We start from the raw sequence: 209,172 nt of genomic DNA on the forward strand, positions 1-209,172 counted from the left end.
AGCCTACCGGTTGTGTAGCTCGTCACTTTGCCCCTTGAGGCAAGAGTTTTATGGCTTGTCGCACAACTGTGCGGAGGAATGTCAAAAAGCTGCCTTGACACTGGGCAATTTCACAACCTCAGAGCTGAATTTGAAGTCGCATGTGTGCGTGGCCATGTTCTTCATGGAGCAAGAGGTAACAAGAACAGAACTGTAAGTGCCAGTGAATCCAGGGTTTGTGACTGGCCAATAACTTGCAAACGACTAGGTAAGCCAGATCTCCTGGAAGTTACACATTTCGCTGGATGTCGACAGGATGTTCTAGTGTGGTTGAAATGATAACACTTGTAGCAACGCATCGGGTTCAGAATTTCATAGTCTGCTTTGATCTTGGACAGAAGCACCAATCTATCAAAGGTGAGAAAAAGAGTGCAGGTGGGCAGTAAGGAGGCAATCTACCTTTTTCAACACCCGATGGATGGAAATGACACCCTGATCAGAGATTAAGACTGGATTTCGGCCTCAGTCAGACCATCTATCAGTCTAGTGTACATAACACCACGGGAAGAATTCAGAGCTATATGGGCCTCGACACGAATAGGATATCTGTGGAGAAGTGAAGCGCAAGCAGTTGTTGTCTTGAGAATCAGGAGAAATCTCCAAAAGCAAAGTGCCATTCTGTAAACGAGAGCAGGATTTCGCAGGGCTGGCAATACCATCAACACCTTTCTGAATGATAAACAGATTTACCGTTGTGAAGGACTGACTGTCTTCAGTATGTGATACCATGAGGAACCATGTTGCAGCTGGAGAAGGGTATTTGAATCGTTAGCCTGATTCTGTTTACATTTCGTAGACATTGATTGTGAAGATGATTGGCTCATTGCAAGAAAATCACCCCTGATTGCCAGTGTCTCCTATGGCATGCTCCTTCCAACTGGGGGCCCCCTTCAGAAGGAGACCAATATGACAGCTGCCTAACCTCCCACTCCAAAAAATCCCTCCCGTACAGCCTGGCCATCTGTGGGAGATGCATCTGCAGTCACGAGGACTCCCTCGCCCAGTATGCTGAAGGTCTCAAAACGCCTTCACAGACAGGCAATACCCCCCAGACCTAATACACAGATCTCCCATGCCATATCCCAACACACACCTGATTCTCACCTCCACCCCAAGAACCAACCACAAAGAAGCAACTCCCTTGCCACTCAGTACCATATGGGACTGGAATGACTGAACCAAATCCTTCATCAGGGCTTTGATTATTTATCATCATGCCCTGATATGAGGGACATACTACCAAAGATACTTCCATCCCCTTCCATCACACCAGCTAGAAATTTATAAGATGTTGCAGTACTTGTGTTAATCCAAATGTCAGTGCAAAATTCCTTCAGACGTGCATGTGCAACAGGCACTGTGGTGACTACAGCCATTATGAAGCACATGAAATGTATTTGCAGTTGTGAATGTAGACCACCATCAGCTATGTAAAGGATTGATGACAATGAAAATTTGTGCCGGACCCAAACTCCAATATGTCATCAGCCACATGTCTAAAACTTGTGTTTGTACATCCATTATGTGTATTCCTATACAAGGGAGGCATTTTACTCGAAAGCTGCTTCCCCAGTGTTGGCACGCATGTCTGAAGGAACTTTACATCGTCATTGAGATTAAGACACGCACTGCAATATCATATTAATCTACCAACATCAGGCAAGCAACTTTCAAGTAAAATGTCTCCTCTGTATGGGAATATACGTAATAGATCTATGATTACAGGTTGTACATACATGGTTTATGCGAAATGCAGGAAACCCAAGTTCAAGTCCCAGTCTGGCACAAATTTTTACTGTCATCATTCATTCCACTATATAGCTGTTGGTAGTCCATATTTGCAACTGTGAATACATTTGATGTAACTAGAAATTTTGTGGAAGTCATCATGTATCTTACTACAGTCACTCAACGATATACCTTCCAGTACACCACAGCATCATCAGCAAACTGCTGCAGATTGATGCGCCCCCAGGGGCTCAGCATTCGTTTGCTGGGTACGGGCTTGGCGACCCCGGGGTTCCTGAGCTGGGGACTGGTAAGCGCCGCCAGTCCCCTGTCACCGTAACCTCTAAGCATACTTCAACGACCACCGTGCGGCGCGGCGGTGGAATGTTGTGTGTCTCAGGGAATGGGGATCTTGGCTTGACCGCCCGGATCGCGAGGATGGAATAAACCTCTATAAAAAAACCCTCAATCTCAAGGTGTGCTGCGCGCTGATGAGATGCATGGCTGTTGAGGTGGAACAGTCGATAGCGGGCAACCTCTGGGGAACCTGCCGCACCTCAGTTGTATAAGGCTTACCTAGGCACGCGGGGCTCTGTCTAGGTGGACTTCTAGTTCCCTAGCTGCTCGTGGGACCGAGATGGATCCTTCGAAATTCTCTTTTCTTCCTCCCAGCGGAAAGGGTGGGCCGCTGGAAGGTTCTAACACCCAGTCTCTTAAGAGGGCCCGTGCAGTCAGTCCCCCTGACTCCGGCACTTCTTTGAAAAGTCCAGTCTTAGGTAACAGAATGCATTCTGGTAATCCGAATGTGTTTCTCATTGTGAAACGGAAGGAGGGTAGTTTCGAGAAGGTTTCGCCCTTCTATATACAAAAGGGATTGGAGGGAATCTGTGGCTCCTTAAAATCGGTGAAGCGCTTACGTAATGGGACCTTGCTAGTGGAAACTTCCACTTCCGAGCAAGCAACTAACCTCCAATCTGCTAAATGCCTTGGAGAGTATGCCATAGACACCGAACTGCACAGCACCTTGAACTATAGCAAAGGTGTTGTGACATGCCGGGATCTAGCTGATATTCCCAAGGAAGAACTGCAACGTGAGTGGGCTCCGGAAGGTATCGTTGATGTCCAACACATCATGAAGAGGGTTGATGGCACTCTTGTCAAATCCGACTCCTTTATTCTGACCTTCAGTAGCACAACACTTCCTGAACATGTTAAAGCTGGCTTCCTTCGCCTTAGTGTGAGGCCTTATTTCCCGGCCCCAATGCGCTGTTTCAAATGCCAGCGTTTTGGGCATACCACCTTAGGCTGTAAAGGCGAAGCGACTTGTGGAAACTGTGGTCAGGCTGCTCATGAAGGAGTTGGTTGCTCGTCTCCGGCTAAATGTATTAATTGCTCTGGGAACCACCCTGTTTGGAGTAGGGACTGCCGCATATTTTTAGAGGAACGCAAGGTCCAGGAAATAAAAACAACCAAGCGTATCCCCTATGGTGAGGCCAAGAAGATTTATAAGTCGATGCAACCTCCCACATTTGCTACATCTTTTGCTTCCCTGGTACAGAAGCCTACTCCAAAAGTCGATGCCTCAACGCAGACTGAGGTGGTGAGTGTTGCCACTAACACCTGCAGCTGTCAGTGCACTTGCAACGCCGCCAGTGTTTCAGAGCCAGTAGCCCCTACTCGACTGGCAGACAAAGGTACAGTGGCGAACTTGGGCCAGCCCCTGGCACCTCCAACAGCTGCGGCTGTTCCCAAGCCCAGTGCGCCAATTACCACTCCCACATCCGCTCCCCCAAAGCCCACCAAACCACAGAAAGCTCCTGTACAGCAGCACCAGCGGGTCAAATCCCGTGGTAAACCATCTGACCATGCGGATGTTGTTTTACGTGAGGCTTCCTCTGACTCTTCCCCAGAGTTGATGGAGTACGATGTATGTGTGGGGCAATCATCTCGTCCCACGCCTGCCCCTCCACCTGCTGCGGTCTCCCCACCCCTTCGGAGAGACAGGATGAAGGTGCTACCCCCAACATAGATGGCTCCCATACTCCAGTGGAACTTGCAAGGGTTCAGGACGCATGTGGAGGAACTTCGTCTACTTTCTCAGGGTCGACCATTGTGTCTCTGTCTCCAGGAGACGTATTTCCATCCATCATACTCCCCTGAGATACGAGGCTATACACTCCACAAAAAGGACGACCTGCGTGGAGAGAGAGCTAGAGGAGGCGTAGGTATTTTCGTCAGGACGGACTACCATTCCTCGCCTCTCTCACTTACGACGACTCTACAGGCCGTCGCTGTGTCCGTGCACGTGCGTCATCCATTGACTGTATGTTCACTTTACTTGCCCCCACATGATGCTCTTGATGAAGCGGCCCTCACCGACCTTCTTACACAGCTCCCCCAGCCATTCATTATTTGTGGTGATTTTAATGCCCACAATGTGCTTTGGGGCTCTGCAATTACCTGCCCCAGGGGTAGAGCAATTGAGAGGCTTCTCCTGTCATCCTGTGCCTACTTGCTCAATGGAGGACAGAGTACTCATTTCTGCACGGCGACTGGGTCGTTCTCTGCCATTGATCTCTCGCTTTGCTCTCCAGCTCTTGCCGCTAGTGCTCACTGGGAAGTGGTCGCTGACTTGCACGGCAGTGATCATTTCCCAATCTGGATTCACCTGCCAGATGGCGTGGGCCCCGACAGGCGACCACCACGATGGGTGCTCAGTGGAGCTGACTGGACACTTTATAGCCAGTTGGCCCAATTCGAACACTGTGCGAATGTTGAGGTGTGGGTGGATCATATTACCAAAACGGTCCACCATGCCGCTGCGGCATCCATTCCACAGTCCACAGGTCACCGGAAAAGGCCACCTGTGCCTTGGTGGAGTGACGAATGCCGCTCTGCAATCAGGACCAGGCGTGCGGCTCTGCGGCGGTTCAAGTGTCGGCCGACTGCTGAGAATCTTGCAGCCTTTCGGGTGGCGAGGGCGAGATGTCGCCGCATTATTCGTGAGAGCAAGAAGAGGTCGTGGCAAAAGTTCCTGAACACCGTTAATCGTTCCACCAAAAGCTCCATTGTGTGGGAGACCATTAGGAGAATTTCTGGCAGAGGAGGGAGGTGCCCCATAGCTGCTGTACTGAATAACGGCACTCTCCACACAGATCCGCGAGACATTGCCCAGACTATGGCAGCATATTTTGCGACAGTTACTGCCACAACCAGTCAGGATCCAGGTTTCCAGCGCCATAGAGCGGTTGCTGAGAGGTGTAGTCTGAACTTCCAGCCCACCTCTCATGAAATTTACAACTGCCCTTTTTCTATGTGGGAGCTGGATTCTGCATTGTCTGGAGCTCGTGACACTTCCCCTGGTCACGACAGGATCCATTACAGTATGCTATGGCACCTCACAATGCGCAACAAAGAAATCCTCCTCGCACTTTTTAATGCCATTTGGGCGTCGGGTCACTTTCCTGATGCGTGGCGTGAGGCAGTTTTAATCCCTTTTTTAAAACCTGGGAAAGACCGCTCGAGCCCAAGTAGCTACCGTAGTATCGCCCTCACTAGTTGCATAGGGAAGACCTTGGAGCGGATGGTCAACCGCCGCCTTGTCTGGATGTTAGAATCCCGGCAACTACTTAGTCGCTATCAGTGTGGTTTCAGGAGGTTTCGTTCTACCTTCGATAACCTTGCCCTCCTGGAGGCGGCTATCCAGCAAGCTTTCCTACGCCGTCATCACCTTATAGGTGTATTTTTCGACATCGAGAAGGCCTACGATACCACTTGGCGGCGTCTCATCCTGGAGCAGCTTCACGAATGGGGTTTTCGTGGTTGTCTTCCTCTTTTTATTCAGTCTTTCCTCTCGCCACGATATTTTAGATACCGAATTGGTGACGTCCTGTCTGATCGCTTTGAGCAGGAGAATGGTGTCCCTCAGGGTAGCGTTTTAAGTGTGACTCTGTTTGCCATCGCTATTAATAGCATTACGTCCATGGTGAAAAGTCCTGTCCAGTGTTCTTTGTTTGTGGATGATTTCTCTTTGTTCTGCTCTTCTTCAAGCCTTGCAACGACAACTCGTCAGTTGCAACTTACGATTAGGCGTTTGGATGACTGGGCGCTGAAGAGTGGATTTAAGTTTTCCACCGAGAAGTCTGTATGTGTTCTTTTTAACCGTTCTCGTTCGATTTTCACCTTTCCTGAGTTGCGCTTGAGGGACACTATTCTTTCTTTTAAAGACACGGTGAGATTTCTGGGTCTCATTTTTGACTCGAGGCTCACGTGGTTACCTCATCTTAAAGACCTGAAACGGCGGTCGCTTCAGGCCTTAAGCATTTTAAAATGTCTTAGCCACAGTACATGGGGAGCTGACAGGACTTGTCTGCTCCAGTTTTACAGGGCGTTTGTGCGATCTCGGCTCGATTATGGGTGCACGGTGTATGGGTCTGCGAGGCCTTCGTACTTAAAGATTTTGGACGTTGTCCACCATGAAGGGCTGCGGTTGGCCACTGGGGCATTCCGAACTAGCCCCATACCAAGCCTCTGTGCAGAGGCTGGTGAACCGCCACTTCATATGCGGCGACGGCTACTTACGGTACGCCAGGCGTATAAAACTTTGTCCACACCGTACACACCTGCATACCATACCGTTGCTCAGCCTCCTCTGGCACGGTTATTTCATAACCGGCAACGTGCGACGCAGCCCTATGGGATTCGCGCACAGGATTGCCTCGCTGCAATGTCTATGGCTGGTCTTCGTGTTTTACGTCGCGGTTGGAGCAGATCTCCACCTTGGCTCCTCCGGAGACCCAAACTTATTTTAGATTTGACTCGTTTTAAGAAGGATGGCACGCCAGATTTTACATTCCAGTCACTTTTTTTTAACATTTTAGATGTGCATCCCGGTTTCACTGTCGTTTACACTGATGGCTCCAAACAGGAGAATTTCCTTGGCTGTTCTGTGGTGTTCCCTGACCATGTTACCCGGATTCGCCTCCCTGCTGAATATACCGTTTTCGCAGCGGAGCTCCACGCGATCCTGACGGCACTGGAGCAGATGCATCGAGTTCGGGGCGATCGCTTCCTTCTCTGCTCCGATTCTCTTAGTGCCTTACAATTGCTGCAGAACCTGTACCCGACTGAAGAGATGGTCCAGCTGATACATAGCCAACTGTACTTGCTCCAACAGCGGGGTCAAGAGGTATCCTTCTGCTGGGTGCCTGGTCATGTCGGCATCTGGGGCAATGAACAGGCTGATCGGGCTGCCAAGGAGGCCTGCAGAGAGCAGGCTGTGGTCCAGTGTCCTATCCCCTTGCAGTCAGTCATCGCTGCACTCCACAGGAAGTGCATGGAGTTGTGGGAGGACGAATGGCTGGCGGTGACGGCCAATAAACTGCGGTCGGTAAAGTCAACCACTCGGCCGTGGCGTTCCTCCTGTCGGTTGCTCAGGCGGGAAGAGGTGGCCCTCACACGTCTTCGGATCGGGCACTGTCCCCTGACGCATAGCTATTTATTACGGCGGGAGGATCCTCCGTTTTGTGATGCTTGTGGTGTGCACATCTCTGTCCGCCACATTTTAACAGACTGCATTTTATACCGTGATGCAAGGGCAGAAGCACAAGTTGATGGTGATCTGCCCTGTGTTTTAGCTAATGATGAGACGTGTGTGTCTAGGGTTTTTAAGTTTTGTGATGTGTCTGGACTCTGGCCTAAACTTTTAGGCTGGAGGTTTTAGTGTATTGCAGAGTGGCTGACACCTCCCTTTTTTTTCCTTGCGGTCAGCCGGCCACTTCCATCTGCTACATTGTTTTAGCCCCCTCTCTCGTTTTCTTCCTGTGTTGTCCATGTTTTACTGCTGACGCCCTGCTTCATCCCACGCTTCGGTGTGGGTGAGCACATCTTTTCCGATGATTGTTTCCCGTGTTTTGTGTTCCGTTTTATGTAAATATTCTGAGGTGTTTTTTTTTTTTTTTTTTTTTGATAACCGTCTCACTATGATACTGAACGGGCGCTGAAGACCTTGTTGTCGTGCACCCACAAAACCCCTCTACTACTACTACTACTGCAGATTGATGCCTACACTGTCCGTCAGATCATTTCTGTATATAGAAAATTATAGCAATCCTATCACACTTCCCTGGCGCACTCCTGATAATTCCCTTGTCTCTGATGAACACTTGCCATTGAGGACAATGTACTGGATTCTATTAATTAAGAAGTCTTCGAGCCACTCACATACCTGTGAATCTATTCCACATGCTCGTAACATTGTTAATAGTCTGTATTGGTGCACTGTGTTGAATGTCATTCAGAAATCTAAAAACACAGTATCTTCCTGTTGCCCTTCATTCACAGTTCACAGTATATCACATGAGAAACAGAGAAGTTAAGCTTTGTACGAGTGATACTTTCTAAAACTATGCAGATTCATGGACAGAAACTTTTCTGTCTAAAGCAAATTTATTATATTCAAATTGAGGATATGTTCCAGAATTCTGCAGCAAGAACATTGGTTTGTAATTCTGTGAGTCAGTTCTCTTACCCTTCTTATATACATAAGTCAACTGCACTTTTATCCAGTCACTTGAGACTTCGTGCTGGCCAAGAGATATGTGAAATGCAAGCTAGGTAGGGGATCAATGGCGTAGAGTACTCTTTGTAAAATCAAACTGGGATTCAATCCAGACCTGGCGACTTATTTACTTTCAACTCTTTCAGTTGTTTCCCTACATCAGGGATGCCTATTACCATGTTTCCTGTGAGGGAACCTGTTCAATGGTCAGATGATGGTCTATGTGTATGATTTCTTGAATGTGAAATTTAAAAAATTACCTTTCCTTTTGCTATCATCTACTGCCACACTATACTGGTCAACGAGTGACTGTATAGAAGCCTCTGACAGATCTTTTCACAGATGCAAGAATCTCTACTAGCCTTTGCCTGTCATCATATGCACATTCTCTTTTGAACCAAGGGTACAACAGCATTCGCTTCCTCACAAGTTTCCAAATTTAGCTGTTAAACCATGGTGGGTACTTCTCCAAAGCACAATTTACAATCTGTTTAAACTTTGCCCATAATTCCTCTATGTCCATCATAGTGGAACTAAATGATGCCAATTCATTGTCTATGTGGGATGCTAACAATTTATTATCTCCTCTTTCCAACGTAAATACTCTCCTAGCCTTCTTGGCTGATTTTAGTCGCTGTAATGACAGCATGATCACTAATCCCCAACTCTACACTGACACCATCAATAAGGTCAGGTGTATCTGTAGCTACAAGGTCTAAAATATTTCCATTGCATGTGGACTGTTAAACTTACATGCTCAAGACAGTTTTTGGAAAATGTGTTCAAAAATACTTCACAAGACTGACTGCCTGTACCCCCTGCAATAAATTCACAGATGATACAGTCAATACTCTGTAGGTTCAAGCAGCCTCCAAGTATTACATGATTTGGGTATTTATGTGGTAGTGACCTTAGACTTTATTTGAATGACTGTAAAACTGTCACAGCAGAATCGAGCAGCCAATAAAAACATTTAACAATTTACTTGATTTCACTTAGACCTGTTATACATGACCAGATAACTTCACTGTCACACTCAAATTAAATCACAGGAGATACACTATTTTTGTCAATGCAATCGACACTCCGCCTCCTATGTCATCTGATCTGATTTTCTGATATAAATTTCATGACTTTCTAAACATCTCAGAGCTTTCTATTGAAAGTTGCTGCCAGATCTCAGAGTGTAGAATAATTTGAGTTTGAGAACTCTCCTGGAGAACAGTAAATTTGGGAACTTTGTTACAAATACTTCGACAATTTACTATTAAAATTTTGACAAAGTGTCTTTACTCTGAAAGCATTAATTAGGGACCTGTTAACAAATACATATTCATTTCAGGACTATGCAGATCAACTAGCACTCAATGTCTTCTGTACGGAGGTTCCTGTCATTCGTGGAGTTAAGCTTAGGTCCAATACAAAGTTCTATCACTGAATTGCACTTGCAAATAGTTGCTGGTCCATAGCTAAATCTTGCAGTAATCAATAAAAGATTGTAGTCTGATTTTATTATCTTTCATATTTGTGTTTAAAAAACGAGTTCTAAATTTCTCACAATTGTCTGAATAATGAATGTATTTGACTCGGTTTTACTACATGAAGTAATATCAAAATTGTTTACACATATTTCCATTGAAGTTCTTTTCTTTCTCAAACCTCAATCTATGAGTGAAAATAGCTAAGTACCATTCTCTTTCCTTTGACGACATTTTGACAAGGACAGATTGCTACTCACCGTATAGTGGAAATGCTGAGTTGCAGACAGACACAATGAAAAGATTGCTAACAAGTAAGCTTTTGGCCAAAAGGCCTTCTTCTGAAAGTCTGACCTCAGCAACCAGAGACAGTGGTCATGTGTTAGTGAATTGTGTTTATGTGAAAGTGTGAGTGTATGTTGTCTAATTCAGATGAAGGCCTTTTGGTCAAAAGCTCCCTTGTTTAGCACTGTCTTTGTTGTGCCTGTGTGTGACTCAACATTTTCACTACAAGGTGAGTAACAATCTTTCCTTTTCGCGATGCTGTCATTAGTCCACCATGGATACTCCTTTGTTTGATTTTTCCTTATCTTTGATACATTTTATTTGGTTCCAAACAGAATATTAGCACAGTTGAACAATGCTTTATGATACTGTACAAATAGCATGTTGTTGCCAGTCTCCAGTCTATGCTTACAGTGACAACATGTACTGGAACTTACAAAGCAGAAGGCATTGACTCGAAATATCCTGGGATTATGTTGAAGATCCTTTTCTGCTGTGTTTTTATCGCCTTTATCCTTGATTATCCATTTGACTGACATAGACACAATCTTAATCCTCGCATTTCATTGGGAACAAAGGTCAAAATTGAAACTTGACAGAAAGAATTCTAAATACTGGAGGAACTGTAAAGTTTAGATTCCTTCACTGCTTGTACAGTTTCTTCTGATCCGATGTTTGTAATTTCTGTTTAGTTTTAGCTACTTGGTTCAACTGAGTGCCTACAGTTCACTTGTGGTTACTGCAGAGAAACGTATTCCTACCTCTATTTAAATTATTGTTCTTCCTTTTTCCAATCATTTTCATTGTACTTATTTTCTTGACCACTTGTGGAATCTGTTGCAACTTTCTACTCCTATTTGCGTTTTTGTTCTTCTCTAGTCTAGTACCGATTAATTCCTCTAGAGTGTAAATTTCTTTCTTACGCTACTATACCCGGCTCAGAATAATAAAGTGACTGACAGCTAGTTGATTTTAGGACTGCTATCATGACAATAACCGACCAGAGCATGAGTTAGGTTGCACCGTCTGTTCAGTGCAAAGTTGTCACACTGCTCTGCTACCTCAGCTGCTGGATGGCAGCCAAGCTGCGGACGATAATTGCTGTCTATAACATAATGATGTGCTCCTTTTCTACATGCTTTCTTTCTCTGTGTGATATGTTTCAGTTACTGAATGTGCGAAACTGACTGTATAATTGTTAGGAAAGTGGTAAAAGACTATTAAGATCCTGCAATGTTAACTCAGTACTGTACATTAATGGGGGACATATGAACACACTCACTAGAGAACCATGCAATTGTTGCTACCAGAGCTATGTTGCAGTTCCATATAACAGCAAACCGACTACATCCCACCTTTCATGCTCAACTGTCAATCACTTTATTATTCTGATCCACATTTAAACTCTGCCACTGCAGGGAAATAATGAAATACCTGCTGTTAATACACATTACATCACCAGTTACATATAATACCAAACTTTAATATTTGGTGAGTTTCAGTGTGTCTTTCTTGCACTCTGCTGTATCCTTTGAGACACACACATCATTGGTTGTACACAGCCCTCCAGGATGTGCAACTACTTAAACAAAACATTCTTTACACCTTCTGATAGAAGGTCTAATTATGAGTAAGAAAATAGAATATGAGTAAGTTACCATACACAGCATAGTGCACACATTATGATAGCCATGGTAGACAGAAAGCCACCATTCAATACAGCAGTTCATGCAAGTTTGTGTGTCTAATAGTTAATGCAGATGATGAAGACATTGAAAGGATGTATGATGAGATAAAACAAATTATTCATATAATTACAGGAGACAAAGATTTTATTGTGATGGTGGACTGGAAGGCAATAGTAGGAGAGGAACATGGACTGAGTGAGAGGAATAAAAGGTGAAGCTCCAGAAAGAATCTTGTACAAATCATAATTTAGTCATCACTGACACTCGGTTCGAGGGTCATGCAAGAGAAGACCTGGGAACACAGGAAGCTTGGTCGTTTGATAGTAAGAGACGTATTTTGAAACAGATTTTAAACTGTAAGACATTTCCAATGGCAAATATGAAGTTTGAACACAATTTATTAGCTAGGAATTGCAGATTAAAACTAAGTCAGTTGCTGAAAGCAAGAAAATTAAGGTTATGGTAGCTGGATAAGTTGAAAGAACCAGTGGTTATTGTGAAATTCAGAGAGAGCATTAAGCAGCATTTGACTGATCAGGGGACAGGAACACAACAGAAAATGAATGGGTAGCTTTGAGAGATGAAAGGCACCAGAAAATGAAATAGCTAAAAAGACACAGTCTAGCAGAAATTCTTGGATAACAAGATATACTGAATTCAATTGAAAAAAAGAAGATAATGAAATGAAGCAGGAAAAGAGGAGTGCATAATCTAAAACATGAGAGACTGACAGAAAGAGGAAAATGGCTGAGCAGGAATGGCTAGAGGACAAATGCAAAGCAGTAAAAGTATGCTTGAGTATGGGAATGACAGATGCTAACTACAGGAAAATTTAAGTGGCCTTTGGAATGAGAGATGGAGCTGTATTAATACCAAGACCTACGGTGGCAAGCCAGTAACAAGCAATAAAGGGAAAACTGAACAGTGGAAGGAATATATAGAAGGGCTGTACAAGGGAAATGAAGTTTAAGAAAGTATTATAAAAAAAGAAGAGAAAGTAGTTGAAGATGGGATGGGAGATATGATAGTACAAGATGAGCTTGAGAGAGCACTGAAAGACCTAAATCAAAACAAGACACCAAGAGTAGACAACATTCCCTAAGTTTTCTCATGGCTCATCCTCACATGGACCTAAAAATTCTATTTCACCATGTATGTGAGACATATGGGACATGAAAGATAACCTCCCCCCCCCCCCCCCCCCAGCTTCAAGAAGTATGTAATCAGTTTAATAACTCATGGCTGCAAAACACTGACATGAATTATTTACAGGATAATGGAAGAACTGGTAGATGCTGCAGTTTGACGGGGGAGATCAGTTGGTTGACAAAGGCCATTGGCCGAAAGCTTTAAGTGTGAAAATCTTTTTGTTGTGCCTATCTGCGGCTCAGCATCTCGGCTATACAGTGATTGGCAACTTTCCTACTCATAGTATTGAAAGGCCAACATACATTTATAACTATTGTAAATATAAAGTAGGCTTTTGATAATGTTGACTGGAACACACTCTTTGAAATCTGGAGAGTACCAGGATAAAATACAGGGACCAAAAACTTTTCTTCAAATTTTACAGAAAGATCTTCAAATTTTACAGAAAGCAGATTGCAGTTATAAGTTGCAAGTCATGAAAAAGAAGTAATTATTGAGAAGTGAGACAGATAGGGTTTTAGTGCCTCCCTTATGTTTTTCCATCCTCATGCTGAGCAAGCAGTAAAAGAAACTATGGAGAAATTTGGAAAAGGAATTAGAATTCAGGGAGAAAAGTAACCTTTGCAGTTTGTTGACTGCATGGCAATTCTGTCAGAGATGTCACAGTACCTGGAAGAGCAGTTAAACGGAATGCGTAGCGTCTTAAAAAGAGTTTATATGATGTACAACATATAAGAAAAACATGGATAATAGAATGTAGCTGACTTAAATCAGGTAATGCTGAAGGAATCAGATTAGGAAATGATACACAGACTGTACATCAGTTTCGCTACTTGGGTAACAAAATAACTAATGGTATCCACTGTAGAGAGGATATAAAATACAGTGTGGCAAAAGAGCAAAATCATTCTGGAGAAGAGAACTTGGTTAATATCAACCATAAATTACGTAAATTCTTCAGTCTTCTTTGTCTGTAATGTAGCCTTGTACATAAATCAAATGCAATTTTACAATGTGGTATTATAGAAGAATGTTGAAGAACAGACGGATGGACCATGTAACTAATGAGCAGGTACTGAATGAAACAAGAGTATTAATCAGGGACCTGTCGATAGGACACATCCTGAAACAGCAACATATTGTCCATTTTGTAAAGAAGGAAAGCATGGGATTAAAAATTGTACAGGGAGAGCAAGATAAGTTGCAGTATTTATGCAGAGATGAAGAGGCTTTCACAGGATAGAGTAGTATAGAGGGCTGCATCAAATGTCTTCCGACTGAAGACTAATAGAAGGCATAATTAGAGTTTGAAGTAAGGAATATTGTTATATTTAGTAAAGAATGTTGGCCAAATTTAGCAATTTAGTGATCTGTTTAGAAGTGCTCGGTTTAATAAGGGGTGAAATTTTGCCATTAACTGTTTGTCAATAAAATAAAATCTCCACCTGCGAATCCAAATTTTGTTACCATTCTTATTTACATCTACATCTGCATGGATGCTCTGCAAATCACATTTAGGTGCCTAGCAGAGGGTTCATCTAACCACTTTCACAATTCTCTATTATTCCAATCTCGCATAGCGTGCGGAAAGAACGGACACCTATATCTATCCGTACGAGCTCTGATTTCCCTTATTTTATCGTGGTGATCATTTCTCCCTATGTAGGTTGGCGTCAACAAAATATTTTCGCATTTGGAGGAGAAAGTTGGTGACTGGAATTTCATGGGAAGATTCTGTCACAACGAAAAACACCTTTCTTTTAATGATGTCCAGCCCAAATCCTGTATCATTTCAGTGACATTCTCTCCCATATTTCGCGATAATACAAAACGTGCTGCCCTTCTTTGAACTTTTTTCGATGTACTCCGTCAGTCCTATCTGGTAAGTATCCCACACTGTGCAGCAGTATTCTAAAAGAGGACAGACAAGCATAGAGTAGGCAGTCTCCTTAGTAGATCTGTTACATTTTCTAAGTGTCCTGCCAATAAAACGCAGCCTTTCGTTAGCCTACCCCACAACATTTCCAGTGTGTTCTTTCCAATTTAAATACCTAGGTATTTAGTTGAATTTACGGCCTTTATATTTGACTGATTTATCATGTAACTGAAGTTTAACAGATTCCTTTTAGCATTCATGTGGATGACCTCACACTTTTTGTTATTTAGGGTCAACTACCAATTTTCGCACCATTCATATATCTTTTCTAAATCATTTAGCAATTTGTTTTGATCTTCTGATGACTTTATTAGTCGATAAACAACAATGTCACCAGCAAAAACAACCTAATACAGCTGCTCAGATTGTCTCCCAAATCGTTTATACAGATAAGGAACAGCAAAGGGCCTATAACACTACCTTGGGGAACACCAGAAATCAATTCCGTTTTACTTGATGACTTTCCATCAATTACTACAAACTGTGACCTCTCTGACAGGAAGTCCCAAATCCAGTCACATAACTGAGACGATATGCCATAAGCACGCTATTTCATTATAAGCCGTTGTGTGATACAGAGTCAAAAACCTTCTGAAAATCGAGAAATACAAAATCGATCTGAAATCCCTTGTCAATAGCACTCAGCACTTCACGCAAGTAAAGAGCTAGTTGTGTTTCACAAGAATGATTTTTTCTAAACCCATGTTGACTGTGTGTCAATAGACCATTTTCTTCGAGGTAATTCATACTGTTCAAACACAATATATTTATATGTTCCAGAATCCTGCTGCTTATCGACAATAATGATATGGGCCTGTAATTAAGTGGATTACCCCTACTACCTTTCTTGAATATTGGTGTGACTTTCCAGTCTTTGGGTACGCATCTTTCATCGAGCGAACCGTTGGATACGATTGTCAAGTACGGAGCTAATGCATCAGCATAATCTGAAAGGAACCTAATTGTTGTAAGTCTGGACCAGAAACATTGCTTGTATTATGCGATTTAAGATGCTTCACTACTCCCGAGGATATTTACTTCTACGTTACTCATGTTGGCAGCTGTTATTGATTCAAATTCTGGAATATTTACTTCATCTTCTTTTAAGGCATTTTGGATGGCTGTGTTTAGAAATTCTGCTTTGGCAGCACTGTCTTCGATAGTATCTCCATTGCTATCACACAGATAAGGCATTGATTGTTTCTTGCTGCTAGCATACTTCACATACTACCAGAATCTCTTTGGATTTCCTGCCAGATTTCGAGACAAAGTTTCGTTGTGGACCTGTTATAAGCATCTCACGTTGAAGTCCGTACTAAATTTCAGCTTCTGTAAAAGATCGCCAATCTTGCGGATTTTGCATCTGTTTAAATTTGGCATGTCTGTTTCGTTGTTTCCGCAACAGTGTTCTAACCCGTTTTGTGTACCAATGAGGCTCAGCTCCATCGTTTGTTAACTTATTTGGTATAAATCTCTCAATTGCTGCTGATACAATTTCTCTGAATTCAAGCCGCATCTGGTCTACACTTATATCATTAATTTGGAAGGAATGGAGATTGTCTCTCAACTGAATTTTTATCTGGTTTTTTTTTAATAGGTATATTTTGGGAGGATTTGGAGGTTACAATATTCAATCTCTCTACAACAACCCTGTGTTCACTAATACCTGTATCCATTTTGATGCTTGTTATTAACTCAGGATTATTTGTTGTTAAGATGTCAAGCGTGTTTTCAGGAACCGTTTACTATTCATGTAGGCTCATGAACTAACTGCTCGAAATAATTTTCAGAGAATGCATTTAGCACAATTTCAGATGATGTTTTATGTGTACCTCTGGAATTAAACATGTATTTTCACCACCATATCAAGGGTAAATTTAAGTTACGACCAACTATAATAGTATGAGTCTGGTACGTGTTTGAAATCAAACCCAAATTTTCTTTGAACCTTTAGCAACTGTATCATTTGAATTTTGAGGTCAGTAAAAGGATCCAATTCTCAATTTTTTCTGGTTGCCAAGAATGACCTCTGCCAATACCTACTTACAGGAACTATCTACTTCAATTTCGCGACACGATAAACTACTTCTAACAGTAAAACACACACTACCACCAACCGTGTTTAGCCTGTCCTTTCTAAACACCATTAGGTTCTTCACAAATATTTTGGCTGAGCTTATCTCCGGCTTTAGCCAGCGTTTAGTGCCTATAACGATTTGAGCATCGGTGCTTTCTATTAGCGCTTGGAGCTCTGGTACTTTCCCAACACAGCTACGACAATTTACAACTGTTATACCGATGGTTCCTGTATCTATGTTCTTGCTGTGTTTGCCCTGCACCCCTTGTGGCTGAAGCCCTTCTCGTGTTTTCCAGAGACCCTCTAACATAAAAAACCGCCCAGTCCATGCCACAGAGCCCCTGCTACTCGTGTAGTCGCCTCCTGCATATAGTGGACACCTGATCTATTCAGTGGAACCCGAAACCCAGCCACCCTTTGGCAAAAGTTGAGGAATTTGCAGCCTACACGGTCGCAGATCCATCTGAGCAACATTACTGAAGTTGGTGATTTCTCTCCCTCGTACATGTTATTGATAAATTACTACAAATACTTTGGCACTGCACCAAGGTGTGTTATTGTAAAATAAATATTGTTGGTGAAGAATATTTCTTCATGTTTTTCAAGTGCATCCTTAGCAAATTTATTACAGGGTCATTCCATGTCTAGTCACCCAGGCCTTGACACCAACCATGTCAGATTTTGATGAAACTTGGTACAATTACTTCTTTTATCATCCTGAAAGCACTTGTAAAATTTTTTTGCTCTATCTCTTATAGTTTTTTTTAAATAAATTTTTAAAGTTTTTCGATTTGGCGTTGTTTCAGCAGTCGGCAATCGTAACTTAAACGTGTCCTCACAACTAAAAAAAATTGTATATTAAAGAATACTCAAGATATCAGTATGAAATTTTGGAATAAGTTTGTGTATTATATCTAAATGTTAAAAAAATTACCATAAAGATATATTAAAATCTTCCAAATGAAAAAAAATTTACAAGGTTTTTTTTTTTTTTTTAGCTAACGGATGTTTAGTTTTACAAATACTGCAATATCTAGAGTCTCAGACCTGATAGAAAGCTCAAATTTGTTTTAAAATACTCTTAATTGTATAGACTATTAGATAAAAGAAAAATTATGTTGGCTTTTTAACCTGTTTAATAGTTATCTAATTTTTAAAATAATATTAATTGTATTTTAAAAATAAAAAGTACCAAGTGACTTAGACACCGAAAATAAGTTTTTGTCTTCTTGGAGTAACAATGTACGCTTGGATTTTGTGTTGTTACTCCTGTGTTTTGAAGTAAAAAATTATTACAGTGTTAAATAGTGCTTGGATAGTATTTTATTAAGTTTATTTGAACTTTCAGTAAATACTGTTACTTTGTTTTCAGAGGTTCTTTTCCAATATCCTATAAAAGTAACCAGAACAGTAATCAGACCAAAAGTGAAATCAGTATGTCAGATAGTCAAACCTGTAGCATAGGGTTATTTAAAAAATCTGACTGTTTCCAAACAACCTACACACCTTCAAAAAAGCTACAACCGGTATCTGAATTGAGTGAGGAAGAAAAAGATCTGATCCACTTAAGATCTGGAATTAATCTGTGTGAATTTAAGAATATATGTTCACACCACAGCTACTACTTTTCAAATGTTTTTGAAAAGTATCAAACAACATGTGTAGACCCACTAAAAAAAACACAAAAAGCCCATCAAAAAATTGTTCAGAAGTGTAGGTTTGGATCTTTCTAAACAATTACTGACAAAAAATATTAGCATAAAACCTGGACAAAAGTTTTGCTCAACATGCCGTAACTTTTGTGAAGAAGAATTAAGAGTTGAAGTCAATGAAAGTGAAACAGATGATGAAGTCATGGTTGAATTAGAATCATTGGAATCCAGCAATGAATTCCTCACACAAACACACATTGCTCTTGATAGTTTAGATGTAACACTGATAAAGCTTCATGGCTTGTCAGAACAAAGTAAATGGTCTTATTTTAAAAGGAAGGTTAGCAGTATTGAAAAGACTGGAAAAAAGGCGGTTTCAAAAGCATTAAAATATGATGCATCAAGTTCTGATGATGACGAAGAAGATACAAGCGTGGTTGAGAAAGCAAATGATTTTGATATAATGATTTCTCTTATGAAAGAGAAGATTTCATCTGTTGGGAGGTCTAAAAAAATCCATATTCTGACCTTGGCTGCAGATTCTTGGAGTCAAAATAAAGTGATGAAAGAATTTAATGTAAGTGAGTACATGGTGCGGCAAGCTAGAAAGCTAAAATCTGAAAAGGGTATTTTGGAAACTCCTGGTCCAAAAGAAGGTAAAACTCTTCCTGAAAATACAGTAAGACTTGTAACAGATTTTTATGAAAAGGATGAAAGTTCCAGAGTGCTACCTGGAACAAAAGACAAAGTAAGTGTTCAAAAAAATGTGTACATGCAAAAGAGACTCATTTTGTTTAACTTGAGAGAACTCTATTATTCTTTCAAATGGGAGAATCTCGAGGTAGAAGCAGGATTTTCAAAATTTTGTTTCTTGAGACCTAAATGGTGTATCCTTGCTGGTGCTGCAGGCACACACACTGTATGTGTATGCAGTATTCACCAGAATGTTAAACTATTACTGGACGCTGTGAAAATTGAAGAATCTTATAAAGACCTAATTAAGATGCTTATGTGCAACACGGAAAACCAAAACTACATGCTACATCATTGCGACAGCTGTCCTGCAAATACTGCACTAACTGAGTACTTAACTGAAAAACTAAGTGAAGATTATGATTTAGAAGAAGAAATTGTAATCAGTCAGTGGATTAACACAGACAGGGCAGAAATGATCAAACAGTCTATCAGTGTTGAAGACTACATTTCTTTATTGGTTAGGTCATTGGAAAAGCCAGTCTACAGCTTTCAGACGAAGAACAAATAATGACAGCAATCGATGTGTACAAGTTTTGTGAAAAAATATTGAAAACATTCATTTTCACTTTATTGACAAAAAAAGAAGCTGATTTGCTACAGATAAAACTAGAAAAACGTTTTTCAGCCACCCGAACCATTCCTGGAACAAGAAGTTTTCATAACTTCAAACCACTTCCAACAAACAACCTTGAAATTAGAAGGATTACAGATAGTGTAAAATCCTCCTTAGTCTTTTCTTTCCATTCTTCTTCTGATTGGGTTCGTGTTGAACCATCCATAAATAGCTATGTGGCTGCAAATTATGATGGTAACTGGTACTGTGGGCTGGTAAAAACAATATTCAATGATGAAGAAGATGCAGAAATTCTATTTCTACATCCTTCAGGACCAGCTGCATCATTTTATTGGCCTGAAAGAGAAGATTCTTGCATAGTGCCTTTGGAGCACATAGTCTGTGTAGTAGACGCACCTCACTTAAGCGGCACTGGAAGAATGTATTACTTCAAAAAAGACTGTATCAAAAGAACTGAAAGCTCTTGGATGAAGTGGAAAAACAGTTTGAATCAGCATTAATGTTTATTAAAAAGACAAAATTACTCAAAAAATTCAATGTTTCAAGCAATCAGTTGGGTTATACATAAGTGTCATAAGTACACTATCTTTGTACATAATTCTAATGTAATCTACTATAATTAATAAACATGTTAAAAAGCCATCATTATTTTTGTTTTATCAAGTAGCCTATATGTTTAAGAGTAAATTAAAACAAATCTGAGGATTCTATCAGGTCTGAGACTCTAGATATTGCAATTCTTATAAAACAAAACATCCGTAAAAAAAAAAAAAAAAACATATATATTTTTTTTTCATAGAAAATATTAATATATTTTAATAGTATCATTTTTATCTTCAAATATGTGTAATAAATAAACTTGCTGCAAAAATTCATGATGTTATCGAAAAGAGTTTTTAAGATAAGCAATTTTAAAGTTTTGAATACAAATTAAATTTACTATTTCCGAAGGTTCGGAAAGCGCAAAACATAAAAACTTTAAAAATTTATAAAAAAAAAAACTATAAGATATACAGTAAAAAAAATTGCTGGTGTTGTCAGAATGGTATTAGAACCATTTGAGCCAAATTTCATGAAAATCTAAGGAGGTGTGTGTAAAATTTATTTTTTATTGGGTGATTTGATATGGAATGGCCCTACAGTCATAGTTTTGTAACAAGGGTAGTAAATTCTCAGCAGCTTCATTTTTTGCTGTCCACCACCTCGTAATTTGCAGTGCTTGGCATTTGACTCCAATGCTTGTACATTGCAGTTGCGTCTAAAATGGGATACATTGTGTAATTTAAATGCTCAATACTCTATATATAATTTAATGAGAAAATATACTTCAGCAGTTAAAGAGGTATTTTCAGCTTTGTGTCACAACTGCCATCTTGACCACTGCCCTTGTAAAAGAGGCAGAAAATTTAGTTAAGTCTCTTAATATGGTGATCATAATTCAGACTTATCATATTTTAAGAGTCACTAGCTGTTACAGCCTATATGTCTGTACTTCATAGAGTTATTGTAACTGTGTTGGCAAATTTGACACACAAATGCAACAGTAATTTAAGTGAATAATTATTTCATAAGTGGCATACTGGAGTACACTGATCTAGAAAAGACACAGAATTCTGTAAGTGCTGTGCAGTCTTATTTCTGAATGCTTTGAGAATTATATTAAAATGAATTTTTCCTGTAAGAAATTACCTCTCAGTTCTGTAGCATTATTGTTTCTGTTGATAAGGAGGATGATGGAATAGAATATCAGATATGTATCTAAAAATAAAGGTACTTTATTTTGTAAACTAATCGGATAGTACACAAACCATATATGGAACATTTAACGTACTGACACATAAAAAAGTCTTTTTGTTTCTCATTATTGTTCAGACATTTGCACATATATAAAAACACTGATCAGAGTCCATTAGTACCTAATTTAAAAAAGGAGTTTTCTCTCAAAGCTTGCGGAGGTCCAGCACAAACACCTGAAAGGAACCAAAAAGATCTGTTAGCTTTTTTCTTGACAGCAAAGAAAAAACATTTATGTTACTAACTATGCTATTTCATAGCACAATTTATGTATAGAATTTTCATCAGGTTAGCATTTGCTGTATTTCATTTACTACGTCACCAAATTAAATGAATTTTAAATCCTTGAATCTCATCTCGAAAGAGATTTCACCTCTAGAAAATATTAAATATTTCCGAGAAGGCCTGCAATTATCCAATAAAGTGTCCCTTGCAAACCACAATGTATTTCAGAGCATAATTTGGTAGAAAGCAGTAGTAAATGTATCACAAATTCAATATGCATTGATCAAAACTGCAATATTATTTAATCATCTGACACTAGAAAAAGTAACTAACTCTTAAAAACTTAACCAAACTTTCATATTATTCCTCTGAAAATCAGACATTCATTAACTGATGAGGAGCTGCTAAAGAATACTTCTGGTAGTTCTGATGTTTGTTGCCAAAAATTCACAAACCTCTATGAAGTACACGGCAGGGATTACTTAGCAATGTACTGAGTATTAGAGATTTCGCCCATTCCAAGTGCCTATGGTGTGAGAAGAGTGGCTACTTTTGTGTGTGTGTATGTGTGTGTGTGTGTGTGTGTGTGTGTGTGTGTGCGCGCGCACGCGGGCATGCACCATAATTAGCCTACTTTTGGCTTTGCAGTCCTTATGGGAATGATTTGTACGGAGCTGTAGTACATTCTTACACTGTTTCCTTCAACTCCAGTTCCAATAACTTTAGAAGGATGCTTTCAAAAGATAGCTGACACCTGTCTTCAAAATTCCGCCACTTTAAGGTTTTTCAGCATTACTGTGATGCTCTCCCGAGTCAAACACATGACCTGATCTCTCATGTTGTCTCGTTGTGATTGATTAATGGTGTGCTTCCAGATGGCTCCACCAGGTTGGCGTCCAGGCAGTGAGCTCACATAATAGCAAAACTTGCAGCACATGGTGAAGTCAGCTTGGTCAAATGTCAAAATACTGTGCAGAAACCATAAATGACAACTCGGCAGAACATCTGAAACCACAGCATTAACCATGTGACCATTCATGGTACTCTTCTTTAGACATGTTCCATGTTAGTCATATTTGGTACCTGATTCTACATACCTGAGCAGTATCCTTTGTAGACTGGCTACATTTGCACATTATCCTGCCAATAAACCAAAGTCTGCTACCTGAATTATGGATGACTAACTTTATGTAATCATTCCACTCCATAGCCCCACAAATTATTACGCACAGATATTTGTATGAATCGTCTGATTCCAATTGCAACTCACTAATGGTGTAGTCATATGATACTGCTTTTCTGCATTTTGTGAAGTGCACAATCATATATTTCAGACTATTTAAAGCAAGTTTGATTGGATATTTGTGCAGCTTTTTCACATAGTAGTTCACTGTATGAAAAATGTCTGAGGATATTGCTTCTTGTGTAAACAATCCTCCAGCCAAGACAATACGATGTGTCCTGCTCTATAAGAAATACTCAATCCAGTCACAAAATTTTTTTTTATACCCACATACTTGTATTAATAATAAATGTTAGTGCAGTACTGCAAGTCAAGAAGTACTGCATCCATCTTATTTCTTGATCCATTGTTCTCAGGATTTTAGGATGTGATGTGAGAAAAGTTCAAGTTCAGTTTCGCCATTCTTCTGTGGCGCCACATCTCAAATGCTTTGATTGTCTTCTGTTCAGGTTTTCCCACAGTCTATGATTCACTACCATACAATTCTATGCTCCAAACGTACATTCTCAGACATTTATTTCTCAAATTAAGGTCTATGTGTGATACTAGTAGACTTCTTTTAGCCAGGAATGCTCTTTGCCTGTGCTCATCTGCTTTTTATGTTGTCCTTGCTTCACCAATCATGGGTTATTTGCTTCCAAGGTAACAGAATTCCTCGGTTTACTACATGATCACCAATTTTGATGTTAAATTTCACACTACTTTCATTTCTGCTACTTCCCATTACCTTCATCTTTCTTCACTGTACCCTTAATCCATATTCTGTACCCATTAGGACACCATTGCATTCAACAGATCCTGTAATTCTTCCCTCCACTAAGGATAGCAATGTCGTCAGTGAATCTTATCACTGATATCCTTTAACCTTGAATTTTAATACCGCTCTTGAATCTTTCTTTTATTGTCATCATGTCTTCTTCAAGGTATAGATTGAAATAAGGTATTTAAGACTTGCTCAATTTTTTTAATAGAGCCACAATGTATTTCACTATTTACTTACAAGACTCTGCAGCTTTACCACAATTACTCAGTGAACACAGCACTTTAAAACTTAATCAAAATTTCTGAAACATTATCACTGCAATTGGTTATCCTTCCCTGAAAACGCTGCTCCAACTCCAACATAGCAAAATTTGTGGGTTAGAAATTTTTATCTTCCCCTTTCATAGTTTAGCGAATTGCACACAAAATATGAATAAAATCTGAGATCACTGATTATACTTGTAGACCGCATAATACACAATCATCCTACTCTGTTTTCTATGCACATTTGACCACCAATATACTAACATATAGAAATTATTCAGCAATTATATGATTAGGTTATAAGAAAAATGGTACCCAGAAAACTCTAGCAACTTGAGTGGTAAATCCTAGGTGGAATACTGTTTTAACCCACAATAAATATTCACCATGGAAAATAATGTGCCTTGAGTGTAACAAATTCCAGTTTTGAAACACTCTTCAAACTGGCCAATTTTTCCTCTTAGAGTGCTTCTACAGTTCAGTTAGCAGAAAAAAACTCTACAAAAATTTGAAATTAAGGAGAGAGGAAGCAGTCCGTAAAACAGATGAATCATATTTTAAGAGTCCCTGGCTGCTACAGGCTATATCTGGTTAGTTTAGACCTGTATTTGCAAACTTGACACACAAATACCCCAACAATATGCCATTTAAATTAACAAATACTAATCTAATGAAAGAATATCAGGAGCATTATTAAAAACACTGAAACGCTGAGTTACTAATACTTTCATAGGCATTGTACTAAGGAACACTGTGCACTGTAAGATTCAGAATTATGTAAGTGCAATGCAGTCTACTTTCTGAATGCTATGAGAACTATGCAGCAGACTGATACATACCTCCTGGATTTAGAGAAGACAGCTGCACAAAAACTACAAGACATATTGAAAAATGGCACTTATTGGTGGATAGAGCTCAGTGTTTTGATTCCCAATATATTCTACGGCATTGATCCATGGTGCACCACCAGGGGGCTGGGATTCCAGAATGTGGTACACAACAGATCAATGAACGTGTTGTGTCCCAGAAATTGTTAAATATAAGTCAATTGTGACATTTCAGCAATAATTTCCTATCAAAAATCAGGTAAAAGGTTCAACATACAAAACAATCAATGAGTGGAACAATGCATCCCAAGAGACTACTGCTTATGTGATATGAACAAACAGTCTAGCTGGGACTGTCAGCAGAGAAGGTGAAGCATGCATGGAAAACACTCGTTAGGAGCACAAAGACATTGAAGACACGTGAGCAGTGGCAGATGCTATGTATGGTGACTACTCAAGACAATGAGCTTTGTTTCGACTTTTGCAATGGCGTGATGCGGCGACTTGAGGAATACGGTTTTTCACAAAGCAGGTTTTCAGTGACAAAGCCACATTTCATGTGTCTAGAAATGTGAATCATCGTAAGATTAGGTTAGATTAGGTGTTTGGTGCACAGAACATCCATAATATATTTTGGAACTCATGTGTCATTGACAAAGTCAATGTCTTTTGTGCCATGTCCTCTTCAAAAGGTTATGAATCATTTTTCTTTGTGGGGAAAAATGTGACACGTTTCGTGTACCTGGACATGCTCTAGCAATGCTTGTACCACAATTACAGCAACACAGTGGAGATTTCATTTTGCATCAAGATAGTGCTCCACCACACTCTTTTTCAGAAGTTCATAGTTACCTCAATGCTAAACTCATCATGACTCACCTATTCTTCAGTGGCCCCCACAGTCAACTGACTTAACTCCGTGTGATTTATTCTTATGGGCTTATGTCAAAGATCATGTTTTCCTGCCTTAATTTGGAAGAGCTGCAAGAATGAATAATTACTGGGGCTGCTGCTATCAACCAAGGGTGGTTGGGACATGTGCAACGAGAGTTTGACTACCGTATTGTTGTTTGCCATGTCACAAATGGTGCCCATATTGAGCACCTGTAATGTGAGTCAAAAACCTAGAGAAATGCTCTGCCCACTGACGTGTGTCCATTTCCTCTGTGTCTTATAGTTGTCATACAGTCAACTTCTGAAACACAGGAGGTGCTTATGAATAAGCATATGTTGCACTTGTTAGAAAATTATAATCTTCCAAACACTGCACGCCAAAACTCATGAATATGATTCAATCCAGACCAAATACTTCCTGCAAACAAGGTTAATGCCCATCACTCTCCCCTCTCAGGTATTTTGTTATCTCTCCATTTTCCCTCAGATATAACTTTACTATCTTAAGAGATTCTTTCACCTGCAAGTTGAGTTACATAAATTTATTTTCAGCTGGCTAATGAAGTTTCCTCTCAGCAGACAAGTTATGTATGTTGTGTCTTATAGTTGTCATACAGTCAACTTCTGAAACACATGAGGTGCTTATGAATAAGCACCCAAGAAATTGTTTCTGATGACAAAAGTGCTAGTAACAAGCTGGGGAACTAAATTACATCTTGCTGTTTCTTTTCTTTTTTTCATAATCTCACAGGTGTAGCTATTGTGATTTTTCTTACCCTTATATGTACTATAGTATCAACCAAAAACTATTAACTTCAATACTTACACTTCCATCAGAAGCACTGGCTCCTACTTTATCACCCCTTGAATTCCAGCATACTTCAAATATCCCTCCTGTCCCCTTGTAACTGTGGACAAGCTGACCGGTCTGCAAAACAAAAGCAGCAAGTTAATTACTTTTCTAACAACCAGTAAGATGTAACGGGCAGAATACCAACAGTATCAACTGTACAAGAAATATTTGGAAAGCTTTACACTAGCAGCCTAAACATAAAAAATTAAGTGCGTGAATACACACACACACACACACACACACACACACACACACACACACACACACACAAACACACGCGCACTAGTGTTTCTGCAACATTAACACAAACTTTAGAGATGATGGCTAATATCTATCTCCAGAGATCTCTGGTAATAGATAAAAGAAGACAAAGCATCATTATAGACTACAAAGTCTGCCCAAAAATTATACCTACAAGGCAAATGCTGCAAGTGGTCTCCATTGTGTTTTGAGAATATTAGGGCAGCATCAGGCAGTGGTCAAGGTTTTATAGGCTACAAAATTATGAAAAAGAAAAACACTGTATGGGCACCTCATCATAAAACGAAGTGCAGTTTACAGCCATGGAACATATAGGAAGAATGTCTGACAAAACAATACACACATTTCAAAAAAATAATATTAAAATTACCTACCTAAAGACAAATAACATCAAAACACAAATATGACATAAATTACAAAATAACAAGAACAAGTAAAAATGCTCAGGAGTTTATAAGGTTTTATGTTACAACTGTGATATGAAATATATGGGCCTGACAGATTTATACACAATTAAAAAAGAAAATGCTTCAGGCTACTACTCTGGCTGTCTCCCTTGTTAACTACTGCTTCCCTTTAATGTCCTCCGACTTTTATATCTGTAGTCTGGTTTCTGTAACAGTTGTGAATAGGTTTCAATACCTGTATTTTATACCTTCTACCTTCAGAATTTCAAAGAGTGCATTCCCATCAAGATTGTTCAAACTTTCTCTAAAACTACAAATGCTATAAAAATAGGTTTGACTTTCTTCAGCCTATTATGTAAGATAAGTCACAGAGTCGTACTGCCTTGTGCGTTCATATATTTCTCTCAAATCAAAACTGATCCTCCCTGAAGTCAGTGACTACCAGTACTTCCATTCTTGCATAAATAATTCATGTTTATGTTCTTCATCTATGACTCATTAAGCTGAAGGTTCAGTTATGTCCATATTTGTCAGCACTCCAACTTATTTTTGAAGTCTGGGGTCATTTCCCCTGTCTCATATGTCTTGCAGAGGTCATTTCACCTGTCTCATATGCCCTTGCATACCAGGTGGGGTAATTTTGTCATGGCCAATCCTCCCATGGATCTCAATGATACTGAGGGCACATAATCTACTCTTGGGGCCTTATTTTGTGCTTGAGTCTTTACAAGGTACACTTGAGCCTGTCAGTGTCCCCACAGAAAGAAAAAAAAAAATCACAAGGTGATAAATTGGGTGACCCTGGGGGCCAGGGAATGTCTCCTCATGAAGAGAGAACATATATAGGAAACAACACATTCTAAACTTCTAGCTAATGCCGAGAAGTGTTAGTGGTGGCACCATCTTACAGGAACCAGGCTTCTCCCTCTTCACAGCCCCCAAAACAAATCTGGTTTAACTTAGGTCAGAGGAAGATCTCTTATCATGTGACAGTGATATTTTGAATTACCCCTTACTGTTACACAATCATCTTCGAAAAAATTCAGACACCATGCCTGAGGGTTTTCTACTGCCCAGTAGTGCAAATCTTGTTTATTTACGGTACTTGACAAGTGAAAGCGGGCCTCATCAGAAGAAATCAAAATAGTGCCATGAGAAATGTTCTGAAGAATTTCCTCACCAAGAGCTCAGTGAGTTTCAAAATCTCTCTCACTTAATTCTTGGGTAACCATCATTTTGTATGGCATTTGAAGATATCAGTGCTGTATTCTTCTTACATCTCTATTGGACAATCCCAGGGCAGGTGCATGTTTAGGTGCTGAGTACTTTGGTGATTGCAGGATGGATGCTTCACATGGACCACATATTCTGGTGTTGTTACACTCCAATGTCAGCCAGATTTTCTTTTCAGTCCAGAACCTGATATTCTAAAGTTTGAAACCCAATCTCTAACGGTTTTTCTATAAGGAACAGAATCATGTCGGCCAAGTCCACACCAAATGCAAAGTGCCCACTGAATAGCAATCACAGAACCACCATTACAAATATACTCCTTCCAAAAAAAACACAAGGTGCTCGTATAGCCAAGCAATGGCACGTACTGAAAATGGCACATACCCCCTTCACATGAGTATCCCCATCACAGCTCAAAAAGCAGCCTCTCCAGAAACAGGTGGTCTTCCTGCCAGACCCTGTATATGTTTGTAATTTGTCTTGTGTACATTAGGAAATCAAATGGTGTCTATTCAAACTACTCGTAAACTAAAAGCAACCGGGAGCAGGTGAAAGATGTAGCTCTTTCCAACATACCATAGAAGGGTACTAACAACACCATTGGCAGGAATGCTGAAATGTGGACAATAGCAACTCATCATTCTATTGTGCACATTTACCTGCTGTTGTGCCCAAGCATACAGGAATACCCTACCCTTAGCTGTCAGTTCTTTCTGCCTGCTGAGCGTATATGAATGCCTGTAGCCATCTGGGTGCTCTACCTGCCTGCATACATGTATGCCCATAGCCACGAAAGACTTAATATCGAAGCATATAAAGCTCAACAGTGAATAAGAGAGAAATTTTCTGTCAAACAGATGCAATACTTTGTCAGCACAAAAACAGTACTGCTAATGTATGACACAGCTGTGGTCAACACTCACAGCACTCTATAAATCCTGTAGCATGAAACAAGCCAGCTACTGTCATATGAAGCTATTCATCTCACACTTTACAACTTTCAGTATAATAAGCCCAATTTGCCCACAGATTTCTCTGGAAAAGTTTCTTACTTGTGGCTTTTGACTACTTTTCCTATTCAAACAATTTTCACTTTGGAAATGCCAAGGCTTATAAACCATGTGATGCATGTCACTGCAGCTGGGCTGCATCAAACATGTTAACAGACTTTTGTAATTTTGATATCAGACCATAATAATAAAGCTGGCGGCAGCAGGGAACTTGCTCATCTGTGCAACAAGTGAGCAGTAGCCTCAGATCCATAATGCATGGGATTCTGAAACAGTTCACTTAGCTTCTGTTTGAGAAGTATAATCAAAAACTCCTTCATCATTTGAAATAGCTTCTCCTGCATTGCAAGCTTTTGAGAAAGGCAATGCAAAAACTGCTATATGAAGTAGTTGATATTGTAATCAACAGTCAACAAGTTAACAAACTGCACCTTCCTTTCCCCAAAGCCCACTTCTGCACAGTATTATGGTGACATGTGGTAGATTAAGACATAGTGTAGTCCCATTTCCACAGCAACTGTGGAAAAAACAGGATTCCAATCACTTCTCCCTTGGTGGAGACTGCATTAGACACGCATATTGTTCTGCAACTCAAAGAGCACATTTGGATCACAGAGCACATTTGGATAACAAGTCTTCTAAGTGCACATTAGACTCAAACTGTCCCTGCAGTTACCCACTGCCCAGGTGCCCACAGTATGGTAAACAAAAGCATCAAGTGCATAGCACATGTCTGGCACTTAACACTTGACATTAATACTATTTTGAAGTGTGCCACAGTAATTTACTTACAATTTGTGTTCTGCTTGCAGTTCAACAACATGTACATCATCCTGGAAACCCATATGGACCACAACAAAATAAACTGGAACTTACTGCAGGAGCAGATGACATGCTGCTGTCCAAAACATCTACATAATTTAAAATATTAGCTATCTTAAGATGGGCATCATAGCCCAAAACATTTTAAAAGTACTTGTGGCCAGTTGCATTGATCATTATTTATCATTAACATCCATGGAGTTCACAAGATCTGACATGGGTAAAACAATGTAAAATTAAATGTTTTAGAAGAATGTATAGATCCAGATAAAAAAGCTGACTAAGGTTCCACTTTCACATTATTGGAAAAACGTATGAATGATTTTAATGAAGAAAAAGTTCTGCAAACAATACAGCACTACACAATGCTGATATTGTGAAGACACTGATATCCCAAATCACGGTAGGGAATAATTTTTTTTCTTCACAGGATTATTTTAATATTTTCTGAAAAACTGACATTACATTAATGTGAAGGACACAAAACAACATACATGACCATTAAGACAGTATTTATGATGTGCTAGCATGATATGGCTTTCTGCCCGCAATACTATAGGAGTATGTAAAAGACTGGTTTAAGGTAGGAGTTTTCTTTCTGTTACGGATTGGTTAGGAGAAGAGTTATTGTTGGTTATGAACAAAGGAGAGCACCCACATATAAGTACTATGGTATGATAAAAGGGAGAAAGGGTAAGGGGTACCAAAAGGGCAGATTACATCTGTATCTTGGGGGATAGGTTTGAGGGTGTCGTGCAAAAGGATACCATCTCTGAAGGGGAAAGAAGACCAGTATACATCAAATGTGAACAACGTATGACTGAGGAATGTGGTGAAAATAATATATAATGCTTGAAATAGTAATTACATGTTTAATCTGTGTGGTTTACTGTACTGTTGCAAAATTAATGTAGCCTCAGTTGTAAAATAACTGGAAATTTAAAAATGAAGATAATAAAGCTACTGCTTGAAATGTTTGAAATAGTACAGCAGAGATAATATAGATCAAAAAGGTGATTTGAATGGTAATAAAGTAATACAGAAGTTATGAGACAATTTTAAGATATCCATGTCCTCAAAATATAATTTCACCAAATTAGCTTAAAGTCAAAATAAAATCTTTCATGGAACCACATGGCAGCCAGAGCATGATGGGCCTCATTACTCCTGTAAGCAGGGTTTATTTTGATTACTGAAGTTCACATTAGAAGGCATGTGACTGTTAAGTTAAAAAAGATTGGCGATCTTTTACAGAAGCCAAAAATTTAGCGCAGACTCAAGAACAGCTATCAACATGAGTAACTTAGAACTAGATATCCTCGGAGTAGTGAAGCAACTTAAATCACTTAATAAAAGCAAGTCTGCAAGTCTTCCAGTCCTGATTGTCTACCAATTAGGTTCCTTTCAGAGTATGATGACACAATAGCTCCATTCTTAACAATCATATATAACTGCTCGCTCAATGAAAGACCAATCCCCAAAAACAGGAAAGTTGCACAGGCCACACCAGTATTCAAGAAAGGCAATACAGAACATACACTGTGATCAATCACTATGAATTACCTCAAACAGAATGGTCTATTGACATACAGCCAACACCGATTTAGAAAGCATCATTCCTGTGAAGCACTAGTTCTTTACTCTCATGAAGTGTTGAGTGCTATTGACAAAGGATTTCAAACTGATTCTGTATTTCTAGATATCCAGAAGGCTTTTGACACCATACCTCACAAGCAGCTTGTAATCAAATTGCATTCTTATGAAATATTGTCTCAGTTATGCAACTGGATTCATGATTTCGTGTCAGAACCGTCAGTCTGTAGCAACTGACAGATAGTAATCAAGTAAAACAAAAGTCATTTCTGGCATTCCCCAAGATAGTGTTATAGGCTCTCTGTTGTTCCTTATCTATATAAACAATTTAGGAGACAATCTGAGCAGCTGTCTTAGGTTGTTTGCAGATGTGCTGTCATTTATTGTCTAGTAAAGTCATCAGAAGATCAAAACAAATTGAAAACAATTTAGAAGAGACATCTGTATGGTGTTAAAATTGGCAATTGACCGGACCGTAAATAATGAAAAGTATGAGGTCATCCACATGAGTGCTAAAAGGAATCAGTTAAATTATAAACAATTTAAATTGGAAAGAACGCACAGAAGATGCAACAGGTCTACTAAGGAGACTACCTACACTACACTTGCCAGTCCTCTTTCGGAGTACTACTGCGTGGTGTGTGGTCCTTACCGTACAGGATTGACAGAGTATATCGAACAAGTTTAAAGAAGGGCAGCATGTTCTGTATTATCAAGAAATAGGGGAGATAGTGTCAAGGACGATACAGGATTTGGGGTGGACATCATTAGAATGAAGGTGTTTCTCATTGGGGCGGGATCTTCTCACAAAATTTAAATCACCAACTTTCTCGTCCGAATGCGAAAATATTTTTATGACACTGACCTACATAGAGAGAAATGATCATCATAACAAAATACAGGAAATCAGAGCTCACGCAGAAAGAGATGAGCATTCATTTTCCCTGCATGCTGTTAGAGAGAATTACTGTGAAGGTACATTAAATGAATTCGCAATTATGAATAAGGACAACCATCGGCTGTAGAATGGAATGATGACAATGAAAATTTGTGCCAGACCAGGACACGAACCCAGATTTCCTGCATACTGCAAGCGGTCACCATAACATTTAGATACCCGTGCAAGACTCATGGCCAGACCCAAACTTCCACACGTCATCAACCATGTGCCTACAAGCTGTACTCATATATCCATTATGTATATTCCCGAACAGGTCAGACAATTGTACTTGAAAGTCTCTTGCCCAGTATTGGCAAGAAATATGATGGACATGCATGCATGTCCAACGGAACAGGCAATACAGCAGCTATAGATATTGTGAAATACATTAAACGAATTCACAAGGACAACCATCAGCCATAGAATGGAATGAAGTCAATGGAGTGGGAAATCCAGGTTTGTGTCCCAGTCCAGCACAAATTTTCATTTTCGTCATTCCAGTCTACACATCTGATGGCCGTCCTTATTCACAATTGCGAATTCATTTAATGTATTTCACAATGGCTATAGCCACCGCAGTGCCTGTTCCTGTGGACAAGCATGCATGTATTTGTTACAGTCAAAAAATGCAATGTTGATGCGTAAAGTATGTTATTCTGTACTCAATATACTTGTCATTAATTTGCTAAAATTTCTAATGAACACTAGGAAACTATAGTAAGGAAAATAATATTGTTTGTAGACTTGGATCCCTCTCCCAAAAGTAAAATCAGCAATCAATATATAAGATAATGATCATGAAGAGAATCACTATCATACTGTCTATGTTCTGTCTAATTCTCTACAGAAAGATGTTTAAAAGAGTTATCACTCTCATATGAAGTATTTAATGGTAGAAAATTTCATATTCAGAGCATGTACTAACACCTTATAATGAGCTCATATGTCTAGGTGGGGGAGTGAAGCATATCCTTTCAGCTTCTTACAACTCCAGGGGAGTGAAGCACATCCTTTCATCGTCTTACAGATGAGTGACAATCCAACACCAGTAATTTATATATTATGAAGTGCTGTTCTACTTTACTGTGCATAAGCAGGACCATATCGAGGGACAGTGGTCGTGGTGACTTGCCAAAACGAAATACCTGTTAAGATGCAGCAGCAAGTGTTCCTCAGATCAACAAGCTGCCCTGGTCATGCACAACATTTACAGAAAAATAGTAAAATATATAGTAATAACAACACAGGGGAGAAAGCAGTTACTAAATTGCAAAGTAGTGACATCTTTGATTTGTACAAGCTGTTTATGTACATGAAGTACAGGCAAATTAATTCATGTTAGACATCACTTAGTGCACAATGTTTACTTTCAAAATATACTGCAGAAGAAATAACATGTTCCAGATTTAAAAGCATAGACACAGCTTTGGTGTTAGAGCCCAGAAGATCCCCTTGGGAAGCTCACCATCAAATTGCTATTATGTATAACTAACAATCATCCATATTACATGAGCAACAACACCACACTGTTTATATAATATCTGAAAGAATAGGGCTGGTGGTCTAACAGTAAGCCAAGTGCCTGGGAACTGAAAGGTCATGGAATAGAATCAGATCTTGGAATATTTCAGTCACTTTTAACCCAGCCCTCACCTCTGAATGATATAAGGATTTGCCAGGATCAACACATGGTTCCAATTCCACGTAAAATTTTAGGTCACCATTGATGGGGTAGGTTAGCGACACGCAAGGTGCTTTCAACAAAGATCTGCACCAAGCTGTTAAGCAAAACGGAATTATTGTGTTATTGTTATTTGGTTCATAGTTTTGATTAAAATAATACAATTTCAAGTCTCTCTAAGTCCATCTTTTCAGAGATGGTTGTAGGACTCTGCTGTTTGCTACAGGGTGTCAAATCAGACACCTTTCAGCCATCTAGTTTCCAAACTTATTTTATTAGGGTACCAGTTTCGGCAATTTACTATGCCATCTTCGGGTCCCTGAACAGTAGGCAAATAAAAAAAGTTTGGAAATTACATGGCTGGGAGGTGTTTGATATGACATCCAATACAATTTTATGTTTACAGTGTAGGAAGTTCTTCCAAATTGCTGAACTGTGCAGTAGTTCTAAACAAAAAGATGTGTATCTAATTAACTCTCAGGTTGACTGAGGCACACATTTGTTTTCTAACTGACTGGAGCAAGACTACGATCTCGAAAATGAAAATGTTTGGGTGATAAAAAAGTACTGAAATGTACTATAAAATGTACCTACATCTGAAGTTTCACATTCTTGTGTGATTAAAATGAGTTCTTGTTTTGTAATTAACATTAAAATGATTTTAAAAAACAAGATCTCTCTTATAAACAATTCAGAAGTCACAGTATTTTTGTGGTATGAGAACAAGAAAATAAATTTTGATGATGAGCCAGTGCACTGACAAAAAAAAGAGGAAATTTCCTGCAGTTAACATTGTATGGATTTTGAATCTTCAACCTTCTTCCAAGCCAATGCCTGCATTCTCAGATACAGAGTGAAATAACAGAATTTTCATTATACATAATAATAAAGTTTTTGTTTACCTGAGTTGACCAGATGTGTACACATTTGTCAAAACTTCCAGATGCTAAAAATTTACCATCAGGTGAGAAAGCCACACTGTAAACAGGTTCTGTGTGTTTTGTAAGAGTATGTATGCAAGCACCTCTTTCTACATCCCAGAGTCTCACAGTCGAATCAAATGAAGCACTGGAAAAGAATAATAAATTAATTGTAGCTATTATAATGTGATTCTCAAAATAACTATAAATAATAGGTGCATGCAATGGCCATGCAATCCACATTGAAATAAATATGTGGGGATGGGAGGTGGGACAACATCCACATTGAAATAAATATGTGGTGATGCGAGGTGGGAGAGCAGGCTGTCCTTTATTAAGAAATTATTTAACAAGAAGTTATGTAGACAACACAAAAGTATCTCTGCATGTTAATTTGTTAGAACAAAGAAAATAAGGGAAGAATATAATTCAAAAAGAAAAACATGGGGAAGAAGTGCCTTGAGGTGAGACATATAACAAACCAGTTTTTTTATTTGGTGATGATATAATAATAATAATAATAACAATTATAATGACAACAATAATAATATTTATCTTTTTTTGCAGATATCACCACTACTGGTGCCATATGTTTACAGAAGTTTCTTGTACCACACAGACTTCATTCAATCTTATCAGTTTAGAAATCTACTTACCTTTCAAATTCTACTGATGGCTATGTACACATTTTTCAGATGCTAGTCTTTGGTGCACACAAAAATATCTAAAATTTTCGCTTTGTAAAACACACTGATAAGTTTAATGCATATTTCTGAAACACACCGACAGATTTTGGAACTATAAATATTAATAACACACACATTTATAACCAGGTAATTCCTTTTTCTGTCTAACTGCTTTCTATTGGAACAAACTGAACAAATTTTCCACTAGTGGTAAGAATTTAAAGAGATTTACTCTGCAACTTTGAAAGCTGCTGATGGTTCAAAGTTTTGGTTGTTTACATAACAAACTGAATTTCTGTTTTTCAGAAGTTGGTTACTTGCTGCCTTTGTATCTGGTACCAGCGAATTTTCGTTAATGAATTGTTCTTATTTTTCTTGAAATCATGGAGTTATGGAAGATCTCAACACAAGTTTACTCTATTTCATTTTACTCGTTGCTTTAACATCATTCAACATTGTTGTGTACAAGTGTCAGCTGACACTTCCCATGCCTGCTGTGTCACGTGGCAATGAAGCCACACTGACACCAAATGCATATGATACTATTCAGGCTCCATTTTGGGCTCACTGCTTTTCCTCATATTTATTAATGACCTTCCTCTTTGTTCTGAGACAAACAGCAAATTTACCCTGTTTGCCGATGATACAACAATTCTAATTGACGATTTGATTGAACATGATCTTGAACAAACTACAAATACTCTTTTTAATGACATCTTAAATTGGTTCTCCTCAAATGGTCTCTCACTCAATGCAGATAAAACTCATTATATGAGGTTCCATACATCACAAAATAATCTCGATGAAATTAATATAAAATGTAGAGATCAACAAATACAGAAAGTTGAAGATACAAAATTCCTGGATGCTTACATAGACAGTAAATGTAATTGGTCAGTTCACATTCTTCATCTATGTAAAAAACTTAGCTCGGCAACAATTGCATTACGGGTAATTTCTTCAGTGGATGAAGTTGACACCATTAAGGTTGCCTACTTTGGCTACTTCCACTCATTGATGTCATATGCTATCATATTCTGGGGGAACTAACCACTTGCAAAAAAAGTTTTCACCATCCAAAAAAAAGCAATCAGAATAATGTGTGGGGTCCATCAAAGACACTCTTGCAGGCACTTGTTTCGGAAGATAGGTATCCTAACAACTGCCTCACAATATATTTTTTCCTTGCTGACCTTTGTGTGCAAAAATTATTCTATCTACCAAGACAACAGTAAATTCCATGGCTATAACACCAGAAACAAAAACAATCTACATTTCGAAATGAAACGTCTCACTCTGGTACAAAAAGGAGTTTACTACTCCAGCATTAAGATGTTCAATACTCTACCACTACATATCAAATGTGTTCATTCAGAACTGCCAAAATTTAAACAAGTTCTCAAAGATTACCTGACAGAGAAATCTTTTTATACTGTGGATGAATATCTGAAAGAAAATGTATACCATCACTAAACTTATTGTGTCTAGAAGTAGTTCAATTGATTTTATCGTGCATTGAGCATTAGCACACTTTTTGTAACAACAAATTAGCTGTACCTGTATTTACTCTTGTAGGCATAATATCTGATTTAACTTTGTGCTCGTACCTTTAACCTTTATTTGAAACTCCTTTTTCTGTTAAATGGTTGTTATGTTATCTAGCTGACATTGTATCTATTACTGTATTTATAGTATGTCTTACTTAAACTATGTACAATTTGGCATTGAAATGCCCTTTGTATTTACTGTAAGTTTAAATTGAAACCTGTACAATTTGACACGTTCCGTATCCTTGTGATTGACTCACTAACTGGATCTAAGGAACAAGAAATAAAAAAATAAATAAAATAAATATTTTTTGTTGAAGTCCCTAGTTGAAGCATTTGCTTACAGGACTTTAAACAACAAGGTAATGTTATGATAAAAAAGTGAGTCCTTAAGGACATTACAGTGGAGACCATTGTTACACAACGAATCAAAAACCCAGGAGTAAGGCAGCTCAGTTAACTGTCCTACTTCTGTGAAGTATTGGGTTTCCACAGAACTGGTCACCATAGATGAGGCTACCTAAGTGTGCTATATTCTTTGTTCAATGCATTGAACATCACTTCTACAAGTTTGATAAATACATAAATATTATTTTCATTTGTCTTCATCTAAGTTGCAAATAAGCTTCAATAAATGTTCTGGGCCTCATTCACAGCAATCACACATAAGGGATATGGAGCAGGGAGTACAAGTTTGTTAAATACATGAATATTATTTTTATTTGTATGGGTACAAGTTTGTTAAATACATGAATATTATTTTTATTTTTATTCATCTAAGTTGCAAATAAAATTCAGTAAGTGCTCTGGGCCTCATTCACAAAATCACACATAAGGGATATGGAGCAGAGGTCTGCCAAGGTGCTAAACATCCTCAAGGTACACTGATCAGCCAGAACATTATGACCTTTGACCTATAGTCAATATAAACCCATCCATGCAATAGCAGCGTCACCTGGTGAAGAATGACTGCTGGTCAGATGCTTACATGGTGCATATAGTATCAGTGAGCATGCTGTTCATATGTAGAATGGGGAATGCGCGCGATCTATCTGAGTTTGACTGAGGGCAGATTGTGATGGCCCGGACATTTGGCATAAGCATCTCGGAAACTGCACGACTTGTCTGGTGTTCAGGGAGTGCTGTAATGAGTGTCTTTAACATGTAGCAAAACCAAGGTGAAACCACATCCATATGTTGTTGGGTTGGGTGGCCACCACTCATTACAGATGGACATCGCAGGCTGGGCAAACTGGTAAAACAAAAACAGCAGTGATCCGTGGCAGAACTAACATCAGACTTTAACTCTGGGCAGAATATACCAGTGTGTCTGAACACACAGAGCACCGAACACTCCTAATAATGGGCCTCCGCAAATGATGACCCATGTGCGTGCCAATGTTAACACCACCACATCATCAGCACCTACAACTGACGTAGACACATGACCATCAGCACTGGACGTTGGCACAGAGGCAGAATGTTGCATGGTTCGATGAATCCCGACACCTGCATCATCATGTTGACAGGAGGACGCAAATCCGTCCTCTTTCAGGGAAGCAGCTCTGACACCGATACTGCGGAACGGAGACAAGCTGGCAGTGGCTCCACTATGGGATAGGGAACATTCACATGGGCATTTATGAGTCAGTGGAGTTCGTGCAAGGCACCATGACGGCCAAGAAGTATTACACAGGTTGCAGACTACATACACCCCTTCACAATGATCATGTTTCCTGATGGCAGTGGCATTTTTGAACAAAATTATGTGCCCTGTCAAGGAGTTTGATGGAGTGGTTTGAGGAACACAGTGGCAAGTTTCAATTGATATGCTGGCCCTCCAACTTGCCAGATTTGAACCTCAAACACATCTGGGATATGACTGAACCTGGTGTCAGAGTTCATCACCGCCCCTCCCCAGAATTTACAAGAATTACATGACTTGTGTGTGCAGATGTGTTGCCAACTCCCTCAAATGACCTACCAAGGCCTCATTGATCCCATGCCACGATCTGCTGCTGCTGTTATCCATGCCAAAGGTGGACATATCGGCAATTAGGTAGGTGGTCATAATGTTTTGGCTTATCGGTGTAATTTGTCTTAAGTTTCGGAAAGCAGCCTTTGGGCATTTCTAATTTTTGTGTAACCCCAGCGTGCTGTATGGATCAGAAAGATCAATCAACTACTGATGATGTCTATCATGAAGAGATCAGATTAATCAGAAGTGCCTACTAGACTACCGTATTTACTCGAATCTAAGCCGCACCAGAAAAATGAGACTTGAAATTAAGGAAAAAAAAATTTCCCGAATCTAAGCCAATCTAAGCCGCACCTGAAATTTTGAGACTCGAAATTCAAGGGGAGAGAAAAGTTTTAGACCGCACCTCCAAATCGAAACAAAGTTGGTCCATTGTAACATGAGACACAATTTAGGTCAAATGGATGAAGATAACAGCTACAGTAGTTTGGTTCGAGTCATAACTTAGCAGTTAAGCTTTAAGAGGTAGCCATTGCTATGTGTCGGGCGCTCCGTCCGTATTTACACAGGCACCCTTCCTTTTTCACGTACTTCGTCTGGTTTCAATTGATTGTTTATTTTGCTTTGATCTGGTAAGTGCTGTTCTCTTTGTTATAGGTGTTTACGTCACCCTGAGATGAAAATGCATTATTGTACTGTGTCATGCATTGTTTGTCGCATTCTGATAATGAGTGTTTACGACCTGTCACTGCTCGCAGCACGGCTTGCTTTTGTGTGCGCTACCGCCGCTTACAATAAAAAAAAGAGAGGAATTGTCTCATTAGTGAATGGCAAGAGACTGCTATTTGTTGTTACTTACACTGATGCTTCCTTTGATAATAATCAACAAGAACCAAATAATATACTGCGTATGATAGATGTTCTGAGCGAGAGTTTAGTGAAAATTTTTCTCCGTTTGAAAATCTTTGCAGACGCCTCTTTAGTACATTACATTTTGCACAGAAATTAGTCATCTTAGATTTAAAAATCTAGTTAGTTACTGTGCTTAATTTCTGACAGTATTACTAATCAGCATAAGAATAATACAAATATAAACATGACATGATATGTATATTCTTCCGCGTTTGCTGTTGTCTCACTCTAGTTTCGTAGTTTATTAGGCAGACAGGATTTAAATCAGATAGCAACAAACACGAAGGAATACATGGCATAATGTTTACATTCGTATCATTCTTATGGTGAAGAGAAAACTGCATGTGATTCACGATTCATAAAAGTTCCTATTAGCAACCATCTCTTGCCACAGGTAGGAAAAAATTCAGAATGTAGAGTTGGCCATATTGACATACATTCCAAACAGTCTTGCCAGTCGTAGATTTTCGTAGTAGATTTTTAGTGATGTCTTCAAATGCAGTGTGTGTTGTTGTTGTTGTCCTCAGTCCATAGACTGGTTTGATGCAGCTCTCCACACATTTCTATACTGTGCAATGCAGAGTAGCAACACTTGTAAAATAAGAATGAAAATAAATTAGAAATTAAATGCTGAAATTTAAAACAAAATTTTATTAGATTTGTAATACATCTTATAAGTAATGTTTAAAATATCAGTCATGATTCTGAATCAGTATCACTCGATTCTTTGTTGCTCATTTCTTAATGCAGAGCACCGTCCTCCGTACCATCTAGTGCATTGCATATCGAGCATTTTTTAAATGCTTGTTGCACAATCTGATTTGAAAAACACTTCCATGCATCATAAATCCATTGGCACATTTGTGACAAACTTGAGCATTTTACACGTCTTGTTGGTGTCAGTTGTCTGTCACTTTTCAAAAGCCAGTCTGTGTACATGCATTTAAGCATGTCCTTAAATGGTTTATTCAAACAGACGTCAAGTGGTTGCAGAATTGACGTCATCCCACCTGGAATTACTGCCAAGTCCGTTTTGCTTTCCACTAATTCTCGTTTTACTGCAGGTGTTGTATGGCCTGCGTACGCCGCAAACCAGAGATTACTTGCGTAAACCAAGCAGTGCGCCAGGACGACGATTCCACACACGCCTAATCCATTCCAGCACCATGTCCTCCGAAAACCAACCAGTTACGTTTGCTCGCACAATTACAGTTTTTGGAAACACGATTTCAGTCAAGTCTTTCGCTTGAAAACTGTGAATGGGGGTAATTTATGTCCATCTGCTGTGCAAGCAAGCATGACGGGCATGGTGTTTTTCACCCCCCAATGTAAGAACACCTATGTCTTTCTTTACTTTGGCGTCAACCTTATAATTTGACGGCATGTCAAAATATACGGGACCTATTGCATGTCAAAAGACACTTGAACCTTTCTAGAACTGCTCAGGTATCGTTTTTTGGTGGTGTGACACTGAAGTGAAAACAAGAAGGAACAACGATAGCTAAACCTTACCCAGGCAGATCTCATTTACTGATGGACACGGACCGTTGTGCTTTCAGGAAGATGACCATAAAAAATTGCACGAAATAAGGAGAAAGAATCACTTGTGGCTTCCAATGTGCTACAACCAGATCAGCTAGCACAATGACTGTGGATACAGGGTTGCACACAATGAGAAATAACGGTCGAGCAGCTACTCACAGCCACATATTTTTGTAGTCAATGCGAAGTAACACATGGGACAGCATGAAGAGTGATCCCACCGGACAGTGGATGATAGAAAATGAGTGATTTGGAGTGACGACTCATCCTATATCCTGAGGTAATCCAGAGGAAGAGTTTGGGTTTGGCAAATGCCTTGAGAATGTTACCTGTCATAACATGTAATGCCAACAATGAAGTACGGAGGAGGTAGTGATGGCGTATAGAGGTGTTTTTTGTGGTAGGGTGTGGACCCCTTACTGAACTCAAGAAAAAGCTAAATGTGGAAGACGGAACACATTTTACGGTATTGTGCACTGCTTACAGTACAAGAACAGTTTTAGACACGATGATTTATTGTATCAGCAACATAATACACACTGTCAAAAAGCAGCATATATGGGGGCAATGGTTTGTGGACAGTAACATTTCTGAAATGGGTTGGCATGCCTGGAGGAGTCTTGACCTGAACCGAATGGAACACCTTTGGAGTGGGTTAAAAATCTAAATTTGTTTTAGTCTTAGGCATCCAACATCAGTACCTTCTTCGGTTTCAATTCTTGAAGAAGAATGGACTGGAAAGCCTTCACAGACATTCAGATACCTCACTGAAAGTGTCCTCAGCAGAGTTCAAGCCGTCGTAAATGTGCAGTGTGGAACCCCCCCCTATAATATTAATGTCTAATAGGTGTACGGATGGTTTTGATCAGATAGTTTACAATCAATCTGAAATCTTCCAATGTGCCTCAGGTCTTTATCTGATTAATTCCTTTTATTTTATCCACACATTCTCTCAGTCTCTTCCACATCTGTGGACCTAGTTGGCACATAAACTTGTGCTACTGTGCTGGGTGTTGGCTTCTTGGCTATCTTGGCTATGATATTACATTCAACGTGCTGTTCATAGTAGCCCACCTGCACCCCTATTTTCTCACTCATTATTAGATGTTCTCCCATACAACCCTTGTCTGATTTTGTATTTACAAGCCTGTACTCATGTCTCCTCTTCCTGCCACCATGCGTCATGCACTATCATTATATGTAACTTCGACCCATCCATTTAAATTTGTCAATTCCCTAGCAAATCTATAAGATTAAAGGATCAAACATTCTACACTCTTGACACTCAAGAGTGCTAGTTTTGTCCCTCCTGATGACGATATCCACTTGAGTAATCCCTGCCCAGATACCAAATAAGTGCCAATATACAGGGTGATTCAAAAAGAATACCACAACTTTAAAAATGTGTATTTAATGAAAGAAACATAATATAACCTTCTGTTATACATCATTACAAAGAGTATTTAAAAAGGTTTTTTTTTCACTCAAAAACAAGTTCAGAGACGTTCAATATGGCCCCCTCCAGACACTCGAGCAATATCAACCCGATACTCCAACTCGTTCCACACTCTCTGTAGCATATGAGGCGTAACAGTTTGGATAGCTGCTGTTATTTCTCGTTTCAAATCATCAATGGTGGCTGGGAGAGGTGGCCGAAACACCATATCCTTAACATACCCCCATAAGAAAAAATCGCAGGGGGTAAGATCAGGGCTTCTTGGAGGCCAGTGGTGAAGTGCTCTGTCACGGGCTGCCTGGCGGCCGATCCATCGCCTCGGGTAGTTGACGTTCGAGCTGAGGGAACAGCCAATTCTCTAACATCTCCAGATACTGTAGTCCAGTTACAGTAGCACCTTCGAAGAAAAAGGGACCAAAAACTTTATTGGCTGAAATGGCACAGAAAACGTTCACCTTAGGCGAGTCACGTTCATACTGAGTTGTTTCCCGCAGATTCTCAGTGCCCCATATACAGACATTGTGACGGTTGGCTTTCCCGTTAGTGTGGAAAGTTGCTTCATCACTAAACGCAATCTTTGAAACGAAAGATTCATCTGTTTCCATTTGAGCAAGGATAAAATCACAGAAATCGATTCTTTTAATCTTATTAGCTGCAGACAGTGCTTGGACCAATTTCAGACGATAAGGTTTCATAACTAACCTTTTTCGTAGGACTCTCCATACAGTTGATTGTGGAATTTGCAGCTCTCTGCTAGCTCTGCGAGTCGATTTTCCTGGGCTGCGAACAAATGCTTGCTGGATGCGTGCTACATTTTCATCACTCGTTCTCGGCCGTCCAGAACTTTTCCCTTTGCACAAACACCCATTCTCTGTAAACTGTTTATACCAACGTTTAATACACCACCTATCAGGAGGTTTAACACCATACGTCGTTCGAAATGCACGCTGAACAACTGTCGTCAATTCACTTCTGCCGTACTCAATAACACAAAAAGCTTTCTGTTGAGCGGTCGCCATCTTAGCATTAACTGACGCCGACGCCTAGTCAACAGCGCCTCAAGCGAACAAATGTACAACTAAATGAAACTTTATAGCTCCCTTAATTCGCCGACAGATAGTGCTTAGCTCTGCCTTTTGTCGTTGCAGAGTTTTAAATTCCTAAAGTTGTGGTACTCTTTTTGAATCACCCTGTATTTTACCCATCATTAAACCACACAGTAGAGTTGTATGTTCTTGGGAAAAATAATAGCTCTGGTTTATGCTGTCAGTACCAACACAGCAGGGTGTTAGCTAATGTTAAGGGAGCGTTTCAGTCAATCATGCAGACTGCTGACCCTGCAACTATTGAAAAGGCTATTGTCATTCATTGGGAATCACAGGTTTGGCTGATATCTACAGGGATAAGTGCCTCTGTTGTGGTTGCTCCCTACAGTATGGCTGTCTGTATCACTTAAGCATACAAGCTACCTTTTGGTAGAATGGACTGCATTGCTGTCTCATCTATAGTGAAAAAGTCTCACACTGCTTGGTGTGAATAACAGTTTCTATAGCATCTGCTTTAATCTATTTCATGGAAGCTCATTTTTTCAAAAATAAACATTTCTATTGCACACTGGAAAGTTACATTTTCATCTCCTTCTAGAACAACTATCTGGTGCATTCAAACAGTGCTGGGCTCTGCTTCCTAAGTAGCACACCACTCTCTGGCAGCCTCTTGATTCCAAGAATTCCTTTACTGCTTCCCCAGAGTTGTGCTGTAACTCTCATAACTGTGCATGCTTTTGCAGAATTCCTCCATACTCTTGAGATATGAACATGCAACACACACACACAATAATCTAACACACAGTTATTTGTGTAACATGTCATGTTACCTCTATTAAGAGTCACCACAGGAAATGGTGTGCAATGCGCAGTAACCAATTTCTGTCCGAAGCATTGGACGAGTTCATTGATTTGTTCGTGAGGGGAGGGCCACATTGTTTGCTCCCTTTCGGCTGGTCGGTGATGACAGAATTGAGGTGCAAGCCCTGCCCTTTCAAATGATTTTACAGAAACCATTTGGTAAAAAAAAATTCATTTTTGTGTTACTTATAGCTTTATACGTGTCCTTCATGGTGACGTGCCGATCATTTCATTAATGTTCATAGCTACAGTGATATTCTCATGAAAGACAAATACTGCAAAATTCAAAAAAGTTTGCAATGAAAAGTAGGGGTCGCTATGATTTTGCATTTGATTTATATTACATAATATGTTGCTGCTTATGAAATAACTAACATATTGAGTTTTTCTTTAGACTTGGCTGGATCTCTCTATCTGTCACCAATCTCAAGAAAATTGATCTGATGTATCACACTCATTTGTGACCATGCACACAAGCAATAAAGCCAGAGTGAAATATCCACAACATTCCTCATGTTTCATGAAAGGTTTGAGATATCGAAATGAGATTTTTGGCAATTTATATCATGCAAAGAGAAGAGTCTTTTGCCGCGTGGTTACTATGCAAAACTTCATTATCCACTGTGTTATTTCACTAACTTTTTCTTCTGACTTTTTTTTCTACTGACTTTTCCGATCAAAGAATGTAATTTTACAGGGCCATCAATAGCTGGTGAAACAAGAAATGCTAGGGATTTTGGAACAACATAAGTGTAGACATTAAACCTTTATTTTCGTTCTGATGATGTGCTTTTTCATAAGCTACTGAGCCTACTTTCCCTCACTAAATAAAAGTAATTCTCTCACATTTGGATTTGCACAACATGTTAGTTAGTTAGGTTAGGTTAGGTTAGTGTTTAACGTCCCGTCAACAACAAGATCATTAGAGACGGAGCGCAAGCTCGGGTTAGGGAAGGATTGGGAAGGAAATCGGCCGTGCCCTTTCAAAGGAACCATCCCGGCATTTGCCTGAAACGATTTAGGGAAATCACGGAAAACCTAAATCAGGATGGCTGGAGACAGGATTGAACCGTCGTCCTCCCGAATGCGAGTCCAGTGTGCTACCACTGCACCACCTCGCTTGGTACAACATGTTAGTGAGGTGACACTGCTAAACTCCACTATGATTTCGCAGAAGCAGCAAATTTTAAAATGGTAACAAGAGAAATGTGTACGTTTTACTAAAAATTCGCCATTCACTACACTCCTCTGAAAGTTATACATAGTTAACAAATCAGGTGAAATAGATCACTGCTTTTGTTACATTTTCAGTGGAATTCTTTTCAGATACTTACCCAAGCAGATGTGACAGATCTTTCTGAATGGTCACCATGGAATTATGGGCATGGAGGGGCTCCACTTAATACTTACAAAAAAATGTGAGCATAGGATTCAGTTTAAAATGACACTTCCCCTCCAGCAATTAGCATTTTCCCTGCAGCGCCCGCCCTTAAGCCCCACCACTACCGCTCCCCCACGTGTCCTGCTGACCATGCATCTACTGGCCACTTTATTCTACGCAGACTCTACTAGCAACATGCTACAGCTGAGTCCTCCTAAACACATCAATATATTTTACAAGCACAGCTCTTCCTTCCTCTTCAGTTAGTCCCCACTGATAGATAGCAATTGTATAGTCAGTCCCACTTTTGCTCACCAACTGTTGAAAATAAACAGAATATTATTAGTAGCTGCTGCCAGACTAATGGTGGTGTGGAACACTGCTCTTCCTACACTTCGTACTGTTGTGACCAAGCCTTAATGTGTGCACATACTTTTGCTTTCTTCTTGAATTAGACTAAGTTAGGGATCTGCTATAGCAGTGAAGGGTGATCAACTGAACTACATATGTCTAGATTACTCAGTTTGAGATGGTGCCAAAAATGGTGAACTCAGGTTAACGACAGCAGAAAACTTATTTCCAAAAAGTGATGTTACAGATATCTACAAACAAAAGACAACATTTTCACGTTTACACCCTCACTTGTGACATCACAAAATTATCTCCAACGCACCTATGCACAGCAGTGAAAGGATCAGGTTCAGCCAGTATGATGGTAACTACCGAAAACTGTGGAAAACTATGACAGAGATTCCATCTCAGAGTGAAACATGATTGCACACTATATTTCCTCACCTCACAGCACAAGGATTAATCATACTGTCTTTAAATGGCATGCGAGACTTCTGTTTACAATGCTCAACTTACAAACCATGTATGAAAAGGGGAGGTTGAGGAAGCACATGTAAGGATGTGAGACATGCAATGACATAGACAAAATGTCAGCAATATAGACTAACATGCTAACTATAGAGGAAGACAGAGATTGGAATACGTCAAGCAAATAATTGAGGACATAGGTTGCAAGGGCTACTCTGAGATGTAGAGGTTAGCACAGGAAAGGAACTCGTGGCAGGCCACATCAAACCAGTCAGTAGACTGATGGAAAATACAAACTTGTCATGCTTAAGTTTTGAGTAAAGTAAAGATAAAATTCTTTCAGTTATAAATGAAATCAGTAAGTTATAAATTCTTACAAAAAAGTGCTTATGTGGCTCAGTGCCGATGGAGTAGGGTTCTATAAAATTACTGAATGACAATATAGAGTGACCACACCCTACCTTTGGCTTTTACAGATCATTTGTTAAGACAAAGGTATAAACAAAGTATCTTAATAAATTTAAATGTGTGTATTATGCTATTAGAATATTTAAGTATTTAATTTGTAACTAAAAGATTCCTGTTTCTTTCTCAGAACCACACCTGAAAAGTTTAATTTATTTGTGAAGTTTTGATAGGTAATGGCAGGAAAGTAGGCCAAATTTACTTCTTCTGCTTTTCTGAAACTTAACAATTTCCTTGTCTAGACAAAGTGGCAACCATAGACAAACCACTTAATGAACTTGAACTTTGTACAGAAAGGTCCTACATTCAGTATTATTCCATTTTTACTAGTTTTTTTTCTAACAACCAGAAAATTCTTAGGAAAAGAACTAATAGTCTGATTTCCATAGCCATTAGTCATACATCATAATCAAATCCTGTAAAAGGTGTAACTTTATATGAAAATTGTGGACAGTAGGCATGTTTATGACGTGTACACTACATGCGCAATTCCCTATATATTAGCATTGTACATGGCTTTTCCAGCGACAGGACTATTTGTTCTGTTGGTATAGTGTTATAAGCACCATGTGCAACAGTATATTCCAATTTACTCCATTATCAGTGCGTGAGACAGTATGTGCCAAGAACAGTTCCTTAATACATTTTAATCGGTTCTAATGTGGTTCGTAGGAAAACCATCCTATTTACATAGTTTGGATGTTTTTGTTTAATACTATCCACAAAATAATCTGAACCATCTTTACATCATTCTAGTCATCAACCTTTGCTGCACAAATCGTATCCCTGCGATTGACCGAAGTATGAAAAATACTTAGTGATTCCAACTATAATCCGTTCATCATAAGAATAAACCTGCATTTGCTGGAACCTCATTGGATTTCCATTTCACATGGGACTGCAGCCAAGCTGCCTCGAATACTATCAAGTACGATAATAAGGGTACGTTTTGTGCTGTGCATACGTGCACATCGACTTGGCGATAATACGGGACAACAGCTTTACCGGCACATTTAACTTGGACAGCACTGGCTGGTCAGCTGGTACAGCTAGCCTGCAGTGATGTGGCCAGCTGCAGTTCACATGTAAAAAGAGATGAGCAAAGGAGCTATACAGCTTTGAATGGCATTTAATTTTTAAGCAGAATGAAATAATACACTTAGAATATCCCACAATATGCTCCTTAGATGACTAGACGAAAACTGCAGCACGTTATCATTTTTATCTAACGTGCTACTGTAATTAAAAACAGCGATGATGAAAATGCCTGACTTAACCACACAGTAAATTTTCTGCATAAGCTGTGTGTAGCTCAAGAGAAAATTGAAGGATTTCATCGTGTAGTTAAATACTGAAGCCACTGAAGGTATTACTTACAAGTCAGTCATCTGGTAATCTCTTAGCTCCTTTCTTATCCGAATCTGTGAAATACATTTCAGTTCTGGAAGTGTTACCTGCTACATTGATAACAAGCCTATCAACAACAGAATCCACGAAGCCAATCAGGCACAGCATTTTTTCTTTTTTTATGATGAGCTGTTCTATATCCCACCAGCATTCGCCAGTGATGTGTGAAAAAGCTGTGTGCGTTAGTTCCAGCATGTGTGGCAGCTTAACAGTCTTATTACTTCTCGAGTCAAATCCCGTAGCTTGGCTCCAAGTCAGTTCTGTTGGGTTCATATTGTAACGGTAAAGTAGCAAATGTAAAAATGCAGCATTTGTACGATGTGCTCGATGCTGTGAAAATGATTGTTTTTCATGTTTCTACAATACTTATCTACCTCTGCAGTATAAAAACGGTGGGTTTCCCATTTTTGCCTTAAAGAATTAATTGTTATGTTTTCTTAATTTAAACAACTTTTATGAACAAAATTTCATAAAATGTTGATGATTAAGAATTTGTATCTGAAATGGACATGAGGGACATGAAAGGGAAGCAGTGGTTGGGAAGGAAGTGGTTGGTTGGTTGGTTGTTTTTGGGGAAGGAGACCAGACAGCGTGGTCATCAGTCTCATCGGATGAGGGAAGGATGGGGAGGGAAGTCGGTCGTGCCCTTTCAGGGGAACCATCCCGGCATTTGCCTGGAGTGATTTAGGGAAATCACGGAAAACCTAAATCAGGATGGCCGGACGCGGGATTGAACCGTCGTCCTCCCGAATGCGAGTCCAGTGTCTAACCACTGCGCCACCTCGCTCGGTGGTGGGAAGGAAGTGAGACAGGGTTTTAGCCCCTCCCCAATGTTATTCAATCTGTATATTGAGCAAGCAGTAAAGGAAACAAAAGAACAATTTGGAGTAGGAATTAAAATCCACGGAGAAGAAATAAAAACTTTGAGGTTCACTGATGACATTCTAATTCTGTCAGAGACAGCAAAGGACCTGGAAAAGCAGCTGAACGGAATGGACATGGTCTTGAAAGGAGGATATAAGATGAACATCAACAAAAGCAAAACAAGGATAATGGAATGTAGTCAAATTAAATTGGGTGATGTTGTGGGAATTAGATTAGGAGATGAGACACTTACAGTAGTAAATGAGTATTGCTATTTGGTGAGCAAAATAACTGATGATTGTCGAAGTAGAGAGGATATAAAATGTAGACTGGCAATGGAAGGAAAGCATTTCTGAAGAAGAGACATTTGTTAACATCGAGTATAGATGTAAGTGTCGAAGTCATTTCTGAAAGTATTTGTATGGAGAGTAGCCATGTATGGAAGTGAAACATGGACAATAAATAGTTTAGACAAGAAGAGAATAGAAGCTTTTGAAATGTGGTGGCTACAGAAGAATGCTGAAGATTAGATCAAATGGATCGGTTGGTAGGGCATATTCTGAATCATCAACAGATCACCAATTTAGTATTGGAGGGCAGCGTGGAGGGTAAAAATCACAGAGGGAGACCAAGAGATTAATACACTAAACAAATTCAGAAGGATGCAGGTTGCAGTAGGTACTGGGAGATGAAGAACCTTGCAAAGGATAGAGTAGAATGGAGAGCTGCATCAAACCAGTCTCTGGACTGAAGACCACAACAACAACATCTGAAATGGAAACAAGAATTTAGTATCCAATATGTAATTAGAAACAAGAAGACGTGCATTATTCATAAAAAATTGCAATGAATTTTATAATTACAAGACGTAGGCATTTCAAATTGAATGAGAAATAAAAAGTGACACCAGGGGGATTTGAACCCATACACGAAAGAACCGCAGTTGGCTTACATTCCATTATGCTAATGACTGCACTACATTTTCAATATGAATAATTCATCAACTGCATTGTATACAACGCTCGGAAAACTTCAAAACCGAATATCTCCATAAATTTATGAAATACATTAAGAACAGCCTATTTCTCGGCACTTTTTAACCATGTTCCATGCGTGCGTCTCACTACGGAACAGAAAGAAGCCTCAGCCATTTTCATACTGCGCATTAACAGCATGAAAATCAGATTACAACCACGCAGAGGCTATGACTGTACACGATTTTTGAAATAAAAACAATGTAGCTAAAGTGTGATTAAGAAAAATGCTGATGGCTGTTAATACATTTGAATATCTTAAAGTTTCATTTAACATAACTTAGTAATAAGATGCCTCTTACATAAGTAGGACCTACTTCCAAGAGCGTAACAAGACCAGTGTACCTGCACTACAGCTTCTAACCAATCATCGCATTTGTGTTTAGTTTCATCAGGTTTATTCTTATGATGAATGGATTGTAGTACATCCTACATTATTCTTGTTGTGTATATCTTATCCCGAATAATGTGGATAACAGCCATATTTTGTACTGCTTTGCTGCAGCCAATACGACTTTTTCATGTGAGTTCCATCATCCACTAATCACTCTACATGACTGGCCACTGCTGAAGAGAATGGGTAGAATATTCTACCAAACAGAACTGATTTGAACTGCCTTCTCATCAGAAAATATAAAACTTTTAGCTGAAACAATGTACAAAATGTCCTGTTTTTTATTACATTCTGATATCTTTAAATTCATTTAGCTGAGAAAGGAATAATCAAACAATGGAAAATCCAGGATGGAATGTAACAATATTGTGAAAAGGAAAGTTGCTACTCACCATACATTTCAGAGATGCTGAGTCGCAGACAGGCATAACAAAAAGAATGTCAGAAATATAGCTTTCTGCCAGCAAGGCCTTCATCAAAAATAGATGACAAACACACACATATACACTCACGCAAACGCAACTCACACACAAGACTGCAGTCTCAGGCAACTGAGGCCACACTACTAGTAGCCGAACCAGTGCATGATGAGAGTGGCAACTGGATGGTGGGTAAGGAGGAGGCGGATGGTGATAGCTGAAAAGGAGAGAAGTAAAAAGACTGGATGTGATTGAGGAATGAGAGCTGTGTAGTGCTGGAATGGAAACAGAGAAGGGGCTGGATGGGAGAGGACAATGACTAATGAAGGTTGAGGCCAGGAGGGTCTCGGGAACGTAAGGATATACTGCAGGAAAAGTTCCCACCTGTGCAATTCAGAAAAGCTGGTGATAGCGGGAAGGGTCCATATGGCACAGCCACTGAAATGAAGGATGTGTGTTTGGCAGTGTGCTTAGCAACAGGGTGGTCTATTTGTTTCTTGGCTACAATGTGTCGGTGGCCATTACGCAGGCAGGCAGCTTGTTGGTTGTCATGCCCACACAGAATAGACCACAGTAGTTGCAGCTTAGCTTTTAGATCACATGACTGGTTTCACAAGTAGTCCTGCCTTGGATGGGATAGGTGATGTTTGTGAGCAGACTGGAGTAGGTGGTGGTGGGAGGATGTACGGGACAGATCTTGCATCTAGCTCTACTACAGGGGTATGAGCCATGAGGTAAGGGGTTGGGAGCAGGGGTTGTGTAGGGATGGACGAGTATATTGTGTAGGTTCGGTGGACGGCAGAATACCACTGTGGGAAGGGCGCGAAGGGTAGTGGTCAGGACATTTCTCATTCCAGGGCACGACGAGAGGTAGTTGAAACCCTGGCGGAAAAAGTAATTCAACTGCTCCAGTCCTGGGTGGTACTGAGTTACGAGGGGAATGCTGCTCTGTGGCCGGACGGAGGGACTTCGTGAAGTGTTGGCAGACTGGAAAGATAAGGCACAGGAGATTTGGTTTGGTACAGGGTTGGGAGGATAATTACGGTTTGTGAAGGCTTCAGTGACACCCTCAAAATATTTCTACATCTACATCTACATCCATACTCCGCAAGCCACCGGACGGTGTGTGGCGGAGGGACCGGTCATCACTGCTGACGCAACGACCGTGGGAGGTTAGGCCGTATGGAAGGGACTTCTTGGTATGGCAGCTGTCAAAGCAAAGGTACTGCTGGTGGTTGTGGGTCTGACATGGACAGAGGTTGTGAAGTAGCCATCTTTGAGGTGGAGGTCGACATCTAGGCAGGTGGCCTGTTGGGTTGAGTAGGACCAGGTGAATGAAATGGGGGAGAAGTTGTTAAAGTTCTGGAGGATTGTGGATAGGGTGTCCTCACCCTCAAACCAAATCACAAAGGTGTCATCAATGAATCTGAACCAGGGTGTGTGTGTGTGTGTGTGTGTGTGTGTGTGTGTGTGTGTGTGTTTTAGGATTCTGTATGTTTAGGAAGGATTCCTCTAGATGGCCCATGAATAGGTTGGCACAGAATGGTGCCATATGGGTCCCCAAAACCATATCCCGGATTTGTTTGTAGGTAATGCCTTCAAAGCAAAAGTAACTGAGGGTGACGATATAATTGGTTCGGAACCCACTGGGCACTGGGAAAGGTAGTGTTCAATAGCGGTAAGGCCATGGGCATTAGGGAGGTTAGTGTAAAGAGAAGTGGCATCAATAATGACGAGCTGGACACCATGTTGCACAGGGACAGGAACTGTGGAGAGTTGGTAAGGGAAATGGAGGAGGAGGAGGAGGAGGAGGAGATTAGTGTTTAACGTCCCGTCGACAACGAGGTCATTTGAGACGGAGCGCAAGCTCGGGTTAGGGAAGGACGGGGAAGGAAATCGGCCGTGCCCTTTCAAAGGAACCATCCCGGCATTTGCCTGAAAGGATTTAGGGAAATCACGGAGAACCTAAATCAGGATGGCCGGAGACGGGATTGAACCGTTAGAGGAAATGGTCGGTACCTTTTATACAGGAGGGTAGATTCCGGGTAATAGGTTAAAGGTGTTGGTCTAAGAGACAGATTCTCTCAATGGGGGTAGAGTAACTGGCCACAATGGGGCATCCTGGGTGGTTGGGTTTATGGACTTTTACGAGAGCGCAGAGAGATGGACTCCAGGGAGAGGTTCTGGGATGGGCCTCAGGATTTGAAGAGTGACTGGAGTTCCTACTGGATTTCTGGAATGAGGTCACTGTGGCAAGGTTTGTAGGTGGATGTATCTGACAGCTGGCAGAGAGCTTCTGCCAGATAATCCTTGCAGTTCAAAAAACCAGTGGTGGAGCCTTTATGGGACTCAGCATCTCCACTATATGGTGGGTGGCAACTTTCCTTTTCACAATACTGAGAAAGGAATAACTATGGTTAAGGTGACATAAGCTGAAAACTGGCCACTTCCGACATTTTACCAAAGGTTTCCATTTACCGCATTTACAAGTTAGTGAAATGAACAAATGAAATGTGCCACCTTACTGTGAAGTTTGATTTACAACTGACCATCACATGTACTGAATCTCCATGAGATTTTTCTGTATCCCCTATGTGAAAAATGATTAAATTTTTCCTAAATGTAGTTTTTCTTGTTTACTACACATGTATGAATCTTTGTATGGTAGAATACAGTGATTTTAACGGAGTAGCACATAAATTGTGAGACTTAATTTTTATGCAACAGCTTTGCTTACCCTGTAAATCATTGTAATCAGAGTTTCTTTTCAAACACACTGTTAAAACAAATAATATAACAAAAAGTCCTACAAGATACTGAGGAACTTGGCACACAGTGCTGCATTTATTATTAAAAGAAAGCAATTACCTTGCAAGAATAAGGTTCATATTGGGATTAGATGTCCCTGGACCTGTGGGGCTCCATTTGATTGTGTAGATTTCTTTACTATGTGCCTGCAGGTCATGGACACAAGTGTCCTGTTTCATGGACCATATCTTCAGTGTCATATCATCTGAGCAAGATGCCAGCAAGTTTCCTTGAGGATCCCATTTAATAGCATTAACTTCATTCTGAAATCAGAAAATATGGCACAGACACGACATCATACACTTTTTGGTAACAGTAAATATTTATGACTATAGTTTACATATCTAATGCAAATAAATAATGAACATTTCATATAGGTCCAAAACTGACCAGTAGTAGTTTAAATCAACTTATTTTTCTTATATTTCCCAACAAAGTATTTGGCAATTATCCTATAGGCTGGGTGCTTCAATACTCTTCATTTCAGGCACACTACTTATAGACACATAACAGTACTTCAAAACACCAAAATGAACATTTAATTGATGCTATGGGATAAGTCACAACCGGAAACTTTAGAAAATTTTCAGAGGTGCGTACTACAATTTTGAAAAGCAGAAATGATTAGAAATTTAGAAAGAAAACCAACAGAGTAAATTTATCTATTAAGATGTCACAGAGGAGGTCATATTCCCCGATCCTGATGTACAGATTCTATTACAGATTTTCACAGATGAAAATAACATCCACATATCAAAAGCAAAGATAAAATTGTACGCTTTTACCTGAAAATATACTACACAACGCTGAATAACGCTTTCTTGATATTACTGAGAACTAACCCACCTCCACAGTCAAGAGTGCTAACAAACGATCAGGGAGATGGTGCTCAGCACAGAGGCAGTCAGCTTGTCAACAAACTTTGTGTCAAAGTCCAAGATTAAATTCCCAGCCTCTCGACAGTGTTACGTTTAGTGAACACGTGATATTGTCAACAGTGATTGGTGCCTCAGGTGCATTGGCTCAACTAAACCCTGAAGAGGAGCAAGTCATGTGCCGATATTGGTACTTGTCCTCTCCCTTCTCCTTCGCTCCAGGCTTCTATTTAACAACACAAACAAAACACTAACTTCCACAAACTCTAGTTAGTTCATTCATTGCAGCTGTATGTACTGTATGTAACTGGAAATTCAGTTCAGTTCACGAACTCTCATTTGTCCTGAAATCTGTCCATTGGTACTGCGAGACATAATTTTCTGCCCACTCACCAATTTCCTCTCCACACTCACAATAGTTCTTAGCTAAGCTCATGTCACTGTTCCCCCTACAAGCCTTCTGCAGTGCTGTGCTTTGGCAACAGTGAAAAACAGACAGCTGTATCTTCTAGAGTGCAGGTCATATGTAACAACAGTAACTAATACTTAAATTAAAGATTGCAGTAATGATTCAGTTCAGTTCTCGAACTCCCATTTGTCCTGAAATCTGTCCATTGGTACTGTCTCCGCAATGGGTCTTTCCACTATAATTTCTTTTTGCCATAACAACTGCAGTCAGCCTAATGTGATTTGTTTTGTTTGTTAGACATTTAATTCTGCATTAATTTTTTTTCTCGTTTCCTACGCTGATTAAAAGCTGGTAGTGTTACCCCCAGTATTCCGATATGTGTACACCTACTGAATTTTCATTTGAAACGCGCTTCATAAATCATTAATTTCTTATAGCCAAACAAAACAGTGACTTGGATTCAGAATCATGTAATGGTTTCTGAAGGACAAGAATTTCACTTCTGAATGGACAAGAGTTTCACTTCTGAATTTTACCTTTACTTAAAAAGCAGCATAAATACGATATCCACAATTGCATGAGAACTTTTCAAAAGTTTGTGAGTTAATTTAATGCTATTTTCTCCTGTATTTCACAATTTTCAATTTTTTAAGCACAGCATTAGATTGTTGTAGTGCCTAGTTTATAGTTTCTCACATATCCATCAGTTGCACATGTGCCACGAGTCAAATGTCATGTGACTGATCAAATGAGATCGATACTGTATCGAGCACTTCTGTGTATCGGGAAATCTCAAGCCTATAAGCCTCCACTGGGCATGTGGTGTCGTTTTAGACCCCATACCACTTACACTTCTTGCACTTCATTATTTACTGGATCTACAACACTCATCGTCCCTGAATCTCTCTCATAGTTATGGCTACTATGCTTAAATACCATTAATTAAATATTTCTTTAATTTATGATGTCTTAATTTAGGAATCAACAAAAATAGGCACTTGGGGTCTTCAAAGAGCCCAGCTGGTTTAACTGACTTTGTGTTGCCAGAAAATTGCTGAAGTTGGCAGAACTTATTAATAATGAAGGTTACTCAGTTGTTAAGCTTCAGGTAGCATTGTTGATGCGAGGGAAGTGGATGATGGCTGGCTTTATTACGTAAGTACAGTATTTGTTTTCAAATCTTACAGTTTTTCATACATGTATGGTAGTATTCATATAAAGAAAGAAATGTCTGTTCATTATAATGCAAATCAATCAAAATTATGAAAACTGTGGAAACTGAAGGAAAAACTATTTTCATATAACTTACGTTAAAATTTAAATATAGGATTAATTTTTTGTTTAGGGTTGATGGAAAACTTGTTCGGACTGAAGAAGCTGATAAGATCTTCTTGAGATGTGGGATGATGATGATGTAGATAATGAAAGTATTTATGACCTGAATGATGATAAATACTTGCCCTCAGATAGTGAAGAGGAAGAAAGCAGTGATATAATGGAAGGGGAAGAGGAAGATACTGAAGATGACGTCATTCACAGTGGCAATGATATAACTGTAAGTAATGACAACACTATGAAAGGTTATTTCAGTGGAAAAAATGGAATGATTTGGTACAAAGAGCTTCAAACTAAGTGCCAAACTCCATCTCATAATATAATTCATGATAAACCTGGTCCTAAAGTCGTACCCCCTAATTCAATAAAAGGAGCCCTAAAGCTCCTAATTACCCCAGAAATAATGTCCGTTGTGGTAAGGGAAACTAACGGAGAGGTTAGGCGAGTGTACTAAAGTGGAATGAAGATTATCCTAGTAGTACACCTAAGGTATGGAAGGAACTAGATGCAGAAGAATTAGAGGCGATCATTGGTTTGCTTGTATCTTCTGGAGCCTACAGATCAGTGGAACGAAGAACATGGCAGACCTAATTTCAGAGCAACAATGCACCTAAAAAGGTTTCAAGCTATCACAAGTTTTCTCAGGTTTGACAGTGGGGAAACAAGGGAAGCTTGTAGGGCTCATAGTAAATTAGCTGCATTTAGAGACATCTGGGAAATGCTCACTACACAGCTTTCTTCCATATACAGTTCAGGCTTTGACATAACTGTTGATGAACAGTTTAGAGGGAAATGTCCATTTCGACAATATGTGAAAAGCAAGCCTGCCAAATATGGTATAAAAATATGGTGGGCTTGCGATTCTAAAAATGCATTTCTGCTGAATGGATAAATTTACTTGGGAAAACAACACAGCCAAAAGAGAAAAGTAAATCAGGTTTCCAGAGTCATAAGAGATCTAACTGCAAAATGGTTCACTGAGGGCCACAACATTGCAGCTTACAATTTTTTCAGTAGCATACCTTTAGTGAGAGAATTTCTGGCGATGAACACCACCTATGTCAGAGCTCTAAGGAAAACAAGATCAAAATTCCGAAGGAGAGGCAGCCACATCATTAGAGAGAAGTAAATCCCTCTGTGTTTGGATTCTCTTATTCCGTATCACTAGTATCATATGTACCAAAGAAGTCATTAGCAGTTACACTTGTCTCCTCTCTTCACTCATCATGAACTGTAGTTGGTCACAAAAAGAAGCCAAAAGTAATAGAGCATTACAACAAACATAGGGGGGGGGGGGGGGTTGACACCTTGTGTCAACTTTTGGGCACCTATAGCATGAAACAACACCAAACACTGGCCTCTTTGTACTCTTCTATAATATGATCAACATTGCTGGAATTGCTGCAATGATTATATGGTTGCATCTTCACCCACAACGTCTGACTTCAAATCAGAAGAGGTGGCAGTTCCTGCTGCAGTTAGGATGACAGCTTGTACATCCTTACATCAACATAAGACTACCGTGTCGTGGTGAGAAGGCCATTTCTATCACAGTAAAATTAGAATAGGTTATCTGATTGAACTGAAGTTTTCATTTTCTTTTATTTGTGTTATGATCTCTATTGATATAGCAAAAACTGATAAATAAGAAAATAGATCAGTTGTCTTCAAAAAGATAAAATAAAACTGTATGTCCTGATGATGTTTAATATGTAAGGATGTAAATTGTAAAAAATAAAAGATGTTATTGTAACAAAAAGCAATGTAAAACAAAATATGTGCAAATTATATAATAATGAATTTTCTGCCATACAATATAAAAAACAAATTTTCATTTCATATACATGATCCACTAATAATAAAAACAGTGTGGAATATAACAATTTGATGTTACAACAAGGAAATAATGGCAAAACCCAACAATAAATAAAGTGCTCCAGTCAAATGAACTGGGGTCTTGAAAGACCCCGTCATGTAACTTTTCTAACATGCCCAGCAGATGGTTAAAACGAAAGTGTTTGCTAAGCTCTACCCTTCATTTCTCTTCAAAAGAAACTTGTACAAAACCTCAACAGCCAAAGCTTCATCTGTAAAATTGTTTACCTCAGCAGCAATAATTTAATCTGCAAGTATAAGACGTATTTTTTGAAAGACAAATTTAGGAAAAACTTCATCTTATAAATATGGTAAAAATACAGGCAGTGAAGACATGTTACTTGTAAACATCTATAATTTCATATGTTGCTCTGCCTTTGATGTTGAAGTATTTAGATGGTGGGACTGTAACAGCACTTGAGAGCAAGGGGGCAGAATTTACAGTAGCAATGATTGCAGGGATGGGATAATTATCTGAGAATGTCATGTTCTACGAGGATATTACAAAGATTTGGTGGGTGACAGAATGCTGCTGTGAGTCGCCAATGTTTTGGTGAAGATGTCAAGGGAGAGATGATCTCATCCCAGAAGTTCGCTTTAAAGTCACAGTCTTCCACTATCCAATCTCACTGACATTTATCTGTTGTAGAATCCTAGAACATACTCTGAGCGCAAATTCAATGACATGTCTCGAACAGAATGCCAACCAGTACGAATTCAAAAACATCAGTTCTGTGAAAACTATTTCATGGTTTTCTCACGACTTTCTGCAAGCCATATATAAGGCAGTCACATGACGCAGTATTTCTTGACTTCTGAAAAGCATTTGACTCAGTACCACACATATGCTTGTTACCAAAACTACAACTCTATGTGGTATCAAGTGACTAGACTGAGGATTTCTTTGTAGGGAGGGCAAAGCTTGTCATATTCGGTAGTGCGTTAGCAGTTTTAGAACGTCACATGTACTCAAGTAAGTGTGATGGTACCCCTGCTGTTCATGTTGTATATTAATGACCTTCAAGACAATATTAATGGTAACTACAGACTTATCACACATGCTGTAATTCTCTATAATGAGGTACTATCTGAAAGATGCACAAATACTTCGCCGGATCTTGATAAAGATTCCAGGTGGTACAAAGATTGACAACTTGCTTTAAATGTTCATTAATTTAAAATTTTGCAATTCACAAAATGAAAAAAAGTTTCAAAAAGTCACAGTTCGAATCAGTCAACTCAAACAGTTTCTTGGGTGTAATGAATTGTAGGGATATCAATGTAACAATCACATAGGCTCAGTCGTGGGTAAAACAGACTTCAGTTCAATGGTAGAATACTTGGAAAAGAAAGTCAGTCTCTAAAGGAGATTGCTTAGAAATACAACATATCTTAGAACAATTCTCAGGTGTGTGCGAGGCGTACCAAACAGGTCTAATGGAAAACAGTGCAAGAATGAAGTGCTGCAGAGATTGCTCATTACTGGTTACTTCACTTTGGCAGCCACGAAGCTTCTTTACTGAGACTTGCAGCATTCTCACGATCGAGACAAATACTGTGGAATGGTGGCGACTAGGACACACACACATGTTGTGTGAAATGAGGACTCAGTTTGGTCAGCCAGAAGCTAAGGAATTTCAGTGTCACTGATGTCTAACTGTAGGCAGAATTAATTAGCATTAATTGTTACCTTGTCAATCATGTATAAATTGTAACAAATAGCAAGGGAAGTTTATACTTCATTCGTCAACTGTGCTACACACACTGATGTCAGCATACCATCTTGCAATAATATTTCACTGAAATCACAGAAAGTACTGAAGCAGAAATGAGACAACACAATCACAAATCTTTATGGTTAATATTGTGTCACCTAAGTGTGATGAGATTTTGTATCAATACTTAAGGGGAGACAGGGGCAGAAATAATGAAAAATTTACAAATTATTTTTATTTGCTTATTTGATAGTAAATATAATTGAGATTATTATCCCAAATTTTTTCCTTGAAATTTGAACTACAAATGGCATAAAAAAATTAAAACCCTAAGCAGTGTAATGCGCCAAGCCCACTTTTCAATGTACCAAATGGAGGAAAAATTTTATTGCAGAGTTTGGCCTGTGAACTTAGAAAATATAGCTTTAAAAGGCTGTGATTTTTTGTGTACATAACAGAAGGTTGTGGAGCCATTTTCTGGTTCAATCAGTGTGGTATAGAAGGTTGTGGAGTGTTGTAAACAAGTTTTGTGCTGTTCAGTGGAATTCGAGTGACGCTTGATTTATTGTGCCATTCTTTGTGCAAGGTTGAATCTGTTGATCCCTTTTTACAATGCCAAGACCTGGTAAAGTATTTAAAAAATATAATAAGTCCCATATTTCCAATATATAGCGAAAAACTGACATTAAGGTTAGGGTCGGACCTGCAGATGCGAACATTAGCTTGTCTCAAAGTGCATCTAAAATAAAACTTGGGAAAGGGATTGTGTCAGAAAAAAACAAATCAAGACAGAAATACAGGTTTCAGAATTGTGGATCTGGAAATGGTGGCAGAAGCACTTAGAAAAGCCTGCAAGTGCTCTGTTTGTGGAGGAAATGTGGATTTGGTTGATGATGGAAAGAGAGGTGGTTTGGTTTGCACATTGCACATTTTGTGTCAAAACTGTGATGCTGACAGACCATTCAAGACATCAAAGGTCAGTAATAGAATCTATGAAGCCAATATGAGATTTGATTATGGACTAAGATGTACAGTGATTGGAAGAGATGGTGGAAACCTTTTATGTGGTATTATGAACATGCCTGGTCCTCCCCTAAAATTTTCTGCAATGAATACTGCTCTCCTCAATGCAGTTGCAGAAGTAAGTGAAGAGAGCATGCAAATGGCAGTCCTGGGGGCAATTCAAGAAAATTGTGAAGCAACTAATAGCAACAATATAGCAGTTTCCTGTGACAGTTCCTGGATGAAGAGGGGGCATAATTCACTGCATGGAGTTTCAACAATCATTAGTGTCGACACTGGAAAAGTATTGGACTTAGAGGTGATGTCTAAATATTGTTCTGCATGTTCCTTGCACAAGAAATAGATTGATGTAGGTAAAGAAACAGAAAGGCAAGAAGCCCATAAAGTTGTTTGTAGCAGAAATTATGCAGGCTCCAGTGGTGGGATGGAAGCTGCAGGTATGAAGTTCATTTTCCATAGATCTTTGCAAAAGTATGGAGTAAGATACATACAGTATTTAGCAGATGGAGACTCTAGTGTTTTCAAGAATGTAGTTGAAAGTCAGCCTTAAGGAAAAGATTGCACTATTGAGAAGCTGGAGTGCTTAGGCCATATTCAGAAGAGGATGGGGGGGACGACTCCAAAGACTTGTTGCAGACAATAAAGGCAATCTACTAGAGGATGGGAAGCCACTGGGAGGTAAAAACAGACTAACAAAGAAGAGATTTCACAGCCTACAAGTCTATTATGGTGCTGCAATTAGAAGTAACCTCACAAGCTTGGACAGTATGAGGAAAGCAGTATGGGCCATTTGGTTTCATTACTTGTCGACAGACACTACACCTCAACATGGCCTCTGTTCCAATGAATGGTGCAAATTTTTGAAACTTAAGGAAAGTGGGGAAGCTTATACCCATAAAAATAACCTTCCTTATGAGGTTTCATTGGCCATTAAACCAACTTTTTAGAGTACTGGCTTCACCAGAACTGCTAGAAAAATGTCTGCATGGGAAAACACAGAACCCAAATGAAAGTTTCAATGCTCTTATTTGGAAAAGATGTCCAAAGACTGTGTTTGTTTCCAATTTGGTGGTGAAGATTTCTGCTTTGGAAGCTGCAGCAGTGTTTAATGATGGGAATGTGGCAAGACTTCACATCCTCAGCAAGTTGGGCTTTACACCTGGAGTCTTCAATGATCAGATACTGCAGATCATCGATAAGCAAAGAATCGCGAAGGCGGAGAATTCAGTCCAAAACATACAAAAAAATTGCTAGGCAAAGAAGCAGAGAAGCTAAAAGAGCTGTAGAGGATGATGAGGAAGAAATGGAACATGGATATGACCCGTTTTAGCTAAGGTATGATAGATTTTTTTTTTCCATTTCATCCACACTTTAAAATGATTTTTCTGCAACTTAAGGTTTTCTGCTTTCAGGAACACATATATCAGAAACTACTGGAAGGATTGCAATGAAATTTGGCACACCTATTCTTTTACTTTGAAGCAATATTTAAGTGGAACAAAATTTTATTTGATATATTATACACAGTTTTGTGGTTGATAATATATTGAAAAGTTTGCTTGTAATAAATGTTCGAATCGAAAATATCACAGAAAATAATAGCATTAATTTACCAAAAAGTTACTGCACTTAATTGTACACCTATTAGTGTACATTATTTTATCATTAAAAAATTTGCCAAATTTGCCTCAAAATTATGAAAAAGTGTACCTTAAAATAATAATGCAATAAAAAATTCAAAATTATCTCACAGCATTAGATTGTTATTAAAAATTCTGAATTTTTAAAAAAATCATATTAGATCTCTGTACATAAGTGTGCAAAATTTCAATGAGATTGAACAAAAAATGGCAAAGATATGGATTTACAAAAATATCAGTGCAAGACTGCCACCGTCTCCCCTTAAAACCAGCAACTGAGGATATCCAAGCCATCTTACACAGAGGTGTCCTTGATGATACCATAGTACAGAACTACAAAAACACAGATAATCATATGGAACTAGCCCTGAACAATACTTACAATAGAAGTTTGCTATACTGTATATTATTTCCAAGATATAAAGGCATAAAATGATGGATAAATTGATGAAAATCTTACCAATAAATGTATCAATGATTCATTTAAAACCATACAGACATTCTGCTACACTCCTTTTGTACATGCACAATGATAAAAAATTTGTATCGTAAGACTTACAGTGTGTCCCTGAAAAGATTTAATAGGTTTATCCACATTCAGTTTGCACACATGTATACACTGATCTGTACTACATGATGCAAAACTTGTGTTTGTTTGCCAATCCACATCGAGGGCTGGAGCTGAGTGGAAAGAAAACTGCTGAGTGCATTGTCCTGATGCTGCATCCCAAATGATTGTTGTCTGTGGAGCAAACACATTAACAGCCACTTAAATACAGAGCTTAACTGAGGAACTGAATAACACATGTTGCGAAGTGCAGTTTACACCTAACACAATATGGAATTAATTACATGGTGCAACAGCAAACACAAACTCCAAATTAATGCAAATCCACCACATCACATGTAATGTGTAACATAACATACCACCCAAAGAAACACAAACTGGCATTCTTAAAATCAACATTCAAACATATAAACAAAATTCAAGGTTAACCCACTACAAAGTCTAAAGAACTAAATATTTTAAAAATAATAGCCAGCAACAATTCTTATGATCCATCCATAGCTGACAAATTAGTTATAAAAATTTGAGCCAAACAGCACCAGCAAACCAGTCCTCAGTAGCAGAAGAAACTAAATATGTCTCTATGCCTTTCCACGGTAATATTGTTGCAGAAGGAGCTGAGGAGCACAGTAACTGCGGTGTAGAGGTTATGATACTAGACTGTTGCATGGAGAGTCGTGAGTTCAAAACTCACCTGAGCTGTAAAATTTTAATTTCTATATTCGGTTCTAGTACATTCTAGAAGTATCCACAAATGTCAAGAATCACCGAACTGGAATGTTCTGAAACTGTGTATATGCTGTATGTGTTCTGGCCGGAGGCAGTTTGCTCCATGCTCTTATATGTGCAAGTGCTGAATAAACCTTTGTTAAGTGAAGTTAGTGTTCATCATTCATCTAATTACACCTTCTTCTTCATCTAATTACACCTTCTTCTATGTGACATCATTCGGGTGGAGACGCTGGGTATTGGAACTTGTGATAGCGCACATTATCGATGACACAGTGGCTCCCATCACGCCACAACAGAGCCGCCGTTTACGTGGCCATATTCAACAGATCACAATCTATTGGAGACAGAAGAAGAAGAGGACGTTACAATGACAGCAATTGTGTGTCACCACATGAGACATCCTTCCAGGTTGTCTGGTGATGATGGCCAAGACCCAAACAAGTGGCTCAAGGTATGCGAGTGTATAGCCAAATTTAACAAATAGGATGACACCGTGTGTTTGGATAATTTATTTTTCTACTTGGAGGGCACTGCCAAGCAATGGTATGAGAACAAGGAGAAGTTCACAAGCTGGGAAGTATTCCAGGTGGAACTGCGCAAGTATTTCGGCGACACACAACGACAGAAGTGCAAGGCTGAAAATAAATTAAAGTGCAGGGCGCAGCACCCAGGAGAAACGACAGTACCCTACATTCAAGACATCTTGGAGCTATGTAAAATAGTGGATCCTAGAATGAAGGAGGAAGATAAGGCTGCACATCTCATGAAGGGTGTTGCTGAGGACACGGATCAAGTCCTACTCCTGAAGGAGGTTTCGACAGCAGATGACTTCATAAAATGGTGCCTGTATATCGAGACACTGCATCAAAAAAGAATTACACGCAAGAAGTTTGAACAGCTTCCAAATGTTGTATCAATGTCTGTGATGGAGGAAGGAACTGATTTCACTAGTGTTCTTTGTCAGATAGTGAGAAAGGAAGTTCAGGAGGCACTTGGATTGCACAGCGAGCAAAAAACAGAGATGCTTTAAGAGGTCATAAGGGAGGAAGTGGAACAGACATTGAACCCAATCTCTCATCCTTCATTTCCCTTCAAAACGGTGAAAAAGCTGAGACCCAGGGAAAGCTACATTTCTACAATGTGGCATGAGGAACCTGTTCGGGCACCAAGGAAGACTGTTGTCTGGAGGACCCAGGATAACGAACCAGTATGCTTCCACTGCAGATGACAGGGACATGCGGTGAGCTATTGTTGAGAAAGGCAGTGGATATTTGATGGCACCTGTGCCAGAAGACAGCAGACCGATCTTAGCCAATGCCAACTCTGGGATGATGATGATGATGAACAAGAAGATGTGGGTGCAGGACGACGTAGGTCATGATTGCCGCAAGCTAGCTGCTGGAGAGGACGCTCCCCAACACACCGATCAATGTCTCCATCGCCGTTTAGAAGCTCCAGCCGACCACCTAGCCGCTGTAACCTGGAAAACTAAAGAGTGAAACCTTCCTTGGAGGTGAGGTTGCCGAAGAAAAAAATCCTCCGACGATCACAACAAAAATTGTGGACTCTGGAGCATCATATTCAATCATTTCGGAGAAGTACCATCGCCAGTTGCAGAAACCCGTATTCAAAACATCTCTGCTGAAGGTGGCTAATGGGAAATAGATAAAACCTACAGGAAGATGTGTCATTCGTGTGGGTATTAGTGGCCATACACAGCCCTTAGAATTCATTGTCTTACAAGAGTGTAGTCATAATGTCATTCTCTGATGGGAATTTTTAAAAGTTTCTCAGGCAATTATAGATTGTGGTCGTTCGAAGATTATGCTAGACGAGATGAGATACTGTGGACAGGAAGGTGCGCATCCAAGTGTGTAGACAATGTGTGCTGGATGAAGTGATCATTCCTGCAGTCAGCGCTAGAAAAGTAACTGTCATGTGTCATGCCATGCATCAACCAATGGATCTTGTAGTGGAATGTAAGAGAAGCATATCACTGAAGAATAACTTGGTCATCCCAACCTCTATCAGCTCATTTAAAAACGGATTCGGTAAATTGTGGATAGTTAACTGTTGTAGAGAACCGCAGATCCTTCCAATACGCATGTGTGTAGCAAATGCTGAGCCATTAATTGCCGAGCTGAGCGTCATAGAAACCTCCCATACTGTGTCTGTGGGCAAAATTAGCACTACAACTACAAGACAATATCTTCTAGCTCAACTATCACCAGAATTCACGAAGGAACAACAGAAGAAGCTACTTGCCATTCTCCAAGAATGGTGTAGTGGTTATGATACTAGACTGTTGCATGGAAGGTCGTGAGTTCAAAACTCATGTGAACCGTAAAATTTTAATTTCTATATTCGGTTCAAGTACATTCTAGAAGTATCCACAAATGTTAAGAATCATTGTACTGGAATGTTCCGTACCTGCATATATATCGCATGTGTTCTGGCCGGAGGCAGTTCGCTCCGTGCTCTTGGATGCACAAGTGCTGAATAAACCTTCATTAAGTGAAGTTAGTGTTCATCATTCATCTAATTACACCTTCTTCTAAGTGACAATATCACATATGAACTCAGAAAGCCATTTAAATTACACGAAGTCAAAGTAAGTTTTCACAAAACAAACAGCAAATACGATGCTTGTACAGTCCCTGGGCATACTACCAGTCCACAGTGTCTAACAATCATAATATTTCAGTTATCAGACACATCGCCATCATCAGGTGGGCTAATGAACAGAGATCTTGAGCCTGTGCATCCGACCTACATCCCCTCCCACTATAAGCCGTTCCCTCCGAGGATCACATACAAGTGTGCACATCGGCAGTCAGGGAGAGCCTTGTATCGGAGTCTTTGGTAGCATCGATATAGTTGCTCTGAGTAACCTGGTCATCGGATCATTGTTAGCTAAGGGTCATCTAAATTAGACACAGTGCCAATTCCCGAGCATTGCTGCGATTATAGCCGCAGTCCCAACTGATAAGATTACCCCTGGTACCAATTCCAATGGCTTCTCTAAAAACATTGTCCCAGCGTTTGGAAATCTGCACTAAAATCCTGGTACATTCACATTCCATTGCACTATTCTCGGATAAATAGTGTTCGGTGACCACTGACTTGTTGGGGTACATTAGTCAAATGTGCCGCTGGTGTTCTCGGCATCAACCTTCGACAGTGTGCACTGTTTGTGCAACAAATGTGCTGCCACATTGGCAAGGAATCTGATACACCCTGGTCTTCCACAAACTGAAGTAATCTTTGACACTTCCCAATAATGCCCATGTTTTATTGGGTGGGAAAAAGACAGTTCTTATGCAGTGCTTTTTCAGTATGCATCGACATTCTCAATATCATGCAGGTGTACAGTATAAAGGCTGTGGCTCTCTCTTCGTCTGTGTTTCCCCTCGCACAGCATCGTAACAGCTACATACATGCAAATAGAGATCAGTGTGCGTTTTCTTCTAATACATACCATGGCCCAGGGTTCTATTAGCTCTTCCCTTGACCATGACATCCAGGAATGGTAGTCTTCCAACTTCTTCCGTCTCCTTAGTGAATCTGATGTTGTGATATATCGATTCAAATGTATGAAAATGTTAAGGAGTTTGTCCCTTCCATGGGGTGATGATGAATAAGTCATTCACATAATGGAAGAAGCAGGTGGTATTCCATTTGGATGATGTCATGGCCTCTTCCTTGAAGTACTCCACATGCAAATTCACAACAACAGGCGAGAGTGAGCCACCCACTGCAACTCCCTGAGTTTGCTCACAGTATAATCCATTAAACAGAAAATATATAGAGGATAGGACATGCTTGAAAAGGTTGGTAGTCTTCTCATCAAATGTCTGACCGTGAGGAAATGACTTACGGTGGGAGGGAACATAGGTCGGCCATGCACCCTCAGGAGCTCAGTTCACCAGCGCATCTGATGACGGCAACATGTCTGATCGCCGAAATACAGCGCCCATTAGACATTATGAGCAGCAGTACCCCCATGGGCTGTTCGATCAACAAATATGCTGGGAGAAACTGAAGAATCACAACAAAATACACCTACAGATACTTCATATCATAGACAAGGGAGTGGATATTTTCACCCAACTGTAAATTCAACTAAATACCTAGGTATTACAATTACGAACAACTTAAATTGGAAAGAACACATAGAAAATGTTGTGGGGAAGGCTAACCAAAGACTGCGTTTTATTGACAGGACACTTAGAAAATATAACAGACCTACTAAGGAGACTGCCTACATTACACTGTCTGTTCTCTTTTAGAATAATGCTGCATGGTGTGGGATCCATACCAGGTAGGACTGACAGAGTACATCGAAAAAGTTCAAAGAAAGGCAGCATGTTTTGTATTACCCCGAAATATGTGAGAGAGTGTCACAGAAGCTGGAAATCATTACAAGAAAGGCGTTTTTTGTTGCGAGGAATCTTCTCACGAAATTCGAATCACCAACTTTCTGCTCCGAATGCAAAATATTTTGTTGACACCAACCTACTAGGGCGGAACGATCACCACGATAAAATAAGGGAATTCAGAGGTCGTACGGAAAGATACAGGTGTTCATTCTTTCCGCGTGCTATACGAGATTGGAATAATAAAGAATTGTGAAGGTGGTTCGATGAACCCACTGCCAGGCACTTAAATGTGATTTGCAGAGTATCCATGTAGATGTAGATGTAGACCCATAATTATAAAATACCACACACCATCTTAAATGAACAAGGTGACTTAGAAAACCAATCTTTTCACAATTATAAAGAATTTTTAACCTTGAAAAAACTAAGCAGTTACTCTGAAGCTAACTAACTCAGCACCCACACACACACACACACACACACACACACACACACAAAAATCTCCATCCCCTATACCAGCACCCCCAAACGCCCATATATCTTAACATTTATCATTAAATGAAGTGACCAACACACTAATAACTGATGTCTAGTTCATAACCAAAATATAGTAAGCAAGAATTAACATGTTTAATGTAATTTCGGTACCAAAAATTGTAGAAGAAATATCATCTTGAATGTTAGTTTTATTGATTTTGAAAAAAGAGAATGTTAATTTTATAATACTGAATACATGTTACTGTTGTAATAGTGAATGTAATTTAACCACTATTTATATTTTCTGCCATCAATGCGACTACAAAAAAGACTACACAAATTTTACTAAAGACAACTCCCATATGCTTTACAAGATATAAACAAATCGGAGAGTATGACAAAGACTAGTCTTCAACAAATTGCATTGGAGCAAATTTTTAAAAAATGTGAGTGTCGACCAAAGACAACTTGCTCCAATGCAATTCTTTGAACACCATCTTTGTCATACTCTCCAATTTGTCTACATCTTGCAAAGCACGTGGGAGCTGTTGTCTCATAAAAATCTATAAGATCAACTGTCAAAGTAAAAAAAGTTTTTCAAAAAAATTTTTTGTTGGTCTGTGATATTAAAATTGGATAACATCCAATGATGAGTCGCTGGGTGACCTGTAACCGGTCCAGGTGTAATAAAAACTGAACCTTCACAAAAGGTGACTGGTTGCAGCTATTTCTGAAAATCTTTTAGAGTAAACTTAGAATCATCATGTTGCATATGGTTTCCTGCATAACCAAATACATTAATATGTAACAAACAAAATTCATATTTAAAAAAGGGAACATTACAAAGAGATTAAACATATAACAGCATTACAGATTAATGTGACTGGTTGATCACTTGATAAACAATGGATACACCACTCACTCCACTGTAAATTAATATTAGTTCAAACAACATGAGGGGGACTGCTGACACAAAACAACATTTTAAACTTTTGCAGCATTTGCATTGCACTCAGAAAAAATTGATGGCAAGTGTTGGGAAATCTCTCATTTGAAATAACACACATATAGCTAAAATACAGTTTACAGACAGGAATTATATTGCATGCATTATGTATTGGTGAGTCGTCCTGTCTGCAAAGGTAATCGTGGAACATGTCTCACCACCCAATGCAAAGGCTTGTTCTGAATGTCCTACAGTATTTTCATTGTTCTGAGTCATTCTATCTGTTGGGTATATTTCCACTATTGACTCAACATCAGTGTATAAAACATTAAAGCTACTAAGTTCCTTTAAAAACAGTTAAAAACATTTAAGGATGTTATCAGAGGTACATTGTTTCTTATATTTTGTCATTTTGGGCATTATTTTAACAAGTGTGACGACCTGTTACAACACCTATTCTTAACATTCAAAGCTTCTAACCCCACTAATCATTCTTGGGCTAGGATTCCCAATGACTTTGTTGTATGCTGCTACCTCCTTCTAAACTGCTCCTCAAAGTTGGACCACTGTCTATAATGTATGTTAACAGTTGCGACAAAGACAAGACCTGTAAAACAGATCTCACCTTGACAAGATACTACCTTGCTGGGAGGAATGGCTCACCGTCCTATATATGGATCAGAACAACAAAGTAGCTACCATAGCAAGAAAAAATCAGAGAATGAATTTGGTCACACCTCATGTCCTCAGTGTGGTATGTTTATTTTACAGAATGTGGGAGGCAAAATGTGAAATTACTTAGGAAAATGATACTACTATTATGATCCTGAAAAATGAACTCAATACTATAAGTTAATGGGAAAGGTATGTGCTTATTTTGTACGGAACAGCACAGCTGCTGCTACTGGAGTCATGTAATGGCACACTGACACCATCTCTTCCCTTCCGTGCTCAACAGTCAATCACTTTGTTATTCTGATCCACGTGCCCCACTTGCTGACAGTGCCCAACCGTGCTTGCAGAACCATACCCATCTTGGACATCTACATTTAAGTTTCCTACAATTCCCCTGAATCACTTACATCTATTCCCCTGAATCACTTACATCAATTGTCAGGATTAATATATAAACAAACTCATGGCCAATTTCCTTCTCAACTTTTGTCAAGCCCAAACTGACTCTCCATCATCAATTGAATGTTAAGTGTCTTTCTCTCTTCCCAACCTTCTCACAGGGAATTTAAAGACAATGCATAGATGTAGATAAGCACTCATTCTTTCACTATTTCACCAGTCTTTGCTGTAGAACGATACCTCATACAATGCACATTGTAATGTATGTTTTGTCAAGCACACAAGGCTGCTTCATACAGCTTACATGTCACCGTAGACAACGTGCATTCTAGCTATCCATGGAAGATGCTGGTGACGGTGGAATTATCAATTATAGATCAAACTGCAAAAAAGGAAAAGGGAGGGGAGGACAGAAGTTACATACAACAATGTTTTACTGTTACCTTGTCAACTCCTGCACTTAGTATGTAGTTTCCACGCTTATTCCATTTCAGGGCAAAAATGGGCCCCTTGTGCTGCCCCAGTGTACTAGCTAGGTGGCCTTCTGTAGTCCAGATACGGGCATAACCGTCATATGATCCTGTTGCTAACAATTTCCCATCACACTGAAAATTGAAAGGATGTGATCAGAAGCAAATACTCATCACTTGAAAAAAAATGTCAAATGTTATGTGGTAGATGTAGCCAACATATATTACAGAATACTAGAAATATTTCAGCTTTCTTCTACAGTACTATTTTTCATTATGGTTGCCTCTTCCATGTGGTAAGTAGTAATGTAACCTTTCCATACCATTTTTGGTCTATCCTCGACTTTATATTGTATGATTTTGCGCAACATATGTAAAAGTTTTGTAATGACACATGACATTTGAAATGGTTCACAGTGAACCAACTGTATTGACAGTGAGACTCAATAAAATGGCTATGGTGTGAACAAAGGAATTTGTTCAGATCTGCATCACCCCAGTCTCTCATACCCCAACTCTCCAATGTATGATATAATATGAGGTGCTTATATAAGGTGAACAATTCAAATACTCACTTGTCATAGATTTGTGCAGTATTAAGATGACATGTAGAAGACCAAAAGAAATCAACCTAAGACACTTATACCATGAAACACTCCCCCCACCCCACCCCCTCCATCAACGGGGTATTTGTACTCTCTCTCTCTCTCTCTCTCTCTCTCTCTCTCTCTCTCTCTCTCTTTTTTTAATCCAATCATTGCATTCAACTGCCCTAAATACAAAAAAGCATAAACTAGCTAAATGACCAGATTCTTAATCTGTATAACTTTCTTTTCAGTGTGTTGCTTATTTGTTACTTCAGCCTTCCTATAAATAATTTGCTTGATTTGAATCTTGGTCTACCAAGTGCTTTGATCTGTTGTTTTGATTTTATTTGCACTACTGACAAACAAAGGTGAGGGTAGGTAATTTAGAGAACTTAAAAAGAGAAATTGATTGGTCTAGGTTGGGTTGTTGGTTGGTTGATTCAGGGGAGGGGACCAAACAGTGAAGTCATCGGTGCCATCACATTAGGAAAGGATGAGGAAGGAAGTCTGCCATGCTCTTTCAAAGGAACCATCCCGGCATTTGCCCGAAGCGATTTAAGCAAATCAAGGAAAACCTAAATCAGAATGGCCGGACGCAGGTTAGAATTGTCGTCCTCCTGAATGCGAATCCAGTGTGGATTGGTTTAAGTTAGATACAGCAGGAATTAGAAAAGGAAGGCTTCTGGTAAGGTGAGTACAGTCTTATCAATACAAAATCAAATGGTTGTGATGCATGAATAGGTTTAATAATGAATTAAGAACATAGGAATGCCGATGAGCTGCTATGAATAGCATAGTGAACATGGTACTGGGCCAAGACAGGCACGAGGCCAACATCCAACACAGCAACACAACATAATATGACTCTTACACTCAATACAAAATGATAAGAGTGAAAAAATGTATAAGACAAAAGCAACTGCTCTTTTAGTTAGTGGATACTAGGAAAAAGAAGTGAAACAAAACCAGTAGGAGAACTGAAACTGAGGCAAAGGAATGTTACAGGAAGATACCTATTAGAACTTTGCACAAAGTAAAATTTAAACATTTAACACTTTATTAAGGACCATGAAAGAATCTTGGTTGTATATGTGGACTACATGGAGACACTGGAAAGTTTCAGAAGGATAGCCAATATTCAGGTATATGACAGGAACGATCATTCGATGCAAAAGGAAACATGGCCTCTGCAATGAACATCTTAAAAGCTATAAGCACTTGTCCAGTAGAAGAGATGTGCTTGACAGTAGCAAAGATAAGCAAGAAGTATGAAACAGCCAAAATACCATCTTGGTTAAAGACAGCCTTCTAGTGTTGCAACTTTCCTACAGACAACAGCACCATTTGTCGACAGTTTCATGGGGCTTCAGACACTTCAAATATACGATATTTCATTCTTCTGCAATTACTTGAAATTTGACCGTTTTCTATCGTGTTCAGTTTCACAATATTAGTTCAACTTTATTTTCATCTAAAGAAATGAAAAGTTGTCATTCCAGAGGTAACAGTAGTAAGACAAATACGGCAATGGACCCAATTCTGGAAAATTGGATACATCTGTTATGGATTATTACTTATTCAATTATTATCTATCAAAACCCACAAATTTCAATTAAAATGCATTAAAATACGCCCCCCCCTACACACACACACACACACACACACACACACACACACACACACACACACACACACACACACACTTCTGGCATGTTGACAACAAGAGTAGAGTTAGTTTGATAGTGAATTGAAGCCGTGATGTTACAGTTGTGTTTTGAAATATTCAAGAACACATTAAATATGCTTTTAAAAGGACAGCAGACTGACTTCATTCTCCCACTGAATAATGCCAACAAAAAGAGTCAACAATTGTAGTGTGGTTTGAAACTCAGTGGTTTACTATCCACATTCCCATTAGAGATGGTAGTCCTGACCTTTCTATCAATACGAAAAATAATCATTTAAGGAGTAACAGTACAGCAGTGGATGTGCTGAGGCAATGAAAGGCACATAAACAATACTGAGAACTTTGACAGATTTCGCGCAAATCCTTTTTTGGAGCTGCAGAGTGCACAACAACCCCTCCTGCCAATGCTGCCCATCCCCACACAAACCTGCACAGTTACATTGTGCTTCTATTATTCAGTGAGCTGCAACCTTTACTCTTTTAACTGTTTACTTTCCCTAACTCTCTCCATTACCATTGCAGTGCAGCCCACTACATACAAAAACCTATTATACTTTAGCCATCCAGTACTTAAGAACAGATGGACATAAGAGATCTGTAACAAACTTTACACATCATTTAAAATCTTTAAGAAACTTTTACTCACTGACGACAAACTATTGCTAACTACACTTCCGCTCTTCGTGCAGTAAAACTGCCACATGAAGCATGATTACTATACTTGTAAATCTATTCACAACACACTTTGCAGACAGTAGCCAACAATGGATGTACTTGCAAATTTATATCTTCATATAGCACGTAGTTCAGAAGATACGACGCCATAAATATCAAGCTGCCTGGAAATTAAACTGCAGGGTGAAATTCACTAGACATACAGCTGAAATATTTGGAAAAATTCATGTGTAGTGTGTTAAAGATATACCGAATACACTTTACGTGCATGTATGCAGGCAAAGCCATGGGTAAAGCTAATCCTTAACCTCTAGAACAATTTCAAGTAAATTTGGTACACGTATTAGTTACAACTTTGAAAGAAACACTGTTGGGGTAAGAACCGGCAGGCTCCTACTGGGATGAATGTGATACTGTGGGGGGATGGAGGGAGGGAGGGAGGGGGGGGAGAAAGAGAGAGAAGGGGGAAGGAGAAGATGGACACAGACGTTGAAAGGGAAGAAGGAGACAGGCACAGACAAGAGGAGGAGGAGATTGGGTGAGAAGGTGATGAACAGACAGAGGAGAGAGGAAGAGGAGGAGGAGGAGACAGACACAGAGAGAGAGAGAGAGAGAGAGAGAGAGAGAGAGAGGGAAGAGGAGAGTGAGGAGATGGACAGAGAGGGAGGACGGGAGAGGAGGAGGTGGACAGAGAGAGGGGTGAAGAGGAGATGGACACAGGAAGGAAAGGGGAGGAGATGAACAGGGCAAGGGGGAAGGAGGTGATGGGTTGGGTTGGGTTAATTTGGGGGAAGAGACCAAACTGTGAGGTCATCGGTCTCATCAGATTAGGGAAGGGCAGGGAAGGAAGTCAGCCATGCCCTGTAAAAGGAGCCATCCTGGCGTTTCCCTGGAGCGATTTAGGGAAATCACGGAATACGTAAATCAGGATGGCCAGATACGGGATTGAACCGTCGTCCTCCCAAATGCGAGTCCAGTGTGCTAACCACTGCATCACCTCGCTCAGTAGAGGAGGTGATGGATCTGGTGGGGAGAGAAGGAGATGGATGGAGGGGCGAGGGAGAGACAGACAGAGAGATGGGGGAGGTGGAGATGGACAGAGAGAGGAGGGAGGGAAGTGACAAAGAGAAGGGGAAGTAGAATTAGAGGGGAGAGGAAGAGGTGGACAGAGGGGGGAAGATCAGAAGGACAGAGGAGGGAGGAGCAGATTTATAGAATTAATTGGGAGGAGGAAATGGACAGAGAGAGGGGCACAAAGAGATGGAAATAGAGTGGGAGATGGAGGAGATGAGCAGAAAGGATTATGATATCATCAACAAAACTTTAGTTTCAAACAAGAAAATAGTCCAAAAATTGTTCTGAACGATGTCAAAAGCATCTCGTAGAAGAGCACAGTAAACAGCAGCTCAATACAGGTAACAACAGAAAAATTTTCCATTACTTAAAAGTAAGAAATACACACTTTATGTATGAGTGAGCATGCGTCTTACATACATTCCAATCAAGTGATGTGACATCCTTATTGCTTGGTACTTCTGTTCCTCCCTTCTGAATACAATGTCTCAGAACAAGCTGATTTGGAGATGATGAGTTGTCACTCATATCCCATATCCTAGCTGTGCTGTCACCTGACCTGAAAGGGTACAAAATGATTAATGACAAATTTGAAATTACTGATTTCCATAATGACAGAAAAGTTATTACCAAAAATTGTAACCCATTGAAAACACTAACCCAGAAGCCAAAAGATCAGTTGTAGGGTTCCAAGCACAGATGAACACTTCAGACTCATGGCCTCTCAATACAGTTGCTTTGCTTGGTGGAATTTCAATGCTCCCATCAACTTCCATGTTTTCAGCAACGTTTGATGTTACAGCTGTGAATCAAAAATTAGACAAGTGTGACAACTAACAAGACTGAAAAACCACATCTCAGACAGTACAATGTTTGCACAATAGGATCCATTCCTAAATTCTGAAAATGAAAATAATCTCTGGAAATATAAAAGAGTGCACTGAGACCTGAATACAACTGACATGTCCTGTTACATATAGACTACACAAAACATTCGGGAGATTTGGTATATTAGTTAACAACAGCTGTTTCAGAAAAAGTGACTGTTCTGTGAACTTTACATTAATGTATTGTGAAGAAAGAGACAAGTAAATGGAAGTTATTGGAACACTTGTGCCGAAAAGTACATTAAAAATGAGCTGGTGGAATCATGCTACAAAATGAACAAATGCCCAAAAAATAAATGAATATATGCATTTTTATTAACGCAGTTACAGCTGGTGGAATCATGCTACAAAATGAACAAATGCCCAAAAAATAAATGAATATATGCATTTTTATTAACGCAGTTATAGTTGATGTAGTGTTTCCTGTGTTTAGCAGAAAGATTTTTTACAGGATAGCTCTTTGTGGCCCACAGCTTACCCATAACTATCAATTACACCAACTGTATGTTGTTTTGGTAATTGTTATGATGCAGTTGTCACTTCAGAGAGTTCTTCTTTACATCAGCAAAACTGCTCTGTTTTACACCATCAACAATCTGCCTTATATGTTCATCTTTAGATTTTAAACCATCGTTCTTTGCTTTCTCCATATGTCCCACTGTAGTTTTCCACAGCAAGTTGAGTCAACATGTCCAAACTTTACTTCTCTTCAGCTCTTAGCTTTTTTATTACATAATTTTTTGAGCTGATTTCTTTCATCATTTCATTTTTTACTCATTCAGTCCTCCTGACTTGCAATAGTATCATGCAATATCACATAATTCAAATTATTCTAATTTCTTTATTTCTGTTTCCCCGTAATCTGTGTTTCACACCCACACAAGCTACGCTCCAAACATAGTTTTCTAAGGTCGATGTCTTCACAGCAGTAACAGATGTAGTAGTAACTGTTATTCATGCTGTTTTCATCACTACCATCACTAATTTTCACCAACAACAACATACAAATATATCTGCACCAAACAGTATTTTACAGTTCATTTGTCTCAATCCTGACAGGGGCAGGCAGAAACCAGAAACTCAATTTTAGTGGGTTTGATAGCTACATAAGAATTTTTTTCTATTGAACAAATGAGATGGTACAACTGAAATAAAATGTACGAGTACAATTTTAAAATAAACTACATGTCAAAAGTTAACATGAGCTTTGAAGCACATGTAACAACCTTCCCACTGACATAAGAGCAACCTGTCAGGAATCTAGACTTTTTCCCACATCAGAGATAAGTGCTTAACATCCTGTCAAATAAAAAGTCATTTGACAATAATTTGTGTTATTGTGCATTATCCGCACATCTTGATCCATATCAAAAACATTTCTTTACAGCAAAGAACACTATGGTAGGGAGGGGTGGCAGTCTCCTATGCCAACCTGTTAACAGGTCATCGAGAGGAAACCTTCATAGCCTCCCAAAACTCGCAATTCCTAGTCTGGTTCAGGTTCACTGGGATATCTTTGTGATCTGGACTTAGGACCAAGACACCCTGTCCACTTCCCTTCACAATCTCAACAGTATCTCTCAACTGCTTCATCTGGTCCTCCTCTACCCACAGTGCCAACTTTTCCAGATGCAGACAATCCACTTCCCCAACAACTCCATCCCCACTTCCATCCACATTAAAACCACCAACCACCAAAGGTACCTGCATGTCAACATTTGCCATACCTTCCACACCAAAAAATTCCTCTCATGCACAGCGTAGCCACCCTTAGATGATACATCTGCAGTGATGAGAACTTCCTTGCCCAGTATGCTGAAGGCTTCATGAACATAGCCTACAAACAGATTTCTTGTGCCATACAGCCTACAAACAGATTTCTTGTGCCATACCCTCACACACCCTCAAATACTCCCATCACTATCACCAAGACTCAGCTACAAAGGAGTACTCCCCTCATCACCCAGTATCACACTGGACTGAAAACTGGACTGGAACAACTGAAACATATCCTTCATCAGAGCTTTGATTATCACTCATTATGCTCTGAAATGAGGAACATTGTACCCAAGATCCTTCCCACCCCTCCTAAAATGGTGTTCTGTCACCTGCCCAACCAAACAGGGTCCTAGTTCATCCCTATGCCACTCAAATTCCCAATCCCTTGCCACCGAATCATACTCCTGTGGCAGAGCAAGGTACAAGACACGCCAAATCCACCCACTCAACACTTCCTACTCAAGTTCTATAGAGGCTTATCCTATCCCATCAGTGGCCAGACCACCTATAACACCAGCCATGTCATATACCAACACTGCACTGCTTTTTATGTCAGTACAAGTAGCAACTGGCTGACCCCAGGATGAATGGACACAGGCAGACAGTGTTTGTTGGTAATGAAGATCACTCTGTGGCCAAACATGCCTTGGTGCACGGCCAGCACATCTTGGCACAGTGTTACACCGTCCGGATTATCTGGATACTTCCCACCAACACCAACCTATCCGAACTCCGGAGATGGGAACTTGCTCTTCAATATATCCTCTCTTCCCGATACCCACCAGGCCTCAATCTCCGCTAATTTCAAGTTGCCGCCACTCATACCTCACCTGTCATTCAACATCATCTTTGCCTCTGCACTTCCGCCTCGACTGACATCTCTGCCCAAACTCTTTGTCTTTAAATATGTCTGCTTGTGTCTGTACATGTGTGGATGGATGTGTGTGTGTGTGTGCGAGTGTATACCCGTCCTTTTTTCCCCCTAAGGTAAGTCTTTCCCCTCCCGGGATTGGAATGACTCCTTATCCTCGTCCCTTAAAACCCACATCCTTTCGTCTTTCCCTCTCCTTCCCTCTTTCCTGATGAGGCAACAGTTTGTTGCGAAAGCTTGAATTTTGTGTGTATGTATGTGTCTGTCTGTGTTTCTACCGACCTGCCAGCGCTTTCGTATGGTAAGTCACATCATCTTTGTTTTTAAATATATTTTTCCCGCGTGGAATGTTTCCCTCTATATAAACAAAGATGATGTGACTTACCAAACGAAAGCGCTTGCACGTCGATAGACACACAAACAAACACAAACATACACACAAAAAAAGTACATGGTAGCACGAAATTTTTAAGAGTTGGCAGAGGTAAAATCACATTGCGTGGACTTTCCGTTTAGGTCATTTTAGGCCATACATTACTGCTTATGAAATGTAACCAATATATCTAAATTGTATTTAAAGTTGAAAGCAAAATGATATCTCTTTTTGTTACACAATGAGGTATTTTTCAAATTTTCATAGTCAAACAAAGAGAGATAAATGGGTTATCAAAGTGACCAGTGTGCGGTCTTGTTTTGCATGAAAATATTTAATTGCTTGAAAGTAATCAGGGTAATTAAGAAAAACTTAATTAATAAGTTGAGGAAAAAATTGAAATATTTCAGGAAAAGCTGCTGCAAGCTATGTAAATGAAGTGTCAAAAAGTTCATCTGTTCAAGGCCTAGCTATTTTGCACATAAAAGGATACATTGGTGTGATATTTAAATGTCAAAAAGGTTTCCTTCGAATCAAGTACCAAAGTTAGGATTTTTGAGAACAGAAGACATTAGGAAGTCAAATGAGGCCTCAATAAGAGTATGTTTTATGAATAAAACTTGAAAATAAAAAATGAAATAAATCGGTCAAATATTTTGTGAAATGATTTGTGTAAAAGAAATAAATATATGAGAGAAATATTCAACGTGCCTTTCAATGATGCTCGAAATAATGAACAGAAAACAAGGTGCATAAAATGTTTCTCTAAGATTCTTTATTTCAAACTTTTAGACAAATCATTTCACAAAACATTTGACTTTCTTTTCAAAAATTTTGTACTCTTATACAGACTACTTAGATCAGCTGAAACACTTGGCTGATGAATTATTTTCGTACTTTGGCAAGACCTTAAAAATTTACTTAGCAATGCAATGCAAATGAGTACCCATAAAACTTTGTATGAATAATTGTAGCTGAGTCAGTTAAAACATAAGAAGGAGACAGGACTGAATTCAGGTCCCTATGTCAACCACAATTGCAAACCGAGCACGCTACCATTACACAACAGCTAGCTCTCGGATACCATGTTCATTCCTTTGTATTTACAGTAGTCAGTCATTCTTCCACATTTATCTGCTGTTGATAGTTCTTGATCATGTAGAAAACATTTGTCTTTAATTTGTTGATGAGACAGTCAAAAGCTACTCTGCTCATTCACATGTATTCGAAGAATTTGTCTGGTGATATTCGTAGTTGATGATATAAAGTATGAAATTCTCCATGAAGATTCCTCCCTTTTTAAATTTCATGCAGAGCATTCCTTTTTGCTTTATTTTCCTAACTGAAGCTAATCATGTATCACATAGTCTTCATGCGAGTTTTCTATTGATGGTTTCATTTGGCATCTGTCATATGTGTCCATAGCACACAAAAAACATTTATATGGTTCACCATCATCTGTGAGGGCAGACAATGTTCAGTGTAAAGTGGCTTGTGGAGTAGATGCAGATGTACAGAATGTCTTTCATAATTTGAACTAGCGTGAGGACAATATGTTTCGAAATATGTACCATAAATTAGAAACAAATATTGGTTTCCCTTTTTCACCAAAACCAAGCAGCGATATTCCTCTTTAGTGAATGCTACCATAAGATAGCTGCACTTCCTGACCATGTGCACAACACTCACCATACCAACAGCTCGTGATTTCCAGGGGTGATCAGCCTTCACTGCAAGCAGTAAGCAAGAAAAACAACTATTTTCATGATTTTGTTTAAGTGACTTCTAGTTCGTGTCAGTGGCTACAATTCTGTGTTTCAATTAACCAACAGTGGCAAAAAAAAATCAATACATGTTTCAGCATGACAAGTCTCACCATTCCCTGCTAATTGGATATGGCTGAACAACTTGACTGGTGTAGTGGTACTGTTGTTTACAGGCCACATAGCAGAAATTCTGTTTACAGGCCACTTTGTTGAGTTATGATTGAAATTCAGAGAATAACATTAAGAAACCGAGTAAGGCGTCCACAGAGTCATTTTAAGCAATCATTCTTCCTGTACTCCATATATAATTTGGAATAGAAAGAAACCCAAACATGTGACACCATGTTAAACTGTGATCTGCCAAGCACTTCACAGTGGTTTTCAGAATATCTATGTAGAAGTCAATAACTGAACTCATCATCTATTTCTAAGACTTCATTTTTAAAGAAATATCCTTTTTATGTATTGACTGTACATTTTTGTTTTAATAAAAGGATTTTCAGATCTATTCTCAAATTTTAACCCTATTTAGTACGAGCACATACACAAAAAATTATCTAAACTATATGCTGTATCAGGACCTCAGAGGATTAATACACTGTAGGCGAGAAATGGATATCATATTATGTGCTTAATATTACAAAATTCGGTTTCAAAATGCAAGAGGAGCAGAAGGGAAAAAACAGTAAATGGAAAGCAGAATTTAAGGGATGGGTAGGGGGGAGAGTGTTAGCATTTAATAAGAGGAATAATTTTATGCATCAACAGTTTTCTTGAACTCCGCTTCCTAGTACTGCCTTTCAACAGGTCTCTCCTTCCTACAACACTCTTCTCTGCTCACTCCGTGACATTCCTACCACCACAATCAAGGCCTTAGATATTTTTCAGACCACATGAAGGGACAGTTCTAAATTTACAAGGAATTTATCTTCACAATGGATTCAGTGAATTAACTGATCCCTTTCCCCACTGTGTATTGCTCAATGATCATATTAACTGAAGGAGGGAGGTTATGTAATATACAGAAGAAAACAAGCAGGAAGAAGGATAAATGAGACTGTTAACAAACCATAGACATTTTTCTTTGTTCCCTGGGCTCTAAAGGTACAAGGTCTCCAATACTCACATCTTATCTGTTGCCAGCGCAGTTTTACTTGGCCCCTTCCTCCACTGTCTTCATGCCTCGTTCATACTCCAATCTCATCTTGATGTACTCACCATCAACTCAAGGCAACCCCTTTATCTATCCTTCAATCTAGTTACCCATCCTCTTTTGCCTCACATTAACTATTTTTGTGACTAAACCCAACAGCAGTCAAACTATTTTCTGTGTTACTGATGTGCTTGGTATCCTAAACATTACACTTCCTCCTGTATTTGTTTTTACCTTCCTTCTTTTGGAGAAATTTTTACTCATTACAAAAGTTAACACATTTTCAATTTCTGTGTGTATTGCACCTAGTCAACATGCCCCTTTTCTCAAAATGACTGCATAGCCCATTCTGATGCTATAGTGTCCCTTATTTATAACCACACACCTATGCATGAGCAGGTTTATTTAACTGGCGTTACTCTCTCCTATACTAGACACGAGCAGATCATCACTGATGGCTGAGCTTCCTACAGTGCACACCATTTAACAATGTAATTCACATTATACATTATAGTTATTGCTGCACATAACCAAGTCATATTTTATCTTAAATTTGGGGATAGTTTCTTGTTTACTCGCATATTAAGCTTAAAATAACAGAGTTTCTCAGTATTTTTACCAAAATAAATCATTATTTTCCTGAATCACATATTAATGCAAAATTTATACACTTAAAAATTTAGCAATGAAACAGCCAAAAATCCCTCTACAGGATGGTCATACATTTTTGAAGTGATGTCGGTCCATGCATCTCCAATAACATCAATTTCCATCTTAATATTAAACTTTCGCCAGAAAATCTTGATGGTATGTTCATCAGCTACATTCTTCCATGAAATTGGAGAAAGTTTTATGCCTATATTATTCCTTAAATACTCGTTGAGAAACCGAGTATTCTTTAACAGATGACAGCACTGCACTCAAAACTAAAATCACATATGTATAAAAACGCAGGTAATGAATCCATGTGTAACAAGCCTGTATACTGTGTATTGCCACACAAGCCCACCAATTTTTCTAGAGGCCAAGCAAGTATAGTACAAATAAATGACCTCTTGTTTTCCTCTTTCTTCTTGGGTCTCTATCATTTTCACAGGCACAATCAGTTCTGACTGCAGTTCATCCTAAATTATTAATTCGAGTGTCAGATTCCTTTCAAAATGTACTCACGTCACAGTACTTTGGCGAAGTCCTCTTGTGTCTGATGGTTGAAGAGCTCTATGGACTGTGGTTCACAGCATAAATTTCTTTTGTGACAGATAATACTGGCTCAAGATGTCAGAAATATTGGTAGATTCCCATGGCACCCATGGTGCCTCCTAACAAAAAATATAAAAGGTCGCCTTCATAAAATTGAATACAACTAAGACCTCTATAAATCAGAGGTTTCCCACATTACTGTTCTTGCTTTCAGACCGAAGATTGGTTTGATGCAGTTCTCCATAATCTTCCATCCCGTGAAAGCCTCATCATCTCTACCTGACTGTTGATACCTATGGCCACTCTAACCTGCTTACTGTAGTCACACCTTGGTCTGTCTATAAATGTTTATGCCCTCTTGTCCCCCATCTCTCTCAATAAAAAATTAACTATTTTGATGTCCTGTCAACTGATCACTTCTCTTAGTGAAGTTGTGCAATAAATTTATTATCTCCCAAATCTAATTCAGTAGCTCTTCTTCAGTTGTAGGATCTACCCATTGAATCTTTATCATTCTTTTGTAACATCACATTTCGAAACTTCTGTTCTCGTCTGTACTGTTTACTGTCTTCACTTCGCTACAACCTTCAGAAAAGACTTTTTTTTTTACACTTTACATTTTATATTAACAAACTTCTTTTTCAGGAATATTTTTCTTGCTCTTGCCACTGGGCATTTTATATCCTCTCTACTTCAGTTAATGTCAGTTATTTTGCTGTCCAAATAGTAAAACTCACCTATGACCCTGCATCACATGATTTAATTCAACTACATTCCATTAACCTTAATTTACTTTTCTTGAAATTCAGCTTATAATCCGTTTTCAAGTCAGAATCCATTATGTTGAATTGATCTTTTAGGTTCTTTGCCATGTTTGCAAACCTCAACATACATCAAAGCTCTTATTTCACTTTCCTGAACACAAACTGCTTGAGTTTCTGGATGCTTGCTGAATGTATAGACTGTAAGAGTAGAAAAGAGATGCAACAAATACTAAATGAGATGTATGTGCTGCCTGGATGCCAGAGTAAAAAATGAATGTGTCAGACTCTACAACACACTTAACTCTCCGTGTCATTTAATATTGAGGGCAGATCTCCTGATAAGTTTACAGTTGCCCTCTTACTAAAATAAGAAAATACACTACAAAAATGTGGGGCTATACTGCAAGTTTCAGCTGGTCCTAACAGGCTCAACTGTGTTCATGTGAGCAGATCCTGCAAGCCATTGCCTCACAGAAATGTGTGTATACCAGGTGGACCCAACGTGATCATGCATCATCATTTTGAATGGTGAGCCCTTGTCAAATGTTGAATACTGGGCTGGACAACAGGTTGGAGGGTGCTGCACTGACAATACACTGCTATCAAATTACTTCAATAATGATGAAAGATGCCCGACATCCTTACACGATATCAGTCCATGACTAAACACTCCTCCCTGCTACACCTGTGGACCTACGTGGCTGCTGAGGGTTGTACTGGTACCTGGCCATCTCCACACTTCTATGATAGCATCAGGTACCAGACAAATCTTGCACTCACAGTCAATGACAATATGATATCACTGATCCACGTTCCATTCAAGATGTTCTCTGCCCAATGTCTTTCACACATCATAGTCACAGAGAGTTTCGTAGTGGATGCCTAGGCTCTATACTGATCATGTCGATAAAGTTGGGCGTTTCCAGTTTCCCCAAAAAATGCTGCCTGCAGTTCTGCTGCATATCCTTGGGACACCTTAGGACTCATAATTTAAAAACTGTGGGCGTCATCTGGTGCTGTCAACTGCAGGCAACCGCTCCAATGCCTCGTGTCTCACAACAGTGACCAAATGTTCGAATGATGCACCATCATTTATGCAAACCTAATGGGCAACATCCCATTCCGGCAACCATCTAGCCATAAAGTGACAACATGTGCACTGTGTAAGCTCAAAATGACCTTTTGCAGCATGGGTAGAATGAACTAAGTACACAAGCTGCTTTGTCCTGTTCACAGCACTAAGAATTGAGGATTACTTTTCCCCTACACACGTGGCTGTAAGTGGTTATTTCCTGTGGTCAGAAAAGTACTGAGAAAACAGAGACACAAACTATGCAAGTCTTGAGTGTATTGCAAAATACTTTTGAGCAGCTTATAGGTGACCAGATTCTTCACTTTCTCCCTGTCCGCAATATTAAATCTTCCAGTTCACTGGTCGTGATAATGTCCAAATTGCTCATAAGATACGTAGTTTGTATACTTACCCTCTTCACCATTCATGTCAGGCATCTCAGTTTTAACAATCTGTTGCTTCTGCTGATTCTGTTGATTTTGGCGGGTAGCAACAATATCTGGCATTACAGCATCAATAAGTGACAGGCTGTCCACCATTCGGTTTTCAGTCCCGTCCTGAACATAGAATTGAGACCTAATTAATTATTGCAGGTAATATGAAACTTCAAATAATTCTACAACAATAATGGAAATTCCTCAATGGAAAAGTAAAGGAAAAGCAACCACTTACCTATAGAGGACTGGTGGGTGGCAATGAGAAACATGTGATAGAAAACAGTTAACACTATGTTTTGAGCTCTTGCTTTTTTTCAAGTAGAGTACACATTTGCCCACACGACCACAAAGACCCCCAAATGTACAGCCTGTGGTACACCCGTAGTACACCCATGGTCTCAGTCTCGTCACTACCACAGGCATGTACATTTAGGTGTTTGTGTGGTGGTGTGTGTGTGTGGAAGCTTAAAATAATAATTGTACTAGATTACAATATAAAAAGTCAGGCACCACTGGCATGTACAAAAGTGATCCAATAGTAAGATTACTAAATATACGAATGCGTAGTTTCGTGGCGATATATGCTGATGAAATTCTCTTAAGACTTCCAGGTGCATCAAGTGGTTTAAAATCCACAAACATTCGGCAAAGTGTTCCTTGGCCACTGTCACGTGCTGATTGTCTAATAATTGCTGTTGCCTTTGCACTGCCTTCAGTAACATCACTGGCATTTGCTCCTGCGCTACATATGTTAATGTTTTTGTTGTGTGCTTGCCATACGCACTTTGATCTGCTGATGGTCAGGTTCCAAGCTGTGCTTATCTGCAGGCCGGCATTTTTATTGACAGTGTTCTAAGGAATTTTTATCTCAATTGCTTCTTTTATGACACTGTCCCAGAAACTATTAATCCATGTAACACCAGATGTCTCAGCAATGCAATACTGTGCCCGTTTTCTAGAGTATATTCCCCTATCACTAATTTCTCGCGATGCCGTACATGGAAAGATCTTGCATGTTCTACATGTTCAACAGTACATAGTCTTACATAAAACTGTCCATTTCCACAGGGTATTCTGTATACTCCTGTCATTCTGAGACCTACATCGTCTTTCACAGGCCTCATCGGTTGTCGTATTTTAGCTGGGATCCTGAGGACAAAATCAATTTTATACCTCTTTAGGAGCCAGCTAATGTTTCATCTTATTGAGCCAAAGAATGAGTAAACCACAACCATCTCAGTGTTGTCCTTGCGGAACTTCTACTTGCGTTTCTTTGGCAAGACGGCCTGTGAAATCTGGCAGTTGTTGTAGCCATTTCCCTTGAATACTTTTCATAAGTGGTTCAGCTGCCTTGAAAGGCTTTCAGTATCTGAAATGACTTCTTCTCTATGCATCACAATCCTCAAAACAGAACTCTTCTACAAAGGGTGGCAATAGTTGGTAGCATCCACATATTGGTCCATGTGGGTGGGTTTCCAGTGAACACTGTGGCTGAGACACCCATTTTCTTTCTGGCAGATGAGAACATCAAGAAAAGGCAAGGCACCATCTGTTTCTACCTCCATCATGAACTTGATGTTGTCATGGATGCTGTGGATGTTGTCCAAGAATCCTCCCAGTTTTTCGCATCCATGAGACCAGACAATGATTGTGTCGTCAATGTAATGATAAAAGCAACTAGGCTTTGCAGGAACCGTGTCAAGGGTGATGTCCTCAACGTACCCCATAAGCAAGCTGGATTGACAGGAAGTAATGGATTCCCCATCATGACGCCATCCATCTGGTTAAAACAGTCCCTTAATAAAGTTGGCAGCCTGCAACTATGCACGGCTTGGAACACAGCCATCAGAAGGCGTAGCAAGTGTGCAACGAAAACATTACCATACACAGCACTGGAGTGATCAGAAGTGACATCACTGAAGGTGGTGCAGCTGCATAAGGATGGCAGCAGCAGTCATATGGCAGTCACCATTTGACTATACCCGAGGAGCATTCAGTCGAAAGCTCATGGATTTTAAACTACTTGACATTGCTGGAAGGCAGAGACAATTTTATCAAGATTACTAAAGTTTGCTTAAGACTTACCTTTGGTAAAATTAACAATAATTATGGAAATTCCTGGATGGAGCAATATGTTAAATAAGGGAAAAGCAAGCACTCACCTATATAGTGGATTGATGCATGGAGCACAGTAACACACTACAGAAAACAGCATTCACACTAGCTTTCGAGCACTAGCTCATTTTCCAGCAATAGTACACATGCGCGCGCGTGGGCGCATACACACACACACACACACACACACACACACACACACACACACACACACAAGTACGTGCGCACAGGCAAACACCCCAATGCTCACTCCCGTGGCCATGGCAAGACTAATTATTGATAATTATTGAAAGTAGCTGCCTGAGCTCAGAGAGGTGGGGAGGGGATGGGGATCGACAGACACTAGGAGTGGGGGGGGGGGGCAGAGGCAAGTCTCCAGACATGACTTCATGGCTGCACAACAGAAAGCGAAAACTACAGAGCGTACAACAAAAACAGATGTAGGAAGAAAGAGAAGGGAAAAAAGGAAGGGGGAGGGGGCAGGAGAGAAAAAAAGGTGAAGATAAGAGAGGAAGAAAGGGGCAGGACAGAGAAGGAAGATGAGCTGAAAAATGGGAGAGGAGAGAGAGACAGAGGGAGATGGAGGAGGCCCAAATGGGTGGGGGGAGGAAGAAGGGTGGGAGAAGGCATTACATGATCTGGGAAGAGAAGGAGTGGTGCAGACAGAAGAGGGATGGGACAAGGCAAGGGGAACCAGTGGGAAGAGGTTACTGGGGATTTGGGGCAGGGGGGTTGTAAAAGTTCAGGATATGCTAGAGAGACAATTCTGACCTGCATAGTTCAGAAAAACTTGTGCTGTAAGTGACTATCCAAATGGCCTGCACAGTGAAGCAGCTCTTGAAGTCATTAGTGCTGTTGCTTTCCACAGCTTGGTGGTGGCCATTTATGCAAGTAGACAGCTGGTTACTTGTCATGCCCAAATAGAATAGCATAGCTGAAATACTGTGTAACATTGCTATTTTCACTTTTGGCCATCCTTATTGGGTTGGCACTGCCTGTGACTGGAATGCTGTAGGACATGGTGGTTGGGTGTATGGAACAGTCTGGCACCTGGACTGACCACAACAGAACAATCCATGGCGGGCACGACAGAGAGTAGGAATGGACAAGGAGCATAACTCTACTTTGAGGGGGGGGGGGGGGGGAGTATCATTTTGAGTAGGATATCTGTCATCTCAGAGCATGTGTGAGGCAGCCAAAGTCCTGGTGGAGGATGTGGTTGAGTTTTCCAAGGCCAGGCTGATGCTGGGTGATCAGGAGTACTAATTGGTGGCTGGTTAATAGGTCTACTGATGTCAGAGTAGCGTATGGCATGGGAGACTTGTTTATGGATAAGCTGGATAGGATTTTGTCTGATTGTGAAGCTCTATTATGGTTATTGGTACATTTCAACAAATACTGTTTTCCACTACAGATGTGGTGTCCACAGATGCCAAGGCTGTAAGGAAGGAACTTCTTGTCATGGAAACAGGTGATAGATTGTAACGTGGCAAGTTATTATAAGACGACATTCGTTGCAGTAAGGCACACAGCTGTTTGGTACAGTGGCTGCAGGATGGCTATGTTTTTTCTTCCCCCCCCTCCCCCTGCTTTGCTCACAGCACAGCTGACGCTGCCTGCATGAGAACTGCATAGCATAACAGTCAGTCAATACGAAGATTCATACCCTCTACGAATCTAAATAATCCATATTAGTCATTATTCAATTTTGTTCAAATTTGGTACACAGCCTTTTGTTATTAATGGAGCGATATTGTCAAAATTTCAGATTTTTATTTATTATTATACCAGAGATAAAGAAAATCACCTGAAAGTCCTAAAACAAATGCTTGTTTTTTAAAACCATATTAGGAACAAATACAGATTGACTTGCATTATCATTTGAAGCCATTCCAAAGTTACCAGTGCATAAAAATCAATTAATTAGAATTTTCTTTTTTAACGCTTTAGTCACTGTGCATTATGTAATACAAAAATAGGTCAAAATTATTATTTGATTATATTTTGTTGTGTGAGTGTGTGAGAATGATTGATAGAGTGTATGTGGTACATACGTTAAAACTTAATACATCATTTTTCATAAAACCTTGTACAAACATACCTTGAGAAAGTTATGGTGCAACCATGATTCACATGATGTATGGCGGTGTGAGCTTGCTTTTGTATAAAAGCAGCCAGAATGAAAGTTAGAGGAGGAATAAGTTTATTTATCAATATGGAGAAGAATTCCTACTTCACTTATTTTGGTTAAACAATGTACTAGAAATTGAAATTACTACCAGATTATTGATTGGATAAGGCAAGTATTGGTGCGAGAGAATGATCTGGAAGGAACATTCTGATTGGTCGCTTGGATCAACAGCCAATCAGAATTAAGCTGTTCCCAAGCGAATATAGTGGAGTGGGCAGTGAGTAGAATAGTTTGAGAGAGTTGCTTGCTAACCAGCCTACTGGTAACTCCATATTACATAGCTCTGTAAAAATACTCTGAAAAATGGAAGAAATAGTGAATTAATTGCAGTTCAAATACCTCGTGACTGGAGTTACGAATATTTTAATGAAAGTTTGGTGTTTCTAAATTAAATAGTTTGAAAGTATGAGTGTGTGTACTTTCTGGTCGCAGTAACAATTCCACATGGTGTGTTTCGTGCGCTATACAGAATACTTTGGCGAGCACTTCTTTCGAAGAAGACCACTTAAATGACCGAATGTTTAACTCATGAATAGTTGTGGGTCGGTACCTGGTAGAACGTGAAAATTAGTCGGGTCGGAGTTGCAAAAATTCTGGCTACTTTTCAAGTGAAACTATGTTGTAGAGACAGTGAACTTAGAATGACAGAGCATTACCATATTTTTTTCCCTACTCTTTTCTGCCCACATCACTCTTCTGCTGTCCAGATTATGCAATGCCTTCTCCCACCATTCCCCCTCCCCATGGAGCCACTCTTCCTCTCCCTCTCTTCTCATCCATTCTCCCTTTTCTCTCCCACTTCTGCCCATGTAGCCATTCTCCCACTCCCTCTCTCCCCCTCTTCTCATCCTCTCTCCTTTTTCCCCTTTCTCGGTCCCCTTCTCTCTCCTCTCCCTTTCACCTTCACCTTTCTCTCTCCTTTACCTCCTACCCTTTTCTTGCCTTCTTGCTCTTTCTTACACTTCTGCTTGTTGTACCCCTTGTACTTTTTTCATCTTGTTTTGTGATCATGAAGTCAGCTGCCTGAAAACCTGCCTCTTCCCCACTTCCTGCTCCTTGTGTCCTCTCCCACCTACTCTCCACCTGCACCTCCATCAGCTCAGGCAACTTTTCAACAATAAACACATATCAATAATTAGTCTTGCTGTGGCCACGAGAGTGTGCATTTGGGTGTCTGTGTGGTTGTGTGTACTACTGCTGGAATAAGCGCTAGTGCTCAAAAGTTGCTAGTGCAAATACTGTTTTCTGTTACATGTTACTGTGCTCCTCGCATCAATCTGCTACAGATGACTGGCAAGTGAACCCACACAATAGTTTGGAGGGGGCGGGAGGGTTTACAGACCTCGGAGTACGGGGAATTTTTAATATTTTTAAAGACATATGGTGATTTATAAAAGGCCAAAAGAACATTCCAGTTCTAACTGTGTTAAAAACACACCTAATACTGACTTTTAAATCATTTTCTTGAAAGAACAACATACAAGTACACTAAATTTTTTCCTTTCCCTGTCAGCTGGTGGGGGCACCTTTGGTGAGTGGTTGCCTTTCCCTTAGGTAAAAACAACTCATTTATGGCAGCCAAACAGAAAATGAAACCATGTACATACTGGGTCTATGTTCATTGTTTTAACTGTGTATGTTAGTGTTACATTGTGTGCTATAGGTATTAGTACTCTCTAAAGATGCCGCAACTGATGAAACAACAATTCAGCTGCTAGTAAAAAGTACGAGTAAATAATGTATATGATTGCAGTTATTCACTATGTGCTGACAAGAGTAAAATCTGATTCACACAGAAAATTAGATGCAATTTACATTAACTTTGTTCAGTAAAAACAATTCAAGTGGATGTCTTTTTAATTTACCCTGATGACACTCAAAAACCTGCTACATTTATAATGTTTCACCTGCTACATTGAGTTAGCAATGACTAAACATAGATAATATTTTTAAAGCACTATACTTCACTAACTTCAACATTTAAAACTTTTGATCACCTTTAGGATTGATTGCCAGCAATTTCCAACATCTTGAGTAGCTTTTTCCCCCCATTTTTAATGGAACCACAAACAAACGCTTTGCCCACTCTCTCAATCATATTAGCATAGTCTCTCAATCATATTAGCATAGTCTCTGTTTGTAACAGCCTTTCCACCTGGATATTCCTTCAACTTGTGAACAAGTTAAAGATCAGTTGGTGCAAAATCTGATCCAAGCAACAGATAAACAGATAACTACACATTTAAGCAAGGTAATACCCGCTTCTGACCACAAAAATTATCTACCCATTTACATTTCATGAATAATTATAGATCAAAGTTACCATTTTTTTCTGATCTGGGATGCTCCTTTCAAGTTTTTAAGGCATTGCTGCCCAATTTTCTGCTCTTGTTACCTCAAACAAGGAGCACAAAAAGTTTAAAGAGACTTCACTTAATTTTGCATGACCTTTGAAAGATGATATACTCAGAAACTACTGTGGTGAGCTGGTAATTACCAGGAACTAACGGCAACTGAAGTTGGATCCCTTGTAAAAAAATCCTACTCAATAAAAGAAAAGTAGTTCAATTCACGGTAAATAAATCCTCGAGATGAAGGAGGTAGCTGTCTGCTGGATACCAGCCATCCCATAAGCCAGATATCCAGCCAAACACTGCCATGAAGGATGAGTCAAGCACGTAGATTCAGGTATATTCAAGCATTTGAACAGTTGCAAATTTTATCACTTTCACTTCTTGCTATTTGAGGCTACTACTAAAAATAATTTGCTAATTGCAAGATAATTTATTTTTCATCAGTAAAGGCAAGATCACCTGTTTGAGATTATTTTGATATAAATAGTGACAATAATAAGCCAGCCATTTGCTCGTTCTGCTGATTTTTTTTTTTTTTAGAAGTAAACACGAGAGGTATGTACTACTACTGAAGCATTAGATTGTCTTTCATTCTTTTGTTTTGAATTTTTGGTGACAATCATCAACAAGGTGTTTGTCCTCAGATTTACTGATTCACATCATTAAGTAGATATTGTATTTATAAAATACTCAGTATAATTTAACTTGCTTGGGATGTACAGATGCCTTGTGCAATGTTGTTGTAAAAAACCAGGGGTATTCCATGCAAAGTGGTCTAAAGGTTCCCACAAGACCATCAAAGATTTTTTGTGAAATTTAGTACAAACATTCACACACATTCCAAACGAACATAAGTAAAGTTTTACTTTCACCAATGATGCCATCATAATCATGGGTGGAAGTAATGATGTATACAGAAATGAGGGTAAACATGCGACCCAGTGTTTAAAAACTACATTACTTGATGTGAAAGTTCCGAACATCACAGTTACTAGCTTGCCTCACAGATACGACCTGCAAGACAATTCCATCGTAAATCTGGAGCTTGCAAAAGTAAACAGACAGTTCTACAAAATATGCAAGTCCCAACAAAATGTAACATTTTTTGATCTTCCTGATGCAAGAGATTTGTTTACGAAACATGGACTACATTATAATAACGCTGGCAAGTCATATGTTGGCAAAATGCTAGCGAAATTAATACAAAAAGATGACGACGTTGCAAGAAAACCAATTTCCATGCAACCAGTTTCGACCAAGGAAATGGAAAAACAGGAAAACAATTTCAAAATCACACACATAGTTGCAGCCACAGTGCCAGCTCAAACAGGAACATCGCATCCAGAAGATAAGACGGTGCCAGAACCAGCCGCAGAAGATACAGCAGAGACTGAAATTATCGTCAAGAAAACTGTACCTACTCATCATCCAGATGCTCACACACAGGGAAACTGATGAAAGGGGCTAAGTCTTTCCGAATTTGACTCAATACAATGAATCCAGAACAAGCAGTTAACACTCAGGTGGATGTTCCATTACTTTATAGTCAAATTAGTTTTAAAGACCCTCTACCTAATAATATATGCAGTAGTAATTTCATTATGCACTTAAGCATCAGAGGTCTGTCTGAAGGAATGATCAGGAAGCTTAATGATATAGAAATTTTGCTAGAAAGTGTGAAACAATCTGTGAAAGTAATACGCCTTACTTAACATTGGCTAAAATCTGAAAATATCAGTCTCCTGAATAAACTTACAGGTTATAAACTGGCTACCAGCTTTTGTAGGGCCAATGGGTATGGAGGCTCTTGCATACCAGTTCATTCCACGGTAGACTATGACATTAGACAGAATTTTAGCCATCTGAACTTAAAGAGTATAATATATTAATTATCAGCATTTATCGCACCCTTGGGTACCATATAAGCTCTGTATTTTTAGATAAGTTTGATACATTGCTACATAAATTAAAAAGTGAGAAACTGTACAAGAAAGTGGTTATATGTGCTGACTGCAACATAGGTGTAAGGACTGATGACAAATTTTCTTCACACTTAAAGAACCTGGTAGCCACAAATGGGCTAAATCTCAATTTTTATCAGCATACAAGAATTACAGCAACCTCTGCAACATGTATTGACAATATTGTAAGTAGTTATAATTACTATGTAAAAGAAAAGTTTCTTCTAGATTTAGGAGTATCACACCATAAAGCGCTATTTGTATCACTATCGAAGCAAAATTCAGTCTGCACAACAAAAAGATGTAGGAATTTCAGTCAAGAAAATGTGGAAGTATTTTGCAAAAAACTAAGCCAAACCAAGTGGACAGTCAGCAAACACACTGCCACAAGTGACAATTACAATAACTTTTTAACTGAATTCTTGGGTATATTCAATGAATGCTTCCCTTTTGTAGACAGTGAGGACCAGGTCCCAAAAAAGTAGATCCTGGGTAACAAAATGAATTAGAGTGTCTAGTGCTACTAAGAGGAAACTACATATGGAGGCAAAAGTAAATCGAAGCCCTCAATTTCTTAAGTATACAAAAAAAATTCGACAAAATAGCTAAACTAGCAAAACATACTGCGAATAATAACTTCATTTCAAATGCAAAATACAAATCAAAAGCTGTTTGGTCTGTCATAAGAACCGAAGTTGGCAGTGAGGCAGAGAGAAAATCCCCTTCTAAAATAGTGATAAATGGTAGAGCTGTTACAGAACCCAGTGCCATTTGTGAATCATTCAATAACTTTTTCATAAACTGTAACAAATTTGGTGACTGTTCACCACCAAAAACAAAGCCCAATATGACAGACAGCAATTGCTCATGTTTTAAGTTTTCTCATGTTTACATCTCAGATGTCATCAAAATCATAATGTCCCCTAACAATTCAAAATCTGCGGGGTGGGATGAGGTCTCCACTGAAATAATAAAAATAGTCCGTCACAGTATTGCATACCCACTCTCTTTCATAATCAACTAATCTTTTGATGAGGGATGTTTCCCAGATCGATTAAAATATGCAGAAGATCGGCCCATACATAAAAAAGGCAAACAAGATGAATTGGGCAACTATAGGCCAATCTCACTCTTACCAATTTTCTCAAAAATATTTGAAAGAGCTGCATGTGATCAGATCGAAAATCACAATTCATCTAACAGCATTATCTTAGGCAATCAATATGGTTTCAGAAAAGGCTGCAGCACAATCCATGCAATAAATGAATTAGTCACAAAAGTCAGCAGATGTCTTGATGATAGAATGTGTGTTATGGAGTCGCCATGTGGACAACATACTGGATCGACTGAATGGCCTTGTATATATTACGAATATCTTGTATAGTATTACTGATTTAGCTGTAAGAAAAACTGTGTATAATGCATATTTTGTTTCAGTCATTAGGTATAGTACAATTTTCTGGGGGTCTGAAAAAACAAATTTACTTAGAGCTTTTAGACTACAAAAAAGAATTATCTGAGCAATGGTGGGAGCAAAACCAAAGCAACATTGTAAACCTTTATTTGTAAAACTAAATCTAACGAGCATTCCAAGCATATACATCTACGAAACTCTCACTTTCACGAAAAGAAACCCACAACTTTTTGAGGGCAACTTCTTCTTGCATTATATGATACTACATATAGAACGAGCTACATGTTACCTACCCACCGTTTAAAATCGTATGAAAGAACCCCATACTATATGGGCATGAAATTGAATGTAAAAGGTACCAAAAGAGGCCTGGAAAAATATCTGAAAGATAAATGTTACTATAGTGTAGAAGATTTCATGAATGGCAACAATGCATTATAATTGTAATTAAAATACCCCTTTGAAGATGTTACACCATATATATTATTAGTTTATTGTCTATTTTTAGTATTATTATATATAGTGTAAAACTGACAAATCACCTATGTCACAATCTTTGATTGTATAAGGCATGTTATGTGATAATAAAAATTGAATTGAATATTTGCAGGGATTTGGTCATTTATTTGATCCCATAGCACAGCTTTCAACAGTACACCCCCGAATTTTTGGCAGCTTTTGAGACATAGTATCTCTGGCAATATTTTCTTGAAAGAAACAAAATCTGTAAAACTTTTTGAGCTCTCTTTACTAAAATAATAATAAAGATTTCTTGCACAATTTTCAGATGGATAATTTAAGCAAAATCAACCAGAAAAATAGACACTTGGAAAATTGTGAAGTTTAGCTTTTTATATCTCTGGAAGTAATTGTGAGATAAATCTTAAATTTTGCACTTAATAACTTACCAATGCAAGATCTTACATTATACAATTCATTCTCCTCCTGCTTTCCAGTAATTTACAAATTGAGGATAAAGTTGACAGTATTTGTAAAAATGCCAATATGAGTATTTTTAGCTCACTTTTACAAAAAAGAGTCTTCTGCAAACTCTTTTAAACCAGTAGCAGTGCACAATAAAAAGGCATACTCAAAGACTGCGGACAAACTGCTATGAACTTGACGAAAATTTATACAATGTGACAGTAGTGTAAAACCTGAAGGCAGTTTATACATGGTGTGTTGCAGCTCTTATGCAACACTTTTACTAACATCATCTACAGTGCCTTGGTAATGCACAGTTAAATTCTGAAGTTTATATAACCAGTTTATTCGGTAGTTACTACAGCAAAAAAAAAAAAGAAAAAAAAGAAGACTGAAATATGTCATGATGAGTCGTGACAAACAACATCCCTTTTTGAAGTTATTCAAGTTCTTCTGACTCAATTTCACTTCCTAGTCATCAGGACTTCTGATAATACCTTCCCCAGAGACTACTAAACAATCGTAGAACATAATAAAATATGAAAAATTTGAGTACAGCAGAATATGATCGCATTTTCAAAGCACCTACACCTTGTCATTGACTTTTAGCGGCTTATATGCTCGTATTGCATAGATTTTTAGGTGGTTTAAAACACGGTCTTTCAAATGACAATGGTTTTTGTGAAAGATGGCTAAAAATATCAATTCTTGGCATTTGTATGAACATTGTTAATTTTGCCCTTAATTTGTAAAATAATGGAAAGCAGTAAGAGAATGAGATCTTATAATCTAAGACCTTGTATTAGTAAGTTATTAGGTTTAAAATTTAAGGTTTATCCCACAATTACTTCCAGAGATATAAAAAGTCAACTTTGCTTAAATTATCCATATGAAAATAGGTCAAAAAATCTTTGTTTTAATTACTTCACTTAAGAGAGCTGAAAATGTTATACAAGTTTTGTTTCTTTCAAGAAAATATTGCCAGAGATGTTATGTTTCGAAGTAGCCAAAAACTGTGGGATGCACTGTTGAAAGCTGCACTATGGGGTCAAACAAATGACTATATTTCTGCAAGTTTTATATTACAAAAGTAAAACTTTACTTACATTCTTTGGGAACACGTGTGAATGTTCGCATAAAATTTCAGAAAAATATGTAATGGTTGTGCAGGAATTTTTTCCAAAATTAGACCACTTGGCATGGAAATGCCCTGCATTTAAACTAATAGAAAATACCTAACCTACCTTAAACCACATGAAATATTTCTTTTGTGTAGCAGATACTTCAGCTGTGAAAAAACATTTGAACACAAAACATCTAGATAAATTCCAAGCAATTTAATAAACATCCTGCTGTTGCACACCTACACCATCTTTAGCCGTACCCAGTATCCCCCCGTACTAGTTCGCCTTCAGCACTGATAGAAAAGCAACTGACTATATCAGAACTGTTTGAAAGGAAAGAGCTTTGAGGTGCAAATGGTACAAATATTGTTACTTAATAGTGTAAATGATTGCGCTAGACACCATGCCTTTATCTATCACAGAACAGGACAGATTTACAAGTCTCCTAGAACAAGCATTACCTTGCTGTAAAATGCCATGCTATCATGGACTGTTGGGATACTAATCAAATTGCTCACTCATGACTGTGGTGCAAACACTATGAAAGCTGCCAGCTGCTTTATCCATTCACTGCAGGAGTTTGTAATTGAGTCACTGAAGGTCCATGTTGAAGTTACAAGAATAATCACTTCTGGTAGATCTCTTGAAACGCACTGCAATCATTTGCACTTCTCTCAAGAAACACTGTTGGCGACTCAAAAAGAGGAACATTGTTCAGAGTGTTGGTTGGTTGGTTGGTTTGGGGAAGGAGACCAGACAGCGTGGTCATCGGTCTCATCGGATTAGGGAAGGATGGGGAAGGAAGTCGGCCGTGCCCTTTCAGAGGAACCATCCCGGCATTTGCCTGGATTGATTTAGGGAAATCACGGAAAACCTAAATCAGGATGGCCGGACGCGGGATTGAACCGTCGTCCTTCCGAATGCGAGTCCAGTGTATAACCACTGCGCCACCTCGCTCGGTTATCAGTTGTTATAAGGTATCAGCACAACGTGTAATTTCCACCCTTTATATTGCAGAGCACCTGTTGGAACAAGAAGAGGGCATGTCTCTGAAGTTGTCTGATTATGACCTGCTTAGGAATTTGATGTGTCGCCCTGAAGTCCTTTGAACAAATAACAAATACAAGATCTGGTCCCTTCTGCAAATTCAAATAATACCACATACTGCAGCGTCAAATAAGTATTTAGACCATGGTGAGACAGTATAAAAAACACTGACCACAAATGAGAAATTTTTTGACAGCTGAATTAGAAAGTTGTTTCAGCTCCTTAAATGAAAAGTCAAATTACTTGATTGCAACCTGTCTAGATATAAGATTCAAGACAGACAATTCGGGATTTGTTGAAGCTGAAAAATCTCAACAATTCCGATAAAATTTTGCAAAGATTCTTCCACCAATAGCTTTACAACTCTAATGCTTGCCAAAAGAAGTAAAGGAGACGAGACTGAATCAGTTGTGACTCACAAAACTTATTACGTGTTTAGGGAGTGCTTTAATGAGTCATAAATGAAAATAATGTGTGACAGTCAAGAAATAAATGTGACTCCAAGCAAGATTAACTACTAACTGAAAGTCTAAACCAACTGCAATTGGGATCCTTATATTTGGCAATGTAATCAAATTTGACAAAGTTTGTCAGATTATCTTTCTGCATTTTGCATCAGTGTATGTAAGGAAAGAATCTTCCCTGGAGCTTGTCTTATTTACAATGACAAGTCAAATTCCGCATTACTTCTTTTATTTTTTTAAATTTTAGGAATAGTTACAGAGCCCGTAGATTCTATTACTGAAATACTGAAAAGTTTCAAATTCTTACAAATGTCATGGTCATGATTTAAGAGAGCTTGAACATTTTATTCTGTGTGAAGACTGGATTGCAGGAGCAGATAGCGCCCTATCAAAGACAGTTAAGCTGTAGGCCTAGTTGGAATTAGAATTTGTGGATAAAGTTTATATTTGTCATATCATATGCTTTGTTGGGGGAATGCATTACAGGTGACTAGTGTTTTTGAGGGGGGGAAAGGCACAAATCAATTTCTTTGCAGGTAAATTTATTCTGCGTATTGAGGACCATGATGTAGAAACTAATTCCATTAGGTCTGCTACAGACTGTAATAAGAGAGCAAATGGTTGGAACTGTTCCTGGGCTCCCATTTTATGCCACTTCACACAGAAGTGATGTCACAAACGTGAAAATAGCAAAAGAGTACAAAGGTAAGTAAGTCACTTTGTTCAGATGACAGATGCAAACTGTAATTACAAAGAAATGTTGTTCAGGTATGAAGAAAGATCTGGTGTAATGAAGCTTCATGCAAATCTTCATGACTGAGTGAGGTGGCACAGTGGTTAGCACAATGGACTCACATTCGGGAGGATGACAGTTCAAACCTGCATCTGGCCATCTCGATTTAGTTTTTCTAAGATTTCCCTAAATCACATCAGACAAATGCCGGGATGGTTCCTTTGAAAGGGCACAGCCAACTGCTTTCCCTAATCTGAGCTCATGCTCCATCCCTAATGACATCATTGGTGATGGGATGTTAAACACTAAATCTCCTCCTCCTCCTCCTCCAAATCCTCATGAACCATTTTGCCTTCATTTCTGTTCTATTCTGTGGACCAAAAGAGCAGAATGTAGTAAGGGCACAGTGCATATATTAGGGTGGAAAATTGTTGAAGGTCACAGAGTACCAATAACAATCCATTACTTGTCATGAACATAGCTTTTCCACACCACGATCATATTCTGGCTGTGAAAATGCATTCACTATGTTATTTACAGTAGCACATCTGCAGTTCTATTTCCTTATTCATTATTAGACTTTCTTTGGCATTATCACGACTTTGTTCTATGTTAATAACTCTGTACTTACCCGGGCTGAAGTACTGTTCTTCCTGACACTGCACTTCACTCATCTCCACTGTACGTAACTTAACTTCAGCCTATCTACAGGAATTGGTTTTTTTTTTTTTTTTTTTTTCTGATGACAACAAATTCCTGAGTAATGTCCCATGCCCACACAACTCACCCCCAACTTCCCCAAATAATCAAATAGAGGATCATTTTACCATAAGAATGTTTTACCCACGATGATGCCATGATCACTAAAGCAGAGTTGCATGCCCTTAGGAAATGTAATGCTTATAGTCTCCCCATGCTCGCATCCATTCACAGTATCAAGACAGCAAGGACTTACTGGTTAACATTACAATGACAGATTACGCAATCAACCAGACTGTTTCCCCTGCATCAACTAATACGTCTGTCTGCTATCTCACTTCAGGAATCATATGTTAGTCTGTCCTTGCCACAGATACCTCACTAAAGTGGCTGCAGCTATTGTACAGGAACCTCCCATATTGGTTAAGTCAAACCGGAGTATATCCGTACTTAATATTCATTGGGGAGAGGGGGGGTTAGCGTGGTTTTTATCTTGTTTTATGTGCTATGACTAGGAAAAGGGATTTGTAGTGGTATCATTTTAACTGTAAATAATTTTTGTCTCAAGCACCTACGAACAAGCGTTTGTGCTGATATGTACTGGTATCGTAGTGTTAATGTGGTAGGGATACCTGATTTAGGTATCAAAGTACGCACCAGGTGTGATATTACAAATGCATCCTCATCATTTTATTCTGGCTGTCTACTGTCTGCTATTGACAATGAATGGATGTAGTTCTGGCAGTTTCCCAAGGAGAGTGGAGCAAGGTGCCAGGGGCTGAAGCCATAGATTAACAAAGTACGGATCAGAGCCAGTTTTTGGAGTCTGTGAACATGAAGTATGCAGGCCAGCATGCCACCAATGGAAAACACCAACAGGGATAAATTCTGTGTTATGGGCACAATAAAGTGTTCGTATTTGCGATTTTTATCTGCTTCTCTTTGGCTGTAGCTACAATGATTTTATTTTCAATTTCCCTTACTTCTTCCTCTTTCTGAGGTAATGGTCTGTTTGTCCTTCTTTCTGTGATCACAGTACCCCATCATCAACCATTTTTAATTATATTCAAGTTCTCAACCTTCTGATGCTATTTCCAGAAGCTCTCACAAGGTACAGTTTCTAGTGGCTCAAGGATGCTGGACTGGACCACAAGCACAATCTTCAATTAATGATAGAGAGTGAGGTGACATTACCCGGTTGTTAATTGAGCCTGTTTCAGCTGACAAGTATGGGGTAGACAGGCAAAGTGGGGGACTGTCAACAATTAAAATGGTGAACCACCTGCCTTCTTGTCACTTAGACAGCCAGTAGTTGGGTGTTAAGTACATCATAATTTGTCTAGTGGTTAGGGTACATATACAGCCTAGTGGTTAATGTACACATACCGAGTAGCATGATGCCTACCCTAAGGAGCCAACATGGCCAGAATTAATTAGTTGAGCTTACTCACATGTTCATCATTTATCATTTGTCCTTTCGATCTTTTAGAGTTCTCAATAAAAATATTAACGAACAGAATGAAAAAATTTGTCCATACCTTACAGTGCTTATACAATAACAAATTATCAGAAACACACAAAGGTATTTCTGGGAACTATATAATTTTAATAATTCAGGAAATTAATCCACATATTAACACAACAGAAAAACAATACTTCTTACCTCTCCTATGCTAATTTCAGCTTCTGTGTACTGAAGTCCTTTCTGCAAAATACTGAGCAATGCAGCAGGTGGTACTAGTGCACCATTGATGTTAGACTGTGCTATGTGTGATTCAATGCCAAAGGTGTATGCGGAATGTTGAAATCCTGCAAAAACAAAATGTCATTTAGCTAACAAACTATTGTTGCAAACTGGCACACATTTCAAAAAATCTCTGCTGGAACTATATATTTAGTTAGTAAATATGAGGTCCCATACAGCCCTTCACTACTACTTTGATCAATGTTAAGCTTTCTGCAGTGATTTGTGGCCAGGTAACAGTCAGTGATTCAAATGTAACAACAGTGAAAATTATTAAATCAGTAAATGCTCTCTCTCTCTCTCTCCCTCTCTCTCACACACACACACACACACACACACACACACACACACACACACACACACAATAGTAATGGTTACAGATATATGTGACTCACCAATCATTAGTAAATAAATGGATGAGTCAGGCACTCTGCTATATACACACACATTGATATCTTCCTAAAGGGGTAAGGTGTACTCCAGACACTGCACAAAATTTTAAAAGTGTCATCACATTTGTCACTGAGAGGACAGTTTCCCCTCCTAAATACACAACTGACTGGCAGTCAGAATACAGTTAACCTACTCAATTTAAGTGTGGTGTACTGAAATTTGCCTGCTACATATGGGAGCAGAAAGCCATGTCCAATTACCTCATCCTGGCTTGCTACTTCCACCGTCCAATTACCTCATCCTGGCTTGCTACTTCCACCACTTGCCTTCCAGTCACCCTCCGTCCCACTGCTGAACAGCCTTCTCATTCAACAGTGTAGGAAAGATCAACTAAAGTCATTACAGACAAAGCACAAGTTAAAACAGAGTAAAGACAGGAAAATAAATCAAATGTTTCTTTTTGAAAGAACCATCTTGTCATTTACATTATGCAATTTTGAGAATCTGCAGCTCACCAACTATCTGGACAGCCAAACAGGGATTTAAACTTGCTCTTCTTGAGTACATGTCCAGTGCCGAAAAAACCACTGTGCCACATTGCTCGATATGGCCCTTAGAACAGTGTTTCCCAACTTGGGGGTGATTACACCCCTGAGGGGTAAAATGAAATTTTCTGATGTGTAAAAACTAAATGAGTCAATTCTATTTCAGTCACTAAACTAAATGATTTTCAAGAGATCATTACTATTATAATAATTTTGTAAGGCTCTAATAATAATTACATAAATTATCAACAATTACTTTTCCTCAAATGGCTCTGAGCACTATGGGACATAACATCTGAGGTCATCAGTACCCTAGAACGTAGAACTACTTAAACCTAACTAACCTAAGGACATCACACACATCCATGCCCGAGGTAGGATTCGAACCTGCGACCGTAGCGGTTCCAGACTGAAGTGCCTAGAACCAGTCGGCCACATCGGCCGGCAATATTTCTCAATTGGTAGCATTAATGCAGTGGAAGTTACAGGTTCCTCACACTGTTCACCCACCGTACAAATATGTTATGCTTTGTCCCACACATCGCTGATGATAGATATGAGACATGCACCTAATAAATGCTAAATATCTGAAGAAAATATCTTCTCCATGATGTAGATAGTATCTGCAGTAGTTCAGAAATTACTTCTTTACTCACTTCAAAACAGATAAATGAATTAATTGACAGAATGACACAGCAGTAACTACATAAGGGGTCTATAATGCTGTAAACGTTCTACTACTACTACTACTACTAAAAAACAAACACCGACGGGATTAAGAAACACAACATAGTGCTCACCGCGTTTTGTGAAGTAAAAAGGCGTTTATAAAGAAATGAACTACACAAAAAATTATATTAATGTGTGTGTGTGTGTGTGTGTGTGTGTGTGTGTGTGTCCTTGGAACCTAAAAGAAGAAAGATCAGATACAAAAAAAAAACGTGAGTAGTAACGATTATATAAGCAAAACATTTTGACATGCCAAAACCAAGTTTTTAAAAAATCAAGATATATGTCAATTAATGAAATTTACATTTACATCGTTTGATTTGCAGATGACAACCTATCAGTGCAGGTCACCATACAGTCGGTCCTGCAAAAACATATAACGTAAAATCACGCTAAGAATCAAAACACACAAAAATTTCCTTAGGCCTCACTTTGTTAAATCAGTTATGACCTAAAATACTTTCACTTTCTACAGTTTCCAATAAACAAAAACCCACTGACGATGGCATAGAGGAGCTGAAACATGTCTAGGTAAAAAAGAAAAAATGTGTTTGCAAAAATGTGGAACCCATATCCTGTAACTGCAAATGCGAAAAGAGTGGACAAGAGCTGCAGATTCAAAAGACGAACATGAAGTGGACCTTGTTTCATTTTCCTAAGGGATACCACTATTTACCATATGTTTGAACTGCCGCCCTCCTCTTCACACAGGGCAACATGTGAAGTGAGTCTCACTGGCTCAGTTTCAGTTTCAGTGAAAGACAGTATCTCAAATTCGTTGGTAAGATGGTTCAGTATAACACTCTTAGTTCTACCCGATTCCTGTCTGTCCTGTACAAGGCAACTAGCCCTACCATAGGCGGTGCCACTCGCGGTCTAGTGGGCGAGTTGTGACAGAGCCCATTCTTCCCAAAGAGACAGAATCCACAGCAGAGAATAGTACTTATGTACATACACGACTCTCAGACGCTACCCAACGTACCCATTCACACACGTTCCACTTTTGACAGTTTCTTCTTTTTTTTTTAATTTCTGGAGCTGTTAAGCTAAAAGTACTGTTTGCAGTTCTCACAGTCCCGATTTTAATCTTTCTCTGTCTTGGCTAACGTAAATACGTGAACATTTCTTTCGTCTCTTTTTCCATCTGTATTGTCTCTAGATCTCACAAAAACGGTGTCGCTCTGCTCTGCTGCTGTTGCCTCTGTTTTCGCCCTGGTTGTCGCTTTGGAGAAAGAGACAAAGTACAGCTACAAATGTACCCTTCCACGATTAGTCGAAAGTTTTCCTTCTCCAATTACTTCGACTGAAACAATGCTCAAGTTCTGCCTTTTTTTATCTTTGTGAAACGATTGGAGCTACTTTCTTGAAAGTACCTAAATTCTACTCTATAAATTATACCATGTCATCAAAACAGGTCTGGTTGAATCTCTAGTCATACAGGCCTACATCTAAAGCTACAGCTAGTAAGATGATCTCCTTAGTCACTACTGCTGTCGTCGTCTCGATTGGCCGTGCTAGCAGACGGCAAAAATTCACTAAAAGGAACTGGTAGTGCTGGCACTTACAGTTCTCGCTCCTTAAATCTACCGGTTAACACTGGAATGGAGGGCGGCGACGCGAAGGCGCTCACCAGGTCGACGGGGAACGCGGATAGTTGGTCGAGCTTCCTGACGCTGGCGGCCTCTAGGCTTCAACTGAGGCGAAGATGGCGTCTGACGTGCGAGAACTACGGTATCTCAACACGTCACAACACAAGCTCCGCCCATACGAACCTCCGAAATGCGTCCTTTGTCACGGGGTGCATCCAGGCTCTGGGCGCGGTTGCCAGCTGCCCCAAGAAGGCATCAAAAGAATGCAGTCGAGACAGACAATTAGAACGAACAAGGGAACGACAAAGCCACTGTCCACTACCAGCCCAACACAACTCATGAACAATCAGAACCAACCTACCGCTAGTAGGACCACCAACATACTTCAAAATTCGGAAAATCTGAGACAACTAATGCAGAACAAACAGACTCTGTCATCTCTTCTTGATGGGATTGGAAGAACCTGTTGACGTGTTTGAGAAATGAATTTAAGTTTTTGAGCTCGACCTTACGAGAAAAAAAAAAGTATTCTATCTCTGTGTACTAAGACATGTTTTGACACCTGTGTGTGTGTGTGTGTGTGTGTGTGTGTGTGTGTGTCGAGACTTGCGGAAAGGCACACACCGTTGTCTAAACATGTGTGAGTAAATAAAGAAAATGCATGTGGCGAAGTTTGAAACGCCAAAGTTGGACATCTCTTTCTACAGAAAGCGGACCAGATCACACTCAAGAAACAGCACAATGTCCTCAGTACTGACCTCAAGGATATAATTAAGACTTACATCATGTATAAATCAGACAACAACTGAGGAACGTTTTAACAATAGTCAACATCTACAAAAAAAATCAGGAAGCACATATTACAGAATTACTTAAACAGGAAAAACATTTCTATCAACTTTCAGTTCCAAATAAAAGAAATGGAAAATTTCTTTTTTTTCCGACACTTTTCATAGCAGTGATGTTCTAGTTTCCAGAATGAAATGTTCCAGTTTGTTTTAAACAACTGAACAAATAATAATTTAATAAATTAGTTCATTAAGGTACTGTACTTCATCACTTTAACTGTGATGTTCACTCTAGGGCCTTCCATAGGACTCTTGGGTTTATTTCGTTGATCTATGAAAAAATCTCTTTAGTTTCTTTACATCGTCAGCCTCTTTGCAACTATCATGGTTTCAAGGTTTTACTGAAGCTGATCGATCAATGTCCTTAAAACTATCTATGTTAGTTTTCTTCGTTTCAACAATGATCGAGAGGAAATGTATGCTCTTTCGACGCCTCCGATGACACTGCCTTTGCTTTTTAAAGAAAATAAATAAAAACTCTGGCTTCGGATATTTTGTATGGTAGCTTCACTATTGTTAATCTGTTAGCAGCAGTGGGTTTGAAATAGTACACGTCATCCCTTTTCCGGAACCATTCATGTACCATGCTGGCTCGGAACCTCATAATAGTGTGGTGTTAAGATTATGGTTTAAAGTTTTCTGAATTCCTTTACATTGGTATCAAGTACATTACTAGAAAACATGTAGCTGTGACTCCTGATTGGGAAGCAGCTGCTACTTTGTCAAAAATTAACAATAAATGACTAAATATTCAGAACTGGCAAAACTCATTTTTGTAGATGTCGACGTGGAAAAATTTCACAGTTGTGTGTGCAAGATTAAACAGGCATAAAATCCATGTAGCAGTCTCATTTTGAATATATACATAAATTATTTCTGCAAATTTTGTAGTTTTTGTATTTTGTGAAAACGGTCCTCAGTTGGTATTATACTTCAAACAGCCAGAAAAGATGAAGAAAATGTAACGATTCACCTCTTCGCGGAGGTGAAAGACGAAGGGGTGAGAAACTGCTGCAAAAGAGCGAGCCGGGCGCGGCCGGGTTTTTCCCCGCAGTGGAGGGGGCTGATGAGTCAGGCGACAAGGATGGCACCGTCATGGCGGACGCTCGACGCAGCCAGCAATGTGACCCAAATAAGATTGCTCAAATTCCTTTCCACAGCTTACGGTCATCGTATTCGGAAAAAAAGGCACCGCAGATATCGCAGAGGCGAAACAAGCTCACTACAGTTTACTTCATCATTATACGACAACTTTTACGGAAGGTACACGCAAACTGCAATTACAAATAGAACTGAACGTAAAGAAAAATTAATAGCTTTAAGCTACAACAACATAATAGATATCGATAGATAGATGGATAAGTCAGCTAATGGTTCAGAATGTCAAGCTTTTAACAACTCATTCATAACAAAAGTCACCATATGGCAAATATGTTAAATGTATGATTATGCAAATGAGTCAGTACATAGCGTTCACAATACACGTGGAATCAAGGTAGTATGAGATACCAAATACCTATTTTCTATGATTTCAGGTAATGCAAGTTTAAAAAATTGAATTGATTTAGTAGCAACTTTGCAAGGGGCCGGACGACTTGTCTGGCGTAGCGGTTACCTATGCATGGTTACGCAACTGACCTTATTGTGAATCAGTCTATTAATGAAAATCGTATCAATATCCCTACAGTAGTTCCTGGAATTAGCCTTCAAATACAGCCCAGAAAATGTGGTCAAGGGGGAGGAGGAGGGGGATTTAGAAATATCTACAGCTTTCTTGATTATTAAAACGGCCATAAATAAAGGGCATTAGACAGTTCAAACGCCAATGATTGGAGGAGGGAATGGTTTTATTAATGTATATCTATTGTTTCGTTCGAGGAAGCATATGTAACATACATTGATATTGATAACCCAAGTCGTCAAACGTATATTATTATGTGAGGCAGGGAAATGATCGGGAAAGAAAAGCTATTCTATAGACATTCTGTTTATACACCAGTAAGTTATCATTGTTACATTTGGATAGTGGTGGATTAAAATTTTGGGGTTCGATATCGATAGTGTGATACTACATTCTGGGTGGCGAGTTGATCCTAATCATTTACGCTTTAACCTCTTCGCGTGGAAGCAAGGGATTTATCGCGTTTCTCAATAGCGCGGTTTGAGTTCATTCGCCAACTTTTCACGTACTAGCACGGGACATCTCAATTGTGGCTGTTGGCTTATTCTTTAACATTGTCATGTTTGCGCGTGACTTAGAACATTTTAGAAGCGATCGGGTATTTGATTTTGGGTGATCGATTCGACTTATAATTTTGGAATATATGTGAACAGGTGTAGCTGTGAACTTGCGTATTATTTGTTGCACTGTGCGTTAGTTTGTGGTGCGCTGACGGACTTAATTTTTATTTCGCAATAATTATTTGAAATTGGAATCAGCATTCACTTGCCTCGCGACTTATTTACTGTACTACACAGATTCATTATATTAAATATTAATTATTTCGAATTGATGTAAGGTTACCATTCGCCGATAATTTTTTAGTTGTTCCATAAATAATTAGTTGGCTTAAACAAAGTTCAGTGTTGTTGACTATTATCATAAACCCTTTTGAGTTTCATTGTGTTATTATAATTCGCTAACCTGCACGTGCAGATTTTGACCAATGCATCTCTCACTGGCCATAAAAGCAAGCGTGTACGAACGCCCCCTATGACACACCACAGCAAGCCATCTTTTACTTTAATTTAGCCTACATAAGACGTAATGGGGAAACCTTCACACTAAGGCACATGATTCCCAACAGAAGAGACAGTCGGCAAAAGTGGGCCGAGATCTTCGTTAATGGCCGTTCATAGACCATATGAACTACTGCCACATATTGCCACTGCAGAAGTGGACAAACAACTTTTGTGGTGGTGTATTTGAATCCAAACGAAAGACCTAAAATCGCGAGTAAAGCGGCAGCAAAAGAAACAATTGGTCTGCAACACGACAGACCCTGGAAACCGTTGGTTAATGATCACATAATAGCACTGACACAACAAATAAGGAAGTGAAAAGGGGAAAAAGTGAATCAGAAATACAATATACTAAGAAGCATAATTTACAGTCAAACAAAATCTAAAAAGGGTTTGGTGCAAGTTGTACGACAAAATTAATGAAAACTGGAAAAATGAAACACAAAAAATACACTCAATCAGATACGACAGCATTTTGGAAAATGAAAACGATACAGAAATTTAATCCAATCCACGAGGGGAAGGATTCTTATAGAAAATGAGGATGTAACTAATGGATGGAAACAATATATTGAAGTGTTGTTCTACAAGCCAGAACATTTAAGTGACACAGAATAAGAATATGAGGAAGAAATGCAGAGCACTTGGAAAATGGGGCCTGAAATTACAAAATAAGAATCTGAAACAATCAGCTAGAAAAGAAGATCCTACACAAAATGCTTAAAGCGTGTGATATATGTCTTAAGCAATGATTTGGTATTATCCCAAAAGACTAAGAAAATATCATGATAATGATTCCTAAGAAGAACAAAACAGCCATACATGCAGATCACAGGACTTAGATAATTCTATCTACCACTCTGTAAATATTAACAAGAATAATACATGGATGCATCAAAACAAAACTGAAGCCAATTTAGCTGAAGACCAATTTGAGTTCCGAAGGCACAGGCACAAGAAAAGCTATCCTACGCCTGCACAAGAAAAGCTATCCTATATCTTCATACTATAACTGAAGAAAGTATCAACAGAAAAACTTACATAGTTTTCGCAGAGCTAAGAAAAGCATTCGACACTGTCCACTGGAACAAATTAATGGAAATTGTAAAGATTATGGAACTGGTCTAGAGAAAGTAGAATAATTAAAGATGTATACAACAAGCAAATAGTGACAGTACAGATAACATTACGCAAAAGAAGTTAGAATTCTCAAATGTATTAAGACGTGGATGCAATCCGTCCCCATCCCTATTCGTCATCTACATAGAACCTACAATAAAAAAGTGCAATGAATACCGCACAGGTATCTAAACTAAACTAAACTCTGTCCGAACAGGTCATGAAGGTCCAATGGTACTGACCAGCCACCGTGTCATCCTGAGCCCACAGGCATCACCGGATGTGGATATGCAAGGCCACACTGCTCTCCTGTCTGTATGTCAGTTTCCGAGACCAACTGCACCGGTATCTGAGTCACAAAATATAAATTTTAGGTTTGTGGATGAGACTGTTGTGGTAGCTCCATATGAAACAAATCCCAAAATAATTTTAAAAGTTATGGGTACAGTGCTAAGCGATTGATACAAAATGGAAATTAACTCAAAGAAGACAGAAATAGTCAGATGCTCCAAGGAACCAGAAGTAGTAAACATCAAAATTAATATAATCATACACATACCTAATAAGTAAAAAACAAAAAAATAGAGAAGCATAAACAATGTTCAGGAATAAAGCAAAAATATTTTGTTCAAACAACATAAGCACTGATGTGAGGAAAAATGTGATTAGGAGCTGCATTCGGAACACAGCATTGTACAGTCTGAAACATGAACAATAAACAAAAATGAAATGATCTCTTGAATCATTTGAGGTATGGTGCTGAAGATTCCTGTTCAAGTGAGTAGATAAAACCACCAACCACGAAGTCCTACAAAGAACTAGCAAAGAAAGGTCTTTTAGGACAGCAACAGAATGAAAACCACATGTTTGGATTGGTGACATTACATGACACAATCATTTACTTGTAGATGTCCTAGAAGCAACACTACAAGGGAAGATAACATGAGGAAGAATGTGACTAGCATTTTTAAAACAAGCTATACATAATACAGGAGTTTCTAATTAGGCCTATGTAGACATGAAGAAATTAGCTTCTAACAGATCAAGATGGAGAGCTGCCAACCAACAGAAAGATTTATGATACGGTGTCCATTCATCCAGTTTTTCCCGGGACAGAAAGAGGCTCTGAGCACTATGGGACCTAACATCTGAGGTCATCAGTCACAGAAAGAGGAACTGCGCATATGTACACGAGGAATGAACTCCAGACAGAGAACTAAGTGCATCGAGGATCGAACGGCAGATCGCTGTCAGGTGCACTGGACTGAAAACAGAATTCCAGCTCATAACCAGTTGCACCAGACCAAGAAGGAACGTCTCGAGACGTTTCTAGTGGGAACGCACAGACACACCGGACTGAACATGCAATGTCTCTGGATGTTTCTAGTAGGAATGGACTGCAGATGGAACACCTGGAACTGACCACAGAGGAGGAAGGCAGTAAGTATAAATACTGCATCTGTTCCACTCAACTAGCAATCTCAGGTAGAACCTGATAAGACAATGAATTATGTTGTCAAAATATTGTGCATGGACAATGCTGATATTCAACAGAACTCCTGAACTCCCTTATAAGGCACGAAAAGAAATTATCGCCTCTACTTTTAGAACTGAAACATAGGACGAACTGATTCTGAAACTAATGGCAGTGATACAGAAATTCAGCAAACAGATCTGAAATACACCAACTAATGTGGGAACTAAGACACAAACTAACAAAACAGACACATGAGAAAATGGAAGATCAGATGGATTCTTTTCTGGTAGATTCCAATGAGGAATGGCAGTATGCGAAAGACATTAATGCACCCAAGAACAAACAACATGCAATATTCATACCACACATGCTTACCTATGAACCGCTTAAAAATAACTCAAATATCATTGCATAGGATCGAGTGTAGTGCTGGTGGTCCACACGATATTTCAATGTTGTAACCTGACGTCTTCATCAGGTGTCTGCTGAGACAACTGATGAAGACGAGTTATGATGTCGAAATATCAAGTTGGGAAGACAGTGAGCATCAGCAGTACACCAGATTCTATGAGACGACAATGAAACACTACAAAAGTCTAAGGAATTAATAACGGAAATTTTTGCAGATGCCTTCAAATTACATTCAAGAGCCGTAGATTTAGAATTAACACCAAATGACTCTGAGGAAGAAAGATGATGAACCATTAATGGGAAAATTGTGTCTGTGTCAGTGTGCCAGTGCCAACACCAACACTAACTATAAATGTTTGGAGAAGTTGAAAGAGTTGTCAAAAATTAAAAAAAATGGCAGTCTGCCCCAGGAACAGATAGAATTAAAAATTATCACCAAAGCAACAGCCATTAATTCATTAGTAACAAGGATCTACAAAAAAAAAAATCCTCCAGCAATGCTACTTCTCATCACTGTGATAAACAGCCAGGATGGTAACTAAACCAAAACTGGACAAAGATCTTAAGCCGGCCACAAATTACAGGCCAACAAGATTCACAATACCATGATCAAGATACTGACTAAACTCATCTTATCCCACATACACACTACACTGCTATTAGATAAAACAATCCACATGGAACAGTTTGGATTCAAACTGAAATTCTCAAGTGGGATGTGCTGTTTTCATCGACTACGGGAAATCATGTTATCAGAGAGATGATCACTCAAACATCAAATCCCAACCGTTCTATAAAGATAGTTAACAACTTTCTCAAAGGCAGGCAAATAATGGTGACAAGTGAAAAGAAAATCTTGGACATGAAGACCACATCACCCAGCATGTCCCCAGAATCGGTCTTCTCTCCGATACTCTTTAATTTCTGTATCTCTGATTTTCCTTTAATACCTGGAGTTAACTTAGCTCAATTCACCAATGGTACAGTGGTATGCACCAGTACTTCATCAAAATCTGTAAATTACAAAGACAATCCACAGCTGTCAAGAGATGGTGTCCACTTAACTAAGTTCAACTAAATGCCAAAAAAACATAAGCAGTCAACACTTCACCAACAACAACTCACAATTAACAAGAAACCTATACGTCAACAATACAGCAATCCAGTGGCCCCAAACTCAAATATCTCCACGTTACCTCAAGACAAAAATTTATTTGAAGACTCACACCACAGCAAATGCTGAAGTGTTTACAAATGGCAAAAACCCTCATACCACTCTTCATCAGCAGCACAGACTTGAAAACGATGACAAAGATAAGACTATACAAGCCGTCACTGCTGTGTCGTCCGAACAAGACCCAGCCAGGCCGAAAGCACCACAGGTAGAAAGATTCGAGCTGGTGCCAGTGCCATAGAGACTTGCCACTTGTGTGAGTTCCACCAGCGCCACCTGTGGCGCTGAGGATGAAGATATCAATTTCGCGTCAGCCGATTGCCAGTCGAGTACAGTCCGCCAATGACCAGACGACAACAGACAGAAGCCTACTCAGAACATAGAATAGCAGCTGTAGCCCACTTCGTTATAGACCATCATTCGGGGCTGACTTAGGCAGGGAATGTCATTTAGTGAAGTCTTAGAAGTGGACAGACAGTTGTTGTAAACTGCACTTGCTATGTACTGTGAAGTTTGGCTACGATTATTTGCTCTTGGCCATTGAGGGCCTTTTTTGTGTTATATTGCAAGAAGTCCTGCAGACTACACATCAAGACACAAAGATAAGTAAACCTTTTAACTCATTTGTGGGACTTTGTCACTAATTTGCTGGGGTGTTGTAGAACCTTCGTTCTCCTATTCTGCTACCTGTCCCTGGGACATAGCTGTCTAACAATGGCAGGGAGAAATTGTCTTAGCAGTGTAGCATCAGGAGCCATATCACAAACTTAGCCTACCTTAACAACAGTGGCAACTCGGTCTCCACAGCAGTAGCGACGAGGTCTTTACAAAACTGGCGATGAGGGTTAACAAAATCTACCATATGGGGTATGGTGTCAAATACAACCTACAAGTTTACAGCTCACCCAGAACAAAACATTACACTGGATCATCAGAGCTCCATCGCGGGAAAGTACAAGATGTCCCGCACTTAAAGTGGGAAAAGTGTTATAAAAATCTTAAGAAATATGGAAGCAAAATTGTACATGATGTACCTTTATGGTTGAGGAATGAAGGCTCATTAGAAGAGGTGCTGGAAGTGATCTCCTCCTCATCTGTATACACAGCTGCATGTTCATGAATGTTGCTCCCACATTATCAGATTTCATGGCTAATGTTCTCACATAACTTGGCAACATGGCAGCACCTGCGAAATGCACCAACAACGAGGTTCTGCAAGCCATGTGTGGGTCTTATGTTTCAGTGTTCCATGCTACTAGCTTGCTTCTTCCCATACTGTTTGTTTCTTGTGATGCATTCATATTCTGTGGACGAGCACATGTTTCTTGAAAAACAGTGATCCTTTATGACATGTCAGGAAATGTTTGTGATAAGCTTTGACGGTTGACTTAAGCCATCTAAATACTGGAATCCATGCTTCGTAACAAAGCTACAGTAAAGTATACATTGTTGGATCTGTACGGCAGGAGATGACTGCAGTTATCAGAAGAGAGTGTGGATGAGGTAAAGGCATGATTGTTGGTGCCAGCCACAAAGTCTCTTCACTGTTTACCACAGGAACCAGGAATATAATGTAGCATCATCTGAGAGCTGTTAAGGCAGCAGGTTGTATCCCTAAAAGTTAACAACTGTTCATGAATGATACAGTCTGACCATAATAAACACCTAATATATCGCCGTTGGTTTAGCAATTTAACGCTGAAAGGTCAGGATTATGGCAGTACAAATGGTATAATGATGAAGCATGGTTCCACTTGTCAGGATATGTGAACTTACAAAACGCATGTTTATAGAGAAGTGACAACCAGCATACAGTAGCTGAGGGGCCCCTTCATTAATGGAAGGTTAGTGTGTTCTGTGGATTATCACAGTGGTGCATCATCAATTTTTTTAGGCTGCTGTCAGAAGTGGAGTGGACCAGATATTGTTTAACGAATATGAGAACCATCTACATGACAAGGAATTAGTATCTGCAAGATGGGGCGATGTGCCACACATCTACAGCTAGAATTGCTGTGGAGGAATCATTTTCCACTGACAGGCTGACTTCCAATACATCCCAAGGTCACCTGACTTGACCTGCCCACCAGATTATTTTCTGTGGGTTCACCTTATAGGTAATGTGTACAAGAACAAACAATACACCATTGATGAGTTATGAGAAAATACCCACCATGAAATTGAGGCACTCAATACCCAACACTCTGACACCAACATACACGAATATGTACCACCATACTGAACTGTGTATACAATTGGGGGGAGCTTCCAGCATCTCTTGTAACCTAAATTCATTTCTCAACCCTAAAGATATGTTATGTACAAATGTGGATTCATATCCCCTTCCATTAAGAATTCTTTAACATTTTTCCTGTGGCCACTTACTAGTGAAACACCCACTATAACAGATACAAATGCTATGGGAGAAAATATGGGATACTGCAACCAAACTACATAATAAAAGGTTGCTGAAAATAGTTTTAGTTATATGCAATGTTCTTTGCTGACTTCTCTTTCCATTCTAATCTGTCCACTACCCCGATAACTGAGGATGCAGCAAGTATACATTCATCAGTAGCATACCAGAGGTTGAGGCAACATTAATTAGTGCCCTAATCATCAATTTCATTTCTTAAGCTGGTACCAATTGGTAGGTCTAGTTAAAATGTATAGTAAATTTCTCACCTGGAAACTGCAGTATGGCTGAAACTGGCTAAAATGGACTAATAATTATTCTTGTGGGAGGAAGAATGTTTTCATGTAATACACTTTTTGTACATAACACATTTTGGTATAGTGCAAAAAACATATCTCAAACATTGCATTTAATCATTTAGGAGTTGAGGCTCTGTTGCCAAGGAAAATAAATAAGTTGTGCCACTATGAATCACAACCCTTTGTACCTCTGTTGTGTGGCTTTATAGGTCCTCTTCCCCACTCTATCTCACAAACTGCTCCTGTTGCAGTGCAATCATCAACAATAATGATTTACTGAGTGTAACACCTAATCAAGTAAACTGCTGGACAATGCTACAACTGACAATAAAAGCAAAATTTTCAAAACTTTTGTTTTGTTTCTAAAAATTTTCCTAGAAGGTTTGTTGTGTTTATATTTCTCCATATGAGCCCTAGTTTTTCTTTTCTTAAGCCCGTCTCACACGGAGCAAGGTTCGCCGCAAGTTTGCGAGATGGCGTGCATGCTCGTCGGCTTGTCGGGAAGGGAGCCGGCTATCTTCCATGTCGAAGCTCTCCCACGGTGCAAGATCGGCAGCTAGTTGTGTTGTGATCGGCTGCATGTTGTATCGAACGAAGATGGCTGCTTCAGGTACAGATGTTCAGAGCAAACTGCCATTATTAGCTGTTTTGGTGCTAAACGATGCAGAAATGCATGCTAATGAGAGAAGAAGAAAGAAAGAATTGACGAAAAACTGTATTAAGAGGAGAAACGCTGGAAAAGGTGTGCTCTCCATCCTTCATAAAGAGTTGAGGTTAGTTCGCATAACACCTACTTTTGTTTGAAAAGTATCACCATTTCATTACTGTTTGACTTTATAAATATACCAATAATGACTGTTATATACGACTTTATTTTATAGGATAGAAGATCGTACATCCTTTGCAAATTTTATACGTATGGATATGGTCGAAGAAGACACACGTCACTTGCAACTCTTCAGAGTGCTTCTGCAAGCAAGTGTTTATTATAGTAGTTTGCGCTTTTCATGATGTACGGACACTGTTCTTCCCTATAAGTACATATCAATGCTTTAATCGCTTCCTTGGACCACTGCGATGCCATTATTTAATAAAGCCCGTCTCACACGGAGGAAGGTTCGCCGCAAGTTTGCGAGATGGCGTGCATGCCTGCCGGCTTGCATGGAAAGGAGCCGGCTATCGTCCATGCCGAAGCTCTCCCACGGTGCAAGATCGGCTGCATGTTGTATCGAACGAAGATGGCTGCTTCAGGTACAGATGTTCAGAGCAAACTGGCATTATTAACTGTTTTGGTGCTAAACGATGCAGAAATGCATGTTAGTGAGAGAAGAAGAAAGAAAGAATGGACGAAAAACTGGATTAAGAGGAGAAACGCTGGAAAAGGTATGCTCATGCTTCATAAAGAGTTGAGGTTAGTTCGCATAACACATACTTTTGTGTGCTTTCAAGAACCGGGCGAATATTCATTGTGATATATCTAGGAAATAATCTTAAATGTGGCCGATTTTTGCAAGTAGTAGGTTTCTACATTCAACACAAAATTCATAGTTTTGTACTTACGTCGTTCATCCCAGCGCCACTGCTTTTCGATGATTTTACTTTGGCGTACTCCACTTTAAATTGAGTACGTAAATTGTGCATTTTGCTATAGCACTCCTTGCTCGTCGTATATGGTCGAACAAGACATGCGGCACTTGCAACTCTTTCGAGTGCTTCTGCATGCAAGTGTTTATTATAATAGTTTGCGCTTTTCACGACGTACAGACACTGTTCTTCCCTATAAGTACATATCAATGCTTCAGTCGCATCCTTGGACCACTGCGGTGCCATTATTTAATAATTATAAGAACTTCCTACCGCACCTCACAACAGCAGAAAAGCGACTATCAACAAAGAGTTCCCGCCCAAGCTTCCCGCGTCTGACATCACAAACGAAACGCCTCATGATTGGCCAACGCAGGTAGACGCAGGGAACCTTGCAAGAAAAATAGCACCGGACCTATCCCGGAAATCTTACAAGGTTCCCAGCAAGGTAGCCCGCTAGCAGACGATGGAGCCCGCAAGGTAGCCGTCGCGCGAGCCAGCAAGGAAACTTACAGCGAATCTTGCTCCGTGTGAGACGGGCTTTAGCTTCATGTTGCTTAAGTGTGGCAGCAGTAGAATCATTCTGCAGTCAACTTCAACTGCCAGTTCTCTAAATTCCTCAACAGCGTTCTGCGAAAAGAATGTCACCTTCCCTCCATAATTCCCACCCGAGTGAACAAAGCACCTCTGTAATATTCACATGTAGATCGTACCTAATGGTAATAAATCTAGCAGCCCACCTCTGAATTGCATCAATGTCTTCCTTTAATCTGACTGGGTAGGTTTCCCAAACACTCAAGCAGTATTCTAAAATGGGTCGTGCTATTGTTCTATATATGGTTTTGTTTGCAGATGAACCATACTTTCCTAAAATTCTCCCAATAAACATAATTTAACATTTGCATTCATTATATTTGAACTGAGAAACGGTCATGCATTCTGCAGCAAGCTGGTGTTACTGCTATTGGTCTGTAACTTTGTGGGTCCATTCTTTTACCCTTCTTACATGCAGGAATCACCTGCACTTATTTCCAGCTGCTTGGGATTTTGCACTGGGCAAGAGATTCCCAATAAATGTAAACTAAGTTAAGGGGCCTATGTCATAGAGCAGTCTCTGTAAAACAGAAATACGGTAGCTTACATTTACAAAACATACTTCGGAGTTGTGGGCATGTGTGGAGGCAGCTATTGCAACCTCGTAATCGCAGTGTAGCCAACCACACACGAGCTGCCAAGTGACATGTTTCACCGGCCCGGGTATAGTTCCACATTCACATACTATCCAGCAATAATGGCCTGACAGAATAAGTATCGGAATAAATAAATACTGTTAAAGATATCATTCCTCTCAAGGACAAAAATAATAAGTTCTCAGGAGAATCAATAACACAAGAGAGATAGAATCTAATAGAGGAAAATAGACAATCTAAAAATTAACAAAGCAAAAACATCTAAAACATGAGACTGGAAGGAGGTGCAAAATGCTCAGGTAGGAATGGCTAGACCAAATATGCACGAATGTACAAGTTTGCTAGGCTAGAGGAAAGGCAGATGCAGTGTATAAGAAAATTAAAAGATACCTCTGAAGAAAAGAGAAGTACTTGCATAAATATGGAGAGCTCGGATGGCAAGCCCATACTAAGCAAAGAAGGGATGGCTGAAAGGTGGAAGACAAACATACAGAGTCAATATAAGGAAAACTAACTTGAAGATAATAGTATAGAAAGATAACAGGAAGTAAATGAAGATGAGGTGAGTGACTGATACTGTGAGGAGAATCCGAAAGAGCTCTAAGAGACCAAACTCAAAACGAATCCCCTGGAGAAGATGACAATCCCCCAGTATTATTGGAGATCCTTGGGGGAGTCAGCCGTGACAAAACTATTCCAACTTGAATGCAAGCAACTTGTATACGAGATATATCAGATGGATGAAATACCCTCAGACTCCAAGAAGAATGTAACAATTCCAACGACAAAGAATGAAGGTGCTGACAGATGTGAATATCATCAAACTATGAGACAGTTCAAAAGGTGTGTGTGTGTGTGTGTGTGTGTGTGTGTGTGTGTTACCTGCAATACGCAGTGATGATGCTCTGTAGCTTATTGATAGCCTCAGATACAAAACACCAGCACAATTGGATGAGATTCTTCATTTCTATTAGATGAATGTAAACATGAGTTAACGAAATCCCAATCCACCTAGTGAACTGTGTCCTTGAAGGTGATGTGCTCCTTGAGAAGCTGAAACTGCCATTCGTCAAATCCTTTCACAAAAAGGAGAAAAAAAGTATGTTCAGAACAACAGCCCTATTGCCCTAATCTCAACACTCAGCACAAAGATTGAGAAACTAATGATAAAAAGCCTCTTGGAACATTATGAAACATAACAATAATGCTGACACATTAGGCAATCTCCAGCGTGGTTTCCGAAGCGGGCAGTGCACCATATCAGCAATAGTGCAAATTGTCCATTAAATACTCCAAAAATAAATGAAAAAGACACACAAGCAGCGGGAAATTCTTAACCTTCCCAAAAGCTTTTGACAGAGTACATCAAGATGCATTCCATCATGTGGTGTAACTGGAAAACTCATGCAATTACTGGGAACATATTTAAAAGACAGACAGCAGTGTATAAATATTATGTATGGTAATGGAGAAGTACTAGAGAGGATACTATAAATAATTAGAAATACACATTTTGGCTTCCCTTAGGGATACATTTTAGTTACATTGCTGTTCACACGTTTCGTACATGATTTACAAGTTCTCTGCATAATAAGCATCTGACCACTTTGAATGCCAGCGATACATCTGGAGTCTGTTGTGCTGACAGCAAGCACAATCTTATTGAAGAGATTCAAAGCTTTATTGAAACAGCAAAAGCCCATTTTGAAAGAGACAACTTTAACATTTAACATAGTAAAAGCAAATAATATTCACTTTGAAGCTAATGGTTAAAAAAACTGAGAATGACGGGCCTATATCAAATACCTATGCAGCATGCAAATTTTTGGGTTTATACACGTGTGTGACTTTCACAGTAGCAGCAGACTGACATGTCTGCAAACAGAATAACATCCAGTCTATTTATTATGAAGATTATAGCCACACAATAATGACTGTGTATTTTGGATTAGTATAGTCTTTCTGTGTTATGAAATAATACTGTGGGGGTAGGGGTGACGGTGTGTGGAACCTTCAAAACTAATATGAATGCAGATGAGAGCCTTGAGGATCGCAGTGAATGCGAAACAAGACATATTCTGGAATAACATATTTACTAATTTTAATATTCTTGCAATTTATGCCATCTATACGTTACAAACCATTATGTTAGTCAAAGAAGACTCTAACATCAGAAAAAGGAATATACAGATTCACAACCACGATACGAGGTGTGAAACAGACTTCCGTATGGTTAGTGGAAGGTACACATCAACAGCAAAAAGCCTGTATGTTGAAGGAGCTGTTTTTCTTAATCTGTTGCTTAACAATCTCAACTTGTTTACTGGAGGTACTTTAGAAAAGTGAATTAAGCAGTGGATTATCCACAAATGTCTAAATAACTTGGAACTAACACAAATAAAAATGTAAGCAACAACCCTATCCTAGAGATAAGGATAGTACTAATTTGCATATAAAAACTACTCTTCACAATAGAGTGAATTACTGACCTGTTGTACAAATTAAATTGTTGTAGAATAGTGCAAAAAACTTCTCCGTGCACAATAATAATGTTGTAATTTTACTTCATTGATATTGTTCATGCATGTAAAATCATGCGTTATGAGCAGAAAATAAAACTGTACTTATCCTTATGCTTTAATTGCATAGTTTATAATAAAAATCTCAAGATAGTTCTAAATATCTGAACCATATCGAAGTCACCTTTGTTTAGCAGATTATATTTTACTATTTGCCTTAAGTGTAGATAAACACCAAAAATTAGTTGAAGAATATCATGATGCAAGTCTGAAAGTGACATGAAAATCAATTCAACAAAACTAAAGTGTGTAAGTACATCTTCATCATTAGGCATGCGACAGCATGCACTACCCAACACGTTTCACAATGCTGAGCAGAAAAACGGTATTCTTCCAGGACGCATACCTCAGATTCTGTTGGTATTAGAAAAATATGGTAAAGTGCTATGGCTAGCCCTCAGGCTAGGTACCATTTGTTACCAAACAGGAGGTTCATCTTAGTGTCACTATCCTACAGCACAGGGTCAAATTACGGATGTTACACACTTCCTCCTGCTTAAGCAAATGGAGAGAATCATTTGGTTCTTTTTGCATTTGATGTGGTCTACAATGGGCCTTATGGGGGTTATGGGGGCACTTTTAATTCATGGGCCATTCCTTAGAGACTCCCCACCCCGTTTCCCCAAAAAAATAATTTTTTTACCATTTTTTGTACCAAAATCAAGCTGTGGATTCCAATAGGAATGTGCACAGCAAACAGCTGAAACTTTTACAATACATTCCTAAGTTTCCAATCTCGAATACTGAAAATTTTCTCAATATCTTTATCCATTTCTGAGATCCAGATGTTCAAAGTCAACCCACTTCTACAAGTAAAATACGTATTTAAAACCTGGTATGAGGCAAAAACTAAATAATAAATTAATGCATCAAATTGCTCAAATTTTAATGTTGTATTCTCTAGGCATTTACATAGAAGCACCATCTTCCTATTTTCAAAAATATTGATCAACTAACAAGAAACAATTCAAAAACATGGTTTTTGGGACCAAAATTGAGCCACATATTTGAAAACAGCTATGCATAGCAAATAGGTATTCTTAAGATCCCGATCTTCAAACGAGCTTCAAAATTTTCTCAATATCTTTATCCATTTCCGAGGCAGAGAGGTTCAAAGCTATACTGCTTGTAAATGTAAAATATGTGCATAAAATCCGGTGTAATGCAAACACACAGTTTACAAAGTGGTGTAGCAAGGAGAAATATCTGTAAAGAGTCTCCCTTATCCAGAATGATATTTGCAGGAGAGCTTCTGTAAAGTTTGGAAGGTAGGAGGCAAGGTACTGGCAGAAGTAAAGCTGTGAGGACAGGGCGTGAGTCGTGCTTGGTAGAGCACTTGCCCACGAAAGGCAAAGGTCCCGAGTTCGAGTCTCGGTCTGGCACACAGTTTTAATCTGCCATGAAGTTTCAGTCTCCCTTATCATCAGAAGGGTTCTGTGAACTCCATGCTATAGTGCTGAAGCATGTGCAAAATTTTTGTGCACATAAAATCTGGTGTCAGGTGTAAAATTAGATTTGCATTATTTCAATTTCACATAAACTACAAAATTTTTCTGACCCGTAAAGTTCTTTTCATATGAGTGAATGTCCTGCTGTGGCACAGGAAAGAAGGGAACCAGAGGAGAAATGGTTCTATCAGAGAATATGCTCCTGTTTAAAGAGTCTGATTGAAAAGTCAGGTACCAGCTGCCTCATTCTACTTTCCTCAGTACCTTTAAAAATTTTTCCTAAAAAATTTCGATTGTAAACATACTTGCACTTTTTTATGCTGAAAGAGAAAGAGACAGTGACGTGAGAAAGAGACGAAAAATAATAAATACTGAAAGATAGTACACTGTGGTTGTGGTATAAAAAGAACGAGGGAGGCAATGGCAGAGAGAGAGCGAGAGCGAGAGAGAGAGAGAGAGAGAGAGAGAGAGTGAGTGTGTGTGTGTGTGTGTGTGTGTGTGTGTGTGTGTGTGTGTGTGTAAGATAGAGAGAGAGAGGTAGTAGAACAAAGTTGACAGTGAGCGAATAGTGCTAGGAAAAGAGTGGAGGAGATAGTGACAGTGGGAGAGAAATAAAGAGAAGGAGAAAGTGAAAGTGGGTGAGAGGCAGTGATAATGAGAGACTTAGTCTATGAAATGACTATGAGGAAGAGAGAGAAAGTGACAGTATGAAGAGACAGCAGCAGTGAGAAGGAATGAATGAGACAATGGCAATAAGAGAAAGCAGGAGGCAAGCAGTGACATACGGAGTAGACAGCAGCAGTAGGACAGGATGAAGAAGATGGTGGCTGTGTTACAGGAGACAGTGACAGAGAGACCCGAAGAGATAATGACAATGAGTTGGGGACAAATCAGTGAGTGACTGAGAATGGGCAAGTGGGAGTGGGTGGGTTTGAGTGACTTACAGCGCTGGGCTGGTGGATGTGAGCGAGTTACATTTACGAGAGCTTGTGGGAGTGAGATATGATTTGCATTTGAAAGAGAGTGCAAACATTTGCAACCCAAAATTTTTGAGAAACAGGTGCTGAGGAAGGCAAACTGGGGCAGCTGGTCCCCACCTTTGTTTTAAACATGGGCATATTCACCTTTTTGTAATGGTACAGTACATACTATGCAAACCACCACACGGTGCATAGCGGAAGGTACCTTGTATCACTACTAGTTATACCCTTCCCTGTTCAACTCACAAATGGAGCAAGAAAAAGTTACTTGTGTTTTTGCTTCCATAAAAGTCCTGATTTATCCAAGATGTATGTTGACAGCCGCAGAATCATTCTGCAGACTGTCGCAAATGCTAGCACATTCTAACTTTTTTAATAGTGCTTTGTAAAAAGGAAGTCTCTTTCCTTCCAGCGAGTCCTGTTTGAGTTCAGGGAGCATTTCTATAACATGTGCTGATAAACTCGACAGGTGACAAACCCAGCAGAACACCTCTAAATTGCTTTGACATTTTTCTTTTCTCCAATTTGTTGGGGATCTCAAACACAATACTCAAGAATGATTCGCATGAGTGTTTTATATGAGTGTTTTATAAACGGTCTCCTTTACAGGTGAACTACACTTTCCCAGAGTGTCCAATTCCACAGCTGAGTGGTCAGCATAGATGGCTGTCATGAGGAGGAGTTGGGTTTGATTTCCAATGCTACCAAGGCTTTTTCCTTGGTGGCCACAATGGTACAGGGTGCACTCAGCCTCGTGATGTCAACTGAGAAGCGACATGACTGAGCAGTAGCGGCTCCACAGTATGGAAAGTCTACAAAATGACCAGGAGAGCAGTGTGCTGGACATGTGTGCTGACCACATGCCACATGATGCCGGAAGGCACAGGATGACACAGCAGCTGGGACACATCCCTAGAGGCTTCACGATGTGCCTAGGAGCTCATTACACTTTCCTAGAATTCTGCCACATATATTGAAGTCTACCACTTGCCTTCCCTACAACTGACCTGTGAGTTCAATCTGTTTCATATCACTTTGTGACATTATGACTAGATATTTAATCTATGTGACTGTGTCAAGACGCACAACACTATAACTGAACATTACAGGTTGTTTTCCCTACTCATCTGCATCAATTTATGTTTTTCACCTTCAGAACAAGCTGCTATTCTTCAAACCAAAAAGAAATTCTATCCAAGATACCCTCTATGTTCTTACCATTACCCAGCAATGACACACTCCAGTACACTACAACATTGTCAGCATACAGTATAAGAATGCTTGCTCACCCTTCCCGGCAGATCGTTTGTGTGTACAGAGAACAAGAGTGGTCCTATCACGATTCCCTGTGGCACATCTGATGATACATTTGGCTCTGATGAACACTAACAGTCCAGAACGATTTACCAACTTCTATTACCCTTTTTTTAAAAAAAAAAAAAAAGAAAAAGAGAGAGAGAGAGAGAGAGAGAGAGAGAGAGAGAGAGAGAGAGAATTCAAGCCAGTGACTTATTGAGGAATCTATTCTGCTTGCTCAAACTTTTGTTAACAATCTGTAGTATGGCAATGTGAGAAATGCTTTCTGAAATCTATGAAAATGGAACTTGCCTGTTGCCCTTTCCTTTGTGTGAGAAAAGGGCAAGATGAGTTTTGCACAAGTGATGCTTTTTAAATCCATCAACAGATGCTTTTCTATCTCAAGGAATTTTGTTATATTCAAATTTCCAATACGCTCAAGGATTCTGCAGCAACCACCACATCAAAAAGAAAATTGTGCAAATTAATGACAACAGGACAGCACTAGCTGATAAGTTTTGATATCTATGGCAGCTGAAAGGATGTGGGTTTTAAGGGAGAGGGTAAGGAGTCATTCCAATACCGGGAGCGGAAAGACTTACATTAGGGGGAAAAAAGGACAGGTATACACTCGCGCGCACACACACACACATATCCATCCACACATATAGAGACACAGGCAGACATACAGTGGCGGTCAAAATAATAGAGCCACCTGGCAAAGGTTTGGAATAAAGTGCACATTTATTACTTGACATGTTTGAACTATGATGGAAACCATTACAACCGAGTCACATTGTACTATAGTCAGTTATATCGATAACACAACACAAAATAATCAGTAATAATCGATAATATTCAAAAGAATACCAGACCACAGGGTCAAAAAAATAGAGCCAATTGAAACAAATATATTGTACGTGATCTCAGTCTTATGAAACGTACAGGAACAGTCTTTTTTGCATAGGACTGCATTAGTACTTCGTGGGGTAACCCTTATTTTTGAGGATTGCCCTGCACCTCTTACCCATAGAGTCTACTAAACGCCTGCATTCGTCACTACTGATCGCATACCAGGCTCTCTGGATTTCTTCCCACAGTTTTCTGACGATGTAGCTTTTGAGCGGTCAATTCTCTTGTCTAAGATCTCCCATAAGTTCTCAATGGGTGATGCGTCAGGGGACTGAGGTGGCCACTCTAATACTTCGATATTGTGCTCTTGAACAAACTGCCTTATGATCCTTGCAGTATGCTTTGGATCGTTATCGTGCTGAAATTTCCATTTCAGCGGCATTTTCTCTTCAGCATGAGGCAGCATCACATTTGCCAAGATGTCTTTGTACATTTCTGCGTTCATTATGCCGTTGATACGGTGTATTGGACCAATGCCGTACCACGAAAAACATCCCCATACCATAACACTTCCGCCACCGTATTTCACAGTTTTTAAAATGTACTTGGGATTAAATTCCTGGTTTGGTGGGCGGCGCACATAGACTTTTCCGTCTGAGGCAAACCTATTAAACTTGGATTCATCGGACCAAAGGATGTTCCTCCACCAAGTATTAGGTTTTTGTTCATTTCTCCGGGCAAAGGCTAACCTTTTCCGAACATTAGCTTGTGAAACATGTGGCTTCTTTCTTGCAATGCGCCCATTCAATTTTGCAGATCTCAGTCGTCTTTGAATCGTTGAGGTTGATGGTTGAACATCATGTTCGTCGCTAAACAAAATGGCTTTCAGTTGTGGTGTTGACAAAAATGGGTCTTTCTTCACTTCCCTAGTGATGAGTCTGTCTACGCGAGGAGTAGTTACACGAGGTCGCCCCCTGTTCTCCACCTGCGGCTTTGTTTGTTTTGACCGTCTCATGGCGTTCTGGACTCGTTTTCGCGAAACGTGCAAGACATTGGCTATTTTATTCATGGACATCCCACTTTTGAACATCCGGAACATTACTATACGCTCATCTTCACTGGTATGCTTTGCTCTGCCCATCTAGACGAATGTAAACAAAACCACACGTCAATTTACATACAAAACAACTGCATAAAAATCAATTTAAAGGCACATGTGTAAAGCGGCTCTATTATTTTGACCCATAAGATTCTTACCTTTATGCCTCTTTTCACACGTCTAGCTCAAACGCTTCCTTTCGGACGACTAAAGATAGCAGCAACGTCGTCCCTGATGTTGTCTACAAGGGACTGACAACACGGCACTCGTGGCGATTTCGCGAACTAATAGATATCCTAGTTCTTAATCTCGTCAATAGAGGTGGCTCTATTATTTCGACCGCCACTGTATGTAAATGCAAACAGGTTGGGCAGAGATGCCAGTCAAGGTGGAAGTACAGAGGCAAAGATGTTGTTGAATGACAGGTGAGGTACGAGGGGCAGCAACTTGAAATTAGCGGAGGTTGAGGCCTGGTCTCGACTGACATCTCTGCCCAACCTCTGCATTTACATACGTCTGCCTGTGTCTGTATATGTGCGGATAGATATGTGTGTGTGTGTGTGTGTGTGTGTGTGTGTGTGTGTGTGTGTGTGTGTGTGTGTATACCTGTCCTTTTTTCCCCCTAAGGTAAGTCTTTCCACTCCCGGGATTGGAATGACTCCTTACCCTCTCCCTTAAAACCCACATCCTTTCGTCTTTCCCTCTCCTTCCCTCTTTCTAGATGAAGCAACCTGGGGTTGCAAAAGCTTGATTATTTGTGTGTTTGTTTGTGTGTTTTTTTGTGTCTATCAACATACCAGTGCTTTCTCGTTTGGTACTTTTCATTATACTGTTACATTCCATCCTGAATTTCCCACTGTTTAATAATGCACAAATTGCATAATGAGCAAAACAAATTTAACAAAAAAGACTTGCTTAACGAGTGATGTTTCGCATAACAAGTGACGACAATTTAGTGTGACATCACCAGGAGTTCTCGTGTAGTTGGGGAACCGTTCAACAATATGAACACTTTTATAGTCAGCAGCAGCAGCATATGAACAATGTCTTTAGTAGGTACTGCAGTCTGTGTTTAGCGCTCTTTCTCCTAACATCTTAGTGCAGCTTCTCGCACATTTTTCTAAGCTTTTGTTCACATAATGTTTTTTTGTGTGCAAATTTAATAACCTTCATATAAATGCCTCCGATGATAAAGTCGGAAGAAGACTGTCATAAGAGAAAGAAAATGCCTTAGAAATGAAATGTAAAATCATTGCCGATTTAGCACACACAAACAATCAGTCTACATCAACTTCTTACATTGCCCTCACGAACAAGGACAAGATTAAGGAGACACATGCTTCAAAGAAATGAGTGACAAGAGTATCTAAAAAACAGTTTCATATTCTGCATGACATTGAAAGATTGCTCCTTACATGGATAAATGAAAAAGGCAATTTCATATTGGGTGCATTGTGCTGCCACCTAACTCCATATCAGTGACCTTAGTAGTCATTAGACATTGTGATAGAGCAGAATGGGGTGCTCCACGGAACTCACGGACTTCGAACATGGTCAGGTGATTGGGTATCACTTGTGTGATACTTCTGCAGACAAGATTTCCACAGTCCTAAACAACCCTAGGTCCACTGTTTCTGATGTGATAATGACATTGAAACGTGGAGGGCCACGTACAGCACAAAAGCGTACAGGCCAACCTCGTCTGTTGACGGACAGAGATTGCCGACAGTTGAAGAAGGTCGTAATGTGTAATAGGCGAACATCTGTCCAGACCCTCACACAGGAATTCCAAACTACATCAGGATCCACTGCAAGTACTATGACAGTTAGGCAGGAGGTGAGGAATCTTGGATTTCATGGCTGAGCGGCTGCTCATAAGCCACACATCACGCCGGTAAATGCCAAACGACGCCTCACTTGGTGTAAGGAGCGTAAACATTGGGTGATTGAACAGTGGAAAAATGTTGTGTGGAGTGACAAATCACACGATCGAGCACCTGTTTGTAATGCACAGCCTGTGGCAGAGTGTTTACACGACAATAACATCCCTGTAATGGACCGGCCTGCACAGAGTCCTGACCTGAATCCTGGAAACACCTTTGGGATGTTTTGGAATGCTGACTTCGTGCGAGGCCTCAGCAACATCTCCTTCGTGGAGCACTCCGTGAAGAACGGGCTGTCGTTACCCAAGAAACCTTCCAGCACCTAATTGAACATATGCTTGCCACCAGCCAGGTGTCCAGATACTTTTGATCACATAGTTTAGCTTCCTAGTAAAAAAAGTACTAGTTATGTATCACAAATAATAAAGTGCATTATACTGTATGTATAATTTTCTTTGCATAAATGGCATAAATATGATAAAACTTTTAGTACTTTTTCTACATGGAACACTTTATCATATTTTACACTAATTTATGTGGCATAAATGGTTTTACTTAATGAGTGTTTTGCACTACGAGTAAGGTTTTGGAATGAATTATGCTCCCTATGTGAGGTTCCGCTATAATAATGCATGGTCTTTTTTTCTTTTTTCGCTTGTGGTCCTTACATAGCCACAGTGAGGTTTTGTGGGCTGTGGTACTAGCAAGACTGTTAACCCCTGCTCTTAGGGATTCCCCAAAAGATCATATAGCAATAATTGATGTTGGTAGTCAAATTTTCTCAACTCTTTTGTTTTTGGTAAGGAAGGCGATACAATGATCATTAACTACAAGCTACTGCAATAACATGTGAATCATCAATTGATTTCTCAGGTGGATAATTATGCTTAGTCTTGGTTTTTCTACCCTCAAGTATGTGATGTTTCATGTGGAACAAAAAAACTGAATATTCATGAAACATTAAGCTTATTCTGTAAGTTTTCAGCTTTTTGGAATCAACAAAAAGTAATCAATTTTAAAAATTTAATCGAACATTGTTTCATCAGGTGACATAATGCTACTGTTGAATACTTGATGCATTCAACAGGTGAAGGAGATTTTCCAAAGAGTTCTTTTATAATTTGGATGTTTAAAATTGCCATTTGTTGACATAATTCCAGCAAAAGGACACTAACTGTTGGAAGATTATTCTTCTACACAAATGGAAGTATTGTACAATCTTTCCAGTGATAAATGTAGAATATGCTTTCACCATAAAGCCAGTCCACTGACATAATTTGAACCTCTCGAAAGATCATGCTGTAGTAATCCTTTTCTGAAGGAGAATCATGAAAAGAATTGACACAAATTAATGAAATTCAAAAACCAGCTGAAAAACTTCATCAAGGTGGGTAAAACTGGGCAAATGTTGGGTTTAAACTGCCACATGGAACTCCATATCAGAGTGATGCAGCTTCAGCTTCACCTGAAGATGTGCAAACGGAAGCGCGTTATAAAGTTCAATAACAGTTTGTATTTTCTTAGAATTTCAGCTCTTGAAATTTGTAAGGGAATATACAAAATTTAAAAAGCTATATGAAATGCAAAGTTATTCAGGCACAAACCTTAATAAATAGCCAAGCGGCATATACTAATGGCTTCACCCTGATGAGCTGCAGCAGGCTCAGGTAAACCGGAGTGCATGAACTGTTCTGACTATACTCACTGTGAAAGAAAAAAATACACCATTCTACTTATGTTCAGCTAATTCAGATTCTTACATTGGAAGCAAGGAGTTGGACCATTGCAAAAATATCAGAAGAATTTAGTATCTCTGAGAGAATGGTTAAAAATGCTTTAGATGTGAAAAGTGGAAGGGTGTACTACCAGCACTAGTGATTATGAGTTCCAAGTAGGCTCTTCAGTGGCATGAAGGATTATACTGCTGTCAGAATTTATGCATAAAAAAAGAGAGAGTGACTGTTGCTAAGCATTTGGAAGAAACTTCCAGTGCTTATCAAAGTAATCACAGCCAAGAAATAGGCTATTCTAAATTCTGTGAACTATTACTCCTTTGTTGCCAATGGTGCAGTTCAAGATTTTTACAGGGAAAATAGTCCGCCCTGATAGCTGAGTGGTCAGCATGACAGATTGCCATCCTACGGGCCCAAGTTCAATTACCGGCAGGGTCGGGGATTTTCTCCACTCAGGGACTGGGCGTTGAATTGTCTTCATCATCATTTCATCCCCATCCAGCATGCAGGTTGCCCAATGTGGCATCAAATGGAATAAGACCTGCACAAAGGCAACCGGACCTGCCCCGTAAGGGGCCTCCCGGCCAATGACAATGACGCCAAATGCTCATTTCCATTTCCATTGGGAAAATAGTAAAGCCACTGAGTAGGTTTATGGAAACAAAAAGTGACAAATCTGCAGAAAATCGTATACTTCAATGATGGGTCTGCAAACCAGTACAACAATTTCACCATGTTACCATCTCATGATGTCACTGTAAATGCAGACAGCAAAGTTTTTGCAATAAGTCAAGGAAAATCTGCATGTGACAGAAGTGGGGGTATTGTATAAAAATTGGCTATGCAAGCTAGCCTATAGTGCCCACAGAAAACTAAATTCACACACCTTTGGATTTACACATGCTTTCTGTGAGAAAACGTGAATAAAATTGAATTCATATATGTTGGGACGCCTCAGCCTAACATTGAATCAGCCAGAGCTTATCGGGAAGAAAGGTTTTCTTTGGCTTTAAAAGTTGCCAGAGCACAAGAAAATCACCAGTTTATTACAACTCATTTCAAAACAATTCAAATGGTTTGTCAGGGGACTTTTCCTGCCGTTTGTTGCCAAACTATCAAAAAGTGATGACTCGGAATTTATGGTTTTAACAATGAAGCGAGGGCAGTCTGTCCCATGCATGTATGACAACTGCTAGTAGGTTGGCAATGCTTTTGAAATCTCACATGAGGACAATGATGCGCTTACAGATGTCTTCTATCTTTGTGGTCCTCTGAGATTCTTTCACCAACCAGTTCAAAAAGAAACATGATTTATCTATGGTCAGCACATTATCAAAAATATGCTGGTGCCATCTACAACAACATTGGGTTGGCCATACTGTTTCTCAGAACTAGTTTTTACTTCAGTTGACAAAAAATTAAATTACTGCAGTACTAATGCGATTTTTATTGAATGAATGTAAGTGTATCAGTTTGGGAGCCCTAAAGATACCCAAATATGAGGCTTATAAAACTCTGTCAAGTTCCCCAAGAGCTTGGGAATCTGTTTAAGAGGCCCTCAGAAGAACTGGGAACCTGTAATGAAGCACCTCACAGCCGGCTTGGTAACCTTGGAAAAGTTTCCCACCTGTGGCTAGACTTTCCGGTACATCAGGTGTGGCTCCTTGGGAATGGGGATACCAGATGCCAACTACACTATCTCAAAAACTATGAACTCAAAAATGATAAATATTACAAGTTTTATAAATAAACTACTAGGTCATAAGGTCACAAGAGGAGAAGTTTCTCAACCAACCAGGTGGATAGGCCAAGCAACTTCAACTAAGGAGAAATTTTGTTGCAACAAAATTTTTTGACAGCTCCGAGCGCCACTTGCAGCAAAAACAGTGTCAAATGAAATAAAACTTACAGAATGTGAAGTACTAAACTGTTCAGCTATCTTGCCAAGTTCTGCGGCTTTTTCACCATTCTCTACTGAATTACAGTTTTTCAAACATTGCTAAAATTTTTGAAATGCCGCAGCGACTTTTGCATGCCTTCAAATAAGAACCACTTGCTCACAAAGTATTAAAATTTGGGAGCTATAAATTTTTAAATCTGCCTTTGGTTGTTTAGCAAACTTGCACTCCAAACACGAACAAAATCTGAGCTTGCAGAGTGGCAACCCCTTCCCCATGGATATGGGGGACTGGGGCAGAGGTGGGTGGGGGTGGGGGTGGGGGAAGGACTATACAGGTGAAGGGGGAAGGACTATGCAGGTGCACTGGCATGACAGAAGATGGGTGGAAGTTATGCGTAAGGCTCCACCTCGGCTCTCAATCACTTGCCCCATGGCTCACGTGCATGCAACATTTCTACATGCAAGATGTGCTCCATACATCCTGTAGTGCCCCCAGAATTTTATGAAAGTCTGGAGACACTTGTGTTCCAGCCGTTTCGAACATGCGTTATTTTAAAGCAGGGCGTAAGGATGAGCATGGGATACTGCACCCATTTATTGTTTGTGCAGGCAAAACTGGAAGGGAGATAATTCATCAGCGCTGGCAAGTGTTCAGTGCGACCTGCCAAGAATAAGCAAATACAGCCCGGAAGCTCGGTGGCCAGCTGCAAAGAGTAATGTAGCAATGTATTGTTAAAAAACAAATGGAGAGACTTGAAACAGTGATTGTTTATTAGACATTGAACTGCTGTTGAGAATATGTGGACTGGACGTGGATAGTCAGCCACGATAAAACCTTATGTATTAATTGTGTTCAAAAATGTGTAATTAACTGATTCTGGGTGCCCGGTAATGTGTGGGCTCACGTCATAAAGTTTAGTTGTTTTTTTCCACAAAGTGGAAATAAATATGTTCTGGTGCATTGAATGATATTTCAAGAGTAGCGTATTTTTAAATAAGAAGAGACAGAGCGAGAGAGTGAAAATTTCCCCTTCCTAGCAGTGAAATCTTCGGAGAAGCGTCCCGTGCTAGCAGAAGACATCGGCGCTTAAAGAAAGCAGAACCAGCACTCTTCAACGAGTAAGTCCACAAAAATGCTTATCCTGTATAGAGAGAGCTTAACATTACATCATGACCACCCCCCCCCCCCCCCCACCACCACCACCACCTATCCAGTCCCATCATAGCTATCTCCTGCCCCAATGCCCCAACTAAGGTATGGCCATCTGTGAATGAATGCAGACATGTGATGTACCAACTTGACTTCAATGACTGTGTGGTGTTCTACATGGGCATGGCCACTGGCAAGCTGTCTATCTGCATGAGTGGCCACTCTCAAACTGTGGCCATGAGACACAAGGAACACCCAGTTGCCAACCAAGCTGAACATGATTTGCATGACTTCTATAACTGTACACAGCCTGTGCCATCTAGATCCTTCCCAACATCATCACCTTTTCGAAACTGCACAGCTGGGAGCTGGGACCTCTCCTTCCAACAGATCTTTCATTCCTGCAGTCCCTGGCCTCACGCTTCGCTGTCCTCGATCTGCCTCTACCCTCTTCCCTGCTCCCACTGCAGTGCTACACAAGCCTTCCATTCCACCAGTGTACCTCTATAGTCTTTCAGGTTGCTGCACTCCTCCCTCTCCCTACTGCCTCCTCCCCCAACACAGTGTCCCAACGGCACACCTAGCAGTCCACTATACTGTCCCTCGCATATCCATGCACACTCTCCCAGCAGCCCCACACCTCTTCTGTACCCCTAACACCCATCAGCGATAAGATCACACCTTACCTCAGACGCAGTCACAGTTGAGCCTTAGCGCTTACAGATAATATTGGCCATGGGTGAAAGTGCGTGGGTTTTATCTTCTACATCTGTCGATGAATTCAGACCGATACTAAATGATACATCGCAGTCTTCTTTCAGTGAGCCCATCTGTCACTAAAATGCATCTCCTGCATGGTAAGCAGCTAGCTAACCCTTTCATAAATCTTCCCTTGGTCATTTAATAAATATACACAACAAATATGAAAAAAATCTGAAGTGGGTGAGTGGGGAGCATCTCTACAACTTGACCACTTAACATGGAATGACCCAATAAGAAAACGTCTAATATGCAATCAGTTCACAAAGCTTCACACTGAGGAAACAGCTACAAATACCACAGAACTGCAGTAGCCTGTGGGTTAATCCATGGAGAGTATTCTCAAACACAACTTCAGGGCAAAGCAATCACATGGAGGTAAAGGTAAATTTTATATACATACTAGTCAAGACCAACTAAAAGTAAAAAAGGTACAACAACATGAGCAAAAGAACAATAATCTTCAATGATTGTTGAAGATACAAACATGGTAAACACCACAAGAAAACTGTTCTATGTTGCAAGATTCCAAAGAAAATAATGTAAAATTTTTTTAGCAACTAAATGATGTAAATTAATTAGATGTTTATGTTGACCATTTGCAATGTTTTTGACCTGTACTAAAGTTTTCTTCAACAGTTCTCTGTTGACTTTTACTATTAATCTAAACAAAGGAAAGTCCAGGATGGAATAACAAAAAAATGGTTCAAATGGCTCTGAGCACTATGGGACTTAACTTCTTAGGTCATCAGTCCCCTAGAACTTAGAACTACTTAAACCTAACTAACCTAAGGACATCACAGCCCGAGGCAGGATTCGAGTAGCGGTCGCGCAATGGAATAACAACAACAGGGAAAAAGACATATTGCTACTCACTACTACTGACCACACAGAGGAAATCTTTTCAGTTTTTAGACAAAGTTCTTCTCCTGAAGTAGAAGTCTCATACATGCACACAACAATAACAGCAACAACTTACACACACATGGCCAGTGTCTCCAGGTGTTAAGGTCTGAATATGACTGCATCTAATGTGAGCTGCAATCTAGTTGGGGTAGGTAGTGGGGTAAGGAAGAAGTTTAGGGCAAGAAGGTTGAGGGATAGCAGGATAGGGTTGGGGGAGATGCTACTGCTGCTGGTTGGTTGGTTGGTTTGAGGATTAAAGGGACCAAGCTGCAGAGGTCATCGGTCCCTTGTTTCATAAACACACAGAGCACAGGGAAACCATCCATTAGTCATTCGAAGCACAAAATAAAAATTCTAGGGGAAGAAAATCCCCAAGGTCAATAATAAAGAAACATGGAAAACGGAGCACAGCAACAAAAATAACACAGAGAAGAAAGGCAGAAGGAATTAAAACTGCACAGCAGAGGACTGTGGCTGGCTAATCACGAAAAGAAGAGGATGAGCCAGCCACTCTGCAACACGTTAAAACCTCCAGCCTAAAAGATTAGGGTGGAGTCGAATTACAACACAAAACAAAGTAAAAGATACAGCACAAAAGAGGGTGACGCAATAAAATTAGAGGGACCGATAAAAGCCAGTTGCTCGAAGAAAACCTAAAACACGATCTGCCATAGAGACATCGTCAGCTAAAAGACACGATAAATCACCCAGGAGGTTAAAAGTTCGCCTGAGGGTGGTTAAAAGAGGATATTCCAACAATATATGGGCCACCGTCATGGTTTCACCACAGCGACAATGAGGGGGGTCCTCTCGACGCAGCAGATGACCATGCGTCAGCCAAGAGTGACCAATGCGGAGCCTACAGAGAATAACAGAATCCCTGCGAGAGGCCCGCATGGAGGAACCCCACACAGTCGTGGTCTCCTTTACACGCCGCAGCTTGTTGGGTACAGACAGAGTGCGCCATTCGTCTGCCCACATCCCAAAGACCCGACAGCGTAACACCGATCGGAGATCAGCTGCCGGGAGGCCGATCTCCAACGGAAGTTTGCGGGTGGCTTCTTTAGCTAACTTGTCGGCGTGTTCGTTTCCCGCTATCCCAACATGTCCCGAGGTCCATGTGAACACCACTGAACGTCCACGCTGTTCAAGAGCATGAACGGATTCCTGGATGGCAACAACAATGGGATGGCGTGGGTAGCACTGGTCAAGAGCCTGTAGACTACTGAGAGAGTCACTGCAAATGACAAAAGACTCGCCAGTGCTGGTACGAATACGCTCAAGGGCACGAAAAATGGCTGTTAGCTCTGCGGTGTAAACACTGCAGCCTTCCGGCAAGGAGCGCTGGTCTACATAGTCCGCATCAGCATAAGCGTACCCCACATGGCCATCAACCATCGAGCCATCTGTATAGATAAAATCAGAGTCATGGAATGCGCCTAGGAGAGCAAGGAATTGGCGGCGCAAGACTGCAGGAGGTACTGAATCTTTTGGCCATCGGGAAAGTTCCAGCCGAAGCTGCGGCCGACGAATACACCAAGGTGGTGTATGTGGGCGGACATGGAAAGCAGGAGGAAGAGTCAAACACTCGAGGTCACTAAGGAGTAACCGAACACGGATCCCAATTGCGTGGCCTGATCGCGGCTGCCGGTGTTGGATATGGACTGCCGCATCGGCGAAAAGGAGACGGTAGTTAGGGTGACGGGGAGAACAACGGACGTGGGCAGCATTGTTGGCTAACAATTGTTGACGCCGAATACGAAGCGGAGGAACCCCAGCCTCAGCAAGGAGGCTATTAACAGGGCTGGTGCGGAATGCTCCTGTTGCCTGTCGAACCCCACAGTGGTGAACGGGATCCAGCAGTTGCAACGCCGAGGGCAACGCTGAGCCATACGCCACACTCCCATAACCAAGCCGAGACAGCACAAGGGCTTTGTAGAGCTGCAGCAGCGTATTACAATCTGCACCCCAAGTTGTGTTGCTGAGGCAGCGAAGGGCATTCAGATGCTGCCAGCACTGACGCTTGAGTTGACGAATATGTGGAAGCCAAGTAAGCCGGGCATCGAATAGCAATCCCAGAAAACGGTAAGTGTCAACAACCCTGAGCATGGCATCCTGAAGATAGAGCTCAGGGTGGGGGTGGACAGTTCGACGCCGACAAAAGTGCATAACACAAGTCTTCGCAGGAGAAAATTGAAACCCATGGGCTAGGGCCCACGCCTGCGCCTTGCGTATGGCTCCCTGCAACCTACGTTCTGCAACACTAATGGTGGAAGAGCTGAAAAAGATGCAGAAATCGTCAGCATATAACGTGGGTGAGACAGACGACCCTACTGCTGCTGCAAGACCATTAATGGCCACAAGGAAAAGGGGCACGCTCAATACAGAGCCCTGTGGAACGCCGTTCTCCTGGATATGAAGTGAACTATGGGATGTGCCAATTAAAACGCGGAATGTCCGAAGAGATAAAAAATTCTGAATAAAAATGGGGAGAGAGCCCTGGAGACCCCACCCATGCAATGTGGCGAGAATATGGTGCCGCCACGTCGTGTCATATTCTCTGGAGAGGTCGAAAAAGACTGAGACGAGGTGTTGGCGTCTGGAAAAAGCAGTGCGGATTGCAGACTCAAGAAAGACCAAAGCATCGGCGGTAGAACGGCCCTGACGGAAGCCGCTCTGCCACGGAGCCAGAAGACCCCGAGACTCGAGCAGCCAACATAGCCGTCGACTCACCATGCGTTCCAATAGCTTGCACAGAGTATTTGTCAAGCTGATGGGCCGATAGCTATCCACATTAAGCGGGTCCTTACCAGGCTTCAGCACCGGAATGACGGCACTCTCCCGCCACTGCGACGGAAAGACACCATCGCCCCATATGCGGTTGAAGATGGCAAGAACACACTGCTGACAATCCGGGGACAGGTGTTTGATCATCTGATTGTGGATGCCATTGGGCCCAGAGGCTGTATCGGGGCACTGTGCCAGGGCGCTTTGGAGTTCCCACAAACTAAATGGGGTGTTATACACCTCAGGGTGGCGAGAAGCAAAAGAAAGCCGTTTGCATTCCTCCTGGCATTTTAGCGCGCGGAATGCGGGCGGATAATTCCCCGACGCAGAGGCCCGAACATAGTGCTGGGCGAAATGCTCGGCGATTGCATCGGCATCAGTGGATACCGCCCCGTTGATGGTAAGCCCTGCGACACCTGTAGAGTGCTGCAATCCAAAGATGCGCCGAATCTTCATCCACACCTGGGACGGTGAAGTACGGGAACCAACGATGGAAACGTACCTCTCCCAGCACTCCTGTTTCCGCCTCGTGATGAGCCGCCGTGCCTGAGCACGGAGACGTTTGAAAAAAATGAGGTTCTCCAAAGACGGGTGCCGCTTATGTCGCTGAAGAGCCCGCCAACATTCTTTAATGGCTTCAGCGACCTCTGGAGACCACCAAGGCACTGACTTTCGCCGGGGGCACCCGAATGAACGAGGAATGGTACGTTCCGCAGCGGAAGCAATCACTGCAGTCAGTGTCTCAACCGCCACATCGATGGTTCTGTGGGGGAGAGAGTCAACAGTGGCAGCAGAGGAGAACGTTTCCCAGTTTGCCTTGCTAAATGCCCATCTAGGCAAGCGTTCACGGGAGCGACGCTGGGGTAGTGAAAGGAAGATGGGAAAATGGTCACTACCACACAAGTCGTCATGGACTCTCCAGTGGACCGATGGTACAAGCCCTGGGCTGCAGAATGACAGATCTATGGCCGAGAACATGCCATGCACCACACTGAAATGTGTGGCGGCGCCAGTGTTTAAGAGGCAGAGGTCGAGTTGGGAGATGAGATTCTCGACCTCTCTGCCTCGACCAGTAACCTTCGTTCCACCCCACAGGGGATTGTGGGCGTTAAAATCCCCCAGGAGAAGAAAAGGCGTGGGGAGTTGGGCGACAAGTGCAGCCAATTCGGTCAGGGAGACTGTACCACCTGGAGGGAGATAGACATTGCAGACGGTTATGTCCTGGGTAGTCCTTACGCGGACAGCCACAGCTTCCAATGATGTTTGAAGGGGCACAGGAGCACTATATACAGAGGTAAGGACATACACGCAGGCTCCACCTGACACACAATTGTAAGTGCTACGGTTGCAGTAATAACCCCTGTATCCACGAAGGACAGGGGTCCGCGTTGCCGGGAACCAGGTTCCCTGGAGGGCAATGCAGAAAGCAGGTGTCAGGCTTAGAAGCTGTCGTAGCTCAGGGAGATGGCTAAAATAACCGCCACAATTCCACTGGAGGATCGTACAAAGCGTGTCCTGTAAGGGCATGAAGGTACTGAAAAAGCAAATTACTTCACAGAGTCACATGCTGCCACCGACTGAGTGACTGACGTCGCAACTGCCATCGTTTCTGAGACGGCGAGATCGAGGTCATCTGCGGACGCAAAGAGCTCGACCTCATCCTCAGAGGCTGAGCTGACAGGAAGCATTTGCGCGGGAACCACTGGGTCCTTAGGCTTCTTAGAGAGCTTCCTCTTCTCTCTCTTGTCTTTGGGAGGAGGGTTCGCATGCTGGGAGGGCTTTCCGGATGCATTGTCAGGAACAGAGGAAGAGCGTGGAGCCCTTCGACCAGCAGCTGGTGGCTTCCTCAGCCACTGGCTAGCGTCTAGCGAGACACTGGTAAAATCCTTGGAAGGGACTCCCCCAAGGGACCCCTTCCGAACGAGTGAGGCCGGAGGAAGCTGTTGCCTCTCCGGCTGAGCAGCCGGAAGAGGCTCTTGCCTCTCCGGCTGAGCAGCCGGAGGAGGCTGGTGCCTCTCTGGCTGAGAGGTGGGGATGGATGTCCCCAGTTGTTCGGGGTCCACTTGCCCCCAAACCGGGTGCTGTGGGAGCAGCGGAAGAGAGCGTGGCCCCTACCAGCAGTGGGGCAGGCGTAACTGTACTGTTCTGTGGGCCAACTGAGAAGGGAGTCTTTGCAGGAACCGGTGGCAGCAGAGTTGCAGCAGCATAACTCCTCAACATAGATGTGGGGTTGAGCCGGTCTAGCTTCTTCCTTGCCTCTTGGTAAGTTAAACGGTCCAGGGTCTTAATTTCTTGTATCTTCCGCTCTCTTTGGTAGACTGCACAGTCTGGCGAGCAGGGAGAATGATGCTCCCCACAGTTAACGCAGGTGGGAAGCGGAGCACATGGGGCATTAGGATGCGAAGGTCGTCCACAATCACGACACGTGGGGCTGGCAGTGCATCTGGAGGACATATGTCTGAACTTCCAGCACTGGAAGCATCGCATAGGGGGTGGGACATAGGGCTTGACATCGCACCGGTAGATCATGACCTTGACCTTCTCAGACAAGCAGTCACCCTCAAAGGCCAGGATGAAGGCACCGGTAGGGACCCTATTATCCTTGGGCCCCCTAAAGACACGACGGACAAAGTGCACACCTCGTCGTGCCAGGTTCTCCCGTAGCTCGTCATCAGACTGTAGCAGAAGATCTTTATGAAAAATAATCCCCTGGACCAAATTTAAGGACTTATAGGGAGTGACATGAACGGGGATGTCACTGAGCTTCTCACACGCGAGTAACGCTCGTGACTGTGCAGATGAAACTGCTTGTATCAAAATAGCCCCGCTCCTCATTTTGGAAACAGATGTCACTTCCCCAAACTTATCTTCAAGATGGTGAACAAAGAAGAGAGGCTTAGTCCCCAAAAACGAATCCCCATCGGTTCTGCTGCACACAAGGTATCGCGGTGAATACGGCTCCTGTCTGTCCGCAGCCCTACGTTCCTCCCATGGCATGGCTAGGGAAGGGAACGATTTGGGGTTATATGTTACAGCATTAAATTATGTCTTACCGCACTTAGAGACGTTGGCGGTCGTGCGACCACCGGTTGAGACTTCACCCGCTTCATTGCGGGGCATCCGCCCCGATGCCACCCACTCCGACCAGGGGCTCTCCCCACGGGCGCCACCCAGCCACAGCAAAGGCCACCTGGCAGGATGACCGTTGCCGGGAGTCCTGATGCCCCAGAGAGACGAGCATTGAATCCTTGGCTTACGTGGGGAGGTGTCAGCTCAGGCATCGGCAGTACGATCCCTGTGTTGTCAGGGGGCTACAACCTAGAGGGTACATGACGACCCCACCACAACGGGCTGGCTACCGTGCTGGATTTTGGGTGCCATGGGTAGTCCATAGTGATCGTGGGTTCAGATGGTGACGCACTAAGGGCGTTACGTACACAATCCATCAGGTGTGTATCCCCAAAATGACGGATGGAGAGTGCAGTGACGACGCCAAGACGATCAAGAGTGCCAAGCCTTAGGGCACAGAGGACTGATGGTGCACCACGTAAGGTGTCCTTCCCCTAAAGGCCCGTACTTCTGTGGAATTTGGAAAAATGGAGGTCAAACCCGAGAGGGGACCATCACATAAGGCTGAAACATTTGAGACTCCTTTTAGTCGCCTCTTACGACAGGCAGGAATACCACGGGCCTATTCTAACCCCCGAACCCGCAGGGGGTGCTAATGCTGCCTGTTGAAGCATGTAAGGCTGTGGTGGGGATAGGATAGGGCTGTTAGGTGCAGCATCGAGAGGCTGTACTAGGGAGGGGGAAGTGGGAGAAGTAAAGAAGAAAACAGGATTTGTCGGTGTGTTGCAGACAGAAGGGAACAGCAAGAGTTGAGGCCATGGGGGTTATGGGAATGAAGGATATATTGCACTTGCTTGATTAAGAAAAGCTTGTGTTGGTGGGAAAAATCCAGATAGCACACACTGTGAAGCAGTAAAGTCAAGCACATCATCCTGAGCAGCATGTTCCGCATATGGATGGTCAAGCTGTTTCTTTGCCACAGTTTGGATGTGGCCATTCATGCGGACAGACAGCTCGTTAGTTGTCACGCCCATGTAGCATGCAGTACAGTGATTGCAGATTACTGTGCAGATCATATGGCTGCTTTCGAAGGTGGCCCCACCTTTAATGTGGTGGGAAATGCCACTGACAGCAATGGAGTAACTGGTAGTAGGAGGATGTATGGAATAGGTCTTGCATCTGGGTCTGTTGTACGGAGATGAGCCATGAGGCAATGGGTTTGGTGCAGAGGTGGAGTAGGGTCAGACAAGAATATTGTGTATGTTGGGTGGGTGGCACAATACCATTCTGGGAGGAGTGGGGTAGATATTTAAATTTTATACGGAATAAGAGATAACCAAAACCCTGCTGTGGAATATGACACAGTTGCTCCAGTCCTGGGTGATACTGAGTCACGAGAGGAGTGCTCCATGATGGCCGCACGGTGGGCATGTAAGAGGTGGTAGGAGACTGTTGACACAATGCACAGGAGATCTGTTTCTGGACAAGGCCTGGAGGCTGATTTTGGCCTGTGAAGACATCAGTGAGACCCTTTGCTTATTTGGGGAGACTGCTTTTCACTGCAGATATTGATGTCTATAGGTGGCTAGGCTGTTTGGAAGGGACTTCTTGGCGTGGAATTGGTGGTAGCTGTCAAAATAGAAGTTGGTAGGTTTGATGAGAACCGTGGTACTGATTTAGCCATCCATGAGGTGGTTGTTGACATCGAGGAAGGTGGTTTGTTGGACTGGGGAGGGCCAGGCAAATATAATGGGGGAGCAGGTGTTGATGTTCTGGAAGAATGTGGATAGGGTTTCCTCACCTTGCATCAAGATCATGAAGATGTCATCATTGAATCTGAATCAGATGAGGGGTTTGAGATTCTGGGTGGTTAGGAAGGATTCCTCAAGATGGCCCACGAATAGGTTGGCATAGGATAGTGCCATGTGGGTGCTCATTGCTGTACCATTGATTTGCTTGTACGTGATGCCTTCACAGCACTAGTAATTATTAATGAGTATTTGGTTCACCACAGTGACCAGGAAGGATACTGCAGTTTTTGAGTCTGTTGTCCATTGGGAAAGGTAGTGTCCAATAGCTGTGAGGCCAAGGGTTCTGAGGATGTAGTATAGAGAGAAGTGGCATCAACAGTGATGAGCAGAGAGCAATGTGGTAAAGGAACAGGAATTGTGAATAGTTGGTGCAGGAAATGGTCAGTACCTTTTATACAGGAGGGTAGGTTAATGGTAATAGGCTGCAGATATGAGATTCTCCATCAGGACACGGCAACAATCCACAATGGGACATCCTGGGTTTAAGGATTTGGGACTGGAGATCCTGCAGGATATCAAGAATGGGATCATTATGGCAGAGTTTGTAGGTGGACATGTCTGACAGCTGGTGGACTCCTTCCGCCACATAAACCCTGTGGTTCGTACCGCAGTGATGGAGCTTCTATCAGCAGGTAGGATTATAAGATCGAGATCAGTTTTTAGGTGGCTGGTTGTGGTTCTTTCTGCAGACGTGAGATTTGTTTCCATATTGAGAGATTTGGGGACTGATGGTGAAGCACGGTTCTAGTTTAAGAAATCCTGATAACTTAAAGGAGAGATTTGGTGGGCAGTGTGGATGGATGGCAGTTGGATGGAGAAGTAAACTGAGCAAGGGTGAGTTTAACAGTAATTTTGGATTGAGTTTAATTGGCAAGGTTAATGGCAAAAAACTATTTCCACTATAGAGAACACCCAACACGATGTGCTTCACTCTAATTATTGGTTCGCAGCCTGTGCCATCGGGGCTTTTCTGAATTACAAATGTGGGGACTCACTTTACAACATATCCTTTGTTCCTGTACCCCACCCCCTCCACCTTACACTACCTTTAATAATCTCTTACTCCCACTGCCTATCACCTTCCCTGCTCCAGTGTACACATGCCTTCTGTCCTGCAAAAGCACCTACAAGTATTTCCCTCTTCCATAATTTTCTCCTCTCTCTTGCCCATTATCTTCCCTCCCTAGCACTATCTTCTACTGCATCTAGCAGCCCTGCCCTGTCCATACCATTCCATGCATGCTCCCACAGGCAGCAGCAGCATCTATCCACCCCCACCCTCTTCGCTAGATTGCCTCTCATGTCAGACACAGTTAAAGTCTGGTCCTGTTGACCCAAGACAGTGGCCATTGGCCGTGTGTGTGTGTGTGTGTGTGTGTGTGTGTGAGTGTGTGAAAGGGGGGGGGGGGGGGGGGGGGGGGCACGCACATGCGAATTATTGTGTGAATGTGTGACAGTCCAGCTCCTGAAGGAGGACTTTATGGAAAGCTGAAAATATTTCTATTGTTCTTTTTTACTGTGCATGCCCGCAACTCAATACCTCCTCTATGTGGTAAGTAGCACACTATCCTTTCCATACTATTACTATTAATTTAAACAGATATTGCTCAAGACAATAAAATTAAATAAACTTACCAGGTGTACAAATATGAAACCGGAACTTGGTTGCAATAATTACATGTCTGTTGTTTGAAACTGATAAACAATATTTTATTCAAAATAATCTCCATTGGTATTTATACATTTTTCCCACCACTCCAGCAGGCTATGAATGCCACGCCAAAAACAACGTTCTTCTTTTTAAGTGAACCAGTCATAGAGCCATTTTTGTACATTTTCAACAAGAGCATGTCCCAGTGATGCAAATAGATGATAATCGGATGGAGCCAAGTATGGAAAATAAGCCACATGCCCTAGGATTACTCAGCTGAATGCCTCAATCATTTCCCTGACCCATTTTACTGTGTGTGATGGGGCATTATCATGGAACAAAATGACTTTGCATTGCCTTTTTCCATATTCCAGTCATTTTAAACTGATCATTTTCTGTTGGTAATGATTAGTGTCAACAGCAGATTTTAGCAGCTCATAATAGACGACACCCTTCTGATCCGTCCAAACAGAGCATTGTCTTCTTTCCAAAGCGATTTGGTCTGGCAGAGGATGTCAATGGTTTACCTGGATTCACCCACGATTTAAGATGCTTAGGATTCTCAAAATATATCCATTTTTCATCAACTGTCATTATTCAATGGAGAAACGACTTTCTTTTGCATCTGGCAAGCAGTATTTCACAAGTGGTTTTTCGATTTGGTTGCTGTCTTTCATTCAGTTCATGCAGAACCCATTTTCCCACTTTCTGCACCTTTTCTATAGCTTTCAAACAAAGAGAAATGGCTTTCTGCATCACATTCAATTGTTCCACAAGTTCCTGTTGAGTTTAAGTATCATCTTCATCTAATAAAGCCTGCAATTCATTGTCTTCACACTTTTTCAGTGGTTTCCCGCACTCATTGTTTCTCACTTTTGAATTTTTTGAACCAATCGAAATGCTGTTTTTTCTCAAGAGCATGTTCACCAAAAGCTTCGACAGGCATTTGATGTGATTCTGTAGCAGCTTTCTTCAAATGATAACAAAAAATAATGCTGTCTGCAAATTGTAGTTCGTGGGCACAAAACTCAACATGTTTAGGGTTTGAAACATATACCAATGTGCAGAACTTGGGTTATTGTGTGTTGACATATGTCGTCAGCCATTACAGGAAGCAGATGGCGCTGCAGATGTGGTCTCACAGGCCCTTCGCTGATGGCGAGCACCATCTACAGGGAAATTCCAGTTTCATAGTTCTACACCTGGTAAATGACTCAATACGTTAAAAAACAACGATGATGTAACTTACCAAACGAAAGCATAGGCATGTTGATAGACACACAAACAAACACAAAATTCAAGCTTTCGCAACCAACGGTTGCTCCGTCAGGAAAGAGGGAAGGAGAGGGAAAGACGAAAGGATGTGGGTTGTAAGGGAGAGGGTAAGGAATCATTCCAATCCCGGGAGTGGAAAGACTTACCTTAGGGGGAAAAAAAGGACTACACAAGCACGCGCGCGTGCACACACACACACACACACACACACACACACACACACACACACATATATCCATCTGCATCCCACGTGGAATTTTTCCCACGTGGAATGTTTCCCTCTATTACATTCAATACGTTAAAAATATGAAAAAAGTTTTCCAAGACAGTGCTAAACTACAATTTCAGATTCTAGACCCTATTTGCACACCACTATCTCTTTAGAAAGTATGTTTTTATAATGGTCAACAAAAGCCAGAAAACTTTGTATTTTTTGTGGTGGTAGTATACATTATTGATAATGCATTGGAATTGTGGTTGATGTAGCCTGCTAAAACACTGCACTTTTCCAGAAACTGATCATACCAGGCATCACCAGTGTCAACATATGAGTATTAAATTTAAAATTGGGATCTATGGTGTCTTATCCCACACAACAAACTTTTACAAATAACAACACAACTAAGTAGTTCTGACATCAAAATTCGACATTCAAGAGCACCATCCAAGCAACAAAACTTTCAGAAAATGTCCTCCTCTCACATACTACACTTAAAATACAACACCCACATGTCACACACCACATCATTATGTTATGGTTCAAACCCAAAAACCAGTACCAAGCTTTTCTGGTGACCTATAGAGTCATCATAAATCAACTGCAGCTGACAGTATCAGAAACTAGATGCTACTTCACATACACCAATTACAAAACAAAGAAGATCCTTTATCACTGTACTATTCTTGCAGTTAAATTAATAGATTAACATGTCTCGATGTACCTTGGCGCACTCTTATAATTTCTAGTTCCATAGCAACCACCGAATCTGTCTCTGTTACAGTGGATTCACATCTGTTAACTAATGTCAAAAAGCTTTGAAATACAATTGTTGGTCAATCACTAGCAAGCGCCTTCAGTCAAGGAACAGATAGAGCCAGATAACATAAAACAAACGAACAGCAAATGACACATCAACCAGTCCTAACAGCACAAATGCAAGGTGTTCTGGACAGTTATGAAGCAAGTTTTCGATTAACGTAATGAAGCCAATTGTGGTTCCATCAATATTACAGCAGATGACATGAATCAGTCCTTTGTTAATTCTGACAAAGAAAATGAAAATTGTAAATCTACCATTAAGAACCATTTAGGAGATTATTCCCACACAACATAAACATAGTATTTATTTTCAAGGTCACTGATGTTGTTGTCACTGATATTGCTGTACTCATAATTCTAATTACACGTATTTTTGTAGTCACAAAACATCTGCATATTGTTGTTGGTAGCTTTCATGAGAGTAAAAGTATTTTTATATGACAAATGACGACTGTCAGATGTATCACAGATGTCGCAAAAAAAACTGTATCCAGCAGGAATTTCCAATTTTCCTTGGGAAGGATGGCACCAATAATGACAATGATGACCCAGTTTTCTCTTATTTGCGCACAATGGGTCAGTTGGTATAGTCCATCCTGTTTCCATGCCATGAGTAAAAGTAATACACTGGGTCATTCCATGTCAATTCAACCAATTTGAGAAAATGTTCCAGCTGATAGTCTCAGATTTGGCTGAAATTTAGCACACCAATGCTACCAAGTGTGGAACACTCATGTACAAAATTTTAAGTTTCCCTGCCAATTAGTTCCAGAATTATGACTTGTGAAAGTAGGTCGCGTGACCCAGAAATTGCAACCCGCATCTGGCAATCTATCTTCAGACCCAAATTCAGGTCTTAATAACTTTGGAACTATTCCACACAGTCCAGTGAAATTTTTACAACCCAGTAACATCCACTTAGAGAACACACTCTATGAATCGAAACACCAACAACATATTTCTGACAGAAAATAAAAATTCCAAAATGTGATTAAAAAAATGTAATATGTTAAAAGATACATATCGTAGGTGCCCTCTATGCCAAATATAATTCACTCAAAAAGGTTTTTTTTTTTTTTTTTTTTTTTTACAGTAAGCTTAATGTGGCCTAAACACACACAGAACTCATCTTGCCCATATCAGTCACACAAACAGAGTTACATGCACATGAAAATATAAAAATTTGAAAAATTACCTGAAAAACATGGATTTTCTAAATGTGGTAGCACAAAAGGGACAAGTGATATCCAAACAAAATATCAAACACTGCATAAGTAGACCATAATATAATATGTGGCAAAATTTCAACTTGTTATTGCAAGGCATTTGTGTACAATAAAAGTTGACAGAGATGTATTTTGTTATGTTTCTTTTAACACAATTTAGCAAGTAATAGTGATGATGCAGACAGCTTGTTTCAGATGAAGCTGCAGCAATTGTTGGGAACCATTAGGCAACAGAAAATTAAACAATGGTAGTTTTCACGGACAGAATGAGTCATTGTTAGGCAGGAACAACAAAGGAAACAAGCAACAATTACAGGTTACTCATGTTTTTAAAATTCTAGTTCAGACTGGTCAGTACTGTTGTGGAAAGTCAGTATTGAGGCAGAAGAGTGTACTAGTGGCGCTTTTGTTCAAACAAGTTGCAGTATTGGTAAAGTACAAGCATCTGAATGTCATAAAACAACATATGGAACAAAATGTGGCATTCACTTTGTACTGTATGATCTGGATGAATCGGACCAAGATTTTTTGCTATGGAGATCCGGGATATACCCTGTGGGCACAAGAAGTAATGTTCCAGGAAACTTTAGTGTTTGTTATCATCATATGAAAGTGTTACTGGATAAGTATTCTTTCCTACAAAGAAGTTGTTTTGATCCATTTCGGATTCATAAGAAGACAGTGAGTGTAGCCTCAGAGAAATTGATATAAAATCAGTATCGAAAGTGAATCAGTGCATGGGACTTAACATGAAACCAGGACAAAAGTTATGTTCCAGGTGTGTTACACTGCTAAAAAATGAAGAATATTCTGATAATTTACATGACAGTGGTGAAGAGTATCAGCCACCTACAACCACAGCGGGTGAGCTATTAAATACTTCAGTGACTGCTCTTGGTTTGTCTCCCATGAAGACACACAAAGTTGGGAAAAGAGACAGGCCCAGCTATGGTAGAAGAAAACTACAAGGAGCCCAAACGGAATTAAAACACAAAATAGCTGACACACTAATGGCGGAAGAGGAAGAACCACCTGCTCCACAGGAACAGAAATCATGCCAGAAATGCTCTGATTTGGACAAAATTATGCATGATTTGAAAGAAAAATGTGCCATAGCCACCCGTCAGAAAAAAGTAGCTATTCTTACCCTTGCACCTTCCAGCTGGTCTACTGACTACACTGCAAAAGAATTCAATGTTTCTACATACATGGTAAAGCAAGCTAGGAAAACAAAAGCAACCCAAGGAGTGCTTCCACAATTTCAGCAGGCTCAGGGTAAGCAATTAAGTTCAGAAATAAAGATGCTAGTGTCAGAGTTTTATGAAAATAATGACTACAGCCGAATAATGCCTGGAAAAAAAGACCACGTAACGGTGAAAAAGTGAAATGTACATGTACAGATGCAAAAAAGACTGTTGCTATGCAACATATCTGAACTATACGTAGAATTCAAGGAAAAGTATCCCAATACCAAAGTAGGTTTATCATCTTTTTTTAATCTTCAGCCAAAATGGGTTGTGCCTGTAAGTGCAAGGGGCACACACAATGTTTGTGTATGTGAGACCCATCAAAATGCTAAACTGATGTTTGCTGCTATAACGGATTCTGGTCTGGACTACAAAGGTGCAATGAAGCTGCTAGTGTGTGACATCAGTTCCTACCAGTGCATCATACACAGGTGTGAAAAATGTCCTGGTAAGGCAAATCTTGCAGAACACATGAATAACAAACTGTATGGTGAATTCCTTATGGATGACGATGAACTTGTTTCTTATAAACAATGGACACACATGGATCTACTACATCTACATCTACATACATACTCCGCAATCCACCATACGGTGTGTGGCGGAGGGTACCTCGTACCACAACTAGCATCTTCTCTCCCCGTTCCACTCCCAAACAGAACAAGGGAAAAACGACCGCCAATATGCCTCTGGACGAGCCCTAATCTCTCTTATCTTATCTTTGTGGTCTTTCCGCAAAATGTAAGTTGGTGGCAGTAAAATTGTACTGCAGTCAGCCTCAAATGCTGGTTCTCTAAATTTCCTCAGTAGCAATTCACGAAAAGAACACCTCCTTTCCTCCAGAGACTCCCACCCGAGTTCCTGAAGCACTTCCGTAACACTCACGTAATGATCAAACCTACCAGTAACAAATCTAGCAGCCCGCCTCTGAACTGCTTCTATGTCCTCCCTCAATCCGACCTGATAGGGATCCCAAATGCTCGAGCAGTACTCAAGAATAGGTTGTATTAGTGTTTTATAAGCGGTCTCCTTTACAGATGAACCACATCTTCCCAAAATTCTACCAATGAACCAAAGACGACTATCCGGCTTCCCCACAACTGCCATTACATGCTTGTCCCACTTCATATCGTTCTGCAATGTTACGCCCAAATATTTAATCGACGTGACTGTGTCAAGTGCTACACTACTAATGGAGTATTCAAACATTACAGGATTCTTTTTCCTATTCATCTGCATTAATTTACATTTATCTATATTTAGAGTTAGCTGCCATTCTTTACACCAATCACAAATCCTGCCCAAGTCATCTTGTATCCTCCTACAGTCACTCAAGTCTTGAAACAAAGCAAAGTACAGTGGAAGATTTTGTTGAAATGTGTTGTCAAAAAATGGACAAACTGACCACACACAGCTTCACAGCAACAGCACAATTGGCTTATCTCCAGCTTTGTAAGGATAATTTGAAACAAGTTGAAATTATAGTAAGACTAGATTTTTCTGAAAATTATGCATTTATAGTTCAAGATGCCATCCAAGGATATCATTGGGACAACAGTCAAGCAACTCTCCAGCCATTTGCAGTTTACTATAGAGATGGATCAGGTGATGTGTCTGTCATGAACCTGTGCATTTTTAGTGACATGATGCCATTGCAGTTCATGCCCACATTCGCACTGTCATGGCACATGTGAAAAACAAGCTGCCTCACATACATTTTGCAAGATACTTCAGTGATGGAGCAGCTGGTCAGTAGAAAAACTGTAAAAATCTCAAAAATTTATGCATGCATTACCATGATTTTGAGATTCACGCAGAATGGAATTTTTTCGCAAGTCATGGTAAAAATGTATGTGATGGTATTGGTGCTACCATTAAGCGCATGGCATTACGAGCTAGTCAGCAGCACCCTACAGAAGGTCACATTCTAACACTTCTTCAATTATTTACCTGGGTACAGAAAAATATCTCTGGCATACAATCATTCTATGTTTCGAAAGATGAGGTGAAATCAGTCGAAGAGTTGCTAAAAAGCAGACTAGAACACGTTAAAACTGCTGCAGGCACAAGGAGCCATCATCACTTTTCTCCAGTGGACTTTGACAATGTGCAGATGAGCAGACTGTCCGGTTATAACTATAGGTTCATGCACAACGTGTGTCTTCACAGTGTGTCTGACTCAGGATTCAGAAGCAAAAGCAGCAACATACAACCAGGTTGCTATGTTATTGCTGTTTATGATGACAAATGGTATTTAGGATGTGTTGCAGAGTGCTGTGAAGCAGAAGGTGATGTATTTGTGAACTTCATGGCACCAGCAGGACCAGCAAGATCATTTCATTGGCCACGTTTGGCAGACAGGCTTTGGATTCCTTTTGAACATATTCTTATGACAGTTCCAGTTCCTAACCACAGTGTCAGGAAGACAGTACAATTTGCCACTCAATGTACAGAGTACAGTAGCTAAAGTGTGGGAGAACTTCTGTTTGAAGCACAATCGACTGGTTTTTAGCAGTTAAGGTGCAGTAAACATTAATGATAGGTTGTGTTAATCTGTCTATATGTTGTTGCCTGGTGATTAAACAGTTGTGGGAGAGGATAAGGAGAGGCAGAACAGTTTAAGATATGTTTTTACAAAATTGTGTTGTGGAACAATGGCCACATCACCAAATACATCGGTCAACTTCCATTGTACACAAACGTCTTGCAATAACATGTTGAAATGTTGAGATATATATCATTATGGTCTACTTATGCACCGTGTGAAACTTGGCTTGGATACCACTTGTCCCTTTTGTGCTACCACACTTAGAAAACCCATGATTTTCAGGTAATTTTTCAAATTTTTGTATTTTCGTGTGAATGTAACTCAGTTTTTGTGACTGATATGGGCACGATGAATTCTGTGTGTGTCTAGGCCACATTACGCTTACCACAAAAATTTATACCCTTTTTGAGTGAATTATATTTGGTATGAGGGCACCTACAATATGCACCTTTTAACGTATTCCATTTTTTAAATCACATTTTCGAATTTTTATTTTCCCTCAGAAATATGTTGTTGGTGTTTGGATACATGGCGTGTGTTCTCTAAATGGATGTTACTGGGCTGTAAAAATTTCACTGGATTGTGTAGAATAGTTCCACAGTTATTAAGACCTGAAGTTGGGTCTGAAGATAGATTGCCAGATGCGGGTTGCAATTTCTGGGTCACGCCACCTTCTTTCATAAGTCATAATTCTGGAACTAACTGGCAGGGGAAACTAATACTTTGTACACGAGTGTTCCACACATGGTAGAATTAGTGTACTGAATTTCAGTCAAATTTGAGACTATGAGCTGGAGCCCCTGGTTGAACTGACATGGAATGACCCTTCTTTGTGAGGCACACTGTGTTTGTTGGCAGCAACATAATTTTCACTCATTCTAGAATGGATTGTCAAAATTGCAAATTAATTTAATCACATCTCATCACATGTCATTTATCTATTGATTCGCAATTAATCTCTCTGTATTAATAGTGTGAAATGAAGTCAGATGGATTAATGAAATACTGATGGGTTGGTTTGCAGCCAGCTATCAACAACAAAAAATCATTTACATTCTGATGTGATCATACTGAAATTTATATTCCTCAATTATTGCTTTTTCTTATTACAATAATGGCTACACTGGATTTAACAAAAAAAAAATCACAGAATAAAAAAGCAGGCTAATAAGCGCTAGAGATCTTAAGAGTATCTTTAAAGTTGTTTATCTTTTTTTTTTTTTTTTATTCACCAAAAATATTTTTAAGTTCTGCTACAATGAATTCCAGTACAATCAATTTCCTTTCTTCACTGCATGTTTATTATAAACTATGTGTTTCCATACAGCTCTGGGCAATCCTGCTGTACTGTCTTAACAAACTCAAAAACATACATGTAATATGGCTTACAGAACAATGGATTATAGCTGATGAAATATGTTTTGTTTTGTTTTAGGGTGCAAAAACAACTAAGGTCTTACATGCCCACGCCAGAACCTTGGAACACTAATATGAAAAACGAATTAAAAGTGACAAAGCATTAAGCCCAATCAATGGAAGGAAAGAGAGCTAAGAAGAAGGACTTCCTCTTGGAGGAAGGTCCACAAAATACACCATAGAGACAATGTCCTTTGCCATATTGCTATAATGTATAATAAGTAACATGCGATTGACAGCCCGTCTTCGATAATTCAGATGGCAAACATACATTAGAAAGTAAGTGGTTAAAAAAAGGGCATTCGGTTAGGAATGGTTAAAAAAAGCTGAACTGTCAAAGGTTGATGACAATGAGCACAAAGTGGTGGGGATCACCACTTAACAAATACCGATGGCCAAAACGAGAGTGCCCAATACACAATCTAAGTGAGAGGGCCGAGAGGAGGTCGACCATGCAGCTGGGAGAGGTTTAATTCCCTGAGCTTGTTCCCATGAAGGGAAGACCAGTAGTGATGCCAAAGTGACAGCACTGGCTGACAAACGGCTACACAGAGATCATCAGAAGGAATGGAAGAACTAACGGGCCAAGGTAGGAAGCACTACAGCCTCAGCAGCAGTGTTAGCAGCTTCATTTCCCTTCAGTCCGACGTGACCAGGGACCCACATAGGCATCAAAGTGCTCCCTCAAGGTGAACACGGGGCGCCATACAAATTCAAGACGAAAATGGCAGATAGCGCGAAGTTAAGCTGATGGAGCAAAAGCCAAAGGGAAACTCCAGGAGGTAACAGAGAAGAGGGACATCCCCCTTACTGGTAGTCAAAGGAGTCATCAAAGAAGTAGTCATAGGATGGGTGGCCAGGCATGGCGGACAAACAGCATGCATATCCACTGAGGAGAACATCATGTCGGTACAACAGCAGTAGTTCGGCAGCTTCTGCATACAGACTCTCAACTAGCTAGTTTCAAAGATTAAAAGATGCAAGTGGCCAAACAGATTCCACAATGGTGGATTGTATTTAGACCACATAAGATGGACAGATGTGCAGATGCATAAACAAAACACCCATAGTCTAGTTTCAAAGGGACAAGGGAGCAGTAGAAACAGAGGAGGGCAGTCCTAACCGCTCCCCAGGATGTAACACTGAGAACACGACACTGAGGGCCTGGGTACAGCTGGCAGCATGATAAGACAAATGGGAGGACCAAGAAAGTTTCCAATCGAGATGGGCACCAAGAATTTCACAGTTTCAGCAAACGGAAGATCGACAGGCCCAAGGTGTAAATACGATGGAAAAAACCCACTGAGCTGCCAGAAATTCATAAAAACCGTTTTCTCAGTGGAAAAGCACCACTGTGGTAAAATTGTCATTGAAAAGGGAGCCGGAGATACCTAGCGGGAGACAGGCCATTATAGGGTTCCTGGCCAAAGCAAATAGGATAACTTTCAGGGCGGAACCCTGAGGCACACCATTTTCCTGGATAAAGGCGTCCAACAAGGCAAAACCTGTTGTTGTTGTTGTTGTTGTTGTTGTGGTCTTCAGTCCAGAGACTGGTTTGATGCAGCTCTCCATGCTACTCTATCCTGTTCAAGCTTCTTCATCTCCCAGTACCTACTGCAACCTACATCCTTCTGAATCTGCTTAGTGTATTCATCTCTTGGTCTCCCTCTACGATTTTTACCCTCCACGTTGCCCTCCAATACTAAATTGGTGAATATGTACCTCGAAAACTCTTTCAAAAATTCCTGAAAGAAATGGGGTAAGCAGCCTCAGAAGCACCATGTGTGCGGAGTACAGAGGATACCAGTCCTCCAGCAGATTTCATACGCTTTCTGCAAATCAAAAAACACGGCCACAGTCTGCTATTTCTGCAGAAAACCATTCATGAATAGGTTGACAAAGTGTCTAGATGGTCATCTGCAGAATGGCTTGCTTGAAATCCACATTGTGCAGTGGTTAGTAAATCGCAAGACTCGAGCCACCACACCAGCCGGGCATAATCATAAATTCCATCACCCTGCAAACAACAGCTGGTGAGAGAAGAGGGGCAGTAGCTAGAAGGAAGGTGTTTGTCCTTACCGGGCTTAGATATGGGTATGACAGTGGCTTCACATCAGCGTCTGGGAAATGTGCCATCTTCCCAAATGCAATTGTACATGCAAAGGAGAAAGTGCTTGCCCAAACATCATCCATCCCTGCGGCAGAAGATCGCGATGAAGTGAGAATATGATCTATTTCCCATAGAGCAAAGTTGGGAAGCTCAGAGCATACAGACTGGAAAGAAATGAGAGAGGTAAAGCAGTTGCGAGCAAGCAATTTAGTTTCCTGGAGTCAGAAAACAAGTGCATACTGCGATTCCAACAGCCGTAATTCCTCTTTGTTGGATCAAACACCGTGAACATTCCATTGGAGAGTCATGATGGGGAAAGGGGAGGAGGGAAAAAAATGAAGTGTTGTCACCTCGGCGGCTGCCTTCGATGACCCACTGCTACAAGGCGCAGAGGCTGGAGGATCCTGCTCCACAAGATCTACAGAGTGTCAGCATTCACACTGGGTCTGCCCGTGGATTCCAGGGCAGAAAACTGGTTGGCAGTATGCACTTGAGAAACTGAGGTTGACCAGGCGAGGGTGTCACGTGGTGACACTGCTGAAAGGGGTCTCTGAATTGGCGAAGGAGAAGACTGTTTGTCTTTGTTTGATTTTCTGGATCCTTTGTGACTGGTAGATGAAGACCCAGATGTTTGTTGGCTGGACCATGATGTAGAAAGTCTTTATGGGAGTATTCCTTCTGTCCTTTCCAGCCTGTCAACTGTGTAGCATGTGATTTCCCCACCGGAGGCGAAAATTCGGGGGCTCGTTGCACAGTTGGAGGAGAAGGAAATGGGGATGCTACTGTGACAGTGGGTGATTTTACAACCAAGGTGCTGAATTTGAGGTCGCAAGTCTTTGTAGCCCTGTCCTTCGTGGAGCGAGGTGTGGCAAGAACAGCACTCTAAGTGCCCGATGATAAAATGCAGAGCTTTCGACTAGCCAACAACTTGCGAGCAACAGGGTAACACACTTTTTCCTTCACCAGTCTCCTGGTGGGCTTGTTATTGAGAAACATGAGACATTCTCTGGATGAGGCTGCATGGTTGCCACTGCAATGAATATAGCGGGGAGAAGGAGGCAAGCAATCACCCTCATGAGCATTCCTACCTGGCCAGGTTTCGGCAGGAAATTAGAGTGTGGTTGTAACGTTGACACAGGTAGCAATGCATTGGGTTCAGGATGTATGGACGGACCATGACAACTTCATAGCCGCCTTTGATCTTTGATAGAAGCCACTATTCTATCAAACATGAGAAAAAGGGTGCATGTAGGTACTAAGGGTGCATTAACCTTTTTCATGACCCAACTCACTGTCACCAGTGACACCCTGATCAGAGAGGTAGGTATGGATTTCTCCCTCAGTCAGATAATCGAGTAGCCTAGCGTAAATAACACCACGTGAAGAATGGGCATTGACATAAACAGGATAGCCATGGAGGAGGGAAGCTGCAAGCAGTTGTTGTGCTTGACAATCACAATTAGTCTCCAAAAACAAAGTGCCATTGTGTAAACGAGAACAGGATTTAACATTGCCAGAACTGCATCAGCACCTTTCTGAATAATAGACTGATTAATCTTAGCAAAGGACTGACCTCCTTCAGTATGTGATAATGTGTGGAGCCAAGGTGCAGCTGGGAGAGTCTTGGAATCTTTAGCTTCGTTCCATTTACATTTAGCAGATGTAGACTGAAATGATGATTGGCTCATGGATCAATCTATAAGAAGTGGTTCAATGAGGGTTATTTAACCATTTTTAAATCTTTTGATTTTTTTACGAATGGTTACCTATAACTGAGAAGTTCAAAACAGTTTTTTAAAAAAATTGCCTTGTACTGTTACTGAATGGCGACCACATTTATTTGTAAGCACACTACGGTTTTTCAATTTGGAGACATTAACATTAATTTGAATATCTCTACAGTGGGTTGAGTCACAACAATTGCAATTGACACGATCGTTTTTAGGGAAGTCCCCTCTACGATCTCAATTATTGCCCAAAATACCCTAAATTCAAAACTAACCAGTCAAAATGACCTCTAAAGTTTGGTATTGAAAACTTAGAAATTCTACTTTTAAGACGCAAAAATAATAACCAAGGGGTGATTTATCATGGTGTATTTATTTTCTCTTGATGGATATCTTCAACTATTAACCTTATATAGAGCAAGAACACTGACAAATGTTTCCTTAACTTCTTACAAATTTTTGAAATTTCAAAAATCTTTATTTATTTTAAAGTTTGGGGCTAGTTATCTCTGGTGGAACCAAAAATAAAAATTAGATTTTTGCGCATTTTGTACACCTATATGATAGCAAAGTACAGTAAAAATTTCAATGTTGATATCTGACTGTGAACAAAGATATGAATTTTTGAAAATGATGAAATAATTCACATTACACTACAATTGATCTTATGGTTGTTGCCTATTTAAACAGTTTATTGTTTCACTGTATTAAAATTTAGTTGTAACCTATATTTATGTAACACTATCATTCTATATTTTGTTAGTACTGTTTATTTAAATAATAAAATATTGAACAATATGGACTTTTGATTTAGTTCTATGTTAAAAAATTGCTCATTTACATCTAGGTTTATTCTCAATTACATCATTACAAGTTGAAAATGATAAAAGTAAAACATAAACATTAGACATTTCTCTATTGTTGAGAAGGCTACAGTTTTGTACGTGAGTTTAGTCCTGCAGACAAGTGTGAACAGGAGCTCAGCAGACAGTGTCTGTACAGGAGCCTAACAGACAGTGACAAATCTCTACAGGAACTGTGTAACCCCACTACATCTGCAGGTGTGGGATTGTTGTGGTCAGTCTGTTCAGTAACCTCTGTTAGAGTGGATGTACACACTTCACTGAGAGTGTAGAATATTTTATGTGCTTTTGTCACGAGTGTAATTTTTAATTAACTAAAATAATTTTAAAATTTAATAATAAATAATAATTTAATAATAAACTCTGCCATAGCCAGTCCCAAGCCCGGTTGAAAGAGCAGGGAGAGGAGTAACACCTTGTAAAAAAAACCTTGGTTCACCTGGCCTGGGTGATAGTACCTTGTGAGGGCCCCTTGCCAGGGATACGGTGAAGACCTCAACGGCAGTGAAGACAGAGATGAAGAACATTGGTATGGCAGAATTGGCAGAAGAAGCAACGTTGCTTTTTGGGATGCTGTAAAAGCTATTGTCTTATGTTATTTGGGCAAAGGGCACGACGGTTCCACAGGTAAGTGGTGGTACCCCTACAGCGTCTGTTCCACATGTTAGTGGCCACTGATCTATAAAACTCAGATGTGGAGCTCTGAGCTTAACCAGACTGAAATCTCAATTTCAGTCACAAACCCAGTCCAAATAAATCAACATGGATACAGCACTTTCAAAGACAAATTACCCCAGTGGGTCAAATCCCACGGTTGAAGAACTGCAAGTGGTCTATTCGAGTTCTGGGGAGACCACAGAAGTGTGCACGGAGGTAAATCGGAGTGCCTCAAAACCCCGTGATAACAAAATCAAACCAAAATCGAGAATTTGGCTAGTGACATTTAACCCTCCCGTTACCAAGCTTTTCCACACCTCTATTTTACCAAGGGGGGTATTTGGACTACCCCAAAAGAGTTTTGTGTTTTATTGTAATATTTGTTCTCAGATTTCATTATTTCCATTGAATGGGTTTATTTAGTATTGAAAAACAGCTTTTCAGGTTATTAGAAGTATTTAATCAGATCACAGATACAAAGTACAAAAAAAAAATTATATCTTTCACTAAATTCAGTACTCAATGAACAGAAAATTAATAATCTATGTACCTCAACAGTCACTGCAATAAAATAACACAAGACTTTTTTCAACTTTTCAGTCAAGTACATTTTTTCATTGCATGCACATCACAGTAACAGTAACAGTTTATTCTCTGTGTATATTACAAACAGGTTTCTTGCACATTACATAACAGAATCTTGTTTTCCGATCTTCGTTTCTCTTGCAATCTTGACATTGTTGTGGCGTTGGTAACTAGGAACACTGGATCTGGATCACTGCTGTATAAATTGCAATACCACAAGCTTTCAGTGCATTTTGTACATCTTTATGAAGACCGTTGATATTTTAGGCTCTTTCTTCCATGTTGCCTTTGCTGAGTCCAAATGCCAGTTCAGTCGTGAAGAGATTACGTCAGCTTCGGTTATTCTTCTGCCATTCAGGAAATCTTTGAGTGTACAGAATATATGCATTCAGTGCGGCAATATCTATCATTTCCATGAAGATTCTTAGTGGCCACCACCTCGTTCCTCTAACGCAACTGTATTCTCTTGTCATTTTGTCCCCATTATCTACAGCACCTTTGGTTTTGTTGTAGTGCAGTATGATTTCGGGTTTGTGTTCACTTTCTTCACCACTCACTTGTCTCTCATTATGCTGAGTAGAGAGTAGTATTACTGCCTTTCCCATCTTTGGAACATGGGAAACTAGGGTCAAGTCCTTTGTGAAACCAAACATAGAAGAGTGAACTTCTCTCTTTCTGTTTGGCAAGAATTCCTTCGGAATCTCTTTCTTATTGGAACGCAAGGTAGCAACCAATCTCGTGTTTCGCTTTAGTAGCTCAGCAGCCAATGGACAACTGGTGAAAAAATTATCAGTTGTTACACCATGACTATTATTCAGAAATGGTTCCATCAGCTCCAAAACAACTCTCTGTCCTTGATTCACTTCCCGAGTATTGTCCACCCTTCCTGTGTAAATTTGGATCCATAATAAGTACGATGTCTTCACATCAGCACAAACCCAAATTTTAATGCCATACTTGCCAGGCTTGCTCTTCATATAAACCCTAAAAGGGCAATTTCCTCGGTATGTTGCTAATCGTTCATCAATAGTCACAAGTTAGATTGAAATTTGTCGAACACTACCCCGATAGCTTGTAGCCTCAACCTCCGCTAATTTCAAGTTGCCTCCCCTCGTACATCACTTGTCATTCAACAACATCTTTGCCTCCGTACTTCCGCCTCAACAGACATCTCTGCCCAACCTCTTTGTCTTTACGTATGTCTGCCTGTGTCTGAGTTATTCCATGTCAAATCAACACACCTATTTTACCTCACAGTCTTAGATTTTGCTGAAAGTTGGTATACTTATAGTGAGTGCTGAAACTAAGAAAAATACCAAATTTCAATTTTTTACCTCAAACCATTCCTGAAATATGGTCATGTAAACTTTTCAAAAACTGGCCATAAATGTGTGAACGGACTTTTTTTAAATTGCCCTAGGAGCTGCCCTAATTGAGTTAGAGAATTGGGAAAGGTGTCATTTTGCAGCATTTTTCATGCTCTTTCCAGTGACAGACAAAAAATATAGCTTCTAATTAATAACCTTTTCAAAATGGTAATTAATATTTTGATTTAATTTTTTTTTTACAAAAAGTACATAATTGAAAATTTTTAAAATATTTCCATAACTACTTCATACTGTTGTAAATCACATGGCAAAATATAAATGTGGGATGATGATGGGTTCATCGTTAAAAAAAAATTATTCCGGACTCTTGTTTTTCACTAACGGCCCTAGTTTGACCAAACTGACCTTTAAGGTAGTACGTCAGTAGAGGACTGTATACATAGGGCTTGATGTCTGTGCCTACAGCATTATTGTGCACCGTGGTTTTAGTGCAAATCAATTGTTACCTCTGTGTTGACCAGTCTGTATCTATTATATTTAATAGTTCATTTTCAAGTAAATCTATACATTGAAGGGCAGTTTATAAGTGGTTTTTGTATAAATATGGAACCAAGCAAAAAGTGCAGTGCTGTAAGAGTGTAGTGTTGTAATCCATTGAAGAAGTCAAATCATTTTATTAGAGACAGAAAAAAACTGAGAAATGTCACAACATGGATGCCCAAATTATTTCCTCAAATACCAAGTGGTGCCAAGATTTGTGATAAATGTAGGAAAGATGTAACCAAATTGAAAAATACACCAGAGCCCATCAGTGATGAAAGTGTTGAAGAAGAGTCTTCTGGATCAGAGATAATCATCCGAGACCAATCCCCTGACTTCACTCCAACTTCAGTAGCTGTTAAAACATTTAACACAACACTTCAAGAACTAGGTGAGGCCCAAATTGACAAGAGAAAACTAACATCTAGGCATTACGCCAAATCCAAAGTGAAGAAAATCTCATCAATGACACGTAAACTTTTTGTTGCTCCTGAAACTTCTTCGTCGGATACTGATACTGATGGATCTGTTCTTGAAAATCTTAAAAGAAACTTTAAAAATTCTATAAGTAGAGCAAAAAAACTAATGATTCTTACAAGTTTACCTAAAAAGTGGAGTGTCAGGAAAATAATGACGGAATTTAATGCTCCTAATTACATTGTTCGGCAGTCCAAAAAAATTTTGAAAGAGAAAGGATTCATGGAAGGTCCAAACCCAAAACCAGGGAAGTGTTTACCAACAGAAACTGTCAAAACTGTACATTCACTTTATGAAAATGATGAAGTTAGCAGGACAATGCCAGGTATTAAAGATTGTGTGACAATTACAGCAACAAGTGGAAATAAAACAAAAATATCAAAAAGACTTATTTTGTTTAACCTTAAAGAAGCTTACAAGCATTTTAAAGACAAGTTTCCAAACATAAAAATAGGTTTCTCTAAATCTGCTGAGTTGAGACCAAAACATTCTGTATTAGCTGGCCGGAGTGGCACACGCACTGTCTGCGTGTGCACAACTCACCAAAACATAAAATTAATGATAGAAAACGCCAAACTAAATACAGTAACAAACAGCAGCTTAAACAATTATAAGCAGTGCATTGAAAAAATGCTTTCCAACCCATCATCAGTTGATTGCAACATGGGAAACTGTGAATACTGCCCAGGAGAAACTGTCATACGTAAAATTTTAAAAGACTCTTTTCATGAAAACTTAATTGAACAAGTTCAGTTCAGACAGTGGATGTCAGTTGACCGATGTAATCTGGAAATTGTTCAGAAAACTTCTGAAGAATTCATAGATTTATTTTGTAGTAAGATGTCGACTTTGATTCGGCATGACTTCATTGCCAAGCAACAACGAACATTCCTTAACTCCACAAAAGAAAACCTAATGGAATCTGAATTTGTTGTCATATGTGATTTTTCAGAAAATTATAGTATAGTTCTACAGGATGAAGCTCAGAGTTTCCACTGGACAAGACAATAGATTACCATTCATCCTTTTGTTATATATTACAAACAGGAAGACAAAATTGAGCATATGAGCTTTGTCATTGTTTCTGATTGCCTGGAGCACAATACAACTGCGGTTTACACCTTTCAAAAGAAGCTAATTTCATATCTAACAAATAAATTTCAAAAAGATTCCAAAAAAGATATACTATTATTCTGACGGTTCTGCCGCTCATTATAAAAATTAGAAAAACTTCCTCAACCTTTGCCTTCATGAGGAAGACTTCAACATAAAAGCTGAGTGGCACTTTTCAGCCACAGCACATGGGAAAGAGCCTTGTGATGGAGTAGGGGGTTCAGTAAAGAGACTGGCAGCTTGTGCAAGTTTGCAAAGGCCATACCAAAATCAGATCCAAACCGCACGAGATCTATTTGAGTGGGCAGTAGATAATATCACAAATGTTGATTTTGCATATTCCACTCAAGAAGACTATGCTGCTTCAGAAATATTCTTAAAAAGCCGACTTGAAGAGGCATTGACAATCAAAGGAACACAGTAATTTCACGCTTTCATTCCCAACACTACATCAAAATTAATAGTCAAATACTTCTCAGGTGATATGCAGAGTTGAGAGAGGGAAGTAACTACATCACCAGACAAACTGAAGTTACAAGATGTATCAGGCTTTGTCACCACTGTATATGGCAGAAACTTGTGGCTTGGGTACATTTTAGAAAAAAACAAAGAACTTGATGAAGTGAAAATAACTTTTCTTCATCCATGTGGGCCAGCTAAGTCATTCTCTTATCCTGCACATGCAGATGTCCTGTGGGTGTCAGTTGTGGATGTTCTCACAAAAGTGAATCCATTTACTCCGACAGGGAGAACATACATTCTTAATGAAAGTGATGTAAACCAAACCCAGTCAGCTTTATTCAAATATAATATGTGAAGTTCCAAGACAATTTATTGGGAAACTGCTTTCAACTCAAAACTGAATTTTTGTCTCAGGATAGAGTTAATGTATATTTTATAGATAGTTGTTTCAAAATTATTGTTAGTACCTATTGAGTTAAATTTAGCCATGTACAGATACCTGTTACTCAAAAACAAGCATTACGTATTTAATTTGTTTAATAATATCAATATAATGGAAGGAAACATTCCACGTGGGAAAAATTATATATAAAAACAAAGATGAGGTGACTTACCGAACAAAAGTGCTGGCAGGTCGATAGACACACAAACAAACACAAACACACACACAAAATTCAAGCTTTCGCAACAAACTGTTGCCTCATCAGGAAAGAGGGAAGGAGAGGGGAAGACGAAAGGAAGTGGGTTTTAAGGGAGAGGGTAAGGAGTCATTCCAATCCCGGGAGCGGAAAGACTTACCTTAGGGGGAAAAAAGGACAGGTATACACTCGCACACACGTGTGTGCGAGTGTATACCTGTCCTTTTTTCCCCCTAAGGTAAGTCTTTCCGCTCCCGGGATTGGAATGACTCCTTACCCTCTCCCTTAAAACCCACTTCCTTTCGTCTTCCCCTCTCCTTCGCACACGTGTGTGCGAGTGTATACCTGTCCTTTTTTCCCCCTAAGGTAAGTCTTTCCGCTCCCGGGATTGGAATGACTCCTTACCCTCTCCCTTAAAACCCACTTCCTTTCGTCTTCCCCTCTCCTTCCCTCTTTCCTGATGAGGCAACAGTTTGTTGCGAAAGCTTGAATTTTGTGTGTGTGTTTGTGTTTGTTTGTGTGTCTATCGACCTGCCAGCACTTTTGTTCGGTAAGTCACCTCATCTTTGTTTTTATATATAATTTGTTTAATAGTTACATTTCAAACATCATGGACCAGAACTATTATGTAAATACTTGTACTTATTCATATTTTATTTCAGTTTGTAGTTAAATGCTCAATTTCTTGTTTTTGTTATATCGGTTAAAATACTGTTAGTGAAGTTGTATGAAATTAAAATAATCACTCAACTTAATTATAAAATATGCTGATTAGTTTTGGTTTAATAAGGTGATGTTTTGATCTTTCTAATACTTTTTTTACTTACCTTTCAGTATATTTTAAAGACATTCCTGTTTGTTAAAGGTCAATTTGGTCAAACTAGGGCCTTCAGTGAAAAACAAGAGTCCGGAATAATTTTTTTTAACAATGAACCCATCATCATCCCAGATTTATATTTTGCCATGTGATTTACAACAGTATGAAGTAGTTATGGAAATATTTTGAAAATTTTCAATTATGTACTTTTTGTAAAAAAAATTAAAATTAAATCAAAATATTAATTAGTATTTTGGAAAAGGTTATTAATTAGAAGCTATGTTTTGTTGTACATCCCTGGAAAGAGCATGCAAAATGCTGCAAAATGACACCTTTCCCAGTTCTCTAGCTCAATTAGGGCAGCTCCTAGGACAATTTAAAAAAAGTCCGTTCACACATTTTTGGCTGGTTTTTGAAAAGTTTACACAGCCATATTTCAGGAATGGTTTGAGATAAAAAATTGAAATTTCATATTTTTCTTAGTTTCAGTGCCCACTATAAGTATACCAACTTTCAGCAAAATCTAAGAGGGTGAGGTAAAATAGGTGTGTTGATTTGACATGGAATGACTCGTCTGTGTGTGTGTGTGTGTGTGTGTGTGTGTGTGTGTGTGCGTGCGCGCGCGCGCGCGCGCGCGTGCGTGAGTGTATACCTGTCCTTTTTTCCCCGTAAGGTAAGTCTTTCCGCTCCCGGGATTGGAATGACTCCTTACCCTCTCCCTTAAAACCCACATCCTTTCCTCTCCTTCCCTCTTTCCTGATGAAGCAACCGTAGGTTGCGAAAGCTTGTAATTTGTGTGTGCGTTTGTGTGTTTTTTGTCTCTATCAACATACCAACGCTTTCATTTGGTAAGTTACAGCATCTTTGTTTTTAGATATATTTTTCCCATGTGGAATGTTTCCCTCTATTATATTCATATCATCAATTACAATTTTATTTCTATATAGGCACTGATTACGTCTGCGGACTCTGAATAATAATAGAAGAGAGACAATTATTGTATATTTTGTATTTGTAAAGGATTAAGTACTGGATTTGTGAAATAATATCTGTGTCGGTGAGTTCTGAAACCGCCACAGAAAAGAATTAGTAAAGGAAAACTCAGAGATTTCATGACAGTCAGCCATTGTATAAATAGTAGTGTAAGAACATTAATGTCATTCTCGTCGTCGTCTTAGTCACATAGAGAGGAGGAACCTGTGATGCTATGTTTAACGCATAGATAGCTTTCATTTGTCAAGATGGTAAGCAGGATGCCATTAGGTGCTGAATAGATAGAAAGGTGCAAGAACTTGTTATTATTAGAGTTTTAAATATAGTTATTTAATGAGAACTCGCATGGTATTATTAGAAAGCTTGCCTGGTATTTTACCCATTTATTCAAGACATTTTCAGCTTTTTAAGTAGTATTTGTGGTGCGCAACGAGCCGCCGCCACAGCAGATTCAAATATGATAATAAGGGCAATCATACCACAATAAGTGGTCAGGTAAAAAGTGACTTTAAACTTATTTCTTACAGCAGTTCGAGATAGGAGTATGATGCAGCAGATTTTACGTTATGTTTCACAGGCGGACGCGGACTGCTAATATTGTAAACTTTAACAGTTAAAATACTTTCATGTTTCAAAAGGAAATCTTGCGATGCAAAAATTCTGGATAGGTAAAAGTTATAGAAAAATCAGTTTCTGGTTAATAATGATAGTCTCATGCTCTAGTGTTAGCTGTGGTACTGATTAATAATCAATGTGGATGAAAAATCCACTGCAAGGTTTGAGGTTCTTTAAGCATTGCGTACAGTAATTTCATTATTTTTGACAACAGAAATAATTTCAGAACATTTTTACGATAGTTGTAGCAGAGATGGATATGTTGTGCATTCTATTGAGTTACAGTAACAAAACTGTTCATTTAATACAAAGTCATACCAGTATAATAATAATTAATCTCATTTGTTCACAACATACAATTAACCAAAGTAAACAGTGTACAGAAAAAATAGTGGAGTGTGAAAGGGTCTAAAAAGCAGATTTTCTAAATTCTCAATACCAAACTTTGAACGACATTCTGACTGGTTGTTTTTTAATTTAGGGTATTTTGGGTAATAAACAATATTGTAGAGGACACTTTCCTAAAAACAATCATGTCAATTGCAATGTTGTAACTTAAAGGGCAGAGATATTCAAATTAAACTGAAAAATCGTCGTGCATTTACTAATATAAATGGCCGCCATTCACTAACGGTGCAAGGTAAAACTTTTTAAAAACTGTTTTGAACTTCTCGATTATGGGATATTCACATATAAAAAAACCAAAATATTTAAAAATGATCAAGCAACCAAATTAATTTTCATTGGATCACTTCACTTGGATTGATCCTCATTGTGAGAAAATCCCCCACGACTGCCAGCGTCTCCAACAGCACACTCCTTACAATTGGGGGTCCCCCCTCAGGGGTGGGACTTATCGGCCTTAGGTGATTGTTCGATTGTTCACACCAAGGTCACACCTCCCCACTCCTGACACACAGGGACCAATTGGCAGTTTGGGAAGGTCACAGCTCAACCAGTAACCCCTCCCTGGGCTTGGCCTGTTCTAGGGCGTATGTGCGAACCCTAGTTGTCGACCCTGGACTGGGAATTGCGGGATATCCTGTCACCCGTTACGTGGTAGGCACGCATGCCGGCCTTCAGGAGTGCACAATGGGGAAGAAGAAACAAAATGCCTAAGTGGAGGAAGGATTGGAGATTCAGAATGAAAGAAGGTAGAAAGAAAAAACAGTGGAGGGACTGTCCTGATGTCAGGCTACTGAAAATTCAGAACACATTCCCAAAAACATGCCAGACATGCCCCCCCCCCCCCCCCCCCCCCCCATCCAGTAAGCAGAAAAAGAATAGGAGGAGGATAGACATGCCGCGTGGAAGGGGAAAGATGCTGTAAAGGCTGGGGACCTGTGGTAGCCAAGCACAAACTCACAAAAGGGTGGTAAGAATTCTGGGGGGCTGATGAAATAAGAGTAGCCCATTTTACAAACTAAAGTACAGTACTGGCTCATAATATCGCAGAACTTCCAGAAGTGGTTGTTGCTTGATATTTGTCAGAGAAGGTAACCAGTTCACTCACTAAAATGATGAAAACCATTTTGAGCACTGTGTTCTTGGGATCAGGCAACACAGTGAGCGATTGGACATGTGGTTGGATCTTATGGACACTCAACAGTGAGGCCATCAGCACCCTTACACTTATCAAAACAAACGAATGTGGAGATAAACTCTAATAAAATTGTTGCACACTCATGCACACTAAATGACCACACAGTCACTCTCTTTCACATGCGCTAAAACAAATTAGAAGGAAGGAAAGCAGCTATACATGAAATTAAAAGACAGACCAAACAAAACACAGAAGAGCTAAAAGAAAAGCATAGGGAAATGTGACTGGCTGATCCCTAAAATCTTGTTGAAAATGAACTTTATTTAAAATAGAGAGCAGATCCATCGCCAAATTCGCCATGACCTGCTAGTCGGAAAATAAAACACATACAATAAAATGTGGCATACAGTGGTCTGCACACCACACGCACCACACATTGGAGGGTCCTCTCACCAGAGCATGAAGCCATGCATCATAGGGCTGTGGCCTATACGAAGACAAGTAAGAAGGATCTCATCCTTTCAATGTGGCTGGAAGGAAGTACGTCGAGGCCGAGTTGTGGGCTTTACTACACGGAGCTTGTTGTCAGTCACTTCCAGCCACTCATCTTCCCATCGATGTATGACTTTTTACCTCAACAGCAAGGTGACAGCATGCAGGGGGAACAGCGAACTGGAATACCTGAGGATCACAACACACATCCTTGGCTGCTCAATCCACCCTTTTGTTCCCCACAATACCCATGTGTCCTGGTTTCTAGCAGAGAGGCACTTCCTTCCTTTTAGTTGGAGGAGGGCATCCTGGGTATTCTGGTTTACTTCAACTACTGGGTACAAATATTGGAGACAGTGAAGGGCACAAAGAGAATCAGAACAGACAAGATATTTAGGACTGGAAGAACATCACACCTGCTCCAGAACCAACAACATTGCATATAATGCTGCATCAAAGACCCTAAATTCTTGAGTCACTCAGACCTTGAGGAGATGCTCCATGAAAATGACAGAGCAACTGATGGAGTCCCACTCTTTAGACTCATCCGTAAAGACAGCTACGTAGTTGTGGCACTCATATAAAGATGCTCGTATAAAATGCCAGAAAATATCAAATTAAAAACAGAGGCAGGACTGCAATTTCTCCTCTACTACACTAAACCTAAAATTATGCTGGGACTCTGCAGTAACCGGGGGAAGGGGGGGGGGGGGGGCAGACTGTTTAAACTCTGGATATGGGGTTGTACTTGCTCCACACTGCCTCCAGCACGCGCTGCACGTGAATCCCAAATTGTATTTTGGCTCGTGGACGGTTCCAGAGGGGGACAAGTAACAACATGGAATGCGGGTGAAGTCAGAGCTGTAAGGAACTTACATGCCTGACACATCATGACGAGCTGCTGCTGGGTGGTGAGTGACAGTTCCCAGCCATACCATAGAGACTGGGTAGGGGACTGGTCCTATAAGCACCCATGGCCAGTCTAGTCCCGATGATGATGATAATTAGTAGTGTTTTAGGTTGCACAACAGCGAGGTTATCAGCGCCCGTTCCCAAAAGTTCAATTCAGAGCCGAAGTGTGAGAGAATTGGTATTGTTCAAATTGCAAGAGTGGACACAGCACATCAAAACAGGGAGATAAAACTAAAAAGAAAATAGCAGTACAAACAGGTAAAAATAATTAACGGTGGCTGAGTGACCACTTACAAATAATGGGTGACCAAACTACTGGACAGTCTAGTCCCCTCATGGTGAATGGCATCATTGATTTTCAAATAAGAAGGCCTCGCTGATCCCTGAACACATGAAAGCCCTATAAAACTGGAGCAGACAGCACTGTCCACTCCTCAAGATCGGTGACTAAGGCACTTGACGATGTTCAGTGCCTTCAGGGTTCTCACTTTCAGGTTTCTCAGGAGTGGCAACCATAACAATCTGGAGTCACAAATGAGGCCCAGAAACCTAACTGATTACCTAAAATGTAGGATGGTGTCACTCATATGCAACTCAGGAAAATTAAAATACGACAAGAATGATTACAATGAATGCACACACAAATATTTATCTGCAGAAAACTGAAAACCCGTCTTTGCAGCGCACTCCTCTAAACTCCGCACTGTAAGTTGCAACTGACAGCTCACTGTTCCAACACTGCAGGGGAACAGAAAACAAAAAAATTGTCCAAAAATAAGGAGCAGTGTACAGGACTTGCTGATGTAGACGTGATGCTATTTATAGCTATAGCTAAGTGGGTAACACTTGAAAACACTGCCCCGAGACACATCATTCTCCTGCTCAAAACAATCTGACAGCGAGTCGCCAACTCAGGTCCTAAAAAACCGCTGAGACAGAAAAGACCATATGAAGATTGGGGGGGGGGGGGGGGGGGGACAAAAATCCCACTGATGCAGTTGTTCGAGAATACAGTGTCTCCAAGTAGTATAGTATGCTTTATTGAGATCGCAAAATATCTTTAAGTAGGAAAGCCTGCTGAATAGCTGCCTCTAGCACAGACCGAAATCTCTGGAATCCACAATGAGAGCGGTTAAGGAGTTGCCTAGTCTCTAACAACCAGACCAGACAACAGTTAACAATTCACTTCAGGGTCCTTGCTACACAGCTTGTTAAGGTGATACTCCGATAATTATTGGGACATGTTTGGTCCTTCCCTGTTTTGAGCAGAAATATCTAAAGTGCCTCCCTCCATGAGATGTGGAAGCTACCTGTCTGCTATATGAGATTAAAGCATCCAAGGAGGATTTCCTTTGATGCCGCTGACAAATGACAATGCATGCAATACTAGATTTGGTTGTGACCGGATGCAGTTTCAAGAGTCTCAAGACAGAGCCGATTCAAGCTCCCACATGGAGAAAGGGTAGTTGTAAGTCTCATAATTGTTGGATCCGAAGTCTAATTTTCCCCTCTCTACAGTCACATGGTAGCAACTAAATGCCAGACTGTGATTGGTATTGGCAGTAGTTTTTGCAAAATGCTCGACCAGCGTCTGAACAATGTCTCTGGGTGTGCTTTGGAGACACCCGTTTCAGCATTGCTGTTATTGGTAAACAACAGTGTTTACTGGGGATCCTCTGGGTGGTTTCCCACACTTCTGTTGAAGAAGTGGAATGGTTGATGGAGTCCAGGAACACTTGCCATGACCTTGTCTTACTCTCCCTAACGACGCATCGATCATTGGCCCTCGCAACTCTTAAGGCCCTGCGTTGTCTGCTGTCAGTTGGCATTTAAAATGTCAAAGAGCCACACACCTGCCCCAGATTACTGAACAGCACTCACCTGTCCATCAACATATGGGTCGCCCTCTAAGATGATCTTTGGGATGGATAGGTCAGTGGCATGATGGATCGCTTGTAAGATGTGGTCCACCTGCCCTTAGACACAGTCACAGTGTTCCAACACAGCCTGTTGGCTGAAGAGCGTCCCGTTGGTCCTGTTGACCAACGATTTCAGTAACTTATCATCACGTAGTTCTCCATCCATTAGGTGAATGCAGAAAGGGAAGTGGTCACTAGAATGAATGTCATCAATGACCTCCTACTGAACAGAGTCTGTGAGGGCAGGAGAGCAGAAAGAGAGGTCGATGGCTGAGAATGACCCAGTAGCAGTACAGAAATGAGTGTTAGTACCTGTGTTGATAACGCACAGTTCGTGAAACATCATGAAGCTATCCAAAACCCTGTCCCGAGGGTAAGTAGAGGTCGAGCCCCACAAGACTTGATGGGCATTGAAATCTCCAGGAGGGGAAATGGTCAGGGGAATTGTTCCATAAGATCTGTGGGAGCCTCTGAGTATACGGCATCTAGCAGAGGCCACTACAGGGAGCAAACTGTAATTATCTTATGACCATGAATTTCAACTGTGACTGACTGCAAGTCAATACCCAGAGGGAGGGCAGAGGGGTTGTGCACATTATTGGCAAACACTGCAGCCCCTCCTTTGGCTCTTTCCCCTGATAGGTCTCCTTGCAGTATACAATATAGACCTGTAGCACAGGAACACCTGTATCTTTAAAATGTTTTTCTAGTAAACAAGTACAAGGGGCGTGCCTGTCCACAAGAGTCATGAACCCATGAACCCATTCAAGTTCCACTGTAGTATGGGAGTCATTTCATCAGTGTTGTTTTAATTTACCCCTATCTTTGCAGTGAGGGGCATGAGGGAGTGGACGGACTGCCTTGTAGAGTATGGGGGAGTGGAGGGACTACCCTGTAGAGTGTGTGGGGGAGTGGAGGGACTGCCTGGATCTGGAGGTATCTAAGTCTACGATGTCCTCCTCATCAGTCAGACCTGCCAGAATGATGTCTGATGGTGTCCAGAATAGCTTTCGACATTACCATCAGGACCCCTTCCCTGCACCCTGTCCCCTTGAGGATGGGGGGGGGGGGGGGGGGGGCGTTGGAGGCACTCCGCTTTTCGTATGCCTTCTAGATGCTCACTACGGAACTGTTGCTGGTCTTCTGTTGCAGCTGCCTGGATTGCTTTGTCCTTACTCTTCCCCTTAGTACATAAACGTGCAAGTACAGGTGCTTGTGGTGGATACGGGCACAATGGACATTGTCTGTGTTGAAGTGTCCACCTTGGGAACAGGTGGGACAAGAAGAAGATTTTAAGGATTCCATCTCGGTCCCACGAGCAGCTAGCGAAATAAGGGTTCACTCAGACAGAGCCCAGTGTGCTCAGGTAATTCTTATACAGCTGAGGTGCTGCAGGTTCCCTAGAGGTTGCCCGCTAATGACTGTTCCACCTCAAAAGCCATGCAACTCATCAATGCACAGCACATCTTGAGACTGAAGGTTTTCTAATAGTGGTGCCAGAACTAGCAATTACACAGTAAATCATGCAAATCTACAGGCTGCAAATTCAACTAAATACTTAGAGATTACAATTACAGGAACCTAAACTGGACGATCACACAGATACTGTGATTTATTGGCAGAACACTTACAAAATGCAACAGGTCTACTAAAGAGACTGTTTACATTACGCTTGTCTACCCTCTTCTGGAATACTGCTTTGTGGTGTGGGATTTGCATCTGATAGGATTGACGGAGGACGTCGAAAAAGTTCAAAGATGGGAGGCTTGTTTTGTATTATCACAAAATAAGGGAGAGAGTATCATGGATATGAAACAAGAATTGTGGTGGCAGTCAAAAAAAAAAAAAAAAAGGTGTTTCATTGTGGCAGGATCTTCTCAAGAAATTTCAATCACCAACTTTCTCCTCAGAGTGTGAAAATATTTTGTTGGTGCCAACCCACACAGAATGGTAATCACAATAAAATAAGAGAAATCAGAGCTCGCACGGGAAGAGTGTTCATTTTTCCTGTGTGTTATTCGAGAGTGGAACAGTAGAGAAGTAGCTTAAACGTGGTTCAATGAACCCTGAGCTAGGCACTTAATAGTGAATTGCCGAGTAATTATGTGGATACAGAGATGTATCAAACGTGTCAGGGAATGCGGAAAGCAGTGCAGTCGTTGTTGTAATGCGGAAATGGAGCGATGCATCTGATGTCCAAAAGCGCCAAAGGTTGAAACATTTCTGAAACGGATAAGTTTGTAAACTGATCGCATGCCGCTGTGGTTAAAGTACACTGTGCATGGGAAAATGGTGCTATCCAAAACCGGTGCTGAGCCAACTCTGGTGCACCATGGGACACAGATAATAGGGGTGAACGACAGCTGCACAAACATGCAGTTATGTAATAAAATCCAGATTGCCACTATCATAGTCTAATGATGTATATACTGTGATGGATCCATCTTTAGACCATCTGTAGCAGTTACATAACTTTTTTTTTTTTTTTTAATTTATTATAATGTTGGTCAATCATACTCTCCAATATACAAATTTGGTACTTACATTCGTATATCATCAGTGGTTGCTGTCACTCTGTATTGTATTACAACATGGTGTAGGTTTCGGATTCTTCTGCTGTTGGCTGTTTTATGGTTTGCTCCTGTTATTAATGGTCCTTTACTGTAACTTTAATAATTTGGAGTTATATCATCAGATCTAACAGACTGACCACATAAGCTATACGGCTACAATTGCTGTATCTACCATCTACATCCATACTCCACAAGCCACCTGACAGTGTGTGGCGGAGGGTAACTTGAGTACCTCTATTGGTTCTCCCATTTATTCCAGTCTCGTATTGTTCGTGGAAAGAAAGATTGTGAGTATGCCTCTGTGTGGGCTCTAATCTCTCTGATTTTATCCTCATGGTCTCTTCGCGAGATATACGTAGGAGGGAGCAATATACTGCTTGACTCCTCAGTAAAGGTATGTTCTCGAAATTTCAACAAACACCCATACCGAGCTACTGAGCGTCTCCCTTGCAGACTCTTCCACTGGAGTTTATCTATCATGTCCATAACGCTTTCGCGATTACTAAATGATCCTGTAATGAAGCACGCTGCTCTCCATTGGATCTTCTCTATCTCTTCTATCAACCCTATCTGGTACGGATCCCACACCAGTGAGCAGTATTCAAGCAGTGGGCGAACAAATGTACTGTAACCTACTTCCTTTGTTTTCAGACTGCATTTCCTTAGGATTCTTCTAATGAATCTCAGTCTGGCATCTGCTTTACCGACAATTAATTTTATATGGCCATTCCATTTTAAATCACTCCTAATGCCTACTCCCAGATAATTTATGGAATTAACTGATTCCGGTTGCTGACCTGCTATATTGTAGCTAAATGATAAAGGATCTTTCTTTCTATGCATTCGCAGCACATTACACTTGTCTACATTGAGATTGAATTGCCATTCCCTACACCATGCGTCAATTCGTTGCAGATCCTCCTGCATTTCAGTACAATTTTCCATTGTTACAACCTCTCGATATACTACAGCATCATCTGCAAAAAAGCCTCAGTGAACTTCCGATGTTATCCACAAGGTCATTTATGTATATTGTGAATAGCAATGGCCCTATGACACTCCCCTGCGGCACACTTGAAATCACTCTTACTTCGGAAGACTTCTCTCCACAGAGAATGACATGCTGCATTCTATTATCTAGGAACTCTTCAATCCAATCACACAATTGGTCTGATAGTCCATACACTCTTACTTTGTTCATTAAATGACTGTGGGAAACTGTATCGAACGCTTTGCGGTATCTACCTGGGAACCCGTGTCTATGGCCCTCTTGAGTCTCGTGGACGAATAGTGCAAGCTGGGTTTCACATGATTGTCTTTTTTGAAACCCATGTGATTACTACAGAGTAGATTTCTAGTCTCCAGAAAAGTCATTATACCTGAACATAATACGTGTTCCAAAATTCTACAACTGATTGACATTAGAGATTTAGCCCTATAGTTCTGCACATCTGTTCGACGTCCCTTCTTGAAAATGGGGATGACCTGTGCCCTTTTCCAATCTTTTGGAACGCTACACTCTTCTAGAGACCTATGGTACACCGCTGCAAGAAGGGGGGCACGTTCCTTCGCATAGTGTGTCAATGATATCATTTCAGTCTGTATGTACAATATTTGTAACTGACGTGGCTGTGGGGAGTTGTTTGTGTTTATCTGTTAACTCTCTTCACTAACTTAAAAAAAAAGTATGAAATGGTTACATTTTAAATCTGTTTCTTCATTTAAAATCTCACCAGGGCATCGTACTATGCATATGTAGATTTCTATCTCTTCAATTACATTCACTGTTAAACCTTTAGGTTCTGTGTTGTTGTTATCGTTCTTTAAGTGGCTGAACATTTGCTAATGCTCGTGTTGTCTCAATATCTTATACATACAGCCCAAAATGATAACATCAACACACTGTAGCAATGGTAAAAAAAATAGCATATTTGGCCAACTGCCACAACTGTCAAATCTGACAATAAAATATCAGATTACAAAAATTACAAGAAAGGGCCATTTAACAACAGGAGCAAGCTCTAAAACAGCTTACAGCATAGGAGTCCTAAACCTACACCACACTGTAATACAATACAGAGTGACATCGACCACTGATGACATATGGAAATAAGTACCAAATCTGTATATCCAATGATTACCCAACATTATAATAAAATAAAAAATTATGTAAATTCCAAAGATTGTCTGAAGATGGAAATCTCACTGAAATGAATCAGTCACAATAAATACACCATTAAACTACAACAGCAGCAATCTGGATTTTTATGTAGTTTCTCTATGGGGTATCTTCTATGCTGCAGTCCCATTGGATAAACCAAGGGGTTACCAACAGTTTATCCTCAACAACCATTCAGGATATGTTACTGCATATCCTGAATAGTCATTGAGGATAAACTGTTGAACCTTCGCAGCCGGCGCCTGGTTCATGCACCTATGCTGACTGCTGTTCATTGGCAACAAAGGCAGTTGCAGTACTGACGTGCAAATTCTAGCAACAGGTGGCCATTGCAGATGCATCATGTTTTATGCTCCATCAGATAGATGACAAACACCCTGCAACAATTGACAGAAGGATCCAGGCCAGAGGAGGGAGCGTTATAGTCTGAGGAATGTTTTCGTGGTATTCCATTGGTGATCTTGTCATTCTGAAAGGCACAATGAATGTCCTTGGGGACCTTGTTCATCCCTACATGCAGTTTGCTGTTTTCCCTTGGCACAATGATATCTACCAACAGGACAAAGCAAAGTGGCACACAGCTTACAGAGCACGTGCATGATTTGAAGAGCACCAGGACAAGTTTACCGTACTCCCCCGGCCACCAAACTCCCGGATTTAAAGCCATTCGAGAATTTATGAGACCACCTCGATTGGGCTGGTCATACCAATGATCCTCAACCGAGGAACCTAGAGCAACTGGCCACTGCACTGAAGTCGGCATGGCTCCACATCTCTGTTTGTAAGTCCCAGAACCCCACTACTTTTCTTCCTGCAAAATTCCAGCAGTCCCCACAGCAAAAGATGGTTATTCAGGCTTCTGACAGGTAGTCATATTAACATGACAGGACACTGCGTGTCTCTTATGTTGTTTCCAGATGACATGAACTTGATCTAAAAGTTGGACTCAGCTCTGCAATTGAGCTCAAAATTAATGACACAATTGAAAAACTCCTCTCATGCTCCATTGCAAACTAAACACAAACAAGACAGCTCATATGCTCTTCTACCCATCCCGAGACCATCAGCTCACGTCACTGTACCCTCATAAGTTGATGGCACAGAAATTTTAATGGAAATAAAAGTTTTTGAAAGACTGGGTTGAGAGTCGGACCACCAAGGCAAAATTGTTAAACAAGCTCAGCAGTCTCTGTTATGCATTCAAAATTCTCAGGCAATATGTGATATAAACACTCTAATGAACTGTTTATAATTGGCTAGTGTACTCAGTATTAGCAAATGGCATCCCTTTCTCGTAGATAAATTACATAAAAATAGTCTTCATGGAGAAGAAGAATAATGAAGAGATAATGAGTGTATCAATACGATCTGCCCTCAGACCCATTTTCAAATAATGTATTGCCAGATCCCCATATTTACATTCCAGAGATAGTTTCTACTGTCTAAAGCCTGCTTTTTAATGCACTGCCCCTCATCAATCTAGAATAAATAAAAATGTAAATGATCATTTGTTCAAAATCGCATATCTCCATGATTTCTTCACCAATTGCTTTGAAATTTTGAAACAGTGTTGCATTTGAACACAAGCGTGTTTTTAAACAACTACTGGAGTGCTATATGGCATCCAAACACATATATAAGAATAAAGGGGATTCGATATTAGCAAAATACCACATAGGTATTTGTTCAAAGTCGTAAATCTCTTGAAATTTCCACACAATGTTGCATGCGAATAGGCATTTGTTTTTATGTGCCTATTTACAATACATATAATATACAAATAAATATGGAATATAACATAATAAGGAAACATTATTGCCAAGTAACTCGAAAAGTTTACCAATTTACTATTAGGCAATACTCTTATGAAGAATCAGACAGATATAGGCTAGATAGTTTTTAAACAAGGTGTCCGGAATCCCTGAACCATCACACCAACAACCTGACAACAGCTTTCGCATCCCGCAACTACCCTCCCGACCTGGTACAGAAGCAAATAACCAGAGCCACTTCCTCATCCCCTCAAACCCAGAATCCCCCACAGAAGAACCACAAAAGTGCCCCACTTGTGACAGGATACTTTCCGGGACTGGACCAGACTCTGAATGTGGCTCTCCAGCAGGGATACGACTTCCTCAAATCCTGCCCTGAAATGAGATCCATCCCTCATGAAATCCTCCCCACCCCACCAAGAGTGTCTTTCCGCCGTCCACCTAACCTTCGTAACCTGTTAGTTCATCCCTATGAAATCCCCAAACCACCTTCCCTACCCTCTGGCTCCTATCCTTGTAACTGCCCCCGGTGTAAAACCTGTCCCATGCACCCTCCCACCACCACCTACTCCAGTCCTGTAACCCGGAAGGAGTACACGATCAAAGCCAGAGCCACATGTGAAAGCACCCATGTGATTTACCAACTGACCTGCCTACACTGTGATGCATTCTATGTGGGACCGACCAGCAACAAACTGTCCATTCGCATGAATGGGCACAGGCAGACAGTGTTTGTTGGTAATGAGGATCACCCTGTGGCTAAACATGCCTTGGTGCACGGCCAGCACATCTTGGCACAGTGTTACACCGTCCGGGTTATCTGGATACTTCCCACCAACACCAACCTATCCGAACTCCGGAGATGGGAACTTGCTCTTCAATGTATCTTCTCTTCCCGTTACCCACCAGGCCTCAATCTCCGCTAATTTCAAGTTGCCGCCACTCATACCTCACCTGTCATTCAACATCATCTTTGCCTCTGCACTTCCGCCTCGACTGACATCTCTGCCCAAACTCTTTGTCTTTAAATATGTCTGCTTGTGTCTGTATATGTGTGGATGGATATGTGTGTGTGCGCGAGTGTATACCCGTCCTTTTTCCCCCCTAAGGTAAGTCCTTCCGCTCCCGAGATTGGAATGACTCCTTACCCTCTCCCTTAAAACCCACTTCCTTTCGTCTTTCCCTCTCCTTCCCTCTTTCCTGATGAGGCAACAGTTTGTTGCGAAAGCTTGAATTTTGTGTGTATGTATGTGTCTGTTTGTGTTTCTATCGACCTGCCAGCGCTTTCGTATGGTAAGTCACATCATCTTTGTTTTTTAAATATGTTTATAAATTTGTTACACAAAAGTAACCTTTAAGTGTGGAAAAGGAAAATAACTTATAGATATGTTCAATACTGCTCTGGCTGCAAAACAACTTGAAGTTATATTTACAAATGTTTAATGTGGATACATATTATAACAAGACCAATGTCACATCTGTAACAGTAACATACTGCTAGCCAACCCTGACAGGAGATGGACAGAGGGATGGGAGGAAATGTTAACAGAAAGTGAAACAGATGAGTGAGTGAGAGAGAGGGAAAGGGAGAGAGACAAAAGACAGAGAGAGAGAGAGAGAAGGGGGGAGAGCTTGGGCATAGAAAGGGGAGAGGAGGTGATGGGCTGACAAGGGGGTGGGGGGGGGAGGAGGAGGTGGAGAGAGAAAGAGGGGAGGAGAATGACAGAGAAAGTGGGGAGGAGATGGACAGAGAAAGGGGGGGAGGAGGATATAGGCAAAGAGAGAGGGAGGAGGAGGATATGGACAAAGAGAGAGGGAGGAGGAGGATATGGACAAAGAGAGAGGGAGGAGGATATGGACCAAGTTGGAGAGAATAGAAGGAGATTACAACATATACCCCAAACATATTAGAAATTTCTGCTTTTTCTTTTCTTTCTTTTCCACTTTAAGCAGACTAAGCAACAGCAATGTGTGGCCGGGAACAGCCAGGTATAAATAAAAGCAGTACCTTCACTCAAAAAGTGAAAGATTTGCTAATGAAACATACATTTCATTCTGTTGCGGAGTACCTAAAGGCTCACTTGCATTAACTATTAAGCTCATCGTCTCTCACAGAAAACTTTAATCTTAAGAAAATAAAAGTCATAAAAATATTGTGTACACAGTGGTCAACAGCACCAATAATTACTTTTTACACTTGCCTCCTGCTTAAGGTAGAATTTCACTGTTTCATAGAGCTATAAAGAAATAATGTGCTTGCATTCATATGCAATGTGATCTATTTTCTATATTTTAGTATATTAAAATAGACAATGAGTCTTTTGTCAATTCTAAACCTTAGCTACTATTGTATTTGGCACAACAGGTCTGATGACTTTTCATGTATATTTTAGTTTATTTAGCTGCTGAAGATAAACGTTAGGTTATTGCTGCAATTACTTAACATGTTCTGTTCTTTGCAGGTGTAAATACAAATGCATTTAACATTTTGCAATTAGCCCCATAACCCCACGGTTATACAGTCTAAGATTTCTGGACTTCAAATAAACAACTGACAACAATATGAAATAGGATAAATTGTTACCCAGCATGTGCAGCAGACAGGCAAATTTAATCATTTTAATGCAGAATAAGCTATCGGACAAAGTCCTTCCTCAGAAGCAGAAAAGTAAATGTGTACACACACACACACACACACACACACACACACACACACACACACACACAAATGGGGATAGGGATAAGAGCAAGTTGCAATAGGGACTGAGGAGGCCATGAGGTTTCTGAGAATGGAGGCTATGACGAAACAGTCCACGGATGAACAGCCGGGTGTTAGTGTCCAAAGGGCATAATATTTCAGCAAGCGACCACGTTGCCATCATCAGGTGCTCTGACAAACTGACCACTGAGGCACTGACACCGGGCTTTTATATCCTCCCCTCCCCCCTCCCCCTCCAGGTGCTCTGAACGTGGTCTGTGCCCAGGTGTGGAGCATTCAGCATCCGTCCTGTTCGCGGTCCGCACCCATGGGCGTGTGCTGACTCAGTCTTCTTAGTATCGCTGCCTGTTCTCAACATCAGTTCATAGTGGTATGTCTTCTTTCTCCTTTTAATGAGATTTGAAGCAGGCTTGCAGGCCTTACTAAGGATGTAACTGCTATCTCAATTGATTAGGAGTTCCTGTACTCAAATCTCAGTAGATTCTTTAATGACAAAGTCTCAATATTTGAACGTCTTGTGTCAGAACCTTGGTATGGTCATTATTTATACTGTGTAATTCCAAGTGGCAACGTTCAGCAATCCGGACTTGTTAGGCTGCTGCAGTCTGGTGTGCCGTTGATCTTCTTAGCAACGATCTTCGATAGTGCACACCATTTGACCTATGTAAGTCAAGCCACATTCACAGGGGAATCTGGTAGACTCCAGATTTCCACAGTCCTGGATTGTCCTCGACATTACCAAGCAGTGTTTCTGTCTTAATTGGTGGGCAGAAGACAGTCTTCACTTGAAGTTTTTGAAGAATTCGACCTATATTTCCCTATAAAGCACCACAGAATGGAATGCTAGCCCCCATCCTGCTGAGGTACCTCTTCTGTTTCCTCCATTTGCACAATCAGTGTGGGATGTAGAGCTTTCCGAATCTGCTTCTCTATGTAGCCATTTTTCTGCAAAACTGACCTTCAGATGTTCAAGTTCTTGGTTAAGGCTCTCATTGTCAGACAGGGTACAGCCCTTTGGACCAATGTTTTGAGGATGCCGTTCCTCTGCGCTGGATGGTGACAGCTGTTTGCATGTAAGTAGTGTCGGTGTGCATCTTCTTATGGTACACACTGTGGCCAATGTGTCATCTGCTCTTCTTTTAAACAGGACATCCAGAAAGGGGAGTACTCTATCTACTTCGACTTCCATGGTAAACTTGATGTTCTGGTGTACAGAACTGAGACGTATTTATTTATTTATTGTTCCGTGGGACCACATTAAGGAGAAGTCTCCATGGTCATGGAACGAGTCAATACATGAAATTATAACACGATTGTAGAAACAGATAAAATGAAATATAAGAAACATATTCACGTGACACGTCATTAGTTTAAATAAAGAAAATCAAGAATGTAACACTGGAATTTGCTTAATTTTTTAGCTTTTCCAGGAGCTCCTCGACAGAATAGAAGGAGTGAGCCATGAAGAAACGCTTCAGTTTAGACTTAAAAGCGTTTGGGCTACTGCTAAGATTTTTGAGTTCTTGTGGTAGCTTATTGAAAATGGATGCAGCAGAATACTGCACTCCTTTCTGCACAAGAGTCAAGGAAGTGCATTCCACATGCAGATTTCATTTCTGCCTAGTATTAACTGAGTGAAAGCTGCTAACTCTTGGGAATAAGCTAATATTGCTAACAGCAAACGACATTAAAGAAAATATATACTGTGAGGGCAATGTCAGAATTCCCAGACTATTGAATAGGGGTCGACAAGAGGTTCTCGAACTTACACCACACATAGCTCGAACAGCCCGTTTTTCAGCCAAAAATACCCTTTTCGAATCAGAAGAATTACCCCAAAAAATAATACCATATGACATAAGCGTATGAAAATATGCGAAGTAGGCTACTTTTTGTGTTGAAATGTCACTTATTTCAGATACTGTTCTAATGGTAAATAAAGCGGCATTTAGTTTCTGAACAAGATCCTGAACACGGGCTTTCCACAACAGCTTACTATCTATTCATACGCCTAGGAACTTGAACAGCTCCGTCTCGCTTATAACATGCCCATTCTGTCTGATTAAAATATCAGTTCTTGTTGAATTGTGAGTTAGAAACTGTAAAAACTGATTCTTACTGTGATTTAGCATCAAATTATTTTCCACAAGCCACGAACTTATTTCATGAACTACATTATTTGATAATGTTTCAATATTACACACAAGATCCTTCACTACCAAGCTGGTGTCATCAGCAAACAGAAATATTTTTGAATCACCTGTAATACTAGAAGGCATATCATTTATATAAATAAGAAACAGCAGTGGCCCCAGCACCGATCCTTGGGGAACGCCTCATTTAACAGTGCCCCATTGGGACTGAACATCATTACCACTCTCAATATTGCGGAGAATTACCTTCTGCTTTCTGTTCTTAAAGTAAGAGGCGAACCAATTGTAAGCTACTCCCCTTACTCCATAATGTTCCAACTTCTGCAGTAATATTTTGTGGTCAACACAGTGAAAAGCCTTCGTTAAATCAAAGAAAACACCTAACGTTCGCAACCTTTTATTTAATCCGTCCAACACCTCACAGAGAAAAGAGACTACAGCATTTTCAGTTTTTAAGCCATTTCTAAAACCAAACTGTACATTGGACATCAAATTATGTGAATTTAAATGCTGCAGTAACCTTGTATATACAACCCTCTCGATAACTTTAGCAAACACCGATGGCATAGAAATAGGTCTATAATTATCAACATTATCCCTGTCTCCCTTTTTATAAAGTGGCTTCACTACCGAGTACTTTAATCGGTCAGGAAACCGACCACTCCTAAAGGAAAAGTTACAGATATGGCTAAGTACTGGGCTAACATACATGGAACAATACTTCAGTGTTCTGCTAGATACCCCGTCATATCCATGAGAGTTCTTGGTCTTTAGTGATTTAATTATTAACGCAATCTCCCTCTTGTCAGTATCATGGAGGAGCATTTCAGGCAACAGTCTCGGAACACTTTTTTCTACGAGCGCTATATGATTCCCTGTTGGGACTAGGTTTCTACTTAGTTCACCTGCTATATTCAGAAAGTGATTATTAAATACTGAGGAAACCATTCAGCTTGTCTCTACCATGTGGTCATATGACAATCGTCAACATAGGTTTCCACTGTGCTGAAACAAGGGCTTCCTCCTCAAAATGTTCCATGAACAAGGTGGTGACGACTGGTGAATGTGGACTCTCCATGGCCACTCCGTCCATCTGCTCATAGTATCCACTGTCGAAGAGGAAGTATGTTGATGTCAGGACGTGCGTAAAAAGATTGGTCATCTCTGTGCCAAACTTCTGACCAATAAGTTAAAAGGATTTCTCCAAAGCCACCCTTCCGAAGAGAGAGACATCATCAAAACTCACAAGGCTGTCCGTATCACAAAGTCTGAAGTTGTAAGACGCCCGACAAAATCCACTGAGATGCGAATATGATGTAGACATTTACCAAAATAAGGGCTATGCATTTCCTTCAGGTATTTTGCAAGTGAGTACATTGGAGCACTAATGTTGCTGACAATCGCGTGTAAAGTCACTCCCTCTTTGTGTACATTTAGAAGACTGTGAAATCTCGGTGGAACACATCCTCTCTGTCGTAGCTTCTTCACAACACCGTCTGGTAAGCCAGATTCCCCTGGTCTTCCTCTCCACTCTCTTGGTAAGGTCAGTGTTGATCTTCCGATGTGCGCTGTCTTCTAGCAAACCCTGCACCTTCTCGATGTAATCTTGATGAGATAAGATCACAGTTGAGTTGCCTTTGTTGGCTGGTAAGACTATGATATCTCGATCTTCTTGTAGCTCCCATATGGCCGCCCTCTCCCTGGTACAGATGTTTGGTTTCACAGGTATAGTTTATCTGAGAGCACGACAAGTTTCGCAACATACTTCTTCAACTGCTTCAGGTGGAAGTCATGCAGCCGTCTGTTCCACTGCACTGATGACATCTGTGATAACTGTGGATTTAGGAATTGGTGCAAAGTTGAGTCCTCTCTAAAGAACTGCGAGCGTGTCCTCATCCAGTTGCCTGGCCCTGAGATTGATGATAGTCTTGCAGGGAGCCTCAGAAGATCTGATAAATGCTCTAATTTTGATGTCTGACGCACAGTGGCCTTTCTTTGTGCAGAGTCTGCTCATGTGACACAGTCAATCCATTCCCATGTTCAGGAGTTGACCTGGTTGGCCAGCTGTAGAAGGAGTTTGTGAAGTTCTCTGTTAGTTGAGTCTAGGCAACAGTGAGCAAAACATAATTCTTTCACGAACCATGCCTAGGCTGGCATGTTTCTTGATTCTTCTGGCTGCTGCTGAATCAATGTGATGTGTCATCTTGGCAAAGTTCGGCAGCACACACTTTTCATGGCATCCCATAAGGAATGCAAATGCACTCAGTAAATGGCTTCTCTGGTAATGCAGCTTGTCAAGCCTTTTCATGCAACAATACTTCTCCTCCCTGTAAAGGTATGTGACATGATTGTTCGATTTCTCGTGGCATACTTCATGATGGAAGAGTTCACGGGTGGACACGTGGGTGTTAGTGTCCAATGGGCACAATATTTTGGCATGTTTAAAAGGAGAAAGAAGACATCCCACCATGAACTGACATCAAGAAAAGGCAGATATCCTAAGAAGATGCTGCCATCACATGCCCTTGGGTGCAAATTGCAAACGGAACAGATGGTAGAAGCTCTGCACCTGAGTGTGGACCACGTTTGGAACACCTGGAGGGTAGGAGATAAAAGCCTAGTGCCAGCGCCTCGGCAATCAGTTCGTCAGTGCACCTGATGAAGGCAATGTGGTCGCTTGCAAAAATATTGTGCCTGTTGGACACTAACACCCGGCTGCTCACAGGCTGTGAAGCAGTTGTTGAAGTCAAATATACCATATTGGGCAGCATGCTTGGCAACTGGATGGCCCAGCTGCTTCATTGGCAGTTTGGCAACACTCATATGTGAGGATAGACAGCATAAGTAGAATGCTGCACAGTGGTTGCAGCTAAATTTGTAGATCACAAGACTGCTTTAACAGGTGGCCTTGGCTTTTATGGGGTATGAGATGCCTGTGACAGAACTGGCATAGGCGGTAGATGAAGGACATATGGAAAAGGACTTGCACCTGGGTTTACTGCAAGGATATGAGCCATGGGTAAGGTGTTGGGATACGTATGGTATTTGGGATGGATGAGGAAACTGGGTAGTTAGGGTGGGTGGCAAAATACCATAGCCCTGATGCCAGTGAACACCGCCTTTTCCAACGTCCAACTGACTAAATGTACAACCTCCTTCCTAGTCACCATGACCAACTATATCCCCAGCCATAATCACTTCCCCTTTGAAGGCATCACATCCAAACAAATCCACACTACAGCCTTGGGTACACACACGGTACCATCCTATGCCTATCAATTAGTGGGACATCTAGAGGAATACTTGCTGGTCACCCAGAATCCCAAACTCCTCACCTGCTTCAGATTCAGTGGACCTTGCGTGAGGACACCCTACCCACATTCTTCCAGAACCTCATCATCATCTACTCCATTCACCTTGTTGTCCTCAGCCCATCAAGCTATCTCTGACATATCGGCCTCTATCTCATAGATGGCTACATCAGTACCTTGGGCCGCATAAAACCTACCAATCACCAACAATACCTCCATTTCAGATGCTTCCACCCACTTCACACCAAGAAGTCCATTCCATATAGCCTAGCCACAGATGGTCTTTGCACCTTTAGTGATGAGCAGTTCATCTCCAAATACACCAAGCTTCTTGCTGAGGCATTCACAGAACGAAATTTACCATCCACATTGTCGAGAAACTATATCCCCCGCACAGTCACCTCCCATCCCCTGCACAGTCACTGAATAGCATTCCACACATAACTCAGATACCTCAAGACAGGAAGCAAATCAATCATGTTCTCTACCTGGATTGAGACTTATCTTTGATCAGTCCCTGAAACAAGAAATATCCTTGGTGGTCAAGAGACAGTAGGGCCAATAAGTTGCCAATCAGGCTACCCAATATGGTGTGTGTGACTTTGTTTGTGCTATCTGGATTCTTCCCACCAACATCAATTCCTGTGAATTTCATGGGTGAAAATTACAACTGCAACAGACGTCATTCCTGTAGCCCCGACACCTAGTCCCAGCTCAACCTAACCTACCCCTCCCTTGCTCCCACTCCAGCCCACCACAGCCACCTTATACTGAACATAACAGCAGTCCATTCTGTCTCCATCACATTGTTGCACACTTTTCCATATTTCTTCCGCCTACCCACCCCATGTCTCTTCTGTAACCCCCCCCCCCCCCCCTTCCTCCAACTAATCACCTCAGCTGACAGCTGAGACTGCTGCTTACCGTTGTTAAGCCACAGTGCCCAGAGACGACAGTGCCCATATGTACACTTGTGTGTGTGTGTGTGTGGACTTTTTATGTCTCAGGAAACACTTTGTCCGATAGCTTGTGTGTATCGTGTATTAAACTGGGGACCTAGAAACGATGGAGAGGCTTCGTCCCGCCATAGTCCTCAGTGGTTCACAACCCCACATCAGGCCACAGCAATCCACCCACCCCACCGCTGCTCCACACCGAACCCAGGGTAATTGTTCAGTTCGGCCTCCAGTGGGCATCCCCCGCCTAACCCGGCAACGTCTCACACCATCCCCCCCGATGAGGGTAACCCCAAATGTTTGCATGGTAGAGTAATTATGGTGTACGCATATGTGGAGACAGTGTTCATGCTGCAATTGCCGACATAGTGTAACTGAGGCAGAATAAGGGGAACCAGCCGCATTCGCCAAGGTAGATGGAAAACTGCCTTAAAAGCCATCCACAGGCTGGCCGGCACACCAGACCTCAACACTAATCCACCAGACGGATTCGTGCAAGGGGCTCCAATAGCTTAGTCTACTTTGAAATGTGACTTCCAGCCAATCAATGTCTCCTCTATTTGGTAAGTAGCAATGTATCCTATTTTATGTTGTTGTTACTGCATCATATATTTTCCACTATTTAATTTCACATGTTACAGCCTGTCCCAAACAGTGTGTTCAAAAAAACTATGCTGCTACAAAATTACACAAACTTCATCTTGAACAATGAATTACATAAATTACCTACAACTACTCATACTTGAATTCATTTCGATGCCACAAAGTAAAGGGTGTGGTATATGCGAAACAAGTTACTGGTTTACTAGTTTTGCCCATTTAGTCATTGCTACTGCCATGACTATGTCACATTCATAAAACTGACAATAAACCACATTGAAATATTTTGTGAAAATATGCTGTGGAACAAATTAAGTATTTCTACATTTTATCTAAAAACTTTGAAACCACTCTGTAAATAGAGCAGTGATTACCTCTAAAAAAGAATTTAAAAAAAAAAAAAAATAAGCTGATGGCTAAGCAGCCAAAGATAAGCCCCCGGGCTTTGATAAGTACCGTGCATAGAATTTTTTAAATCACGATTAGTGACTGAATGTAATTTGTTTTTTTTTAATGGTTTACTTGGTACACAGCATGTATGTAAACAGCCAAGGAGTAGTACAACAATTAATGAATAAGGGCAATTAAGTTGGAGAAATGGATATATGGCTGAAAATTATTGTTAATATTTGACCCACATCGATGTCTCTGTAATATAAGTTTGACAATTTCATGAGCTGTTAGTGTAACACCAGCCTCTACACCGTAGTTAAAAGTGGCCAATATTCAAATATTTTATAGGACACCTGAACAGGTTATGTCAGTTTACAAGCGAAAAATAAGAAACCATTAGTGACAATGACAACTGGTCCAGCTATAAGAATTTTTATTCAAAATAAATTATCAGTATCGCTGCTGTTATTGGCGCTAACTGCCAACGATTGTTTACCTACCCACCGCCCTCATGGATAAACAATTCCTTTACACACTTTGTTACTTCTCACTCTATATTTGAATTAAATTTATTCCGCCGTGAATGGGCAGATGTGTGTTGAAAATTATGGTTGCAACTTTAAATTTCTGTATATAGATAAATTGTTTAATTTGTTTTCCGATCGTAATACGTCCTAGAGGATTTTTGAAGATATACCAAAAAATTCTCTGATTTTCTTTTCATTTGTGCATACTCTAACAAACCGCTAAGCAGTGGTTGCAGAAAATTAATTCAAAATATAAGAAAAGATTACCTGACTCCTGTAGATACCGGTACACCAAGAAATTCACTTCGTCACTTGAAAAACTCATTGTGTCGTATATCTCACTTCATTTGAACACAACCGATAAACACAAACATTAAATACTACAGCCAAAGAGTCAGTTAGTTTACTAACGTTGCTGAATCCAAAGATGTTTACCAATACGTTTATTTCGGGGAGCCGAAGAGTCATAGGACCTGGCCTGATCTGCAGAAAAACGTGCATAATACGTAGTTCATTCACTATTTATATAAATTCACGTATTTTAAGGTATACTGATGTTTTAAGTCATACAGGGCGACTGTATACGAAAACTGACATCAAAACGTAAAATTAGAAGCAAAAATAACCCTACTAAAAGAACAAAACCTTTTATCCAGTAGAGTTTTGCATCAGTTAATAAATAGTTGCACTGCTAAAGTTGATAACACTAATAATAGCGATAAAGCTTCATTCAACACAAAATGATTTTGTGCATGCCCAAATCTTCAGATCTCTAGCTGTAAAGGTATTACAGATTTACTTTACTTAATATAGAATTATATTCCTTAACGTATCATGAATTTTAGACTACTTTTCAGTTTACGTAAATATTTCTCATCAAATAACATTTTTCTTAATATTAAGACTCAAAAGAAAAACATATTCCTTAATTCTCAGCAAGGGATGATAAAAATAAACAAGGTTACATATCAACTATTTTTCCTTCGGTAGTTACTTACTTGTTCCATAGACCATATTCACCATAAACACTATTCAGTCTTTATGAGGTGTAGCCTCTTTAATCTTAAGCCTCTTTAATCTTAAGCCTCTTTAATCTTTACTCTTTCTTCAGCTTTTTATCACGGCGATCGACTGGTCTGCCTGGTGGTATTCGACTTTCTCTTGGAATCTACTCGAGTACTGCCTTTGTTCATCTTCCGTCATTTCTTCGACCGAGATGTACTGCTCATTTCCATTTTAGAGTCTCTATCTTTTGACAACACCTTGAACTCTTGCCGTTGCATTTATGTCTTTCCTTCTTTTCCGATCCTTCTTAGTGAGTCGGCGGAGTGACTTTTGCCAGAACTCTCTGAGCTGCCCGAGAGGTAGCTTGGAAGGTAGGAGACGAGGTACTGGCGGAATTAAAGCTGTGAGGATGGGGCGTGAGTCGTACTTGGGTAGCTCAGTTGGTAGAGCATTTGCCAGCGAAAGGCAAAGGTCCCGAGTTCGAGTGTCGGTCCGGCACACAGTTTTAATCAGCCAGGAAGTTTCATATCAGCGCACACACCACTATAGAGTGAAAATTTCATTCTAGAAACATCCCTCAGGCTGTGACTAAGCCAAGTCTCCGCAATATCCTTTCTTCCAGGAGTGCTAGTTCTGCAAGGTTCGCAGAAGAGCTTCTGTGAAGTTTGGAAGGTAGGAGACGATGTACTGGCGGAATTAAAGCTGTGAGGCCGGGGAGTGAGTCGTGCTTGGGTATTTTCATTTGTCTGCGCCTTACCATGGATTCATAACTAACATACAAGTATTTGCTAATGCTTCTGTTCAATCGTCGCTTCATTTTTGTTTTGTTCTTAAATAACTATTAACTTTGCAGCATCCTGGGGGTCTTTCATCAAGTACTTATACAATTGCCCCCACATTGTACGTTGACATGGTATGGAGATGTACAGTGTTTTCTTGTATTTTCATTTGCTGATAGGGATCGATGCCCTTTATTGTTGGCTTCTTTTTTTTATGTAATGGAATGGACATATCAGCGTATCCTATGTATGTTAGAACTGTATAAGAAATTAAAAGATTATATACATAATATGAGAGTCCATTACATATTTAAATTTAGTGTGCTAACAAGAATGTCCAGTTTGCTTCATTCTCGCTGCCAGGTTTCGTGCTGGCGCACTGGCTGATTTGGCGGCAAGAACTAGTTACCAACAATCAACATGTTAGATGCTGTTGTCGCTCATGCGTGGATTTCACACGGAGTGTCACACTTTCACCCGAGTGTCACATATTGAATAATCGCTACATCGTTTGTCTTCATTCTGGGTGCATGGGTGTGTGCTTATTGTTCAAAATCCGACGCTGTGGCAGAAGATCTCCATTTTTAAGGCCCAGGCGTCATTAATACCTGTCATACTAGCATTTTCAGTGGAGAGCACCCTGTCCAACAGCGTCTGTCGATGAGGTAAGTACCAGCTCGAACAATTATAGTTTATTTGTCAATGTACCAAGTGTTGTGAACCACGATACTAAAAAATTATCTCATTGCACACACACATTCATGTCACCCTACTAGACTGTCCACTTGTTTAAAGACACATATAGACATCCGAAAATTTGTATAAATTGCTTATCATTAAAGTTCATTTTTTTATATAGAGTTTGGCTTCCAATGAAAATTTATATAAGTACTGAGTTGCAACGAGATACATAACATGATAGCTCATACCTGTGGCTGACATGCCATCCATCGATTATACTATGAATATAGATTTTTTAAGTTTTAAAATGTCATAAAGTTTTCATTAACTAGGTTCTGTTACTACAGTTGGTTTGTGAGCTTCAGCTTATCTTCATTCACATCACATACACAAATTAATTACATATCACATTTTTATGACGCAATACAAGCATATGATGCATTTTTGCTTCATTTTATAGATAGGCTTTTATCACTTATGGGAGCTCATTTCTTTCTTAGGTAGAGAAGAGAGAAAAACATTGGAATTAGGACTAAACCATTGCGCATAGCTGGAACAACTATGCTTGTCGCCGCCTCCCTTGATTGGGAGGGAAGAAGGGAAATACTCATCTACTGGTTCGAGAATTTATGAGGAAATGTTACTCATACAATCAAGGATCAGTTGCCAAGGAACTTTGGTTCACTGAAATAATGTGTACCAAGTGTCATGTTGTTTCATGTGGTAGTGCTGTTTACTTCAATTCACATGTAACTTAGTGTGAAACATGACTTTTAACCATCATATACTTATCTTTCTCAAATACCTGAAACGTCGTTGTTCATGCTTTCATGTGACATGATAAAGAAGTTAATTGGTTTTTGTAAAATCTCATGCTTAAATGTTTACGTATACTCTGCAGCAAATAGGTATTGACAATTGTCATGGAGACACACTGCGACTACATCTATTTCATTTTTCACTTGCCTTATGACCTTTGTATGAGGTGTGTTATTTAAGTAAGTACCTTTTTGAAATTTAAAAAAGATGTGCTAAGATATCTCAATAATTTTATTTTTACATGAAAGCCTGTACCTTAATCTACTTTTCTACACAATTTCCATCAATATTGAGGCACTTGTCATAACGTTGTACCAGTTTTTGAATACAGTCCTCATAGAAGTCTGCCACCTGACTTGTTAACAACTGCATCACCACTGTTTTGACTTCGTCGTCGTCTTGAAGATGCTGACCGCACAAAAACATTAAGAAAGTCATTCTGATGGAGGAAATCGCAAAGCGTCTGTTTTCTTTCACCTTATTGTCCACTTCTTGAGCCAAACTTTCATTAACGACTGAAGGACGCCCACTCCGTTGTTCATCGTGACATTTGTGCGGCCATCTTTAAATGCTCTCACCCACTTTCTTACCATTCCATCGCTCATAATGTTTTCTCCGTAAACTGCACAGATCTCATGATGAATATCGATCGCTTTTAGGCCTTTAACACTAAGAAATCTTCTAACAGCCTGTACTTCACAGTCGGCGGGACTCACGATTATCGGAGGCATCTTAAACACTCAGAACACAACGTAAACAAGGGAGAATCAGACTGTGCATGCGCAGAACGCCGACTGCAGCGTTGCGGCCACAGTGTGGCAAAACGATACTTACTTAAAAAACATGCCCCGTATAATTATCCTTATAACTAAATTGTTTACTCAAGGTGCGGCCCATTTCTTCATTTGGTACCTGCTACGTTCAGCGTAAATCTCTTTTTCTGCGCCGTGATGATGCACTGGTGACTGAAATAAAAAACTTAAAACTAACTTAAAACTAATTGCATTTCGTAGCTCGGTGGCCACTGAAACATTTGATCATTGCATACATCCCCAGATATTTTCAGACTTCGTGTAAACTCATAGACATTCGTTTATTCTGTTATCCATTATGATCATTTACCCTGGAAAGAAAATTATTTGACATCTCTCATGGTATTTTGTCGTTAGCACTTAGCTTACATGTCTCATATAATTTTTCATAATGCTTTCTTTTGGTTGTAAATATGTTGTATACAGCTTACTATTTAATTAAATCTCTGTGTATACATATCAATAGGTTCCTTAGTTCTTAGACAGTAGACGTATTTGCATAATATTTATGTTTACTTTGCAATTAAGTTAGGTACACATGGCAATCCTATTATGGTTGCATCTTAAACAGCCAGTCTGTCAGGCACGCACACAGGTCAATGTCTCCTCTCCTGCTAGTGACGTCAGCGTGTATTGTTGACTGCAGACAGCTGAGCCATAAGCTAATTTTGTCGATACTTTCCCTTCATAGGAAGTGGTGTGTTACTTCTCATTCCCGTTAATTTTGTGTCTACGTACACAAATCAAAATTATCACTTATGCCTATACAAATTACTTTATCTTAAAATACATTCCAGAAGAAAAATTACACTTAGAGTTGTGTGCACTATGTACAATTATCTTCTCATAAAAAAAATGTTACCACGCTTAGTCATTCTATAAAGACATTTATACCTTTGTGAGGGTGGAGACTCTTGTCTCTCCCTGTTTTCTCATAGGCTAATCTGTATGTCCTAGTTTATGGTATTTTGGAAATTACATATGGTCCTTAATAGAGTAATTATTCATTTTGTCGATTTAGGATGCATCCGTAAGAGGACTCGTTGCCCTTCAAGAAATTGTGTAACACGTTTCAGTTTCTTGTTATAAATATTCCTTCTATACTCGGCCCTGTTTTCTCATGCAAATAGCTTGTTTGATTTTGTCTTTTAGTGTAATTTCTATAGTGAGTACCTCTGGTATGGGCGACTCCCACTCATTCGTTTGTTTTGTCTGGAACATCAATTCATTAGGTGTGAAACCTGTTGAAGAATGTAGTTACTGACAACTTGCGTGAAAGGAGTGACGTATGCTACCCATTTGGTGTGTTTGTGAGGTGTGTATGTCCTAATAAACCGGTTAAATTCTTTGAAGACTCGTTCTACTGGGATTGCTTCTGGGTGAAAACGGCAAACTAACCTGTCCTTTATACCCTCTGAGGTCATTAATTGTTTCCACCTTTGCTAAACGAAATATGAAACATTGTCAGTTAGTAGTACCTTTGGTTGACCTATTCTTCTCGAATAGTCTCCCTCAATTCTCTTTCTGATATTTGTGGCTGTTGCATTTTTGATGACATACATATTGAGATGTTTCGAGAAAAAACACCCATGTCTGAAGGAGGACTCGAATCTCCGATGGAGGGAGCCGCACGGACTGTCACAAGACGCCTTAAGGCCATGTCCCATGTGAGCGACAGAAGTGAGCGACAGCGTACGACAGATTCAGATGACAAAACACAACCACAGGTGTAGGTATGGAAGTGTCCTTAGTGAGTGACATCTGTGTCGCTGTATGTCTCCCGCTGCAACTGGCGACGTTTGAATTCAAATGTGTTCGAATCTTGTCGCTGCAGCACGCACCACACAGAGCGACAGTCACATGTCTTCTTGGCAAAGCAGTGGAGCGGACGCGACGGCAGCGATGAATTACTTAACATCCGATTTTAAGAAAACTATTTGGTGAAAAAATTTGATTCTTCTGCAACCTATAGCTTGATATCCTTAAATGATAAACGTCGGAATTTATTTTCGTTATTCGTAATAGTTACTGTGCTGCACGAAATTGGGTACATGGCTGCACGAAATTTTAAGAATGTGCAGAGGTAAAATCTGATTGTGTAGACTTTCTGTATAGTTCATTTAAAGCCATACATTATTAAATATGAAATGTAACCAATATATCTAAATTATATTTAGAGTTGAGACCGGAATGATATATCTTTACATTTTTGAGATATTGGCTGTTATATCCGCGGACGGGTCGCTCGCGTCGAGTCCGAACCTTTCCTGCACTTCGGGAATCAAGTCGTCGTAAAAATCGTCGTATCTCATAAAAGGTTCAAGATATCGAAACGACGATTTTTGGAAATGACAGCACGCAGGAAGGACTATTTTATCAAATGATTAACACTCGATATGTTTTTGTAAACGCGTGAGCAGAGCGAAAACAAGACTCCCTATAACTTACACCATGAGGTCTTGTAAAAATTTTCATAGGCAAACAAAGGGAGAGAAACAGGTAAATGGGGTATCAAAGTGACCAGCATGAGTTGTAGTTTGGCATGAAAATATTTAACTGCTTGAAAGTAATCACGGTAATGAACGAAAACTTAATTAATAAGCTGAGGAAAAATTGAAATATTTCATGAAAAGTTGCTTTAAATGAAGTGTCAAAAATGTCATCTGTTCAAGACCTAGCTATTTTGCACAAAAAAATACATTGGTGTGGTATTTAAATGTCAAAAAGGCTTCCTTCGAATCAAGTACGTCAGGAAGGCAAACGAGGAGTCAATAAGATCATGCTTATTGAATGAAACTTGAAATTAAACAGTGGAAGAAATCACTCAAATATTTTATGAAAGTATTTGTGTTAAAGAAAAATGTATACCAGAGAAACGTTCTATGTGCCTTTGAATGATGCTCGAATTCATAAACAGAAAATGAGGTGAACCAAACGTTTCCCTAATATTTTTTATTTCATACTTTTAAACAAATCATTACAGAAAAAATTTGACTTTCTTTTCAAAAATTTTGTAAGCTTCACTTTTACAGACTATGTAGAGTAATTGAAACGCTTAGTGTCAAACTGACTGCTGATGAATTACGTTCGCAACATGAAATATCTGTAATGTTTCATGGTTCATTGTAATTTATTAGGAATTAAATGTGTGTGTTATACTGGGATAGGTGTGAAGATCAAGTTCTTTGGCAAGACCTTGAAAATATACTTAGCAATGCTGTGTAAACAGTATACATAAAACTTAGTATAGAGAATCGTAATTGAGTCAGTAAAAATATAAAAGTTGCTCGGAATCGAACTCAGGGCTTTATGCTCACACATAATTACGAACTGTGTGCGCTACCCCTACACTACAGCTAGCCATTGTACATATATGTCACACTTTGTTCTTATGCTTGTATTTAGCGTAGTTAGTCATGTAATAATTATTCTTTTACATTTATTGGCTGTTAACAGTTCTTGATCATGTAAAAAACATTCGTATTTAATTTATTGATGAGATAGTCGAATGCTCCTCTGCTAATTCATGTGTAGTCGTTGAACTTGTCTGGTGATCTTCATAGTTGACGATACTTATGAAATTCTCCATGGAGATTCCTCCATTTGTAAATTTCATGCAGAGCATTCCTTTTCGCTTTGTTTTCTTAAGTAAAACTAATTCTGTAGCCTTATTCTCCAGCTACAGTGTTCTACAGGTTAAGGACGCCGTTTTCTAGAAACAGCTGGTTGGCTCTAAGCAGTCATCTTGTAGCGTGACATGGTCGCTTGCACGCAGGACACCCAAGGTTGTTGCCCAATGTTGCTGCTAGTTGCTGGAGTGTCACGTATCCAAAAGTCACTCGCTGTCGCTCGCTTCTGTCGCTCACGTAAGACACGGCCGTAGACTGTGCGGCTCCGCGCGCCGCCCGCTTTTTGTTGATTCGAAGGCAATGCAGAAGTCAAGGCGTCAGCTTGCGCATCATTGTGTGCAGGTGACTGGGTCTCATTGGACAGGCAGAGAGAGCTGAGTCTCTCAGCATCCCTGTTAGCGAAATCCATGTTCGGTTTTTGCAGAGGACATTCTCGTTCTCCAGGAATGACGCAACGCACAATTGTAGAACATGATTGAAATTTTCACTCTGCAGGAGAGTGTGTGCTGATATGAAACTTCCTGGCACATTAAAACTGAGTGCTGGACCGAGACCCAAACTCGGGCTGACGCCTTGGTCCCGAGTTCGAGTCTCGGTCTGGCACACAGTTTTAATCTGCCAAGAAGTTTCATATCAGCTCACCCTCCGCTCCAGAGTGAAAATTTCATTCTGGAAACATCTCCCAAGCTGTAGCAAAACCATGTCTCCGCGATATTCTTTCTTCCAGGAGTGCTAGTTCTGCAAGTTTTGCAGGAGAGCTTCTGTGAAGTTTGGAAGGTAGGAGACGAGGTACTGACGGAACTGAAGCTGTGAAGACGGGTCGTGAATAGTTCTTGGGTAGATCAGATGGTGGAACACTTGCCCGCTAAAGGCATAGGTTCCAAGTTCCTGTCTCGGTCCAGCATACAGTTTTAATCTGCCAGGAAGTCTCATATCTTTCAAAATTCTACAACAGACTAATGTCCACGATAGAGACAGTACTTATATGCAACTATCCTACAGCCTTTCTAGAAAACAGGAATGACCTGCGCTTTTTCCTAACCGATAGATACTCTTCATTGTTCCAGCGACCTACAATACACTATTGCTGGTAGTGGAGCAAGTTCTTTGGCATGAATTCTGTAGAACCCCACAGGTATTTCAGTCAGTCTAGCTGCATTTCCACTGATGAAAATTTTTAGATGATTTTTCTGTTCTGCGATCGCTTATCTCTGTATTTGAAATTTCGTTATTTGTGCATTGGTTGAAAGGAGGAACTGTATTATGGTCTTCTGCGGTGAAACATTTTCAGAAGATCCAATTTAGTATTTCGTACTACGTCCTTCTCCCTGTTTTCCGTGTAGAAGCCAATACAGTTATCGAGTGACTGAATAGACGATGTTGATCCGCTTACTGACTCCACGTAAGATCAGACCATCTTAGAATTTACAGTCAGATCATTGGGCAAAATTTAACTTTTTAATTTATCGAATGCTTCTCGCGTCGCTCTGCCCACACTCATTTTGGTCTAATTCTCAGTCTCTTTTCCCTGTCGCAGTAAATTTCTCACATAGCTATTGAACCACGATGTGTCTGTTCCATTTCTCACGAACTTGCTCGGTATATACTTGTCCAATACACTCGTAGAATGCTTTTGAGTTATACCCAGTTGTGCTCTATACCTTCACCTTCGAGGCTCAGTATTTGATGATGACTGCTTCGATACTCTGCAATTTGTCTCCTGACACTGTTTCTAATCGCCCTTTTGGTATGTTACACGTACCACAAAATCCTCACAAAAGTTAACATTTAGACCTGCCATTTTAGTAGAGGTGAAGAAGCAGTGACTAATGGCGGCAGGCCAGAACAGCTGTTTCTGTACATATGAACCATGTTGACATGGCATACTTGTAAGAAATGCGCGATTTTAGAGGTTGTATACGAAAGCATCTGAAACCGATAAGAGACAGAGTTAAATAAAGCTTTTCAAAACTCAAAACAGCGAGTGGTCGCCTCGTCATTTCGTATCCATTACACTGTTTGACAACTGCTAAGGAACAACTTATATTTGCTAAGGAACAATTGCCAATTGCTACAGAACAACTGCCAATTGCTTTGGAACACCCGACCAATGGCAATAAAAGGAAATGTAGAGGGAGGTAATTTTAACTGCTGCGAAGCCTGTACACTAACACTCTGTATGCATTCGGCAGTTCATTCAGTATGGTGCGTGAGGAACATCGTTGTGGGTCCAATAAATTCGGCATTCGGTTATTTGAGAGCCTACCATCGTAGACGATCAGTTGGATGGCTCGAAGCCATTCAAAACATCACTATTGTGACCATAGTAATGGATGTGAACAAAAATGCCATCTTGAGAATAAAAAAGGCCAGTGAAGTTGGAAACGCTATGCAAAAGCATGTCGGTGGTAATGATGGACCATGACACCGCAAGAGGTTTAATATATAGCCCTAGTGCTGACTCCTAGGCACATCGCTACAGACCTTGCAACTGCCACCAGTACAGATGACTGGTGGAACCATTTTGCAGCAATTAAATGCTTTGAAGCCTATTAAATACATCCCACTTCAACCAAGCCATCATCGAGAGATAATGTAACACAGTATGTTAGATGCAATATGTGCTACATTAACCAAATAACAAGCACTGATTTACTACAAAATTGCTTATGCACACTACAATCATAACTTCTGAAAATTCTACAATACGTACTTCTATTGGCGTCAATAATACACTAAAATTCTGTGTGAAGTATTCTTTGACAGTAATTGTAAATCATAAACACTGATTTGCCACAACACTCGTTAACCGCGGAAAGTTATGAAAAATATACTGTTACAAGTGTCCAAATATTTTAAAAAAATAGACTTGTATCTCCTATAATTATGACATGAAATTAGTTAACAAATGATTTTAAACGAGAATAGGGCTAGTGTCGTCAAAAATTTCTAAAAGAGCACAATTAAATTTAGGCTTACAATAGTACAAGTTTACTGTGACACTCACAAACATTTGAAATTTTACAGTTTATTGCTATACATATACACTAAAATATTAGAACCTTAAATTTCGAATTGGCACTCAAATCTGAGACACATTGTCTCTTACAAAGAAGAATTCAGAGGTCAGTTTATATATGTAAATAAATGTGTGAATGGTATGGCTTTTTCTTTTACTTAGTTGAATCTCTGATGACTTCTATAACTGTGTGCCAAAGATTAACTCTGCAGGATCAGTTTGTCTCAGTTAAAATTTCGAAAATTGCAGATCACCAACAAAGTACATGTTATGATTGGAGCAGTCATTTCAATGGACCTTCAGAAATGAGATATATTTATTGGTCATCCATTTTATCATGTATAATGATACATGAATTATCATATCTTAACATAAAAACCTTAAATAATAGTGTCTCTATACAACTCATACATTAAGTACATAAACAAAAGTAAATCATACAGATACATATAAAATCATACAGATAATCAAATACATAACCCAAACACATTCTAAGTTTACATTATATCCAGTGACACATAGTTATATTTAACTTAAGTTATGATGTCCTCAAAGTCATAAAATTTATGTACTCATCAACACTGTAAAAGCTTTAACTTATAAGTATTTCCTTCAGCTCAATTTTAAAAATATGCAGGTTTGATATTTTTTAACTCTTAAGGGAAGGACACTAAAAAGAATTTTGGGAGGATATATTACACTTTTTTGATGCTGGACTTTCTTATGTACTTTTCTATGGAAGTCAGTTGTTTGTCTACTTTCATAGTCATGGCAATCACTGTTCAATGAAAAAATCTGGGTATGGGATTTAAAGAAGCATATACTTTCATAGATATAAATAGAGGGAAGAGTCGTAACTTTCAGTTCTATGAATATTTCCCTACAGGACTTCCTGGGTGCAATCTCTTTTAGAATTATTATTGCCCATTTCTGAATAGTAAAGGAGTGTTTTACTAGACTTGAAAAACCCCAAAATATGACGCAATATCGCAGTAGACTATGTATGAATGCATAATAGGCACTCATCACTGTTTCTTCACTGCAGGAATTTTTGGGGATTCTTAATACGTAACAGCATTTACTTAGTTTAATGTTGAGCCACTGTATATGTTTATCTTATTCAAGATACTCATTTAACCAAATTCCTAAAAATTTAGTATTTGAAGATTGTAGTATTTCCTGATTGCCTAACTTCACTATTATGTTAGGGGTTACGTTATTTGAAGTATGCCTGCAATTCATTCATAATGCTTTCTTCTCATTAACAAACAGACTGTTTTCTGTAAACCAAACAGTACACCATCAGCTTGTGTAAAATAACTTAATAAGTCACATATGAATATCAAAAACAACAGTGGTCCCAACACCAATCCTTGGGGTATTCCGTGAGTAACTTTCTCATCTCCAGAAAAGAAGGATTTACCATCATGGATTATTTCCACTTTCTGGTACCTGTCAGATAAGTATGATTTAAACCACATTTGAGCAATGCCACAGACTTCATAGCAGTATAATTTTTCAAGCAAAGTTTTATGATCAATAACATCAAATGCCTTAGATAAATCTAAAAGCAAACCAAAGTTTATTTCATTATCGTCAATGGAATACAGAACAAGTTTCAGAACATTACATATAGCAGTTATGGTTGATCTATTTTTTCTAAAACCATTTTGTTCATTGGCAAATGTTCCACATTTGTTCAAAAACGCAGAGAGTCTTTCATACATTATTCTTTCAAAAATTTTGGGAAACAAGACAACTTTGATAAGCGTCTGTACTTTTTTAAATCATGAATATCACTATTTCTAAATACTGGTTTTATTAATGACAGCTTAATTTCTCTAGGGAAAGTACCAGTGCTGAAGGAAACATTAGTTATATCACGGATGTGTAGGAATATGATGAAAGTAGCCTAGGAAGCCATAAAATTAAGATTTATTAAAAAACAAAAATGAAACACCAAGCAGCCAGAGAGTTGGCAAAGACGTTAATTACAAATGCGCGGTAAGGCACAGACAAATAAAAGGAAAATTTTTGTACTGTCTTTTTTTACTCTTATTCTCTGTCTCGTATGTAGAAGGATGATGGAGATGTGCGATATTAATTATGAAGTATTCGAACTCTCTGTATCATTTGTGTGTGTGAACAATATTATATTGATCAACAGTATCAAGTATTTTTTATTTAATGACGTAAGTGAAGAACATACAAGGAGGATTTTCTTGATTACGACAAGCGCCGGTGTTCTCGGAGTCTGCCACCTGCAGTTACAATTAAAATGTGAGAGAAGTCCGATGACCAAAGGATGTAAATAATCACAGAACATTTTATTACAACTGTCGACTTGTGTACCAGGACATCAGGGCACCAGTTGTGAGTAGTGTTTGTTAACTACTGTTATAGAAAGAAATTTCAATGACATTGTTATGAGTCATAAAAACTAATTTCTGTTTGTATGAATCACAATGGAGAGCAAATAATGCAAAAAGGCAAAATTTGGGGAGAAAATTTTTAAAAGAAATAAGAGTTGGACCCAGGTCACATAAAATTTTCCATACTAAGCTGTTTTGTTCAGTGCAGCAAAGGTAGGATGGCTATGCAATTTGCTTGAATGGTTACGCTTGGTAGCTCCTCTTTTGATGTAGATAGAAACCTTTTCCACATTATTCCCTTCCTTGAATTTTATTTGTGAAAAATTTGCAGAAATTTTTCAATGTGATACATATTGCCAGTAAAACATGAAGAACTGTGACACAATAGTTTGCACATCATAAAAGACGTAAAACAGGCTTTGACATCAAGTGAATTGCATTTATCAAGTGCAATGGTTAGCATATGAAATTTTTAATATTTTTGTGAGAATTTTATATTTTGCATATTCATACAACAGGCCCGAAAAATATATGCCAATTGTTGATAATAATAGCGAAAACGGAATCAGCCAAATGTAGAATTGGGAGACCGAACAATTGCAGTTCTGGCCTACTGCAGAGAGTTTAAGTAGATCAGAGATGAGTTTCACAGGAGTGACAACTGATAGCGACGCTCCACAGCAGAACAACCTTGATGACATGATGTTTACAATTGATGAGACAATGTCACACATCCCCCAGAGTGACATACCGCTCATGAATGAAATATTGGAGAGTGATTCCAATATCAATGCTTTAGAAACACCACTTGGTCACAACACAAACATTAACTCGGGAAGTACAGCAGGCAGAAACCACAGTGGTACAACTGAAGCACTACTATGGCTATTATCTAACATAAAGGTGAAATTTGATGACATGAAACACAATATGAACATCAATTTCAGTGATATGAAACAAGATATGAATACGAAAATTGATAGCTTGACACACAATCTGAACACCGTCACACAAACTCTAAATACAAAGAAACAACAACCAAACAGGTACTCAAGGTTTTGCAACATAACGTCTCAAGCCATAAAATTTTCGCACTGAAATCGGCGAAAACTTGAATGATATGAAAACACAGGTAAAGCATGAAGTGCTTCCTGAAGTTAACAGTAACATTACGGAGTTAAACCAGAAGGTAGATTCTTTTAATAACCATCAGGATCGAGTGGAACAACAGATAAAGAAAATCACAGATGCAAATACAAACATTGAAGCCACACAAAACCAGTTGTGTTCGACAGTAAAAAAGGTAACCACTGTCGTTAACAAACTAAATAAAGACTATGAAGGTGTACCCCTAGCTGTAGAAGAGTTTACTTTAAGGGTAGCAAAATTAGAAGTTGCCTCAGCATGTGCTAAGAAGGAGAGAGGGAAGATCAATGGAAATTTGAGTGATATCATTCATTAAGCTGAATAAGGCAAGTTAGGTAAGGGTAATACCATTGCAAAGCAATTAGTAACCGATTGCAAGTTATACACATATGTAGTAGAAAAGGCTATTCAGAAAAAAGAAAATGAAATCTACAAGTCGTGGAAAATAGGGTATGCAATCTTTTAGAAGAAAATATTACCGGTTCTCGAAAAATGCATGCAAATAATACACAGGCTACAGTGATCAAAATACCAGTGACAGTTGTAGAGTGCAATATGTAAACATACCCACAACTCCAATACCGGAATAATTACCAGCCGGAATTACAGGTAACTACAATAACAACATAAATACGACCGAAAATGCCATGTGTCTATCAACTATTCTTGCAGACGAAGGTTTGCTGAGACATTGACAGTTTCCTATATACACTACCGAATGAATCCCATAGTATTTATCAGTGCTTTTCGGCGTGTATTTTCACGCTACAGGTCGGATGTACAGAAAATCAGATTTGTCGTGGGATATACGCAAGGTGATGTGCTTTTATGGACAACTGAAGTGGCCGAACGTTGCAGCACTTATATCCAATGCGACCGAGCTTTCCTCGACAAATACTCGTCTGAGGCAGTGCAAGAAAGACTCAGACATGAGGTTTTCAACCCTGCACCATTCAATGGCAAATACGGTACTCTATGTGGATACTTTAAAAAATACCCGAACAAGACACACTGCTGGACGAACCCAATATCACAGGTAGACGTGTTAGAAATTTTGAACGACTCCAGAGCATGACAATGATAATTTTCTGTCACTGCTTGATTCTATCAACTTATTTTCTGAGGAAAGACCTGTACCCAATGGAGCAAAGAAAATCAACCACAACAACAACATAATTACCTAAATCAGTCAGTAAAATGTGATCTAAATACACAGTAAGCATGGTACACATAACAGCAAAATTACATACCCAGAGGTAATGAGTAAAGTAATGGGAACGTAAAAAACAAAAGATTTTGAAGAAATTTCCAAAACAACAGGGATAATTTTAACAAACAAGCGAATTACAATTCACCATCACAAGGCCAAATGCCGAACATGAATAGAAACAGTCAGCCGCAGCAGTGGCTGACGCAACAATGCCACATTTTATGCTGTACTGCATCCGACCCCTGGGCAGTAAAATAACTGCACAGCAGCTAACGACACAAACTGGCGAAGTACCCACACAGTGAAACTAACTGGAATTTCTCCATGTAATGGATTAAGTCACATTATGCCATCGGAAAACCCCAACCGGTCATCGTTAAGCTCCAGCCTATTCCCCAGGCTATTGACCTCTCAGGGAGTGGGGACAAGGCAGAATTATAAACATGTTTTATAAGGTTTGACAAACAAGGAGACATCAAGGACGATTTGTATCAGCATGAGTTACATATAGTAGACAAAGTCAAGGAAGAACAAATACAAGCAATCATTAAGATGAAAACATTGACTCACAGTTATATTAGATACCGGTTAAACTACTAACCTAATGTCAAATGCATTTTTTGTTAATTGAAGAAGAGAGGTAAGTTCCCAACATTTCCTGTCCAAAATTGCAAGGTGCACACTGCTACAGGCAGTAAGACTAAATTAGCTAAACTTCAGGCACTTACAAATTGAACATTTTACAGTGAAGAGCAACTTTCTTATAATTGACTGTCTTATTGGTATGTCCACGTTTAGAATATAGAAGACGCAGATTGTCATATACAATGATAAATGCAACTTCCTTTTGTAAAGGATCAGATAAAGCTACTACTACTACTACTCCTATTACTACTACTACTACTACTACTTTTCTATTGATTTAGTTAGAACAAATGATGAAAGTAACAAAAACAAACTAGAGTCAAATCTAGTGGTACAATATTCCTTTCCAGTTGTATATTTCACAAACAAATTTGATACTGAACAAGAAGAATTATAACCACAGATTAAAGAAGATTCATTTAAAGCAATTAACATCAACAGCAAGTAATTAAGCCATGTCTCTGCAAATGTCTTATTTCATTCTCCTGGAATACTGAGCGGCAATAGACGCTCTGGCAAATATTACCCAAGCAGGGCTCAGGAAGGATGATGGGTCCACCAGGAGGAGAAAATATTTACCCGAACTGGAAAGGGAACTCGTCTAACACGAGCCACTAGGTTGGACGAAGACCAATTGGCGATTTTTCATCATTAACCAAAGCTTGCTGGCCAGTGGACGAAAATTACAGAGGCAAAGGTAGCTTTATTTGTGCTCACAAGGATTGATAACTTCTGCAAATGAGATTCCAGCGGAACTACCGCTGTAGTATCAATACGGGAATTCGGAGCTGAGGAGAGTAAATCACCAACAGTCTCTACCCAATAGACTCAACATTTCAGACAGACCGAGCAACCGACATCAGTCGTGGCTAGGAGGATTACCAAATAGAAACTCTAACACTACCTTAAATATAATTAAGTAGAGCATGGGGACTAAACTCCTTAACACAGAATATATACACAATAATAATGACTAAAGTTAAAGATGCCTACGTACTAAAACACAACAGATATTAGCGAACATTAACATAATCTTGCGATTCAGATAACCATTAAATTAATTGGCCACAGTTCAGCCTTTTTTTTTTTTTTTTTTTTTTTTTTTTTTTTTTTTTTTTTTTTTTTTTTTTTACGACTCTCGCCTTAAGTAAGTCAGCATGGCGTTCAAATACACGATCTTGCAGGGGGCCAGTAACACACATGCAAGGCAATTTCCGATCACAAACTCAAAGCAGAGAAACATTGCCACACAGTTATAAATAGCTCCCACAACACCAGGAGATTGGCCCCGCCAGACGACGACCGTTGCACTAACTAGATGAAAAATCTTACTTTCAGTCCATGAACGGAAACCAAACGTTATCTACAGAATTACGGCCTCATGTGCTCTCACGCCCCTGGTTTTTGGACCCATCCAGACTTAGCATAGAGGGACTGAGCGTCCCGCTCCAGAACGGTTGTGCAGGGCCAAGCACTCGTCTCCACTCTGGGAAACAAAGCAACCACACAAATGCATTGAATTTGAGCGTAATTCCCAAAGGTAATTTTTTTTTGTGCCTTGTCACATCGAAAACTATATGGGCCATTCTTCTTTGCCAAGAGCACTGTCACTGGATATCCCCACTTGGACATGATGCAGCAATGGCTGGTGCCTCAAATGCAATCGGACTCTCCATTCATCTTTCAGCAACTGCTACATTTATGGATCAGCCATGCCACAGAAGTGGATAGCTGTTTCATGAAATGGCCTTCCCGATCGCTAGATCTCACTCCATGTGACTTTTTCCTATGGGGACACATTAAATGTACCACCTCTACCATGTGATGCAGCAGAGCTCCAGGAGAGAATACAGGAAACAGCTGCCACAGTCGACGATAAAAATGTAAATGTCGTGTGATTAGAGCCTCCCGTTGGGGTAGACCATTTGCCGAGTGCAAGTCTTTCGATTTGACGCCGCTTCAGCGACTTGCGCGTCGATGGGGATAAAATGATGATGATTAGGACAACACAACACCCAATCCCTTAGTGGAGAAAATTTCTGACCCAGCTGGGAATCGAACGTGGGCCCTTAGGATTGACAGTCTGTCGTGCTGACCACTCAGCTACTGGGGGCAGACACAGTCGACAATGCCATACTGGGATGGGTATGGCAAGAATTCGATTACTGTATTGACATTGCCAGGTCACTCATGGTTCGCATATAAAATGTTTGTATAAAAAGCTTTCAGAGTTTCTGTTCAAAATGCAATATGTATGACATCTGCACAATGTTTAATTCTTGTGCAATAAATAACTGAAAGTGTTCCCAGACTTTATGTACAACCTGTACTTAACTTTGGCTTTTTACAGTAAGGTGTCGCAAGCAATTGCCGACATGCAAATAATCAATGTCCTAAGATATGTACAATTTCCATGCAAGCAATTAATACAGATCACAAGTCACAGCTAAATCGTTTGGATCACGGCTCATCTTCTAGTGTGGCTCTTCTAGCGCGGCTGAGGCTAGCTGGAGCGGCGCTTGTATTCTCTTTGTATAGGTGCCGCTCCTGTTGTGGTGTTGGCCTAGTCAGCATTGTATTGGCTGACGTCATCTCACAGCCTTGTTTGCTGTTACGTTCCAGACCGGGCGCTTAATGTTATGACGGAACAGAATCTTTAACACTTTCGTATATTCGGCATTCAAGACACAAATCGCGCCACACTGCGAGCGGTGATGGTCTTGTAACAACACCAGCCAAGCGTCCTTATTTTAGATGCTCATTTAACCGAAGTGCTCGCTTGTGTGTTAGGGATGAAAGAACTAGGTCAAATTAGCTATTCCAGGAAAGGAATTATACAAAGCAGTCTTTCTTTTAGAGAACTATCATTCCTTTACTCCTCGCTATTGCTTCTTGTGGGAAGTTAGAATGCACATGCTTGAATCTCCCTTCTCTTGACAGTGAGTATATCCCACTTCAAGGACCTAAGCGTCCATGGTGAGCTGTTAGAAGCATGTCTGATAGGAAGGTCGAAACCGCTCTATTAATTC

General features: G+C 40.1%; 1 protein-coding gene across 1 annotated transcript; it reads right to left on the reverse strand.

Moving 5' to 3' along the window:
* Positions 1-21,674: 21,674 nt before the first annotated feature.
* LOC126456770 (F-box-like/WD repeat-containing protein TBL1XR1) lies at positions 21,675-190,430 on the reverse strand. Its single transcript, XM_050092535.1, has 11 exons — positions 190,294-190,430; positions 103,802-103,947; positions 87,088-87,232; positions 77,471-77,612; positions 77,231-77,369; positions 72,761-72,922; positions 64,701-64,883; positions 55,330-55,532; positions 35,633-35,798; positions 26,757-26,858; positions 21,675-21,891 (listed from the first exon to the last, which is right to left on the reverse strand). Exons 1-11 carry the CDS (start codon positions 190,349-190,351, stop codon positions 21,862-21,864), a joined length of 1,476 nt encoding a protein of 491 aa, XP_049948492.1. The 5' UTR covers positions 190,352-190,430; the 3' UTR covers positions 21,675-21,861.
* Between the last annotated feature and the right edge of the window lie 18,742 nt (positions 190,431-209,172).

The sequence above is a fragment of the Schistocerca serialis genome, chromosome 2 (genome assembly GCF_023864345.2).
Source record: "Schistocerca serialis cubense isolate TAMUIC-IGC-003099 chromosome 2, iqSchSeri2.2, whole genome shotgun sequence".
Taxonomy (NCBI): domain Eukaryota; kingdom Metazoa; phylum Arthropoda; class Insecta; order Orthoptera; family Acrididae; genus Schistocerca; species Schistocerca serialis.

Bases quoted from the DNA above. Each gene is read 5' to 3' on its own strand.
- LOC126456770 (XM_050092535.1), bottom strand. From the start codon at position 190,351: ATGAGTTTTTCAAGTGACGAAGTGAATTTCTTGGTGTACCGGTATCTA. The intron at 77,613-87,087 runs GTAAGTATACAA...TTTGATTCACAG, and splicing joins TGACATGAATGGTGAAGAGG to CTGTAACATCAAACGTTGCT. The intron at 72,923-77,230 runs GTATGTAAGACG...TTCAATTTTCAG, and splicing joins TCACATCACTTGATTGGAAT to TGTGATGGGAAATTGTTAGC.